Below are 220,280 nucleotides of genomic sequence, written 5' to 3'. Positions count from 1 at the left end.
TTAACAGGGCCTAGTCCAGTAACAGCACATTGAGTGGCCTATCCAGGGAATCCTCGCCTGACCTGGGAATGAGCATTCCTAGTGCCATGGGGTACATTGGTCATGAAATGCCCCAAGACAAAACCTTGGTCAAAATTAAGACAAAAAGGAGGGGGCTGTGACCTAAAGAATGTTGCCCACCACCCAGTCCCACAAGAATGAAGTCATCAACCACCACAGTCGCTGACTTCCAGGACACGCTGAAAGGAATTCAGGGTGAGGCACTTTGGCTCGGGGAAAACTGGCAGAACGGACCCTCAGAGAGTTCGATATTTCCAGGAGAATATTTTTATGAACCTGGATTCTCACCTCTTCCCACACTTAGAAAAGCACTAAAACCATTAAGGTATCTGTCCCTCGTGGATAGCAGTGACCTCCTACCAAGCCGTGTGCTTGGCCGCACGTAGCCCTTCGTCAGAATCACACATGCTGGCCTCCCCCCGCACCTCTTCAGGACAGCCCTCAGAGTTTTCGGAGAAACCGTCTCCCGGGTTGTAAGCCTCAGGTTGGCTCGAATTAAATCTTCTGTTTCTTTCCCAGATTGACCATTGATTAATTTTTCACCGACAGCAGTAGGCTTCGGACAGTTGTTCGCAGGACCTTCCACAAGGTGAGCTGAGGACACGTCCAACCACAGCCACTACGGCCCCTGCAGGGCAGCTGGGGTGTGGGCACCCCTGCTCCAGCCTTAGGGCTCGGTGGGAGCGGGGCTGGCGTTGCCCGCTGCTCACGCTGCCGCTCTCGGCTCTCCGCTGATCGGACTTGAAGAGCTGGAACTCACCGGAGGCCAAGCCTTGCATTTATTCAGGAAAAAATCTCCGCTGTGGTAAAATTGGGGCTGGTGGGGATGTTCAGGATCAAAACGTGGTCACAGGATTGCTCCACATAATAAAGGAAAGAGGATTCGAAGGGAGGAGGCCCCATGGGTCTCGGGGGTGGGGGGGCGGTGAGGCGGGAATGCTGTGTAAGCTCCTTCCCCTCCTTCCCTCCAGAGGACATGGTCCCAGAGACGAGGTGGTTCTGTACTCAAGGGGACACGGAGGGGACACGTGGAGTGGCCAGGCGTGTGCTTTCTATTTCATATAGTAGATGTGATCTGGTGATAAGTGCTTGGAGAAAACCACAGCAGTGAAGCATGGGGAGTGCTGTCTGGGGGGAGAGTGGGTGGTGCGCTGCTACGTTATACGGGGCGCTCAGGAAGGCCCTTCTGATAAAGGGGGATTTGAGCAAAGACCTGCAGGAAGAGGGAATGAGGTGGGACCCACGTGGCGAGGCCTAAAAACGGCCACGATTTTTGGAGCTGCTTCCACCAAGTAACGGGGTTGCTTCTCCACCCCTTGAACTGGGCGGGTCTCGTGGCTCACTTTGACCAGTAGGGTGTGGCAGTTGGGAGGCGGTGCCTGGTCCAAGCCTCAGCCTCAAGAACACACACAGCTTCCGCGCTTGAACCAGTCTCGCGGAGGGTGAGAGACACGGGCCCAGTGTCGCTGGGCCCCAGAGCACAGCCACCGAAGGGGCCGGGAACTGACTGCAGACTCGCGGGTGAGGACCCGAGGAGACCAGCCCCAGCACTGACCACTGAACCGTGGGATGAATGTGACTGCTGCTTCCAGCCTTGCAGCGGCAGGGTGGTTTCTCGTGCAGCAGAAGCTAACTGATAGGGACAGCTTTAAGAAGTGAAATTCAGTGCAGGTTAGACTAGAGGACTCAGGCAGGGAAGGAAGGGCTAGACTACAGGAGGCTATAGTAAAGCTATACGTTTTTGGAGCATCCGAAGTGTCAACCCCTAGGGAAATAGTTAAGTCAGTATTCTCGATGCTGCCCATCCCAATATCTTCATTTTATCTTACACATATTTTTATATCACCCTTTCTATATCCTCTGATGATTTGCAGGTCACATTACCCACCTGTACATGTAATCTAAATAAATTAATATATTGCCCTCACTGTAATACAGATGAGAAATAAAAGAAAGGGATTTTAAAGAAAATATTATGTGCTTCGGTACATAGAGGTGGGAGAGCTGGGCTTCGCTCAGGCTCCGGGAACTAACCTGAAATCCGATTGCTCTCGCGGTAGAACCAGGGGGCTCAACTGCAACGCGGGTGGGGCCTGATCAGGGCCTGTGTGTTTACGAAAGGCTCCAAAATTATAAAATTGTGGTAGAGTACACCTAACATAAAACGTAACCGTCTTAACCCCTTTCAAGCGTACAGGTCAGTGGCGTTAAGTATGCTCATGTTGCCAGGCAACCGTCGCCAGCATCACCTTCAGAACTTGTTCATCTTGCAAAACTGAAACTCTCCCAGCAGAGCCTTTAATGTTAATGGCAAGTGAGGCGACTCACGGAGCTGAGCTGTCGCTCACCGCCAGAAGGAAGAAGATGCACACTCTTCGCCTGTAAATCTGTGCCTAGTCTCTACACAGTACACAACAGTTTAGAGCTGTGAGGGCATCAGATCCCCCAGGTTATGGGCTCAGTCCCGCAAGTCTGCCCGCCCCCCGACTTCAGATGCCAGTTGAAGCCAGGTTGTCACGTGTGCTTCTGACCCACCGGCTGTAGATGAGAGGTTCCCACGGCCCCCTCCTCAGGTTGGATTAACTTGCTAGAGCAGCTCAGAGAACTCAGAGGAACACTTGACTTACTAGATCATAGGCTTCTGATAAGAGGCATGGCTCAGGGGCAGCCAGATGGAAGAGACGCTCTGGGGAGGGTGGGAGAAGGCCCCCGAGCTTCCACGCCCCTCCCCGCACCACCCCCCACCCCCCCCCCAGCCTCCACGCCTTCCCAGCCTGGGCGCTCTCTGAACCCGCTCCTTCGGGGTTTCTGTGGAGGGTTCCTTACGCGGCCGTGATTGACTACATCACGGCCACTGGTGACTGATTCTGCCTCCAGCCCCCCTGCCCTCCCGGAAGGTCAGGGGCTGGGACCCACGTTCCAGGCCTCTGATCACACGGCGGCTCCACTGGCATCCAGCCCCATCCTTGGGTGGTTTCCCAGAGTCAGCTCATCAGCAGAAGGAAAGACACCTTCATCCCTCTCAGCAGAGGAAATTCCAAGGGTTTTGGGAGCTCCGTGCCAGGAACAGTGGGCAAAGACCAAATACGTCTTTCTTATGGGCCAGACTCCAAGTCAGGGCACGGCCTTTGGGAGACGCTGGGGAGGGGACATCCACATCTCACGGGTCAGGGACAGACTCTCGCTGACCCCAGATCTCTTCAAAGTGCAGGACTGTTTTTAGCTGTGGCTCCGTCACTTCGCGCCCTGCAGTTCCGGGGCCCCGAGGCGCCTTCTCCGTGGCTGCTCCCTCCGGCGGCCCCGCCCAGCCGGGTCCTGGGAGCTGGACCATCGCTCCTGATGCCCCACCTGAAGGGAGAACCAGCAACTTCTCCAAGGTGCACCCGAGTGCCCGCATTTCAGGCAGGTGAGTCCCGCTGCCGCCTGCTCGGGCCTCGGCAGTGTAGGGTGGAGAAGACCCCCAGGCTGCTTGCCGTGGGGAGGCCGTCCAGCAGGGCGAGAGGTCCCACGCCCCTGACCCAGCCCTGCTGGGCACCCTGGAGGGCAGGCCCGTTTCTTCCTCCCTGACTTTAGTACCAAACACCAGACCATCGTAGAGTGGTGAACTCTTACCTGGAGCCCTGGGTTAATCAGAGTGCGGCCCTTCATCCACTCACTGTCATCTGTTTGAAAGAGACAGACGGATGGAATGGAGAGACTGGCCTTAGAACAGAGTCTGAAGCCCGGCTCTGCCTCTCGAGGCGTGGCCTTGACCTTTGGGAGTTTCCTCATCCGAGAAAGGGGGTCCGCGGGCCACACAGAAAGCACAGGGGCCCAGAGCGCGTGCCTGGATATCTTATGTCCTGCAGCCTGGCTGTGGGACCTGCAGGGACTCCTGGGACGTCTCTCTGCCCTCGTGAGCCACCTGCCCACCTGGCCTGAAGGTCCAGGGCTCCGTTGTCCTGGAAGCAGCCCTCACTTGAGGCCTGGTGGGATAGGAGTTGGCAGGGCCTTGGGGTGGGATCTCCACGGACTGAGCTCCAGGCGCCCCGGCTGCCTCCCAGTCCCCCCACCCCCCGACTCTCCCAGCGGGTTTCCTGGGACCACCTCCCAGACAAGCTCATCTCCAGGTCTCTTCCCGGCGGGAATCCAAGGACGAACCAACAGTCCCCTGAGGAATTTGGGGTGTGAGAGGCAAAAGTACCCTCCCTAGTATAGCACAGTGACGTGGCTAAGAGGCGTCGGGAGATCACAGGAAGGAGGTTGAGGACCCGTGCCTGACACCCCCCGGGGGCGACAGTTCCCAAGCAGAGGCCAAAGGAGGCCGTGCAGAGGGAGCCTGTGTGGGACGGGGTGGGCAGGAGGCCGGGGGCGATGAAGGCACAGCTGAGCGGCACTGCAGGGCAGGTGGGCTCATTGTGGGAAGAGGCCGAGGGCCCTAAACTCCCGTCACTTTGCGGGGTCAGTCTGCGCGGGAGGGCAGGGCTTGGCCAGCCCGTCACAAGGGCCCCCGCCCAGCAGGTCTGCCCACCGGCCCTGACACTGGGTGGGCATGGAGGGCAGGAGGGAAGGGGGTGGCGCCAGGGCTGCTGCCACCAAACTGAAGGCCATTTGGGGAAGACAAGGACTGGCTGGGAACAAGGGTGGATGCCGTGGTGGCAGAGTGACAGCAGGAATCTGGGACAGACATGAGAAAAGGTGCAGGCAGGGTCAGGCCTTCCTTGTGCCCCAAACATCCCCCAGTGGGCCATCCGGGTGCCTGGACTCATCCGTCAGAACTTTAATGGTAACAATAAACTCAGTAGCAGCAAACACCTACTGGGCTCCCCGTTCGTGTGCTGAGGGCTTCACAAGGACCTTCCTGTCGTCCTCCGACCTGTGAGGCAGCACTAATACTATCCCCACGTTACAGATGAGAAAGCTGAGGTTCACAGCTTTCCTAAAGTCAGCTTGCTGTGAAGTATTAACCCCTGCCTTAGTCAGATTAGGGTGCTATAGCAGAACGCCAGGGACTGAACAGCTTAAACCACAGAAGTTTATCTTCTCACGGTCCTGGAGGCTGGAAGTTCCCAGTTCAAGGTGCCTGCAGGGTTGGTTTCTGGCGAGGCTCTTCTTCCCGGCTTGTAGACGGCCACCTGCTCGCTGGGTCATCACAGGGCCGCAGCTCCTCGTTAGGACACCGGTCCTAGCCAGGCCCCCCTCCATGACCTTAGTTAACCTTTATTGCCTCCTTATAGGCCCCATTTCCAAATACAGGCACGCTGGAGGTTAGGGCTTCAGGATGTGAATTTTGAAGCCACAGCTGAGCCCATAATATCCCCTAACACTGTATGGAACTGTATCATTTGCAAACGTCTTTTGTGTCTGCATTTCTTACATTTCCATCCAAAAACTACAGTTTGGGCAGAGTAGCTCTTCGCAAAAGCTACTCACTGCTTGGAATCTGGCCAGGGCTCTGGACACCCAGCGCTCTGGGCACCTGTAAACACCAGTGAGAGGGGAAGTGAAGGGGCAAACTGGGCACGAGCCAGCTTGCAGGACTGGTGCATGCTGCCTGCCACCTGCCGAGGCCCCAGAGAACGCCCCACATCCTGGCATGGCAGCCAACCTTTGGAGCTTGGCTGCGTCTGCCCCTTTGCAAGAGGGCTACATTCTCTCGTGCTTTCTCTACTACGGAGGTCAACTGTAAGTTGCCATTTATCATTATGCTTTTGCTGGTTTATTTTTCTTGTAGTAAAGCTAAGAATAAAATGAAATGTTTCTTGTGCCCGTAATTATACTGAACCAAGACAGCCACAAAATTTACAGAACCCAGGGCAAGAGTACAAATGGGGGCCCACAAGGCATATTTGCATTCATAGGAATTGCAAATAAAACAAACAAGTTGTAAAAGGGGGTCATTCTAATTTCTGGCCTTGACAAATGTACCTCCATAGCAACTTGGGAGGCCACTGGACTTCCCAGTGGCCCTGTGGGAAGGGAAAGCCCGTGTTCCTGGACCCGTTTCTTCTTTGGATTGCTGATCTGGGCACATCAGCGGAAGGGGCTTGGAGCCAGTGGGAATTCCTGGGTCCCAGGTAGCTGGAGCAGGTCTACAAAGTTGAGAGCAGGACTTCTGGCTACAGGTGACATGAACCCTGTTTCATGGGGAGGGCAGGAGGGGCCAAAGGATGGCTGGCCCTCTGAAGTCCAGGCGCCTGGGGAGCTCCAAAACCAGACATGGATCAAGAAGTCCACATGTCCTGAAAAACAGAGTGCACGTGTGTCTGTGACTGGAGAACTCTGTGTTTCACACGCAAAGTTGTCTTTTGTTGAAATAATATAGTGCAGTATTTACTGAGTCTTGCTAAATATCTGGCCTCCATCTGCACTAGATGGCCCCTCCCCTGCCTGGGACTTCCCTCCGTGGGACCACATTCTGGCTGTGACCCCGAGCAGGCTCCTAGTAAACCCTGCAGGTGAGCTTTGCCTGAGACTCCCTCCAAAATCTCATCCCTCCTCCCACCTTGGCTAGAGCAGGGCAACGGTCAAAAGATAGTTTGGAGTGCATCGAGGAAAGCTGAACCGCTGGGTATTATTAACTTTGTCAGGTGTGATGCTGGTATTATGGAAATGTTTCAGAAAACAGGCCTTATCGATTAGATAAAGATTCAAGTATTTACAGGTGAAATATGTCTGCCGGATGCTTTAAAATTACTGCGGGAGAAAAAAAGGTGTGTGCGAGGCCCAGGATTTAGATGAAAAAAAAAAAAGCACGATGCAGCGCATGCCCGCGGCCGGCCCGAGGGGCGTGGGGCCATTTTACTGCCCCGGGCCGCCCAAGCGTTTCCGGGACGACACCGACGGGGGAAGACGGCCCCTCACGCCCCTCCTCCGGGCCTACCCGCGGCCCTGCAGCCGCCAGAATCCTAGGGAGCCCGCCCTGCAGCCCGGGAAGGGGGGAAGGCGATCTGCGCGGCCCAACCGTCCCTTCCCCCGCCGGTTCCCGCCAGCCCCGCCCCAGGGCCTGTCCCGCCCCCGAGACCCCGCCCAGAGTCCCGGTCCGCGCGGCCGGTTGGAGGGGGCCGGGTAGCGCGGCTCGGGGTTTGGGGGCGGGGACTCCGGGCCCGGGGGCGGGGACTCCGGGCCCGGGGGCGGGGACTCCGGGTTTTAGGGCGGGGTTTGGGAGAAGGCCGCAGTCCCGCCTCCTCCGTGGCCCCAGCGGCCTCGCTGCTCTTCCAGCCGAGTCGCTTCTCGCCGCCGCCCGGGTTTATCCGGTGAGTGCGGCTCTGCGCCCGATGAGCCCGGGGCGGGGTGCGCGGAGGGGGCGGCCCGGGGCTCCGAGGGCCGGGAGCCGGGTACGCGGAGGGGGCGGCCCGGGGCTCCGAGGGCCCGGGGCTCCGAGGGCCAGGAGCCGGGTGGAGCAGAACGTACGCGGAAGAGGCAGGACTGGGGGAGCAGGGGGCGGTCCGCGCGGCCGGGGCCTGGAGAGCGGGATGGGGACACCCCTCGGCCCGGAGCTCAGGTAGCTGTGGGGTCCGCGCCCACAGCACCCGGCGTCGGCGCCGACGCCCCGCTCCCCACCCCCCGGTGACGGGAAAGCACCAGGTGGGTCCAGCGCGGCTGCCGTTAACGGCCCTTCCAGGTGATTCTGCTGCGGGGGAGTTAAAACGGCAGCGCCGCTGAGGGTTTGTGCTGGGGGTGGGGACAGGCCACGAGTCCTGTGATGCAGATGCATTAGTCCCGTGTCTTCACCACCCTAAGGAGGCACAGAAGTTTAACTATTCCAAGGATGCACGTATAGGAGGGGAGGAGCTGTGTGGGGCGAGGCGCGTGTGGGGCGAGGCGCGCGTGGGGTGAGGCGCGCGTGGGGGTGAGGCGCGTGTGGGGCGAGGCGCGCGTAGGGTGAGGCGCGTGTGTGGGGCTGAGGCGCGTGTGGGAGGTGAGGCGCGTGTGGGGTGAGGCGCGTGTGGGGCGAGGCGCGTGTGGGGGGTGAGGCGCGTGTGGGGCGAGGCGCGTGTGGGGGGTGAGGCGCGTGTGGGGGTGAGGCGCGTGTGGGGCGAGGCGCGTGGGGTGTGAGGCGTGTGGGGGGTGAGGCGCGTGTGGGGCGAGGCGCGTGTGGGGGTGAGGGGCGTGGGGGGGGGCGAGGCGCGTGTGTGGGGCGAGGCGCGTGTGGGGGTGAGGCGCGTGTGGGGTGAGGCGCGTGTGGGGCGAGGCGCGTGTGTGGGGCGAGGCGCGTGTGGGGCGAGGCGCGTGTGGGGGTGAGGCGCGTGGGGGGGGTGAGGCGCGTGGGGGGTGAGGCGCGTGGGGGGTGAGGCGCGTGTGGGGGTGAGGCGCGTGTGGGAGGTGAGGCGCGTGTGGGGTGAGGCGCGCGTGGGGCGAGGCGCGTGAGGGGGTGAGGCGCGCGTGGGGCGAGGCGCGTGTGGGGTGAGGCGCGTGTGTGGGGCGAGGCGCGTGTGGGGGTGAGGCGCGTGTGGGGGGTGAAGCGCGTGTGGGGTGAGGCGCGCGTGGGGCGAGGCGCGTGAGGGGGTGAGGCACGCGTGGGGCGAGGCGCGTGTGGGGGGTGAGGCGCGTGTGGGGCGAGGCGCGTGTGGGGGTGACGCGCGTGTGGGGGGTGAGGCGCGTGTGGGGGGTGAGGCACGTGTGGGGTGACGCGTGTGGGGGTGAGGCGCGTGTGGGGCTGAGGCGCGTGTGTTGAGGCGCGTGTGGGGGTGAGGCGTGTGGGGGCTGAGGCGCGTGTGGGGCTGAGGCGCGTGTGGGGCTGAGGCGCGTGTGGGGGGTGCGGCGCGTGTGGGGGGTGAGGCGTGTGGGGTGAGGCGCGTGTGGGGGGTGAGGCGCGAGTGGGGTGAGGCGCGTGTGGGGGGTGAGGCGTGTGGAGGGTGAGGCGCGTGTGGGGGGTGAGGCGCGTGTGGGGGTGAGGCGCGTGTGGGGTGAGGCGCGTGTGGGGGTGAGGCGCGTGGGGGGTGAGGCGCGTGGGGGGGCTGAGGCGCGTGTGGGGCTGAGGCGCGTGTGGGGGCTGAGGCGCGTGTGGGGCTGAGGCGCGTGTGGGGGGTGCGGCGCGTGTGGGGGGTGAGGCGTGTGGGGTGAGGCGCGTGTGGGGCTGAGGCGCGTGTGGGGTGAGGCGCGTGTGGGGGGTGAGGCGTGTGGGGGGTGAGGCGCGTGGGGGGGGTGAGGCGCGTGGGGGGGGTGAGGCGCGTGGGGGGTGAGGCGCGTGTGGGGGGTGAGGCGCGTGGGGGCGTGAGGCGCGTGGGGGGTGAGGCGTGGGGGCTGGGTGGAGTGGGCTGAGAGCTAGCGGGTGACTTGAGGTCAGGGGAGCTTGTTTTTGAGGCACATCCTAGAGCAGGCTCCTTTCCCAGCAGACGACCCTGCAGAGGTTGAGGGGGGAAACTGAGTGAGGACACCTTGCAGGTGGCGTCCTTGAGCAGCTGAGCTGGGCCTGGGGCAGGGGGCCGCCTCTGGCCCTGTCCGCCGTGGTCGGGGGCAGCGGGGCAGTACTGGTCGGGCCATCCTGGGGCCTGGTGAAGATTAAGGAGGTAAAGAATCGCCCCCCGAGTCATGGGAGTGGGGTCGTTACTTTTGAAGAGATGAGGGACACGGCCCTGAAGCCCTGGGCCCGTAACCCTGTTGTGCCCCGCGTCCTCCCTCCTGTGGGTTCCACGAGGAATGCAGAGTGGGGACCCGAGATCCCGTCGGCGGCTTTGAGCACGGGCGCTGCTCCGTGGGGCAGGCCTGGACCCCCCTCCCCCTCCGCTACCGCCTCTGCGCCACGGCCCGACGGGGCATCCTGGCTCAGATCCCCAGCATCGCCAAGAGTGTGGCAGGAGTTTAAAGGAAGGGGTCGGGCTTAGAGGTGGAGGGCCAGAAGCCCACGGCGGGGTGGAAGCGGGTTCCAGCCCCCATGAAGGACCAGGGCTTGGGTCCCCAGTGAGGGCAGCCCCTGCGGGTGGGCCGACCAGCGGGCGGCCCTGGGCTGCTTGGCAGGAGGTGCAGGGCAGGTGGGAATGAGTAACTCCCAGACTTAAGTGGTTTGCTGCCTCTTTGAGCCAAGCAGAGCTTGCCCCGGCCGCAGTTCTGCAGGCTGGAGACGAGGGGCTCCCCTGTGCCTCCATGCATTGTGCCCAGCGCACCCCTCTTCTGCCCAGCACCTCCTCTGCTGCCCCTGGGGAGGGGCTGCGTGTTAAACAGGTAGCCATGTGCCCCTGCTCTTCCTGAAGCTAGAAATCCTCTGGGAAAAAAGTTTACCAGCAGCTGGGTGCAGTAAGCCCACCACCTCATTCCTCACCTGAAACTGGGGTCAGCTATCGAGGATGACAGGAGAAGGCATAAAGGCGTCTCTACTGAAGAGAGAGGTGGAAAGGTGTATACATTTCATATTTAAAAACACCCCGGATCTAGAGCACTGATTAAAAAAAAATACAGTATGAGTGTGAGAGTGTGTGTGTATGTGTACATTGTGTATATGTGTTTGTGTACATTGTGTATATATATGTGTACATTGGGTGTATATATATGTGTACATTGGGTGTATATATATGTGTACATTGTGTATATGTGTACATTGTGTATATGTGTACATTGTGTATATGTGTTTGTGTACATTGTGTATATATATATGTGTACATTGTGTATATGTGTATGTGTACATTGTGTATATGTGTTTGTGTACATTGTGTATATATATATGTGTACATCGGGTGTATATATATGTGTACATTGGGTGTATATATATGTGTACATTGTGTATATGTGTATGTGTACATTGGAAGGATATGCGTATGTGTACGTTGTGTATATATATGTGTGTATGTGTGCATTGGAAGGATATACACTAGACTTAGCATTAGTGATCTTGGAGCAGTAACGTTGAGGAATTAAACTTATTTATACCTTTTTGTATAGTGTAAATCTTATTTCTCATGAACACGTTACTTGTGTAATAAAAGCAATCAAGTTTTTATTTTGGAAAGGAAAGTAAGTTGGATGGTCCCTCAAGCGTAGAACAGGTGAATGGATTGTGGTATATTCATGCGGTTGCTTTCTAACAGTAACAATAACAGTAACAATAAAATGAAACAGATTCAGCAGTGTGGCTGAATCTCGGAAGTATAATGTCCAGTGAAAGAAACAAGACATGAAAAGAATAAATGGAGTGTGATCTTACTGATCTAAATTGCAAAGTGAGCAAAACACTACTGTGGGATCCCCCCCTTACCCATGGGGGATACGTCCCAAGACCCCCTGTGGATGCCTGAAACCACGGTTGTGCTGAACCCTGCATCTACTCTGCTTCTCCCTGTACATACATACCTGTGATGAAGTTTAATGTATAAATTAGGCACAGCATGACTACGCTTGTGCTTGGGGGCCGTTATTAAGTAAAATAAGGGTGACTTGAACACAAGTGCTGTAATACCATGGCAGTGGATCTGGTAACCTACAAAGCTGCTAAGTGAGTGGCCAGCGGGTGGATATGCCAGACAAAGAGATGATCCACGTGCCCAGCGGAACAGAGCTGAACAGTGCGCGCTTTCGTCCCACTGCTTAGAACAGCACGCAATTTAGAACTTATTTCTGGAATTTTCCATTACTTTTGGACCATGGTTGACCTCAGGTAGCAAGTCGTGGGTAAGAGAGGTGACTGTCAGGAATTCACTGCTGAGGGCGTGGGATCAATACCTGGTCGGGGAATTAAGATCCCACAAGCCATGCGTGGTGCAGCCCCCGCCCCCACCCAAAAAAAAGAGTAAAGGGAGAGGACCATCTGTTGTTTAGCGCTGTAGTCATAGTTGGTAAAAGTGAAGGAGAAATAGAACAAGCTGAGGTGTGATCGTGTCTCGAGTTAGCACTATTCTGGCGGGGAGTGGTTATTTCAGAGAGTCTGCGGAGGCTGGGAGTGTTCTGTTTCTTGCCCTTATTCCACAAATGATTTATACTTTTTATTGAGATATAAATCACATACCCAAAATTCACCCTTTAAAATGTACAGTTCCGTAGAACAGAAAACCCATGTCCACAGAGACTTGCATAAGAATGTTCAGAGCAGCATTATTCCTAACAGCCCAAAGTAGAAACAGCCCAGAAGTCCATCACCTGGAGGAGAGGATAAAGAATATGTGGTCCAGCCACATGATGGAATGTTACTTAGCTGTAAAGAGGAGTGCAGTACTGATTCGTGCAACCACATGGAAGAACCTTGAAAACATTATGCTAAGTGGTATCTTAATGTGGTTTTGATTTGCATTTTCCAAACAACTAACGTTGAGCATCTTTTAATGTGCTTGCTTATTGGCCATTGTGTATCTTCTTTGGAGAAACGTCCATTCAACTCCCTTGCCAATGTTTAAATTGGGTTTATTGTTGAGTTGTAAGTGTTCTTTTTATATGCTGGAAACTAGATCCTAATCAGATATATGATTGGCACATATCCTCTCTCATTTTGCGGGTTGTCTTTTTACTTTCTTGATAGTGTTCTCTGAAATATAAAACTTTGAAATTTTGATGAAGTCACTTTTACCTAATTTTTCTTTGGTTGCCTATACTTTAGATGTCACATCTAAGGAACTGAAGCCTAATCCAAGGTCACTGTGTTTTCACCTATGTTTTTTTCTGTGTGTTTTATAGTTTTAGCTCTTAGGTTAGGTCTCTGACCTGTTCTGAGTTAGTTTTTGTATGTGATTTGAGGTAAGGAACCAAATTCGTTCCTGTGCATGTGGATGTCCTGTCGTCTCAGCACCATTTGTTGAAAGGACTGTTCTTTCCACCTTCAATAGTGTGGGCATCCTTGTTGAAAATCAATTGACTGTAGATGCACGGGTTTGTCTACGGACTCCCAATTCTGTTTCATTGATCTGTATTTCTAGTCTTACCCCAGGACTACATGGTCTTGATTACTCTAGCTTCATAGTTAAGTTTCGAAATGCTAAAGTGCGTGTTCTCCAACTTTGTTCTTTCTTCCAAGTTTGTTGAGGATTCTGGGTCCCTTGCATTTCCATATGAATTTCAGGATCATCATGTCATTTTCTCCAAAGTAGGCCACTGGAATTTGGACAGGGATTGCATTGAATCTGTACATCAGTTTGAAGAATGCCGCCATCTTAACAGTGTTCACTCTTCCAACACATGAACAACATGGAATATCTTTCCATTTGTTAGCTTTGTAAAACTTTCTTTCAACAATGTTTTGCAGTTTTCAAGGTAAAAGTTTTAAACTCCTTTTGTGAAATGTGTTCTTAAGTATTTTATGCTTTTTGATATTATTGCAGGTACTACTGTTTTCTTAATTTTTGGATTGTTCATTGCTAGTGTATAGAAATAAAACTTAACTTTTTTGTGTCAATTTTGTATCCTACAACCTTGCTGTACTTGTTGATTAGCTGTAATAGTTGTGTGTGTGTGTGTGTGTATGTATGTGTCCTTTAGGATTTTCTATGTACAAGATCATGCCATCTCTAAATGGAGGTAGTTTTACTTCTTCCTTCCAACCTGCATGCTTTATATTCCCTACTGAAGTCGTCTGACCTTGGACTTTATAAGAATATTTTTATTACTAATTCAGTCTCGTTATAGGTCTTTTAGTTAAAAAGAATTTTTTTTTCTTGAGTTAGTTTGGGCGTTGCTAGGAATTTGTCCATTTCATCTAGGTTTTCTAATTTGTTGGCATACAGTCGTTCATAGTATTCCCTCATAATTATTTTCAAATTTATAAGTTTAGAAGTAATGTCCCCTCTTAAGTATTTGAGTCTTTTCTCTTTTTTTCTTGGTCAGCTAAAGGTTTGTCAATTTTTTCAATCTTTCCAGAGACCCAACCTTTGTATTTGTTGGTTTTCCCTATTGTTTTTCTATTCTTTGTTCCACTTATTATCACTCTAATCTTTATTACTTCCTACTTCCTACTATTTTTTCAGCGGGATGGTGGTGATTCTGCTCTTCTTCATTATTTTTCTTAAGGTGAAAGATTATTTATTTGAGCTCTTCTTTTTTAACATTGGTACTTACAGATATAAATTTCCCTCTAAACACTGTCTTCCCAGCATTCCATAAGTTTTGGTATGTTGTATTTTTATTTCTCTCAAATAATTTTCTGATTTCTTTTGTGTGTTCTTCTTTGACCCATCAGTTATTTGAGCATGTTTTTCAATTTGCACATATTTGTAATTTCCCAAATTTTCTTCTGTTATTTGTTTGTAATTTCATTCCATTGTGGTTGGAGAACATACTTCGTATGATTTCAGTCCTTTTAAATTTGAGACTTGTTTTCTCCCAGATGTGTGGTCCATTCTGGAGAATGTTGCATGTGTACTTGATAATAATATATATTTTGCTGTTGCTGGGTTGGAGTGCTTTGTTTTCTGTGTCTCTTACGGTTCTTTCTGTTCCTTTATTCTCCATTACTGCCTTCTTTCGTACTAGATCTCATGTATTTTCTAGTGTGCCCTAACCTTTATCATTGTATTTCTATATATGAGATATTTACAAGATATATATATATAATATAGTTATTTTTAACTCAATAGCAACTTAATTTACTAGTATATACAAACTTTGTTCGTATAGAGCTCTGTGCCCACCCTTTTGTGGCCTTACTGTCATACAGGTTGCGTCCTTCTACATTGTGTGCCCATCAACACTGATTTATAACTACTGCATTATGCAATTGTCTTTAAATTAGATACAAGAAAAGAGTTACTAACAAAAAAATAACGCTTACACAATTTTGTAAAATATGCCTATTAGTTAACCCTTGCTAATGTTCTTTATTTCTTCATGTGGACAAACAGCTGTCTGGGTCCTTTCATTTTAGCCTCAAAGTCTCCCTTTGTTATTTCCCCTAGGGCCGATGTGCTAGTGACAAATTCTCTCTTTTCGTTTATCGGGAAATCAATTTCACCTTCATCTTTGAAGGATAATTTTGCTGCCCATAGAACCCTTCCAGCGCTTTCAACATGTTACGGCTTCTTGATTTCTTCTGGCTCCGTGATGTCTGATGAGAAAGAGCCGTTAATCTTACTGAGGATGCCTGTACATGATGGGTCATGCTTTCCTTCTTTAGACATGGTTCCTTAAGTTCTTTGAACATATTTTATTTATTTATTATTTATTTATTTATTTTAAAAAGACACATTTATTCAGCGTCATGATCAGACTGTTACACTTAGCAATCAACAGCATGGGTTCAAAAAAAAAATCTACATTAAAACCCTTTGTTGGAATGCTTTACACTTTCCACGGAACAGAAACTAAAATAACCTGTTATACAGTTAGTCACTAATACAGTCCTCGAGTTTTTTTGCCCATACACATGTCTTCTGTGTAGCAGCTAGGCCCTGCCACCACTGTGCTTGGCTGAGCTCACAGATCCGTTGTATCCTGGAGCTTCCCTGTCACTTCTCTGGCTCTCCTCTCCTGCTAAGCTTTGTTTCCTGGCAGTAATCAAAACCTTCTGCCACTGCCATAGCTCCTGCTGCTGCTGGAACCACCACAGCCACCTTGGTTTCGGGGTTTGGCAAACTATTGGCCTCCACCACCCTAGGGGCCAGAACTTCTGCCTCCAAAGTTTCCTCCTTTCATGGGTCCAAAATTTTAAGATTGATTGTTGTAACTGCCAAAATCATTGTAGCTTCCACCACCTCCAAAATTGCTTCCATCATTACCGAACCCATTATAGCCATCCCCACTGCCACCATATCCCCTGCCACCCGGCTGCCACCAAAGCCACCTCGGCCACTGAAGTCTCCTCCGCGACCAAAGTTGTCATTCCCACCAAAACCACCTCCACGACCACCACCAAAGTTTCCAGAACCACTTCCACCTCTTTGGCTGGATGAAGCACTAGCCATCTCTTGCTTAGATAGGGCTTTCCTTACTTCACAGTTGTGGCCATTCACAGTGTGGTATTTCTGAATGACAATCTTGCCTACAGAGTCATGGTCATCAAAGGTTACGAAAGCAAAGCCTCTCTTTTTGCCATTGCCTTGATCAGTCATGATTTCAATCACTTCAGTTTTCCCGTACTGTTCAAAATAATCCCTTAGGTGATGTTCATCAGTGTCTTCTTTAATGCCACCAACAAAAATCTTTGTCACAGTTAAGTGGGCACCAGGTCTTTGAGAATCTTCTCTTGAGACGGCCCTCTTTGGTTCCACAACTCTTCCATCCACCTCGTGTGGCCTTGCACTCCTGGCCGCACCCACCTCCTCCACAGTGGCGTATGTGAGAAACCCGAAGCCTCTGGAGCGCTTGGTGTTTGGATCCCTCATTACCACACAGTCTGTGAGCGCTCCCCGCTGCTCAAGATGGCTCCTCAGACTCTCATCGGTTATTTCAAAGCTCAAACCTCCGATGAAGAGCTTCCGCAGCTGTTAGGGCTCTTTGGGTGACTCTGACTGAGACATGACGGCAGGGGAGGGGGAAGGAGACGTCAACGATGCCTACTCGGCGGCGTCCACGAGCAGAAAGGCTGAACGTATTTTAAATAGCTGATTTAAAGCTTTTGTCTAGTTAGTCTGGACATTTAAAATAAAATAATGTGGCACCTCTGGAAATCAGATTCTCCCCTCTTCTTCTCAGGGTCGTTTGTTATTGCTGCTTACTGTAGGTGTTGTTTGTCTCATGACTTGTCCGAACTAATTCTTTAGTCTGTGTTCTCTATTGTATGTGGCACTGAAGGCTCTGCTTAGTGATTGATGGAGAACTCCTTGAACGCCATGCCTGGTGCTGACGGGTCTCCCAGTCCTTGCCAAAGGGGCCCTGTGTGCATGTCAGGGCATCCCTTCAGCCCTCACTCAGGCAGTTGGTAGCCCTACCTTAGCCTTCACTTCCTGCTTGTACTGAGCCTCCAGATGAGTCAGAGGTGAGAGCTTGGGTCTCCTCGGGTATTTCCTGAGCATGTGCACAGCCCAGTGCCAGTGGCCTTCTAGTGTCCTGCGATTGTATGGGACCTTTTCAAAACCCAAGTAGGCATCTCATTCCACAGCTTTTCCTTTTAGGCTTTTTGGCTAGTGTGTTGTTAACCCCAACTATTATCTACTGCCTCAGGCAGCCAAAAAGGGAAAAGGCTTTTTATACGAAGCAAACCACAAGTCAGGTGAAATACAGAGTCTGCAGCTGGCGTCTTCTGGTGAGCTACCTGATGTCCAATAGTGACAGTTCTTTGGGAACGAGGCTTTGAGAAAGCTCTGGCCCATTCTCATCTTTCCAGGCAGTTGGTGTTTAAGGCTGCTGCAGAGCTGGAGAGCAGGAGGTGGGACTAAGGCAAGTTCAAACATTACAGACGTTGTGGGCATCATTCTGTGGCTGTTTATGCTGAGATTCAGCATTTTTTCTTGAAGAAATATGTTGCTGCAAGCCTTTGATTCATATCCATAGTTCTGAAAAAGAAGATTCTGACAGTTTTAGTTTTCTTGTTGCTTTTATGGAGGAAAGAATTTTCAGAAGTCCTAATACCTCCAGTTTTGCTGACTCCAGTTCATATATATTTAATGTTCACTTCTGTATGTACTCTCTCCCCAAACGTGTGTATTAAATTAAAAACTGTTGTAAATCCGGGTTGCAGGAGGCCATGTGGAGCAGGCTCCAAGGGAAGGGCTGTGGATTAGACAGAATGATGCGGCCTCTGCTGGACAGAAGGGTGTGAAAACCTACAGGCTGTCAGCTCCATGGGGGTCAGGAACTCTGCCCTACAACCCCTGTTGCTTTATGTCTCCCAGATTAAGGCTGCCAGGGGCTCAGCTGTACTCAGATGGACGGGACGGAGACCCGACAGCGGAGGCCAGAGGAGCTGGGCCTGCTGCACGGCCTCAGCACAGGAAGACTCCTTGAAGCCTCGGAAGATGGACTGCTGAGTGTCCCTGAGAGCCAAAGGGTGGCCCCTAAACCCCTGGGGCCTGAGCTCAGCAGGGAGACCACCTTGTCCATTGGCCTCCAGGTGACAGTGCCCTTCCTGTTTGCAGGCCTGGGACTGTCTGGGGCAGGCATCCTTTTGAACTATTTCCAGGTAAGAGGGGACTAAATGGGGATGGTGGGGGTGGGGTACTGTCTAGTGTCAGCCTAGGGAGTAGGCAGGTACACATTGTGTCCAGCTTGGGGACAAGGGGCAGGACCTTCTCAAATACCATTTTTCTAAAATTTGGGCAAGATTCTTTTAGTTACTGACGTCAGAGACTAACTTTAACCCAGGTTAAGCTTTAAGAGACAATTATTAGCTCATATAATTGAAATATCTGAGGGGCTGGATTTCAGGCCTGGCACGATCCAGGTACTTAAATGGTATCAGGTTACTGGCTCTTTATCTGTCAGCTCCGTTTCATTTTCACACAAGATTCTGTACTTAGAGGGGAGGGTGGCCCTTGGCAGTCAATCCTTTGTAAGTGTGCTCTTAAAAAAAAAAAAAAAAAAAAAAGCTTTCCGCGTCCCTCACTGTGGGCGTCGGGACAGAGCGGCACAGTCTGCTCAGAGGGTTCTAGGCCAGCTGCTTCATCACGGACCCCACCGCCGCCAACCCCACTCCTCATTGAAGAGGAGATGGAGGGCCAGAACAGCACCATTGCCGCCCACGTGTGCAGGTCCTGCATTTGTTTCAACTGCAAGAGGCAGAGTGACCCCAACTTCAGGAACAGGCTGCGAGAACAAAGAAAGAAACAGAAGCTTGCCAAGGAGAGAGCTGCACTTTCCAAGCTACCTGATCTTAAAGATGCTGAAGCCATTCAGAAATCCTTCCTCAAAGAAATACAGCTTAGTAAAGAGTTACTAGCTCAAGGTGAATATGAGAAGGGTGTGGACCATCTGACAAACGCAATTGCTGTGTGTGGACATCCACAGCGGTTACTGCAAGTGTTGCAGCAAACTCTTCCACCACCAGTGTTCCAGAGGCTTCTGACTAAGCTCCCAACAACTAGAGAATTGTTAAGTGCTCAGAGCTTGGCCGAAGATGATGTGGAATGAGAAACAAATGTCAGCATAATCATCTCAATTAAAAAATATTTTTAAAATCTTTTTAAAAAAAAAAAGAAGAGGAGAGAGACTTCTTGGTCAATACCCACATCAGTCTCCAAAAATTGACCCTGCTGTCGAGTGTCCACTCCTGTTCCAGTTAGTGCTTCCTGAGGGGTGACATTCTCTGCCCGGCAGCTTGACTTCTCTTGTCGTCCCTATGAGGGGAGGCAGGCCCCTTGATTTACACCCTAACAGAGCCCCATAGCGTGAGGAACTGGGAGTAACCCATCAGACAACAAAGCTACCAGCGTACCATCCCTTTCTTTTTTTTTTTTTGCGGTACGCGGGCCTCTCACTGTTGTGGCCTCTCCCGTTGCGGAGCACAGGCTCTGGACGCGCAGGCTCAGCGGCCGTGGCTCATGGGCCCAGCCGCTCCGAGGCATGTGGGATCTTCCCGGACCAGGGCATGAACCCGTGTCCCCTGCATCAGCAGGCGGACTCTCAACCACTGCGCCACTAGGGAAGCCCACCCTCCCTTTCTTGTTCTTTGAGTATCAAAAGCCCCATTCCTTCATCAGCATGATCGGCAGAAGTCCTCCCTGGAACAGCATGGTACCTGAGAATACTTGAAGCCATTAGTGGCCAGGTCGTCGCTGTTGGTTGGCAAGGAGCTGAGAACACAGACTGTCTGGAATGGTGAGCCGGGAGGAGCGGCAGCCTCTGCCCCTCTTGCTGTGGGCACTCCGTGCCCAGGGAACTTAGGCCTGCCCCTCACTGATTTGGAACCAGTCAGGGTTTGAGTCCCAGTCTGCCACTCAGCTGTAAGGCTGGTGCTTTAAAATTTTTAAGACCAGCACTTAAAAATCAAGAGATGTCACATAAAAATTCAAGTTCCTGTTTTCCCTTGAAAATCTGGCAACTCTTCCAACATTGGACCCACATTCCCTCACAGCCACAGTTAGTGGTCACTGCCGTCTCGGTGTCCACGGTCCCCACCGTCCCTCGGTCTGCACCCACTTCACTCCACTACCTGCCTGCCCCTCCCCTGCCACCTGGGGTCCTCAGTGACCCAGCCCATGCAGTCCAGTTCCTCGTAGCGTCACAGCACTGGTGACAGCCAGCTGCCCTTCCAGGTTCCTCCCAGACCTGCTCAGACCCCAGCATGGCTATGTGTCACGCCAGAGTCCCTGCCCTGGTGTGACCCAGCCCCAGGCCCCCGTTTGGTCTCTGTGATCCCCAGACGCCTCAGCCCTCTCCTTCCTCCAGTGACCTGGTGCCCTGCAGCCCCATATCCTCCTTTACCCGGTGGTGAGTCACACCGCTGCAGCCTCCAGGGCACCTGGCTTCCGCGTGCCAGAAGTTCACATGCCGCAGACCTCCGCCAAGAATTCCCTCTTCCACCTGAAGGCCACCAGCCTCCTCGCCACCCTCCTGACTGTCTCCCTGAAGTCTGTTCTCTGTGCCGCGATTTTCAAAAAGCCTGTTTCATTGTGTGTTCGGTATAACACCACTGAGCATGTATCCCCTGCACACGCACATGTGCTCACTACTACATACGGACACGCGTGTGTAGGTCACGTACATGTGCGTATTTATACACACATTGATACACATACATACTTGTTTGTAAATATACAGACATGTGAGTCCCCTGCACACGCTGGTTTATAGGTTGCGCTTCGAGCGGCAGGTAACAGAACACCGTGTGGCTTGGAGCCCAGACTCCAGAGCAGAACCAGCTGGGTTTGCGTCTGACCTTTGTCACTGGCACAGGCTGCCCTGTGTTCCTGGTTTTCTCCTCTTAAACCAGAGATGAGGGAGAACTGCCCAGGTCGGGCTCCTGGGAGGGCTGTGACATGCGGTGCCGGGGCCTTGGACTTGGGCCTCGCCCACGAGGGTTTGTGGCCGAGTTTGTGGCCGACGTTCTTATTCTCGTCGATACTCCATCACAGGTAGTTCTGTGCTGATGTTTAAGAACTTACACAAAAGCTGCAACTCAGATAAGAATTAGAGATACCTGTTCTAGTGTTTCTTTCCCATGCCTGGGGGCAGGGCCCGGCCAAGCAGCCCCACGATGCAGCTCTCCCCAAGTTTTAAATCTCTGTGCACTTGCCTACTGCCTCTGGGATAAAACCCAACCTCCTAAAATGCATCTGAACATCCTGAGCTCACCTGGCTGTATCAGGATGGTTGCAGCCACAGGTACCAGAAAACCCAACTTACAGTGGGGTAAGTAGGAAGAAAATATGTCATCTCCCAAAACGAGGTTTCCAGGATAGGGCGATTCTGGGGTTGGAAAGTGGTGTCACCACCAGCCAACGATGTTTCCGAGGACCCGGCATCTTCCCAAATCCTGCTAGTCAGCCTCCACAGGTCAGCTTTGTCCTAGAGGCGTGTCGTGTCCAGAGGGAGAAAAGCAGACCGTGTTCTGGTTCCTCCTTAAGTGCAAGGAAACTTACCTGGGGACTAACTCCCCAGCCTCTCCCCGGCCAGATGGGAGGCACATCTCACGTGAAAGCCACATGTAGGCAGAGGGAATGGAACAGCGTGATCAACTGGCTTAAGTCATGGTCCGAGGGGTGGGTTCTGCTGCTCCGCGGCCTCACCTGGGCCTCCTCGTCCCCCTCCTGTGTCCCTCGGAGCCTTTCCTGGGACGCTGCCCCCAACATCACTTCCTGGGGCGTTGCCTCTACCTCCTCGGTTGAATGAGACTCCATGAGCCCAGAGGCTGCACTTTTTTTTTAATACATTTGTTTTTCTGGAAAAGTAAAGCATTCACGTGCCCGCAAGGTCAGCATGTGCACAGGGACAGGACGTGCTCCTTGCCTGTCCCCAGGCTCTCGCTTCTCCAGGGCAGCCAGGACCTGCACCTTCTCGTCTGCCTCTGCATTCCTCGCACCCTTTTACGCATGTGATGGCGCATACAAACTGTTGTGTGTTTTGCTTTTTTCACTTTACAGTGTATCTCAGAGGCTATTCTTTGTAAATATGTTAAGAGCTTCCTTTTTTAAAAAAGATTTCTTTCTTTCTTTTTATTTTATTTACTTTTGGCTGTGTTGGGTCTTAGTTGCAGCACACGGGCTTCTGTCTAGTTGTGGCGTGCGGGTTTTCTCTAGTTGTGGCACGCGGGCTCCAGAGGGCGTGGGCTCTCTAGTTGAGGCTCACAAGCTCTGCGGCATGTGGGTTCTTAGTTCCCTGACCAGGGATGGAACCTGCGTCCCCTGCAATGGAAAGTGGATTCTGGACCACCAGGGAAGTACCAAGAGCTTCCTTTTTTTTTAAATGGTCGTTCAGTATCCCATCAGGCAGACACACCAGAGTTTATTCACCTTTTTTCCTCTGATGTTTAAGTTTCACAACTATGTTAGTTTGCTCGGGCTCCTGTAACATAGTACCACAGATGGGGTGCTTTAAACAACAGACATTTATTCTCCTGTCCAGGAGGCTGGATGTCTGAGATCCAGGCATCAGCAGGGCCTCTCTCCTTGGCGTGTAGACGGCCGTCTCCTCCCCGTGTCCTCACGTGGTCGTTCCTCTGTCTGTCTGAGTCTCCTCTGACTATTAAGGGCCTATTGGATATGGGCCACCCCCCCCCCCCCACTTCCAGCTTCCTGTCTCCAAATACAGTCCCATTCTGAGATGCTGGGGATTGGGGAGGGGCACACAAGTCAGCCCTTAACAACTTAGAGCAGCACTGCTGACAGTGCCACGTTCTTTACACGTCTGGGTGAAGGAGTGGGATGGATTGCTGCAGGTAGAGCTGCTGTCAAAGGGCATAGGCGTCCGTAACCATGATAGATGTGGGGCTGCTCCCACCTCCCTTAACGGTGTTATCTTCAGCCTCTGTGATCTTTCACCACCTGGCAGTGGATCATACACTGTATGCTGTGGTCTCTGCTCCAGGGAGTTAGCTGTTCCGGGGCTCAGAGCTTAAGCAGCCTCTGTGCCCCATGGCTGCTGTGGGACAGCAGTCAGCAGAGCTGGGTTTCCGCTTCAGGTGTCGTGATGCTGCAGCCGAGGGGTCAGCGTGCTGAGGCCTTCATCCCTTCCCCTTGGGCATGTCCAGCATGGCAGCTTCATCCAGGTGTGGGGTCGGAGAAGGAGACCATCTGCTAGCAAGGTGGGTCCCAGGAGCAGCATCTTTGCCGGCTACTGGACGCGTCAAGTCCCTGAGGTCAGCTCACCCTGGGGGTCATGATTCAGAGGCCGGGATCCCCGGAGGCCGTCACTGGGACCGCCAGCGGTGTTCACCGTAGTGGGATTTGCATTTCTCATCGGGAGTGAGTGAGGTTGAGTATCTTTGGATATGTCCTTTGTCCGTATTTCTGAGGAGTGGGTTTTGTTTTTGTATTGATACTTCGGGGCTCTTTACATTTTAAGGAAATTGGCCTTTCCATTGTGATACGGATCGTAAATATGCTTCCCATTTATCTTTTGACGTTGGTTTTGGTGGTTTTTTGCTGTGCGTGTACTTTTTTCTGTAGTTAGATTAACACACTGTCTTTCGAGGCTCCGAGCCTGCGTCCTCCTCAGCGACAGCGGCTGCCCCTCATGCAGCTGCCCTGCCCCCCAGGCCCCTGCAGGCCACACAGGCCACAGGTCAGAGGGCGCCCCTCAGGCAGGAGGAAGCCCCACTGTGTCGTGCGTCTGCGCTCTGCATTGCGCGCAGTGAGAGTTCAGGCTGGCCGTCCGCGGACACTGAGCTGGTCTGCAGAGGGGTCAGAAGCCCCGGGCCCCGAGTGTGGGTGGGCGTAAGGGGAGGGAGGGTGGATCCTGCAGGGGTTACGCCTTAGCAAAGATGCAGGGTGGCTTGAGAGGCTGGGAGGGCAAGCGGGCGGCTAGAGGGCAGAGGCGAGGGGTGAGAGCTGAGGGAAGAAGCTGAGGCTGGACTGGGTGACACATGGGTGAGGTCAGCCTGTCCATCACCTCCCGCCCCAGGGTTGGGGGGCAGCTGAGCACACAGCACTGGCCGTGTTGAGCACTCACGTGCGCTCACAGCCAGGGAGGGCCTTCAGGGCAGCGCTGGGCGTAGGGTGAGCCGGCTGGGGTGGGCGCCCAAGCCTGCTGCCCGCTGCCCCCTGGATATGAAGGGCTGCTTACCCTCAGGCATGGAGTGGAGGCCACTCGGGGCCTCTGCTCCCCCCATGCCACAGCCACGCACGGCCTTGCACCCCATTGACCCTGGACGCCCTGATACCAGCCTAGACCCGGTGCTGACCGGGACCTCCAGGGAGTGGGCTCTTGACGGGACGCAGAACTTACAGGGACCCCTTGGTGGCCAGTAGAGGCGATTGAGGGGCCGGTGTGGGTGTGCCTCCCCCCGGGGCGAGTCCATGTTCGCGGGTACCTGCGGCAGTGCTGACGCCAGGGGCTCCTCTTGCTGCCTTGGAACTGAACCGGAGCTGCGGGAGGGCCGCTCGGCCCAGCGCCGGCCTCGGGCGAGGGGGATTGGGGGGTGGCTGTCCCCCTGAGAAGTGGAAGGACGAGGGTCCCGGCAGGCCTGTGGCCTTAGTGCAGGCAGACACATCTGTCGCCCTGTGTGTTTGGAGTGTCCGGAAGGCGGGGTTCCCAGAGTTCCCTCCCTAAACGAGACGGCCCTTAGGCCGTGGCCCAGGCGTCTAAAAGGCACAGAGCCGGGCGGCCGGTGCTGAGGCGCTGCCTGGAGGTGAGGCACCTGTGCTGACCGCTGGGTGGCTCGGGTCCTGCACCAGGGACATCCGGTCAGGACGGGAGGGTGGTGACCTCCACCGAGCACCACCGTGACACCCACGAAGTGCACAGACCCCACTGGGCCCACCCAGTTGATCTCGGGGGCTCCCAGGAGCCCAGGTTTGGGGGTCACCCCCTCTGGTCTGTGGCATCTGACTCAGGACAGGGAGGCCGCCCTCTGTGGGTGGAATGTGCCAGAGGCCCAGGGTTGGCTCCCCGCCCCGTATTGAGGCTGCCCTCCTTGGTCGCTGTGCCTCCCAAGGCCCACGGGCAGCCGGGCTGCGAGGGTCCCAGCAGGTCTGCGAGGGCCCCCTTCCCAGGAGAGCAGGGTGTGTACCTGCGTCGTGGCTCAGCTGGTGGACGGCGCAGTCCGGGGGAAGTTTCTGGCGTCAGCTTAAAGCTCTCAGTGGTCCAGGGACCCCGGAGGCTCTTGAGGGTTCTGTTCAGTGGAGGTGTCTCTGGGGCCCGATGGGGGTGCCTGCCGGCTCTACTGGAGCCTCTTGTCGGAGGGGCCCCTTCAAGGCAGGCTGCTCGGCAAGTATGGCCTAAATGGGCAGGAGTAAACTTTGCACGTGAAGACGGTCACCTCCAGAATCCACAAAGCCCGCACAGGTGCTGGGCTGTGTTCGCACGTCAGGATGAGCTGCTCCCGGTGAGCAGAGGGTCTTAGGGGTCTGAGCAAGGGGAGGCTCGCTCTGCGAGGGCGGTGGCAGCCCATCCTCTTTGGGGGGGCTCCTCTGTGAGTGTTCGGGTGTCTCAGGGAAGGTGTCCCATGAGTCTGTAGAGGGGCGGCCATCGTGTAGCACCAGCCCCGTGGAAGGTGCAGCAAAGGCCCGACCTGCAGAGAGCCTGCGGCTGCAGGTCCGCCTGGGAGAAGCGAAGGTCAACACGCCGAGGGAGCTGAAGTGGGTGCTGAGCGGAGCGTGCTAGCCAGATCCGCAGGGCACAGCGTTCACCGGCTGCTGCCTGGGTGCGGTCAGTGTCCCGACAAGACTAGATGTTGGGTGTGGGGCCCACAGCACGGGACCCCAGCTTTACGGCTGCGGTCACCACTGCGAGGCAGTTTGTCTCTGCCAGGTTTAAGAACGGAGCTGGGCGGTCCAGTGGAGAGCAGCGGGTACCCCCTTCACTCAGTAGGCCTCATGAGACCAGGTTCAACCCCGAGGGCCAGTTTCAACGTGGTGGCCTGCGTTGGGCCGCAGTAACAATTTTAACCGGAGAGGGGGGTGCCACGGGGTCCCCCTACGTCAGCCAATTTGTAAGTCAGGCTGGCAGCAGGGGTGCCTGATTCGGTCCGTTCACAGTCGTTCTGGCCTCGGGGAGGTGGTGACCCCGGGGCAGCTTGCGCACAAGCCAGCCAGCGGGGCTCCGTCCCTGGCGGCCTTCACCGTGTCGGGAGCTGTTCAGTCAGCAGAAAGTGGCTGGTCAGGCTGCCGGGCTTGCGCGGTCAGGGGCGGGCCGTCCTGTTTGTGACGCCAGCTGCAGTGACGGCCTTCTCTTAAGGGACCTGCATCTGGACAGGTGAGCTCAGAGTTCATCAGCCCCACACACCAGGCCCGGGGGAGGATGTGCCTCCCACGTGGGGCCCTCAGGGCTGCGCTCAGGAGCGCCAGCTGCCAGAGGCTGTGCTGGCGGGCGTTGTAGGAACATGTACCGGTTCCCGTGGGGCTGTGACTGACTTGTTTGCGTTCCGCGGGCTCCTCGGGGGTCGGGGCGGCGGCAGTGGGGCTGCCCCAGGCCCTGCTGGCTCTACCAGGTGTCCAGGCAGCACATCATAGGAATAATGTGGGCCCTACACGGCTCAACTCGTGGAAGGCTGATGGGTCTCTTTCTGTCTGCTTCTGCAGTGCTGCTTGTTTGTTTGTCCACACAGCACACACAGCGCTGTGCCGGACGCCGCGGTGGACGGGGTGCCGGGCCTGCTCTTGGCCGTCACAGCCGAGCAGGGAGCGACAGGGGCATGAGTCGGGGTTAGGCAGCGGCAAGGGCTACGGGGAAACGAAGGGGCAGCGCTGGGTGACGGCTGGAGCAGCCTTGAGGGGGATGCCGGGAAGGCGTCCCTGAGGAGGGGGCTCTGGGCTGAGGCCTGTGTGGCGAGGGGGCTGGCCGGCCGGGGCGGGGGCACTCGGTCCCACATGGTCACCGGCAGGTGCGTTCTGCTGGCCGAGTTGGAAGCAAAAATGAAGACGACCTTTCCTGTTGCTGAGAACGTAACTGCCTTGACCTCTGGGACCTCAACAGGATGGGGGGATTCAGGCCTTTAAGAGTGACCGTTTCACTCAGAACCAGCCCAGGCTCAAGGTGACCCGTGAGAGGGCGGGAGGCCGTTGGGAAGGTGTGCTCCTGGGAAAAAACCTGTTCCCACCCAGGACCCCGAGACGGACCTGAGGCCCGGCCGTGCGCCCGCCCTCCGTGGCCCTTCCTAACTGTCCCGCAAGTTGAGGGGTTGGGGAGGTTCTGATGCCGCAGCTCTCGGTGCGCTTCTGGAGCGCCTGGTGGTTCTGAGCAGCGTGAGCTGAGACCCCTTTGGTGGGGCGGCGGGAGGAGGTCACCCAGAGCCCTCTGGCACCTGACCCAGATTCCTCCCGAGGCCCAGCACAGCCCCTGAATGCAGCTCGGGCCCTTGGAGACTTTCCACTGTGCTGCTGAGCTCCTGTGAAAGTCACATTCCCGATCTCCTCGACTGTGAGCCAGTGAGCTGTGTTGACATATTCTGTTCTCAGCTTGCATATGGGAAAGTACTCTTCCACACGTGATGGCATCTTTTATTTGTTTTTGGTGACAGTTTATTTTTTGATGGTTACAAAAGCAAATAATCACAATAGATATATAGAAAGTTATGGAATAAAGGTCACTTAGGATCCCACCACCTAAAAGTACCCACTTTTAGCATTTTGGTATATAACCTACTAAATTGTTCACTGCTTGTGTGTGTGTGTGTGTACTTATTTCTCATTATTTTTTAAACAAAAATGAAAAACGGGGGCTTCCCTGGTGGCGCAGCGGTTGAGAGTCCTCCTGCCGATGCAGGGGACACGGGTTCGTGCCCCGGTCCGGGAGGATCCCATGTGCCGCGGAGCGGCTGGGCCCGTGAGCCATGGCCTCTGAGCCTGCGCGTCCGGAGCCTGTGCTCCACAATGGGAGAGGCCACAACAGTGAGAGGCCCGCGTACCGCAAAAAAAAAAAAAATGAGAAACATTTTTGTAATGCTTTATAACCTGCTTAATTAGGGATCTTTCCCATATGTAATCATGCAAGTGGTTGTCTATTTCCACATCTTCTGTCCTGATGAGAGTGGTTCAGGGACCCACTGTGTATGATTTTATGTTGTATTATGACATTCGATCGCATTTAAAACTATAAAAAGATCACAGGAGGTGCTGAAGCCAGGAGAAGGAAATCGCTAGTTGGGGGGCCTGTCCAGATGTGGGCCTGGGGACTGGGGCAGCCAGTGTCCAGAGTGGGCCCGCTGAGAGGGGTCTGTCTTAAACGAGCTAGCAGCCTTAGACGCGTCAACTTCTGCCACACTTTCCTTAGAAATGTGCTGTTTCTCTTAGCCTCCTGCTGGTTCAGACTCCTGTGTGAACAAACGGACCCTCATCTCAGAGGCGGGCAGCAGCGGGGGCAGTGGGCACTGGAGTCGGGGATCGAGGTCCTGGCCCCGCCTGTGAGCCTGACTCGGGGGTGGTCATGGGCAAACCCTCGCGGGGCCGTCAGCTTCTCATTTGCAAAACCGGGACCTTTGCTTCCTGGTGCGTGGCTCGGGGGTGCCTTGAGAGTCTGGTGATGGACGGAATGTAACGTGTGCGCACGTGAAAGGGCACGGGTGGTCAGCTGTGGCCTGAAAGCTCAGGGAGAGTCTGGGCTGCGCAGGGAGCTTAGGAGTTGCTGCATTATCTGAGAAGGTCCCCTTTGCTCCTGCTGTGCAGCAAACCGCGCCTGACTCTGTGGCTGGTGGGAAGCCGGTTGTCAGTTTGATCTCAGATCTTTCGTTTGGACGCCACTCAGCGAGCAGCTGGTGGGACACACAGTCCAGGACCATCCCCTCCTGTGACAGGACGGCTGCTGCTGGCTGCCCACGGGGCCGCAGCCAGAACACACCCGAGCTTCTCCTCTGCGGGGTGGCGGGGTCCCGAGCGCCAGCATCTCCGGAGGTGGGCAGTGGAAGCTGTCAGGACCCCAGGATCGGGGCCCAGAACTGGACAGGGGCAGCGTCTCCTGCGCTCACACACAAGGGGCCGACAGACCCCAGCCCTCGCTGGGAAGTGGGGCTCCTTCTGTCTGGCTCCTGGGAGGGGCTTCATGAGAAAGTGAAGGGGACGAGGAAGGATGCAGTGAAACATTGAGGGCGCGAGGGAAACGGCCGTCAGGGTCTGGCTGGAGTTGGCGAGGAGGGAATCGGGCTTGGCCAGCTCAGTGGGATCTAGGGTGGTGAGGGCTGGACTCCAGGCTGAGGGCTGGGCTTGAGCGTGGGGTGGACTTTCCGAAGGAGGGGAACCGGCTGAGGTGCACAGCAGGCGTGAGCGAGCATCCAGCCTGCAGCTTTGGGCTCCTGCTGGCTCTGGCCTTGACCCTGCTCAGCCCGCCCTCAGGCCTGGACGCTGTCCCCGGCACCTGTGGGATGCACAGTGGACACACTCATTTATTTCACGTAGAGACCCCCTTCTCCTCGGGGTCGGGACGGCAGCTCAAGGCTGGTCTAACCTCTGTCGGCACGAGCCCGGGCCCCTAAGAAGCACCTTACAAGTCTCTGTCCTTTGAGAGACAGCAGGGCTGCATTCCTTCTGTGAACACAGCCTCTTCCTGTGGCCGTGAGCCCCTCAACACCTAGGTCGAGTGGCCGCAGGGCACGGCTTCTTTCTTGGGGGCCTGCAGGCCTCTCGACCTTGAGGGGTGACAGTCCTCAGGGGCTCAGACCTGGCCCGAGGAGCAGGTGCTTCAGGCTGAGATGTCCCCAGGCCCCGTGCGGCCTCACCAAGGCCGGGCCTCACGTGGCTCCGGCTCTCTGGTCCAGCCCGAGTCAGCGTGGGCCGGACAGCTGGACGCTGTCAAGGTCGCTCCAGGGGACAGGGAGCCTCCTCGTGGGAGGCCAGCCGAGGGAGGTCCCACCGGACACGGCAGCCACTCTCGTAGGAGAACCTGATCTTTGGGGAGTGGACAGCAGGAGTGGCGGCGGAGCCCTGAGCGAGGCTGAGTCACCCGGCCTTTGTTCCTCACCGTTGGCTCTGGCCCTCGGCCGAGGGGCAGTGGAGACCGTCCACAGCACGGGGCACCTGGCAGCTCTGCCCGGGTGGACTCCTTAGGAAACGCATCCTGGTGTGGGCGGAGGCCGGTGTTGGGGGCGCCCAGGCTTGGACATCCAGGGAATGCGTCACCGGCCTGACCATGGTGGTCACCCAGCTGGACCTGGAGCTCTGCTTTCAGGGCACAAAGCTGCGAGGCTTCCGCTGTGAGTTCACCCGCTGCCCCCGCGGCGTCCTCCCCGAGACCACCTTCACCATCGTGGGCCAGGTTGTGGTGCCCGTTCTGCTGTCTGGCCTCGGCATGGTGATGGCTGGCCTGCTGATGAACACCGTCCAAGTGCGTATGGCGAGGCGGGGGGCAGCATGGGCCCCGGGGTGGGGGACCAGGCATCACACACAGGACAGGCCCCTGGGTCGGGCAGGGGACGGGGCTCGGGGGGCTCGCAGGAGTGTCCTCCTGGAACCTCAGTGTCTGAGAGTCACAGAGGCTTCTGACAACCCTCCACCGTCAGCCTGCATGAGACTCCTCAGCCTAGGAGCTCTAACTGTTCTCCTTCCAGCAAACGCAGACCCATTAGGCAGGGCCTGGGGGGCCTTGAGTCCTGCTCCTACGGTCTCTCCCCACCCGAGGGGCTCAGGCATCCTGCCTCAGCCTCTCCACCTGCAAGCCGGGCAACGTTGTGAGGTTGGTGTGCTGGCCCGAGCGAGGGTGCCGGGCACCGCTTCTCCAGCCCCAGAATCTCCGGAGGGGGGTCTCAGCCGGAGGATGGGGTCCTGAGCGCGACGGGGGTCCAGGCGCACAAGGGGATGCAGATGCGGGGGTCTCTATCAGGAGAGGTGTTTGCTGGGAGACCCAGGGGGTCTGTTTATGCCCTGGGTCAGCTCTGGGAGCCGTGTTTGGGTCACTTACGGAGTTAGTGTGTTCTCGATCCGCTGGGGCCTGGGGCGGCCGACACCTACCCGGGTACCCGGCTCTGAACGAGGTTCTTGGGGCGGCGTCTGGCCGCCCTGCCCAGTGGACAGGGTACTTCTTCACGTGCTGCCAGCTTGAGACCCGGATTCCTGTCTGCTGCTTCCCCTGGAGTTGCCCCAGGGTCTGTCACCCTCCCTGGGCCTTGCGGACACTGGGAGAGTCCACCCTGAATCTCCCTCCTTGACCTTCCCCAGCACCTTGCGTGGAGCATGGCCTTGTGTCCCCGACCTGCCCGCCCATGACCCTTTCTATGGGGCCTCGGGGCCGAGAACAGGCGGCCGAGAGTTCAACAGAGTCCAGGAGGTTTGGTGGGGCCCTGGGGGAGAGGGGGTCATGCCTGACCATCAGCGGAGGTGCCCCGGGGCCGGGTCTGGAGGGTGTCCAGCTGGTGAGTGCAGCGCCCTTCCTGACCGCGTGCGGGTTCCGTCTGGGAGGTGGGCCCAGAGCAGATGTGGGCAGGCTGTCTGCAGGTTTGGCCTTGAGCCGTCAGCTTCGGGAGGGCCAGCGGCTGGGAGGATGGGACAGCTCTGTACGTCACAGCCCTTTCCTCATCCCCACTTTGCAGACAGGGTGCGTGAGGGTCAAGGGCCCTCTGTTTACTGGCTTCCGGTGCTCACCATCTCGCTGCTTACCCCTCCCAGCAGTGCAGGGAGCAGCCTTCAGGCTCCCAGAGGGAAGCCCACATGGCAGGGGGCTCCTGGCTCCAGCGGTACCCAGGCTGGTGCCTGACCAGAGCCATTCACACCGGGCCTCGGGGCTTCCGAGCCCGCAGTGAGGTACACCACCTGGCCCGACAGCCGCGCCTCGTGGACGGTCCCCGGTGCGGCTCTGTGCCTGGCTGGGTGCAGGTTTCACCTACGCTCTTTGGGGCCGGGAGTCTCTGATTCTGGGCCTGGGGATTGAGGCCCAGTAAGTGGCCAGAGTATCGGTTTCGTGTCTTCAAAAACTTTTTTTTCAGTTACACAAGTAAGTGTAAGTAATTCTTTTTATGGAACAAGCATCGCAGCGAGGTTAAGCCCTCTTTGACCGCTGCCTCAGTCGCCGTAGCTCCCTTACTGTCGAGTCGTGGTGTCATTCCAGACCTTTCTGGGGTTTACATGCACACGTGGGCACCAGGGACCGTGAAAGCACATGTGATTACTCTTCCCGGAATAGGACTGGACCAGACAGGCTGGCTGCTCGAAGCAGCCGAGTGCCAAGCGCCGGGCAGGTGGACAGAGCCACTTGTCACCCAGTTCCTCCTCTGTTGAGCGAATTTGGTTGAATCCTGAGCGGAAGCTGACCTTCCTGGCTGGCGTGTCTGGTGGCCGTTGGGCCCCCTGCAGACAACGGGCAGGGGGCGGAGGCAGCAAGGGAGGAGGGGCAGGTCGGAGACTCTGCAGACGCTTTGCTGGGCCTCAGAGGTGGCGTTTCCTGGGTGCGTGAGCAACAGTGAACGTCCCAGCGAGGGGGCCCTTGTGCGCAGACCACGGAGGGGGCGAGCGTGTGGGCGGGGGGCGGCCGCCGAGGGTGAAGCGTTGTTTGCTTTGTCCTCGTTCTTTGTTCTAAAACAAACAGCACGTTTTGCTTCACTGGTGTCCAGCACAGGCGTGGAGAAAATCGCACAGCCAGTGAGCACTCAGTTTGGTGAGCCATCTCGGGATAAAGGGGTGCGTTAACCTGCCAGATGGAGGGCTCGCAGCCCCGCCCACTCCTCATGCCCCGATCTGCACTGCCTTTGTGTTTGCGGAACATGAGGACCTGTGTGCCCAGAACTGGAATTAGTGAAGGGTCGTAAGGGGTGGAGTGACATGTCCTCCCTGGCTGCTGGGGTCTGAGATGACCCAGAGGTGCTGCTCAAGGCTGCAGGGGAGAGCTGGGGACTGTAGGCGTGATTGAGAGACCCCCCCCCCCCAAGTGCAAGAGCCAGCGCACGGGTCCCATGCAGCAGGGTCAGCGTGGAGCCTTGAGCGGGGGACCTGTGGGGCGTCCAGGGCTGTCCGCGGCCGGGGGCAGGCGTGAGCTGGGTTGTGGAGCCAGCCGCCGTCAGGGTGCTCTGGGAGTGGGTGACCAAAATCCCGACCCATTCAGGGTCTCCCTGAAGAGGTCTGCAGGTCAGGCAGCTCCAGCCCTGTTCATCCCTTGGACTTGTTGTCCCTGGGGCCCTGGCCTTCTGTTCTCCTGGCACCGTCCACCTTTGCTGGCTTTGTCTCTGAGTAGGCCCTCATGGTCGTCAGACCTGATGTGTCTAAAGCCCCTTCCCAACCCTCCTCGGCCGTGCCTGTGGCCCAGCCCAGGCGACCCCTTGCAGGAGGACAGGACCACCGCTCGCAGGCTCACCTCCTGCCGCCCCTGTGTGGGGTGGGGAGGGGCCTGGGCCTTGGAAGGGAGAGGACTTGGAGAGAAGGGAGAACCGAAGCAGGAAGGGGAGTCAGGGTTAGAGGGCAGGGGGTCACAACCTTGCTGTACTGCTGGCGGAATCAGATCCGAGTGGATGGGATGAGTCCAGGGAAGTGTGGGTGGGAGCATGTGCCAGGGCCTCAGGTTCCTTGCGGGCAGCCTGACCTCCCCCGGCCTGGCTCCGTATATCCTGGAACAGGGACTTTCTCGGCCGCAGACACGGGATCTTGGCAACGGCTGACCCTGGGTTTTCCTTTGAAAGCGTAACAGTCATGGGTGAGTCGGTCCCACAGATTCAAGGTTACTGTGGGTGCTGAGATATCTGTGCCCATGTTGAAGAAGCAGAGATGGTTATTAGACCTTTGCAGCCTTTCTGTCTGGAGAAAGAAAATAAGTCCCTTACATTTTTGTGTTTTGTGTTTTGTTTTTTTTTTGGCTGTGTTGGGTCCTTGTTGCTGTGCGCGGGGTTTCTCTAGTTGCAGCGAGCAGGGGCTACTCTAAGTTGTGGTGCGTAGGCTTCTCATTGCAGTGGCTTCTCTTGTTGCAGAGCGTGCGGGCTCAGTAGTTGTGGCTCGTGGGCTCTAGAGCGCAGGCTCAGTAGTTGTGGCTCGTGGGCTGTAGAGCACAGGCTCAGTAGTTGTGGCTCGCGGGCTCTAGAGCGCAGGCTCAGTAGTTGTGGCGCACGGGCTTAGCTGCTCCGCGGCATGTGGGATCTTCCCAGACCAGGGCTCAAACCCATGTCCCCTGCATTAGCAGGCGGATTCTTAACCACTGCGCCACCAGAGATGCCTCCAGTCCCTTACGTTTGAAAAATGTAAAAGATCGGGAGGGAGATGAGGAGCCCTCAGCGGAAGCCAAGATGGGACAATCAGAGGTCAGCACAGGACAGGACGAGGCCCCGTCAGCCATGTGGAGACATGGGTGTGCCCATCACGTAGCGGGAGAGGGGTTCCTACGGGGAGTCACCCCCGCACACATCGGTCTCAGGTGCGGCGGCCAAGTTCAGTGGTGCCGGGGAAGAAGGGGGCAGAGAGAAGGGGGTTTACTTGGGGGGTGGGTACTCGGTCTTGTGTGTTCGTGGGAGGAGGGTGAGAGCGCCAGCCCCTGGGAGGGGGCTTCCCAGGTGGGAGGGGCCTCTGCTGGACAGGACGCAGCACCCCCCTGGCTGGTGACACATTCCTTCTGCACTTTTCGGAGAGGAAGGCTTGTAACTCCGCCAGAGCTGGGACTGGGTTCTCAACTTCCCAGCTTTGTAGAAAAGGTAAAGGAGAGGGAACCGTAACTGTGAGTCTGCGAAACCTCCCAGATCTCAGGACACAAAGGGGTCTTCAGAGGGCCTGGCCTGCCCCTTTGCTTCCAGGTCCTGTAAGATGCATTGTGGGGTGGCTCTTTTGATGACCTCTGGGCCCCTGGGGTAGGGGGACTCTTGTCTTGGGGACGGGGAACCAGACCCCACACCACCTGCCTCCCAGCTCACAGAGCAGCAGGGTTTCTAGGACCAGCTTCTGTGGAGGGTCACAGATAGCTCAGGCCCAGGGAGGCGAAAGCAGCCAGTCGGATCAGTTGGGGTGTGAAAAATCAGTTGGGGTAGGGGCAGTCTAACTGCACGTTAAACAGGTAGGACCAGTTTCCCTTCACAAAGAAACGTCTTCACGTTCTCTTGAAGCGTGCTTGTGCTTCCTGTTCCTTCTTTTTACATTTTTACTTATTTACAAGTGATAGAGACACATTCTGTCAGTTTTCACAAATCCAGGGCCCCCATGTGACCTTGGGCCCCACCCATCGGCCTTGGGGCCAGGGAGTCCCTGCCCAGCCCAGATCGTCCTGCCAGCTCACCCGTGAGAAATCCCACAAGAAATCCCCAGGTTTGAAGTTGGGGGCTCATTCCTGTTTCTACAGACGTGCACGCAGGACAAAGCAGTTCCCCGTCCACGGGCACGGGCCCAGACCCAGTCTCCTGGCAGCCAGGGAAGGAAGGGGTTCCCTGGGCCACTGTTCACGGTTGATCATTACTCTGTTTAGTTTAAGGCCATTTAAGAAACTGGGTAGTTTTTTTCATTTTACAGGGAACGAGGACTTGTCAAAGTATCTCTCAAGCAGTTCCTGAGAGGCGCGGTACGTGTGCTTGGACTGACCCCCAGTTCTTTCCCCGCAGCACTGGCCCGTGTTCACGGAGGTGAAGGACCTGCTGACCTTGGTGCCGCCCCTGGTGGGCCTGAAGGGCAACCTGGAGATGACACTGGCCTCACGCCTCTCCACCGCGGTGAGTGGACGTCTGCACATCTGACCTCCAGATCTCCCCGTGGAGCTTGTGGGTGGGTGGGTTGGACTCTGAAAATCTGATGTCGTTGGGAGTTTTCCTGTCATGTGGCTCTACCTGGTCACTCCTCCCAGCCATCATCCTGCCTTTCGGCCGGAGGCTGGGCAGCGGATGAGGCCCAGATGTCAGGGGCGCTGTGTCCTTGTGTCCCTTGTTCATGCTGGAGCCTGAGGCTGGTTCCACACATGACCCAGAAGCAGTGGCGAATGTCCTAGAATCCTCGTCACCAGGGTGTCCTCCTCTGGGCACTCTGTCACAGTTCCCAGCTTTGCTACTCTCCTCACCTTCCCAGGGCATGGAAATCCCTTTCCTTCTGTTATGGAGATGGTCTCCTTTCTCCGTGAAAACGTCCTGATGCGCTGTGTTCTAGACACCGAGAGGTGGGCGATGCAGCTGGGGTGCTGGGGGGGGTCCCTGGAGCCCGAGGCTGGAGAGAGAGGTGAGGGGTGGCCAGCTGAATAGCAGCCCACAAAGATGTCCACGTCCTGACCCGTGGAGACTGAACGCTCCCTTACGTGGAAGTGTTTGCACATGATTAAGTTAAGGCCCTTGTGGTAGGAGATAGATTGTCCAGGGGGCCCGGTGTTGTCACAAGGGTCCTTACCAAGGGGAGGTGGGGTTGGGGGGAAACGTCAGACACAAGAAGGAAGCAGAGTTGGGGGAGCAGATGCTTGCCACCACCTGCAAAGATGAAGGAAGGGCCGTGAGCCAGGTGTAGCTCTGCCTGCTGGAAGCGGAAAGAAACAGCTGCCCCCCTGCATAGACCCTCTGTAGACCCCTGGCCTCCAGAACTGAAAGAGAAGACGTTTGCATCATTTTCAGCCACTGAGTTTGTGGTAATTTGTCACAGCAGAGGCCAGACCGTGCAGTCTTGTAGGCCATTGAAATGTCTTAAGTGGCAGGTGACATGGTGCCCGTGTGTGTGCACATACACGTGTGCACACACGTAAGTGTAATTAAATGGGTTGGTGAGAGGGAAGAAATGTTGATGGTAATCCCTGCCATGGTGGCATTTCAGGTTACATTTTTTTAATATAAATTAATTTAATTAATTTATTTATTTAGGCTGCGTTGGGTCTTCATTGCGGTGCACGGGCTTCTCATTGCCGTGGCTTCTCTTGTTGTGGAGCACGGGCTCTAGGCACCTGGGCTTCAGTAGTTGTGGCTCGCGGGCTCTAGAGCACAGGCTCAGTAGTTGTGGCACACAGGCTTAGCTGCTCCGCAGCATGTGGGATCTTCCCAAACCAGGGCTTGAATTCGTGTCCCCTGCATTGGCAGGCGGCTTCTTAAGCACTGTGCCTTGAGTTACATTTTTATTCCATGGTGCTTAACTGCATATTAAACACTTCTGTGCTGTGATTGTGTCTTACTGTTATAATGTTTTTTAAATGCATAAAATGTGGAGGGGAAAAAAGAACGATTGGAACAGTTCATCATCACAGCCTGTTTGAGGAGAACAGCCCCATTATCAGTGCAATAGAACCTTTATAAAAGCATTCAAGGCTTCCCTGGTGGCGCAGTGGTTAAGAGTCCGCCTGCCAATGCAGGGGACATGGGTTCGAGCCCTGGTCCGGGAAGATCCCACATGCCGCAGAGCAACTAAGCCCGTGCGCCACAACTACCGAGCCTGCGCTCTAGAGCCCGCAAGCCACAACTACTGAAGTCCACGCGCCTAGAGCCCATGCTCCACAGCAGAGAAGCCACTGCAATGAGAAGCCCACGCACCACAACGAAGAGAAGCCCCTGCTCGTCGCAACTGGAGAAAGCCCGCGCAGCAATGAAGACCCAACTCAGCCAAAAATAAATAAATTAAATAAATAAATTTATAAAAAACCAAAAAAGAACCTTTCAACACCCAACATTGTATTAATGTGTAAATCAATACAACAAAAACTCACAAATTTTAAGTGTACGGGTCAGTGACTTTTGACAAATACACACACTGACATAACTACTATCCCAATCAAGATGCAGAGCCTGCCACCCACAGTCCATCCCAGAAACCCCTGATCCACTTCCAATCTCTGTAGATTAGTTCTGCCTTCAAGACCCACTCATGATGTAAAAAATATTCTTAGTGCAACTTGAAATAGAAGAATATTTTATTTATATTGTTCTGGATGTTTCAGCTAGTGTAATACGCCAAGAAAAGGAAATAAGACCCTTAAATAAAAAAGAGGGAGAAAAACTTATTATTTGCTATTGATATGCTTATCTTCTTGGAAAACTAAGCAAATCAAGTAGAAAAGTTTTAAAACTAATAATCTCAGTAAAGTGATCTGGTTTCAAAATATCTAGATGAAATTTAAAATAGACATTAACGTGTAACTGCATACTTCTGCACACACCAAAATTGGTCATTACAAAATACAACTGAATTGTAAAATTGAATTGAAAAAATTGGAGAGAGATATCTTTCAAACAATGAACAAATTTTCTTTAGTTGTACATATATATACATTCTTTTTTTATTTGTATAGTCTTTTCCATCATGGTTTATCATAGGATATTGAATATAGTTCCCTGTGCTGTACAGTAGGACCTTGTTCTTTATCCATCCTATATATAAAAACTTACATCCGCTAACCCCAACCTCCCACTCCACCCGTCCCCCAACCCCTTTCCCCTTGGCAACCAGCAGTCTGTTCCCTGTGAATCTGTTTCTATTTCATAGATTCACGTGTCATATTTTAGATTCCACGTATAAGTGATATCATATGGTATTTGTCTTTCTGACTGACTTCACTGGATCTCTAGTTGCATCATGTTGCTGAAAATGGCATTATTTCATTCTGTGTTATGACTGAGTAATATTCCACTATATATGTGTACCACATCTTCTTTATTCCTCTATCAATGGAAATTTAGGTTGCTTTCATGTCTTGGCTATTGTAAATAGTGCAGCAATGAACATTGGGGTGCATGTATCTTTTTGAATTATAGTTTTGTCCGATATATGCCTAGGAGTGGGATTGCTGGATCATATGGTAGCTCTATTTTCAGTTTTCTGAGGAACCTCCATACTGTTCACCACAGTGGCTACACTGTGTAAATGATTTACATTCCCACCAACAGTGCAAGAGGGTTCCCTTTTCTCCACACTCTCTCCAGCATTTACTGTTCGCGGATTTTTTGATGATGGCCATTCTGACTGGTGTGAGGTGGTACCTCATTGTAGTTTTGATGATTAGCCATGTTGAGTATCTTTTCATGTGCCTATTGGCCATCTGTATGTCTTCTTTGAAGAAATGTCTATTTAGGTCTTCTGCCCATTTTTTCATTGGGTTGTTTGTTTTTTGTTGTTGTTGAGTTCTATGAGCTGTTTGTATATTTTGGAAATTAAGCCCTTGTTGGTTGCATCATTTGCAAATATTTTCTCCCATTCTGTAAGTTGTCTTTTCATTTTGTTTATGGTTTCCTTTGCTGTGCAAAAGCTTGTAAGTTTGATTAGGTACCATTTCAAACTGTGAACCAATTTTAAAACTTTTTCATCCTGAAGCCTCAAAAAGAAATGTGTGGGACCCATTCAAATAAAATGACAAAACTCCATAAAGGGAAATAGAAATTTGGAGGGAGAGACGGAGTTTCTGATGGGAAAAATCAATGTTGTAAAGTTACCAGTTCTCCCTGTTTTTGTTTATAAAATTAATGCAGTTAATGCCAGAGAGATTTGGGGGAACATTTGACAGTATTATTTTTATTATTATTATTATTTGTGTGTGTGTGTGTGTGTGTGTGTGGTACGCGGGCCTCTTACTGTTGTGGCCTCTCCCGTTGCGGAGCACAGGCTCCGGACGCGCAGGCTCAGCGGCCATGGCTCACGGGCCTAGCCGCTCCACGGCATGTGGGATCCTCCCGGACCGGGGCACGAACCCGTGTCCCCTGCATCGGCAGGCGGACTTTCAACCACTGCGCCACCAGGGAAGCCCTTGACAGTATTATTTTAAAGTTTATCTGGAGGAATGAGTCAGAATAACCATGAAAATATTGGTAGGAAAAAGAGAAAGAAGACTAATGGTGAAATTTGATTTCCAGATTTTACAACATAATATAAAGTTATAGTAAGAAAAATATTTTGCAGCCAGTCTCAATTGATATATCAGAGAACAAAACAGAACATCCAGAAATAAAGTCAGACTTTACAAATACCATCTACTGTATAATAATATGACATTTTAAATCAGTGAAAAGAGGGTGAATTATTAATAAGTGGTTCTGAGATAATTGGCTAATTCTTTAGAAGTAATTTTTATTTTATGTCATACCTAAATGTATATTTTGAATACATGGAGTAATTTAAAGTAAAGCATGATACCAGAAAAACACATCAGTATTTTTAGAGTTGGTGACAAGAAATGCTTTTTAAGTAGCAGAACAAGTGCAGAACTCATAAAGGAAAGACGATGCCTTGTCTCAGTTAAACTGCGAGCTTCGTAATAATTTTAGTTCCCTGGGGCTGTCATAACAAAGCACCACAGACCGAGTGGCTTAAACAACAGCAATGTATGGTCTCCAAGCTCTGGTTAAAAGTCAGAGTGGAGGCTGGGATGGGCTGGCTCCCCCTGAGGCTATAGGAGGCTCTGCTCCAGGCCTTTCCCCAGCTCTGGGTCTGCTGTGATCTCCACTGTTCCCTGGCCTGCAGATGCACTGCCCCAACCTCTCTGTCTTTGTCTTCACGTGGCTCTGCCTGTGTGCACGTATCTCCAAATGTCCCCTTTCTATAAGGACAGCAGCCACGTTGGATTAGGTGCCCACCCTACCCCAGTGTGACCTCGTATAAACTAAGTTCATCTCCAACCACCCTATTTCCAAATCAAGTCAGTTACGAGGTTCTGGGGGTTCGGACTTCAAGCTCTGTTGGGGGGACACAATTCTACCCGTGCGGTTTCCTTGCACAAATTAAAAGGGGAATAACCCACAAGGGGAAGAGTTATACAAAATTAACAGAGCATCTGTATCCTCAAGTATCTAAGCAGCTTTTTTGCATCAGCATGAAGACAGACCCTTCAATAGCAACGTGAACAAAGGGTATGAATCAGAATTTCATGTTCAGGGTCAGTCTCCGTGCTCCCAATGCATGGGGCCCAGGTTTGATCTCTGGTTGGAGAACTCGATGCCATGTGCGTGCCACAACTAATAAGTCTGCAGTGCCGCAACTGAGAGTCCACATGCTGCAAAAAAAAAAAAAAAAAAAACCCCACATGCCACAACTAAGACCTGGCACAGCCAAAATAACTAATAAAAGAAATAAAATTTTTAAAAATATATTTTAAAAACTGCCAGAAAATTTTATGAAATCTCACCAGCAGTTTTTGAGATATTCAGTTTTTCTGCATCCTCATCAGTATTTGGTATCGTCTAGTTTTTATTTTAGCTGTTTTAATAAATATATAGTGGTATCTCAATCTTGGTCTTAATTTGCATTTCCCTAATGACTAATAACGGTCGTCTTTTCTCATGTGCTTCTTTGCCATCACATAACTCTTTGAGTGAAGCATCTTTTCATATCTAATTACATTACTGTTTTTACTGTTGAGTTTTGAGAGCTCTTTATAAATTCTGTATATGAGTCTTTTGTCATATATGTGGTTTGCAAAAATTTTCTCCCATTCTCTGGCTTGACTTTTCATCCCCCTGAAAGGGTCTTTTAAAATATTTTAATTTTAGTAAAATACACATAAATTTTACCATCTTAACTGTTGTTTAGTGTGCATTTCTCCACGTCCTCCTCAGCACTTGTTACTTCCTGGGTTTTTGTTTTGTTTTGTTTTGGGGGGGGTTGTTTGTTTTTTAAGTAGTAGCCATCCTAATGGCTGTGATATTGATTTGTATTTCCCTAATAATTAGTAATGTTGAACATCTTTTCATGTGCTTTTTGCCATTTTTAATTTTCTTGGAGAAATGTCTATTCAAGTCCCATATACATTTTTTAATGGGGTTTATTTATTGGTTGTTGAGCTTTAGGAGTTCTTTATGTATTCTGGAACTTAACCCTTATCAGATATATGATTTGCCAGTAGTTTCTCCTTTTGTCTTGGTTTTCTTTTCACTCTGTTGATTGTGTCCTTTGATGCACAAAAGTTTTAAATTTTGATGTAGTCCAGTTTATCTATTTTTATTTTCTTACCTGTGCTTTTTGAGTCATATCCAAGAAATCATAACCAAATACAATGTCATAAGATTTTCCCCTATGTTTTCTTCTGAGAAGTTTATAGTTGTAGCTCTAATGTTTAGATCTTTGATCCATTTTGAGTTAATTTTTGTATATGGTATTAGGTAAAGGTTCAACTTCATCCTTTTGTACGTGGCTGTCCAGATTTCCCAGCACCATTTGTTGAAAAGACTGTCCTCTCCCCATTGAACTGTCTTGGCATGCTTGTCAAAAATTATTTGACCATGTATGCCAGGGTTTATTTCTGGGGTCTCTGTTCTAGTCCGTTGGTCTATGTGTCTTTATGGCAGTACCACACTGTTTCAAAGCCTGTAGCTTTTAAATAGGTTTTAAAATCAGGAAGTATGAGGCCTCCAACTTTGTTCTTTTTTTTAAATTTTTATTGAAATATAGTTGATTTACAATATTGTATTAGTTTGAGGTGTACAGTAAAGTGATTCAGTTATATGTACTTTTTTTATTTATTCATTTTTACACTCTCTACCATTATAGGTTATTACAAGATATTGAGTATAGTTCCCTGTGCTATACAGTAGGTCCTTGTTGGTTATCTGTATAGTAGTATGTATATTTTAAGCACAAACTCCTAATTTATCCCTCTCTCCCCCTCCCCTTTGGTAACCATAAGTTTGTCTTCTATGTTTTTGAGTCAGTTTCTGTTTTGTAAATAAGTTCATGTATCATTTTTTTTAGTTAGATTCCACATATGAATGATACCATGTGATACTTGTCTTTGTCTTACTTAGTATGATCATCTCTAGCTCCATCCATTTTGCTGCAAATGGCTCATTTCGTTCTTTTTTATGGCTGAGTAATATTCACTGTATATATGTACAACATCTTCTTTATCCATTCCTCTGTCGATGGACATTTAGGTTGCTTCCGTGTCTTGGCTATTGTAAACAGTGCTGCCATGAACATTGGGGTCCATGTATCTTTTCTAATTATGGCTTTCTCCAGATATATGCCCAGGAGTGGGATTACTAGATCATATGGTAGCTCTATTTTTAGTTTTTAAAGGAACCTCCATTCTGTTCTTCATAGTGGTTGTACCAGTTTGCATTCCCACCAACTGTGTAGAAGCATTCCCTTTTCTCCACACCCTCTCCAGCATTTATTATTTGTAGACTTTTTAATAGTGGCCATTCTGACTGGTATGAGGTGATACCTCATTGTAGTTTTGATTTGCATTTCTCTAATAATTAGCGATGTTGAGCATCTTTTCATGTGTTTGTTGGCCATCTGTGTGTCTTCTTTTGAAAAAATGTCTTTTTAGATCTTCTGCCCTTTTTTTTTTTTTTTTTTTTTGCGGTACGTGGGCCTCTCACTGTTGCAGCCCCTCCCGTTGCGGAGCACAGGCTCCGGACACGCAGGCTCAGTGGCCATGGCTCATGGCGGGATCCTCCCGGACCGGGGCATGAACCCGTGTCCCCTGCATTGGCAGGCGGACTCTCAACCACTGTGCCACCAGGGAAGCCCTCTTCTGCCCATTTTTTGATTGGGTTGTTTGTTTTTTGATATTGAGCTGTATAAGCTGTTTGTATATTTTATTGGTGCTATAGTGGCCTCATAGCACGTGGGCTCTTCGTTGCGGTGCACAGGCTCCTCTCTAGTTGTGGCACGCAGGCTCCGGCGTGCACAGGCTCAGTAGTTGTGGCGCACAGGTTTAGTTGCCCTGCGGCATGTAGGATCTTAGTTCCCTGACCAGAGATCGAACTGGCGTTCCCTGCATTGCAGGACCAATTCTTAACCACTGGACCACCAGGGAAGTCCCTTTGTTGGGAGTCTTTGAATCACAGATTCAATTTCAGTACATGTGATTGGTCTGTTCACATTTTCTCTTTCTTCCTGGTTCAGCTTTGGGAAATTGTACCTTTCTAAGAATTTGTCCACTTCTTCCAGGTTGTTCATTTTATTGGCATATGGTTGCTTGTAGTAGTCTCTTAGGATGCTTTGTATTTCTGTGGTGTCTGTTGTAACTTCTCCTTTTTCGTTTCTAATTTTATTGATTTGGGCCCTCTCCCTTTTTTTCTTGATGAGGCTGGCTAGTGGTTTATCAATTTTGTTTATCTTTTCAAAGAACCAGCTTTTAGTTTCTTTCATCTTTGGTATTGTTTTATTTGTTTCTAGTTCATTTATTTCTGCTCTGATCTTTATGATTTCTTTCCTTCTACTAACTTGGATTTGGTTCTTCTTTCTCTAGTTGCTTTAGGTGTAAAGTTAGGTGGTTTGTTTGATATTTTTCTTGTTTCCTGATGTAAGCTTGTATTGCTATTAACTTCCCTTTAGAACTGCTTTTGCTGCATCCCATAGGTTTTGGATCATTGTTTTTTCCGTTTTCATTTGTCTCTAGGTATTTTTTTGTTTCCTCTTTGATTTCTTCAGTGATCCATTGGTTGTTTAGTAGCATATTGTTTAGCCTCCACGTGTTTGTTTTTTACAGTTTTTTCCTTGTTTATTTCTAATCTCATAGCGTGTGGTCAGAAAAGATGCTTGATATGATTTCAGTTTTCTTAAATTTACCAAGGCTTGCTTTGTGGCCCAGCATGTGGTAGATCCTGAAGACTCTTCTGCATGCACATGAGAAGAATGTGTATTCTGCTGCTTTGGGATGGAATGCTCTATAAATATCAGTTAAGTCCATATGGTCTAATGGGTGATTTAAGGCCTGTGTTTCCTTATTGATTTTCTTTCTGAATGATCTATCCATTGATGAAAGTGGGGTGTTGGGACTTCCCTGGTGGCCCAGTGGTTAAGACTCCACACTCCCAATACAGGGGGCTCAGATTCGATCCCTGGTCCAGGAACCAGATCCCTCACGTGTGTCGCAACTAAGTGTTCGCATGCTGCAACTAAGGAGCCTGTGAGCCACAACTAAGGAGCCTGCCTGCCACAACTAAGGAGCTCACGTGCCACAACTAAGGAGCCGGCGAACCACAACTAAGGAGCCCACTGGCTGCAACTAAGACCTGGCACAACTTAATTAATTAATTTTAAAAAAGCAATTAATAGGTATTAAAAAAAGGCATGCTATAAAAAAAACAAAGTGGGGTGTTAAGCCCCCACTATTATTGTGTGACTGTTGATTTCTCCCTTTATGGCTCTTAGTGTTTGCCTTACATATTGAGGTGCTCCTCTGTTGGGTGCGTATCTATTTACAATTGTTATGTCTTCTCCTTGGATTGATCCCTTGATCATTGTGTAGTGTCCTTCTTTGTCTCTTATAATAGTCTTTATTTTAACGTCTATTTTGTCTGATATGAGTATTGCTATTCCAGCTTTCTTTTGATTTTCATTTGCATGGAGTATGTTATTCCGTCACCTCACTTTCAGTTGGTATGTGTCCCTAGGTCTGAAGTGGGTCTCTTGTAAACAGCATATACACGGGTGTTGTTTTTGTAGCCGTTCAGCCAGTCTGTGTCTTTTGGTTGGAGCATTTAATCCATTTAAGGTAATAATCAATATGTATGTTCCTATTGCCATTTTCTTAATTTTTTTGGTTTGTCCTTGTAGGTCTTTTTTCTTCCTTTCCTCTCTTTTTCTCTTCTCTTGTGGTTTGATGACCATCTTTAGTGTTCTGTTTGGGCTGTGTTTCCTTTTTTGTGTTTGTACCTATTATAGATTTTGGGTTTGCTGTTCCCATGAGGTTTTGTTATAGCAGTCTATATATGTACGTGGTTATTTTAAGCTGCTGGTTGCTTTCCTGCCTAGAGAAGTTATTTTAGCATTTGTTGGAAAGCTGGCCTGGGGGTGCTGAATTCTCTTAGCTTTTGCTTGTCCATAAAGCTTTTGATTTCTCTGTCAAATCTGAATGAGAGCCTTGCTGGATAGAGTATTCTTGGTTGTAGGTTCTTCCCTTTCATCACTTTATATATATATCATGTCACTCCCTTCTGGCCTGCAGAGTTTCTGCTGAGAAATCAGCTGATAACCTTATGGGCGTTCCCTTGTATGTCATTTGTTGTTTTTCCCTTGTTGCTTTTAAAGTTTTTTCTTTGTCTTTAATTTTTGTCAGTTTGATTACTGTGTGTCTTGGTGGTGTGTTCCTCCTCCTTGGGTTTATCCTTCTTGGGACTCTCTGCGCTTCCTGGACTCGGGTGACTGTTTCCTTTCCCATGTTAGGGAAGTTTTCAGTTATTATGTCTTCAAACCTTTTCTCAGGTCCTTTCTCTCTTCTGCTTCTGGGGCCCCTATAATGCAAATGATGGTGCATTTAATGTCGTCCCAGAGGCCTCTGAGACTCTCTTCGTTTCTTTTCATTCTTTATTCTGCTCCTTGGCAGTTATTTCCACCGTTCTGTCTTCCAGGTCACTTATCGGTTCTTCTGCCTCAGTTATTCTGCTATTGATTCCTTCTAGTGTATTTTTCATTTCAGTTATTGTATTGTCCATCTCTGTTTGTTTGTTCTTTAGTTCTTCTGGGTTTTTGTTAAACATTTCTAGCATCTTCTCGATCCTTGCCTCTGTTCTTTTTCTGAGATCCTGGATCATCTTCACTGTCATTATTCTGAATTCTTTTTCCAGACGGTTGCCTATCTCCACTTCACTTAGTTGACTTTCTGGGGTTTTATCTTGTTCCTTCATCTGGAACATATTCCTCTGCCGTTTCATTTTGTCTGACTTTCTGTGATTGCGGTTTCTGTTCTGCCGGCTGCAGGATTATAGTTCTTTCTGCTTCTGCTGTCTGCCCTCTGGTAGATGAGGCTATCAAAGAGGCTTTTGCAAGTTTCCTGATGGGAAGGACTGGTGGTGGGTGGAGCTGGGTCTTGTCCCTCTGGTAGGCAGAGCCATGCTCAGTAAAACTTTAATCTGCTGATGGTTGGGGCTATTTTCCCTACCTGTTAGTTGTTTGGCCTGAGGTGACCCAGCACTGGAGCTTACAAGCTATATGGTGGGGCTAGTGGTGGCTTCCAGGAGGGCTCGCGTCAGTGAGTACTTCCCAGAACTGCTGTTGTCAGTGTCTTTGTCCCTGCAGTGAGCTTCAGCTGCCCTCCCCATCACCTCTGCAGGAGACCCTCCAGTACTAGCAGGTAGGTCTGGTCCAGTCTCTTATGGGCTTTTTACCCCTGGGTCCTGGTGCGCACAGGACTTTGTGTGTGCCCTCCAAGAATGGAGTTTCTGTTTCACCCTGTCCTGTGGAAGTCCTGCATTCAAACCCTGCTGGCCTTCAAAGCCAGATTCTTTGGGGACTACTCCTCCTGTTACCGGATCCCCAGGCTGGGAAGCCTGATGTGGGGCTCAGAACTCTCACTCCCATGGGAGAACTTCTGTGATATAATTATTTTCCAGTTTGTGAGTCACCCACCCAGCAGGTATGGGATTTGATTTTATCATGATTGTACCCCTCCTACCGTCTCGTTGTGGCTTCTTCTTTGTCTTTGAATGTAGGGTATCTTTTTTTTTTTTTTTAGGTTCCAGCATTTTTTTGTCATTGGTTGTTCAATAATTAGTTGTGATTTTGGTGTTTTCATAAGAATGGGGTGAGCTGACGTCCTTCTACTCCGCCATCTTGAACTAATCTCCCAAACAAACTCTTAATATGTCCTGCATAGGTGAGTTGGCACCTTTGCAACAAGGGGCCACTTACACCTATCATTCTAAGAGATCACCAATCTGTCTTGGGGTCATTCTTCTTATTTGTGTGTGTATCTGTTGTAGATTTTTGGTTTGCAGTTACCATGAGATTTTATTATAGCGGTCTATATATATACATGATTGTTTTAAGTTGCTGATATGTTCATTTCCAATGCATTTCTGATATCCTGCATTTATACTTTTCTCCCCTCATGATTTGGTTTAGATACATACTTGTGTGTGGATGATCTCCTACTTTCACTCTCTGTTTCCCTTTACCAGTGAGCTTTTCCATTCGCGATTTTCTTGTTTCTAGTTGTGGCCTTTTCTTTTCTGCTTAAAGAAGTTCCTTCAGCATTTGTTGTAAAGCTGGTTTGGTGGTGCTGAATTCTTTTAGCTTTTGCTTGTCTGGAAAGCTTTTATTTCTCCATTGAATCTGCATAAGACCCTTGCTGGATGGAGTATTCTTGGTTGTAGGTTTTTCCCTTTCATCACTTTAAAGATATCGTGCAACTCCTTTCTGGCCTGTGGAGTTTCTGCTGAAAATCTACTGATAACCTTTTGGGGGTTCCTTTGTTATTTGTTGCTTTTCCCTTGTTGCCTTTAATATTTTCTCTTTCTCTTTAATTTTCGTCAGTTTGATTACTATATGTCTTGGCATGTTCTTACTTGGGTTGATCCTGTCTGGTACTCTGTGCTTCCTGGACTTGGGTGACTGTTTCCTTTCCCATGTTAGAGAAATTTTAAGCTATTATCTCTTCAAATATCTCCTCAGGCCCTTTCTCTCTCTCATCTTCTTCTGGAACCCCTATAACTCGAATGTTGGTGCATTCGACGTTGTCCCAGAGGCCTCTTAAACTGTCCCTGTTTCTTTTCATTCTTTTTTCTTTATTACGTTCTGAGACAGTGATTTCCACCACTCTATCTTCCAGCTCACTTAACCATTCTTCTGCCTCATTTATTCTGCTCTTGATTCCTTCTAGTGTATTTTTCATTTCATTTATTGTATTCTTCAACTCTGGTTGTTGTTTATTTTTTCTAATTCTTTCTTAAAAGCTTCTTGTAACTTCTCGGTCAGCGCCTCCCTTCTTTCCCTGTGTTCTTGGATCATCTTTATGATCATTACTCAGAACTCTTTCTTGAGTAGATTGCGCATCTCCACTTCACTTAGTAGTTCTTCTGGGGTTTTATCTTGTTCCTTCGTCTGGAACATATTGCTCTGCCATGTCATTTTGTTGAAATTTCTATTTGTATTTTTACGTACGTAGTAGCTTAGTTACATTCCTCAACCTTGGAGAAGTGGCCTCTGTAGGAGGTGTTCTCTGTGTCCCAGCAGTGCTCTCCCCTCTCGTCACCCAAGGGCCAGGGACGAGCTAGTCCCAGGGTAGGTTCTGACCTGTATTTTCAGACTCAGTTCTGTGGGCTTCAGGATCGTAGTTTCCTTCCTTCTGGTGTCTGCCCCCTAGTTGGTAAGCCTGGTCTAGAGGCTTGTACAGGCTTTCTGGTGGGCAGGGCCATGTCAAGGGGTATGTCTAGAGGTGGCTGTGGGTTCAGAAAGTGTTTAGGCAGCCTGTCTGCTGATGGGTGGGGCTGTGTTCTGCCTGTTGGTTGTTTGGCCTGAGGCGTCCAGCATTGGGGCCTACAGGCTGTTGGGTGGGGCCAGGTCTTGGTGCTAACGTCCCAGGCAAGATATCAGCCTCCAGATGCATACTCCTGGATATGTTAACCACCAGCTTTTATGTCCCAGGAGAGAGCCACAGCTGCCCAAGAGACCCTCCAAGACCAGCAGGTAGGCCTAACCCAGGCTCCTTTGGAGTCACTGCTTTTGTGCTGTGACCTGGCGCTCAAGGGACTTTGTGTGCACCCTCCAAGCATGGAGTCTTTGTTTCCCCAAGTCCTGTGGAGTTCTTGAGATTCAGACCTGCTGGCCTTCAAAGCCAAATGCTCTGGGGGCTCCTCCTCCCAGTGCCAGATCCCCACGCTGGGGAGCCTGATGTCGAGCTCAGAACTCTCACTCCCATGGAAGAACTTCTGTGATGTAATTATTCTCCAGTCAGTGGGTCACCCAGCCTGGGGGGTATGTGATTTGATTAGATTGCAAGTATGCCCCTCCTCCTGTCTCACTGTGATTTTTTCTTTGTCTTTGGATGTAGAATATCTTTTTTGGTAATGTTTCAGTCTTTTTTATTGACGGTTGTTCAACAGTTAGTTGTGCTTTCGGTGTGCTCATGGGAGGAGGGGAGCTCAAGGTCTTCTACTCCACCATCTTGTCTTTTCCAACCTGGTTTGTTTTTTTAAGATTGTTTTGGCTTTGGGGGGGGTCTCTTGAGACTCCATATGAATTTTTAAATGAATTTTTTCTATTTTTGCCATTGGGTTTTTGATAGGGATTGCATTAAACCTGTAGATTGCTTTTGGTAATATTGACATCTTAGCAATATTGCTTTCCAATCCATGAACACAGGATATCTTTCCATTTATTGGTGTCTTTCAAAATTTCTTTCAGTGACATTTTGAGCATACAAGTCTTTCACCTTGTTTGTCAAGTTAATTCCTAAGTGTTTTTGTCTTTTTGATGTTACAGTAAATGAAAGTTAAATTGTTTAATTTTTTCTTCAGATTGTTCATTGTTAGTAAAGAGACACACAAGTGGGTGTTTTTTGTTTCTGTTGTTGATTTTATATTCTGTGACTGACGGATTGCTTTTAGTTCAGTTTTTGTGCAGTCTTTAGGGTTTTCTACATATAAGATCATGTCATCTGTGAGTAGAGATAATTTTACTTCTTTTCTCTCCAATTTGAATGTCTTTTATTTCTTTTTCTTGCCTAATTTCTCTGGTTAAGACTTCCAGGACTGTGTTGAATAAAAGTGGTGAAAGTGGGTATCTTGTTTTACTTGATCTTAGAGGAAAAATTTCAGTATTTCACCATGAGTGTTATGTTAGTTGTGGGCTTTTGATATATAGCTTTTATTATATTGGGGTAGTTTCCTTCTATTCCTAGTTTGTTGAATGTTTTTATTATGGAAAATTGAATTTTGTCAAATGCTTTTTCTGCATCGGTTGAGATGATGGCATGGTTTATTTTCCTTCATTTTGTTAATAGAGTATACTGCATTGATCAGTTTTCATATGAACTAGCCTTGCATTCCAGGAATAAATCTCTTTTGGTCATGGTGTACAGTAATTTTAATGTGCTCTTGAATTCTAGTATCGCTAGTATTTTATTGAGGATTTTTGTGTCAATATTCATAAGGGATATTACTCAGTGGTTTTCTTGTAGTGTCTTTGTCTGGCTTTGGTATCAGCGTAAATCTGTCCTCATAGGATGAGTTTGGAAATGTTGCCTCCTCTGCAATTGCTTTGGAAGAGTTTGAGGAGGATTGATGTTAATTCTTCTTTAAATGTTTGGTAAAATTCACCAGTAGAGCCATCTGGTCCTGGGCTTTTCTTTATTGAGAGGTTTTTGATTACCAATTCAATCTCCTTACTAGTTATGGGTATGTTCAGAGCTTCTATTTCTTCATGATTTAGACTTGGTCAATTGTGTATTTCTAGGAATTTATCCTTTTCATCTAGGTTGTCCAATTTGTTGGCATATAATCATTAAAGTACTCTCTGATAATACTTTTTATTTCTGTAAATTGAGTAATAATGTCTTCTCAGTTCTACTTTTAGTTATGTGAGTCTTTTCTTTTTTCCCTTAATCAGTCTAGCTTAAGGTTTGATCATTTTGTTGATCTTTTTGAAGAAACAGCATTTGTTGATTTTCTCCATTGTTTTTCTATTTTCTATTTATCCCTAATATTTATTTTTTCCTCTATTTTTTATTGGAGTATAGGTGATTTACAGTGTTGGTTTCTGCTGTACAGCAAAGGGAGTCAGTTATTCATACACATGTTATCCACTCTTTTTTAGATTCTGTTCCTATATAGGTCATTACAGAGTACAGGATAGAGCTCCCTGTGCTGTTTAGTAGTCTTATTAGTTATCTATTCTATATACAGTAGTGTGTATATGTCAATGCCAATCTCCCAATTTATCCCTCCCCTCCCTTTTCTCACCTGGTAACCACAAGTTTGTTTTCTACATCTGTGACTGAAGTTCTGTTTTATAAATAGGTTCACTTGTACCATTCCTTTAGATTCTACATATAAGCGATATCATATGCTATTTGTCTTTCCCTGTGTGACTTACTTCACTTAGTATGACAGTCTCTAGGTCCATGCATGTTGCTACACGTGGCATTATTTCGTTATTTTTCATGGCTGATATTCCACTGTTCATATGTACCACATCTTCTTTATCCATTCCTCTGTTGATGGACACTGAGATTGCTTCCATGTCTTGGCTGTTGTAAATTGTGCTGCAATGAACACTGGGGTACATGTCTTTTTGAATTATGGTTTTCTCTGGATATATGCCCAGGAGTAGGATTGCTGGATCATACGGTAGTTCTATTTTCAGTTTTTTAAGGAATCTCCATATTGTTCTCCACAGTGGCTGCACCAATTTACATTCCCACCAACAGCGCAGGAGGGTTCCCTTCTCTACACACCCTCTCAACCATTTATTGTTTGTAGATTTTTTGGTGATGGCCTAATATTTACTATTTCTTTTATTCTGATAGCTTTTGGGTTTAGTTTGTTCTTTTCTGGTTGTAAAGTTAGGTTGTTGATTTGAGATTTTTCTTCTTTTTCAACGAATGTTCCAGGTGCCCTTAAGAAAAATATGTATTCTGCTGTTGTTGGGTAGAGTATCATGTATCTGTTTGTTAGGTTCAGTTAGTCTATAGACATGTTCAAGTCCTCTGTTTCCTTCATAATCTTCTGTCTGGTTGTCCTATCCATTATTGAAAGTGGAGAACTGAAGTCTTCTCCTATTATTGCAGAGCTGTCTACTTCTCCTTTCAATTCTGTCAACGTTTGCTTCCTGTATTTAGGAGTTCTGATGGTTGGTCTATGTATGTTTATAACTGTTACGTGTTCCTGGTGGTTTTGTCAATGTATAATCAATATATATTTTATCAATATACACAGTCTTCTTATCAGTATATAATGTCCTTCTTTGTTTCTTGGATCAGTTTTTACTTAGTATCTATTTTGTCTGATATTAGTACAGTCATCCTTCCTCTTGTTTGGTTGCTATTTGTAAGGAATATCTTTCTTCCGCCTTTTCTCTTTCAGTCCATGTGTGTCGTTACATCTAAAGTTACCCTCCTGTAGACAGCGTGTAGTTGGATCTTGTATATTTAAAAATTTACCTATTTATGTTTTTCGATTGGGAGGTTTATTTACATTTAAAGTAATTAGTGATAGGCAAGGACTAATTATTGCCGTTTTGGTATTTGTTTTCTGTATGTCTCATAGCTTTCCTCCCCCTCATTTTCTCCCTTTCTGTCTTTTTGATGAGTTTTTTTTTTTTTTTTTGATTTAATTTTTTGTAGTGCTAGGTCTTGACTCACTTCTCATTTTTCTTGTGTATGTCCTGTAAATGTTTTCTTTGTGGGTACCTTGGGGAATCCGTATAAGATCCTAATGTTATAATAATCTATTTTAAACTGCTACCGACTTAAATTAGTCAAAAATTCTATTCCTTTAAAGCTCTACCCCGTTTATGTTACTGATATCATGAATTACATTTTATATACTGTGTACTCGGTAATATAGTTTTTTTGTTTTTTTTTGTTTTTTGCGGTACGCGGGCCTCTCACCGTTGTGGCCTCTCCCGTTGCAGACCACAGGCTCCGGACGCGCAGGCTCAGCGGCCACGGCTCACGGGCCCAGCCGCTCCGCGGCATGTGGGATCTTCCCGGACTGGGGCACGAACCCGCGTCCCCTGCATCGGCAGGAGGACTCTCAACCACTGCGCCACCAGGGAAGCCCAGTAATATAGATTTTAATTAATCATGAATTACATTTTATATACTTTGTACTCAGTAATATAGATTTTAATTATTTTTATGCTTTTGTTTTTTAAATCCTACAAAGGCATAAAAGTGGAGTTATGAACCAAAATTACAATACACAGGTTTTTATATTTGGCTGTGTGTTTGCTTTTACTGGAGAACTTTATATTTTTCAATATATATATTTGACTGACTTTTGATCATCCTTTCATCAACTCCCTTTAACATTGACCATAGGGCAGGCCTAGTGGTAATGAACTCTGTCAGCTTTAATTTATCTAGAAATGTCTTAAATCCCCCCTCATTTTCAAAGGACAGTTTTTGCCAGAATTACTTGTTGACAGGTTTTTTTTTTCTTTCCGGACTTTAAATCTGTTTTCCTGACCTGATACATAAACTATGCTAGCTTCTGGTCTGATCTGTGAGTCGGGTGAGAGAGAAGCCCGTCTCTTGGGAGCCCCTAGACCAGCCAGAAGGCCACAGACAAGTCCATTCTTTCCCTGTGTCCCAAGGGAGGCCCAGGGGCTGGACGGCTGCCTCCTGTCTCCTCGGGGCTGTGCCGGGGGAGGGGCAAGGGTGACAACGACCTTTCCTCCCATCGTGGGTGAGGCTTCTCCTCGGCTGCTGCCCCGCCTGGCCTGGCTTCTAACCCTCCCACAGAGCTGCTGTGCTCCGTCTGTGTGGTTCATCCTGTGTTTCCTCCAAGGAGCACGGGCTGGGCTTCCCTGTCCGCCCTCTGGCTGATGTCACTCCCCACCAGCTTCCTTTTAAATGTATCTTTCGTTTGGTTTGCATATGTCGTCCAGGACCTGCTTCAGGGGAGGGTCTTGGCAGGTGAACTGTCTGGACTCCCAAGCGTGACGGGGCCTTTATCCTCACAGCTGACCCCAGCCTGGCTGGATAGCGAGGCAGTGTTCACAGGTATGTTCCCTCAACTGAGACAGGCTTGCCGTGTCCTCTGTACCCAGTGTTGCTAATGGTGGCCTCGTGTCTCTTTGAGTCTCGTTTCTTGTAGGTAGTCTGTTGATTTTATCTTCCTGTCTGAACTTTTTTTTGGCGGGGTGGTGCGTGTCGTGCGGCTTGCGGGATCTTAGTTCCCCAACCAGGGATCGAACCCGCGCCCCCTGCAGTGCACATGCAGAGTCCTAACCACTGGACGGCCAGGGAAGTCCCCCTCTCTGAACTTCTTTTGCATTTTTTTTTATCATCCACGTTGTGAAATTTCACCGCGGCATTTCTGGCATGGGCCGTTTTTCCTTACCTTATGTACGTGTTAGATTTTTCGATCTAAGGACGTATGTCTGTCTTCAGCTCTATGAAAATCCTGTTTTTTGTGATTTCTTATATTCTGATACGCATTCACATTCCCGCCCTCTCTCCAACTTTAACGCATCCACATGCAGCTTCTGGATCTGCCTTTTTCCATCTCTGTCTGGTTGTGCTTCATTCTGGGAAAACACCTGCGCTTGATTTTTCATTGCGCTCATTTCCTCTTAATCTTGCTGTCAAGCTCTGTGCTCCTGAGGTCATTGTGAGGAGTCCTGCTTGTCTCCGTGTTTTACTTTACATTCAGAGACCGAGTCTGTGCTTTCTAGAACCCCAGACGGTCTCTCCCTGTGTGAGGGCAGGACTCTGCCACCCCCTGGTTTAGCTGTCCTAGAGTCTTACTCGGCTTCTGTTTGATTGTTTCCTTAGGCCTTTGCCTCCATTTGTGGAGTCTGCTGAGTCTGGCATGACTGTGGCCTTCAGGAGACAGGGACTCTTGGTCACTCGAGCATCCTCTATTTGGGTTTCCTCCTAGTCTGTGGATCTCCTTCTGTAGAGCAGGTGACCCCCTGATGGCTGGGGGGCAGCACAGTGTGTTCCCTGGAGGTACAAGCCGCTCACTGGTCTCACCGGTCTGTGTCCCTCTTACTGTGGCCACTCTGGACGCTTCCCTGCTTGTGACCCCAGCACACACCCTCGCTGCTTCTGCCTAGCCAAGCATCCCATCGTCGGCACAAGCCGGTCAGGTGAGAGGAGAGGCGCCTCTTGTTGAAGCCAAGTCGCCACCTGTCCGAGGTGCCCGTTGTCCCCGGGGCCTCCTTCCTGGGCGGGAAACGTGTCCTGCCGTCATTTCTGGGCGTGGGTCCTCTGTCCACCTAACTCCCCTGCTCTCTATGCCCAAGGATTTCCTCTGAATTTGTGTTATACTGTAGAAGCCTCTTCTTGTTTCCATTGTGTGTCTGAAGGCTGTCTGCTCACTGCCATGATGAGCCCTGTGATGCTGGACTGGAGTCAGAGATATCCTTGTAAACTCACGTTTGTTTAGGACGTACAGAGGGAGACGAAACTAAATTTGCGTGTGTGCACAGCGGGGTTAGGGTGCATACACGTACGTTTCCTGGCTCCATCCGTAAGAGGACCTAGAGACGCTGACACTGCAGTAGCACCAGGTGGAACTTGCAGGAGAAACAGGATGTGTGCATAGCTTCAGATCTCTCCCCCAGGAATTGTGAATCGCTCTGGTAGTTGCAGAAAGTGTCCCCAAAGCTTCGATCTGCTTCCACGGAGGAGCAGCCGCTTAATCCCCTCCCCTGGAGCGCGGGGCCGACCTGATGAGGGGCTTCTAGCTGATAGCGTGCGGGGAAGGGAAAAGAGCGAGTCTGCAGGGCAGAATCCCGGCAGACGCACCTCAGCCGAGGTTAGGGCGCCTGTGATCAGCCGCGTGGTGTCGCTCGCCTCGGATTCCGCACGCGGAGAAGGCACCTCCCCTCGGCAGCCTCTTCCCTCCGAACCCGCACCCTCAGTTTAGTCGTGCGGAGGCACCAGACAAGCCCACGTTGAGGGACCTTCTGCAGAATGCCTGAGCAGCGCTCCTTGAAGTGTCAAGGTGAGAAAGACGAGGGAAGGTGAGAACCCATCACTGCCTGGAGGAGACCAAGGAGCCAGTGGGGGATCCGGACTTACTCCCTGGAACAGAGAAAGGACAGTGGTGGGAAAGCCGGGATGTGCAAACACATCCTGTCACCCAGTTGGTGGTGTTGAGCCAGTGCTAACGTCTTAGTTTGGTGACTGTCCTGTGGTTCTATAACACAGTGGTCCCCAGCCTTTTTGGCACCAGGGACCGGTTTCGCGGAAGACAACTTTTCCACGGCCGGGGGTAGGGAGGGATGGCTCAGGTGGTAGTGTGAGCGACGGGGCGTGGCAGATGAAGCTTTGCTCGGTGGCCCGCCGCTCACCTCGTGCTGTGCGGCCCGGGGGCTGGGGACCCCTGCTATAAGGTGTTACGGTCAGTAGAAACTGGGCGACAGGTATTTGGGAAACTCTGCGCTGACTTTGGAACTCTTGCCAGAAAAAGTCTACATTTATTTAGAAATAAAAGGTTAGAAGGTTGTCTTTCCCTACCCTCCAGTTTGAGGGAGGAGGAGGACAGCAAGGGTCAGTCCTCTTTGTTAATCCAGTAAGTATTTTTTGTTGTGAATGGGCCAGATGACCTTGTGAAGCTCGAACTCGCTGGGCAAGTCAGGACCTGGCAGCAAACAGCAGGTGCAGGGTCAGGAGCTGAGCAGAATTAAGGAGGGGTCCACCGGCAAGCTTGTGGGTGGCAAGGCTCCCCAGGCCGGGTAGCGGCAGGAAGTCGTCCTCACCTGAGGGACGGGAGGAGGGGTGGTTCCCACAGCTGGGCCTGTCGCTGAAGGAGAGGCCGAGTGGCCGAGCTGCAGCCAGAACCGCAGGGCAGGGAGGTGTGTTGATGCAGCTGTAAGGGCTCGTGAGACTAAGAGAGGCTGAAGACGTTTGAGTGTGATCCAAACGCACGCTTAGGAAGGGCCTGCGGGCTGCTTCTGCTGAGCTGAATCTGGGTTGGTCTAGAGACGCTCCAGCTTCCCACTCCTTTGCCTTGGAGTCTTGAAAGGCCCCAGCCTGTGCCAGGGCTGGCCTTGTGCCTCTAGCTCCTAGCCTGACCTCTCCAGGACCGTCGTTCTAGGGGAAAGAAATGTCCCTGTATCTTGATGGAGACCTGACCCCCCATGCCTGAGGGCCCCTGCCCGAGGTTCACCCTCCTGGCCGGCCCTGTTCCTTCCCTCCTTCACGGCCTGGATAATGGACCCTCTGAGGGTCTTCATCTGCACACCAGTTGCCGCCACCATCCTGGCCGATTTCAGCCTCCATGGGGTAACTCATCCGAAACCCACGCCCCCGGTGTCTGGACGGGAATCCAGTGCCCGTCAGCCCGGCTGCCGTCCCCTGGCCTAATCCCCTGACAGCCGCAGCTGCTTCCCCCCGGCTCTGCCTGCCGTCGTCCCTGTGGGATCTCCAGGCACCCTCCCCTCCGCTCCCTCTCCTGCTCAGCCTGGACTTGGTCTCGGGCCTCTGGCGCCAGGAGGCACCTCCATGCCGCTTCGTGGGTTGTACGGGTTCTAGACTTGCGCACGTGTTTTACACGCTTCCCAGCTGGTGGAAGTGAGGCTTCTTGAGGAAGGACTCCCTTTCTGATTCGTACTGGGGGTCGTGGGCCAGCACCAGCCCTCTGACTACCTTGGTACGTTGCAGTTGGTTGACCAGCCCTCTGACTACCTTGATACGTTGCAATTGGTTGACTGACCGGAACCAACACACGGGCACCGGCATCTCTGGGCCACAGGGGGCCCGGGGGGGCGGGGGGCAGGCGGAGCGGGTGTGGCCTCGGTGGGTCCCTCGCGGCTCTGCTCCACCTGCGCCCCACTTCCTGGGAGGACACCCGAGGCAGGTGTCAGGCCACCTGGATGAAGCCAGAGCTGACTGGGGCTCCACAGCGGTGACCTGATGTGTCCCAGGCGCCCAAAGACAAGAAGCCTCCCCTTACTTGTACAAAGAAAAGTAATTCTGGGGGCTTCCCTGGCCGTCCAGTGGTTGGGACTCCACGCTTCCACTGCAGGGAGCCTGGGTTCGATCCCTGGTCAGGAAACGAAGGTCCTGCAAGCCGCACGGCGCAGCCAAAACATAAAGTAAGAAAGAGAATTACGTGTTTTCCTCAGAGTTCAGTAACGTAGTGAGCTCAGTGCAATGGGAGCCAAGAAAACACATTTGCTTTGGAACCTTTTCTTACCTACATCCTGAATTTTGCTGGCAAAGGCTGTGGCGTTAGGAGCGGCTACCCCTTTTAAAGGAAAAAGCTGCACTTCCGATCTCGCCTTTTTATCCCAAGAGAAGAGGGCCTCACGTACGTTTCTTAAGCAGACACTTTGCCAAGGTGGGTGAGTGGCTGCTGGTCACGTGAGCTGCGACTCGTGGGCGGGGAGGAGGGATGGCAGGGCGGGGGGAGCCCGGCACCCCTCATGGACCGGCCGGATGGTCAACGGCTGAGGTTCTTGGTGACACGCGTGGCCGCGTGTGCACGTGTATGTGTGATCGCACACCTGTGAGGGGAAGAGCTGGGCCTGTGTCCCCACCTCTCCAGCCCCGAGTCACCATTTTGGAAGCTGGCAGGACAGTTGGCTCTGGCAGCAGTGAGGGGGCATTTGTTGGCCTGTCCTGAGACCCTCTCCAAGAAGGGTGGGCCTGGCTTCGGCGCTGCCGCCCGACTCACCCTTTGCCCTTCTTTCCATCCTAGGCCAACACTGGGCAGATCGATGGCCCCCGGGAGCAGCACCGAGTAATCAGCAGTAACCTCGCCCTCATCCAGGTGACCTTCGCCTTTGTCCCTTATGCTTCATGCGTGTCGCAAACTTGTGTCTCCTCCTAACTGTGGGGCCGTGGGGCGGAGGGGGGTGTCTCACGGAGCCAGGAAGCCCGAGGCAGCAGTAGGCTGGGCCTGGATCTGGACGGAAGCGTTTGTATCCAGAGCCTCCTGGGCTCCTCTGGCCAGGGCAGGCTGTGGCCACACCGAGAACTGGGCCCAGGTCACACTGGCGTGCAGGCGAGACCGTCACTGACCAGCAGGCTGCCCTGGGCAGGACACAGACTCAGGAGGGGCCTTGACTTCTCACCTGGGCTCCGGAGTCCATTTGCACCTCTCCGCTGGGCATCTCCAGAGCAGTGTCCCCAGATCCGGCCCCGTCGCCTGCCCTCCTTACACCCCTCTTTGAAGTCCCAGACTCCGTCTGCTTTGGGCTGGAAGCTCGCTCTGGGGTGGCCCAGCTCAGGGGCCTCATCTGTAAGATGGGCTGCTGTGTGGCTCGTCGGGTGGGATTCGCGTGCCCAGTGAGCGACACTCCCGTCTGACCCGGCTAGAAACCCAACAGCCCTCAGCCTGCCTGTGTTCCTCACCCTTACATCCGGCCACTCCGAGGACCCTCCCCTGGGCCGCCTGGAGCCCAGCCCCGCTGCCCTGGCCTCCCCATCCAGGCACCTGGGCTCCACTGCGCTTCTGCACGGCCCCTGACTGGCCTTTTCTAACCCTCGAGCTCATGGGGCCTCCTCCCCCGGAGCCCCTTTGCCGGCCCCCTTGTCCAGGGGTGGGCCCGGCCCCCTCCCCTCCTGGGATGTCCTTTCCCCTCCCCATCACCCGGTGGGGACTCTCCTCAGACCCGGCTCCAGCCTGGCACTGGCTGCCTCTCCGGGCCTTGCGGGCGCTGTCAGGCCGTCCTGGACGCAGTTTTGTGTTTAGACGTCTGCCTCGTCCACCGAGGTGCTTCACAGGGGCCGGGACTACAGCCTGTGGCTGAAGCCCCTGGAGGTTAAAGCTCTCATGAGGCCCCGGCAGAGGGTCTGCAAGGGCGGGTGGTAAACGCCTTGGCAACAGTCACTGGTTTTGCGTTTCTTTTCCTACCGAATCCTCCTCAACCAGTGTTGATTAGGCCCTGCTGTGGGCAGGCCCTGGCCTGGCACGTGGTCCTGTCACAGCGTGGATGCAATTGGTCTCCTCCATTTTTTAAAAAGCTTAACATCAAAGCATAAAGGGTGGAGTAAGTTCCATACTTAAACTTTTAAAACAACTTCAGTGTATTCTATCACGACAACGTACCCAGGAGTGGTACGTGTGCCAGGACCTCACGGGTAAGAGGGAAGGGCAGCCAGGGGCTGGCTCTGCGGGGCCTGTGCAGACCTGCCGAGCTCGGCCCGTCCGCTCACAGACCCATCGCCCTGCGGGGCACCTGCAGTTACAGGCTCCTACTCGATAAGTTATACTGCAGTGAGAGCGTTCTCCTTTTGCGTAGGTTTCTTAAGAGAACTTCCTACAGGTTCACAAGGTAGGAACAGTTTAAGGCTCTAGATGTTTCCCGAAAGGATTACAAAATATCTGATTCCTTGGTGCAATACCAGCGCTAGTATTAATAATTGAAATGGGACTTCCCCGGTGGCGCAGTGGTTAAAGAATCTGCTTGCCAGGGCAGGGGACACGGGTTCGAGCCCTGGTCCGGGAAGATCCCACACGCCACGGAGCAGCTAAGCCCGTGTGTCACAACTACTGAGCCTGTGCTCTAGCGCGCAGCAACGAAGACCCAACTCAGCCAAAAATAAATAAATAAATTTATTTATTTAAAAAAAAAAAAAAACTTCAATTATTAGTTCCTCATAAGCTCACCAGCATGGGAAGGACTCTTCTAAACCCTTTCTGTGTTTGCAGACACATGGATGTGCCCACAGACACAGACCACACGAGTTCCCATGTTTCTATGCATAAAACATACTATACTGTACGTGTAACTTTGTAAATAGCACTTTTCTCTTAATAGTGACTTAACGAACGGACGTCACTCTGTACAGAGCGGCTCCAATCACCATCGTGATTATGTGCTGCTTTGTCCACATGTGCACGTTTCCCTGGGAAAATGCTAGATCATCAGGTATTTAGATAACTTAGACAAATTTCCTCCCAGAATTCCTGTATCAGTTTTACCACCATCAGTGTGTAAGACAACCATCGTCCCGCTTGTTTGTCCGTGTGTACTTTGTACTGTCGACCTTTGAGTTTTAACTTTACTTCATCCGACAGGTAAGAAGTATACCCCATCCATCCATTTACCCGATGAGCAGAGACCCCAGTGCCAAGAAAATCAAACAGCCCTTACTGTTTAATAGAGGAGGACCAGCCCTGGTTACAAATAACCCTACTCCTAACCTTCCAATGGGGATTAAATTTTCCTGATTACTAGGGATTTGATCACCTTTTGTGTGTTTCTTAGCCGTTTGTATTTCCTTTCTGTGGATTACCTGTCATATCCCTTATGCATTGTTCTATCACGTTATCTTTTTATTATCATGATGGTTATTGTTGATTTGGTATAATGGACTCATTATTCTGGACGCTAATCTTTTATTAGTCATGTAAGACGGAAATACTTTCTCCAAGGCTATCCCTGCCTTTGTTTAGTGGTGTCTTTTATCACACAGAAGTCATGCTTGGACTTTGTAAATCTTACCTGTATTTTTCTTTATAGATTTTATATGTTTCATCTTTAGTAGGAGGCCTTCCCTAATCCAAAATCTGAAACACATTATTCAATACTTTCATCCGTTTCACACTTTATGTTTTTATGTTTAGGTATATGTGTGTGAACGGTATAAAGTCAGAATCTATTTTATTTTTCCAAGCAAATATCCGGTTTCTCTTACCTTATGTATTCCATCCTGATTTGAAATGCCACCTTTAGCATAGTAAACTTTCATATATTCATGATTAAATTTTCATACATTACATTTAAAATTTTCACACATTCACGGTTCAGTTCCTGGACCCCGTTCTGTCCTGCTGACCTATTTGACTGTTTCTCTGCCAAGCCACCCAGTTTTAATACTACAGCTTTAAAGTACATATTCATAATGAAAATGCCAAAATTCCCGTTTTCCTTCTCAAAGTTGTTATGGCTCTTCTTGCGCATCTGCTCATTTTTGTGAAAGTTAAATTTAAAATGAGTTGTCAGGTACCAGGAAAAATCTGGGGACCCTGAGTGGAATTCCGTGTGTGAGCTGGGGCGTGTTCTCGTCTGCGGAGGCTGACTGGCCTTGCGTGTGCGCTGGGGCCTCAGCTCCGACAGCTCTGGTGTCTCCCGGGGGTCCTGGGCGTTTCCGGGGGGGCAGGGGCACTGTCTGTGCTGCTGGAGATCACAGCACTTTTGTCCAAACCAGTTAGAGGGGCTGTGAGGAAACACGGGGGGCCCTTGACCGAGGACCCTACGCAAGATGACGGGGAAGGACGGGGCGGGGCAGCGGTTCCCGCAGGGATCGGGCTGGAGGGGGTGTTGGCGTTGTTGCGCTCGGGCGAGGTCAGCAGACCTGCCTAACGTCTGGTTCCTGCCCGCAGGTGCAGGCCGCCGTCATGGGGCTCCTGGCCGCCGTGGCGGCCCTGCTTCTGGGCGCGGCGTCAGGGCAGGAGCTGGACGCGGCGGAGGCGGAGGTGCTGTGCGCCAGCAGCGTCATCACTGCCTTCCTGGCGGCCTGCGCCCTGGGTGAGCAGCCCTCGGGGTCCTGCGCGGGTCGGGGCACCGCTGGGTCTTCACACCCACCTTGACCTGGAGGGCGGCGAGGGGGTCCCTGCCCTCTGCTGGGGCGGAGACACGTCTGTCTGTGACTGGCCACCGGGAGGGCCTGGGCGGGGCCTGGGGCAAGGCAGGTCCTGCGCCCCCTCCCCCGCCGGAGGCCACCACGCTTCACGCTCCTTTTGGAGCCCTTGCGAATATCTGAAGCTCTCTTGTCCCTTACTTTATGTCTCAGCTCCCTGCACGACGGCAGCTCCTCTGAGAGGGGCCTGCGTGTCCTCTTCTACCATCTGCTGTCCCCACCCTGCTCCTGCCACGCTGCCTCAGGCCCCGGGGGGAGCTCACGCGCATCAGCAGGGAGCCCAGCGGCTGCGCATCTGTTCACCACTCAGCACTCCCCGAGCCTATGTGCCAGCTTCCGTCCCAGAGCCCGGGACACGCTGGGGGCCCAACGCTGCGGGGCCCATCCTAGTTCAGGGTGATCCCTCGGTGCGCGAGCACACGCGTGACTCCAGTCTCGCAGCCTCCCCTGACTCGCTCGCAGTCACGCTGTTTGCTTCACACGCTTGTTCACTTGTGTACTGTCCGCTCCTCCACCAACAAGCAAGTGGTGTGAGTGCAGAGCCCGTGGTTCTTTCCACACTTAACCCAGGCACCGGTCAGCTCCCAGGTTTTCTGAATGGACAGTGGTCACACTGGTTCTCTCTGGGCCGTGTCTGTGTGTATCGTGCAAAGGGCACGCAGGTCCAGGAAGAGGGGCAGCCTTGTCAAGTCGACTGTTCACTCGCCTGACCCCCAGCAGGATGCAGCTGGTTATTCGGTGGCTGTGGTTCCTACCAGGCGGCTGCATCCCCATGCAGGAGCCCAGGTCGGGGCAGGGCCAGAGCGCGGAAGCCCAGGAGCAGATTCACAGACCTGCTGCATGCCTGCACGTCTGGGCCAAGGAAGGGCTGAACCTTCTGAGAGAACAGAGCCTAGGAGACACCAAGTCTCCAGAAGGCGGTGCCGCTCCCGGGGGCCATCCTAGCTCCTGTTTTACAGATGAGAAGACTGAGGCCTCAGATGGGGTGCACCTCAGTGGCAAGGACATAGCCGGGATTGTCCCAAGAGGAGGGGGACTCGGGAAGCGTGGCTGGTGGGTCACAGCATGACCTTGGCCTGTCTGAGCCATAAAGCCGGGCGGTGGTGCTGGTGGTTTGTAATAAGTGATCTCGAACTGGTGGTGTCCTCTACGCATCCCTGTGGGATTGTCACCAGACCACCGGCTCAGCCAGGCAGTGTCAATTCACTTACAAATGACATTGCGAAAGAATAAAGTTGCTGGGACCTGGTCACAAAACAGCACAGACTGTGGCCAGCAGCATTGGATGGTACCAACGTGATGACCGTGATTACTTTCAGAGTTACAGAACGCTGAGTCCAGTGTTAAAGCAGCCGGGGCCAAGATGCAAAGTGTCTTCTTAAAGGCCACGCAAGATGCTGTTGGATTTTGTCCCAGGCAGTGTGGCATGGGGGGTGGAAGCACGTCACAGTGGCCTCAGAACCGAGTCAGAACAGAAGCAGGTCCTGGGAGGCGTAGCGGCCACGAGGAAGGGCCTCTCAGGTCCAGCAGGGACGTCGCCCTGCACTCGCGGCCACGTGCTGGGCCCTGGCAGCCCCTCAGGCCCCCAGTGCCGTGCTGCCTTCTGTGTGCCGCCCCTTCCCTCCCTCCCTCCCTCCAGGGACCACCTGCACTGCTGCCCCACACTGTGCCAGACCCCACCCTGCCGTCTTCCCCGCAGGCTCTGCCCCTTGGAAACCACGCATGGGCCAGTTGCCCCTGCCCCCCGCCCGGGGCTCCTGCTGCTCAGAGCAGTTTGGGGTCCATCTTCCTGCCAGGAGGGCTGTGAGCATCACACCTGTAGTTCCCAAGGTTGGGAGCCCAGGCACCACCTGCCTGTGTCTCCCCGACGGTTCAGGGAGTCATCAGGGTGCTTGGGCTGCTCCACAGCGTCAAGCCCGCGAGACACAGGGCAGAGTCCAAGCCTTGCACCCCAGTGCAGGGAGGGACCCCGAGAGCGGGCGGCTCCGTGGGTGCAGCGAGCTCCTGGGCGGCCCTGCCACCCGCTCACCGGCCACCTGTCCCCTCCCCCTGCAGGGACGTTGATGGTCTGCATAGTGATCGGCGCTCGAAAGCTCGGGGTCAACCCGGACAACATTGCGACGCCCATCGCGGCCAGCCTGGGAGACCTCATCACCTTGTCCATCCTGGCTTTCGTCAGCAGCTTCTTCCACAAACACAGAGGTAGGGCCCGAGGCTGGGGTCTGTCCTTTCATAGGCGAGGCCTGGGGTCACTGGGCAGATGGGGGTCGTCCCCCAGGTGCCACCGGCTTTTCCAGTGCACCATGGGGACAAGTGTCTCCGGGCAGCAGATGTACAGGTTGTCAGTGCCCACCTCTGACAGAGGTTGGTCTGGGTGCTTCAGCACCTCCTCGCGGGGGGCACAGTTCACGCTGGACACACACCAGCTGCCCGAGAGGTGACTCCAGGCAGGAGTATGACAGCCAAGGAGGCAGAAGCCAGGCTCCTCAGAAGGTGGCCTGTGACGTGGTCAGCCGCCGATGGGGCGTTTTGCACACGTTCTGGGAACAAGACCTTGTGGCCACCGCCCCCGCCCCTGCCCCCACCCAGACGTCGCCCAGGTCCGCCTGGGGACACAGCTTGGCTCGCACCCTGGCCGCTGTGGACACACGGCAGCGCCTTGCCGGCGGCTCCCTCACTGCATTTGCACAGCTGAGCACCTGCTCCAAGTGTCCCGTCTGTGGCCTCCCACCTGGTGTGGCCCCCCCCAGGATGGCTGCACGCCTGTCCAGATCTAGCAGATGTCAGTTCTGAGTGCGGTCACGGCTTCATGGGTGGAGTGGACAGCAGTGAAGCTTAAACGTGGGGCATGGTGGGCCCGTGGACCCAGAGGTTTAAGGAATTGCCGGTTTTGACATGTGGGCAACAGAAGTGGCCCAGGAAACGCTCCCAGTGAGGGTGGCACAGCTCCGCGAGCTCCAGCCATCCAGGAAAGGCCTGCAGCAACAGGAAGGGATGGTTTGGGAAGATGCTGGAAGTTCACGAAGTGGAGGTGAAGATCTAACAGTAAGATGCCCTAATTTTATTCTTCAAACACTCTGAATTTCAAAGATTTGTGCACGGACTAGTTATGGAATCTGATTTGCAAAGTAATTTTGAGTTACTGGCCTCCCCGGACCCTCCTCCCTTTTGCACCCAGCCCCATGCCTCCACACACACCCTGGATGTCAAGTCCTGTTGGGTCACCCATCCCTGCAGTGAGACACTGGGTTATCTCGGGGGTCCCAGCTGGGCAGCAGTCAGGTGGGTCCTCGCTGACGAGGGTGAGCCTGCGGCCACTGCACCTATGCTGTCACCAGGGAGACGGCCACAGCGGCTGGGAGGCTACGGCCCTGAGCGGTGACGCTCCCAGCTGCCGCGTCCAGGCTAGCAGATACCTGCCGAGGCTCTGGGCCCATCTCTTGCCCAGGACGCTCAGGGCACAAGGATGGCCACACGTTTCCTGCGGAAAAGAGCAGGGGCCCCAGGCCAGGCCCGCGCGCTGGGTGGGGGGCCTCCGCTCTGGGCGTGGCCGGGGTTGGCGGGCGCTTCTCCACAAGGCCGGTGAGTCACCATGTGTGCGGGTAAGAGGCGGGCGGGTGAGTGGCCACACGTGCCCCGTGCGTTGGGCTCCAGCAGGGGCCCAGGTTCCTGAGGGCTGATCCAGGCTAAGGTCCGTCCTCGTGGCTCCTACCGCCTGGAGCAGGTGACACAGGGACACGAGCCCCTGTGAGAACGTGGGTGCCGAAGGGTCCCCCCCCTGGGGTGGCCTCAGCAAGAGCAGGGCCAGCATTGCTGCCCACGGACGTGTCCTGCTCGGCCACCTCCTCCCAGGCCGTCCGAGCGGGTCGGTGAGAGCAGGAGAGTTGGGGTACACGAAGTGCCGAGCGCGGCACTGGCCACGGTCACGACCCCGTAAATGGAGCCGTGAATAGCAAGGCCAGGCTGAGAGCAGGCCAAGGAGGGCACGTGTGTCGGGAGAGCCGCAGGGGCATCAGCGAAGCAAAGGCAGGTGCGGCGGGGATCGAGGTGGACAGGAGCCCCTCAGCCGCATGACGGGAGGTGCAGGGGACGGGAGCTGTTCCTCAGGCCTCTGGGGCCCTGAGTCCCCACACACCTGTCACCTCCGCCACCCAGGCCACAGCCTGGGCCCCACCCTGAGCCCCACCCTGAGCTCCAGCCCCACGGCCCACGCGCCCCCTCTCTTCCCCCCAGACAGTCGCTATCTGACGCCGCTGGTCTGCATCGGCTTCACGGCCCTGACCCCCCTGTGCATCCTCATCGCCAAGCAGAACCCGCCCGTCGTGAAGATCTTGAAGTTCGGGTGGTTCCCCATCGTCCTGGCGATGCTCGTCAGCAGGTACGTGGGTGGCGACGCCTTGGGATCCGGGTGGGGTGAGCCGTGGCCTCGGGCGCCTCCACCACGCTCTTCGCTCCTCATTTCCCCCAAGAACCCTGGACCTGGTGTATTGTGAGGGGCAGCCCTGTTCACAGGAGACAAGCACCCACCACGGCCCCGCTCCCCCACTGCGCTGGCCTGGCCCCGCTGAGCTGGCCTCACGGCCACAGCTCTGTGAAGGCCATTCCCGCAGCCCAGCCACTGGTGAGACCTACAGGGCTGAAGGATCAGTGCTCCGGGGCCCTGGGCCCTCCAGCCTCATCCTTGGGGGCCCTTTCTGCTTGTGGACCCTGACGGGGGCCACCCCAGCTCTTTCCCATGTGCTCCCCTGAGTGACTCGGGGAGCGGAGGCTGTGGCCGAGATGTCTTTGCTTCCAGAAGCTCGTGGACTCCAGGCCTTCACTGAACCCCAGGGTTGGTGGGGCCAGGTGCTGAGCAGCTTCGGGGAGCAGGGGTGGGAGACGTCACATGGGCCCCTCTTCCTGCTGAGCGCACCTCAGGGCTGTCACGTGGCAGGGCCCAGCCAGCTAAGTGGCCTCGGAAAGGGTCTGGTGGGGCCTTCTGCAACAGCTGAGACTCAGAGCAGAGGTGGGAGCCACGTGCGGCATCAGGGGACACGGGAGACCAGCTTGGCCACCCCGGATGTTTTGGGCGGGTGACAGGCTGACATGGCGGTCTGCGTGGTGAGGGCTGGCCAGCGTCCACTCTAATCGTTTGCCATCTCCCCCCCCCCGCAGTTTCGGGGGGCTCATCTTGAACAAGACCATCTCCAAGCAGCAGTTCCGAGGCATGGCCGTATTTGCCCCCATCATTTGTGGTAGGTACTGGGTCCCGTCACCTGGCTTCTGGGTGGTGGGGCCAGAAGAGCAGCTATCTCGGAGGTCCGGGCCCAGCCCCGGGAGGCTGCTGTAGCCCCCGCTCCTGCAGGTCACACCTGCCCTCACGGGCCCCCAGGACCAGAGCCGATCCCAGAGCCTTGAAGGCTTTAACCCGGGATCTGCTGGCACCTGGGGCCAAGTGTGGCTTCAGAACCGGGGTGTGGGCCTCTCGTGGCTTTCCTTTCATTTTAACTTAGACTCACTGAGGACACTTAAAACTCAAGCATTTACACAGAGAAACCAGGATTCCTGTCTTCTCCTTAAAACGCAAGGCGTGACAACACTGGTTCACGGTGGGGTGGGCAGGAATCAGCTTGCCTCAATCTCCTCCATCCCCTGGGTCTCCTCCGGACCCTCCACTGGTTCACCTTCCAGGCTTAACTCTGGGCATTTAGCCCCGCTTGTGTCTGGTTTCCGGTAAGGCTCTGTAAGTGGGGCCGGCTGGTCTGAGAGGAACGAGTGTGACAACCCACTGCCCAGGCCATCTGCACAGTGTCCTGTACGTGCCAGGCCTGCACCCAGCCGAGTCCACAGGGCCTCTCCCAGTGCCAGGCCGGCCACTGACAAGGACAGCAGCAGCTGGCCCAGAGGCCACAGGCCTAGAGAGTCCCCTGGGGTCCTCTGCTCGGTGTCTGTAGGGGCTGAGTGAGCACCGCGAATGACTTGCGCAGGGAGGCGAGGTGGGCGGTGGGGAGCAGTGCAGGGCGGGCTCCTGGGCGACCCGCGTGGTGGCTGGCCGGTTGCGGGCTGGCGGGAACGGAGCCCCAGGGAGACAGGAACCTGGATTAAGGGCCTAATGTGGAAAGGCCGCCAATTTATTTTTTCCTTTTTGTTTTTATAAATCATCATGGGCTAAGCAAAATAGATCTGCAGTCACCCTCTGCCCATGGCCATTCTTTGCATCCTCTGGAGCAGCTGGGGCACATCTGGCCCAGTTAGGGGTCATCCTCCATAGGGATGAGGCAGTGGGCCACCCAACCGCCCTCTAAAGGGGACAGTTGCCAGGGGCAGGCCCCGCTCTCTGCCTGGAGGGGTTCCGAGGGGCCTTTGTCACTGGGGCCTGGGGCCCCAGCAGAGCTGGCCACGGTCAGCTCCCCAGGACGCCAAGAGCCGCCTCCCCCCCCCCCCCCCCCCCCCCCCGCCAATGAGCCCCAGCTCGGCTGCCACACAACCGTCCCTCCCCTCACTCTCAGCCCTCTTTCCTCTCCTTCCCGCCTTGAGGTGAAAAGTTCCTTCCTTGAGTGGCTTCCTGAGACCTCCCCACCCACTTCCCTCCCTCCCTCCCCCATCACACCTCCTCCTCCTTAAGAGCTGCCAGCTGTCAAGGTGATGCAGCTATTACCTTGATACCTGGTGCCAGACACGAGATCTGTGGGCAAGTGGGAGGGAAAGAAAAGAAATCAAGGGCTGAACCAGTCAAGGAAGGCTTCCTGGAGGAGCTGGACTTAAAATAAGGGATAGAACTCAGAGACTGGTATAAAAAAGGAGAAACCAGATTCTTTCTCTTTGCAGGTGTTGGTGGCAACCTGGTGGCCATTCAGACCAGCCGGATCTCCACGTACCTGCACCTGTGGAGCACACCTGGGGTCCTGCCCCTCTGGATGAAAAAACGCTGGCCTAACCCCCGCTCCACGTTCTGCAGCTCAGGTGGGTCTGGGGTCTTCCAGAGGCCACGCGGCCGTTTCTTTAAGAATCTGGTGTCTGTGACAGCAGACCCCCCTCAGCCCAGCCCCGACGTGCCAACGTGGCCTTCATGGGTCCGTTTGCTCAGCCAGAGGCACACCGACCATCTCCAGGTACTGTGAGAGATGGAGGAGCCGATCCTACCCCTGGGGACAGACACGCTCCAGCAGAGCAGACGCACACGGGATTCCAAGTCGTGCTGTGCGCAGAAGGGCCTCGGAAAGGCTGGCGGGAGGCATCCCTGCTGAGGACGAGCGGGGGCGGGGGGCTGGGGCGAGGCCCCGAGGGGCAGGCGCTGGTCCTGCTGGGCCTGAAGGTTGAGGAAGGACCACAGAGTCTGTTCTGAGAACTGGGAACCCAATGCCGTGTCGTGTCTTTTGTTACTTTTCAAGTCCTATTCCTCTGCCCCCGCCTGGCCAGGAGGGAGGGGGCCTGGCTACCCCCCCAAACTCCAGCCTCTCACCTCCAGGGCCAGGACGGGACGGGGAGGGCTCGTGCCGAGTTGTCTTCCAGGGCCACTGACCGTTCGCGTTCTGACTCCCCAGCATCTGGTCTGGGATGCAAGGCAGCAGCTCAGGGACCTCACCTCGTGCTGCTCCCTGGGCCGCGGAGCCCTGGCCAGCCCGCCTCGTCCCTCTACCTTGCAGAATCTTATGTTCGTTTCATATGACGTCCAGGGCTGTTGGATGAGTGGTGAGAGGGACAGGAAGTGTGTCTGCCTCACCTTGTCTAAAGTGGGGAGTCCCCGTATATTTTCTGACTTGTCATCTGTATATAGAAAGGCTCTTTACCCTGTACTGCATGTATTTCAGCGTGCACCTGTCTTAGAGTCACAGACTGGGGGCTTATAAACAACACGTTTCTCACAGCTCTGGAGGCTGGACATCCAAGGTCAGGGCACCAGCACTGGTGAGGCCCGGCCTCCTGATCCACAGACAGGGAAGAAGGGGGTGAGGGAGGTCTTCGGGGGCCCTTCGCTCATGGCGGCACCTGACCACCTCCTGACACCATCATTGGGGGTCAGGTCACAACTTACGGATTTGGGGGGAAAGCAGGTATTCAGTCTGTAGCAGCACATATTTTACTGAATTCTCGCTGTTTAGTCTTTCTGTAGATTTTCTTGAGTTTTAATGCCGGCTGCCGATAGTAGTAACTATTTTGCTCTTGCCTTTGTAAGTTTTTAAAAAAATTCATCTTTTTCAAGTTAGCCCTCATCTGAATTTTCACCATGAACGTTCTGTTGCTCTTGTGCGTCCTCACCCTCTCGCTACAAGTTATCTTACGGTAGACTTCGTAGTTACGTTTGATTTGTCCTCCTTTTCTTTCTTTAGCTGATGAAACGCTTTATGGTTAACTCAGAAGGAAACGGAGACGGACTTCTCACTGCAGTTCCTCATTTCTGCCTGAGAAGCTGTCGTGTCCCCACGGGTGGTTTCACGGCGGTTGTAAACTGTGAAATCCCATTTCGCGCAGCGTCTCAAACCCATGAGCACAGACACTGAGGAGAGGGTGCTGACGGGCGTCCCCAGGTCCTGCGTGAGGGAGGGGCTGCCCACGCCGGAGCCTTCGGCGCCCCGAAGCCCTGCACGTCCTCCTTCCTCCACCCGGGGCCTCGGCGTCCCACCGCCACTCCCCACCACTTGAGCCCGGTCAGCCTTCCGCCTAGTACCCGTCAGGTTTAGAAATGACTTTTGTTTCTGCTACTTGATGCTGGTTTTTCTCTCTTCCCTACGACGTCAGCTCCCAAGGGAATGACAGGCCTCATCCCCGTCGCTAGACACGCTGCACACGCAGCTGCTCCGTAAGCACAGGCAGCAGGATGAGGGGCCGTGGGCGCCTCACTGCCAGCAGCTCACGCTGCCTCCCCTGCTCTGTTTCTTCCAGAAATCAACTCCACGTCGGCCCGCGTCCTGCTCTTCCTGGTGGTTCCAGGCCACCTGATCTTCTTCTCCATCATCTACCTGGTGGAAGGCCAGTCAGTCCCAAACGACAAAACCTTCGTGGGGCTCTACCTGCTGGCGGGCCTGGTCCAGGTAACGATGGCCCCTGGGGTCCCATCCTGGGAGAGGTCCCTGGACACGCAAGACACAGTCCCCACCTTCTGAAGTCCAGTCAGTCCATCCAAGCCCAAGGGCGTGATTAAGACGCACTGCTACAGGCACGTGTGGACTTCAGTCAGGCCGTTTTCCGAGACTCTAGCTGGGAGGGCTGGGGCCTCTGCAGGGTAATGGTGGGCTCCGGTGGGCACTCCCATGAGGGTGGCGTCAGCGTGTCCGTGACCCTGAAGGACAGGCTGGGGAGCCTGGGAGACTGTCCAGAGCAGTGGCTGCGGGAACCTGGGACCTGACCAGGGCTTGAGGTGCCTCCGCGAAGGGCCAGCTGTGCGGAGCTGCCCCGGGCGGGCCTCCGGGAAGTCCGTCTGTGTCTCCGAGGCGGTGCGCGGCCTCCGAGCTGCGCAGCACACCTGAGAGGAGCCCAGGGAGGGCCTGGGGTGGATGTGTCCACCGTGGTGTCTGCTCTTGCGATCTGCTGGTTTCTTGGTGACACGGGCTTTCTCCTCGGCCATCATCACCTTGTGTCTGCTCACCTCGTGACAGGTGACGATCCTGCTGTACCTGGCGGAAGCGACGGTTCGGCTGACGTGGAACCGGGCCCTGGACCCGGATGACCACTGCATCCCCTACCTCACGGGGCTGGGGGACCTCCTCGGGACCAGCCTCCTGGCACTCTGCTTCCTCGCCCACTGGCTACTGAGGAGCGAAACGGCGCTGGATGGCACCCCAGAACCAGCATCTGGACCTTCCTAAGGAGCCCAGGAGAACCTTCCCTCATGCCCATGGAAACAGGGTATGGTTTCTTCCCAGCCGGACCCCCAGAGAGGCTGACCCTGGCCTCTGCCAGTCAGCCGAGGACGCGCACACACTCTGGAGCTGCTGCTGCCTGAGGTCAGGAGCGCTTGCCGGCGAGGGTGCGTGCCCGTGTGGAGGGGAGGGCAGGGCGCTACGGCCTGAAGATGCTGAACCAAGAGGCTACCTGTGCACTTTGCGGGGGCGGGGGGGGCACTGTCTGGAGCCCACGCAGCCGAAGGACACCCTCTGTCCCCGAGCTCGGGACGCTGAGCCTGGCTTCAGGGCTGTCGTCGCTCAGCCCTTCCCAGGACAGGGCCAGGGCGTGCCCACCCCCTCTTCTGCTCCCAGCATTCCTGTCAGTGCTTGCTCTTTCATTAGAACAAATCTCTGCTTATTTTAACGATCAGAGGAGTGTAAAATAAAACTGGAACCCCAGTTGCACCCCGAGGTGAGTGTGGGGTCAGTCCCAATACAAAGAAAGAAAGACAGGACGGGGAATCAGCAAGCTGGACGGTGGGTTATTACTACGGATCAAAGGAAAAATGTCAACTTTCCACGTGCAGCTGTACAAAAACTTTTAATTCATTCACTCACATGAGGAGTTGGGCCCAATGCCAGCAGGCACCTCAGTGCCCAGGAAACGGAAGTCCTGAGCACCTCAGGGGGACACCCACTGGGGGTGTGCGGGACAGAGGTCCAGCCGCACGGCCCGGACTCCCCTCCCGCAGGACAGGAGGCCGCCGGGCCTGGCTCCTCGTGGAGGGGCCACTGGATGACCCGGGGCTTCGGGGAGCACCATCTAGAGATGGAAACACCCCCTCCCCCATGCAGGACACAGAGGAGTCACGGTAGAAATCAGAACCAGAAGCCCAAAAACTCAAGAGAGACAAACAGAATGGGCAGAGTTGGGATGATTCCCAAGCCTGAGAATCAAAACAAACAGCATCTGAACAAAAACACTTCGAAAGGCACAAGGCAAAACACCGTTTCTGAGAGCCCGTGTCCGGCCCACTGACTTGTCTCCTTCTGCAGGACAGACCTCGCTCCGTGAAAACACACGGTCACCCTCAACAATGCACACACCTCCGTGCTCAGAACGTGGCTGTACAAACCGCTGTCCAATTGCCATTAGATGTTACTACCCAAACACAGAACTCAAATTCATCACTTTAAAGGTTTAACTCCATATTTGGTCTGTGTAGGGGCTGCGACAGGGCCCGGGGGCCTCGTCACCCGTCACGTTCCCCTGACACCAGGCCACCTGGGCCACTAGACCCGGTGCCACCCCAGCTCAACCGCAACCCCCACCGAGGGCGGGGACAGCCTGTTCGCTCTCAGCCAGACGCTGCGCCCAGTGCTGAAGCCCATCAGAGGCCACCGCGGAGGCTCCGTCCTCTTCCCTAGGCACGCAGCAAGCCCAGGCGGATGCAGGCTGCGTGCACAGCCAAGCCGGGAAAAGGCACGCTCTGCCCTGAGAGGATGGTACGGCCCCAAACAGCTCCCTGATAAACGTAAGAAAAACACTTGCGAAAATGTACCCAAAGTCTCTGAAGAACGAGGCCAGCCTTCCAAGTGGCGCCCTCGGCCCAGGCAGAGCTGGTTTCACTGCAGGGCCCACAGGCCGACCGTGCTGCCCGAGCTCCACATGTCCTCGGGCCCAGTGGCCCCTCCAGCTGCAGGGAGCACCTCCTGCGAAACCAAGCACAGTGGTGAGCTCGGCAACCGCAGCACAGCGCAGGCCCACACGCGCCCCTGGCCTCCCTTAGTTGAAAACGCTCGTTTTCCCCCTATTTTAAGCATATATTCCTTGAAGGAAAACATTTTAGTATCAACAAAACTAAGCACTAAGCAAAGGTGAACTCAGTCCTCTGCGTTTCCTCAGAGATGAGACTGTCCTTCCTGAACTTTGACCCTCCCCACTCGCTCTGGGAGCACCCCCCACTCCCAGTCACGGTCACAAGCTGCCGTCCACGGCATCAGTGCAGACGGGCTCCAGCCACGTGGCCGCACCACCACCACCCAGCCTGCCACCAGGGAACAGCGACCCCCTGCTCACTTGTACACGACCCTGAGATGAGGAACGCCCGACGGATGGAGGGGACGGCCGTGAGGCCGTCCAGACGCTGTGACCGCACGCCCTCCAGTTCACCCCCACCCCGCGCTCCGTTCAACGTTCACTTCTAACATTACGGAAAATGTCGAACAGCCCAATTCGAATATAAGAAAACCAAAATTACTGTTTGTTTCTTACATACACGTTTGAAATTGGATAAGCTACATCATTATTTTATACCCAAATCTCAATTATCTACTGCCACTCATACTCAGCTTAGCCTATTTCCCCACAGGCTAAAATCTGGCCCGCCCAACTTCCACAATTCTAAACGTATGACCCTTGAAGACCGTATTAAATTCCACCCCATCTACCATGACGAGTGAATCCCAGCTGTACGCTCCACCTTTTATGTCTCGATCCCTTAGCCACCTCTTCCACAAAGTGGAAAAACACACTGGCAACCCACCCAGCGAGTCCCATGCAAGGCCACCTCAGGGAGACACCTCTGGAAGCCGGAAGCTTCACGAGTCTCAACAAACCCAAAGAGCAAAGAGGCATCCAGACCTGGAGGACGTAGACGGGCATGACAGCAAGCAGGGGTTGGGAGACAGGAGGCTGCGGGCCGGGCGCCAACGGGAAGACCATGTGCCCTGAGGGGTCATCCTGGGAAGGCAACCGCACACGGCTCAGTCACCTTGGCCCGAGGAGTCCCGCTACCTTGAGACGCAGCAGAACCAGCGCACCCACCTTCCAGGGGCGGCCTGAGGCCCAGCAGTGACCGGAGCCCTCCCCCAAGCCCAGCTCAAGGCCCAGCTGCATGGCCCCGCGGCCCGAGAGCCGAGTACACAGAGGTGCTCAAAGAGGCTGGGTCAGAGCCATACATCCTCAGCGTTTAAACCTCCTCTCTCCCAAAACCCTTCCAAATCATCTTCCAGCCCCTGGAAAGCGAGGCTGAAGGTGACAGTGTCCCCAGAGCCACGGAGGTGGGAGCAGCCGCAGCTGCAGGTCCCCAATGGCCCAGGCGCAGCCCAAGAGGTGGCCAGACCTGCCCTGAGGGCCTCAGTGCGGCAGAGAAAATAAGAGAGAAACAAGCTCAGCACCATTTCCACACAGGCCACCTCCTCCGGGTGCATCCTGGCACAGGATGAGCACGCTGCCTTCACCCGGCCCCGTGAGGACAGAAGCCAAGTCCTGGGACCCGGCAGCACAAGGAGCCAGATGCACTGCCAGTTGTCTGCGGTGTGGCTACAGGACCTCAGGCAGGAGCGGGATGGAGTGCAGAGGGCAGGTTGCAGGGGAGCTGGACACGGGGAATGCGTGGGGAGTGACGGACAGGAGGGATGCAGGATGGGGCAGGACAGCTCACGGGCTCTTACCTGCAGCAGCTGGACCTGGACGCACGGCAGAGCCACACCGGGCACTGCGAGGCTGCCCCACAGCCAGGCTCCCGGGCCGGCAGGGACGTCACCTTCTCCTGTGCTCAGTGCGGGCCCCGCGGCTCCTGAAACACACAAGGCCCCCAGACTCACAGCTGCTCAGCCAGAGGGAAGAGGCCGAGACCAGGCCTCCGCTTAGAAGCTGAGCAAGGCTCTCGTGTCTTCCGCACAGACGGCTCAGGCCACACCGTCCTCAAGGGTGGATTCCTCTTCACCCTCGAAGCCTGGGGCACGCGGGGTCCCTGACACACGGAGCATGACCAAGCTCACGGAAAAAGAAGGGAGGGAAGCCGGCTGCGTCCCCCCCGCGCCCCGCTGCCGGCACCTCAGCACCTGCTAAATGGCTCTGTCCAGCTTCCTTCGCAAAAATCATCACTTTCCTGGTTTCATAACAACATGCTTTTAAAAAAAATTAAGCACAAAGAAGAAAGAAAATATCCTAACACCCAGAAATGGTTTTTCTGACACAGGAACCCTGGATTCAAGCCTGGTTCCACCACCAACTCTCCCTGACCCTGCGCAGGTGAGCTGAGCTCTGGCCTGGGGCTCCCACTGCAGAGTGTGGGGAGGATAGACCACGTGGATGTGCTCAGGGTGCAGGACCGAGCCCAGCGCAGAGCGAGCACCCAGGGGTGGAGGTGCTGTCACTGCTGGGCAGACACAGGCATGGAACGGCCTCACAAAGACAACCTTACGGTGAGCAGCATAGCGGCATACAAGCTCACTTAATAGAAGCACCCAATTAAATGTTGAATTAAGCAACGCCAAAAGAACAAATGAGGCTGAAAGACTTGCTACTTCCAGAAAACATGTCTTCAGGAAAACACCTAATTGACCTCAAGTCAAAGATGAAAAGCACGAGAGGCTGGCCAGCTATTTAGGTTCTGTCTCCCTTCTGCCGGGCACGGTTGACTCTGCTGCCCGACGAGCCAGCCTGCGGGCCCCATCCCCGGGGTCTCACTGCCGACCCCCCTCCATGTATGTCCTCTGGGTCCAGCCCCCGTTCTCCGCCTGCCCCAGGAGCCTGACGCCCCTGCTGCTCCCAGCAGGACTCACTCCCTCCCCTTCAACAGGGAGGAATTCGATGTCCCCCCTGTCCTCCTGGGGCCTGTGCTGTTCCAGCCACCTCTGGAATTTTACCTGAATCATCGTTATGCTTTGAAGCCTTTTATCACCCTCAGATATTTCCCCGCAATACACATCTGTACATAAATTGAAATTTTACTTATTTTTAAAGTTTTCCTAAATATATTTTCTAGAAGTGAACATTCTTCACCTGAAAAAGTGAGTTACCATTGCAATTATCAGAAACGCAAACCCAGTCAAAATAAGACATTAAACTTTGATAATTATAAAATATTAAAAGGAAAATTACACTGAAAAATGCATCCAGAGGAGTGCACTGCCGGCCTGCTCCCAGGTGGCTCGTGTCTGCCTGAGCACTGAGACTGGTAAACATACATTGTTGCCAATTAAAAAAATGTCTTAATAAAATGCTCGTGTGCTTTAGTTTCATCCCAACTATTCAGCTGAAAATTCAGCTCATTTATGTTGGACGAAGCCCATGTAACACGGTCAGCCTTACTCTGCTGAAGGGTCCGACTTCGTTCTTCAATCCAAATGAACACACCAAGACATGCTTCACGGAATATCATGAAACCACCATGGAGCTAAATTGAGGCCGGCACCAGATAATGCATCTTTTGAAGTCAGTTTTACAAGTAGGCAAGATTTAAATGATGTATATCTAATATTCATCGTGTAGTCATACAGCATAAAGATGAGGTGAACCTGAGCCATTTCTCCTTATTTACGCTGCAGTGACTCAGTGCCAGCTGTGTGGGTCGCGCTCTAAGTTATCTGTGAAACGAGAGCTATGATCAAAGCTTTGCTTTCATTCATGAATGTGGGCACGTATGCTGCTCAACTAGGGGGAAACTGAGTAAAAATCACATGTACAAATCAGAAATAAACCCCAGTAATTGTGTCTACACATCCCGATTCCGCATTTCCTTCATACTTAACGGAAGACGGGTCCACACTGCTAAAAAGCGAGTAAAACTAGAATATCACTGTTAATAAGACCAAGCGAAGTCAGTTTTAACTACTGTATCAGCACACACCTAACCTGAAAGAAAGCACAAAAGTCCTCTTTTCAACGTGTACCTTCAATCCAGTGTCTGGGAATCTGGTGACCCCACAGACCCCATGGCTACATTTACAGGAATCGCTGCCGCTGGCGTGAAGGGCTCGCTCTCGCCCGGGGCTCCCCGCCCCCATCCAGATTAACGACCGGCCCGGGACAGGAGGTCCGCAGCCGAAAGCGGCCCTCGTGCGGGCGCCTGTGCCGCCCAGCCTTCCTGGACCCTCTTCTCCAGCAGCTCGACTCACGGCAGCAGCGGGGTCTGGGAAGCTGAGGGTCTCCGGGGAAGTGCGCCCCCCCACGGGCCCACCACACGCCCCAACTCGACACGCGCCCCTGGGAGGCCTGCCGGAGGGTGGGCGGGCGAACTGGCCACATCCACCTGTACAGGGCTCGTCCCTGGACCAACCCACGAGGCCTGGCCGAGGGGCTCGGGAAGACCCTGGCCTGTTCCGCACTCTCCCGAGGGGCGTGGTGAGGCTGGTGGAGACACAGCGGGCGTCTGCGGAGGGAAAGGGGCAGGAGAGCCTGCAGTGGCCCCCAACTTGACGCTAGGAGAGAACGCATGGAGGCTGCGGCCCCGCAGGCCCCTCTCACGCCCAAGATCCAGGCAGAACACCGCTGTCGGTACCACAAGGAGGGGACCCTGACCCCCACGGAGCGGGCGTTGCCCAGACTCCCTGCTTGAGCCATCGCGGTGGGTGTTCTGTTACACGACCCCAAACGACAGACTGTGCCATCGGGTACTGTGTCGACACTCAAGACGACCACAAATTAACCCCACGCCTGAGCGTGACGGAGAAGTCCGTCTCTGCGGGTGCCTGAAGGCACGCGGACGCAAACCGAGGGTCGCCACACGGAGTCCTCACCAGTAAAAGATGCCGTGGCGCTAAACATAACGTGACTCATCTAATTAATAAGCCGATCAAAAGAAAAATCAAACTTCCTTTTCCACGGTGGAAATCCACAAACTCTTACCAGGCAGGTAATCTTCACACTGAACTGAGTATTCTCCACATTTATCCAAAATGCTGATCTGTGCTGGGCGACTTTAAGGAAGGGAGAGGAGAGTAAATCCAGCCAGCAGATACGCTTCCACTAAGCAGACCTTAAAAGACCATCCTCTTTGGGCCTCAAACGGCAGGGTGAGCCGGACTCCACACTGCACACCGGACCCCTGGCCCATCCGTGAACTACGGGACCCCCAGCTGCCCTCCCAGGGCCCAGCGAGACCAGGTGAGGCCGGCAGCACAGACCCAGCTCGGACCACGTGCGCGCTCACCCCAGCTCCACCGCGAGGCCCTCGCAAGCACACCCCTGCGCCACAGAACCTGCCCTCCACGCCCAGTGGGCGGGGGGACCACGTGGTCACTCTCCACGGGTTCCTCGTCGGAGCCCCAGAACACAGCAAGAAACTGCAGGGACCGCTCCCTCCATTCCTGCAAGGAAGGAGATCTGACAGGACACAGCATGGACGCAGAGGCACTGGGGCCGAATTCACTGACGTGTTCAGTCCTACACAGCTGTCGAGAAGATGCGTTATAAGAACATCATTCACAAGGAGAGACATTCACGTTATTAACAGGAAAGAGCAGAGTAGTGTATCATTTCTTCCAAGTAAGGATATACGTGCAGTTTATGCACATGGAAAACGACCACCATCAAAACGAAGGACGTGGTCTCCCAGGGCAGTGGAGCACAGGCCAAGTAAGAAGCCACTTCCTTTCTACCCGACTAAGCCAGCGTCACCAGAGCCACTCACCGGACCCCACGCTCTGCTCTGCGCCCAGTGTCCCACGGGCCCTCCCACCATTTCTCTTTCCTGAAGACGCACCAGGAGTCTCACAAGTTCATCTTCCACAGGAGCTGAAGCCTGACGGGGGGCTTCAGGTTCCTTTGGGATTTTCAAGGAACTGAATAAAAGATGTAAATCAACACTAGAGGCAGAGCGTTTCAAGCCAGGTATGGGGAGGCCCTGAGCAGGCCTCATCCAGGCCTGGCGTCCTTGTCACGGGGGGTCCCGAGACACCTTGTTACTGTTAATGCCGTTATGAGTGAGATCCGTCTTTCGTTCCTTTTTTTCGGATTGCTCTAATAGGAAAGCTACGAATCTGATATTTGCAAGTTCGTCGTGCAATCAGCTACCTATCCTTCCCTCTTATTTCTAATGACTGGAGTCAGTTCCCTTGGGTTTATAACCGTCATCGGAAAGCCATCACCACTTCTCCCTACATACCCACCCTCCTCCAGACTTCCGCAGATGTGCCTAACGCCCCTGTGCCGTTGCCCGGCTGCCTCTACCCCACTGTGATGGGAAACGACGCTGCCAGTCTGACTTGCTTACTAGGGAAATCTCTCTGGTTCCTAAGGATGAAGGTTTTATGATTTTTAAAAATCAGCCATAAGGACTTCCATCAACTGCCTTGTTCGGCATCGGTGAGTACACAGCAGTGCCCACCCCGACCCCCACCCGAGAGAGGCCGTCATCCGGGCCGCGTGCTGGCTCCCCAGGAGCACCGCATCCGCCACACTCGCGGTTGGTGAGACACGGCCTTTCCGTGTGCGACGTGGTGCCGCCAGGCCCCTGAAGACTTTGCAGCCCTGCACCGTGGGGTCCGTCCCCCTCAAGTTCCTACCCAGAAAATGGGGCATCAGTAGCCACGCCTCAGGCTGCCGTGAGGACGTGGAGAGGGAACGGGGTGTGGGGGAGCCCAGGACACAGGGCATAGGACCAGCCCTCGTCTATGGGGAACTCTGTGGGACACCGGGCGGGACGGGGCACCCGTGTGCCGAAGCTCACGCTGCTGGCCGTGCACCAAGTACAGGCATATGTGTTTCCAGGGACGTACAGACGAGCCCACACCCACACGCGCTGATGAGGGAGCAAGGGCACCCTGCCAACACCAAGGGGCCGAGGGGCCCTCAGCGAGGTCTGTGGTCACAGAAGCAGCTGCAACATCACTGCCCCTCAGAGGTGCTTCTCGCCGGGGGTCGGTCGGGGCCCAGTGGCACGCAGGGACGCTGTGGTGTGGCACCCAGAGGGGCTCCATGCAGGCAACAGGGACGTGGGTGACGGTGCACTAAAGCACAGCAGCACCTCAGGCGGGCACTGCCGCCCCAGAGTCCAGGAGGGGGACAGCACACAGGGCCAGAACCACGGCAGGGCCGCCCCGCAGGAACGGGCCAGGGAACACAGCGCGAGCGAGGTCCTGGTCCCCTCCTCCTGCCCCGCTCCCAGGACGGGAAGGCCAAGCTGGGCCCACTGGGAAGGGCAAGGTGAGGACCCACCCAGAAAGGTGGATGGACCCGCAGAGCGAGCCAGGGCCGTGCACCGCGCAGGCAGGCCTGCCGGGCGCACAGCCAGCCAGGCCCAGGGCCGGTGGAGGGGGCGGTCTACGCGGACGGGAGTCCTCCGCCCAACCGCAAAGCCGGGGCCTGAAGCACACACAGCCCTGCCCGCTGCTCTCCTTAATCTGCTCCCACGGCTGTACGGATGGTCTGTGAGCATGAACCGTGAGCGCCCGGCGAGACCCACAGCCTTCCCTGCACGCTCTCCAGTCCCGCGCCCACCCCCGCCCCGGATCTGCGTCCTGCCTGGGTCGCAGGGTCCCCCGAGGCCCTCACGCACTCGCGGAACGGGCAGAGCTGCCCTCGCCGCTGGTCAGAGGGTGTGCTCAGCGGCCCGGCCCCGCCGGCCCGGGGCACCCACACCAGCACCATGCTGACCTCGGTGGGGGACCCCAAGAAGCCCCTGCTCTCCTTGCCTGCGCCGTGTCCCTATGGCTTACTTTCACAAGGACAGGTGGAAGAATCCTTTAGAAAATACCACATCCCTCTTCTAATCACGCTCCCATGAGAGCCCAGTTCTGACAGTGACCCAGAGGCCCCAGCGGCCTGGCCTCCTGCTGGCACCGAGCTCGTTCCCAAAACGCTCCCAGCCAGCTGCTCTGGACAAAGGGCCCGTGCTGAGCACACCCTCTGGACCCGGGCCTCGCCAGAACGGCCCTTCACCCGCACATGCCCACACGGGGCCTCTGCCCCACGCGAGCCTGCGAAGCCTCGTGGGCCGGCTCCTCGTGATGCCCACACCCCTCCTGACTTACTGTCTTCCTTGATGACTGTGATCGCAGGAGCCTCCTCCCCGCAGCGTCTCAGGCCAGCTCTGTCCCCTCCCTTTCAGGTCCCGCCCACTTAGGAAACATCCTCCTTGTGAAGGGCGCCTTCTCCACTGTCCTTCCTCCAAGCTGCGGCCACAAAGGGCACTCCTGCGGCTGAAACGGGGCACTTGGGTAACAGCTCAGCCCCATCACTTTCCGGGGATCCTTCGGGTTCTCTTCTGAGTCACCGTCTATCCCCTCCCTGCAGGTCTCACTCATTCCTCTAAGTTTATTTCAAGGGCCAGAAGCTCCGGGACCACACTGACACAAGGGGACGACGGCGGTGCGTCCAAGCAGGATGCCTAGGGTGGGGATGGCTCCTGGCTACAGAACCTTCCTTCCATTCCTATTTCCATCAGGAACAGAATAAACAGAGGATCTGTTGAGAAGACAGTACCATTCCTCAGGGACCCTTCCCTGTGAGACCTGAGTAGCAGACTTCCCACCGCCATCACCTCAGGCTCCCTAACCCGCTGCCGAACCCCAAGTGTGTTTTCTGGGGAGCGGTGTTCTATTTTCAGAAGTCACCATCCTGGAGACACCCAGGCCACGGGCGATTCCCGTTCCCACAGCCCCTCGGCAGGGCACCGACCACGCCTCCACCAGGGGCAGAACCGCCCACAGCTCAGCCCCGGAAACACTCGCTCCACTCCATCCACGGCGTCCAACCCCTGGTTTCTGAGTAACGATGATTTTCTGTCTTTTTGGAAAACCACGCATCTTGTTGCAAGGACTCCAAACTTATAATCACGTAGTATAGAGGATTTCTATTTACTTTCCACTGACTCTGTGGAATTCACTTACACTTCCCCTTTATCCTTTGTAAAACTGCTCAGACAGATGCAGCAAATGGCAGACCAGGAGCTGTACTCACTTAAGGCTGCTCTGTTTGGCCCACACAGATTTTTTTAAAAATCTGAGTAGGTTTTCACACTTAAGTGTCAAAATCAGGATTTCTGACTCTAAGATCTTAGTCTGTTCTGTTTCTGTCTTGAAAGACTCAGCCCCTCCTCCTTGTTCAAGAGGAAGGCGCCCTGCTCGGTGCACCCGCCCCTCCCACACAGAACAACCACCACCAACCTTCCAGGGCTGCAGGCACTGCACCCGCCTCAGCCCAGCGCAGCCCCACGGGAACCCCCAGCCCCTCGGGAACGCTCAGCCCCTCTGGAACCCCCAGCCCCTCGGGAACCCTCAGCCCCTCTGGAACCCCCAGCCCCTAGGTAACCCTCAGCCCCTCGGGAACCCCCAGCCCCTAGGGAACCCTCAGCTCCTCTGGAACCCCCAGCCCCTCGGGAACCCTCAGCCCCTCTGGAACCCCCATCCCCTAGGGAACCCTCAGCCCCTCGGGAACCCCATCCCCTAGGGAACCCTCAGCCCCTCTGGAACCCCCAGCCCCTCGGGAACCCCCAGCCCCTAGCCCCTCGGGAACCCCAGCCCCTAGGGAACCCTCAGCCCCTCGGGAACCCCATCCCCTAGGGAACCCTCAGCCCCTCTGGAACCCTCAGCCCCTCGGGAACCCCCAGCCCCTCGGGAACCCCAGCCCCTCGGGAACCCTCAGCCCCTCGGGAACCCCATCCCCTAGGGAACCCTCAGCCCCTCTGGAACCCTCAGCCCCTCGGGAACCCCAGCCCCTCGGGAACCCTCAGCCCCTCGGGAACCCCAGCCCCTAGGGAACCCTCAGCCCCTCGGGAACCCCCAGCCCCTCGGGAACCCCCAGCAGCTGCTCTTCTGCCTGTTTCACAGAGAAGGCTGGGGCCCGAGAGGCTGCCTGCTCAAGTTCACGCCACCACACGGCCGCCTGCTCAAGTTCACGCCACCACACGGCCACCTGCTCCTCCTGGAAGTCTCTCACCAGCTCCTATTTCTTCTTTCACCCAAGGGTTTTTACTAAGTTTTATTTTGTTTTCCAAGTGATTATTACTGTGTTTTACCACATTACGGTCAAAAACATGTAGTACCAAGCTGTTTTTTCCTGGACTTTGCTATGGTTTTCCTGACGCCTAATTTGTTCAGTTCAATTTATATAAATATTCCACTGTCATGGAGTAAAATCTATTACAACAACTTTACTAATCCCACTGTAAACATATTTTACATCTTTATTTTTTCTGCTTGTTCTGCAAATAATTAAATTAACAAATTCCAATACTGCCAGGTTTTTATCCAGTTCTCCTGGAGTTCCATCTGTGCTTACTTCATACTGTTCGCTACTGTAAGTTTTCATATAAATATTCATACAAACGGTCACAAGTCATGGTAAGACTGTCGATTATGTGTGAACAGCAACTAAAAATAGGAAAAGCCTTCTCTGTCCCAATTGTTTTTCTTTGAATTCTATGCTTCTGATATTAGTATTAACCCCTGCTTTGTAACTTTTGTTTTTTGTTTTGCTCTATCTTAATTTTAACCTTCTAAATACTCCCGTCCACAATATGTCTCTTCTGGACATCGTGTGGTTGGGGTTTTGCTTTCTGTCTCAGTCAAAACAGTGGGGGAGTCCCACTCATTTACGTTTTCACTGTCACACAGACGTGTGTGTTCTGCTGGTTACACCTCCTCCAGTGGGCACCATGCTTTCCTCCCTTCCCTGCCCTTAAAGAGCAGAAAGTGCACATCCGTTCACAGTTCTGAAGTTGGGTACATTTTTTTTTTTAAGCTTATTTTGCTAACTGTCAGCTTCAAGAATAAAAGTTTCTCTTTTACGTTGAGAAAATATTCTCGGTTTGAGGGGGGAGCCTCAGCACTCAATAGCAACCCAATGGCAACAGTGCTGGATTTTAGACCCCATGTCCACTTTTCAAAGCGTTCAGACTACGCACTCCCTAAGAACCAACGGGTGCGCTGCACTGAACTGCGGCGACACCGCGAAGCCACAGTGCTTAAACGACTCGACTCCACCAGCACTCCTGCTGCTGCAGCTTCTCTACTCTTGGACCTATTACACCACATCCCGAAACCCAGGAGGTCCCCAAACCCAGGTTTCTCCCAAGTTTGGTGCCAAAAAGAATGTAGCAGCAACACGCGACCCAAAAGCACGTGAAGACACTTCACAGTCTTACTGACTCACTTAAGTGAACGCGTTTCACTAAAAAGCCAACACCAGAACTAGGCGTGGTGAGAAATACAGAGTGTGTGTGCCACACTCCCACCCTAAAACGCAACACGCTCTGAATCCGGAGCACAGCAGCGTGGGCTCACACGCATGAATCTGCTTCCCGGCACGGCGTCCCGAGGCAGCAGCGCCCTGGGGCAACAGGCAGCAGCACAACCTGCACCCAGCGTGGGAACGGACGCCCTGAGAAGCGGCTGCTCCAGGGCTGGGCCTGGTGGTGCCAACAAGTGAGGGGCGTGCCCGGCAGGAGGGCACAAGAATCCACCAGAAGAGCGGCCAGCGGCCAAGTCAACACGGAAGGGATCGATCACAACCAGCACCAGTGACGTTACGCTGAAGGACGACGTCAGTGTCTTCCAGCCTGTACTGATACAGCATCGATTATAACCAGCACCAGTGACATTACGCTGAAGGACGACGTCAGTGTCTTCCAGCCTGTACTGATACAGCATCGATTATAACCAGCACCAGTGACATTACGCTGAAGGACGACGTCAGTGTCTTCCAGCCTGTACTGATACAGCATCGATTATAACCAGCACCAATGACATTACGCTGAAGAACGACGTCAGTGTCTTCCAGCCTGTACTGATATAACTGACTGCACTGGTAAGGGGAGAGAAGGGACAACTCTCCCTTCCAGAAAATTCTAATTAATACACGCACAGGTGGAGGGAAATGGAAAATCACCGTTAGACCACTACAGTGATGACAGCACAGGCCAAGCTGTCCTCACCTGTGGACAAGCGGGCGGGTGAGGAGAACGGACCCGGCGCAGCGTGGGACCGGGCTAACCTCGCCCCGTGGCCCAGCCCCTGGGAAGGAGTCTCGAGGCCTCTGGAGCACGCCATCTGGCAGACAGGCCCCTTCAGACAGTCTGACAATGTGACTCGGGGTGGCAGCCTTGGGCCACAGCGGCAGCTCGGCCTCCGGAGGGGGTGGGGCCGTCAGCACTGACCACAGCGCCAGGGACAGGGGGGCTGGCAGCTTCGCTGGGAGTGTCCTCTGCCTGCAGCCAGCTGTACTGTGTGTCCCTTTGCTGCGATAATGCATAACCATGGGTTCTGAGCCCTTCTAGAGAATTCATGAACCCAGAGAGTCACAGGGACCCTCACACTTGCTGGAGGTGTGAGAGTGCAGTAATCCTGCAGGTCTGCACTCCAGCCCAAAGTAGCCACCTCAAAACAGACATTTATCCCTACAAAGGGAAAAGCAGGGACTTCACCATGGAGGACACAGCGGACCCCACCTTAACCAAGGGGCCAATGTCAGCTTTGCCCCAATAAGTTTACTGCATGGACCCCGACAAGATGCAGGGACAAGGGCACCTCACTTTGGGCCCCCCAAAACACACAGCCTTGGTCCAATCAAGAGAAAGCACCAGACAGACCCGAAGGGAGCGACGCCCTGGACTGAAGGGCCAGCATCTCGACAGGAGCATCTGGAAGGTCGAGGGGCAGACACAGAGGAAGAGGCCGAGGGGCTGACCCAGGACCCTGGGTAGAAGAGGGCCCTAGGGGACCGCCACGTGCACGTGAGGCCCGAGCCCATCAGTGGCCCGTGGCCCTGGTCCTTCCCCAGCTTTGCGGACACACATGATCTCGGACCACGTCCACACGAGGGAGGGTGGGTGAAGGGCACCACAACTGGGGACAACACACATGGAAGCGTGTTTCTGCAAGTCTAAAATGCCCCCAAAGTAAAGGGTCAGGGAAACACACAGCTGGCCCCGAGGGTTCTGGAAAGGGGCTGCGGGTCTCTATTTATCTTCCCCCACCTCCTGGCTGTTACGGGACACGAGAGGGCTTTCCAGGTCACGCGGGGCAAAGGTGAGCGAAGGTGAGCCTGCACACCCCAAGAAGAAGCTCTTCCCCTGCCGTCACGTGTGCAGGCTGCACACTGGACGGGTTCCAGATTTCTATTTCCCTGGAAAGTCGATAGTCAATGAGCGTATAAAGTACCCTGACCACCCCTGGAGGATGCAAAGAAACCAGCTAGCTCGTTATTTTGAAAACTGATTAAGAGAAAAGTGTAGACATTTCTGCTGACTTTCCTGTATGAGCAGAAGTGTTCTAGCTTGAAATGGGAAAGACATCAGCGTCCTCCTACAGCCTGATGATGAGCAGTCCAGACCCGGGGCGTCCGCGGCTGGGCTGGCCGTCAGGGCCCCACAGACTCTAAGTCGAGTCAGAGCAAAGCCTCCAGCCGGAGCGCCTGGTTTACAGGAAACACGGAGACAGTGACCTGTTACCCTGAAGCGTCAGACCCGCCAACCTGACGGGGCAAACTGCCCAGCCTCCAGCGCACACACGTACGCACACACACGCACACGCACACACACACACGGGCGGGGCTACGAGTGTGAAAGAGACCCCAGACCTGCAACAACCAACAGGAAATACGGGCCTTACTTGGGTGATTAGAATAAACAGGCATAAAAGCATTCGTGGCACCTGAAACGACTGAAAATGGGAACGCTGGCTAGATGCTGACTTTAAGCAAACACGTGCTGCTAACTCCTAAAGAGGTGATGACAGTGCCTGGAACGTTCTTAAGTGTCCTTGTTTTTAAAAAGATAACGCTGAAATATTACAAAAACAATGAAAACAAAACTGTCTCTACGGATGCCGCCCCAGAGCAGCTCCACTTCCACGGAGCTGAGGCCCCGATCCCTCACCAACTGTGCCCTCATGGACGCCACCACCACCTGCCACCGCCATCTCTGAAGCCCCCCCCACAATAACCCTCCTCCCCGCCCCGGCCTTCCCTTCGGGAACCGCAGGGCGGGCCCTCCTCGGCACGAATGCCGACAGGGCCCACGCTCACCAGGGGGCACTATTTACCGCCCCAGAGAGGAGGGCGCTACCATTACATGAAATAAGACACTGTCACGTTAAGAAAAAGAAGATGTAAACTAGTATACTGCTAATCCTACATACCTTTCGATGTTTTAAAATATATTTTAGATAAATGTTTTTTATACAATCTACAAAATAACGTTATTTGAAGAATTCAGCGTCACCTTCACGAAAGGACTGACTCAGTTTCCCTTAAGCACTGTGCCCACTACCCCATTTTCAGGATGGACGGAGGAGGTCACCAACTAGCAGGTCCTGTCTAGTGTTTTTTCTTTAAATTCAAACAAGATGCCGACACTTTAAAATCAGAAGCGTGCCTGCACTGGGGATCCACAGCGCCACACGCCCCCTGGGGGGCTCCACGAGACGCGCCCGGCCCCCTCCCCGCACACAGCCTCACCTGTGTGGCTCCCAGCTCCTCTCTGCTTTTTTTCCTTGGCTAGTTGAATGGCTCGGGAATCAGTTCTTGCTGAGCCCCCGCCTTCCTGAGACCAAAGAAAAGCGTATCAGTCACGGGACCCAAACAGTAGAGGGAGGGGAGCGGGGGACCTACTGAGCGCGGGGTCTGCTTCCTGAACAGACCCCAGCAAAGGCTCAGAGAATCAAATACCACATCCAGTGACAGCGACAGCTGCACGGACTTTGAGTTGGAACCATATACGTGATTTTATTATCCAGAGAAGTAAAGTTTACTCCTTCAAAGTCTAAAACATACTAAAATATTTTACACAGAAAGTGAACTGCAGGCCACTCTGCTGTCTGACACACGGAACCCGTGTGTCCTCAGTGACCAGGACTCACTGACTGCGGCCCCTCCCCGGGTTGCAGGACGTGGCACACCACGCCCGCTGGGCCACCCCGGGGGCCCGGGCCGTGTGCCCCACGGAGGCTGCTCAGGGCAGCTGCTCCACTCGGGGTCCCACCCGGCAAAGCAGAGCGGTAAGTGCATCACTGAACCGGGGCGTCTTCCGAGGGACCTGACGTACGCACACGGGACTGGGAGCGCCGTAGCCCTGCGGACGCACTGCGAGGACACGGTGGAACCCCCATCCCCACAGAGAGAGGCTCGGGCGTACCTGCGGCCCCTTCGCCACGCGCCTTCTGGGCTCACAGACGCCAGGCTGGCCCACGTCACACAGCTAGTGAGAGAACGGACAGGGTCAGGGTCAGGGTCAGTCTCGTGCTCCGCCGGCCCTCGGCCACTGCCGCATCCGTCACAGAGAACGCCGATTCAAAGGAGTAACTTTTCTTTATATCACGGTAAGATAAGATTTAACTTTCTGAATATAAACATCGCCATCACATTTAACCTGCACCACAAAGAAAAACCTACTCGATCACTCCCACCTGAGGCTGAGGTAAGACGTTCTCTTAAGAATCTCTGATTAAGTTACTTTAAATTATATTAAATGTATAACTGACATAAATATAGTTAAAATATATTAACTGCCAAGTCTCGCAATTGGAGAAGTGCTCTTATAACCCTCCAGAGACAAAGGCTCCCAGACCACCCCCTTTTGTTGCTGTTGTTAATTCAAATTACAAATTTGTGCATGGTTTTAGTTTCCGTTAAGCCTTAAGAAACATTTGATGTCACAATTCCTCTTGGCCACGACTCCATCTGAGGATCTGCTATTACGTGATAAGCTCAAATGCAGAACGTTTCAACGTTATGAAATACCTCAGCTTTTTTCAAGAAAAGACACGTTATCACCAAATCACAGAACTCAGAAAGACCTTAGAAATCATGTAGCCAAAGCCCCTCATTTTAGAAATAAGCGAGAATTTAAGGCTCAGACACGTTAAGTGATTTGCTCAAGGTCATAAAAACCAGTCCGTTCCAGACTCGAGACTGGAGCTCAGACTTCCAGACTTGCAGGCGGGAGCTCCATCCTTCCGCAAACCCCTAAGAAACGTCTGCACGCAGATTGATCCAGAACACCGCACGACGGGTGTGAGACGTGACCGAACAGAGCGCTTCATACCAAGTAGAAGCCGCCGGTCCCCGCACCAAGTCCCGCGTCTTTCCGAGGTCCGAGCTCCTCTGCAGGGCTGGACTCCACAGGCTGCGGCGCCCCTCCGCTCCACGCCTGCTGTCTGACGGCGTCGGGGTCGGGGGCCGAGTCTGGTTCCACTTTGATGGGAACCGGCAGCTCCGGGGCACTGCTGTCTCCCTGGGGGCCGCTCGCAGAGGTCAAAGCCTGGGGGTCCCGACTCAAGCTCTTCATGGGCAGAGCCACCAGACAGCCCAGCGCCCCTGGGTCCACGGCCTGCACGTCACCTGCAGCGAGGCTGCCCTGCTGGAGAACCGTGGCTGCCGTCCCGAGGACGAGGGGCCTGTCCGGGCCCAGTGGGACGTCACTGTGGGCCACCAAGACCAGGGGGCCCATGGGCCCTGAGGCAGCCTGACTGGCAGGGAGGCCCCCCCCAAGAGAGGCGCTCACAGAAGTCACGTCGACAGTCAGGATCCCAGTGCGGAGCGCCTCGTCGGAGGTCCTGGGGGCACCACCGCTGTCGCCAGGCGTGTCGGAGAAGAGGACCGCCAGGTCCACGCTGCTGAACTCACTCTGGCCGGGGCTGCTGAGGTCACTGCTGGGCGCGAGAGCGCTTGGAGCTCCCAGCGGAGGGAAGAGGTCTGAAAAGGAAGGAACACTCTGGTGACCTCAGGCCCTCAGAGACCAGGGAGCTCTGTATGTGCTCAAGACGTGAGCAGGCGGCCACCGAGGGGACAAGGATGGTTCTTCCTGCCGCCGGTGCCTGGCCCTGCAGGCGGCCACGCTCTGCAGCGAGGCACTGTGGGGGACACGCCCGGCGCCCTGTCCACGCTGCCCGGAGCCTCGAGCCCACAGGCATCTCCCCAGACGACGGGCGTGACCTGGGTCAACGACGCTCCCCAAAGTCACACCGCCCAGTGACGGAAGAGGCAAGACTCAAACCCAAGTCCTCCTGGCTTCACACCCTGAGCTCACTCCACCACGAGCAGCCACCCTAGGAGACCAAGCACCCTCGCGGAGCAGACACCTGCAGGCCTCGGGCCACGCTGAACCCTGGCTCCCTGACACTTCTGGCATCAGCTGTGTGGGTCCACGTCCCATCCAGCTCTCTGCCCGCTTCGCGACAAGCAGCTTCTCCAGAACGAGAGGGCGCAAGGGCAGGGATGGACAGTGGGGAAGATCTGGGCTGCCGGCCCGCCTGCCTCTGGGCTGGAGCAGGGCGCCCCAGGGAGCTGCGGAGAGCGCATGTCAGACACCGCACTCTGCAGGCCCGGCCGTGGCCTCCTGGATGGAGCTGCTCCTTTCCAGGCTCCACCGCCCCCACTGCCGCGGGTCCCAGCGTCTGTGCCCCTCAGCGGCAGACACAGGGCCTGGCCCTCAACAAGCCGCCCTCGTTCACTTCATTGCTGCCGCAGCGCTCTCCCAATACTTGATTATTTGTTATTCAATTAAGATTTTAAGTAATCAGATTACCCTTGGGAGGATACTGAACACTAACGCACTGTAAAGAAGCTTCAATGAACGTTCAAGTTGAGGGTTCATACACAAGAACACCCGATCACCCAAGCCCTAGGGCTCACCAGGCCCAAGCAACCAGGAAACGGAAGCACAAAGAACCGGGGCACAGCTGCCAGACGAGGCCCTGGCCGCCCCTCTCCTGCGGCTTCCGACACCCAGGCCCGGCCAGAGGGAAAGGCGCCCCCAGGCCTGGCACCATCCCTGCCTCCCAACCCTGAGCTAATCCCAAGCTCACGCTGTCCGGCTGTGGACCCACGTCAAGGTGCCTATGATGCTTCCACTGTGAACCTATGAAAGAAACCTACTCTAGCCGCCATCCCCCCAAGAGTAAATAAACGACAAGCAAATTCAGAACCTATCACCTGCAGCTGTCATGCTGCTTCAAAGTTTAAGAACTGGATCAATCTACCATTGCTTCAATAGTCACCTAGTACCAAGGAAACATTCTGAAAGGGCAGTAACCCTCTGAAGTAATTAAAACTGGAAACATGTCTCTTTTTCAAAAGTTTCCTTGATAACCTTGATGATTCAGCTCCCTATGAGAAAATCAATAATAATCTAGGCAAACAGGTACCAGTGTGCTCATCAATTTCCTGTTAGCATTTTGCTGATTCCACAAATGTTTACTGGAGACCTGCCAACGTGCAAGGGTCAACATCCAAAAATCATTAAACAAATGTTTGCACAGAGCGTCCAGCACTAGGCCACACCACGACCTCACCCCAGCACTTCCCTGCCGACGCGAGCCCCAGCTGGGACCAACGTGAGGGGGACCCGCGCAGCCGCCCACAATAAACAGATGCTCCCAAGCTCCTAGTTATCAGGAGGCGAGCCTGGGACCCCGTCACACACCCGACACGAGACCACGTCACATCATAAATGCCCGGCCTGGGCCACCCCCCGTCACCTACCCCACGCAAGACCACGTCAGATCATAAATGTGGGGCTTGGGATGCACCCCAGTCACCTACCCGACACGAGACCGTGCCACACCGTAAACGCCAGGCCTGGGACACACACCCCCGATCACCTACCTGACACGAGCCCATGTCACAGCATAAATGCAGGGCCTGGGACCACCCGCCCCCGTCACCTACCCAACACGTGCTTCACATAGTGGTGCCCCTCCCAGGATCACAGCGGGGAAGCGGCTATGCCTGAGGCTGGGCAGGCCTGGCACAAAGGTGGCACCGAGCGGGGCCTGGCAGCAGCTGCTCAGGTAACTACAGCTAGGACTTCACCCTCCAGGCCCTGCCAGGAGCAGCAGGCCTGCCGGGCCGCAGAGCACGGTGCTGGGACGGCTCTAGGGAGAGGCAGCCGCCGGGCCACCCAGACCCTCAGGCCCGCCCAGGGGCCAGCGCACGGGGCAGGATTCTCAGTCCCAGGCCCCCAGGTAGCAGGACGGCCAGGTCCGTGTGCCCAGAGTCGCCCCCCTGGGCTCGTCGTGGTTCGCGCTCTGCCCCCAGAACGTCCAGGAACAGCTCTGTCCTGTCTCCAAGGACTCTCCCAGGCACTGGGGTGGACAGGAGGAGCTGAAGGAGTCGGACGCAATGGGAGGCAGGCTTGGAATACAGGACGAGGTCACAGGGAGAGACTCAGAAGCCAGGCTACGAGGGCCAACCCCATGGAAGCCCCTCAGAGACGAGGGCGGGCGAGAGGGTCAGAGGCGGGAAGCGGCAGAAGAGAGGCCACAGGGCCACGCGGCGTGGCAGCTGCGGTCCCTGCCACGCGTCCCGTGGACTCTGGGCGCCCTCAGGGCCGTGAGCGGGGCCGACCTGGGTGCCGGTGGTGCTGCCTGATCACGTGGGCCTTCACGCTGTGCTTGGAAGCAAAGAGCCTGTGGCAGCTGGACACCGGGCACCTGCTCTTCGTAGCGGCCACGTCCTGCAGGTGCTTCTTGGAGTGAATGTAGAGGCTGCTCCGCGCGGAGAACCTGGCACAGCACCCTGGGCAGAGAGAGGGACACGTGTTAGCCTGAGGGTCCGCGTCCCCGCTCTGCCCCCCGCAAGCGCCCTCAGGCAGCATCACGAGGAAGCCTGAAGTCCCGCATCGGCCGCAGACAGGACGCGTGACCTGCAGAAGCAGGCTGACCGCCTCCATTAAGCTGCTACTGGAAGAAAACCTGCGACCCCATGACATCTGGGGCTGGAGACCACCCCAGAGACCCGCCACTTCCTCTCATTACGCCCCTGAGAAGCTGTTGCCCAGACGGGCCGAGCAGATGGCCGGGAATCGAGGCAGGAGGGGAGCCCGGAGTTGGCCCTGCCCAAGTCCGCAGAGCAGACACACAACCGGGGCAGAGGGAAACAGGCAGACCCAGAGATACAGCCGCCCTCCTTCACGCCCCGACGTCCCACTGCTGGAGCTCGGCACGGCGGGGTCACAGGAGGGAAGAGGGGTTCCTGACGGCCACAAGCTCGTCACCTGGTAGGGACACATAAGCAGCCGGCTGTCCTAACACAGGCGGACTAAAGCCCGGGGTCAGGCCGCCCAGCGTGCCGGGAGCAGAGGAGGGAAGGTCTCAGGAGACAGGTCACGTCTGAGGTGCCGGGCGGCGTGGCCACCACAGCAAGGAGGTGCGGCCGAGGGGCTGCCAGGCCACCCGTGTACGGCCGTCTCGACCCCCTCTGTAAAGCGGGGCCTCCACGGTACTCAGGACGCCCAGGAAGGACGCCACTGCGCTATCATGCTACAGCATGTCAGGGAAGGCGACGGGGTCGCTGGGGGCCGGAGGAGGGCTACTGCAGGAAAAGAGGCTACGCAGAGAGGAAACGGCCACGGCAGTAAGGGCTCTGCTACCCCTGAGAGCAGTTCTGAACTGATTTCATTTTCAAACAAAACTTCACACCCGTTTGCCAGGTCAGGCTCAGGTCAGGCTCAGGACAGGGCACTTGGGAAAGACAACAGAGAAGAGACATCTCTGGTTTTGCCCCCGGGGGCCCTGTCGCCACGTGTGCTCCACACCCCCTCCCAGCTGGGACCCTCACAGAGACTTCCCGAGGGCGGGGTCGACCACCACAGGGACGTCACCATGCTGCCGCCAGCAGAGTTTCTACCTGTAGAGATACTTGCGAATTCAACAGGGAACAACGCAGGTATCATTTTAATTTGTATTTCCTTTGATGATCAGAAGTATGACCATTTTATCATGTGTGTCAACGACTACGTTTTCCTAATTACAACATAATCTATTGAAACTTGCGTTACTGCTTTACAAATTAAGGATATTCACACACAGCCCCACACATTTCTACCACGTTACCACCCCGCAAGGGGAAGGGCAGAAGCAACTTGTCAAAGACAGACTTCCCTCCAAACCCCAGCTCCTCAGGAGTCTGCCCAGCTCGCACCCACATTCCGTGGGCTCCACGGCAGGCTGGAGGCCCAGAGAAGCCCCACCAGGCACACGCCGCCCTCAGGCCGCCCCCGTCCACACTCGCTGCTGTGCTGCACTCCCCATCCTCTCCTCCTCCTGCTACTACTACGGGAACGGCGGGGAGTGGCGGCTTCTTAACTTATTAAGAATGTTCCAAACGCCTACAAAACCAGAGAAAATGGTGAAATCACCCAGACTCAAGAACTGTCAGCTCTCAGCAAGTGTGACAAAGGATTCTGGGATGCCTCCGCCAGCCCGCCTTCACCGCCGCCCCCTTGACCAAGCGCTGCCGGTCACCCTCTATGTCAGACCTGCGCAGAGCTCTCAAGGACGCACTTACCAAAAGGAAAATCCTGCCTCCTCCGTCGCCAGCCCTGCCCCTTCCTCTTTGCCTCAATCCCCTCGAGAAGGAGGGAAGCCTCGCCCCGCCCACCCGCCGCCGCCATCGCCGCAGGGGTTAGGCCCCCCCCCCCAGGTCTCTCCAGCCGCCCGCGGCCCCTCAGCTCCTCCTCGCACCGGCCCACTTGCCTCCTTTCCCAAACTTGGTGTTCTCTTGGCCCAGTGCCCACCTGGCCCCTCGCGTCCTCCTCAGGCCCCTCCCGGCGCGCCCTCTGCTTGCCCACCCGCACGCAGGGCAGTTCCCAGGGCTCGACCTGCCGGCAGCGGCAGGTTACTGATGTCCTCTCAGCCCTTAATTAAACTCCCTGACCAGCTGGGCCCCCACCAGCCCCACTGGACAGAAGCAGAGAAGAGGCAGGGCTGGGAGCCGCACGCAGGCGCCTTCGCGGCACCTGTCCCGCCCCCAGCCCGCTTCTCAGGCCCCAGCAGCACCTGCGCCGCCTCCCGAGCATCTGTCAGCAAAGCCCGCGGGCACCTGGAACGCAGCGCGTCCGCACCCACCTCCTGCCTGTGCCCCGTGTCCCCGTCTCAACTGAGACGCTGACCCAGCCGCCAGCCCCTCCACAGCACCCACTCCTGAACCCTCGCCAGGCACCATGCATTCTAACTCCCGCCTCTGCCGTCTACGCCGTCCCTCCCTTCCCAGCGCCTGCCCAGGCACCGGCCCATCTGCCCAGGACCCCAGACTCAGCCTAAACCTCCACTGTGGCCCCATCACCCCGCCTAGAGCCCTCAGCCTGCTGCCCACACCGGCCCTTCTGCCTCCCCCACCCCAAGAACCCTCTGGGTGACCTCCTCTGTGCGCCAAGCACCCTGCACGTTAGCCGCGTACCTGTGGCCCCAACCGGAGCCCTGGGGAGAGGCGGGCCTGTGTCTGATTAGACCACCTGGGCTACGTTCCAGAAACTGCTCAGCTGGAAGTGGGTCTTTGGTATCCCCTTCTCCAGGTGAGGAAACTGAAGCCCAGAGAGCCTTGCCTGAGGTCACTGATTCAGGGAGGGCGGAGCCAGCGTTCAACTTCACAGCCCGAGGGACCCGGCCCTCCGTCCCGGAATCGCGCCTCTAAAACGCCAGCCCGGCTTCACTGCTGTCCAGTCCCAGCGTGAGGAGCCACGGCTACGGAGTCCGAGACACGCGCCATGTGCCGAAATGGGCTTTCTTCACACGTTCCGTCAGTGGGTCCTCACAACCGTCAAACCCAGAGGGGACTCAGCAGAGCGCCCCCGCAGGGCCCAGTCCCGCGGCCTCACTCTGAATCTGCTCTTTCCGACACACTGCTCCCAAGACCCGGCCACCGGCTAAAACCAGCCGAGCCCACCTCACGGCGCAGTTGACACGACGCACCTCGAAGCAACTTCCACGCATAGCGTCCAGGCGGCCGTGGGGCCAGCTCACACCTACCTTCCACAGGACACGCGAAGGGCTTGGTGCCCAGGTGGGTGACGCTGTGGCCCTTGAGGTGCTCGGCCCTGGTGAACGACTTCCCGCAGCCCTCGACGGGGCAGGGGAAGCGGCGGTCCTCATCGTGCTTCCTGCGGGACAGAGAGCAACAGGCAGTGACCACTCACAAGCAGAGCATTCCGTTCAGGATGAGCAGCCTCCCAGAGACCCTGATGAAGCCGCTTCCGCCGCTCAGCAACCCCGCTCCTACACAGGCTGTCCACACCGCAAGGGACACCACCTCACACACACACAGCCTTTTTCTAAGTAGACACCTCAGATCCCAGCTGGGCAAGTACAGACGAACCACCCAACCTTCCTGGCTCCCAATGCAGAACAGGAGAACAAGGGGCTTCCCTGGTGGCGCAGCGGCTAAGAATCTGCCTGCCGATGCAGGGGACATGGGTTCGATCCCCGGTCTGGGAGGATCCCACATGCTGTGGAGCAACTAAGCCCATGCACCACAACTACTGAGCCTGTGCTCTAGAGCCCGCGAGCCACAACTTCTGAGCCCACGGGCTGCAACTACTGAAGCCTGCGCACCTAGAGCCCGTGCTCGGCAACAAGAGAAGCCACCACAAAGAGAAGGCCACGCACCACAATGAGAAGCCCCTGCTCGCCGCAACTAGAGAAAGCCTGCACGCAGCAATGAAGACCCAACGCAGCCAAAGATAAATAAAAATAAATAAATGTATAAAACAAAACGAAACAAAAACAGGAGAACAAGAGCTTCAGTGTCACAGCTGCTGAGAGGCCGAACAAGGGACACAGGCCAGGCGCCGAGTGTCACCTGCACAGAGGCCCAGTCCTCCAAGGCGTCATCACTGCCGCGGGAAGTTTGTAAAGACACGACGAAGCCTTACTCTATAACCTTAATTTTTTTTTAAATATCAAATTGCATATTAAGTATACCAGTTAAACTCAAAAACAAGTACACACAGAAAACACTGACTCTGGGGGATCAGACCCTGTGTGGTTTTCTTCTTACAAGGTTTCTGAATTTTCCAAGTTATCCACGTTGGTTTGTTTTTTATAACTTAAAGAAATCCAAAGATTATTCCACCCATAGGCTTCTACTACTAACAAACAACTCACCTGTTTTCAAAACTGACAGTTCAACCAAAACATAAAGATTACCTTTTGTGCCTCAGGAGCTTAGACATGCTGGTGAAGGTCCAGCCACAGCTGTCAGAGTCACAGATGAAAGGTCTTTCGCCTTAGAAAGGAAAAGAGAATCACACCACGTGATTACAAACGTGAGCTGCGCCGGCGGCAGAGGGGGTCCAGGCGCCCCCGGATTCTCACCTGTGTGGCTTCTCAGGTGGATCTTCAGACGACAGGCTTTGTCATACTGTTTGCTGCATCCAGGGAAGGAGCAAGAAAAGAGTTCCTGTTCCCTGAAGTGGGCCCGGTTATGGGAGAACAGAGCGCTCACCGTGATGAACGTCTTCTCACAGCCTGAACAGAGAAAACACAAACCCTGCTCACCGGCGTGACGAGAATCACACAACTCAGCTCAACCAGTCGCCACCCCAGGGCGCTGCGTGCACGGGGGCAGATGCAGAGGACGACGACTGAGGAGCATCTCCAGACAGTGAAAACCTTCGCAGCGAAAGCAGCAGCCCACGGTGCACACAGGCCACCTGTCCCCATGTGACCGGGAGACACAGCACCAGATCAAGAGAAAGTCCTCCAGCACAGCTGTGCCCCCAGTTCTGTAGCTCAGACCCTGTGGACACGGTGGGGACTCAACTGCCCAGGTCACCCATGTGAGACCAGAAACCCAACGAGAGAAATCAGAGACTAAGGAACAAGATTCCGCCTGGTCGGGCTGAGCTTGGAAGGGCTGCAAACGACTGCAGTAACACCTGGGACTTTTTCACCTGTGAGAGTGAGGCCGCATCCCCCACCCTCGTAAACATCCCCTGGACGTCCTTGGAGGCTGGCAGCCCGGCCTCTGGCAGCGTGCTTCTCTCTCCCTTTGGTCCATTTCCTGGGGGTTCCCTGCTCTGTCAAGGGTCACTGGGGTCATCTTTGCTCACATGGCCTTTTTCCACCACCTGCATCGTCGACCCCGGCTGAGCCACCAGACTTTGCACATCACTAGCTCTCCTTTGACAGAAAGGTTCAGTGCTCAAACAGGGCAGAAAACACGAGGCTACGAGACGCTGACCAGGAGTCTGCGCTGCAGCGCTCCTCAGAGCCTTTATGGTGCTGCCAGGGGCGCACAGCACTCTGCAGGACAGCCCAGGGAACCCCACTTTTCACAGCGACACGTAACCGGGAAACGCTGATCTTCCCGAATGCCTTCCAAGCCTCCTCTCGGGCGTCAACCTGTCTGTGCCCAGCAGCCCCAGCCATGCCTTACTCCGGGCCTAGGTGCCTTCCCACACTCCGGCAGGGAGGTCTGAACAGGCTCAGCAAGAAGCACCCTCCCCCACCCGACAGTCAAGCCTCCCAGCCCAGCTCGCAATCCTTCCCACTGGAGCCTCCTCAGCGCCCCACTGCGTCTACCTGGGTCACCCCTCAGGACCCTCCGGTCCGGAACATTCACGCAGCTTCCCTGGTCCCTCTCCTGCTCCCGCCCACCTCAAACCAACACCCCGCGTACCATTCACCTCAAAACCCCCAGGGTGACCCCGTGCCCAGAAGCAGGCTGGACCCCGGTCCTCCTGGTACTACGCTCAGAAGGATGTCCCTGAGCTTTTTACTAGAGAGCGGTCCGCAGACCGCCGCCAGATTCCGAGTGCAGGACCAAGCGTTCGGAATCAGCGGCCTACAGCCATGCTCTCCACGGAGACGGGGTGCACAGGACAGGCCAGGGCACGTGGGAAGAAAACACGGGAACCTGGTAGCACGTGAATTTTCTTCCGCCCTTTCAAAAGCCCACACGTGAGTGCACTTCATAACATACATTTTAAGGAGCGCACTCCGCGTCCATGACGCATCAACAGGGTCGCCGGGCACACACTCGCGCTTCTCTTTTAAGGAAGGGCACCTGGGAGGCCCTCGGGCACCCTGCCCCCAGCCCGCCCCACCGCCCCCATTCCCAGCCTTGGCTCTGCAGCGTGGCCCCCGCACCGCAGCCCCTCCTTCCCAGGCGGGAACCTTCTCTCGTGCAGACACACATTCCCCCCGAGAGCAGCTAGAGCTGCCTATCCCGGTAGAGAGCTCAGGGCACTCACAGCAGAGAAAGACCCCTCCGCCCACAGCATCCACCTGCCCAGAGTCTCTCCGTCTGAAGATAAGGACGACTTTCAGAACTTTACGCAACTGTGAAGCCCGAAGGAAACAACGCTTTCAACGTCACAATAGTGGATGCACCGCACCTCCGCGATCATCCCCTCGGCGCCTTAAGGCCTCGCCTGGGCCGCGTGGCCCTGCGTCCCTGCAGCCCGGGGCACGCGCCTACACGCCGGACGGAGCTTTTCTAAGTGACGAGACCTGCCTCAAACTCCCGTCTCCAGGCCCCGCCGGCGCCGCTCACCGGGGAAGTCGCACTTGTAGGGCCGCTCGGGCTCGAAGTGGCTGCGCTGGTGCGAGCTGAGCTTGGCGTGCGTGGGGAAGCGCTCGGCGCAGACCTCGCACTTAAACAGGTTCTCCTGCTCGTGGCCCTTCATGTGCGCCCTGAGGTTGTACACGGTGGTGAACTTCTTGCCGCAGCCGCCCACCGGGCAGCCGAAAGGCCGCAGCTTGTCGTGCGACTGCAAGTGCCGCTTGAGCTTGTACGACGTGGTGAAGGCCCAGCCGCAGCCGTCCAGCGGGCACTTGAAGGGCCGCCGGCCCTGGCCGCCGCCGTGCGTCAGCAGGTGCACCTGGAGCTGGTGCTTCTTGGCGAAGGCGAGCGCGCACTGCGGCTCGGGGCAGCGGTAGCCGGGGCCGGCGGACGCGCGGCGGGCCCCTGCCGGGTTGGCGGCCTCCTGGCCGGGCGGCGGACGCCGGGACGGCGCGGCCAGCGCGAGGACGCCACGCTCCAGGTGCACCAGCAGGTCCTGGCCGCCGGCGGCCCGGGGGCCCACGAGAGGCGCGGCGCCGGGGACCTGCGCAGGGCGGCCGGCCGGGCTCGCGGCGGCGCCGGGCTGGGGCTCGGTCTCCCGCCGCCCCGGGGCTTCGGCCGCGCCGCGCGCCACTTCCAGCAGCACCACGAAGGAGTCGCCGCCGCCGGGGCCCGCCGGCCGGGCCTCCCCGCGCCGCGGCCCCTGCGCGCCGTCCTCTGGGTCCCGCAGCAGCAGCAGCCGGCGGTGCGCTGAGCCCGGGGTTCTGCGGCTCCGGCCGGGGCCGCCGCTGAGCTGGGGTCCGCGTGGGGCCGGGGCCGCAGCGGCGAGCAGCGCCGGCGCGTCCATCTTGGGCCGCTGCGCGTCCAGCCACCGCCTCGCCGGAAACGCCACCCCGCACGCACGCACGAGGAGCGCGACGCCGTGCGCTACGCACGCGAGTCGGCGCCAAAGCCCGGCGCGGAGTATGACCCGGCGCGCGCCGGAGCCGGCCCGAGGCGCGTGCGCGGAGCGGCGGGCGGGGCGCGGGGCCTGCCAGGCCGCGTGACGTCAGGGCTCCGCGCGGTGGGCGGTGCAGCGTGGGTCGCTAGCGGCTGGGGTTACGCCCCCGGCCGGGTCGCGCGGCGGAACCGGCGGAACCGTGGGTCGGGAACGGTCCGGCGGCTTGTAGCTCCGAGCGGTCATGCCGCCTCAGTGAGCGCTGCCTCGCATCTCGTCCCCGCCCGGACCGACCGCGCCTCACCCGCGCGTTCCGGGACGATGACCCCGCGGCTGCCGTGCCCCCGCCCCCGGTCGGTCCTCCGCCGGCCGCGCCCGTGATCTAACAAAGCGCAGGTCCGGCTGCGCCCCCTCCCCGAGCGGCCCCGCTTTGCCCTTGCTCCCCACACCGGACCCCCGCCCCGCTCCCCCTCCTTCCGCAGGACGAGCGGGTTCCAGCCTGGGGGGCTCGCTCCGAGTGCCCTCCCCCCGCCCCTCAGACAAGTCTCAACTGCAGTTGTTCCGTTCGTCCCTGTTCCAGTGAAGCCTCCGTGAGGACGGTGACCCTGTCGAGTCATTCACAGCTGTGTGCCCAGATGCTAGCAGTGGAGACGCTCAGTAAATGTGTGTTAAATTGAGGAATGCTGTATTATTAAAAGTTCTTCAGAAATACGGTACTTCGGGGGACTTCCCTGGCGCAGTGGTTAAGAATCCGCCTGCCAACGCGGGGGTCACGGATTCGATCCCTGGTCCAGGAAGATCGCACCTGCCGCAACTAAGCCCGCATGTCGCAACTACTGGAGGCCACACACCTAGAGCCGGTGCTCCCCAATGAGAAGCCACGGCAATGAGAAGCCCGCGCACCACAACATAGCCCCCGCTCGCCGCAATTAGAGAAAAGCCCGCGTGCAGCAACGAAGACCCAACGCAGCCATATATAAATTTATTTTTAAAAAAGAAGAAATAAGGTACTTCAGGAGTTCCCTGGTGGTCCAGAGGTTAGGACTCCGCGCTTGCAATGCCGGTTGGGGAACTTAGGTCTCTCCACACGGCCAATAAATAAATAAAATAAGGTACATCAATAATATTGAAAAGAACAGGAAACATTTATATGTAAGAATTTGTGCCAAAAATAAATTGCTCCAAGACCATTCAATGAAGGAAACAATCTTTTCAATAAATGGTCCTGGGACAACTGGTTATCCACATACACCAGAATGGGTTTGGACCTCTGCCTCGTACCAGACACAAAAACGAACTCAAAATGGATCCGAAGCCTAATGTAAGAGCTATAACTATAAAACTACTACATCTGTGACCTTGGATCACGCGGTGGTTTCTTACCTGTGAAACTGAAAGCACAACCAATGAAAAGAAACCAGTTGGGCTTCAACAAAATTAAATACTCTTTTGAGTCAAAGAACACAAACAAGAAAGTGAAAAGACAACCCACAAAATGGGAGAAAATTTTCAGATCATAGATCCGATGGGGATCTACTATCCAGAATGTACTTTTTACAACTTGTAACTTAATCACAAACAGACAATGCAATTTAAAAATACACAAGGGATCTTAATAGACATTTTTCCAAAGAAGAAAAAAAATTAGCCAATATGCCCATGAAACAAAACTCAGTATCATACATTACTCATCAGGGAAATGCAATTCAGAACCACAGTGAGATACCACTCACACTTACTAGGATGGCTATAATTTTTTAAATGGACAATAACAAGTGTTGGTGAGGGTGTGGAAAAATCGGAACCCTCATATATTTCTGGTGGGAATGTAAAATGGTGAAGCCACTGTGGAAGAAAGCTCGGCAACTCCTCAAAAAGCCAAGGATAGAATTTCCTTATGACCCAGCAATTCCGCTCCTAGGCATATATCCAAGAGAAATGAAAACCCATCCACACAAAAACTTGTATGTGAATGTTCACAGTAGCATAATGCTACATTAAAAAAAAAAATGGAAACAGTCAAGTGTCCATCAACAGACAAAGGGGTGAACAAAATACGGCCTTTCCATAGAAAGGAATATTATTTAGCCATAAAAAGGAATGAAGTACTGATACACGCTAAAATATGGATGAACGTTGAAAACATGCTAAGGGAAAAAAGCCAGACCCAACAGATCACATATTGTGCGATACCGTTCATGTGAAATGTCCAGAATAGGTAAGTCCGTAGAGGCAGAAGGTAGATTAGTGGTTGCCAGGGGATGGAGGGCGGGAAATTAGGACTAACTGCTAAGAGCTAAGGGATTCTCTTCGGGGTGATGGAACGTACTGGAATTAGTGGTGATGAGTACACAACACCGTGAGGCTACAAAAACCACCAACGCTTATACTTTAAAATGGTGACTTTTATGTTCTGTATGTCTCCATGAAACGTATATTGTTAGAAGTCCATGCAGAACCTTGTTGGGGAGGACCCCATTTATTTAGGGGGGAAACTGTAGGCATGTTCACGTGCCTGCATATCCTGGGGAAGTTTCTGGAAAGACACAGACACTGCTAGCACCCTGACTGCTCTGAACCGAGGTGGGAAAGGGCTCTTTCACTCTACACTTCACTGCCTTTGACACGTCTTCATTTTGTTTTAGATCGTGAGTGTCTTTAATTTTTATAATTAAATATGTTTTCCCCACTGTGGAAAACAGTGTAGCAGTTCCTCAAAAACCTAAACATAGAATTACCATCTTGAAACAGGAGGGAAGAGCGCAGGGCACAACCTTTAAAAGCTTGTGGATACGACAAAAACTGGTGAGAACCCATTAGGTCCAAGATGACAGAAGATCTAACTTCCAGTGGACGTTGAGCCTCATTACATGCTCACTGTAAATGCATCAGTTAAATGACACACCCACAGGGGCCAGGACAATTCCGAGGCTGACCATAAAAGGCCAAGAAGCAGGCAGGGGTCGAATTCCTGGAAATCCCTCCCCCTGCTCCAAGGTAGTTGGAATAATTTTCCCACTCATTAGCCTATGAAATTACCCAGCCCATAGAAACTAACCACCCAATATTTCCGGGCCTCTCGCCTTCCGAGCTGGCCCACCGTCTGTCTGTGGAGTGTTTCTCCCAGGGCCGCTCTCACCTTTTGAGACAGTCTGCATTCTGTCTATGGAATGTGTAGCTCTCTAAATAAATCCACTTCTTACCTATCACTTTGGCTCTCACTGAATTCCTTCTGCACTGAGACATAAAGAACCTGAGCGTCACCAAGTCCTGAGACCAGGTGTACCATCTTACTTAAAAGACCATGGGTTTGAGTCCCAGCCCGAGGCTCTGAGTCCCAATCTGGGTTTTGGCTGGGTTCGAATCCCATCTCAGTTGTGTGGTTTCAATATGACCCAGCAACCCCGCCTCTGGGTATGAACCCAAAAGAATTGAAAGCGGAGACCGGGACAGATATTTGCACACCCATGTTCACAGCAGCACTACTCACCACAGGCGGCGGCATCCTCACTGCCCACTGATGGCTGCATGGATAAATAAAAATGTGATTTATGGACTCAACAGAGTATTATTCAGTCTTAAAAAAAAAGAAGGAAATGTTGACACATGGGACAACATGGGTGAACACTGAGAACATTATGCGAAGTGAAGTACGTCAGCGTCAGTCATGAAAGAACAAACACTGCAGTACATGATTCCACTCACCTGAGTCCCTAAAGACAGAAAGATTCCTAGAGACAGAAAGTGGGGTGGTCGGTGCCAGGGGCTGGGGAGGCGGAAGGGCCAGTGTGGGCAGGTCTGTGTAATGAAGGCACAGATGCAGTTTGAGAAGATGAAAAAGTTCTGGAGACGATGGGTGTTGATGGTTGCACAACAACGTGAATGTGCTTAAGACCACTGGCTGTACACTTAAACATGCTTAAGATGGTAAACTCTATATGTTTTTTACCACAATAAAGAAAAAATGTTTTCATGAAAAACCTTTGGTGGCAATATGCATGTTTTCACTGCTTGATTTTTCACCTTTCAAGAATGACTGACAATTTTTTCTTTTTTTCTTTTTGCGGTAGGCGGGCCTCTCACCGTTGCGGCCCCTCCCGCTGCAGAGCACAGGCTCCGGACGCGCAGGCTCAGCGGCCATGGCTCACGGGCCCAGCCGCTCCGCGGCATGTGGGATCCCCCCGGACCGGGGCACGAACCCGCGTCTCCTGCATCGGCAGGCGGACTCTCAACCACTGTGCCACCAGGGAAGCCCAGGCTGACAGTATTTTTAAAAACATTTTTAAATGGGTGAAATGAGCCCTGTTAAACGTTTGCCAAGGACTCTCCTTGCCCTCCCAACCACCCTGCAACAAGCAGGCAGGAGCAGAGGGGCAGCTCATTCCCTGGGCTTGACTGCCGGTGGTGGTTCGGTGATGTCTCAGGCACAGACAGAAAGGCACATTCTAGAGCGATTCCGGGCATTAGGAGCACCGCAGACACTGCGCGTTCACCCTCAGTAACCCAGGCCCTGCCCTCCGAGCAGGTGGGTGTAGAGAGGGCTTGGGGCAGCCGGGGGAGGAGAAGCGGAGGACACACGCGCACTTGTCATATTTGCATTTGGGGGGAAACCCCACCAGCCTAGCTGCTGCTCTCCCAGCACCTGATAGGCTGAAAGGCCTCACTGTGGACTCTGAACGGCCAATGGTAGCATGCAGTCCTTCCGGAGCTGTGGCAGGAGTGGGGCTGGGCTGGGCCGGGCGTTCCAATGTGCTTTTTTCCCCAACACCACCAGGCAGTTGACACATCTGACACCATCTACCAGGAGATCCCGCAGCTCAAGTGCTCAGGCCTGCCAGAGTGCCGTCAGATGCCCATTGCAAGTCAGGTTGGCACCTGTGCTTCTGACCCACCGGCTACATATGGAGGGTTCCCATGACCCCCTCCTCGGGTTCAATTAACTTGCTAGAGCAGCTCAGAGAACTCGGAGAAACATTTTACTTAAATCACTGGCTTATCATGAAATGACATAACTCAAGAACAGCCCGATGGAAGAGGTGCGCAGGGCCAGGCCTGGGGAAGGACTCGGGCTCCCTCTGCAGTGTGCCACTCACCCCGGATCTGCAGGGCTTCACCAGCCCAGAAGCTCTCCGCATCCCCTTCCTTTTGTTTTTTTCTGGAGCCTTCCTTACACAGGCGAAATGGATGAAATCATGGGCCATCAGTGATTGATTCAACCTCCAGCCCCTCTCCCCTCCCTGGAGGTCGCGGGTGGGAAACTGAAAGTTCAACTCTCCAATCACAAGGTTGGGTCCCCGGGTGACCAGCCCCATCTCAGGTGAGGCCCCAAATTCGGAAACATAAATTCAGGTGTGGCAGAAAGGGGCTTGTTACGAATAGCAAAATACCTCATCTCTCTCATCACTTAGGAAATTCCACGGGTTTTAGGAGCTCTGGGCCAGAAACAGGGCTGAAGACCAAACACATATTTCTCATTGTAAATCATCGTACCACAGAGTTAATTTCTCCATCAAAGATCGCCGTGACGGTAAATTTTACACGTCGTGTGGACTGGGCCGTTTTACACCTTGCTTCTGGGTGTGTCCACGAGGGTGTTTGCAGATGAGATTAGGATTTGAATGGGGGGGGCTCCCCAGAGAAAGTGATAGGCGTCATGCAAAACAGAAGGTGGGAGGAGACGCAGCTTGCCTTTTTCTGCCTCCCTCTTGAGCTGGGACCCCTCCTCTCATCTCCCGCCTTGGGTGGGGACTCACACCATCGGCGCCCCGGGCTCCCTGGCCCTGGTGCTGGGGCTGAACTGCGCCCCCGGCTTCCCTGGGCCTCCGGCGCACGCGACATAGACGGCATCTACCTCTATACATGGACATCTATCTATAGCACATACGGATATACGTACGGGTATACCTCCTGCTGGTTCTCTAGAGAGCCCTAATACAGACAGATTCAAATCCCAACAGAGGCCATGCAGGTGACACAAACGTGGGGAACAGGCAGGGGTAAGAAATCAGCAGCTCCTGTCCAAGAATAAACAACAAACACACGTGGCCTCGCCGCTGGAGGACAGCAGAGGCTGCAGGGCTGCGGTAACTTGGGTGAAACAAGCCTCGACCCAAGGGGCCTCCGGCTAATTGCCGTCACAGCGGTGGCGAGCGCGTGGCGTCACCTAATCTCTTGACTTCTTTAAGTAACTCAAAATCTGGATTTTTTAAGTGAAATTTCCCAATTTCTAAAAATCGGTGACAATGTCAAAAAATTTTTACAGAGGGCAGGCCAAATAGAACGCGAGTGCAGGTCAAGTCCAGCCTCTGTTCCCGGGGTGGGGGGGGGGGGGTCCACGTTCCCAAGGAGCAGAGGGGGCCCCGGGAGGGGCCCGGAGACTTTCACAAGCCCCAGTTTCGAAGGCAGCCGAACTCACGCCCATCAGGGCCGACTGTTTTCTACCTTCACTGTTTTGATGAAAACATTTCTGAGCGGACTACACACCTCTCCTTTCTTCAAGAAGGCTGGCAGAAGGTTGCTGCTGGTGGGAAGGAGTAAATACCTAAGTTAATGATTTTAGTGCTTTTCTAATTGTGGGAAGAGGTGAGAATCCAGGTTCATAAACAATTTCTCCAGAAAACACCTGACCCTCTGAGGGCCTGTGCTGCCTGTTTTCCCAGAACACAGAGAGTCTCACCCTGCTCTTCGCCCTGAACTTTCCGGGTGCGCTGAAACGTCAGCGGCTGCAGTGGCTGGTGACCCAGGCTGTGGCCACTGCCCTGACTCCCGCCGGGCCCGGCGGCGGCTCCGCTCTGGGTGTCAGCTTCCCTTCTCCCTGCGGGCAGCTGAGGCAGGGGAGGAGACTGCTCACTGGCGGCCTCGGTAGGGCGCCTAGGGCGGGTGTGCAGCCCTCACACGTGGCCCGAAGCCTCCTGAGACCCTGCCCTGAGGCTGGCCGAGCCTGGCTGTCCTGAATAAGCGAGGGTGCTGGATGGGAAAGGATGACGGGAGGGCCTGGTCTTCAAACTGGACATATCCTCTTTGTCTCTCCCTAGGAACAGGGAATGTCCGCACAGATACACGCAGCAGGGTGCCCTCCGTGGAGACTTGTTGGCGGCGATACGACCATTTGGACCCCGTGCTCGCCGTGTGGAAGAGAAGCCCTCCCAGGATGGCTTTAGCAGGTGAGGACCAAGGAGAAGGGGAGGCCATCCGGGCCTGCCGGGAGCCCAGGCGCCTCGGCCTTTCCACGTGCCTCCAGGTGCCGCGGTGAGCCTCATGGTCACTTCACAGCAGGGCTGCGGTGCTCCCAGGCATCACACCTGAGGTTCTGGCAGGAAGAAGGGGCAAAAGCGAAGAGCGATGCAGCCGCACCTGTCTGTTTTTATTACAGCTTTCCCGGAAGACCCACCCAGCAGACTTCCACGTCGCCTCATGGGCCGGAACCAGGCCAACGGTCACTCCTAATTACAAGGGCGGCTGGAAAATCGGCTACTTTTTACGTGCACGTTGCTGCCCAGACAACAGTGGGGTTTTGTTAGCTCAGGCGAAGGTGGAATGGCCCGTGGGGAGGACTCGGCCCCCCGGCTAGACGTGGGGGGCGGGTGTCAAGTTTTCTGCGGCTCCTTGGAGACCGGCCCCCAATCTCTTTCTCAATTGGAGCCTGTCGTGGGAACCAAGGAGAATGAGGACCTGGCCTCTCTGTGCAGCGAGGTCGCAGGTCTCGGGCGTGGACCGCCGGCCCGGGCCAGGCCGTCTCTGCCTGGTCACCTGGCGGTCCCACACCAGTCGGTCGGTCGGTCGGGGGAAGGCGGGGCGATGGGCGAGAGCCTGGCCAAAGGAGCACCTGGCCCTTGGCGGGAGGAGGGACAGCAGGCGGCCCCAAGGACTGGTCAGTGCCCCACTCGGCCACTTTTCACGGCACCAGCCCCCCGAGCCCACTCGGCGCCAGGCCTGAGCACCCAGCCCTGAAGAAGACCCCCACTGCCTTCCCGGTCCCCAGGGAGCCGCGTGGGGACAGCAGAGGTCCCCGCCCCCTGGCCTCAGCTGTAAGCTGGGGGCGCAGTGACACTCCCTCCGGGTGGTGAGCCCCAAGAGGGCGTGAGCACAGCTCCTGACCCAGGAGAGCACGGGGAGTAGCGGAGGGAGCCGGCAGGCTGTGAGGCGAGGGCGGGGCCGAGGTGGTGAGGGGACCACAGGGCTCTCGGTCCCGCTCACAGCCGCAGGGCCCGCTGGAGCACACGCTCATCCGCCACCTCATGGGGCAGCGTCACCACCAAGCCCCTGTCCTCCTGCATCGTCCGGCAGATGATCTCGTAGGCCTTCGGGTTCCCGGACCAGCAGCGGCGGGCCACCTGCCGGCGGGGCGGGGAGAGGGCGTGCAGTGTCGGTGCCACGTCGTCGGCGGGTCAGTGGGTTCCCACCAGGCGTTCCCAGGTCACACCTCCTCCTCCCTTGGCCAGAAAACTGACCCACCCGCCTGTGACGACGTGACACTCACCATCCTTCTGCCCGAACTCCCCCCCCACCCACCCCGGGCAGGGGCCCCAGGCCAGGCCCAGCGTCCTCAGGGCCCCCTGGACGGTGGCCTCGTCCCTCCCCCCACCTCTGGCTGCCTTCCTGCCACTCCCCACCTCCCCCAGCCATTCCCTCACTGCCGCACCGCCTTCCGGACGAGGACCAGCCCCCTCTGCTGGGGCTCCGCCCCTCCACTCTCCTGGGCCACCCAAGTCTAACCCTAGCGCAGGGCTCCCAAGCCCCTCCCCATTCCACTCCCATCTGCAAACACCCCCCATCACCCCCTGACCTCGCATTCGTGCTGCTTCCCCCTTCAGGCCCGCGTGGCCATAGAGACGGCTGGAGCCCCGCACCACACGCGCACGCACAAGCAGGCACGCGAGCGACACCGCCCAGGCCCCCTGCGGACACAGGCTGGGCGGGAAAGAGCCCATCTGAAGAGGAGGGAAACCCTGGCGGTGGCTGGAGGGGAGACACAGGAGCAGCGGGGGCTCCGGACTGTTTTCTGGGAGGGGGGCAGGGCCACTGACGGGGAGGGGCCAGGGGGTCACTCACTCCGTTGGAGACGTCCCAGCTGAGCATCATCTTGGCCTTCTGCTCAGCCTCCTGGGTCCCGTCCAGCACAAGGCCAAATCCCCCGTTGATCACCTCACCCCTGCGAGAGGCAAAAGGTTCCCAGGTCACGCTGGGTCCGACCCTGCGAGGGGCAGGCCTGCTTCGGAAGCGCTGTCTGGGGAAACAGCCCCGCAGCCCGGAGCCTGCCTGTGCCTAACGACCGAGGGATGCAGGCTGCCCGCTCGTGCCTCCGCGCTCCACCCACAGACCCCAGGCCCCCTTCCGGGCCCCCACGTGTCGCCTCCGTGGGGGGCGGGGCCACCTCTTCCGGGCCCCCACGTGGCTCTCTTCCTGCCGTCCTTCGCGCTCGTCCTCCTGTACTCGCATTCGGGGTCCTGATTACTTGATTTGAGGGCCGAGTTCCCGGATGCCCAGCATTTGCTGGACCACCTCCTCTCCCGGGTTTGACGTGCTCTGGGGTCCCTCGTCCCTGAGAGCTGTCATTCCATTCTCATCATCCACGTGGGCCAGTGCCCGTCCTCTCCCGCTGCTTGCCCCACAGTTCCTCCCCATCAGCCACGGAGACTGCGTCCTTCCTGAAGCCCCGGGATCCATCCTCACCCTCCACGGCTTTCTCCAAGGCTCCTGCCCAGCTCACATCCCTGACCCTCCAGCCCCTTTCGGTTACACACACACGAAACGCCCTCAATCTTGTCAGCTCCTGCCAGGTTTTACTGCCAGGCTCAGCTCTCAGATCCTCTGGCCCCTCCGGCCTCACCTCCTTCTCTGCCCAGCTGGACCCTCCCGACAACCTCAGTCGGTTCCCATCCCACCCAGGGAGCGGAAGCGGAACTCCTGCGCCCGGGCCCGCGTCCCTGCAGCCGGCCGCCCTGTGCCCGCGAGCGGGCTCCCAGCACTTCCCGTGGCCCCTGTGGTGGAGGGGGCTCTGCACGGATTCAAGGTCGTCACCACTCGCTCGTCAGAGGCTGGTGCCGGGGATCAGAGGACAAAGCAGGCAGCAGCCACAGTCCTTTGACCAGAGAGGACTTTTGGAGATTAGAACGACATCTTTCGTTTTGGTAGCCCGAAGCCCAGATGGTCAGAGAGCAAAGGTGCCCAGCTCCAGGGGACCTCTGCAAACCCTGCCTGGAGCAGTCCAGGGCCCAGGAAGACAGCAAGAAAGGAGGACCTGTATCCCGGAGCAGTTGCTGGACAGAGAACAGTCCCGTTGAGAAGGACATAAAAGCAGAACCCTGTGTCACATGTACCAAGAGCCAGCGCCAGAGGGACTAAGGAAGGAAGCACTCAACATTATAAGACGAACAAGAGCACGCAACTCAGGAACAGGGCCCTGGGAGAGCGACTCAAACCAAAACAGCAGAGTCTGTAACTCTGGCCCAGCAGGCCGGAAGCCCCGGGTTTCAGGCAGTGATACCGGCCAGGGCTGAAGAGGTTATGCAAACAGGAATCTTCATGCCGGGAACTGGGGCGCCCACGGTGCACACACACTGACGGTTCACGTTCACGGGAGGGGTGCCTCGGCAGGGCGGGGCCTGTCCTGGCTCCTTCACAAGTGACTGCGGGTGGCTTTGCCGGGAACCCCAGGCAGAGTCACATTCTCGGTGCTGCTGCCTCATAGGTGGGACCATCGAGGTGATTCGACGAGTGTCTCTGGAGACACCCGTGCACAGGTCGCGCACCACAGGAGCCTTAGCTGCCGCGACTAATCTCCACCGCTAGCCCGCAAAGCATGCTGCTACCGTGACCATTTGTCCAGGAGAAACAAGCTCCTTGGGGAGCCCCATGCACAGCCGGGTTCGAGATATGCTCTAGTGAGGAAACAGCATCACATCCAGATAAAGACGGTGCACTTACTCCTCAAACACGTGAGGCCCCGGGGCTGGACCGGGTGTAAGGACAGAAGGCAGGGACACAGGGACTGAGGGGAAGGCCCGGACCCTCCCTGGAGGGACGGAACCACACAGGCTCTACGCAGCCGTCCAACCCGCCGAGACCAGGGACTGACTGCCAACTCGCCCGCTCTGCGCCCTGTCTAAAAGGAGCAGACGGCAGGGACCGCGGGCGGGCAGCACAGGACACACCCCAGCACACAGTCAGAGCAGACTGGGCAGAGCAGGGGCCGCAGAGCGACCCAGTGCCGACTCTGACCAGCTCAGAAACGGGAACGCAAACTGAGAGGTATCAGTGGCTTATGACTTAGACACTTGCTTTTCCGTACAAGAAGGCAAAAACTATAGCTGGAGACGGAAGGAAGAACAGGCATGGGACAGATTTTTCCCGCTGATCTTCACAGGAAGGTTTGCGCAGTATCTGGTGGATTAAATCATGCATGTCTGTGTCTGATGGATTCCGGGTGAATCTGAGGCACTTTCCAAAGGAGCCCTCGAGGGCGGCCACGACCGAGGGCCTCGGGGCCAGCGCCTCGCCGGTCGCGCCCTGTCAGGGCCTAGGGCAGCCTGGCAGTGAGAGGGGACCCCGCTCTGGGAGCCCCGCGCAGGGTCAGCGGCGAGCACTGTCCTGAGGCCTCGTGTCCTGCACACTTTCTCGGGGGCTCCGTCCTGCCTTCTGCGGTCCTGTCACCAATGTCGCGAATCCAGGGACAACAGATCTGGGTCCAGATCTGGCTCCACCAGCACCTCCAGCCCCCTTCAGAGCTGCTCTTGCACCTGCAGCATGACTCAGCAAACCCAGTGCCAACACGCCAGGCGCTCCCTCCCGTCCTGGTTTTCTCCAGCCTGTGTCTCTGAAAGGACACGCGATCCGATCACATTTTCCATTCATGAGAGCCACCTGACTGGGCTGCAGCTCGGAATTCCGGCCTCAAAGGGCCCAAGGCCAAGCCAGCCCCCGGGGACGCTCTGGAAGCTGCAGCGTGAAGGACTTGGCTCTGGAGGGCAAGTCCAGGCTTGATCCGGCCAAAACGGGCTCAGAGGTCAGCTCAGAGGTGGCCGGGCCCCGGGCAGCTGTCTTCCTCTGCGGGGCCACGGCGCCCCCTGCTGCTCTGAGGAGCCAGGAATCCCACGCGACCAGAGCTCCCCAGGCGACCCCCCCACCCCCACCCCCGCCCAGAGGCCACGCGCACAGGTGTAGCCCCAGCTGCCTGCTGCCTCAGTTTCCGCATCTGTAGATGCATTTCTTTTCCAAGAGTGGGTGAGAGAGGGGATTCAAATGCTTGCCAGGCGGTCCACTTGCAATAAACGTTAGTTATTCATCGCTCTTAGCAGCAAATATGACATCATGGTTTATAACAAGAAAGACGTATTTGGTCTTTGCCCACCGTTCCTGGCACGGAGCTCCCAAAACCCTTGGAATTTCCTCTGCTGAGAGGGATGAAGGTGTCTTTCCTTATGCTGATGAGCTGACTCTGGGAAACCACCCAAGGATGGGGCTGGATGCCAGTGGAGCCGCCGTGTGATCAGAGGCCTGGAACGTGGGTCCCAGCCCCTGACCTCCCGGGAGGGTAGAGGGGCTGGAGGCGGAATCAGTCACCAGTGGCCGTGATGTAGTCAATCACGGCCGCGTAAGGAACCCTCCACAGAAACCCCGAAGGAGCGGGTTCAGAGAGCGCCCAGGCTGGGGAGCCAGAACGCTTCCGTGTGCTGCCGTGCCCGGCCCCAGCCCCACAGGGTCCCTTTGGGTCCTCAACTCGTGTATCTCCTCATCCGGCTACGGATTCACAGCCTTTGATATCTTTTCTGGTAAATCAGAAATCCAGTGACTAAATGGGTTCCCTGCGTTCTGTGAACTGCTCTAGCAAACCAGTGGAACCCGAGGAAGCGGCTGCAGGGACCCCTGATCTGCAGCTGGTGGGTCGGAAGCACGGGTAATACTGTGCACATGTGACTGGAGTCGGCAGGTGGGTGGGGGACAGCCCCGTGGGACTGAGCCCTCAGCCGTGGGATCTGACGTTATCTCTGTGCTGACAGTGTTGGAACTGAGTGGAACTGCAGGACACGCAGCTGGTGTCAGAAAACCCCCTTGGGTTGGAACTGGGTGCAGAAGTATAGGGACGTCCCCACGAGGGAACTGCATCTGTCGCCCAGAAGGGAGCCTCCCAGAAGCCCTAGCTCCCTCGCGGCGTGGGCTGGAAACAGGCCTGGCTGGGTAGAGAGGGGCCAGGACCCAGGGAGCCCAGAACCCAGGTCCCCGCCTCCCAGCCCAGCCCCTGGCGGAGTGAAAGGACGGGGCCAGGAGAGTGCTGAGCATTCCCTGGAAAATATCTGTGAAAGCAGCATGAGAACGACAGGAAAGGGTGATTTACGGCGTCCATGGCAGGCCTTGGTGTCCCGCGCGACGGGTGAGACCCCAAAGGTGGGGTGTTGGGCAAGGCCCCCATTTCCAGCTCACACGAGGAGCCCTCGGTAGCGGGAGCTCCAGGAAGCAGGCCCAGGACCCTGGAGGAGACCCCCGAGCCTTCCACAGGAGCCCCAGCTGCACCACCGGCCCCCAGAAACCTCCTTACCAGCCGACACCCCCGCCGTTGTGCAGGGCAACCCAGGTGGCTCCCCGGAACGCATCTCCCACGAAGTTCTGCACGGCCATGTCTGTGGAAACAGAGCCCCGTCAGCCCCCGAGGAAGGCAGCCAGGCCGGGCCAGGGTCTGAGGGACGGATGGGAACAAGGCAGGGCAACTGCAGGAACAGCGGAAATTTGTATTTTCAGAGCCAAGCAAAGCAGGACAATGAACGAGTGCCCGACGAGCACTGTCGCTCCTGCTGTCTTCTCTCCGGTGCCAGGTACAGCGCCCCAGAGGCACGGAGGACAAAGGAATTCAAAGGGATGTGGTGGCAGTGTCAGCTCAGATGACAAAGAGCATCCGTCCCACCCTTAGAGCAAACACGCTAATTGGGGGGCAAACTGCAAATCACCAACTGTCCTCGGCCCATCAGAGGCCCGAGGTCCCGGGGCGGCCAGCTACCCAGAACTCCGTGGGGAGGCAGGCACCTGCACGGAAACGGAACCCGTGCCTCACTCGTGTCTAAGGGCTCGCTGAGTGACAAGCCTCAGCGTGCCTGAGACCGAGGCCCCTGGGGACACGGACAGAAGGGGTCGGCACCCTCCAGCGGGCTCTTCCTCCAAACCCCCACTGTGCCCACAGAGAAAAGGAGGGGGTCCTGGGAATACTTTCGTCCTAGTGCAGGGCTATGAGATACAAGAAGAGCAGCTCTAGGACCTGGAAAAGGCCAGGGAGCAGATTCTCCCCTGCAGCGTCCTGAGACATCACAGCCCTGCCTGCACCTCAGCTTAAGCCCCGAGAAACTGACTTCAGACTTTAGACCTTCAGAACTGCGAGGGAACACATTGGTGCTGTTCCAGCCTCTGAGTCTGTGGTATGTTGTCACCGTGGCCAAAGGACACGAATGTAAACCACATTAATATCAGAGAACTTCAGAGCCAGCAGTATTATCAGGGATAAACAGGGACATCACACGATGATACAGGTCAATTCTCCAAGAAGAGACAGTAAACCTAAACAAGGGCACACCTAACAACACCACTCTAAAACACACGTGGCAGGGCTTCCCTGGTGGCGCAGTGGCTGAGAGTCCGCCTGCCGATGCAGGGGACACGGGTTCGTGCCCCGGGCCGGGAGGATCCCACGTGCCGCGGAGCGGCTGGGCCCATAAGCCATGGCTGCTGAGCCTGCGCGTCCGGAGCCTGTGCTCCGCAACGGGAGAGGCCACAACAGTGAGAGGCCCGTGTACCACAAAAAAAAAAAAAAAAAAAACACATGGCAAAGTGGATGAGAACTGAAAAGAGAACAGACAAATCCACAAACACAGTTGGGAACTTCATGGCCCGTCTGTCAGTAATTTATGGAACAAGTCAGCAGAAAGTCAGTAGGGACCTAGACACCAGGAACAGCATCACCAACTGACGTGACCTCATTGACACTTAAAGAACAAGCCCCCAAGTAACCGCAGGAGACACCTTCTTCCCACGTGCCCCAAGATGGACCAATACAACCCTTAGCAAATTTAAAAGGACAGAATGAATACACAGTGAGCTCTCAGACTATAGTGGAATTAAATCAAAAGTCAGTAACAGAAAGACATCAGAAAAATCTCCCCAAACTTGAAAATTTAAAAAGATACTTCTCAATCACTCATGGGTCCAAGAGAATGTCTCAAAGGAAATCTAAAATATTTTGAACTGAATGATAATAAAAATATATTATGTAAAAATTTGTGGGATGCAGCTAAAGCAGTGTTTAGAGGGAAATTCAAATTCACTTTTATTAGAAAAGAAAAAAGGTGTAAAATCAGTAACCTCAGCTTCCACCTCATGAAACCAGAGAAAGAAAGAAGCCACAAATGACCAACATCAGGAAGAACACAGCGGACCCCACAGACGTGAAGAAGATAATGAAGGAATACGACTCTATACGCATAAATTCCATAACTTAGACGAAGTGGACCCAATCCCTCAAAACAAAGTGATGCGGGGGGTGCTCCTGACCGTCCACCTCCTTCCCTTGGGATCCCGTCCATAATGGGAGGAGCTGCAGGTGCTGGGAACCAGAAGGCCCCCCAGGACCGGAGCGCAGAAGCTCTGGGGCGACAGTAACAATCGCGGCGGCTGCAGCAGCAGCAGTCCCTCCCTGAACGCGGCCCAGGGGCACCCGGGTCTCGGGCATCCACCTAGCTGGGCCACCTGGCACCCGCCCTGGTTTACCACTGAGCCCGCATCCCAGGACCCCTCCCTCCGTCCTGGGCTGGCCACCCCGTGCCATGCCTCTCAGAGGCCAGCACCTTTCTGGCAACACCACAACCGACTGAATGAATCCCTTGATCGTTAATTACAATCCAACAGAGGAAAAGCTTAAGTTTGCTGTGCTCCTCACCCGCACAGAAGGCAGAGCCGTCACGGATGTTGGAGGTCTCCCTAAACGGGCTGTCTGTGCCGCTCACGTCGTGGTGGTCTCGGCTCAGGACCACCGGTGCCTGCAGTGCGGGAGGACACAAGAGGTCAGCTACCCATGTCCACTGCCCAGCACAGGGCAGAGGTCAAGGGACAGGGCACACCCGATGCCCTTCGGATTCCCCTGAGAAACAGACCTTCGGCGGGAGGAAGTGCAGGGCTTCTGTTGCCCCCGTGGCTGCCCAGAGACGCACTTTCCAGCCACCTGGAGCCCCATGTGCTCTCCAGCTGCTGGGTCCGAGTCTCCTCAACCCCACCCACACTGTCACCACACCCACTTGATAGAGGAAAACTGAGGCCCGGAGAGGACAGGACACCTCCCCGATGTCACAGGGCTGTAAGGGACAGCCTGGTGTTTCGACGGCACTAGAGGTACTGGGATTTCACGGCTTCAGCGTCCGAGGAGCTGCCCTGTCCTCGAACAGGCCAAGTATGCTCCCCCTCTTCACCTCTGCCATGAACCACCTGTGCAGTATTCCGGCACCTTCTGGATACTCAGGCCTCTGCTCTGCGTCTGCAAGGCAGCAGGCCATCCTGACTCCTGTCGCCCCACATGTCACCTCATTCACAGAGCTTGGTACCGCTGAGATCCCCTGAACTGATACGTTTGCCTGCATGTCCAAGTGTCCCTCCACCAGCACCAGGCAGGACCCTGTCTACCTTGTCCTCTGCACAGCAGTGCTGCAGCAAGGCTGGCACCAGGGGGCGCTTGGGAAGGAGTGGGGGGGGAGGGAAGGAGAGATGGGGAAGGAGGGAGGGGAGGTGGGGGGGGAAGGAGGGAGGGGTAGGAAAGGAGGGAGGGGAGGTGGGGGGGGAAGGAGGGAGGGGTAGGAAAGGAGGGAGGGGAGGGAAGGAGGGAGGGGAGGGAAGGAGGGATGGGGGACGGAAGGGGGAAGGGATGGAAGGGGGAGGGAAGGAGGGAAGGGGGAGGGGGAGGGAAGGGGGAGGGAAGGAGGGAGGGAGGGAAGGAGGGGGAGGGAAGGAGAGAAGGAGGGAGGGAAGGGGAGGGAAGGGGAGGGAAGGGGAGGGGGGAGGGAAGGAGGGAGGGGTAGGGAAGGAGGGAGGGGAGGGAAGGAGGGAGGGGAGGGAAGGAGGGAGGGGAGGGAAGGAGGGATGGGGGACGGAAGGGGGAGGGGGAGGGGGAAGGAGGGAGGGAAGGGGGAGGGGGATGGGGGAGGGAAGGAGGGAGGGAGGGAAGGAGGGGGAGGGAAGGAGGGAAGGGGGAGGGGGAAGGAGGGAGGGAGGGAGGACTAAGATGCTGTCTCTGCCCTGCCAGCACTGTAGCACCACAGCAGGAAGTGCGCATGCACTGAGCGAGGTGGGCAGGGCTGACCAGGAGGGAAATGGGGAAAAGCAGGGAAGGTTGTCATGGTTTGAAAGGGACGATTTAACAAAGCCACGTGAGACACTCGTGGGAAAGCCACGTTCTGAGGTTACGGGAGCCTCTTTTCTGATAAGAGGTTCAGAGAGGGCCCCTGACTGCCCAAAGTCACACAGCAGGGACCGAGTTGCCAGAGCCTGGGCTTGAGGACGGGCCTCCTCCCTCCCGGGCCTGGGCTGGCCTGGTGGGGAGGCAGGGGAGCCCCTCCCAAGCACAGAACAGCCCACCTTGATCTTCCCACGGGCGATGGCTTGGTTGAAGGCCACGGCGATGGCCACACGGCCTTTCTGGTCCGAGTACAGGATCCTGGCCTGGGAGCCCACCACCTGCGGAGAGAAGGGTGAGAGCTGACCGACGCGGGGGACGCTCGGGAGACACGGCCACCAGCAGTCAGACGGCCGCCTCCAGGGGGGCAGGAGGCGGCCCTAGAGTCCAGCACTCACGTCCTGGCCCGCGTGTCCACGTGCAGTCTGGGCCCCCAGATGTCCCTCCTGACCCATCCCCGCAGGGTTAGCCCCAGGGGCCTCCGGGACCCTGACTCGCCTGTCTCCGGGGATATCACCTCCTGTGGGCGTCACCCCGCTCGACCCTTCCCACCAGAGTAACCTCAGCACCCCACGAGGCGGTTCTGACGTGTCTGCCTTGCTCCAGCTTGGCACCCAGAGTCTCCTTAGTGAGTCTGTGAGGAAGACGCTGCTGTGCTCATCACAGGCCCCGTTGCACAGGCGAGGCAACGGGCCGGGGAGGCTGAGCCCCTGCGCGCCGCCACCAGGACGCAGCCGCTTTGGAGCTGGGGGGCGCTCACTGCGGGAGACAAAGGCTCCCGAAAATGAACTGTCGTTCCTGCTGGCGTTGTCACTGCTAGCACAGCGTCATCGTCAGCGCAGTGGCTCTCAGCCGGGCGACCTCTGGGGATGACTGTGGACATTTGGGTGCTGCTGGCATGGGTAGGGACGCTGCTAGACTATGGTCCCCGTGACCAAGAATCTCCAGCCCCCAGGCGCTCGAAGAGGTAGTAGCGCCCATGTTCACAGCAGCATCATTCACAGTAGCCAAGAGGGGGAAGCAACCCATGTCCATGGCCGGCGATGGATAGACAAGGTGTGGTCCATACACACAGGGAACACGATTCCGCTTAAAAAGGAAGGAAATCCTGACATGTGACAACGTGGATGAACCTTGAGGATATCAAGCTCACGGAAATAAGCCAGACACAGAAGGAGAGGGGAGGGGAGAGGGAGCTGGGGTCTGACGGGGACAGAGCTCCAGCTGGGGAAGATGAGAAAGTTCTGGAGATGACGGTGCTGATGGTCGCACAGCAGCGTATGTGCTTAATGCCACTGAGTCGTACCTTCCAAATGGGTCAAATGGTAAATTTTATGTCGTGTATATTTACCACAATCGAAACAAATTCACCTGGCCCCAGACGTCAGCAGTGCCGAGACTGAGAGACCCTGGACTCTGCAAAGGGGGTGCAGGTGTTTCCCTCAGCCGCCCAGGGATGGGGTGAAGCACGGCAGGGCGGGGGGGGGGGGCGTCCACAGGAGGCCCGCGCACGCCAGCCTCTCAGTCAGCCTGGGGCTTCCTCGGCCTCCCGCTTTCCACCCAAAGGCCTTGGCTTATTCGCGCCAGCTGCCTCAAATCCTTTTTGGAGAAACTGTACCGTAAACCAGCACGGCAGCCTTTCAGGTTTCCCGGATCCACAAACAGAAAATGGGAGGATCTGACCCAGGACTGCCAGCTTTGTCAAGAGCGTACATTAAAAGAAACAATTAAAATGTTAAAAGGACAACCTTCTGTGATCACCAACTTTCACGAGAGACCAGGGAGGGAGGGAGGGAGGGAGGGGGGAGGGCAACCTGAAACAAGGGGGAAAGACACAATGTCCAGGTAACTTTAACTCAAACACAAAGAGAGGGTCCTGCTCGCAGGTTGGGGGGGCATCCAGCTGGCCGCCCACACGCCCTCAGCCCTGCAACCCTGCCGGCCCCTTCTCGGTGGTCGTGGCCCTCCTCTCCAGGCCTCCCTGCACTGGCCCCCCATCTCCACCTCTTGCCCCACCCTCCCAGGCCCAGGCCCTCAAGTCCAACAGTGAAGGCCGTGGGCATCTCAGGCTCCAGTTAGCTGGCATGAAGGGTTTTGTGGAGAAATGCATTTGTGACCGCTGGGCCAGGAGGCGGCGGCAGCCTGGCCGGACAGGGCTGGACCAGGAAGCCCAGGAGAGGGGGCTCAGAGCTCGGGGGAGGCCTGGCTGAAGCCCAGGCCAAGGACCCACTGGTCCAGACGTGGTGGCGGCATCCGGCCATCAGGGTCTGTGGTCAGAGGCCTGTGACCCACACGCCCATTTCTCACTTTGCCCTGGTGCATCCGGTTGGCTGTCTCCTCAGGCCTGTGCACTGGCTGACCCCTCCGCTTCCCCCACTGTCACTCCCCCCACCCAGCCCCCAACCCCACTTAGACCTGAATCCACAAGTCAGCTCCTCAGAGACACCCTTCTGACGGGTTCGTGTAAACCAGTCCCCACCTCGAGTCACCCGATTGGTGGTCACGCTCACAGTCACGGAAACGCCCGTCCCCCCAGCCCTGGCCCCGCAGAGCGTCAGAGGGCCTGCTCCAAGCCCCACACCACAGCCAGGGGGCACGCGCCGCCTCCAGCATCTCCACCGCGCAGACAGGACGGGAGGCTCAGAGAGGCCAAGCCACTCACCCCAGGTCACACAGCGGAGAAGCCGGGAGACCTGGCTCCAGGGCCCAGCAGGGGAGTGAGGGGAGGAAAGACCTGCCTGACCCTGGTTGCTGCCCCGGAGCCCAGGCCCCCTTCTGAAAGGTCCTGGGCTTCTCTGCCCAGCGGCCCCTGGGTTAGGTGGCCAGTGGGGACATCACCTAACTGGCCCAGGTGGCAAGCAGCACCTCACCCCGGGCACGGTCCAGCTGCCCACCCTGCCCCCGCCAGGCTGAGCCCTCACCAGCCGGTGCTGGGAGGCCTCCCGGATCCAGCGGATGTTGTCCATGTACTGCTGCTCCACAGCCGGATTCACTGCAGGGAGAGGGGAAAGGGTGTCACAGGCACCAGCAGGCCCTGCCCCACGGTGGGGGGCGGCACAGACCCTCCTCGCGAAGGCTGCAGGGCAGAGGCACCCGTCTGTGTCCACAGACGGACCCACAGATGGTCTGGAGCAGCTGTGACACGGAGACGCAGAGGGGCCTGGACACGGGGGAACGGCGCAGATGGACACAGGGCCAGCTACAGGGAGGCAGAACACCATCAACAGGCACCACCCAAGGATGTGCCCTGTGCCCATGGGGCCAGGCCAGGGACCACGTGTCCAGGCTGCCCAGCACCGCCAGGCAGGTGTCTATTGGAGCCTCTGGGGGTCACCGTGCGCCAGCATCTCGAACCAGCAGCCTCACCTCCACCAGCAATGACCTCCTCCAGCACTGACGTGGCCAGCTGATCCGTGACCGCCAGGTCCTGCGGGTCCCCGGACGTACACACCCAGCGGAAAGGCCCAAAGCCCTGGGAGAATATGTCCCTGCAAGGGCAAAAGGCTCATCAGCTGGGGGCTTCCAGGCTGGCTGCACCCCCTGGCTGGGGTCACCACGGTCGGCGAGGCCGCAGGTGCTCCAGAACTGAGGAGGTGAGGGCTGTGCGCCAGGCGGTGGTTCGTGGGGGCCTGTGTAGTGAGTGGGCGTCGGTGTCCACGATGGCTGCCGGAAGCCCCCAAGCCACGAACTGGACGGTAACTTCCCCCAGCCCCCTCTGTCCCCTCGGTGTCCTTTCCCAGCTCCCCTCTCAGAGCTGTACCATCTCTGGCTGCAGAAGCAGGGAGCTGGGACACAGACAAGCAGAAATTCCTTAAGTTGCTGTTGGAGACAACCTGAAAACCAGGCAACTGAAACTAAATATTGGGACAAACAGTAAACTTAAGGCCAAATCTGCTTTAAGTGGGCTGACCTTCCGAGGGGACTCCAGGCAGAGGAATGCAGGGGCCTCCCTGGGCTCCCGCGCCCACCCAGCCCCTGCTGGGCTCCCTTCCCACTGCCCCCTGGGGACACCCCAGTGGCCCTGGCCCAACTCTGGCCCCTCCCCTCCCACAGTGAACCTCAGAAGGACGCGGGCCTCTCTCGCCCCCCGGGGGTCCCCTCCGGTGCAGATCCGGGGCTGCTGCCCACCCCACCCAACCCAGCGGCTCAGGCCCGAACTCCACGCTGTCCTCTCCCTCCGGCCGCTCCCTGGTCCCTGCTTGTTCCGGCCCACGTGGCCAGGGAAGCACACGGGCTGCAGGGATCAGGCCCTCCGCCGCCCACTCGTGGCTCGGGCGTGGCCGATCCTGTTCTCTCCCTGAGGCCCTGCACAGGGTCTCTCGTTTTCAGCTCCTTTCCCCCTGCATTTTGGGGTGGAAAGCCCGTGACCCGGTGCAGGCCTCAGCACGTGGCCTGAGCAGTGGGGAGAGGAGGAGATCTTCAGACCTGCATGTCCAGGACAGACGCTGGAAGGGCCCATCACTCACCCCATAATGTGCTGGACGTACGAGGGGTAGCGGAACTCCGTCCTGTTGGCGCCCGTCTTCCCCACGTCAGCCCCTGTGCGCGGAGACCCAGCGTCACCTGGAGAAACCGAGGCCCAGCGAGACCAAGGCCCTGGCAGGGCCAGCTTCCAGAAGGGACACGTGGAGCCAACCCGCAGGCCACACTGCCCCGCCCACGAGGCCTGCAGAGAGGGAACCCCCCTCCCTTCTCGCTCACCTGCTCTCTGGGCCTCCAGGAGGAAGGCGTTGCCATAGTCCCAAAAGAAGAAGTTCTCCTGGGCCAGCCTGTTGATGGCCGAGACGTGCCTCCTCAGGCTGCGAGAGGTGCGGTCAGTGGTCAGCTCAGCACCGCCCGCCGGGGCTGAAACCGCAGCCGAACCCCACGAGCCCCACCTCCCTGCTGACTCTTCCCCCAGCTGACCCCACCCCTCCTGGTTCCACCCCTCCTGGTCCCACCCTGACTGGCTCCACCCCTCCTGGTTCCACCCTCCTGGCTCCACCCCAGCTGACCCCACCCCTCCTGGATCCACCCCCTGCTGACCCCACCCCTGACTGGCTCCACCCCTCCTGGTTCCACCCTCCTGGCCCCACCCCTGCTGACCCCACCCCTCCTGGCTCCACCCCTGACTGGCTCCTCCCCCAGGCTCCACCCTTCCTGGCTCCACCCCTTGCTGCCTCCTCCCCCCAGCGCCTCCTTCCTGGAAGCCCCGGTCCGTGCCGGCTCCTCAGGTCCCCCTACCCTTCAGGACCCTGCAGGCAGCCCCTAAGCTAGCGCCTATGGGTCGGGTCGGCAGCCAGCCAGCCCGGCGCCGGGACCAGACTCAGTGCTGAATAAGCAAGGGCCTCTTGCAGAAGCGCCTCAGGCTCCCCTCCACCAGCACCTGCTCAGCACTCACACGTGCTGGAAGCTGCCCCCAGTGTTTTGCAAATGTCACCCCAGTCTGTTCCCAGCATACCCACAGGCCAGGGAGCCCATGACCCCGTGTGACAGAGGAAGAGACAGAGGCCCAGAGAGGTTAAGGGTCTTGCCCGAGGCCACACAGCTGCCCCAGGAGAACTGGGCAGAGGCCAGAGCCTCCCAGTCCAAAGTTCCTGCAGGCCATGTGTACCCCCATCCCTCCCCCGAGCAGCCCTGGGACCTGCATCACCTTTCCTGGACCAGGGCTTTGAAGGCAGCAGGGTCGGAGGCCATGAGGCTCTGGGCCTCTGCGAAGCCCAGCTGCACGGGGTAGTAGCCACCGTTGAACGGGTTGTGGCAGGACGTCTGGTCTGACCCCAGGTCCACCAAAAGCTCCCCTGTCGTGTCCAGTTCACGGACCAGGCGCTCCCTGGGGAGACTCAGGTGGTCAGGGCAGGGCAGGCAGTGCCGGGGCCTGAGCTCAGGGTCCAGCCAGGGGGGCACGCAGCGTTTCCCAGCCCACACGCCCAGTCGTCAGGCATGGAGGCTCATCCTGCTTTCCCTCTGGAAAGATCCCTGGCGGGAGGGCTGCCCGGCTGGGCAAAGGCTGCCGTGAGCTCGGCCAGGATCCGGGCCATGAAGGTTGGGAGCAGAGCCTCAAGCTGACACCAGAAGCCTTGTGTCCCGGGAGCACCTGGCCCGGGACCTTGGCTGGGGGGGCTCACCCGGTGTCCTCGAGGCTGCCAACGCCCCCCACTTACCAAAGATCCACCACGTTGCCATGGTAACCAAGGCTGAGGGCCTCCTTCCTCTTCCTCGCTTCCCTGGAAGGGGCAAGGGCAGGACAGATGGCCCCACTGCACCTGCCCACGGCTACCCACCCCCAACACACAGGCCCCAAGCTGGTGGGGATGCAGAAGGCCCAGGAGGCACCCAAAGCACCACGTGTGAGCGTAGGCCTGAGATGCAGGGACCCATGAGGTGTGTCTTTTGAGGACCCAGGCCTGAGGGGAACAGCAGACTTGAATGCCCTCGGGAGGACTCGCTGGCAAAGGTGACCACCCCTCCCCCCACAAGGTGTAGAATTCGATCAGTAGAATTAGGGCTGCTGCTGCGAGGACTCTAAAAGGGATCTTTGTAGAACCCACTCAAGGCGATCCTTAAGTAGCAGATGTCACAAAAGATGGCTCTAAACATTATTTGCAGGACTTCCCTGGTGGCACAGTGGTTAAGAATCCGCCTGCCAATGTGGGTGACAGGGGTTCGAGCCCTGGCCAGGAAGATCCCACGTGCCGCGGAGCAGCTAAGCCCGTGCACCACAACTACTGAGCCTGTGCTCTAGAGCCCACAAGCCACAACTACTGAACCCGTGAGCCACAACTACTGAGCCCGTGAGCCACAACTACTGAGACTGTGCTCTCGAGCCCGCGAGCCACAACTACTGAGCCTGCGAGCCACAATTACTAAAGCCTGTGCGCCTAGAGCCCATGCTCCGCAACGAGAAAAGCCACTGCGATGAGAAGCCCACGCACCGCAACGAAGAGTAGCCCCCGCTCGCTGCAACTAGAGAAAGCCCACGCACAGCAACAAAGGGCCGATGCAGCCAAAATAATAATAAATAAATAAACAAACGTTATTTGGAAAAATAAAAGGACAAAAAATGAAAGCATATTTGGGGGAAACAGATTTGAATACATGAAAACCTCACAGACATGGGAGGGTCCCATCTCTGCATCTCCGCAGCTCAGGGAGCAGAAACGGGACCAGACGGCTGCTTCAGGCATTTGTTACACTGATGTGGACTGTGTGTGTGTTCATGCGTGTGGCTGCAGTATTAAGGACCCAAACTGTGTGTGACGAGAGGGAGCCGGCATATGGAAGAGGGATACTTAGAGATGACAGAAATGTCACAGTGCTTGAAAGTGTGTGTGAGCATGCGAGTGTGTACGCGCGGGTGTGCGAGTGGGCACGTGTGCTCCAGGTGCACCCACAGGATTGGGGCCAGATCAGGTGAGACCCTTCATGCCACACTAGGAGGTTGGAACTTCTCCTGTGATTAATGGAGAGTTTTCTGCCAGTTTTCAAAGATCTATATCCAGAAAGTACCCAGTCTTGGTAATGGGAATATTTCTCACACTCTGTGTGTCTTTGAACATTTTTACATAAGCCCCCGGGAGACCTTGGGCGAGTCTAATTGCAGCGGGTGGAGCCCCCTGTGCAGAGGCGAACTCCCCACATGGGGCTCAGTTCTGCAGAGCAAATTCGTTGAGAGGATGCTTCAAAAAGGGCACCTGATCAGCGGCCCCCAGGGCAGCCCTGCCCCGCCCCACTGAGATAGCTGAGGAGACAGCATGCAGCGGGGAGGGGCCCAGCGCCACAGGACCAGCCGTGGCCCCCTTGGGGAGGAGGACGGGCCTTGCAGAACCCAACGGGATCCTGTTGAGGGAAGCTCCACCTCCCAGGGGTTGAGCAGATCCAAGCAGCACCTACTGTGTGCCAGGCTCTGGGCTGGGCACTGAGGCACCATGGGGAGAAACGCAAGACATGCTCTTTGCAAAACTGTGGCCGAGCGCTGGGGTCACCGAGAAAACTACTGAAGTCTGTTAGACCACAGGTATGGGCACCACGGATGCACACGGGCTTCCCCCACGCTCGCGGAAGGGACCAGCGAGAAGCAGAAATTTAGAAGGTCCCAGCCCGGTCTCCCCCCGAGCCGGACACTGTACCTGAGTCTTTCAATGCAGCGGTCCAAGCTGTCGGTCACTTCCATCAGCCAGCCTTGCTTGTGGCGTTTCATGAGGGCCGCCCCATCCACCTGGGACCACGAGGCACGGGTGTAGATCACCCCCTTTCCCAACAGAGCCAGGCAGACCCTACAAGCTGCTGTCAGTACTGACTCCCCCTCCTGCCTCGCATCAGCAAACCTGGATTTCGCTTAGGGTGACGCTATGCTCGGCCCCAGGGGATGAACCACATCCTACCTAATCACAACTGCCCTCCCACCGCTTCCAGCCTCCCTGGCGGATGAGAACGCCCGTTTGATCCCATACTGACTGCTGAAGTAAAAGAAGCAGTTTCTAAGGCGTTATTTTCCTGCTAAAATGGAGTCAGCCACAGCTGGCACTTCCCCTGTGCCCTGCCTTGGATGTAGATGTGATGGCTGGGGCTGGGCAGCCACCGTGTGTGCACAAGGAAGCCCAAGAGAAGCTGGAGATGTTGACCCTGACGTGGAGCTGCTGAGCCAACGCCAGCCCTGCTGGCTATGTGAGAAAAGTAAAACCCTCTGTGTCAGCTGCTCTCGTCGGGTTTTCCATCACCTGCAGCCAGGTGGGCTCCTAACAAGTACACCTGTGCGTGTCACAGGCTTACTGTCAGCCAAGTGCGGATCCCACGGGCGCGTGCCCCCATGCTTTCCTCCCGGCTGCCCCTTCTCTTCCGCTCCCTGCCCCTCTTCCTGCCGGAGGAACTCAGAGCCAGAGGGAAGGTTCCTGCGCTCTCCCCGGCTCTCCCCCACCGACCGACCGACCGCTCTGTCCAATATGGGGGAGCCTGGCTCACTTATTCACAGGCTGTACTCCAGGGCCCCAGGGCAAGGGAAGCCAGGCCTCAGGGGGGCAGTTTCACGGCAGAGTGTAGGCAGGCACTGGCCCTGGCAGGTGACGGGCACTTGGAAGGCAGGGGCGTTCGCTGCCCTGGGGACCCAGGCTGGGAGGCTTGGGGGGTGAGGGCGAGAAAAGAGGGGGCAGGCGGGGGTGGGGGGCTCTGGAGGGGGGGCAGGGAGGCGCTCCCGCCAGCTCACCTCTGCAATCACGCCGACGCAGCCCACGATGACGGCGGCTTTGGCCTGAGCCCCACTCATTCCGCCGAGCCCGGAGGTGACAAAGACCTTCCCGGCCAGGTCCTGGACGCCCAGGTACCGCCGCCCGGCATTCAGCACGGTGAGCTGCAGGGCGAGGACTCGGGTTCACGATCTACGCCAGCTTGTCCACCCCCAGGCCCGTGGGCGGGCGTGGCCCGTCTCTCACCACTGTGCCGTGGACGATGCCCTGGGGACCAATGTAGCAGTAACTGCCCGCTGTCATCTGGCCGTACCTGCCCAGAGGGGGAAGCGGGGTGAGCCGGTGCCTGGCGCCCCACTTCACAGGGCCTGAAACGCACTGTCATCACCCCAAGTGCAGCACTACCTTCTCCTTCAGAGACAAAAGAAAGCTATAGAAAAGGCCACAGCCCCCCGTTTCTGGTCCCCCTCAGACCTTTCACAGACAGGCTTCATTCTCTTAAAAACTGTAGTCAAATCACCGGGGAACATTTAGCCACGTGGACAAGAGCTGACGTGACCCGGCACCTCCAGGTGAGGACGAGTCACCACGCCTTCCTGTGGTGGCCAAACCTGGGGGAGCTGAGCCGCTCCTGCAGGAGGAGACCCGGGGCCGGGGGAACACAGAGCGGAAAGGGCCGCGGCCTCCCGGCAACACCCCGAATCCGGACAGTCTGCGGGATTCTGGTCCCGGGATGTGCAGACGCCCTCACCGGGGCCGGGGAGGGGAGCTCTGCCACCCGTCGGGACACCTAGACTCGCGTGCGGCACGCAGGGCAGAGGCCAGCAAGTGGCGTTAGTGCTGTGTGGGCGATCATTGCTGTTTACATAAGTGGCCTCGTTCTGTAGGCACTGTTTCTGGGTCTGTGTTTCCCCCACACACAAGGCCTGTACGGGCCTTTCCACGTCAGCACCCGCAGACCTTCCGTGGCTCCACAGTCAACCCCACCAGAGGGCACAGGATGTCCCCTCTCCCTGTCGGTCAGCCGGGTGGCTCGGCTGGGCCACAGGACAAGGCCGCGGTAAGCGACCTCCCTGGCCCTGCCGTGCCCTCCAGGGTAGAATCCAGGAACGGGGTGCCAGAGCACCGTGCAAACATTTAAGATACTAAGAGACAGCGCCACACTCCAGAGTGCCTCACCAGCAGGGCGCCAGCGCCACACTCCAGAGTGCCTCACCAGCGGGGCACCAGCGCCACACTCCAGAGTGCCTCACCAGCAGGGCGCCGGCACTCCTGTTTGCATCCTATGACACTTATCCAACAGTTGAGTTTTTGGCAATGTGATGGGAAATTTTGCTGTTGCCTTAGAATTACTCTTCCCTGAGGACCACTGAGGTCAGGAGACCCTCGAGGCTGCTGTCCCCCAGCCACTTTCTGGACCTTCTCTCCTCTGGGTCAGGGTGGATCCTGATTCTCGCAGATCTGAACGCCAAGCCTGTCCCATAACTGGGACAAAGCACTGGACCATGTAGAAACTCTGCTTCCTCCTCCAAAAAATGGGGAGTCATGACCTGTGCCTTGCGTGTTTGTGTGACTATGACAGGATGTAAGAGAATCGTGCTGATATGATAGACGTCTACCAGGGAGGCGGGTGGAAGCATCCGACCCCGCCACAGGGCGCGCTCCCTGGTGGCCGCCACCCATGGCGCCTTTACAGGTAGGATCCGAGCTCCCAGGTGGCCCAGGGACACGCGGCAGGGCTGGGAAGCGATTCGGAGGCCTTCTGATTCCATCCCTCGTCGCACCTGATCCACTGCTGCTGCTCCTGCAGTTCACTCTTGGGGGTAAAATCATGGGGTCAGAGTTGTCTCCATCTGGGGCTTTGACCGCAGTCACTGGATGTGGCCCTCCCGCACCCCAGCCTTGCCGTACAGACCTTGACACCCCAGCCTGTGGCTGCCTGTTCCCCCACGTACCCCCACCACGGAGGGGACCAGCTCCACTTTTGTCAGCCTGCTGGTGAAAAGGTTTGCCCTGGTCAGCGGTTCTCAGATTCCTTATCCAGGCAACCCCTTCCCACCTCTGTGGTGATTTGCATCTTCTCTTTGGTCAACTGCTCGCGGCACCTGGGGTCAGCACTCAGGGGCAGCCAGACCAGGTCTGACTCTGCAGCTCTGCCCCTTTAAACTTCTCTCCGGAGCCCGCAGGACAGCAGCACAGGGGCTGGTCCATGGCCACACGCAGGAGGCCGACCAGACACCGACCGTCCCTCTGCTCCCACTGGTACAGAAGAGGTCGTCAGGCCTCATAACAAATAATAGTAACAGCAACTTATTATATAATAACAGTAACTACTTATGACGAAGGACAAAGGTAATTGGGTTTCTGAGCCTCAGTTTCTTCCTCCACAAAATGGGTTAATAAGGGCCCCTAGCTCGGAGGCTTCTGTAAATCCTAGAACAAGTGGCGGCGACCATGATTACAATCATTCATGGGCTCTCAGCCTGAGGCCCAGCGGGGTGGTTAGGACGCCAGCGCCCCGCTCCCAGAGACCCACAAGCACGTGCAGATCAGGGCTGTCCTGTCGCATTCCTTACATCCCCAGAACACTGGGAACAACCCAAACCAGGTGGCAAGTGAGCTGAATAAATAACAGCGCAACTGAGCACTGCCGGTGAAACCCAGCAAGTCAGCCCGAATCCCGAGGAGGGGCCAGGTGCGGAGGGCGTGGCCCCTGGCTGTCGGGTCACCCCCGCCGAGCGCCCGCACACACACGGGATGTCGGGCAGGACACAGGAGACGCTGTGAATTGGGGCGTCCGGGCGGGAGGAGGTTCCCTTCTCGCTGTGGCTCCTTCTACAACGTCTGGGGGAACACCTCCCATTGGAGCGTTAATGTGACAGCGCGCTCAGGGGCTGCACAGACACACGTGTCCTCAGAGCTCACAGAACGGAGCACGTGACGTGTGCGTTTGCGCATTCGTGACATGTAAATTTCACTTCAAGACCAAGAAAACTGCGGGGACTTCCCTGGCGGTCCAGTGGCTAAGACTCCATGCTCCCGATGCAGGGGTCCCAGTTGGATCCCTGGTCAGGGAACTAGATCCCACACGCATGCCGCAACTAAGAAGCCCGCATGCTGCCACTAAGAAAGTCTGCATGCTGCAACTAAAGGTCCCACATGCTGCAACTAAGACCCAACGCAGCCAAATAAATAAATAAACATTAAAAAAAGAAAAAAAATGATGGACAAATACTGAAATCCAGGCAACAATATTTGCAGCTTACTCTGAGACGCATCAAAAAAATGATCGTGGATATAGGGATGCGTAGACAGACAGATAGGCGCTCACGTGAGTTTAGTAGCCTATTAATCCCAGAATCTTGGTGTTCCCTATTAATCCTGTCAATTTTCTGTATGTTTGAAACCGATAGTAAATTGTTGCAAAAGTAGGATTCAAACGGTAGGTTCACTTGCTCACACCTGTATGAAAACTGTAGGCATATCTATGAAAACTAGCAGAAAATACATAAATGCGAAACCGTGCTGTAGAGCTTTGACTGCGAGGGCTTTGCAAAGTTGTAGTTACTGTTGCTGCGTTGCTTCCTAATAAAGCCTGGCGAAGGCCGTAACATAAGCTGAAACAGTACTTACATGGTAACCCCCATGGCAAAGAGCTTCTCGTACTCCATCCTGGAGGAGTAGTTGGGAATGACCTGCACAAGAGGGCTGGGCTGAGGGCTGGGGGCAGCGCCGTGCCCTTGGGGACGATGGCTCGGCGGGTGTGCGGGCACCTGGCCCTCCCTTCTGCCCTGGGACCCACCATCCCGTTGGTGATGACCAGCCTCGGGGCCCCGGGGCTGCTGGGGAAGAGGCCCAGGGGGTGTCCACTATACATGACCAGCGTCTGCTCCTCTGTCATCTGGGACAAGTAGGACATGGTCAGCCAGAACTGCGGGGAGAGCGAAACACGGGGGCTCTGTGAGCGGGGGCCCTGCACCAGCCCCAAGCCCCCCCCCCCACCCAGGCCCTAGCCGTCCTGCCCGGAGCCCTCTACCCTCCAGTGGCTCTCCCTCAGCACCTCCGACGTCCCCAAGTAGCCTCCAGGGCTGGGATCTCAGGCATCGGGGAGGCAGAGCCCGAGTCCTGAGCCTGGTCTGTAACGTGCTTCCAGGCCAGAGGACGTGGGGGAAGAAAGGCCTGGGGTCAGGGCGGGGCCAGGCCACACAGTCCAGCGTACCTGAGCCCAGTTGCTGAACACCTGCCCGTTTCCTCCGTAGGTCACGAGCTCCTGGGGAAACTGGGGAGGACACGATGCTGTCTGAGATGGGGGCCTGGAAGGGAGGCCCCTGCCTGCGCCGGGCTCAGGGGCCAGGTGGCCGATGGCCCCCGAAGGACGAGTGGGGGGCAGGGGAGGAGCCAGAAGGGGCAAGGCCCGGGGACAGTGGCCCACCCGTGACCGGGTAAGTGCTCAGCCTGGGGTGAGCGTCAGAGCTGGGTCTGAGGAAGCTTCCGCCACCACCTGGAGCGGTCACATCCTAGGACCCTTTCACCCTCCAGTAAAATACTCAGGGACCCCCGAAGCCTAACCTTCCTTGAATACGGGTGTCAGAGGTACGGACTGGCGCTCGAGGACGCCGGGAAGGGCACGCGTAGCCACTGAGCACTTGAGCCACAGCCCGTCTGACAAGCTCTAGGGGTAAAATACACCCCTGGTTTCAAAGACTCAGCAGGAGAAAAACACTACAGAATATTTACATTGATGGTCACATGTTAAATGATAATATTTTGCATATATTGGGACAAACTACAGTATTAAATCTGTTTCTTTTCAGTCTGCATGTGGCTATCAGAAAATGTAAAATTACACGTGTGTCTGTTGTACCGACGCTGGTGTCGTGGTGCTGATGCTGCACCGTAGTTACCGAAGATGCAGCTGCTGGGGGCACCCTGGAGAAGGGGATGATGTCCTCTCTGCACGGTCTTCGCGATTTCCCTCAAATCTATCATTCTTTCTGAATAAAAAGCCTGAGAGCATTTCATGCGCTTCTCCCATTCCGTTTCCACTGCTGGTCCCTGGCCCCCGTCTCCTGGCCCTTACCTGGGCCACGGCAGGGTCCAGGTTGTTCATGATCATGTGCATGATAGCTGCAGCCGCTCTCGTCCGGCAGGGGTACTGCTCCACTGGGTAGGCCCTGCAAAGGGGGCGCAGCTGCCAGGCCTGACGATGGGCAGGCACAGGCTTCCTTCCTGCTAAAGCTTGGGCCCAGCCTGGGCTGGGCGCAGAGGGGACAGCAAGCCCTGGCATCCCGCAGAAGGCGCCTTGGAACTCCCAGCAGGAGGTGCTTCCAAACGCCCTCCTGCTTTGTGCCGGGCCCCGCCCACCCAGGCCGCCCTCCGTCCCCAGTGGGCAGGCTCCGACTGGGATAAAGCGGACTGCAAAGCAAAGCTGAGGCCCCTCCTGCAGGTGGACTCGATTCATCCGTCCTTTCCTTCGGGCCATCAGTGCTCCTGGGCACCCATTCTGCAGTGGGCGCCAGGCCAGCAGCCCCAGACAGGAGCGAGGGCAGGTGGCTCCCGCTTTGCGGGGTCATTCCCGACAGTCTGCGCTTCCGGCATTTCCAAGGACGATGGTGCTCAGAGTGTGATGCCCGGGCAGGGGCAGCATCTCCTGGGGACGGTGAGGAAGGCAGATCCTCCTGCCAGGACCTGGCAGCAGCCCCAAGCCCGGCCCGGGGCAGACGCGTCCATGGGCCTCCTAGTGGGAACAGCCTGGACCTCCCCCTCACTGTGTCCTGACCCCCAGCAGGGTCCCTCCAGGGAGCCTCCCACTCTGGGCCCCTGTGAATCTGTGGCCCAGCACTCACTTCATTTCAATGTCGGGGCAGAAGCGGTACATGTAGATGTGCCCATACAGTCGCAGCTCCTGGGCGAACTCGGGGGCCAGCAGCTCCTGGGTGTCCGGGGGGAAGTACCGAAGGGCATTCCTCAGCGCCAGCTGGGGGTGGGGGAAGGGGACAGGGGTGAGGATGGCGGGGGTGTGGGCTCCAAGATCTCCCCACCTGGATTTGCCTCTGTTCCACTCAGAAACCCAGGGCCCTGTCCGGAGACTGCCTGGTTCTCACCCCGGGCCAGCCTACCGTGATGCCTCCTGCAGGAAGCCTTCCCTGACTGCCCTTCCTGCTTCCCTCGGCAGCCCTCGAGTCCCTCCCTCTTCTTGCTCACCGGGGGACCAGGCTGCTTGACCCAAGGCAAGGACCAGAGAGGGGCTGCCCCCGAGGCCTGTGGCTACAGCGGCAGGTGCAGACTCGGGGGGAGGGCAGGCTGACAAGCCAGGCCCGGAGGCTCTCTGTGCAAGTGCGGAGCAGCACCCAGCGTGGCCGGTAGCCTCGGGCGGCACACAGCTCCGGGAGGCCCGGGGCAGTGCCTGGAGCCGGTGACAGGCGCCCAAGAGCAGGAAGAAGCGTCTAAGGCTTCTCATCGCACACCGTGGAGAGCGGCGCGACTCCTGCCCCCGTCAGCCTTCTCCAGACGGCCCTCGTGCTCCTGTCCGGCCCCTTCCCTTCCTGCTGCCCCAGCCCCCGTGCCAGCTGCCTCCCTGGGAGCCCCCTCCTCGAAGCCCCAGTCCAGGCGCCCGTGCTTGGGGGCCCGCCTTGACCGTGCGGTCTTGACTCTCAGCACCTCCACGCTTCTCTCCCACAGGCTCTGCGTCTTCGGACGCTTCACCATTGGCTCCTTGCCTCCCATCAGTCTCGCTGAGCTCAAGCAGGGCCAGGGTCCCGGCGGACCCTTCACAGCGCTCCCCCTCCCACCACCCAGCAGGAGCCTGCGGCTGGGGGCACGGGGTGACGACCCTGTGTTGGGGCGGACGTCGAGGCCACGCCTTCAACCAGTTGACCCTGGAGAACGAACTGCTTTGGGGGCGTGACGAGGGCCTGGTGTGAATGCATTCATTCGACACACATCCACCGAGGGGGAGGCAGTGTGAGCCTCAGAGAAGACGGGTGGGCAGAGGTGACGGGAGAAGAGCCTACGGCCCCGGCCTGGGCCCTGAGGACACCAGCACGTGGGCAGGCAGGGCGCAGGGCCAGCCCGGGAGACAGAGAGCCGGGACCCGGCCAGGAGGACAGCCTGCCCCGTGCGCCCTGAGGTCCAGCACCGCGTGACAAGGGTGTCACTGGGGGCCTGGGGGCACGTGGGGTGGGAGGAGAGAGGAGGGGGAGGGCGGTTCAGGAGGAAGCCGAGGGCAAGAAGGGCAACGAGGGGAACTTCGGCTCAGGAGTGACGGGGACTTGACAGGGTTCGCACAGCGAGTCCCTCTCTAAGGTCCACGTGGAATAAAGCATGTAATCCCTGCTCTCTTGGAAAAATCGAAAGGCGGCTAGAAATACGTCCACAGGCGGTGCTCAGACTCCAGCGGCTTGAGAATCGCGCAGAGGGTCAGGTACATCGGAGGGCTGGGCCCGCCCGCAGTGTCTCTGACTCACGTCTCTGACGGGATCCCAGCTGCTGCCGCTGGTCCGGGACCCCCGGGGAGGCACGAGCGAGCTGCACGCAGCAGCAGGGCGGGAGGGGAAGAGGCTGGCGTGGGGAGGGCATGCTGCAGCAGGCCAGGGACACGGCTTCAAGGGCAGGCAGGGCTAGGCGTGCGCCAGAGCTCAGGAGGGCTGGGCTCTTCAGGGTCGTGCCCGTCGCCTCGGCCTGGGCCTCTGGGGTCCACGTTACACCTCGACGCAGAGGTTGGGTGGTTTTTTCTATCAGTGTACAGCTTCCAATCAGAGCTTGCCAAGAGAAACTGAACATTTACAGAAAAGTTTCAAAAGCAACGCGTCACACACACACGCTCCACGGGACGCGTGACCTTACTACACGGGCCCTAATACCTCCTACCCAACTGTAGCTTCTTTTATTTCATTTTCTAACGAATACTGGTTCCGACCCCCTAAGCCCCCTTCCCAGCTGCTGGGCTATTGCTCCCTGTGGACAATTTCCATCTCAGGATTTGCTGAATTTCTCTTTCTCCCTGAAATTCAGAAAACTAGCCTGGATATGTCTTCATGGGGACTATTGTACGTTGGGGTTTCTTTTGGTTCTTTCAACGATAAACTGTCTTTGTATCTGAAATTTCACATTTCTACTAGTTCAGCAAAGTTGTCTTCTGTTACACTTTTGCTCAATAGCTTTATCTTCTGTGTCTGAATTTACATAACAGGCCTGCAGTGACTATTCCTTGAGTGAAAAAATTTAAAAAGCAGCAGCTCTGCTGGCCTGGATTCAATACCCCAAGCTCTGAATGGGGGCAGTTCTCGGGGTCAGGACGAGAAAATGCAACTCGGACAGGCGTGTGACCTGCCCCCCGGGGGGATGAGGGCAGCCTCAGCAGAGGAGGCCCCATGAGGACAGGCCAGGTGGAGAGACGGGACGGTTTCCCAATGAGCTCGGAAAGGCAGGCACAGCTGCCTCCCGGGCCCTGCTAAGCACCGGCCGGACCAGCCCGGGAGGCCGCCCGTCTGTTTCTGCATCTCTCGGGGCGCCAGCTTGGCCGTGTTGCTGGAAGGACTAATGAGATAACACGCACGGCCCAGCACACAGTGCAGCGCCGCGCCCTCCTGTTCCTGTAAAGACACCCAAGCCAGAGCCGGGGGCATTTCTTGCTTCTCCCCCTCCCCAGCTTTGCAGCTTCCTTGTTAAAAAGTCTTCAGTTTACTTCAAATGCTGCCAGGAAGGGCCCGTGGGGGCCATACTTGGGGATTCACCCCCGGGGTCAGCTGGCGCTCATGCCGCACTGCTTCCACCTCAGCTCCACGGCAAGTCTGCCCCGGAGGGTCTGCTGTGTAGTACGTGGAATTTCACAGGTGAGATTGTGGCCCGTTAATCATAGAATGCAGTTACCAGTGGGCTCTTACTGGCAAAATCAGAAGCATCTAACGCACATAAACTGGACAGAATTCCAGAGACCTCCATCTCCCCGACCTTGACCTCAAAGGCATAAGAAGCGGACAAGCTCAGTGGCCTGTACCCTTAGGGTCATGGGATTATTTCATAAAAGTCCCGTGTTCAGCCACTGGGCTGGAAAATTCTGGGTGCCTGATGGGATGGGGGACAGAATTATGGCCCCCAACGATGTCCACACCCTATTCCCCGGGAATATGTCACGTTACATGGCGAAAGAGACTTTGCAGATGTGATGACGGAAGGATTTTGAGATGTGAGATGGTCCTGCCTCTCCAGGTCAGCCCTAGTAACTACGAGCGTCCTTCTGAGAGGAGAGGGAGGCTCAGAGTAAGGAAGAGGGACTTCAATGTGCTGTGCTGCCAGCTTTGAGGACAGAGGATGGGCCCAGGAGCCCGGGAACGCAGGCGCCTCTGGAGGCTGGAAAATGACGCGGCAGGGCTGGTGCTCCAGGAGGCTCTGAGGGGAGAATCCCTGCCCTGTCTCTTCCAGCCAGCACACCTCACCTCTCTGAACGTCAGCCTCCTGTTCTGTAAAAGGAGCAGATGGCCCCCACCTCACAGGGCTGCTCGCCCGGCACCTGGCACACACGGGCCACTGGGGGGCCAGCTGCCAGGACGACCGTCTGCACACTCATGGCCTCCACGCCGGGCCCCTGTCCACCTGCCCCGCTAGGAGCTCTGCACCAGCCCTCGCTCTCTGTGGGCACATGCCAAGCAGCAACTCACACTCCGGCTCTGAGACCTTCATGGGCTTCTGACACACTGCACACTGGTGGGCATCCAGGCCCCCCAGTAGTCAGGCTGGGCCTGGCTCTTGAGGTCGGCACCCAGCCTGGGCCTGCGCGGGGCCTCGTCCAGCCCAGCCTACTTTGCACAGGCCCGTCTCTGCATCTCCACTCACCGCCTCCTTCTGTCCCAGATGCCTCGCCTCTCAGATCTCCAAGTCTGGGAACCTTGCCTCTGGTGCCAAGACCACCTCCTCCAAGAAGTTTTCCTAGGTTTCTCCTGCCCGCTGAATTCTTAGAGGGTGCTGGTTCGGGCGCTTAGCACACGGTCTTGTTCACTCATTCAACAAACAGCTCTGGCATCACTGAAGACCCGGAAGTGAGCCCCACAGAACCCCGCCCTCAAGAAGCTGAGGAGTATGGTCAGCAGTGGGGGGAGGTCTTCAGACGTGGCAGCTCAGGTCCAGCACAGCCCCTGAGGGTGGGGCACGCTTTGGGGAAATACCGGTAAGAGAAGCTGCACGTGGGGGAGCGGGGATGCCGAGGACGTTTCTAATGGGATGTGACGAGACCCTCCCTCTGCACTACAGTCCCACAGGGACTGAAACGCGACAGCCAGACCATCCTCTGCGTTTCAAGAGAAATCCACTTAAAGAAGAACGAAGAGTGGAGCATGTCTTTGTTCATCCAAACCACGAAAAACAACAACAGTTCAAACCATGGGGCAGCTCCAAACGCACCCACAAGGAACAGCCTCAAAAGAAAGCTTCCACTTACGCTTTTAAGAAGGATGGACACACACACCTTGTGCGCACACAGAAAGCGTCTGGAAGGAGACACCAAAAGATTAGGAAACGTTATAATATTTGACTTATCTCTTAAAACTACCTTTAAAAGCTTATGTCAAAATTCAAAGGGACGTTTAAATAAAACAGAAAACCAGCCAGAGGAAAACGTAAAGCCGGCCGCGGAGGAAGCCGTCCCTGGGGCTGGGCCTGTCCAGGAGCAGCTCTCGTGTCCTCTCGCAGGTCCCGGCAGGGAGTGGACGCGTGGGCCCTCCAACACCCACCGCTCCCCCGACCCGGATGGCGTCCTACACTTCAGTCCAGCCGGGACCCTGTGGACCGCAGTCCGCCCAGAGCCCGCCCACAGGCTAAGGGCTCAGCCCCACGACGGCCCGCTTCAGACGCCAATTACACGCCCCACTTCAGACGCCAATTACACGCCCCACTGTCGCCTGTGCTCCTGACCAACCAGCTAGGAATGGGGAGCCCACGCCCCTCCTCAGGTTTAAAAATTCGCCAGAATGGCTCACAGAACTCAGGGGAACACGTTCGCCGGTTCATTACACAACAAAGGATGTGACGAAGGGTACAGGTGAGCAGCAACCCTCGGCGGGGGCGGGGGAAGGGGCAGGCGCCCGCCGCACCTCCACGTGTTCACAAACCCAGACACTGCCAACCCCGTAGCTGGGGGATCTGGTAGGCGTGGGCATGATGTATCATTAACTCCATTCCCGGCCCCTCACGGTGACATGCGACCACGGCTTGGTCTCTCTGGTGACCAGCCCCGACCAGGAACCCCGGAGTGGCCTCCTACCGCCCAGGGAATTGCAGCAGAACCCGGGTCAAAGACCAAAGAGCAGCAGGAAGGGGGAGGGGCACAGAGCCATACGCCTCTTTCTCCTTGTCCCCCAGGACCAGCAGGCTGCAGGCTCCCCACGCCTCGGACACCCACACCGAAGATTCAGCCCCTTCCACAGCTCAGACTCCCCAGACCGCATGCCACCCCACTCCAAGGGCCCGCGCCCTTCAGCTGCTCCCATCACCGCCCATCAGGGTGTCCCCTGGGATGCGCAGGCGGCAGAGCCCTCTGGGTCCCCACGCCAAAGGTCGAGGCATTGGCGCCCAGCAGGAAGGTGACCAGGGTGGAAACTCTAAAGTCCGCCTGATCCCCCGGCAGCCCCTCCAGTTTGCACGCCCTGTGCCCCCCCTCCCACGGCCGCCCCGCGAGGGCGGCAGCCTCTGTCCGGGTGGCGGGACTCCTCTTTTAATCTCTGCGCTTACTTGTACTTGCTACTTTCCCCCAGGGTTCCTGAGGTTGTCAAGCCATCCTCAGTAAAGGAAAACAGGAGAAAGCTCTTTTTCGGCCTCATTCCAGCCGCCTGCGCACACCTGTGTGTCATGGCCAGGAGGGGGGCACCTGGTGGCTCACGCTCCGGAAGCTGGGGCGGGACTTGCAGTCCGGCTCCTGCGCTCACTTCGCCTTCCTGGGCTGGAGGCGGCCACAGGCCCCCGCTTGCTGGCTGGGTGATCGTGAGCCCCAGGGTCCCTCCCCATCAGTAAATGGGGGCCGGACTCCTACCCCCCAGGGCGGCCACTGGGCAAAGAATGAGGGATATCGGGTGTGAAGCAGTCTGGCACACACGGCTCAGAGCAGGACGTGGGCATGCCCAGCCGGTGCACCCAGAGGGCAAACGGCCCTGCAGGAGGGGGCCCGGCCTCTTACCTGCTCCTCAGCGGGGCTGAGGCCGGGGGTCCTGACCGGGGCGTGGGGCAGCCCGGCCCGGCGTCCCCGGTTCTCTGGGAGAGGCCGCAAGGGCAGGCCGGAGCACAGCGCCTGGAGGCTGGACATGTCTGGCGGACGCGAGGCGGAGGCCCACTCTGCGGGGGCCGCGGAGGGACCGGGCAGTCGAGGTCCGGCTGGGCGGGGTCCTCTGGCCCCAGGCCCACCCCCTCCAGCCCCTCATTGGCCCCCGGGCCTCCGGAAGGAGCCGTGCGCAGGTCGGAGGTCGGAGGGTCACGGCCCCAGGCTGGCGCCCGCAGTGTTGACCTGGGGGCGGTGTCCTGGGACAGGCAGGCTCCGTGCCAGGGACGCCTGGCTGAGGGTTCCTTTGTCCTTTTAGTGGGGTGCTGGCCCTGAGGGGTGTGTCTTCCAGGACACAGCATGGGGAGCGCTCTCGTGTTCGGGTTTGTCTCATGGGGGAGTTACACCCGGCAGGCGACGTGGGGTTTGTGTCTTGATGATGGGGGGCCCGTGACACTGGCCCAGCACAGATGTGGTGGCCCTCGTATCCCTCCTCCCTGCCCCCTGGGTGACAGGGGTGGCGGGAGCCCGGCCAGCGGCAGCTACACCCTCCTCAGCCCCCACTGGGGTGCGGGCCGCCCCACTCCTTCCCAGGCTCTCAGCGAGCCCCATCCCACGAGCGCCCCTGTGGGAAGGTGCTGCTTCTTCGCCCCGCACTCCGGGTGGGGTGGCTGAGGCCCAGGGGCCGCTAGAATCCCGGGGGCCCCGGGGAGGCAGCACGCCTGGCTGTGGACCCAGCTCAGCTGCGGGCCGGCCCTGCGGCCTCACGCAAGGGGTGGGAGGCACGCAGCCACCAGGTGGGTGCCCGGCGTGGGGCCTGCGCTTGGCATGAGAGCAGGACGGCTGACGCCTCCGGAGGGTTACTCCTCGGAGCACCGCACGTCATCCGGGGCACCCTGTGCCCTCACCGGCCTGCGGGGCCCACTGTCCCGTTTCATAGGTGTGGAAACTGCCCAAGGCCACACAGCTAGTCCTGGTGGAGCTGGGATCTGGGCCCCTGGAGCCGAGGGGTCTGGCTCCAGCCGCCCCTCGGCCTCCCAGATCTCCGGCCGGGCGGCGAGCGTACTCTTGTGTCCAGGTGGCGGGGAGGCTGCCTCGTAGGGTGAGCAGCAGACACGCACGCAGGCTCGCAGCCGTCCATCCAACGCTCTCTCCGACACCAGGGACCGGGCAGTGTCCTGGCCCGGCACCGCTACGGGCACTGGGGACAGGCCCCTGCCTGGGCCTGCAGGTCACGCAGCTGTGACCACCAGCAGCCGGTACCTGCACCTCCCGCTCAGAGGGGGGTTGGAAGGGCTGGAGAATCGCCAGCCCCCTCCCCATCTGCTGGGGAGCAGCTCTCCGCCAGCAACAGCGGTGGGCAAATACCCCAGCGCCCTCGCCGCGGCAGGGCATGGGTGGAGGCAGCAGCTCTGGGGAGCCCCTGGCAGGAGTGGGCTGAGCTGCCCCACGGGTACCCCCATCCCATGCCCCCAACGGACAGGCTGTACCGAGACCTCCACTCAGGATTTGCTTCTGGGCGAGGGCTCAAGAGAAGCCACAAATCTAACACTTTTTGTGAAATCTCATTTTTAAATGTTGGCAACCAATTAAAAACATTTTCTGCTGTCCTGAACCGAAGCGGGGACTGTATCCGTGTCCTGGTTGTGACCTCGGGTTACAGACAGCAGGACGCTACCACGGGGGAACAGGGCACCCGGGTCTCTCTTACTATTTCTTACAACTGCACCTGAATCTACAAGGATCCCCAAATAAACAGTTTAATTTCTAAACACCCTAAAAGCTACTTAAAACCACTGGGATCTCACAGATGTTAAATATGGCAGACAGGTAAGTGGAACCTGGCTATACCACTCACGAGCTGTAGGTCCTTAGCCTCTCTGTGCCTCAGTTTCCTGGTCTGTAAAATGAAACCAGTAACAGTAGCTACCTCATGGGATCTGAGTATTAAACGAGGTAACACACGTGAAGGTCTTAGAACAGCACCTGTGCAGAAGCAGCACCGGATAAGATGTTATTTTTCTCATTGTTGCCACTATCAAAAAAGCAAGGAACAGAGCAATGTAATAGCACAGAAAGCAAAGAAAACGTATACACGTGGGCGTGAACTGTCTCTGAAGGATCCACAAGGAACTGGGAGAGAACAGGAGGAAAGGAGACCCTTCCCTGTAAGACTGGTGCTTTCCACATCGTCAGGGCACTAAATTGTACACTTTTCAATAAGTAATTTTATGGTACCTGAATTTCACCTCAATTCAAGAGAACTGTGGAGTTTTTGAATTTGGCTCCATGGACAAACCAAGTAAATAAAATGTAAAACAAGGAGTAAAGAAAGGCAGGCATGGGCTTCCCTGGTGGCGCAGTGGTTGAGAGTCCGCCTGCCGATGCAGAGGACACGGGTTCGTGCCCCGGTCCGGGAAGATCCCACATGCCGCGGAGCGGCTGGGCCCGTGAGCCATGGCCGCTGAGCCTGCGCGTCCGGAGACTGTGCTCCGCAACGGGCGAGGCCACAACAGTGAGAGGCCCGCGTACCGCAAAAAAAAAAAAAAAGAAAGGCAGGCAGGCCCTCAGCATGTGCCTCCCTGGGCCTCAGGCCTCGGGCTCCTGGTGCTGGCCGTGGCCTGTCCTCTTCAGCATTGAGTGCCTGCCTCAGTCTCCCCTCCCGTCACTCCCAGCCGCTACTCCTGTCCTGGCCAGCCTCTCTTCCTAGCACCTGGCGACCAGCACCGAAAGCCCAGCCCTGCCCGCCTGGTACCACCACCCAGGCCACACTGGGCCCCAATCTCTGCCGTGTCACCAGCAGGCCCATCAGGCCTTCTCGAGCCAGGCAGGACCTCTGTCCCTTGGACCATCAACCTAGTGCCTGCTTCCCCTCCAGCCACTCTGCCGCCCTGGGTGGCTTCTCTGAGGCACCCTGACCTCTGACCCCTCTACTTTCAAAGTATAGCCGGGGCTCTGAGACCACCGCACCCTGGTCCACACCCCTCACCTCTCCCAGAGTCGGCCCAGCCTCCCGCCTTCCCCCCTCCTCCCGCCAACCTGCAGTCCATCGGCAGCGGGGCAGTTAGAACAGCCCACACCGTGGCCCACGACGGGCTGGGGACGTGGACGCCCCATCTGCCTCTCCGACTTCTCGCATCCACCTTGTCCACCTCAGAGCCCCCTTGCTGCTTCCCGTTCAGGAGCAGGTGCATCTCTACGCCCTTGGTGCTTTTAAACATGCCGGCAAATCCTTGCTCGGGTGCTTCTCTGAGTGAGGCTGGGGCGGCCCTAGCGGTTCCCGGGGAAGCAACAGGAGGCAGCCTGAGGCTCTGTGGGAGCAACCCCCGGAGCCAGACCCCACCTGGGGCGTGAGGAGTGCGAGTGCTGCGGTGTCTGCCCAGCTGTGACGGAGCCGTGGGGTCGGCCAGCCTGGGCCGGCCTCCGGACGACCAGTCCCAGCTGCCGTCTGACGCAGTAGCGTGAGATCCCCAGTGAAAAGCGCCCACCGGAGCCCCTCCCCCAATTCCTCACCCACTAAACTGTGAGCGAAATTGAAACGTTTAACGCCTGAATTTGAGGGCAACAGCTACTAGCAGGGCGCCTCAGGGCCTCCGCAAGGGCTGTTCCTTCTGCAGCTCACCGCCTACGCACCTCTGCTGCTGGTACCTCCGAGGCTGGCCCTGCACACCTCCCTCTGCCCCACCCTTATTTTCTTCATAGCACGTTTACCACCTGCCGTGATCGCACATGTTCGCCCCTTTTCCTATGCCCTCCCCCATCCATACTGTAGCCCACGAGGGCAGAGGGCGCCCTGTCCTGTTCTCCCCTAGGGCCTCAGCGCCCAGTGGGTACTCAGTGCCTGTTGAACGAGGGATCGAATGCATGCGAACTCCCGTGAGAGGGCAGAGGCCGCAGCTGGCGTCTTCTCAGGGGAGCTGCCAAGGCCCTGGGCCTCTGGCGAGGCGTGCTCACCCTCCCACCCCAGGACCCAACACTGGGCCCCCAGGGGCCTCCAGGGACTTTCCTGGATGGGAATGGGCTGAGATGTTGTCCTCAACTTTGGCCACCAGGTGGCAGCACAGGGACCGAGACTCCTTCCTAAGGACGCCAGGGGCTGGGACCCTACAGAGAACGCTGGTCCCAATGCGGGTGTAGGGGAGATCGGGGGCCGGCTGGGGGTGTAGAGAACCGGGAATCCAGGTCCCGGGCCGAGAGCAGCAGCAGCCCTGCCCGCAGGCCATTCTGGGCGTGAACTGGATGCTCGCCAAGGCTCTCTGTCCCGTTTGTCTGGAAAGTCATAATAGGGAGCTTCTGGTTTGTCTGTGAACTGTTTCCTGCCCCTCTGCCACTTGAGACCTATCATAGCATTTGAAGCCATATCTTTAAGACAGCAGAACTATTATTTATTTAATATTCTCCTTTAAATAGACCTTTAAAACTTACACATACCGGGAACGAACTTTTATATCAGCACCTTAACAGAAACCAGAGTCACCTGCCAGAAACAGACAGTAACTGTAGAAATAAAATCATCACCAACGTCAAGTGCTTAGGTGGCACTCACTGAGTGCCAGACGCCGTGCCAAACACCTCCTGTGTCTCATTCAGTTCCCACAACATGATGAGGTGTGTCCTAGTACTATGCCACTGCAAAGGGAACTGGGGCACAGAGAGGTTAGGCCACTTTCTTGATCTCACACAGCACGTAAGTGGCACCACCAGGGCTGGAATCAGCAGATTCTTCAAAAGCAGTTCAGAAACGCAGCCTTTCCCACACACTCACACTGCTCAGTGTTGGCTCAAGCGCACACCAGCACGCACAGACCACCGTGTAAAAACCAGGCTACAGGGTGCGCTTGGGAGAAGGAGACACCCTTGGGCCTGATTCCGGGAAGGGGGGTTCCGGGGGAGTCACGTATAGGCGGCTAGTGCCCCAAGCCAGCCCCTGGACCCCTGGTACGTAACGCAGCAAAAAGGCAACGGGACACCGTGCTCCCCCGGCCCGCTCATCCGCCAATGTGACAAGGCTTCTCGGCCTCGGGTAGAGGATGGCGCCCCCGGACGAGCGGAAGAGGACAGAGCCGCGCCGGCGACAGGTCTCCCTCCACCCAGTCTCCACCCTTCGCGCCCTGGACCACTGCTCGGCTGCCCCGGGCAGACTGGCCCGCCGATCCGCCTCGCCCACCTGCCTGGTCCCCAGCAGTCGCCGCCTCGCCCCCCCACCCCGCCCCTGGCGAGCAGAGCCCTCGCCCCCGCGCCGAGGGCAGTGGTGCGCGCCGCCGGGAGGGTCCCGAAGCGGTCCCTGGTCCGGATCCAGGAGCGAGGACCAGTCCCTGGGCGGCCCTGGGGTGGGTTGGGGGTTGGGTTTCGGGTCCGGTTCCCGGTGAGCGTCTGGCCCGAGGACTCTTCCGTCAGCGGGTCAGCGGGAGGGCCTGGGGCGAGTTGCTCTGGGGCGGGCCTCGGGTCCTGGTCCGAGAACTCATCCGTGGGCGGGTCCAGGGGCGGGGCGGGGCGGGAGGCCGGCTTCGGGTGCGGGCCGGGCCGGACCCCGCGGACAGCAGCGCGCGCCGGGCAAGCATGGGGAGGCGCTGGTGGTGGCGGCGGCGCGCGCTGGTGGCCGCGTGTCTGGGCGCCGCGCTCCTGCTCCTGCGCCCGGGTGAGTGCCCGCCGGCCCCAGGGCCGCCCCACCAGCGGCCGGACCCCCGACCGGGCGGGGGCACCTGCGGTTTCCTCCCGGGCTGGGGCACCGGGGCAGGCGGGCTCAGAAAGGCTCTAAACGCCCCGCCCTTGTCCCGGCTCCCCGCAACGGTCTTGTCCCCTCGGGAGTGGGTCTCCCAAGGCCCGGAGAGGTGAGAGATGACAGTCTGGGCCTACCAGCCGGGGCCCAGGGACCAGGTGCGTGGTGGGCGGCGGAGGGCATTAGGCCCACCCGGGAAGTTCGCCTCCTTTGCCTCGCGCTCACCCCGCTTAGCGCCCGGAAACCCCTCCGGGTCTGCGGCCGCGCAAGGGCGGCGGGCTTGACGCTCCGGGTCCGGAGGTGGCCCCTCCGCGCACCGCGCTGCGCCCTGGCGCCCCTGCTCCGCCTTAAGTTCGCACCGGGAAGGACTAGGGTCCTGAGCACCCACCTCATGGTCCGGTGGGGGAAACAGGCAGCCAGTCGTGACCGCCGTGCGGATTTCCAGCTCCGAGCCGGGCATGTGCTGAGTCTTCACTTACGGGAGAGGCCGAGGGGCCCGTGGGCGGCCTGGGGCTGGAGGTGCCCAGCCAGAGGCCCGTTCTGACCTCTGCTCTGTTTGCCTTTTCCTGGTGTGAGTGTGAGTGAATGTGAGAGTGTGTGTTGGGGGAATCTGTATCTCCTCCCCCACCCCCCCGGGCTCTGCAAGAATCCTTGGAATCACTCCTTTGGAGCCTTGCAGAGGGGGTCCGGGGAGGAAGTAACCGTGTCCCCAGGTGGGAGGGGACCATGGGAGTGTGGGGTCAGGGTGGCTCAAGAGATGAGGCTGAGGAGACTTTGGGGGCAGCATGGACCCACCTGGCTGGGTCTGGGTGACCTATCCCCGCCCCCCTGCCCAGGGCCTCAGTACTCCCATCTGTAAAATGGGCTGCTTGAGTTCCTCCTTACAGGGTCTCTGGGGAAGTGCAGTTAAACGGGAGCAAAGTGGCTCCCAGCCTCTTCATCAAGCCAGAGGTCACATGGGTGGCCTGGTGCCCCTGCATCCTGGGGTGAGGGGCTTCCTTCTCCTGCTCACCTCAAACCTCTGTGACTGCCTCTGGGCTGGGGTCGGGGTGAGCTGGGCTTGGGAGGCCTCCTCGGGGCTCACCAGGGTTCTGCCCAGTCACCCTGCTCTTCACACCGTCCCCTCCATGTCTGGACACAGCTGCCCAGACCTGGCCGCCTCCCCAGGCCCACGGGAGGGAGCCGCAGTCAGTCTTTCCGTCCCCCGACCAGTTCTGAGAGCTGGGGGGCCATGGGGGTGGTGCTCCTGCCTCCTGGGGAGGGGGTTCCCATGCCCTAGCTGAGCCGAGCATCCCCCCACATCGCGTGGGCTGTAGTCCTAGTGTCTGCGGTCATGACACTGGCCACCCACTCTTTCTTGGACAAATGTTTACCAGGACCTAGGGCCGGGCAGGGCACAGTGGCTCCTGGCCCCCAGGGCTCAGGCTCGGGTGTGGGGGGAGAGAGGGCCTGCACTTTGTTCCTTCTGACTTCCTCCCTCTCCTGCAGGGTAGGAGGGTGCCTCCCGTGCCCCCTTCCTAGCCTTTGCTCAGGCCATTCCCCACCTGAGCCGAACCTGCCTCACGAATACCCTTGGCCATGACCCTCTCCCCCAGCAGGGTGGCCTCACTGCGTCCGGCCTGGCAGACCCTTCTGCAACCCTGCTTCCAGCGCCCCCGGGCGGGGAGGGGCCTTTCCTCTGCTTCCCAGAGCCCCTCTCTGTTCCTTCTGCACTCTCAGACTTTTCCCCATGGCCTGCTGCCAGCCATCAGAGCTGTGAGGGTGACCTGGACACGCAAGGGCTAATCAAGCCAGCCTACCCTGCTGGCTCTTCTGCCCCCAAGCCCTGAGCTGAAGCCCCGGACCCCAGGAGCCAGTGAGGCTGTGTTAACGGTGGGCCTGTGGCATCTCCGAGTGTGTCCCGGGCAGCGTAGCCCGAGCTGGAAGGGGGTGGAGCACGTGGCTTGTGGCAGGGGGATGGGGCTCCAGGACCCAGGAGGGACTGCAGCCGCCTCCTCCAGGCAGGTGAGTTTCCAAAGCGGCAGAAGTTGCCACAAGGTGGGCCGGAGACCCCCGAAGCGGGCTCTGCTGCCCCTTTTCTAGTGGGTAGGTCTGGAGCAGCCCAACTGGTGCCCGTCAGGCCAATGCTGACTTAGTGGCCAGGGTCCTGGGGATGAGGAAGATGCCAGAGGAGGTGGGGCAGCTGCCTGGGGCACTGCTGCCCTCAGCGCCTACCCTCGCCCCGGCCCCACTGACAGGCCCACTGTCCCCCCTGCCCGCCCACCCCTGGCTTCCCCTGTGGCTTACCTGGTGGGGTGACGGCTTCTGTGTGATGCCCTGGACCACGGATTCGCTTGTGCCAGCGTCAATCTGGGCTGGGGACAGAACTCGCTGACAACCTGCCCTCCCAGCGTCTGTTTTAACATCAAAAACCCAGATCTGCAGTCTGTCCCCTCTGGCCCCAGAGGCACACCCAGGGGAGCCGTGACGCTGCTGCTTTAGCTCCCCGGCCCTGCTGGTCCACAGGGGCCTTGCTGGGAGGTGCTGCAGCCCGCCCTGCCCCACCCCGTCCTGACCTCCATCCCCTTCCGGGTTCACAGGGTTGAGCATCTTTCCTGAGGTTGGCAATCAGGGGCGTTTCTCTCAGAGCCAGGCTGGGGCTCTGCCCACTTCCAGGGGACCCTGGGTGTGTGTGGGGGGGCTTGTTCCCAGGGGGCCCGCCCCCTCTCTTCTGGGCTGGACTGCTGCCCTCCTTGTCCTCTGGGGCATATCCCGTCCCTTAGGGCCCCGCTTCCCGGCCGAGGTCCGAGCATGATGTGGGGTAACAGGGACCTTCTCCCCCAACAGCCTTCCTGGAGGAGCTCCAGGGGGAAGGACCCAGGAGGCTCGGGTGGGGACGGCGGCTCTGTCCCCGCTGTCCGTCCGCTGCCTTCTCGGGCACAGCAGCACCTGGGGACCCAGCCGAGGGGACAACGGTCCACGATGGTCTCGGAGCCCCTTCAGTCGTGCAGTGTAGGGCCCCGTAGGCAGCCACCGTTTCTAATGAGACACCAGGATTTGGTCCCATGCAGAATAAATGCAGAAATGCCCAGTGACTCCTGGTGAGCCAACGTGCCAGGGCTGGGGGGGGTCGGTGAGGACAGGGTCTCTGAGGCCTCAGCAGCAGCTCCTCAGTGCAGGCGTCCGAGCTTGCCCCCGGCTGCCCTGTATCCGCCGCCTCCCCCGGAGCCCCGCAGGCCCCAGCCCGCCAGGCCTCCCAACGCCTGCTCCGTGGCGCCCCAGCGCCCGACTGGACCCCCGACTCCTTTCTGTCCTGGCTCTGGAATCACAGAAGGTGACGGGTCAGAGACGGGGCGCCCCCAGAGGGCCGTGTCTCAGACTCACTGGGCCAGATGCTCTGCCGTCAGCGGCTGGAACCACATCTGCATCTCTAGGTCTGGCTTTTCTCTGTGGTGGCCTCACTCCCCGCTCCCCAGCCAGCGGGCAGCGCCTTCACCCGTGGTTTCAGCCAGGGTCCCAAGGAGGCATCTCATTGGCCTAGATTGGATCACATGGTGCCCACCTCTGAGCCAATCGCTGTGGCAGAAAGGGATGGAATGCTCTGATTGGCCAGACCTGGTCACAGGCCCAACCCAGCAGCTACGGGAGTGGGAGCCTATCAGAACCACATGGAGGGAACAAGCCGGTTTGTGTCTGGAGGGGAATCAGGTGGGCGACCAAAAGGAGGGGGTGTGGCTGCTGGGAGCCCAATCAGTAGATGCTCACCACACTGCTGCCTACTCTCCCGAACTGCCGAAGGGTTCAGAGCTCTAAGGCACCTTCCGGGCCTCCAGAGAGTAAAAGTCAGCTGGCAAAGCAGAAGGCTCCAGAGTAGGGACTGGTCGTCCCCTTTTGCAGAGGAAGACGCTGAGATCAGTAGAAACGAAGTGACTTGCTCAAGGCCACCCAACTAGGAAGTATGGGTGCCAGGATTTAAACCCATGTCTAAATCCCAACCCTTATGCTTTCTACTGTACAGGGCAGAGGTATTTGGGTTGGGCTTTGAAGGCTGCATAGGAGTTTACCAGGTGGGAAACAACGAAAGAGAATTGCAGGCAGAGGGAGAGGCACAGACAAGCATAGAGGAGTGAGATGGCCTGGTGTGCTAAGGGATGTGCTGCTCCCTCAAGGGTTCAGGAGAGGGAGCAGTGAAGTGGAGGCCAGGAAGGTACTGGACGTTGGCGAGTGGCCTTGAATGACAGGCTAGGAATTGGGGTGATTGCCCCATGGCCAGGAAGGCGGCCATCAGTCTTTAAATAAATACTCGCAGACACTAGCTGAGGTACAGGGATTATAAGAAAACAAGACAGTGCCCTCCTTGCAGAGCTGACCTTCCAGAGGGGCAGCCAGACATCAGCCCACACAAATCAGATGATCTCAGCAGTAATGAGTGCTGTGAATAAATTAACGGGAGGCTGTTCATTGGAGAGGCCCTCTTTCTGGTGGGACATTGGAGCTGAGATCTGAATGAGGATTGACCCTAAAGTGTAGAGGTTTCTCCTGAGGTGGGGACGCACCTAATGTGTCCACTGACCAGCAGGAGGGCAGTGTGGCTGGAGCTGAGTGAGTGAGTGAGTGAGCAGAGAAGGGTGGGGCCGCGCCTGGAGAGGCCCTGGAAGGAACTGGGACTTGCCATCAGCCAGCTAGAAGCCACGTGGGCTTTACCATCACACGGTGGTGGGAATAAACCCTGTGATTGTCCCGGGCAGAGGAGACGCAACTGTACTGGGAGTGATCTGACCAAGCAGGGTCCGTTCTGGGCGCTGTGGAGCTCAGTGTCGAGTCTGAAGCTTAAATACAAGTGGAGAGGCGGCTACTTAAAAAAAAAAAAAAAAAGATTACTTTTTTCTTGTCAAGAGCTTGATCTCTGGAGGGAATATCCCTGCCCCGGGCTTGCAGGTCACGAGGGGACCGAATGGGCCAGACAGCGCTACTCCCGCCCATCTGTTCTTGCGACACTGGCCCAGCTAGAACTTATTAACCAGAAGCCGCGTCGTAACCTCTACTCCCCGGGCAGGGGGTCACCAAGCACAGCTTCCCCCACGGGTGCAGCCTCAGTGGCCCGGGTACGGCTGCGCCGGGCCTGTCCTTAGGGTGGGCGGGCCAAGGACGGTTTGTCAGTTTCTCTGTTTTCACCTTCCCTGTGCAGCGTGCCAGCCCCTGGCCTGCGGTGTTGTGAGGATGGGCGGGGTAGTGTGCAGGGCAGGGTGGGCCTCAAGGGCATGGCAGTAAAGGACGGTACTCAGGCCGTGGCCTGGGGTCAGGCCTGCTTAAGGCCCTTACTTGCTGTGAGGCCTCAGCAGTTTTCTTTAAGTCTTTAAGCCTCAGTTTCCCCATCTGTCAAGTGTGGATAACAATAGTCCCTACCCCCAGGAGTACGCGTGTCAGTGAGCAAAGCAAGGGCACGGTGCCAGGCTCTCGCCCACCCAGCACCTCCTGCCCGGCTCCCCGGCCTCCCTGCAGGCTCCTGTGCCGCCCAGGACACTCCAGCCCGCGTGCAGCCTCACGCTGGCCCACCGGGCCGGGACCAGGCCTGCTCGTGAGTCTGGGGCTGCCCGGCTCCCGGGCCTGGACCCCGTGGGCGTGGGCCCTGGGCGCCCCCAGATTGCGGGCAGCTCGCCCCCTCTGCTTCCCGCCCCTTCACACCCAGCTAGTTTGCTTTGAGCTCTTTCCGACATCCTGCTGTTGTCTGTTTCACCTCCTCCCAGCCTCCGTCCCTGTCCTCCTGTGTAACCGCCTTTGTCTCCGTCCCCTCTCAGTCCCTCCCCCCCCTCCTTCCGCCACCCTCTCCCCCTTCTCTCTCTAGAACCTATTTTTGTTTCCTTTTCCAAAGGAGAACCCGCCTGCGGCTTTGCCTGTGGCTGCTCTGGGCTGGCCCAGGCCCCTCCCCGGCCGTGAGGCTGGGCCTGCCCGTCTAACCCTCTGGCCCGTCTGCTCCACAGCGCCCTCGCAGGGAGGCCTGAGACCTGGAGGCTGGTGGAGGGGCTGAGGGCAGAGGACGCAGGCAGGAGGGCTTGGCCACGGGAGTGGGGGTAGCAGGATGCCTCCGTGTGGCCCTCTGGGAATGGCCCCTACCCTCGGAGCCCAGGCCTCCAGCTTCACGGAGGCGGGGCTGGGCCCAGGGATCGCCAGCGCATTCCCCTTCGACCCTCCTCCGTGGCCAGCCTGCCCACCCCGCCAGAGCGGCTCTCCTGCCCTGTGCAGTGGCAGGGGCGGAGCTGGGCGGGGCGGGGCGGAGCTGGGCGGGGCGCGGCGCGGCGGCCCAGCCCTGTAATCACTGGCCTCGGCTATTCTGGGCCTCTCGCCTTCCACCCACTGGCTCCCGGGGTCTGGGATGGGACCTACTTTCCTGCAGGCTGTGGTCCGGCCAGGAAACGAGAGGCCCCACACAACGCTTGGTGTTTCCGGAAGGCTGCGTGCTTCCGAGTCATGGGGCTCTGGGGTGCAGGTGGCCTAGGTCTGCTCCTCTGCATGCCCCGCGGTGGGCACCAGCCTTTTCTCCATCCCCAGCCGTGACCCTGAGGGAAGCTCCTTCCCTCTCAGAGGCTCCACTATCCCCTAGGCAAAGTGGTGAGGCGGAGTCCCGCCCCCCAGGGCTGTGCGTGGTGCTGGGCTGCCGTGGTGTCCGCAGCTCCGGAGGCCTCCCTGCCAGCCGGCAGCCAGGAAACGGAGGTTCAAGTCTTGGGACCACCGACGACCCCCAAGACCCGGGCAGGCCCTGAGGGCCTCACCCCTCCACGTGCCCTGGTCACGGCAGAGCGTGCTCCTTGTTCTGGGGACACGGGAGTGGGGAGGGGCCCTGAGGCTGCCAGAGGCCTGGCAGGTGGCCTGGACAGCGGGCTTCAGGTACTCACAGAGGGCTCTGGAGGCCGGGGCACGGCCTGTCCGCCTGTCATTCACTGGTTCATCCAACCACCTCCACCAGACACTGCTCCGGCTCAGCGGTTCTCAACGTGCACTGCGCGCCAGCAGCAGCAGCACGCCTGCGCTGTCAGAAACAGACTCACGGGCCCCGCTGCACCCCTGCGAGGGCCAGCAGCTCTGAGTACGGGGCCAGGCCACCTGTGTTTCAACAGGCCCCGTGCACGCTTAAGCTGGAGAACCACTGCTTGTGGTCAGTCGGCCAACAGATGAGTGCATCAGATTTTCCAGGTCTGCTTGTTTGCCAAAGACTTATCTTAAGGAAAAGCCTTGAATCCTGGCAGCATTTTAAGACCCTTCATTTGGTTGAAAGCCAAGGATCTTGGAACCCTTCGTTTTTTTTATGAATATATTATTTTCTCACATGATCCTGAATGCTTAAAGACATGCCTCTTATGAATATCCCATATTATTACGAATTCAATAATTTCTCAGTATCCATTGAATGTAGTTAAATTTGTAAACCAGACTTACACATGTTCTTGCATATATTACTTTTTACGGTCAATACTATTTATTTTTATTGAGATAATACTCTCATTCTAGAAAATTCACTTTTTTAAAGTGTACAGTGGTTTTTAGCATATTCAAAAGCTGTGCACTGTCACAGCTGTACAAACCCAGAACGTTAGCCACTAGCCCTGCCCCCCATGTTCCCAGTGCCTGCCTGCCTGCCCCTCCCCCCATCCCACCCAGAGCCCCTGGAAACCACTCATCTACTTCCTGCCTCTATGCATTTGCCTGTCCTGGGCGTTTTGTACAGACAGAGTCAAACAATGTGGCTAGCGCCTTCCGTGAGGCTTGTTTCGCTCAGTGTCAGGTTGCAAGGTGCATCCACACGGTAGCAGGTGTCAGCGCTTCACTCCTTTTTATGGCCATTAAGTGTGTTAGCTGTGGGGTTTTCCCAGACGGCCTTTATCAGTTTGACGAGGTTCCATCCGATTCCTAGTTTGTTTAGTGTTTTCATCATGAAACGGTACTGACTTTCGTGCAGTGTTTTTTCTGCATCTCTTGATGACCATGTGGGGTTTTTTCTTTATTCTATTAACATGGTGTATTACCTTGATTGATACTTTTATGTTGAACCAACCTCGCATTTCTGGAGTAAATCTCAATCGGTCATGGCGTATAACCCTTTTCACAAGTTCATGGATCTAGTTCGCTAGTACTTCCTTGAAGACTTTGCATCTATATTCATGAGAGATATTGGTTAATAGTTTTCTTTTTTTTGTGATATCTTTGGTTTTGGTATCAGGGTAATACTGGGTTCATATAACGAATTGAGACGTGCTCTCTCCTCTTCTGTTTTGTTTGCTTGTTTGTTTGTTGAAGAGTTTGGTAGAGATTAGTGTTACTTTTTCTTTAAATATTTGGTAAAATTCACCAGTGAAGCAATCTGATCCTGGGCTTTTCTGGAAATTTTTTAAAATTACTAATTCAATCTCTTTACTTGTTATATGTCTGTTGAGATTTTCTTTTTCTTCTTGAGTCAGTTTCAGAAAGTTGTGTCTTTCTAGATTGTCAGTTTCATAGGTCAAATCTGCCGTTGTACAGGTGCTTATACTGTATTCTTCAACCCTTTCTTATTTCTGTAAGGTCCACTACTAATGTCTCCTCTTTCCTTCCCATTGTTAGTAATCTGCGTCTTCATTTTTTCTTGGTCAGTCTAGCCAGAGACTTGCCAATTTGGGTGATTTTTTAAAGACTGCATTATAATTTATTAGTTTATTAATAACTGTAATCATATTTAAGAAAAACATGTGTTTGGTAGTTTTGGGAAGATTGAGGAATGCCGCGATGAGACAGAGAGCATCCCTGCCCTCGGAGGCTGCCAGTCTGGGCGAGAGCAAAACTTGCGTTTACCATGAGGAGACACACACGCCAGCAGGGCATGTACAGGCCACTGTAGGTGTCCCCTGCGGGTCACCTGAGCTGGTCACCTGCTCACCACCAGAGCCGGCAGCTTGGCTGTACCATGTCCGCTGCTGCCCAGCCCTTTCTGTCTGCCTGTGCCCGGGGCCAGGGGAGGCTGGACCCAGCCAGCCTGCTGAGCCCTAACCCTCAGGGCTCCATGCACGTGGCTGGCAGAGGTGGGGCGTGAGATGAAGGCAGATGGAGGTGGCAGAGGCTGAGGGTTCAGGGCATTCCCGGAGGGCAGGACGTGGGGGCAGGAGTGACACCAAGCACCCTGCCCTGGTGGACGACGGGCCCTGTCAGTGCCCCCAGAGGCAGGCGGGACACAGGCGGGAAACTGAGTCCCATAGGTGGATCCAACGTGCCGAGGTGAGTTGGCCAAGCCCCCAGGAACACAGCCAGTCGGTCTGGTGCAGCAGTGAACGCCCCTCTCCTTACACCCCCAGCGTTTGAAAACAGGGCCGTGGGCTCCAGCTGGCTTGGCGGCAAGAGGAGGAGTCCCCTGCAGATGCTCTACGACCTGGACCAGGTAGGCGGACAGACGCCCCGTCCCTCCCTCCGCCTCCAGCCACGGGAAACCCCGAGCTCCCACGTGGACCTGCTGCCGTGGGGCCGCAGCCACAGCTAGCCTCTGTCTGGGAGGGAATGCTGGGCTGTGGCAGGGCAAATCGTGGGGCAGGCTGAGACCTGGGGTCTCCAGCTGTGGACTGAGGCCACGCTCTCTGCAGCACTGTTCCACGTGGCGGACAGAACGACCAGTGGGCTCTGTGCCACCCACGGCAACAGGCGGCAGCCAAGGGACCCCCGATCTCAGTCCTGCTGTGACGGAGGGAGACAGGCAGGCACCCCCTCACCAACGGGGGGACCTGCAGGGACCACACACTGTGCCCACTGGGAGCACACGTCTGGCTCACACACACCCCAGCAGGCACACTCAGCACTACCGAGCGCCTGCGGGTCACCTGGGTCCCTGCCCTCGAGGCGCTGACGGTCCCGTGGGGGCAGGATGGCATCTGATGGCTTCCCGCACCAGCCTGCACTGATTTGTGTCCAGGCTGCCCTGAGCTCTGGCGGGAGGGCGCAGTGTAGATGGAGACCGACCCTCTCTGAGAAAGGGACACAGGGCCTGCAGAAGGACAGGGGCACCAAGTACGTGGCGGTGGCCAAGGGCCATAGCGGGGCAAGGGCAATAGGGAGCCGGGGAGAAGGACCACACTGGGCTGGGGAGGCAGCTGCTCACCGAAGCCCTGAGGGCTGAGTCCACGGCACCCACGCCCTTGGGGGGCAGGTGGGAGGCCTTGGTTCAGCGAGGGTGACAGGCTTGCCCTGGGCCACATGGCGAGCGGAGGGCAGGCCAGCCTCTCAGCAGGCTTCTGAGGAACAAGAAGCCTTGGTGGGGCTGGCTTGGCCCCCTCACAGCCTGAGGGCCCAGTGGCCGTTACGTGTCAAGGCATCCTGCAGCTGGACAGACAACAGCAGAGAAACGAGAAACGGTCTGACCAACAAGTGCTGACCGTGCACCGGGCACTCGAGTTCTGGGAGCCCACGCAGGCCTCACGGCAATCCTGTGCGACGGGGCGTCATTATCCCCGTTTACCTACGGCACTGCCCCTTGGCACAGGAAGGCCAAGGACCCTGAGAAGGGCACAGAGCTCGTAAGGACTAGACCCTGGGAGAGGGTCAGCTAGGCCGGCAGGGATGAGGGCTGTGGCTGTAGGACTCCGTCCCGAACCGGTGGGCACAGCCCCGGCTTCTGAATCCTGAGGGACCCGAGGTGGAGTCCCAGCGTCTCTCCTTGACAGCTGCAGGCAACCCACTTCCTCTGAGGCTGTTTTCTCTTCTGTAAAATGGAGAAAGCAGTGCCTGTCTTGGTATTCATGGGGCTGCAAGCGACAGAAAAGCTAGCTGAGGCCAATCTAAGCCGTCGGGACACGCACTGCTTACGTCTCAAGATGCTCAGAGACCAGCAGCCCTGGGTACGGCACAGGTCTCATCGCCATCCTCCGGACGTTACTACTGTGTAAGCTTCTGGTCTTACACCCCACCCCGGTTTTAGGGAACGGTGAGCAGATACTCAGTTTGCCCCGGCGCTTGGCGCTCTGACGTCAGACTTCTTTACCAGGCTGCCTCTGACGTCGCACGTCCGTTTTCCGGCTCTCGGGGTCCAGAGTGCCGTGCACGCGATCAGTCACATCCTGCACGTGCCTCAGGCCGGGTAGATTTATTTCCCCCCATCCAGGCCCCCTGACTCCCACGCGGCCCTGACCCACCCCCGTCCTGTCCCCCGCAGGGCCCGCGCTCCGCGCTGGCCGAGGTGCACCGGCAGCGGCGCGACCTGCTGCGCCGCGCCTGCAGCCACCACACGCGCCGGCAGCGCCTGCTGCGGCCGGAGGACCTGCGGCACGTGCTGGTGGACGACGCCCACGGCCTGCTCTACTGCTACGTGCCCAAGGTGGCCTGCACCAACTGGAAGCGCGTGCTGCTGGCGCTGAGCGGCCGCGGCCCAGGAGACCCGCGCGCCATCCCCGCGCACGAGGCGCACGCGCCCGGCCGCCTGCCCTCGCTGGCCGACTTCAGTCCGGCCGAGGTCAACCGGCGCCTGCGCGCCTACCTGGCCTTCCTGTTTGTGCGCGAGCCCTTCGAGCGCCTGGCCTCGGCCTACCGCAACAAGCTGCAGCGGCCCTGGGGCGCCACCTTCCAGCGCCGCTTCGGCACCGGCATCGTGCGCCGTCTGCGGCCGCGCCCGGGCCCCGACGCGCTGGTCCGCGGCCACGACGTGCGCTTCGCCGAGTTCCTGGCCTACCTGCTGGACCCGCGCACGCGCCGCGACGGGCCCTTCAACGAGCACTGGGAGCGCGCCCACGCGCTCTGCCACCCGTGCCGCCTGCGCTACGACGTCGTGGGCAAGTTCGAGACGCTGGCGGAGGACGCGGCCTTCGTGCTGAGCCTGGTGGGCGCGCCCGGCCTGCGCTTCCCCGAGCCGCCGTCCAGGGCCCAGGCCGCCGCGCGCGACCGTGCCGCGCGCCTCTTCCGCGACATCAGCCCTTTCTACCAGCAGCGCCTCTACGGCCTCTACAGGATGGACTTCCTGCTCTTCAACTACTCCGCTCCCTCCTACCTGCGGCTGCGCTAGCCCTGCGGGCGGGGGGATGGGGCGCGGAGACTGCGCAGGCTGCTGGGCCCTGACTCCGCCCGGAGAGTCGCCGCCCCCGCGCTCTCTCACCCTCGGCCCGCCCACCCCGCCCAACCGCATCCCCGGTGCAGCCCCCGTGCAGCCCACCTCCCCGCGGGGGGTGGCTGGACCCCTGGGTGCCTGCCGCCTGCTTCCTCGAAGCGCCCCAGCCGGCGGGTGCTTCCCCAGGACCCCTGAATGGCTGAGGATGGGATAATAGGTTTTTAGGTTGCGAGCGCCTGTTTTTTTCTTTTTCTTTTTTTTTTTTTTGCGGTACGCCGGCCTCTCCTTGTTGTGGCCTCTCCCGTTGCGGAGCACAGGCTCTGGACACGCAGGCTCAGCGGCCATGGCTCACTGGCCCAGCCGCTCCGCGGCATGTGGGATCTTCCCGGACCGGGGCACGAACCCGCGTCCCCTGCATCGGCAGGCGGACTCCCAACCACTGCGCCACCAGAGAAGCCCATGAGCGCCTGTTTTTTGTCCACTCTGTCCCGGAACCTATCCGTGGCGCAAGATTAGAACGCTGGCTGGGCGCAGGCTGTGGCCCATCCCGGGGCCCTCCCCACCTCACCTGCCCTGGTGAGGACAGCCCTGGACAAGGAGAGAAGGCCGCCCCCCCTCCCGGGCCGGACCCAGGGCAGGGCCAGCCTTGTCGCCAGCTCCGCCCAGGTGGCGATCGTGAGCTGCCGGCCACCTGGGCGTCCCGAGCCGGGAGCTCCGAGGGCCCTGTTCCGGCCCCACCCTTGGTCTCTGTCCTGCTCGGTCTTCCTGAGCCCACAGAGCCCAGGTTGCAACGTCGTGGCAGACTTTATACGGCCTTGGTGAGCTGGGGAGCTCACGTTTTTGAAGTAAATGTGTTTTGTTACTTTCTGACACTTCAGAGTTTCTGTGTCTCATTTTGCCATTTGTTCTGGGGGCATGAGGTTGTCTGATCTTGAGCCTGGGTCACCTTCACAGCAGCCCACAGGTGCCAGAGGTTATGTGGGGAGCGGGATAGGGAGGGGGTGCACCATGGGGAGCCTGCTGCATTCTGGCTCAAGGGGCGACAAGGACACTTGGGGGAAACCTATCCTTTTACTCTGCCTGGGTCAAGGCTTAAAGCTGAACCAGCTCAAGCCCTGCGCTTCGGGCTGTCTCCTGCCCTGGGTTTTGTGGGGGGTGTGTGTGTGTGTGTGCGTGTGTGTGCTGGGCTGCTTGGCAATGAGGATCCCCCCCTCATAAGCTATACACACATTGTGTTACATCATGCCGTCGATGCCCCATGACACACAGCTTTGTTCCAAGCTCGCTCAGCGCCCACGCAGCCTGTGATGCGACCTGTTTGCTGAGTTACCTCCATCCAGAAGCCACACCCCAGGGGCATCACAATTACAAGTCACCCTCCTGATCTGCCGTGACACTGCGTGCTGTCACTCCCTCAGGTGGGGCAGCAGTGCACGCGCCCCGTGTCTCCACGTCACACCCTCCACAGCCCACCACGCGGCCCTCCCCTGTGCCCTGCCCTCGCCTGCCTTGGGGTATCTGCCTGCTCCGAGCTCTCTGGCTGGTGCCAGAACACCTGTCCTCCCAGAGCACAGGCTGTCAGCCAGCCTCCCAGAGCTGGGGTCCTGGCTGGGTCACTGGACGACCCGAGAGAGGCAGGGTCCCATGGGCAGAGCCGGACAAGTCGTGAGGGCGCCCAGGGGGCTCTCAATCAGGCAGCCCCGTCAGGGATTCTACTAAAACCAGACATAAGATCCTAAAGGGACTGAGATCACCAGCTGAAGGTCCCAAGCGTCTACCTTGCTCACCACTGTCTCGTTTTCCCAGTTCCTCAGTCTCCAGAACTGGGTGGTGCCGGTCAGCACCTTCCCAGGGATGGAAGGGATGTAGGCGGACTGGTTTACAGAGACTTGTTTAAAAGAAGTTGCAGTGTTCTTTTGCTTTTTAGAGCTTTCATTGTCAGCAAAATGTTTCCCAGATTTTTGTAGTAGTGGTGTTGGTTTCTGTTTTTGTTTTGTTTTTGGTTTTATCTTGTGGCTTTTGTCATTCAAGCAGCTTCCTGGGAGGCCTATTTCCAGGGTTGAAAAGTTTGCTAGAATAACCCCCTGGCTCTTTGGGCTGGGGGGATGGTGCACATTCCGTCTCCAGGCAGAGCCCCCCTTCCCACCCCACCCCCACCCCCCACCCGCCGGACCACGCCTTGAAGCTTCTCCAGCCGCAGCGGAGGCAGAGGGAGCGCCCTTCGAAAAGCCGTCAGCCCCGTCTGGTGGAACAAGGGGGCCCGCCCTGCAGCTTTTGCCCCTCAGGTGGGAAACTGCCGAGGCCTCCCGGGACTCAGCCCCAGGTGCCTGCGGTGAGGCTCTCCCTGCTGTTCGGTGGCGCTTCCTGGAACCTCCCCCCACCTGAACTAGTTGCATCCGCATCCCTGTCTCCAGACCCGCTCTGGGGAGGATCCACTGCAGACTTGCTTTTATTTCACTGGCCCCTCAGCGATAGGCATTTAGGCACACCTGCGTCCTTGCACACACCTGGTCCTACGCACGCGTGCGACTGCAGGAGAAACTCCTGGAAGGCGGGCCGGCACCCGCGACCTCCTCCTTAGGAGTCCTCAGCCCTGTGCTGTGCGTTTGGCTCTGTTGGCACTCAGGGCACCAGGACAATCGAGGTCTGGGCGGCTGCCGCTGCACCCTGGCAGCACGCCCCATGCGCCACACGGGCCACCGTGGTCATTTCTCTGGTCCGTGGGGTGGCTTTGCACCGAGAACCCCGCTCAGCCTCTCCTGCCGTCAGACGTGCAGCGTGTCGCGCGTTGTCTGTGAGGTGCTTCCCAAAGCCCCTTTTCCTCTCCGAGGCCCTCGTGTGCGAAGGCTCGGCACACAGCGAGACCAGCAGAGAGTTCCTCACTCCCTAAACGTTCTCTTTAGCGAGAACTCGCAGGGGAGGAGCCGCTGAGGAGCAGCACATTTTAGGACTGGATTCAGGGGACGGGCTGAGCTTTTTCTACGACAGAACCACCGGCTTTGCCCCACGCGCCCTCCGGCTCCGTTTCCTAAACGCTCTGGGGCCACAGCCAGTGCAGCCTGGAGGTGGGGCTGAAGGAGCCTCTGTCTGTCAGCTGCTCATGGCCACGTGCAGAGGGACCCTCGGGAAACAGTGCGGTGCCTGCAGGTGAGGGTGGGTGCTCAGGGGCACTCTGGCCAGCAAGTCTTCTCCGGAGACAACGTGCCAGGGGACAGGACCGGACAGGAAGGCTCAGAGCAGCCTCACCCACCACAGCAAAGAGTGGAAACAACCAAACGTCTATTGGAAAGAGATGGACACTTGTCCACATTGCTAAGGCGGCCACCCTGGTCCTCCCCAGGGCCCCACCCCCTTCTCTCTCCCAGGGGGAGGGCTACAGTGAGGGTCCCAGTCTGAGTGCTTTCCCAAGGCTCCAAGATGACGTCCTAGCCCCTGTCTCAGTAGAACAGAGGGGAACCCTTACATCCTCAGCAGCCACCCTCCCACATACGCTGCCCCTACGAATGCCAGGGGGTTCCGCAGGCTGGACTGCAGCGGGCCGGGAGCCCCTCTTCCATTCCTCAAGTCCTCTCTTTAGAATTGTGAAACACCCACAACGAGGCTGTTAGGTTCACGCAGTAAATATTAGAAAACGGTATGCCCGTCTCCAAGTCCCCAGCTTTTCTACCCAAAAGTTGTTACCTGCTCCACACTCGCACCCGCGTACACATGCCCACACACACGTGCACGCTCACACACGCACACACCGCTCTCTAATATACACAGATGGCAGCATTTCAGACACTCTCTGCTGTGCTCTAAAAAATATCTGAACGTCCTTTGTAGATTGTTCCAGATTGGCATGTAAAGGGCTGCTTCTTGCTAATGCCTGTCTAACGCTTCGCGGTGCAGCTGTGGCAGGATTTAAAGCCGCCATTAACAGATATTTAGGTGGTCTCCAATCACTTGCTATTTCCCGCGGCGCTGGAATGAATACCGTTGTCCAAACATCTTTACTTACATGTGTGGGCATAGCTTTGGGGTAGATTCTTGGAAATGATATTCACTCGCTGCAGAATTGACCGTCACCCCCTTTTACGGATGAGAACACACAGCCGGACATGCAGACGACCTTCCAAGGGGGTGGGAACCTGCAGCGTGTATTCGCGGGGCGACCTTTCCGGGGCTCCTCAGGGCTGCCCGCCTCCCCACAGGTCACCTTAGCCCGCTGCCCTGAGCGCCCGGGGAGCGGGTGGCCGAGAGAGAGGCGGCGCAGAGCTGGGCTCCAGGAGGGGCCCTCGGGGGGGCGGGCGGCATCGGCCGGTGGGGGGAAGCGCGGACCCGGGGAAGCGGCGGCTCAGCAGCACCAGCTCCCAGACGTTGCTTGGTGGTGACGGTGGCGGCCGGAGGCTGGACAGTGGAGGGAAATCCGGGGCCCCCAGCCTAGAGAAGCCACACAGAGCGCCGCGCTGACCCTCGGGAGCCTCCCCAACCCCCCTCAGAGAAGTCAGCCGGGGCGCAACCAAGATTCTGCTCCCAGCGCGGACACGCCGCCTCCCAACAGCCACCCGCCTAGGCATCCAGCAGCCGGACGCCTCCCGCGCTCTGCCCCATGCCTGCCCATCTTAGGAGGGACCGACAGCGTGTGCCACCACATCACAGCGTGTGCGGACTCCTACCCCCGGGGACCACCTTCCCCAGCCACCTTCCGAGACCACCCTCCCCTCCCCTCCCCTCCCCTCCCCCTCTAGGCCTCCTTCCCCACCTCCCCCATTGGACCACCCTCCTCGCTCCCCCATTGGATCACGCTCCCCACCTGCCCCATTGGACCTAACTCCCCACCTCCTGCATTGGCCCACCCTCCCCAGCTCCCCATTGGACCACGTTCCCCACCTCCCCCATTGGACCCCCCATTGGACCACACCCCCCACCTCTCCCATTGGACCAAGCTCCCCACCTCCTCCAGTGGAGCACCCTCCCCAGCTCCCCATTGGACCAAGCTCCCTGCTCCCCGTGGACCAGGCTCCCCACTCCGCCATTGGACCACCCTCCCCAGCTCCAGGTGAGGCCACCCTCCCACTCCTGTTTCCCAGACTTCAGTGGCTCCCATTACCCCTCAAATAAGCGCTGGCCTTTAGCACCTGGTGGTCTACCCACTGCAAGGGGCTCAGGGTGTGAGGGAGGGCAGTCCGGGGGGCAGGCCTCAGACTCCCTCCGTCCAGCACAAAGGAGCCGGCCACGCACAACCCGACTGCCAGCACAGGACCGTGACTTGCCTGACCCTTCACAGGAGAAGCTGAGACCCAGCGACACCTGTGCCCCCAGCCTGTCAGTGAGGGAGGGGTGCTGAGACGCAGGACCGCAGCCTGGGCCAGCGTGGGTGGGGGATGGGCACCATCTGCGCTTCCGTAGGGGTGCGTGTGCGGGTGTGCACGTGTGCGCTGCCTCTCGGGGTGTCCGTTCAGGGGAGGGTGTGCATCTTTGTGACTCGCCAGGGTTATACACGGAGTGTGGAGCCAGGGGCCTCCCGGTTCGGAACAGACACCGGCCTCAGCACTGAGGACCTGCGTGGCCACTCACGTCTTTTTGCTGGAGGAGTCGCAGTCCGTGGGCCTGGGGCTGGGGTCCTGGGGGGCAGCGGGGAGGCCCTTCTATGTCTAACACCTGAGTGCCAGTCCCGGTTCAGGGCGAGTGGGTGTGTCTGTGCGTCTTTAGGTTTGCACGTGCAGGGTCCTTATCAGGATGTCTGGGTGTTTCGCTACGTGTCGTCCCCCCACCCCCGGTGTGTGTGTGTGTGTGTGTGTGTGTGTGTGTGTGTGTGTATGTGCGTGCGCGCGCGCGCTGCCCAGTTCGGGTCCCCTGCCGGCCCCTCCAACCCACTCTACGCTCGGCCTTGATTCCCCACCCGTGGACGAGGCCCCAGGTGAGGCCAGGCCCGCCTGAGCTGCCCTGCCGGCTGCGGGAGGGACCGCGGGCTCTAGTGTCTCCCTGGGGCCCCAGTTTCCTCAGCCTGGACGTGGTGTGTTCGTGTGTGGACCAGGTGGAAGGCCGGGTGGCGCGGTCCGCAGGCAGCGCCGGTGACATCCGGCCTGAGACTCACCCTCTGACCGGGACGGACCTCGTGGGCACCAACGTCTTCTGCAGGGGCAGCTGCTCCCGCAGCGAGCTGCTCGTCTTCGTGACCTCCCAGGGCTGCAGGGGCTCCGCGTTGGTCTCCGTCAGCCAGGAAAACCTACAGGAGCACTTGGCCTCTTGGGGGGCTGCAGCCCAGCCACGTGGAATAGCTCTCGCTCGCCTGGAACTTTCCATGTTCCAGGCACCGCTCTGAGTGCTTGATAACCATGCCGGGAGGTAGGTATTGCTCTGCCCTTTATGGATGGGGAAACTGAGGCACAGAGAGGTTAAGTGACTTGCCCAAGGTCACACAGCTAGGAAGCAGTGGAGCTGAGATCTGGGCCAGCAGCTGGCCCAGAGCTATGTCTCGGCCCTGCAGCAGCGGCCTGGCCCCGGGAGCCCCAGGCCCCAGGTGTAAGCCTCCCCTTGCCTCACCTAAGGGCCACTCTGCCACGTGCATCTGCCACACTGGGCCTCACAGGACAGAGTCTGGGGCCTGGCGACAGAACAAGGGTGGAGGTGAGGTGTCCAGCCCAGCCTGCTGCGGGCGCTCGTGAGGAGGCCGTGTGCCCCGAAGGTTCTGCTCTGGGCAGCTGGCGGTCCTCCCACTCCCTCCCAGGCCCCGCCTGCCTGCTCAGCATACTGCGGTCTCTGCTGGCTCCTGAGTGCCCTGGGGCTTTGCAAACTCCTCCCCTGCCCCCCCCCCCCGCAGCCGGATCCCATCACACCCTCACAGGAGCAGGTGCTGTGAACGGGTGTCAGGGCCACTGGACCAAAGGAAGCGGTTGGCCATGGCTCTGGGGGGGGCCCGGGGGCCCTGGGCCCCTCTCTGGAGGCCCTTGGCTCAGGGTGGGATGGGGGCGAAGGTGGACCCCCACCGTCACGGAGCGCAGAGCTGGTCAGGGAGCTCCCTGTGGACAGAGGACCGCCCCTCTCCGGCTCTGTGCCCCAGAGTGCGTTCCTAGGGTACCTGCGGGGAGGCAGGGCTTGGCCTGGGGTCAGGGTCTGGGGTCAGGGCCTGGGCTTAGGGCCCGGGGTTAGGGTCTGGGGTCAGGGGTCAGGGTCCGCCCTCAGGGCCTGGGCTCAGGGTCTGGTACCTGTACGGAAACTTCCTGGCAAACTTCTCCTCGGTCCTGTTCTTACTCTTCTTACCCTGGTGGGACCCCTTGGGGGCCTTCACGTCCATTGCAGAAGGGGGCTAAGCTGGGGTTCGCCCTTCAGCCACAGCTGCAAGACAGGCGGGAAGAGCCAGTCGGGACCTGGACGGCATGGCTTCCCGTTGACTGACCGCCCACCCTTGTCTGCCGAGGAGACGGGGCGAGGGGAGGGCTGTGAGCTGCCGGTGAGCCGGGGCCCCGCTCAGCACCCTGCTCCAGGATGCTTGCTCTGCTGTGTGTATAGTGTGTCTGTGTCTGTGTGTTAGGGTGTACGGCTGTTTGTATGTGGATGAGTGTGTGTGTGAGCGAGCGTGCAGCTCGATGCGGTTCTATGCCCTGTGCGGCTCCGTGTCGCCCCACGGTCGAGGGGACGCTCGGCTGACCGGCCCCAGGAGGCTCCCAGCCGCTCCCCTGCCGGCAGCCACAGCCTCCCTCCACCGCACCCCAGCTGCGGCCACCACGGATCTGCTCCCCTCTGTGTGAGGACGTGGCTGCACGGGGTTGTACGGGTGGGATCGCGCGGCCGGCGCCCTTCGGAGACTGGTGTCCTCCTGCCGTCGCAGGGCTGGGTGTGCGGGGGCTCCCGCCCAGGGCTGAGCTGGACCGACTGTCACCCACGGGACCCCGGGGCAGCTCCCAGGCTGGAGGTGTTACGAATAAAGCTGCTGCAGAAGTTCACGTACGAGTTTCTGCACGAAGACAAGACTGTCTCTGTTGTAGGCGCCTAGGAGTGCAGTCACCAGGCTGACGGAGGCCCATTGTTAGTTTTAAAGGGAACTGCTACATGGTTTTCGAGTCGCTGGGTCATTTTCCCTGCCCAGCAGTTACGAGTGGTTCTCTTTTAAGGCACCCAAGAGTAAGGGTAACCCAAGTCAGGGCTGAGAAGGGCTGGGGTTAAGCCCTGACCACTGGGGCTTCACGTGCCCCTTGACCAGCTCCTCCGCACGTGCGTGACCTTCATGGGCCGATGCCGGCCACCTGCCGGCACCCCGTGCTCCACAGGCGCGGCGGCTCCCAGCGTGGGAGGTCCCGAAGCGCCGGCCGAGGCCCTGGTTCCAAGTGGGGATCGGGTGGATGCTGTCAGCCACCCACGGACGTACCTGAGGGGCGGGTCTGACTGCGCCGGGCCAGACAGGTTCCCGGGAGCCAGTGCCCTGGAAGCAGCCCCGCTGGCGACGCAGGGACGGGGTGGGGAAGGAAAGCCGGCCTGCCCGGCCCCTTGACCAGGACAGCTCCGGGGCGCGCTCCCCACAGCACGGCCCGCGGAGGACCTGGCAGGACTGGGCGGAGTTGCCCACCGTGGGGACGCCACGTGGAGTGCCTCTTTCCCCGCTTTTCACCTCCCACCCCTGCCGAGCCGCGGGAGCCGCTCCCAAGTAAGGCATCTCACAGCAGCACGCACCTGTCCCCCGTCGTGGGACTGGCTGAGCCGCCAGGAACCAGGCGGAGAGGGCGAAGGCTGGTCAGGTCCCCCCAGCACCGCGTCTGACCACAGACAAGCGCGAGCACACGCGGACACACACACGCACGCAGGCACGCACGCACGCGCGCGCGCGCGCCGTCCGGCCCCAGCATTCCCCCCCCCCCCCGCCACACCCCTCTGCAGCAGGGCAGCCACTGGCTGCTGGCTCCTCCTTCCCTGTCAGACCTGAAGCCCAGCCCCCATCGCAGGCTGGGGCTGCCCACCCGACCCTTCTGTAGTCCCAGCAGCTGGGTTTCCATGACAACACTTTGCATGATAATGGATCTCCTGAAATCTGGAGCAAAGCCGCCAGGAAACAAGGCGCCCCTTCCCAAGCCTGGGGTCTGGGTTCCCAGGAGGTCGCTGTCCCAGTGGGGATTGGGTTTTCTCTCCTGGGGGAGAGGTGGAGAGGTGGGCGAGGCTGCTCCCCCGGAGGGCTTCGAGGGCTGCCTGGGGCAGGTGCGCCGGCGTTGTGACAGAGCCTGCTGGCCGTGAGGCTGGATGGCCCCACTGGGCACAGAGCACCTGGACAAGGCCACGCGGGAAGCCCTGGCCTGTGAGCCCCGAGCACAGCGTCCTGGAGGCCGGGCCCCACCAAGGAGTCCTCCTGACCCTGACTTGCCGCCGGCAAAGGGCCGTGTGGACGGGGCAGCTCTACACCAGCGCAGGCTAGGGGGCCGTTGCGGCCTCCGACGTGGGACCAGGGTTGTTATGAGGACACCAGGGACCTGTCCGTGGCCCTGGCCCCCAGCCCTTTGCTATCAGGTAAAGCTTTCAGCCGCCCTCCCCCGAGGAGCCAGGAGAGGGCCCTGGTCCAGGACGGGGCTGGGTCCGCACAGGAGGTGAAGTACCTGTTAAGCTCCGTGCAGGACCTTGTTTAATGTTTCCATCTGATGGAGGACATATTACCATCATCCCATTTTTCAGGTAAGGAAACTGAGGCTCTAAAAGGTGAACTGCTGGGCTTCCCTGGTGGCGCAGCGGTTGGGAGTCCGCCTGCCGACGCAGGGGACGTGGGTTCGTGCCCCGGTCCGGGAGGATCCCACGTGCCGCGGAGCGGCTGGGCCCGTGAGCCATGGCCGCTGAGCCTGCGTGTCCGGAGCCTGTGCTCCGCAACGGGAGAGGCCACAACAGTGAGAGGCCCGCGTACCACACACACACACACACACACACACACACACAAAAGGTTAACTGCTCTGCCTGCATCCCCCCTCCCCCAGCACGTGGGGAAGAGGTGGGGTCCGGGCTGCGTCTGGGCTACGTGGTGCAGTCCTGGAGGGGCTGGGCGACGGCACCCCACGCCCACTGGGCCCCACCTGCAGACCCTCCAAGCCCTGGGCCTGGCCCTGCAAACTGTGCCAAGCCTGCTTCCCGTGGGGCAGGAGGGCCCTGCCGGGTACGGGGCAGGCCTCCGTCCCACTGCTGCTCCCCCAGCCGACTTGGGGCTGCCCTTCCCAGCCACACAGGCTGCCTCCCCGCTCCCAGCAGGGACCCAGTCAGGGTACGGATCGCAGGGCCTGGCACTGACCCTGCCCAGGAAGATGCCGATGTGAGGGGCACTGCCCACGCCCCCAAGCCAGCCCCCCAGCAGGGAGCCTGCAGCCAGAAAGGAGTGGGTGAGCGAACCCCCCAAGGGGCCAGCTACTCACCGGGCCGCCTGAACGACGCTGGCTATGGTCCTGGCTGCCATGCACAAGGCGAGCACCGGCCCAGGGCCCCAGGGGCCAGGCCCACAGGCTCACTGCAGCATCAGAAGCCCCTGAGGTCACAATCAGTGACACTGCAGCCACTAGGCCACGTGGCTTGGAATCCAGCCTGAAGCCCTGCTGGCCAGGGCGTGGCCGTGAGGGCGGCTGCGTGAGGGCTGGGCTGGCGGGTGTTCCAGCTTCGAGGACCCCGGACGGGAGCACCCACGCCTACACGTTTGGTGGCAAAGCCCCCAGCCCTCCTTCAGACTAAGCGCAAGAGAAGGCCTAGAAATAGCAAACAACTCGCCCTGGCGGCAGAAGAGCTCCTTTTCTGGCTGACCTTGACTGAGCCCTAGCCGCAGCCCCGGAACCGTCGGGCTGGGCCAACGCAGGGGAGGACGGTTGGTTAGGGCGCACCTCCGGGGCCTGCTGCCCCATGGAGGCCCCGCCAGGCTCAGAATGGTCAGGGTCGCCACCGGACTAGCAACGGCGAGCATGGCCAGGGCGCCTGTGTCCCAAGTGGGGACTAGAGGAGAGGAGAGGCAAATGGTGTAAAAAGCAAGGCCTCCTCCTGCCCTGATGTCCTAGGCCTTTATCTGCGAGTGAACACGTGGGGAGCGTGTCAGCTGGGGTCCCCAGAGCAGCCCCGAGATGGGGGTTCTAGTCGAGGGACCTGCCGAGGGAGGGACGCAGGACAGTGCAGGTCTGACCTGCCGACTGGTCCCAGGGGAGCCCTGCAGGGACCTCCCCGGAGCTGTTTGTGCCCTGAGGTGGGGGCAGCCTTTCGGGCCGGGCGGTCACGCCTGGCCTGGGGCCTGTGGTGTCCCGTCCCCGGGCGAGCAGTGCTGGGGACGCCAGCCTGGTCCAGAGGTCTGCGCGGGCCCAACCTCGCGGTCACAGAAGAGAGGGAGAGTGAGACGGAGGAGGAGGTTTGCAGAGACGGCTGTGCTGTCAGGAGACTCCCAGGAGCCTGGGAGGGAGGTGGATGGGTCCACACGGGCCTCCAGGGCTGTGCAGGAGCCGGACTTCCCAGCAGGCTGTCCTTAAGCCTGATTTAGGTTCCCTTGACTCTTCTCTGGGCCACGGCGTCTTGGACTACGGCTTAGAAGGAGCAGCAGCGGAGCGTCGGCACGGGCTGGGGACCAGGGCCCTGTCGGCCCCTCTGAGCTCACACGGGGGTTGGGTCTGTGAAGGGCTGGGCTGGCCGTGGGCGTGCCAGGTGAGAGCCCGGCCCCTGCCCGACTCGCCGTGCCACCCTGGGCACACACGACCCGATCGCTCCACCCGCCTCCCCAGTGGAAAGGAGAGTCTGTAAGTGGACCCCGTGTGCGTTACTCTGGGTGCCCAACCCCCGCCCCAGCACCGCCCACAGATGATGCTCCCCGATTGGTTCCTGGCTTAGAGCGTCTTTTAAAACGTAGGCCCAGATGTTCTAACCACAGAAGCCGGCGGCCAGCGTACGGCCCAGAAGGGCACTGCCGCCTGGAACCCTCAACTTGGTGCTGGGGGGGTCTGTTCCCAAGAAAACAAGGTTCCCAAAGGGCCCCGGGTGGGCCTTCCCCCTCAAGGGCCTTTTAGATGCTGACAGGGGTGCAAACTCAAAAGGAATCTCGTAACATGACCTTTTCACTTACTGAACCCGACTGTAAGGAAACAGACTGAGAACAGAACCACTTAAATAGTTTAAAACTAGGGCTTCCCTGGTGGCACAGTGGTTGAGAGTCCGCCTGCTGATGCAGGGGACACGGGTTCGTGCCCCGGTCCGGGAAGATCCCACTTGCCGCGGAGCGGCTGGGCCCGTGAGCCATGGCCGCTGAGCCTGCGCGTCCGGAGCCTGTGCTCCATGACGGGAGAGGACACAGTGGTGAGAGGCCCGCGTACCACAAAAAAAAAAAAAAAGTTTTAAATTACGTTTCACATAATACAGTATTGAGAACTTTTTAATATTATTCTTAAGATCAACATGAGAAGTCCAAGCATCTCTCTCTGACGTCAGATATTCTGCTCAGTCCAGTGACACGAAGAGGAGAGCGGCCAGGTGGTCACTGTGGGGAACCAGAAGAGGGCGAGGCGGTCTGCCGGCGGCTGCACATGTGCCCACGGGAGAAGGTGGCGCACTAGTGCTCTGCGGCAGCTACGGGGGCGTCCCAGACGCCCATGCACTGAAGATGCCCACTTTATAGTCAGTTTCATAAAAGAAAGTATTTCCGTGGACTCAGCAAAGCAAGGGGATAAAAACAGGAGCAACCGGGAACATGGACTGAGATGAGTTGTGTGATTAAAAGCTCTGTCGGGGGAGCTGATGGGGAAGACGTCAGTCTTGGCTCACCTGGCGGCTCCGAGCTAAGACGTCAAGGACGCAGCGCGGCTGCCCCTCCCCGTCAGCCAGGCGGGTGGACGGCACTGCTGCTGTCCCGCCTCCTTGCCCCGACGCTGTCCCCGGGCTTACCCGAGAGCACGCCGTCTTCACAGAAACGGCAGCGGGACAAGGAACGCGACAGCAGCGGCTTAGCCTCAGCAGCCCTTCTGCGTGATGTCCAGCCCCGAGGACTTCGTGATCTCCAAGGTGGTGAACACCTGCCCACGGGAAGGAAACGACACGAATCCACACTTAGCTGTCGGTACTGGAGCTCTGCTCTAAGAAACCACGTCCCGAACGTGACACCAACATCATCCTTTAAGGCATACAGAGCAGTTATGAATGTAAGATTTGCCTACTGACAACATGCTTCATCACAGCTTTCCAAACCACACCGAGTCCACATCTACAAGCTCCCGTGTCCGTACCTGTGCACACGTGGGGTGGATCCCAATGGTGTCGTCCAGCAGCTGCTTCGTGAGCCCACATTTCATGGCGGCTGCAAATCCTTGGGTGATCTCACCGGCCTTCGGTCCAAGGACGTGAAATCCTATCACCCGATCCTTCCAAAGGGAAGCCAGTAGGTTAAGGACCTGAAGAGGGATCTTGTCGTCCCAAGTTCACCGTTGAAACTGACAGCAACTCCCAGAGAAAAGCACCTCTAATGCTGAACTGAGCAGAGAACAGCACCGTGAAACCGTGCCCTGCAAGAACCTGCTGGGTGAGCCAGTAAATGCACGTCCCATGTGAACACGCGCTCAGATTCGCCGGAACGGGCAGTTTACCTGCTGCGCGAAGGAGTCTGTCAGTACGATGGACGTTGCCGCGTTACACTGAGAGCGCGCTAAATGACAGCACGACAAACCCCGACTAACAGCCGGTGCTGGATAAGGCTAAGTTCGGAGGCAGCAGGCGCTCCTCCCAGCCCAGGACGCAGGCTGCCCGGCTCCGAGTCGGCTCGGCAGACACCCCACCCCAGGGACCGCGAGCTGTAAGGACGCGCGGCTCTCGTCCCTGCGCGCATGCAGCCCCGGCGGACGCGGGTTCGTCCCCGCGCACTCCCAGCACTCATGCTTCCTCTGTCCATGTTTTCTCATCACTTTTCTTCATCCAGAGCTTCAGGGTTAAAGTGCACAAGGCGAAGAGAGAGGGCATGACAGGCGGCAGGAGTCTGTGCCCCCCACTCTCCGGGCTCCCGTGGCAGGTGGGCAAACGGATACCCCGTGAGCTGCGCATCCAGGGGGCCGTGGACGGGAACCTCTGAGGGGTGCACGTGCAGCAAAGTGGGAGAAGGCGCGGCCCAGAGAGGGGGAAGCCACTTATTAATGAAAGTGAGGAGCTTCTGAGAGATGGAAGCCTGTCGGTGATTTTCAGCATAGCTCCAGGAAGACAGTGAGTGGTGGGGTGACACTCCAGAAATGGAAATTTGGACAAAAGTACAAGAAAGGGGCAGTAGGTCACTGCTCATTGGCAACGCACCTGGTCACCCAAGAGCTCTGATGGAGATGGACAATGGGATTAATGTTGTTTTCATGCCTGACAACACAACATCCTTTCTGCAGCCCATAGATCAAGAAGTAATTTGGATTTTCAAGTCTTATTATTTAAGAAATACACTTTGTTAGGTTATAGCTGCCATAGACAGTGCTTCCTCTGATGGATTTAGGCAAAGTAAATTGAAAACCTTCTGGAAAGGATTCACCATTCTAGATGCCATTAAGAACATTTGCGGGACTTCCCTGGCGGTCCGGTGGTTAGGACTGCGTGCTTCCAGTGCAGGGGGCGCGGGTTCGATCCCTGGTCGGGGAACTAAGATCCCACGTGCCTCACGCGCATGGCGTGGCCAATAAAAATTAAGAGAAAAAAAAAAGAGAACACTTGTGATTCATGGGAAGAGGTCAGAATATCCAAATGAAGAGGAGTTTGGAAGAAGCTGATTCCAGCCCTCCTGGATGACTTGAGGGGTTCGAGACTTCATGGAGGAAGGACTGCAGACGTGGTGGGAACGGCAGGGGAACCTGAAGATGGGACTGAATTGCTGCCATCTTGCGATGAAACTTGGGAACGGATGAGGGGCTGCTTCTTATGGATGAGCAAAGAGAGTGGTTTCTTAACACGGAATCTACTCCTGGTGAAGAGGCTGTGAAGATAGTTGAAACGACAGCAAAGGCCTTAGGATGTGACACAAACTTCGTTGATAAAGGAGCTGCGGGGTTGAGAGGATTGACTCCAGTTTTGAAGGAAGTTCTGTGGGTAAAATACTGCCAGGCAGCACTGCTGCTCCAGGGAAATCATTCATGAAAAGAAGAGGCCATCAGTGCAGCGAACTTCATGCTGCCTTTGTTCTCAGAAATGGCCGCAGCCATCCCAGCCTCAGCAGCCTCCATCCTGATCAGTCAGCGGCCGGCAGCACCGGAGGCGAGACCCTGCGCCAGCAGAAGGGCTACAACTGGCTGACGCGCAGGTGATGGTCAGGGTTTTTTAGCATATTTTTAAATTAAGGTCGTACATTGTCTTTTTAGACATAACGCGACTGCACACGTAATAGACTACCGTACAGTGTAAACATAACCTTCATAAGCACTGGGAAACCAAAGAATTTTGCGGCTCATGTTACGCAAAACTCGATTTACTGCAGTGGTCTGGAACCTAAGCACAATACCTTCGAGGTATGCCTGGACTTCCAAATGTACACAAACATACTCCTTACATTCCATCACTGATGACCCGAATTGTCACAGATCGTGTGGTTCTAAACTGCCAAGTTAGACAGCTCTGGAGTGACACATTCCGATGACTTTGAAAAGGTAAGTCACTGCCCAACTGTCACTCTTCAAACACGGTGCCTGGGTAACAGTTTCAAGGATTTCCACCTGGCCCTTAGAGCTATCGTTAAAGAGATTATAAAAACCCAAATACTAGAATAAAAGATTTGTTTTACAATCAGAACATTCCTGCTTCCAACCGTATAACGTACATTGTCGAATTTGCTGCAGATAATCTTCGCGTAACAGGTGTTGCTGTCTCTGCAGGCCACTGTCCACTCGAGAGGCCAGAACAAAGTGTGGTAGACCTGCAAGAGAGAGGCCAAGGTCGGTGTCCATGGAGACCGCCGCTTGACAGGCTCCTCCTTATACAAAGACGACAATTCCTGTACCAGCTCTCAGAAGTTCAAACTTGCATGATCCCAGCTTATGAATCTGACGGGAGCATCTGGGCGAGCTCCTAACTGTCAGCTGCAGAGTGTGTGACCTTTGCTTTGCTCTGCCGTCCGTCCCGAAACATCTCCCATTAACTAACTTCGCTTCTCAAGCACCTAGAGGGCTACTCTCCAAGCAGCCAACGCTCCAGGCCCTGTGGGGCTGAGACAGTAAAGAAAGCCTTGGGTCCTGCCCTGCATCGGTTCACACGCCTCCTGTGAGGGTCACATTCAAACCAAATCTAGGAGAAGCAGAAGCCACAAGACAGTCCAGCCACCCACGGTATGAGGAACACTGCCCCCGCCACCTGAAGGCCCCCCTCGGCCAGAGCCCAGGGTACCTCGAAGGCTCCCAACCTGCTCAGGCCTCAGGGACGGACCACACAGCGTCCGTCCGTCCCCTCATCCCCTCGGGGCAGCTACACGTCCCGGTGGCCCTCCGCCTAATCACTCCACACAGAAGGCGGCGGATGTGTGTGCGCTGCCAGGATGGAGTGTGTTCCCAACTACCCCCTGCAGTGGAGGGACAGAAGTACTGGCTCTGTTCTTTAACAGGATGATGTATTTTACAGTTGGAATACTGTCTTTACTGTTTCTATAGCAATGATACACGGTTATTAAAAGAATAACACAGGGCAGAGAATTACAAAGGAAGTGGGAAAAAAAATCCCACTGTCCAGAAATAACCATTTTAAAAGTTAAGGAAGTATCAGTGGTTAATGCATACGTAGTTGAAATGACATTTTATTTAAAACACATCATAGTTCACAGCTACGTGCAACAAAAAACATTAGGTTTAATGTGTATTTAACAGAAGAGAAATAAACTCTTCCTCATAGTTTAATACAAACTTGTCAATCTCTGTGGCTATTAGGAACAGAAGATAAATGCTTCTTCATCTCAAGACAGTATTCCTAAAATACACCCCTAAGGCTAAGAAAAGAAATGGTGCAAACTCCCAGGTTTTATACAGGATTGCTGAAACTGCAGGCTCCTGGCTTTGATGCGCCCTGAGCCCCTGCACCCACACCTCTTCCCACACCCTCCCGCTCCTTTCCTCGTGTGTGTGAGCTGTGTTTTTCCTCCTAGTACTTGCAAGATTTTACTTTATTTAAGTTTCTGATCCTTCTGGTTCAAAGTGGGTGTGAAGTGTGGACCCAGCTTCATATTTTCCCTGAAGGCTGTCCCCTTAGACTCCAGCACCCTTAAATGAATGCCCTTTCCCACAGATTTAAAATACCACCTTTACCACACGTTAACTCTTCTAAGCACTTGAATCAATCTGGGCTCCAAATTCTGTCCACTAATCTTTCTGCCCACCTGCGTGCCACTCCGGCGCAAGTCTAATTAGTGTAGTTAGAGGATACATTTCAGTCTCTGACAGGACTGGTCTCCCCCCAGTACTCTCCTCATTCAGAATCACCCCTGGGAATTCCCTGGCGGTGCAGGGACTAGGTGCTTTCACTGCTGAGGGCGCAGATTCGATCGTGGTCGGGGAACTGAGATCCCCCACGCCGCGTGGCAAGAGGCCAAAACAAAGAATCTCCCATGATTGTCTTTCTTAAAAGTTTTAATCTCTTTTTTTTTTTTTTTAAAGTTTTAATCTCAATCAAATTATGCTCACTATCTGCGGATTTTCCAAGCTCTGTGATGAACCCAGCCGCCTGGGCCGCCCCGGGGCCCCCTTTAATCAGTCAGCACAGCCACCTGCATGTCCTGTGCGCGCGGTCGGTCGCCCCCGTGCTTCTGCACAACACGCTCTCGCTGCTCTCACGCGACTCTCCGTGCTCGGCTGCACTTACTGACTCGCCCTGTTGAGGAGGATTTAAGCCGTTCTTCCCTGGCCCCTGCACTCTCATCCCCACTCTCCCAATTATACTCAAATTTGCAGCTGGATCACTGGGGGTGTTTCCTCTACTAGGAAGGAGCTGTTCCCAGAGACATGGGCATCCACATGCAAAAGAAGGAAGTCGGACCCTACCTCACACGTGTGCAGAAAATAACTCCGAATGGACCACAGACCCACACGTAAGAGCTGAAAACTGTAAAACTCTTAGAAGAAAAAACATAGGCATCAATCTTCACGACTTTGGATTAGGCACTGATTTATCAAAAGTGACATCAAAAGTCCATGTGGCTGGCAACAGAAAACAAAAAAGACATACTGGACTTCATCAGAATGAAAGATTTTCGTGCTTCAAAGGGCACCGTCAAGAAGGTGAAAAGACCCCACAGAAATGGTGAACGTTTTTACAGGTCATCCCTGTGGTATCTCACTAAGGTCTGGAGGTACGTTTCCCTGACGATTAATGATACTGAGAACTTTTTCATGTGCTTATTGGCCATTTGTGTATGTTCTTTGGAGAAACATCTATTCAGATTCTTTGCCCTTTAAAAAACTGGGTCATTTGGGGTTTTTTTTATTGTTGAGTTGTAAGAGTTCTTCAGATACTCTGCATACAAGTGCATTATCAGAGAGATGAGAGTGCCCCGGACTTCACGGCATGAATTCTGTGAACCAATTAATCTTTCTTCTTACGCTGTCTTATTGTTTCTACCCTCATCTGCTTTTCACCTAATTTCCTCATTTAAAAGAAACTACATGTGTGTTTATGAGAGGCTTCCTCATTCCTCTTTATAGTTGGAATATTTAAAAAATACTAATAGATCAAATTTTCAGTCCTGTAAAATGCAGACTAGGTGAGTTGATCTGCAGTGAGCCTTAGGAAAGAGACCTTAAAGTAACCCCACAAACCTGGGAACCCTTCCTACAGAGACATCCCTTTATCTGGGGTACAGCCTCCTGCATCCTTCCTCTCACGTGCCCGCCGAGCTTAATTGCTCATTGATTTCAGAAAGTTTTAGAACTAAGTGTTAAATCCATAATTGTTACCATCACTTTTCCAAGACCCAGGTAAAAGTTCACCACTGCAAACGGGTGGTTCATTATTACCAGAAGTGAATTAGAAACACTGATCAAATAAAGTCCTCTAAAATGGGAATTTCCCATCGAAAACACCACCTAAAATAGCAGCGTCTGTCATCATCCTGGTCCCCCAGCCCGGAAACGTAAAGAAGCGTCTCCGGAAGTCACTCGGCCATTAGGCGCGGGAGCCTCAGCGCTGTGCTTCAGAGGATTCCCGCAGCCAGGGGCGGGCCTGCGACTTCAACCCACTGGCTTCAAACATCGAGTAGTCCTAAACCTCTGACCCTTTTCACCTCCCCGCCCCTCCTGCTTACGAGGCAGTTAGGACCAGACGGGCAGGGGTGGAGGGGAGGCGAGAGCACCTTCGGGGCGTCTGAGGAGCCCCCAGCAGGCCGACAGCCCCGGACCTGCCCCTCCTCTGAGCCCGCGGGTGGCGGAGGGTCCCGGACCACGTCCTGCCTGTGTCTGGCTCCCGTCACGCCAAGCGGGAGGGGGTGGACGGCAGACCCAGCCCGGACCAGCGGACGTCCCTCATAATTTGTAACTGAGACGAACAACAGTGAGTCAGTCAGCTCCTCCGAAGGCCAGAACTACGGGTGAACTCGGAGCAGGGAAGGGCCGCATTCTGCCGCTACGTGCATTTCTGTTCCTCCAGGGACAGCACTGCCCGCACACACGCACAAACCCCCACCAGGGAGAGGAGCTGACGCGTCTCCCAGCTCCTGGCTCCCACCCCTGCCCAAGGCCTCGGACGCTCCCGCGCCCCCGAAGGTCGCACGGCGACCCTCCCGTCAGCTTCCTCAGGCAGACGCCTGCTGCAGCTCGGAGCCCTGATGCGCGCAGCGTGTCCTTCTTTCCCCAGCTGTGGGATTATTACAGTTCGCTACAGACGGGGTTTACGTTATTTAACTTCCAATTTTCCTGAAGTAGGAATACAATTTCCTACAAATGGTAACTCGCAAAACTACAAAATAAAAAGTGGCTGAAGACAAACCGTGGATTAAAAGAGGAGGTCTGAACATGCCACAGTCACACCACCTTACCTCCAGATTCTCCTTCCGGTACACTTCCACGGCTTTCTCCTCCGCGTACCCGCAGCAGCCGTACTCCAGGGGCGTGAACACCACGGTGGGGGCGTTGACATAGTCACACTGCAAGACAAGCCAGCCACGGTCTTTTATTTTGTGGTGCTTCTTACAGGGAAAATCCATACGACGACATTTGTAAGAGGAAGATCAACAAGCACGGTCCCGTGCAGGTGACCCTCACTGCCACCGTTCCAGGGAACTGAGTCACGGAGCAGACGGGCGCGCCCCAACCCCGGGGCAGGGACCACGTGCTGCCATGGCACCGGGACCTGGGCCGCCGCAGCCGTGCACGTGACCGCGCCCCCGCAGGGATGAGCGGAGAAGCCGCTCAGCCGCGCAGGGCAGGGTGAGCGGCCCAGCCCGCCCCGGGGAGACGGCCACGCGCGTGGAGGGCCGCCACACCGCGGGGCCCGGAGACGGGACCCTTCAGGGCCCTTATCAGCCTGGGACAGAGCAAAGGAGGACATCACGGGAAGGCTGCAGACCCTGAGCCCCACACGCCGTCCCCAGCAGCCCTGCATCCCGGGGCGCGAGTGTGAGCACAGGCGCACGCCTGTCTGGAGACTGACCGCACAGAGAGAAAGCGTGTGCGGGGCCGAGAAAGGGGGCGGGCAGAGCCAGAGAGGAAGGTCACCGTGCTTCCTGCCCACAGCTCCGCAAGGGCAGCGGTGCCCAGCGCACGACTTCCCCCACCCCGCCAACAGCTCACAGGTGACTAGCTCAGGGGAGACTCCAACCCAAAGGGAGCGACCGGCTGCCCACACTGCAAGAGGAAAAGGGGCAAGGGGCAAGACCCAGCACTGCACGTCCATGCAATTCTTCCCTCTGTAGGATATGAACTAGAGGCGAAGGGAGAGGCCCCCAGTGGTGAAGCCCCTGGGTGGTGGCTGGACAGGAAGAAATGCTCAGCCAGACGGGTAGCCAACCAGGAACCCCACCCTTTCGGGGCCCAGAGCAGCCTCGAGCCCAGCCCCACCACAGCCTGGTTCTCCCTCCAGATTACTGTGGGATCCTCATGAGAAACCCCGTCGATGTGACGGCCTGAGCGAGGCGCTGCTTTGCGGCCCAAAAGAAAAGCCAATCACACACCACCGGGCGTCCCTGCACCCGGTGGACAACATGGACACCGCGCGCCAGCCTGACCCTCACCTTCGGCCCCGACACGTCGTGTTCCATGCCCTGCAAATCACGGACCAGCCAAGCATTTGTTCTTTTCCCAGCACGGCTACAGAAACCCACAGAAGCGCAGACGGCTGCACGCAGCAGCTCCTGACCTCTCCTAGGTCCTCAGCTGCTCATCAGTCTGGCCGTCAACCCTGCATCCCGTGGCCTACAGGGGGCGCCTCATTCTCAGCAGGTGCTTTTCTCCTGCTTCACATCAACTGAGGAAAATCAACAGGAAACTCCCAGCTTCCCCTTTCACCTAAAGCACGTCCCACACCTTGAACTCCGACCTCCACCTGAGCGGGCCCGCGCCTCACCCCACCTGCAGCCTTCCTTCCGCCCTGGTCCTCTGACCTCTCTCTGCACACGCGCTGCCCTGTCTTCTCACGGCGCTGCCCAGTCTTCTCACGTCTCTGCCCATCGCCCCTGGGATCCGCTTCTCAGGACCTCAGGCAACTGCTGTGCTTCCTAGAGCCCGGTGCTCATGCCCTGGGGAGGGCACAGCTCCCCATCTGTTCACACCCCTGCCCCTGCCGAGGCCAGCAGGGCCACGGTCCCAGTCACCTGCACCCACCCACGCCTCCGTGTGCCCACGAGGTCTCCACACACGACCTCGCTGGGCACCTGGTGGTGAAACACAGCACACGGAGTTCCTTATGAAGAAGCCGGGCCCCAAACATCCCACCTGAACCAGCTCGGGCAAAGCATCAGAGAAACCCAGGACGTGAGACACTCTGCAAGAAGAGTAGCCTGGATCCGTCAAAAAACCCATCATGACAGCTTCCCTGGTGGCGTAGCGGTTGAGAGTCCGCCTGCCGATGCAGGGGACACGGGTTCGTGCCCCGGTCCGGGAAGATCCCACGTGCCGCGGAGCGGCTGGGCCCGTGAGCCATGGCCGCTGAGCCTGCGCGTCCGGAGCCTGTGCTCCACAACGGGAGAGGCCACAACAGTGAGAGGCCCACGTACCGCAAAAAAAAAAAAAAAAAAAAAAACCATCATGAGAAATAAAGCAAAGAAACAGGTAAATAGAGGCAGGGGCTCTAGCGAATTAAAAGAAACCTAAGAGCTTGAAAAGCCAGATGTGCCGGGCGATGCGCACGTGTGCCCGTGGGTGACGCACTCCATCAGCGCGGAGCTGCAGCTGTGGTTAGGAGGCGAGCACCCTTGCTCTTAGGGGACGCTTGCTGAAAGCGTTTTCTGGGGGCGAAGCGCCTGCCGCTCACTTCCAGAAGCGCAGCACAGTCTTTGTGCTGAGCATCCACGTACGCGGAAGTGCAGGCGGGGGCATTAACACCTGCGCGGTCGGGTGGGAGGTCCACAGGGTGACTGGCACCAGACCTTCTGCAGTCTGACGCCTTTCTGAATGAAACGCTGGGGGACGTAAAAGCTCCTCGCTGCAGCCTCCCAGATTCTTGATGATCTGACACCAGATTGGCTCCCAGACTCCTCCCTCCCGGCTGCGGGACCCCCGCTCCGCCAGCACATGCCAGGCCTCTCTCTGCACTGAGGCTGGGGCAGCACAGCAGGCCCCCTGAGCCCGCCCCCATGCGGCCCGGCCACCTCCCCCGCTGCCCCTCATCTGCCAGCAGCGCACGGGTCCCTGCTCTCCTGACGCGTAGGGCTGGGGGCTCCCGAGACCGCCGTCGGCCCGGGCAGACAGAGCCCGCAGAGCAAGAGGCTCGTCTGTGACCAGAGACTGCAGGAGGTGGGGAGACTGCAGGGGGCGCCAGATGCACCGTCAGCCATGCGTCGGCTGAAACAGAGCCCGGAGGAGCAGGGTGGCTAGACCAGGTCCACAGGCTGGGCCGGCGCAGAGGCCGGCCCCGTCCGCCCCGGGCCGCAGGGCCCTGCCACCCGGTGACAGAGCAGCATCCACCCGGGACCTGTTTCCAGACCCCTCCAGTCAGGAGACAGGACGTCCCTACCTGGGCGCCCCCCGTACGTCACCCAGTACAATGGCTTGCACGTTAAGATACGCATAAGATACCTATTTTAAACCACCAGTAAACGGTACGGAACTGCAAACGGTTTAGGGGGAAGCTTCCCCGGCAAAACAGGCACACGGTGCCAGCTGTACTGATTGCCCTCAAATCATGATTTCGCTTTAGACATTATCTCAGAAACAGCAGTAAGAAACTTACCTTTTCTAAACGGCCCCCGAAAAGCCTTCGAGCCAGCAGCCTGCCCGCCTGCACGGCGACGGGCGTGAGCTCAGGCTTACCCTCCACGACGTCCCCGACGGCGTAGACATAGGGCACGCTGCTCTGCTCCACGTCGTTCACTGGGATTTTGCCAGTCCTGTTATGTTTGGAAAGAAAAAAGATATTACGACGACGCTGCACTGCTGGACACGAACGCCTGTCCAGGGAAAGGCTGATTCAGAGAGAAAGACCCCGCTAACCGCTCAGGCAACTGTGTCATCAAGCGTCTGCAGGCTCAGACAACTGGGGCACCTCCGGCTCCTGAAGAAACACCCTTCTGTCTGAAAACCCAGGCCCACTTTCTGGGTGCCAAAGTATCTCTAGATTCCCCCAGAGTCAAACCCATAGCTTTGAAGTTTTTCTCTGTGCCTGATCAAGGACATACAAATTCATTCTAAATCACAGAAAGTAGGTGAACGCATTCCCACAATTGTTTTTAAATAACTGTTTAACGCATGAGATATTTAAGGAAAACATGAAGAGTTATCAATTAATTAATGAAAAAATTGATAATACAGAGCTGGCACAGTACTTATAAAGTAAATTTAAAGCATCGAAACTTTGCATGTTAGTAATTAGATAAGAGTCTCCATGAGCTGATGTGTAGAAACACCGCGCCCCGTGCAGCGCTGGGTCGGGCCCCGTGCAGCGCAGGGACTTGCCCCGTGCAGCGCCGGGTCGTGCCCCGTGCAGCGCCGGGACTTGCCCCGTACAGCGCCGGGTCATGCCCCGTGCAGCGCTGGGACTTGCCCCGTGCAGCGCTGGGTGGTGACGCCCGGGACTCACTTCTCATTGACTTTGACACCAATCTTCTCCAGCCCGATTTTCTTCGTACAGGAGTCACGACCAATTGCTAACAAAACCTACATTTAGAGAGAGAGCAAAAACAAACGATCAATAACGGGAATGACAGAGGGAACCTCACTATGGACCCTTCAGACATTGAAAGGACAGTAACAGAATATTATGAACACCCTACGCCAATAAATTTGACAGTTTAGATGAAATAGATTCCTTGAAGGACAGAATTTACCAAACTTGCACCCATACAAGTCTGAGTAACCCTACGTCATGGGCTGCACTGTGCCCCTTCCGCAAATTCATGTTGCAGCCCTAACCCCCAGAACCTCAGAATGTGACTGTACTTGGAGATGGGGCCTTTGCAGAGGTGATTAAGGTAAAACAAGGCCATTAGGGTGGCCTAAACCCAGTCTGACGTGTGTCCTTATATAAGAAGAAGTTTTTGGGGACACACACAACAAAAACTGAGGGGTGATCATGTGAGGACACACGGAGAAGCCGGCCGTCTACACGCCCAGGAGACAGGCCTCAGAGGAGACCAGTCTACTCACACTTCGATCTCAGGGGTCTGGTCTCCAGAGGCGAGACAAACCCCACCTAGTGGCACTTTGTTATGGCAGCCCTTGCAGACTAAGGAACACTATACTCACTACAGAAACTGAATCCATGATGTATAAACTTCCCATAAATTAACTCCAGACCCACGTGACTTCATTGGTAGAGTCTATGGAACACTTAAGAAATAACACTAAGGACTTCCCGGGTGGCGCAGTGGTTGAGAAGCCGCCTGCCAATGCAGGGGACACGGGTTTGAGCCCTGCTTCAGGAAGATCCCACGTGCTGCAGGGCAACTGAGCCCGTGCACCACAACTACTGAACCTGAGCTCTAGAGTCCACGAGCCACAACTACTGAGCCCACGTGACACAACTACTGAAGCCCGCACGCCTAGAGCCCGTGCTCCGCAACAAGAGAAGTCACTGTGATGAGAAGCCCGCACACCGCAACGAAGAGTAGCCCCCACTCACTGCAACTAGAGAAAGTCCACGTGCAGCAACGAAGACCCAATGCAGCCAAAAATAAATAAAATAAATCAATAATTTTTTTTAAAAAAAGAAATAACATTAATGATACACAAACTCTCCGGGACACAGAAGAGGGACCACGTCCCAAGTCCTTTGTAGAAGGCCGGCATAATCATCTGACACAGAATCAAACAAGGGCAGGAAAATAAAAGAAAATTAGAAGCCAACACTCCTCAGGAACATAAATGCAAAATCCTTAACAGATGCCAGCAAGTAAAATAGAGCAACATAAAAACAGTGGGCTTTGTCCCAAAACTACAAATCTGGTTTAACATACAAAAATCAATCAGTGTAATTCACCACATTAACAGAATAAAGGAGAAAACAACGTAGTCATCCCAATAGATGTGGGGACAGCATTTGACAAAACTGAACACCCGTCGAGGATTTTAATAAAATCCTCAGCACACTCAGAATAAAAGAACACTTCCCCAGCCTGATAAAAGGCATCTGCAAAAACCCGAGAGCTCACATCCCAGCTGTGATGAAAGACGGCCTCACTGCTGAGATGCGGGACGCTCACAATTTCCATTCAACACTGTCGTGGATGTCTTAATCAGTGTAACAAGGCAAGAAAAAGAAATAAAAGCACACAGATTGCAAAGAAGAAACAAAACTGGTGTTTTATGCAGAACAAATCCTAAGGAGGTCAATATACAAAAATCATTTGTATTTCCATGTACTACGCACTAACCACTGAAAATTTAAAGTTTAAAATACCATTTACAACAGCTTAAAAATATGAAATACTTAGAGATAAATTTGACAAAATACATGAAAGACCTCTAGAGCAAAATGACAAAAAGCTGCTGAGAGAAACTAAAGAACTCGCAAATAAACGGAGAGATGCGTGAGGTTCGTGTACTGGAAAAATCAATGTAGTTAAGATGTCAGTTCTCCCAAATTCATCTACATAAGCAATACAATCTCAATCAAAATCCCAGCAGGACTTTTTTTTTTTTTTTAACAAATTGGAAACATGGATGGACCTAGAGATTTTCATACTAAGTGAAGTAAGTCAAAGACAAGTATCATATGATATCATTTATATGTGGAATCTAAAAAAATGATACAAACGAACTTACAAAACAGAAGCAGACTCACAGACAGAGAAAACAAACTTATGGTTACCAAAGGGGAAAAGGTGGGGAGGGATAAATTAGGAGTTTGGGATTAACAGGTACACACTACTATGTATAAAGTAGATAATCAACAAGGACCTACTGTATAGCACAGGGAACTGTATTCAGTATATTGTATTACCTATAATTGGAAAAACATCTGAAAAAGAACATACACACACACACACACACACACACACACACACACACATATATCTGAATCACTTTGCTGTACACCTGAAACTAACACAACATTGTAAATCAGTTATACTTCAATAAAAAAATTTCATATGGAAAGGCCCTATGCAAAGTTAGAGAGCCTACCCTCCCTGGTCTAATACTTACTATAAAGCTTCAATGACCAAAACCGGTCAGAGAGGACAGAAACAGACCCACAGTTAAACATCACATGATCACAAAGGCACCAAAGCAATTCAGTGGACAAAGAGAAGTCTTTTCACAGATGGCTCTGGGTATCAACATGGAAGAAAAAGAACCTCAATTCCTACCTCACACTGTAAACAAAAATTGGTTCAAGATGAATTACAGGCTTAAACATAAAAGATAAAGCTATAAAGCTTCAGGAAGAAAATGTAGAATACCTTCACAACCTCTGGGTAGAGCACGCAGAGAACTTTAATCATAAAACAAAAATCTGATGAACTGAACTTCAGCAAAAATTTAAAACTATTGCTCATCAGAAGATGCCATAAAAAACTAAAGGGACAACTAGATGGGAAGAAATATTCACACACACACATCTGAAAAAGGAATTTACTCACAACACACACAGAACTCCTGCAATTCCAAATAAAATTCAATAACCCAACCAAAAATGCGCCAAAGACTCAAACAGACACTTGACAAGGGAAAATATTTAAATGGCCAGAAAACACATGAGAAGTTGCCAAACATCACTGTAGTCACTAGGAAGATGCAAGTTAAACCTATAACAAGATTCCACTACACACGCACTGGAGCGGCTTAAACAAAAAAGTCGACAACCCCAAATGTTGGTGAGGCTACAGGACAACCACAACTCATGCATCCTTGGTGGGAATATAGATTGAGACAATCATTTGGAAGCTGTCTGGCAGTTTCCCCAAAAGTCAAACACAGGAAGTCCCCAGTGACCAAGCAATTTCACTGCTAGGTATTTACCCACAAGAAAGGAAAGCGTGTGTCCACAGAAGGCCTCACGCAAGAACCTTCACAGAGTTTTCGTCACAAGAACCCAGCTGCAAACAGCCTGGCATCCCTCCACAGGAAAGTGACCTGTGGTACATTCAGACAGTTCATACGGTGAAAAGAGCCAGCCACTGATACACGCCACACGGATGGATCCCGAGCCAGGCCCCGAGGAGCACGCACCACACGGCTCCACGTCGTGACATCGAAATAGGAACAGCTGGTCTCTGGTGACAGAACCAGATCAGGGTTGCTGGGGTAAGGTACTGGGAAGGGGCGCAAGACAGCTCTCCGACTCCACAGAAATGCTCTGTGATTCTCAAAGGGGTGTGCATTACAGAAACGTGTACACTTGTCAAAGCCAGTTGAACTGTGTATATCACTACATGTAAATGATACATCATTACAAAAATAAACAATTCACAATTTTAGATATTTTGCACAACTTTATACCAATACATTTGATAACTTAGATGAAACAGACTAATTCTGAGAAAATATAACAAATCAAAAGTTGATATAGAAAAAAGTAGAAAGCTTTAAAAGGTCCATTGACTGTTAAAGAAAATTGAATATATCTTCACTGAACATTCTAGGCCCTGGTGGTTGCATCAGTGAATTCTATCAAACATACAAAGAACTAATTCTAATATTACTAAATGCTTCCAGAGAACAGAAAAAGAAGGAACATATTCCAAACTTCTTTCATGAGCTAGAATAACTTTGATACCAAAATCTGAAAAGTTCAGTACATGAAAGGAAAATTATAAGCCAATACAATTCTTGAATATAGATGCAAAAATTCTAAATAACCAAATCCAACAATATATAAAAAGGACCATAACCAAGTTGGGTTTATCAGGAATACAAAGTTGACTGAACATTAGAAAACCAATGTAATTCAACACACTAACAGATTAAAGAAAAAAAAATCATTAACAGCTACAAAAGAAACAACCTTACCGCTAAATATCCACTCCTGACTTTTAAAACAAACAAACAAACAAAACCCAAATAACAAATGAAACCACTGAGCAAACGAGAAATAGAAAATGATTTCTTTAGCGTGATTAAGAATATCTACCCAAACCCTATGGAACACCTTACTCTATAACCATGAAACAGTGAAAGCCTTCCTTCCGACCCTGAGAACAGACAGGAGCACCTGGCTCTGCATTTCTTGTTAACACTGCACTGGAGGCCATGGCTGGTGCCCTTGTGCAAGAAAAAGGAGGAAAGGGAAACAGTCGAAAGGAGGAAGCAAAACCCTTGATATGAACATGTACAAAGAAGACCCCACATAATCTGAGGATACATGACCAAATATGACTTTAGCAAGCTTCCTGAATACTAACTCAAATCACACAAATCAGCAGCATTTCTATATATCAGCAACGAACAGTGAAAGACAATGACATTTTTTTCATAAAACATCATTTGTAACTATACAGAAATATGTAAGTACCTAGCAATAAATCTAACAGAAGACCTTCTTGATGTCTACAGAGAAATGTACTAATTTGCTGGGAACTATGACAGATGGCTTAAGTCAAAGGACAGATATACCATGTTCATGGACTGGGAGAATGGACACTGCAAAGAAGTCCAGTGTTTCCCACTGGTTACGCATCCACCGCAATCCTAATCGAAATCTGAACAGAGGCTGATTTTTACTTTTGTTTTTGTTTTACATAGTTTTGGTTTTGGTGAGCCTCTCCACGTTATGTATTTTTAATTGAAAAGAATCATGTTATAAGAGTGTGTGAAACATAAGCGTACAGTTTATGTTAAAGGTATAAACTACAGTTTACAAAAGAAATGGTCTCTAAACATCATCAGTTTAAATTAGAATCGTTGCCACCCAAAAGTCCAGGGACTAGTCACACTGTCTGGAGATTTTACATTGTTCGTTTTTGAAAATATCTTTATTGTTGTTTGGATTATAAAGTATATTCAATGTTTATTGCAAAAATATTCAAATGCAGAAATGTGTAAGACATCTAATTCCCCAGAAGTAAGCACCAAAAGCAGGTATACCTGCTGCCAGACTTTGTTCTCTGCATAGTCACACACACGTATATCACCATCGTACGCTTCCTGTACCACTGAAAACTATCAAATGTCAGCAGCACGACCACCTTCCATATGTATCAGACTCTCACGAAGAATCAAGAAAAGAGTTGATGCTGGTATAATTTTCCCCTAAGTTTCATCTGCACTAACTTATGAGCGTGTTCATCCACCCACTGCTCACATGACAGAAGCTCACCGTGTTGTAAAGGCCCTCAATCATCTCTGTCCCTTCCGTAGATTTAGCCACAACCTTCAGCTTCCCGGGTGATCCCCTCTCCAACTGCTGAACCTGGTGGGGAGGAACAGTGCAAGGATTATCTCTACAGGTGACAGAAAATAGGTGGACCACAGGGTGCGTGTGTGTTTAGGTGTCTGGACAGAGAAAAGAGGGCCGTCCCAAGGGACAACGTGGAGGGAGAGATAAGTTGCTGGGTTAGTTGGAGACAACAGAAGGGGAGCCACGGAGGGATGCTTTCCAGGCACTGGCTTAACAAATGGCGTGTTCCAGGGGACCACTTCCCGAGCACTGAGACAGGCCGGAAACACAGCAGGGAGTACATTCGGTGGGGTAATCAAGAGCTTTATTTCCTCTTGTTAAATTTAAAATGCTTGAGAGGAATTCAAGTGGAGACGCCCAGCAGGCGGCTGCATAAATGGGTGCGGAGCTGGGGAGGATGCCTGAACAGAGGCCTCAGCACTGAGACGGGACGTGCGGCCGGGGAGGGACGGTGAGGGGGAAGGGGAGGAGGGGGAGGGGGAGGGGGCGGCCGGGCGCCGAGACCCGGGTGGGAGCACCATCTTCAGGGTCCCTGGCGAGCAGAGTTAACGAGGGCAACAGGAAAGCGCGGGAGCGGGGAGGGCGAGGCGACAGCGAAGGCTGGCAGGTGCTGGGAACTCACCTCCACGGGCACGAACTTGCGCAGGAATCGGACGCCGAGCTGCTGCATGGAGGAAGCCACCTTCTCGGCCATCTCCTGGTCGAAGCCCCGCAGGAGCTGCGAGCGCACCATGACTGTGACCTCCAGGCCCAGGCCGGCCAGGAAGCCCGCGCACTCCAGCGCCACGGAGGATGCGCCCACCACCAGGGTCGCGCCCGGGCAGTAGGGCAGAGAGAAGAGGTCATCGCTGCGAAGAGAGAAGGGGTTTCCGGGCGGGATGGTACCATGCGGGGCCGGAACGAACAGGCGCTGAAGGGGACAGACGGCCTGTGGAATGCGCGTCCACTGTGGACGGGGATGTCCAGCCCAGTGTCTCAAAATCAAACTAGTGGGTCACAGGCCAAGATTTTGTAAATAATAAAATGGAATAGAGGATATCAGACCACATTCTATGTAATACGAAGAAACACGGCTTTGTCTGGAGTGTGTGTTGTGTGTTCACCGGAGCAACCACACAGTGGAAAACGTATTTGTTAAAGTGCACCTGCTCAAAAAAGTTTGAAGTTCATTGTCCAGCTTTGTATGTCAAGGTCGTACGTCCTGCTACAACCGCCCGGTGAGAATGCCTATTACATGCCAGTATCAGGACAGCTGTGCTTCTCCCGGCCACCTGCTTCCTTACTGCTATACAGACACGCAACCCTAAAGCAGTGAAGCATCACTGCGTCCCTGTGAGCTCTGGACATTGTAGAGCCAGGTCCCAGACCCGTTCCCAGAGCACCCACCAGGAGACCTGCAGCACACCTGTGTGCGCCTGTGACCTTAGCATTTACCGAGCCTACGCTCTCTGCTCCATTATGTTAACTGCCTAGCTTTGCATTGTATGTACTTTGATGTGTCATTAGTTCAAATCTGTTGTGAAATAAGACAGGGAGTAAATACACTGGAGACACAGAACATACTCCTTACAGCTTACGGTCGGATGGCCTAGTTAACCTTACCTAGTGATACAGTATTCTTTATCTCCTTGGATTCCCAAATAGCGCGGCCTTTCCCCTGTCGCTATGACAAATTTTGCTGCAGTATAATACGTCTCCTGTCCTTTTCCATCGGTTGCCTTGAAAAGAGCAAAGCAAACTTCACTTTTCATCAAATACCAGAGAATAGGGACGCAGTAGTTACTACGGAGCTTCCTGTCAGCGGGAACACACATGCAAAGATGGTAACGCACTGTGATAACCTCCTGCACAGAAAACAGGCGTGTTCACAGCCCGGGCACTACGGCCGCGGTGCGGGGCAGTGGGGGACTGGAAGGCCAGGCAGGGCGGCCGCGCGGGTGACTGGAGAGAGGACAGAGCGTGGCCAAGTGCGCAGGCCGCAGAGCAGCTGGCATCTGGGGAGCAGCCAGTGCCGAGAAGGAACAAGGAAAGAGGGCGCCCACTCTGAAGACCTTGTGCGCCGTCCCGAAATCCAGGCTCTGCGGAATCCACAAAGCTGTTCATTGTTTGTTTATTTTCAATTACACAAGCAAATCGTAAATCCATTTTCATTAGAAAACGAAAAAACAGTGGGATGGAGGGAGGGCAGCCTGGAGGAGGGTCCTGAACAGAACAGCCAGGCTGCGGCGGGGAGAAGGCAGGCAGGTGACGGCCTGAGAAACAAGCCCCCCGACTGGAGCTCCCGCCCCAGCCTCCTGTGGCCACGTGAGGTTCTCAGCTCCCAACACACCACTGACACCTTTCTAGAGACAACAGGTGACCACAAAGGGACCTCAAGTCCTGCCCAGGCCATCGAGTACTGTGCCACCAAAGCAGAGGGCAGAGGGGGAGCAGGTGTTGAGGGTGGTACCGGACCGGCTCTCATTCTCCAGTTAAGTGTCTGTGATCATCGACAGTCTCATTCCCCTTAAGTACCGATCTTACAACACACAAGTATTACAAATATAAATGTATGAAATACGCTAATTCTGATGCCGCTTTTGCTAGTGCTTTTACTAGTGCTTTCATGGATGATATGTACCGGGTTCTAGTTAAGGTTTCATTTTAAAAGGAATTGCACTCCTAAAATTCTGATCTTTTTAGAATTTTGAACTCTGAACTGTTTAAACATTTTCTCTTTCAAGATGGCAATGAAACCAAAAGGCAAATAAATTAAAACTGAGAATTCTTTCAAAGGCAATGTCTCCACTTTAGTCAGACGTGGAATCAACGAACACTGGGGAAAGCACACGCGTGCACGGCTGTGCACACGCACACCAGCTGCAGCCCTCAACGTGCAACACGGGGTCTGGGTTCACGGCAGGCATGGCAGAAACAAGGAAAGCAACGAACAGGACAAAACGCCCCAACAGACCTTGATTTTATGGTGTTCAACAAATTCCCCGTAGGAGTTGACGTAGGCCACCGCCTTCTCCCTCAGAGCCCGCCGGTAGCTCCAGTTCAGAGAGCCGACGTGCTTCTGAATGGCTTCGGTCATGGTCTCCCAGTTGTGCTTCACTGAGGAGAAATCACCAGGGGGTGTGAAGGGGCTGCACTGTCACGGCTAAGTCACACGTACACATGAGCCACCCTATCTATCGCTTCAAGAGTCAAGAAGTGAACAGAAGATGACCAGCAACTGAAACCTTTTTGATGCCAGTCACGGCTTCTACTTCTTCCTCTTCTAAAATACAAAAGACGCGAAAAGCAGAGCTGTGAAGACAAGGAAAGCCCACGGAGGAGGGCAGGGGGCAGCCATCTCGTACCCAGGCCCCAGGGTCTCGAGGCACCGGGAGCGCCCCCAGGACAGGTGCGGCACCTCCCCGGCCACTCCCCCTGGGTCCCCGGCGGGGCTGTGACAGCGAATGCCCCGCGTTTAGATGACCGAGTTCACCCACTTCCCGTCGAAGCCAGGGTGGGGCTGACGGAATCAAGACTCCTCCTCACCCTGGACCTTCTAGGTGGGGTTTCTTTCCTGGATCCATCTCATCTGCCGATGCCGGTCCCCAAGGAGACAGCAGCCCAGGGCTCCCGTCAAGCTGGGGGAGGTCCCCAAAGGCAAACCCACCTATCGGGGGTTCACCCTCTGGTCACATCTGGACCTGGACCCCTCCAGCGCTCTCGAGGGCCCCGCCCACTGGAGAGCACAGGGAAGGGGCAGAGGTCACAGTGTGCGGAGGCTCGGGCGGCGGCAGGGATTATGGCCCAGACCTCATGTCACCCTTCCTAGGACCTCAGTGGACAAGTCTCCTAAGGTCTTGCAGTCCCGATGGCCCTTCTGGTTACTATGTTCCCAGACCGCACGCCCGTGGTCCCGGGGGTTTCGGCCAGCAATGGTGGCCACGCCCGCTGTGCGGCGAGCTGCTTCCCGCCCCGCGCCCTACCTCAAGGGCCGCCTCCGCCACCTCCACGGCTCAAGGCTCCTGAGTGCCCCTCAGGTTGATGCTGGAAACCTCAGCGCCAATTACGGGCACTAAGTCGCTCCCCTCCCCCCTCCCCTCTCCCTCCCCCAGCAGACTGTGCTGCTCCAGGGCAGGAGTGACAGTTTCCTCATCTCTGCATCCTCAGAGCCTCACCAATAGGTGCTTTGCAGATGTTTTTTTTTTTGGCCACACCGCACGGCATGCGGGATCTAGTTCCCCAACCAGGGATCGAACCCGCATCCCCTGCAGTGGAAGTGCAGCGTCCTAACCACTGGACCACCAGGGAAGTCCCACCAATAGATTTTTATTGGTGAATTTGTTTTCCGTTTTTCATTAACCAAAGACATACATAAACACTAATAAAAAAGCAAATGTCCTCACAGTAATGGATAAAATCCACACAATGCCCCTTGCTATTCTGTTTTCTTTATACTTGAAAGAAATCTGAAAATAGTGATTATTCCCTCTCACACTCTGCTAAGGGTTTGGAATGGCCGAGGCTGCAACAGCTCCCTCCCTAAGCACTAAGGCCCACGAAAGCAGGTTTCAACTGACCACCTCTGAGTTCTCTGGGCCTGGCTGGCACACGGTGGGCTCGTCACAAGTGTTTATTAAACTAATTTAACACTGAACTACAGGGACTTCCCTGGCGGTCCAGTGGTTAGGACTCCACGCTTTCACTGCCAAGGGCCCACGTTCGATCCCTGGTCGGGGACCTAAGATCCCATAAGCTGCACAGCGCAGCCAGCAACGTAAACAGCACGGACTCCTAAGGAACTCGCTCTTCCTTCTTTTCTCCCAACCGCTCTCTTTACACTCCATCACCCACCTTGCTGAGCGCACTCCCACCATAAGACTGAACTACAGCAACGTAAACAGCACGGACTCCTAAGGAGCTCGTTCCTTCTCCTTTCCTCCCAACCGCTCTCTTTACGCGCCATCACCCACCTTGCTGAGCGCACTCCCAGCCAAACCTCCTCGAGTCAGTCAGCGCCTGGCCCAAAAGGGCGGCTTCATGCATCAACTTCTTCGGGATGCAGCCGACGTTCACACAAGTACCACCGAGACCTGAGAGAGAAAGTCACAGCTGTAACGTTGTGTGTGTGTGCGTGCGTGCAGAGTGGGTGTTATTAAAACGTGGAAATGACAAACTCGACGGTCATGGGGTCACCATCACGCCCCACAACAACAAGAAAGGATTCACCAAACTTGTTGACCGAGGGTCCATGAAGGAGGCCCAGGGATGTGCAAAACATGGACGTGCACGTGAACCTGGGGACAGAGTCCAAAACTTCCACTTGAGTCTGACCCACAAAGTGGTCAGAACCGCGTCGGGTTAATTAGGCCCACACTGCACTGAGGCCAACACTGCAGCCTCCAGCCTTTGCTTCTGCGAACCTGAGTCCTCCTCGGAGCCAGCACAGGTCCACTGCCAGCTGCCAGGTAACATCTACTCTGGATCCTTCAACAACACGGGGCTAGAAACAGAAGAGCCCTCTGAGAGCACATCTCTCCTGGTGTCCAGGTTAAGCGGACTCTTTCTGGACAGGAGAGGGGACGGGGGCAGAGGAAGGAAGAAGAAAGACAAGCGTCCCAACCATACGAGCAAAGTTGAGGTGAACTACCTTTAATATATGAAATTCTAGGCTAAATTTTTTTGAGTAAACTTGAACTTTAAAAACCAACTTTCCCGGGGCTTCCCTGGTGGTGCAGTGGTTAAGAATCCGCCTGCCAATGCAGGAGACACAGCTTCGAGCCCTGGTCCGGGAAGATCCCACATGCCGCGGAGCAACTAAGCCCGTGCATCACAACTACTGAGCCTGCGCTCCAGAGCCCACGAGTCACAACTACTGAGCCCACGCGCCACACCTACTGAAGCCCAGGCGCCTAGAGCCCATGCTCCGCAACAAGAGAAGCCACCGCAACGAGAAGCCCGCGCACCACAACGAAGAGCAGCCCCCGCTCGCTGCAACTAGAGAAAGCCCGCGCGCGGCAATCAAGACCCAACACAGCCAAAAATAAAATCGATAAAATCAATAAAATCAATGAATTTATTTACAAAAACAAAAACAAAAACCAACTTTCCCACTTTGTCAGGGTTCTGGCAGGAAACAGGTGACACTCCAGCTGGGGAACTGAGGAGAGGGCAGAAATCATTACAGGGTGTGGCAGGAAGAGCAGTGGGTGCAAGGGGGGCCGCCACCAGCCCTGTGAAGGGGTAAGCGACGGGGCCAGTGCCACCACCCAAAGCTGGACCACGGGGGAGAACCAGCCTGCAGTGCCCAGCGGGCCTGGAGACCCCGCCGTATGCTTCCTCCTCTGCTCTTCCCGTTACCCCGATGGCCACGCCCCAGCAGAAGCCAGAGGGCATGCGGCCAATCCACCAGTTTGTGGGGAGCGCAGGGTACAGACAACGGGGATGGACCAAAGCACAGACAGAAAACACCCAGCACAAAAGCTATGCCTTCTGTGCTACAGTGAAAAGAGCGTGGACAGGCAAGCACTCTTGTCTACAGCAAAGTCCCAGGCTGGGAGCTTGCTGTGCATTGCATTAAACGGACCTGGGATGACCACACACACTAAGTCAACTGACCATCCTGCAGCCACTGGGGTCCATGATAAAATCAATGCAGAAACACAGAAAAGCATCATGGCCAACGCAGGCGAGCACCACGGGGTGCACACACCACTGCGTGACCACAACTGTGTGAGAACACCCACGCGTGTGTACAAACATTATTCTGGCAGAAGCTTTGGAACACTGGGGTCATGGAATTTTCCCCTTTCGCACAGTCTTCCTTCATTATTTTCCTATTATTCTTCCAGTGTCTCCTCTTGTTAACAATGTGATTGGAGATTTAGTTTCCTCACCCCTGAAACAGGTGGGTTATACTCGAGACTGTTGTGAGGACTGAGGGAGACTGAGCCTACAGAGAACCACCACCGCACGATGGTGGGAAGAGCAGCTCACCCCACGATGTGCCCTGGGGCGACGGGACCACGAGGTCCAGCACCATGACTCTCCTCCCCAAAGCGGCAGCTTCCTACGAAAAAAGCCACAGATAGAGACCTTGTCATTTTCCTGACACTCCCCCGATTTCTCGCTCCCCTAAACGATGACGGTGTTTGTGATGAAACCCAGTTTTTCCCCTTCATTAAACCAGCTATTACAACAACAGAGTACACTGGAACATCATAAATGGCTTTTTTTTAAGTAGCATAAGAAATGCTCATGGCAATCACCAGGAAAATCATCTTCAGGTGTCATTTTCTTCATACCTGAGCACACGAAAGGCCGCCAGAGCCACCACCAATGACAATGAGGTCGTAATCATATGCTGGATCTTCCTGAAGGAGCTTCTGTAATAAACCACTCTGATGTGCCTGAGGGTTAACCAAAGGAGAGAACACAGTGTGACTTGTTTTCAAACTATTTCTTTGTACCCTATGCTTAATCGGCATAGATTTCTTTTATAAAAATCTTGGAAACAGTTGACCTACAATCTTTGTAAGTCGGAACTGTCAGTCTACCTGGATGGCATTCAGCTGGGTCCAACTAGTTAGAACGGATGCCAAAGCACATCTGTTTTGTTGGTTATCACCCGATAGTGAGGCATGTGTCCCATGATGGGGAGCTCATGGCCTTACATCCATGTCAGACAAGGTCATTTTGTAAGCAGCTCTTCTGCCCTTTTCCGTTTGCTCGCCTCTGCTTTCCTCAGACCTTAGTTGTAAAACTGAGATCATAGGTAACATTTAAACTAGCCCCTGATTTCTGCCCTGCTGAATGCACGCAGTACCTCGCCTGACCTGTCGACTCCTTTCCTGGATTAAAAGGAGTAAGAATGAAGGATTAAGTAGGTAAGGAATGACTGACTCTCTATGCCCATCGTCCCCCTTAGCAAACCTGCAGGTGGACCACGTGGGCAAGACGGCACCCAAGGGAAGCTCAGGAGAAGCTGGCAGGTCTGCACACGATGGAGAGATGACGAAGAATCCGACCTCCTGTCTCAATGATTAACTGAGATTATTTCCCCTTTTTCCCTTTAAAAACATTCATGGCCAAGCAGAATCTTCCAAGTTGGTTTTGGGACGTGGGTCCGCCTTCTCCCCAGACGGCTGGCTTTTCTGATTAAAGCAACTTTCCTTTCTACTAACACTTGCTTCTCGGTGTTGGCTTTCGAGTGGCGAGCAGGTAGAGCTGAGTTACAGAATAACTAAGTGCAGTTAAATAGCCAAGCACCGTTGTTCAAGGCCCTCTATGTTTTGTCCACCTGTGCTAGTCTTCACCTTGAGAACAATTCTCATGCATCGGCAGCAGGACATGCACTTTGAAGCTTTTCCTGGTTTCTCGTAAACTGACCTAAATCTCGCAACTTCCTATACAACACAAACAACTTGCTTTTCCTGGTCGGGAGGCTGACCCTGCAGCACATTCTCTTGTCCACTTGGCCCTCCTGGTGGTCAGAAGAAGCTTAGATGAGGTCAGAGGCTCCACATGTGACTAAACAATAGTTCTGTCTGCGTGAAGTCGGCTGCTCAGTCCCAACGCACTGGCTTTTGAGCGGGCTCATCCTGGGAGCGCAGTGGAAGTGCCGCACGACCACAGACCCAGCAGATGCCTCGTGCACGGTCCCAAAGCCGGGTGGCCTCCTGCTTCCAGATGCCTCGTGCACGGTCCCAAAGCCGGGTGGCCTCCTGCTTCCTAGGGGCCCGTAGGGAAATCCACCTCAACAGCGGCTGTCCAAGGGAGACTCTTGCAGTCTCGAAGTAGAACTGACATCTCTACAGCCCCAGACCATGTTCTGACAGCATCTTCCCAGCTAGGACTGGCAAGGTCAGCAACTCCAAAGGTGTTTAGAGGCTATAAACTATGGTACTTACCACCACGTGAGTTGGGTTATAGCTTCTAGGGCACATAGAGCAGGCTGTTACTAGGTAACAATGCCAATCCCAGGTTAACATACAACGTAGACAATCTTTTCTCCCGACAAAAATATAATTCTTAATTGAAATCTAAATATAAGTATTTAATCAATCACTGATTATTACCATTTGCATACATACATAAAGGCTACAAGAGCAGAATTTTAATAAAAGCAAACAACTAATTAAAATACAGACCTTATTTAATAAATAACAATTTTGATCTGTCTCTACTTAACCGAATGATTCCTGTTCATTTCTGCATTCTAGGAATCAAACAAGCAAAGCTTTGCGAAGCTCGCAGGGTCAGCAGCCTTGGTAGGTGTTCTATGCACCCTGGACCAGAAGGTTAGTGTTGAGCTCATATCACTAAACCTTGAGGAGGGAAGAGGCCTCGTTTCTGTCCCATCAGGAGGAAGAGAGCAGCGCCGCTGACCTGTCTGTCCTGCAACCTCACTCAAAACCTCCTCCTTCTCAGCTTCTGAAGTTTGAATTCGTAGAAAAGCTAATTTCCATTAAAGCAGTCAAGATTATCTGATAACCATCCTACAGGCTTTTGATTTTACAAGCTCCAAAAGACACAAATGAATCGACTTCTAAAAACCATCTCCTCCCCCTTTTAAATATTTTTTTTTACGACAAAATTTGAACAAACAGCATTCCAGAACACACGATACTATCATTACCTGGAAAGTTCGGTCACATCCGCCCACGTGCACTTTATTCACAAAGATATTGGGCACGGTCCTCTGATTAGTGATCTCCAACAGCACCTCTTGAACACTGGCCCCATCATCTAAGGAATAAAAGATTAAATATGTAAAGCACTGCAAAGGTCCTAAGCCTCTGTGAGCTGAGCTGCAGTGTGAGGACACTCAGACACCCACGTTTGCACGCCCACAGAGGTCAGCACGTCATACAACTTCATAAATGATGACTCGACAGGGGAAAACACTCAGGTGTCCAGAAGGAGCCTTAAAGAATCAAGACCAGTCTACTGACTCCTTTTAAAATAAACACTTCTAGATTAGAATTTGATTTATGATCCCGTGAGTAGGCAGAGACGATAAGAATCCTCTCTAAAGAGCAAACGTAAAGCACAATCCGCCTTAACAGTGGTAACTCAGAACACATCTCCTGCAATTACATTTGGAAACTCTTTATGATCATATTCCCTGAAAGCAGAACTGGGCCGTAAGTACTCCAGGCGCCCCACTCGGGATACGCGTTAGAAAAGTTTCAGAGACTCTGGAACACTTCACTTGTTAAAGTGACCTGGCTAAAAGGAGGGTGAAGTCATGACGGCTCAGATCAGGGTTCTGTTCACCATGACATCTCCCACTCCTGCAAAACACATGCACGCGTAAAGTACACAGATGACAGGAATTCAAAAGCATAAAGCTGACGCGTTGCCCCTCAGGGGTGATACACTCAGGAAACGGGCAGATTCACCTCATTTATCACAGCTTAATGTACTGTGCTAGAAAGTTGGCAGACACATCTGAGATGCCTGAAGGACTTCCAGCTTACCGGCTTATACATCTTCCTTCTAGTCCCTCCCCCCGTCAAATGCAAAAAACATAAACAAAAAAAATCTACACAAATTATTTTCATATACAGGTTCATTCTCTGCGGGGTTGAACGTAGATGAAATCAGCTCATCTAACCGAAAGAGACAGGGGTAAGTGGAATTGAATGAGGCAAACGGAAAGAAGTCAATCTCGTTGACCTTTATTACAAACAACAATGTGTACTAATCATTCTACTTACCAACTTGATCAAGTTCCAAGATATTGCAGTCAACTCCCAGGGAAGAGAAGAGTTCTTTAACCTGCAACAAAAATGCACCTAAGGTTTACTCTCACGAAGATTAGACAGAGCTATGAAGTATGGGCATAGTGACAAGGGGTGTTCACAGCAGATGTTCTTCAGCGACATAAGCTCTGGTCTATGTTCTCCCCTCTCCTCTATGCATCTTCCCAGGAAAACCTCACCCCACCTCTTTCCTTCCTTTACAATCTGCATTCTCGATTTCCAAATCAGTAACTTTTGCCCAAATCCCCTTTCTGAACTCAGGACAAGCAATATTTCTCCACCTGGCTGACCACAGGCACCTCACGTGCAGCATGCCCCAAATAAAATCCATCTGTTCCCACATCACTGTTCCTCTTTGCGTTTTCTGTTGACAGTCATTAAGCCATTCAACAAACACTCAACCATCACACACCTACTATAGAGGTCACCCATTGTTCTACATACTCAAGATACAACAATGAGAAAGACACCATTCCTGCCCTCCAGCAGGGGAAACCGACAAGGAAATGGACAATTCCACCCTGTCACCATTCGTCAGTTGCTTGAACACAAAACCTTAGATCCTTGCTACCCAAACGGGGCACCAGCAGCGCGGGCATCGCTAGGAGTCAGACATGCGGACGCAGGCCCTGGCTGCTGATCTGCGTTTTGAGAACTCTGCAGAGCGCAGACTGTGAGTCACTGCAGTGCTTCCCGGTCCTGCAGTGCCTCCCTCCCCTCACTAACTCCTCATCCACCAGTTAATTACTAAGTCTCGACAGTCCTCTACGTGGACCTAGGTCACCTTTCCAGTTCCCCACAGTGGCTGTCCTCAGCCAGTGATACCTACCACGGGGACTTCTCAGCTCTCTCCCAGGGGTTCTCTAAGCTGCAGCTGATGAGGTCAGCTTTCAGCAGGGCTCCAACCCTTCAACGCCCTCAGCCCTCAAGGTAAAGCCCAGGGGCTCCAATTCCAGGATGGAGGCGTGAGGAACCTGGCAGACCTGCTCCCTGGCAGACGTCCACAACTGGTGGAACTTGTTTAAAAAGAGCCATCTCGAAACTGAGGGCACACAGCAAATAAGGAAACATTTATTGAAGAAAATCTACTAGATGTCAGTAAGAGCGGGAGAGTCTGAGGCACCTGAGCCATGACCTGCGCCTTCCCTCCTCTGCCCCCGTCAGCGTGAGGGAAGCTCCACTTCAGGTGAACGTGGCCAAGGGAACGGGGCTGCCTGTTCCCTGAGATCCCAGCCACCAGAAGGGTCAGGCCACCACCATTTCCCAATCTCCCCACAGCTGTGAGTGGCAGAGGCTATATTCCCAGGGAGCGTGGCCAGCAACATGGGAAAAGCTCCCTTCCTCAACCACCCCTACTAATAAATCCAAGTTTCTATCCCAGGCAAAAACGCCGGGGCCCTGATCCGCCTGGCCCCAGCCCACTGGTGGGGCGAGGCTCCAGGCTGGGAGAGGCCACCGCCTCACCAGAGCTGCTCATAAAGCAGGTTGTCCCTCCAAGACAAGGGGTCGCTGTCCCCACCCCAGCTCTGGAGCAAGGGCTCAGAGACTCTGCTCAGGGCAAGAGGTAACCACAAGATCAGAGAGCTCCGAAACTCTACCCAAAGGAACGGACTTCATTTGAAACACACTGTGGGGAAGTTCACGTCTAAAGGTGCAACTGAAACGATGGAGATTTCAGTGGTGAGCAGTTAAGGGCAGGCTGGTAGCTCCATCCTCTGTAGCCAGCTGGTTTACCAGAGAGCCAGGGAAGGACATATCGAACAACAACCCTTCTAGGGTCGGAACACACTGCAAACTTGTCTCAAAAACTACAGCTGCAAAGGGGCCCAGATTTAATTAGATCAGCAAAGGGAACAATTTACACACCAGGGCATTGTCAAAAAACAGCAGAGCAACTAACCTGCAATTAGTGGAGCCTAACACCTGGCATGACACTGACAGGGTCAGAAAATATAACACAGACGCGCAGCGAGAGCCCTGCTAAACCCCTGTTATCCCAGGGTGGCTGCGTAGACCCAGGGCTGCACCTCTGAGGAGCATGGGAGGCTCCATCTTCAGGTGGAAACAAACTTCCCCCAATAATCCAGCCACCGCACTACAAAGAAATAAACAAGCAAAAACAAGCCACAGAGAAGGAGGGGTCCGGTATCTGGAGCTGCTATCATGCATTACCTAAAATGTCCTGGTTTCAACAAAAAACATTACCAGACATACAAAGAAACAGGAAAGTGGATCCACACACAGGAAGAAAAGCAGCGAGAGAACCTGCCTGAGAGGTCCCAGATAGCATGATGAACCAGCAGAGCAGCCACTGTACCTACATTCAGGGAACTAGAGAAAAGCGTGCTTCAGGAGGTATGAAGGAAGGCATGATGCTAATGTCTCATCCAGTAGAAAATATCAATAAGGAGACAGAAATTATATAAAGGAACCAACTGGAAGTTATGGGAGAGTACCATAACTAAAATCAAAATTCCACTATAGTATCTCAACACCAGACTTGAACTGGCAGAATCAGCAAAGCTGAGGACAGATCAGTGGAGATCATGCAGCCTCAAGCCACAGAGAGAAGAGATACAGAAAAAGGACAGAACCTTAGAGAAATACGGGACCGCATTAAGCACAATGTATGCGTGGTGTGAGAACCAGTAAGAGACAGAAAGAAAAGGGCAGAAGAAACATTTGAAGAGAGACACAAAAACATCCCAAATTTGACGGAAAATTGCAATCTAAATCCAAGGAGCTAAACGATGTCAAAGTAAGATAACTCAACGGAGCTCTGGGAACCGGTCAGAGATCTACAGCAACCAAGCGCTGCTCAGTGACGAGCGAGCCCCATTTAGATGGCAGAGAATTCCGTGGTGCTTTCCATCTCCCCAGTGCTGCTCCGCACAGTAAGATAACTCAACGAAGCTCTGGGGGCCGGCCAGAGATCTACAGCAACCAAGGGATGCTCAGTGACGAGCGAGCCCCATTTAAATGGCAGAGAATTCCGTGGTGCTTTCCATCTCCCCAGTGCTGCTCCGCACAGTAAGATAACTCAACGAAGCTCTGGGGGCCGGCCAGAGATCTACAGCAACCAAGGGATGCTCAGTGACGAGCGAGCCCCATTTAAATGGCAGAGAATTCCGTGGTGCTTTCCATCTCCCCAGTGCTGCTCCGCACAGTAAGATAACTCAACGGAGCTCTGGGGGCCGGCCAGAGATCTACAGCAACCAAGCGGTGCTCAGTGAAGAGCGAGCCCCATTTAGATGGCAGAGAATTCCGTGGTGCTTTCCATCTCCCCAGTGCTGCTCCGCACAGTAAGATAACTCAACGGAGCTCTGGGAACCGGTCAGAGATCTACAGCAACCAAGGGATGCTCAGTGACGAGCGAGCCCCATTTAGATGGCAGAGAATTCTGTGGTGCTTTCCATCTCCCCAGTGCTGCTCCGCACAGTAAGATAACTCAACGAAGCTCTGGGGGCCGGCCAGAGATCTACAGCAACCAAGGGATGCTCAGTGACGAGCGAGCCCCATTTAAATGGCAGAGAATTCCGTGGTGCTTTCCATCTCCCCAGTGCTGCTCCGCACAGTAAGATAACTCAACGAAGCTCTGGGGGCCGGCCAGAGATCTACAGCAACCAAGGGATGCTCAGTGACGAGCGAGCCCCATTTAAATGGCAGAGAATTCCGTGGTGCTTTCCATCTCCCCAGTGCTGCTCCGCACAGTAAGATAACTCAACGGAGCTCTGGGGGCCGGCCAGAGATCTACAGCAACCAAGCGGTGCTCAGTGAAGAGCGAGCCCCATTTAGATGGCAGAGAATTCCGTGGTGCTTTCCATCTCCCCAGTGCTGCTCCGCACAGTAAGATAACTCAACGGAGCTCTGGGAACCGGTCAGAGATCTACAGCAACCAAGGGATGCTCAGTGACGAGCGAGCCCCATTTAGATGGCAGAGAATTCTGTGGTGCTTTCCATCTCCCCAGTGCTGCTCCGCACAGTAGAGGGGAGCAGCAGCCTGGGCCCCCGTCGCTCTCACAACGTGGAGAGAGCAGAGAGGCCCTCGCCCCCAAGTGAGGGCTGCCTGAAGGACTGGTCTCGGTGAAGCCTCACGGAGACTGAGTGAAAAGCACATGTACAGACCCAGGGAAGGTGTCCAGAAAAGGTCTCCGAAGTGCTTAGGCCTCCACGCTGCACTGGTGAGGGCAGGTCTGCCCTAACTCGGAGCCAGTCTGTGAAGACTGGGAGAGGTGGCCGTATTTATAACGCCAAATGTTCAAGAAAAGATCACACGCATACAAAGAAACGGAAAAAATGAATCTCCAAAAATGTCCCTGAACACATACAGACTTCATTCTTACTAGACAAAGACTTGAAAACAACTGTCTTAAATATGCTCAAAGAGGAAAACACAAAGAGCTAAAGGAAATCAGGAAAATGATATATGAATAAAATGAAAATATCAGCAAAGAGATAAAAATAACCAAACAGAAACTCTGAAGGTGAAAAAGGCAATCAATGAATTATAAAATTCACTAGATGAATTCAAGAGCAGGCTCAACCAGAGAGAAGAAAGAATCACCAAACTTCAAGACAGACCTTTTGAAAAGATTAGGTCTGAGGAGGAGAAGGAAAGAAGAAAAATGAACACGGAGGAAGTGACTTGAGGGACACCATTACACAATATACACGTTATGGAAGCCACAGAAGAAGAAATGGGGCAGAGAGCTTATTTGAAGAACTAATGCCCCCAAACTCTCCAAATTTGAGGAAAGACATGAATATACACATACAAGAAGCTCAAAAAAACCCAAGAAGGGGACTTCCCTGGTGGCATCATGGTTAAGAATCTGCCTGCCAGTGCAAGGGACACAGGTTTGATCCCTGGTCCAGGAAGATCCCACATGCCGTGGAGCAACTAAGCCCATGTGCCACAACTACTGAGCCTGCAAACCACAACTACTGAGCCCACATCCCACAACTACTGAAGCCCGAGTGCCTAGAGCCCGTGCTCCACAACAAGAGAAGCCACCACAATGAGAAGCCTGTGCGCCGCAACAAGAGTAGCCCGTGCTTGTTGCAACTAGAGAAAGTCCACGCACAGCAATGAAGACCCAACGCAGCCAAAAATAAATAAATAAATAAAATAAATTTTAAGAAGCCCCAAGAAGGATAAACACAAAAAGACTCACACCAAGACACATTACAATCAAAACGTCAAAAACCAAAGACAAAGAGAGAGTCTTGAAAGTAGCAAGAGAACAGCAGCTCGTCACCTACAAGTGATCCTCATTCAGGTTATAAGTGGATTTCACAGTAGAAACCTCATAGGCCAGAGAGAGCTGGATAATATATTTAAAGTTCTGAAAGAAAAAGACCAAAAACAAAAAAAACAACTATCAACCAAGAATTCTATATCTGGCCAAAAAACAAACAAAAAAAGTCCTTCAAAAATGAGGGAGAAGCTAAGACTTTCTCAGATAAACAAAAGTTGAGGCAGTACATTAATACTAGACCTGTCTTGCAAGAAATGCTATAGGCAGCCCTTCAAGTTGAAATGAAAGCAGCTAGACAGGAATGCAAAGCCATACGAAAATACAAAGTTCGCACATAAAGGTAAACATACAAACATACAGACCAGTATTACTGTGATTTTAGCTTATAATTACATTTTTTACTCTTCTATTGGATTTAAAAGACCTAAGTCAGAAAACAACTGTAAGTCTATGGATACACAATACATAAAGATGTAATTTGTGACGTAACATGAAGGGATGAAGGGGGAGCGGTCAGAACTGTAAAGGAGTAAAGTTTTTGTATGTGATGGAAGTTAAACTGCTATCAGTTTAAAACAGATTATATATTTAGGATGGTATATGTAATTCCAATGGTAACCACAAAAATATCTACAAAATATACACAAGGGAAACAAGAAGGGAGTCAAAAAGTATCATTACAAAAAATCAACTGAACATAAACGAAGACAGTAAGAGAGGAAATGAGGGCCCCAAACTACAAGCTATGCAGAAAACAAATACCAAAATGGCAAAAGCAAGTCCTTCCCTAACAATAATTACTTTAAATGTAAATGGATTAAACTCCCCAAACAACAGACATAGACTGACAGAATGGACAAAAAGACAGGATCCAACATTATGCTGTCTAGAAGAGACTCACTTTAGAGCTAAGGACACACATAGGCTGAAACTGAAAGGATGGAAAACACTTGCCAAGCAGATAGTAACCAAAAGAGAGCTGGAATGTTTATACTAATATAAAACAAAATAGACCTTATGCCAAAACTGGTATAAGAGACTAAAAAGGACATTATATAGTTTATTATTATTATTATTATATATATATTTTGGGCTGCATTGGGTCTTTGTTGCTGTGCACGCGCTTTCTCTAGCTGCGGCGAGTAGGGGCTACTCTTCATTGTGGTGCGTGGGCTTCTCATTGTGGTGGCTTCTCTTGTTGCAGAGCATGGGCTCTAGGCACATGGACCTCAGTAGTTGCAGCACACAGGCTCAGTAGTTGTAGCACATGGGCCCTAGAGCATGAAGGCTCAGTAGTTGAGGCATGCGAACTCTAGCTTGCACAGGCTTCAGTAGTCGTGGCACGTGGGCTCAGTAGTTGTGGCTCATGGGGTCTAGAGCACAGGCTTGAGAGTTGTGGCAGAGGGGCTTAGTTGCTCCACAGCATGTGGGATCTACCCAGCCCACGGATCAAACCCATGTCCCCTGCATTGGCAGGCAGATTCTTAACCACTGCACCACCAGGGAAGTCCAAAAAGCACATTATATGTTAAAAGGACATTGTATGTCAATTTACCAAGAAGACATAACAATCATAAAAATATATCCACCAAACCTCAGAGCTTCTAAATATATGAAGCAAACACTAACCAAACTGAAGAAAGAAACTGATAGAACTAAATTATAGTAGAAGACTTTAATGTTCCACTTCCAAAAATGGATAGAACAACCAGACAGAAGACCAATTAGGAAACAGAGGGCTGAAAGAACACAATAGACCAATTGGACCTAACAGACACATTACATAACACTCGACCCAAAAAACGTAGAATACACATTCTTCTCAAGTACACATGGAACATTCTCCACGATACATCATAGCCGAGGTCACAAAAGAAGTCTTCATAAAAAGATTAAAATATATAAAGTATCTTTTCTTATCACAGCAGAATGAAACTAGAAATCAGAGCACAAGGAAAACTAGAAAATTCGCAAATATGTGGAAATTAAACATCACACTCTTAAACAATAAGTCAAAGAAGAAGTCACAAGGGAAAACATAGAATATCTTGACAAGTGAAAACGAGAACACAACACACCAAACCTTATGGGATGCAGTGAAAGTAGTGATAAGAGAAAAACTTACAGCTATAGATGTTTACATTAAAAGAGAAGAAAGATCTTAAATCAACAACCTAACTTTACACCTTAACTAGAAAAAGAACAAACTAAACTCAAAGCTAGCAAAAGAGAGGAAATAAGAACAGAGATAAACAAAACAGAGAATAGAAAAACAATATAGAAAATTAACAAAACCAAGAGTTGGTTCTTTGAAAAGATCTACAAAATCGACATACCTTTAGCTAGATTGACTAAGAAAAAAATAGAGAAGACTCAAATAACTAAGATCAGAAATGAAAGAGGCAACATTACTACTGTTTCTACAGAAATATTACAAGACAGTACTCTGAACACTCTAACACTAAGAAATTGGATAACCTAGATAAAACTGATAAATTCCTAGAAACATGGAACCTACTAAGACTGGATCATGAATAAGTAGAAAAGGTGAATACACCTGTAACTAGTAAGGAGACTCAATCAGTAATCAAAAGCCTCCCAATGCAGAAAAGCCCAGGACCAGATGGCTTCACTGCTGAATTCTACTGAACATATAAAGAAGAGTGAACACCAATCCTCCTCAAACTCTCCCAAAAATTTGAAGAGGGAACACTTCCAAATTCATTCTATGAGACTACCATTGCCCTGACACCAAAGCCAAAAACATCACAAGAAAACAATGGGCCAATATCCCCCATAAATACTGACTGAAAAATCCTCGACAAAATAAATACTAGCAATAGGAATTCAACTGAGTATTAAAACTATTATACACTATGATCAAGTGGGATTTATTCCTAGAATGCAAGGATGGTTCAACATACAAACATAGATTAATGTAGTACACACCACGTTAACAGAATGAAGAGAAAAAAACCCACATGATCATTTCAATGGATGCAGAAAAAGCGTTTAAGAAAATTCAACACCCTTTCATGATAAAAACACTCAAAAGACTAAGAATAGAAAGAAATTACCTCAGCATAATAAAGGCCATATAAAAAAGACTACAGCTAACGTCAGACTTGATGGAAAAAGACTGGAAGCATTTCCACTAAGATCAGAAACAAGACAAGGATGCCCACTTCCGCCATTTCTACTCAATATAGTACTGGAAGTCCTAGCTAGAAAAATAAGGCAAAAAATAAAAGTAATAAAGGGGAACCAAACTGGAAAAAAAAAGTAAAATTATCTCTGTTCACTGACAAAATGATCTTATATGTATAAATTCCTAAAGATTGTACAAAATACTGTTATAACTAATAAAAAATTTAGGAAAGTTTAGGATACAAAATCAACACACAAAAATCAGCTGTTTTTCTATATACTAATAATGAATAATCCAAAAAAAGAAATTCAAAAAATAATTCCACTTACAATATTATGAAGAACATTTAGGAATAAACTTAACTAGGAGGCAAAGATCTGTGCACTAAAAACTACAACACACTGCTGAAACAATTAAAGAAGATACCAATAACTGGAAAGAAATCCTATGTTCACAGATTAGAAGACTTAATATTGTTAAGATTTCAATACTACCCACCCAAAGTGATCTAATCTCTATCAAAATCCCAACAGTGATTTTTGCAGAAATAGAAAAATCCATCCTAAAATTCATATAGAATCTCAAAAGAGCCCTGAATAGCTGAAAAATTCTTGATAAAGAAGAACAAAGTTGGAGGTCTCACACTACCTGATTTCAAAAATTGCTGCAAAGCTACAGTAACCAAAACAGTGCGGTACTGGCATAAAGACAGGCATGAAGAGCAGCAGAAGAAAATACACAGCCAAGAAATAAAGCCTTACATATAAGGTCAAATAACTTTTGGCAATGGTGTCAAGACCATTCAATGGGGAAATACAATCTTTTCAATAAATGGAGCTGAGAAAACTGGATATCCATACGCAAAAGAATGAAGTTGGACCCTTACCTAACACCATATATAAAAGTCAGCTCAAAATGGATTAAAGACTTAAACGTAAGAGCTAAAACTATAAAACTCCTAGAAGAAAACATAGGAGAAAAGCTCTATGGCATTGGATTTGGTGGTATTTTGCATATGACACCAAAGGAATAGGCAGCAAAAGAAAACAGAGAAATTGGACCTCATGAAAGTTAAAAATTTTGTGCATTAAAGGACACTATCAACTGAGTAAAGAGGCAACTCCAGAATTGAAGACATATTTCAAATCACATATCTGATAAGGGATTAACATATAAAATATATAGAGAACTAGGGGCTTCCCTGGTGGCGCAGTGGTTGAGAGTCCACCTGCTGATGCAGGGGACATGGGTTCGTGCCCCGGTCTGGGAGGATCCCGCGTGCCGCAGAGCGGCTGGGCCCGTGAGCCATGGCTGCTGAGCCTGTGAGTCCAGAGCCTGTGCCCCACAATGGGAGAGGCCACAGCAGTGAAAGGCCCGCGTACCGCAAAGAAAAAAAAAAAAAAAAAAAAAAATATATATATATATATATATATATATAGAGAGAGAGAGAGAGAGAGAGAGAGAGAGAGAGAGGGAGAGAGAGAGAGAGAGAGAGAGAGAGAGGGAGAGAGAGAGAGAGAGAGAGAGAGAACTAAAACTAAACAAACAAGAAAAACCCCAATTTAAAAATTGATCAAGTACTTGAATAGACAGTTCTCCAAAAGAGATACTGTCCGTTAATAAATGGTCAATAATCATGTGAAAAGATATTCAACATCATTAATCATTAGAGAAATGCAAATCAAACCACGATGAGATATCACTTCACACCCATTAGGATAACTATTATCAAAACAAAAACAGTATAAAAAACAGAAAATAACAAGTGTTGGCCAGGATGTGGAGAAACTGGAACCTTTGTGCACTGCTGGTGGGAATTTAAAATGGTATGGCCCCTATAGAAAACAGTATGGTGGTTCCTCAAAAAATTAAAAATATATAGAAATACCATATGAGCCAGCAATTCCCCCTCTGGGTATAAGCCCAAAAGAATTGAAAAGAGACCCAAACAGATATTTGTACACCCATGTTCACAGCAGCAATATTCACAGTAGCCAAAAGGTGGAAGTGACCCAATTGTTCATTGATGGATGAATGGATAAAGAAACTATGGTCTATACAGACAGTGGAATAGTATTCAGCCTTAAAAAGGAAGGGAACTGGGACCCATACTACAATAGCCAGTCAGAAAACGACAAATACGGTACGATTCCGTTTATATGAGGTCCCTAGAGGAGTCAGATTCCTAAGACAGGAAGCAGATGGTGGGGCCAGGGGCTGGGGAGGGATGGGGAGTTACTGTTTAATGGGGACAGAGTGTCAGCTGGGGAAGATGAGAAAAGTCCTGTGGTTGGCTGGGGGTGATGGCTGCACAGCGATGTGCACGTGCCTGACGCCACCGAACTTAAAATGGTTACAACGGTAAACCTTACGTTACCTGTATGTTACTACAGAACAAAAAAGCTAGCCAATGGAAGTATACATTTTAATCCACAGATGTAGGAATTAAGGGTTGGGGAAAACGTGGCTTACAGTTAATGTGGGGAAGGGGCTAAAAAATGAGGGCGTGTTTTTCACTATTTCCTTTGGGCCATGGTCTTGCCTGTGGCTCACAGGAAGTTCCCGCCTGGTCAGGTGCCTGCACGTTCAGCCCACCCCTCACACTGTTGCCAGATTCCAGGTCACAGGTCAGACCCTTTCACTCCTCACAAGTCTGACATCGTGAAGTCCACACTTACTACCCCGTATTTTTAGATATCAATACCGCTGAGAAACTGAAGTTCGGCCATTTGCCACTTTACTCTCCTGACTCCCTTTCATACACCCTGTGTTCAGCCCCACTGTTTTCATGGCCTCATCTCCTACCTTTGCTTATAGGAACTCCTCAGCTAGATGCTATTCCTTGCCTACATCCACCTGATCCCTCAAGGACCAGCTTAAACATCACGTCCTTAATTTTTCTGATCCCCACAGAAGCAGCTGTTTTTGCCTCTCATTCCCACAGCACCTGTCTCACACACGTGTTTCTTTGGATACCTGAGAAGTGGCTGATGACAGCTCCATTAGACCACGAGTTCTTGGGAGGCAAGGCCACAGTTTATTCATTTCTGCAGCGTAAAACACTAAGCACCCAGTTACACTTGCTGAATGACATTAGGGGCCCAATAGAGGGACAAACCTCTCTACCTGACTCTGCACAGGTAGGGATGTGGAATACGGTGTCCAGTCTGGGTGACACATTTAAGCGGTTCATGGTCAAACTACTGCACAATCCATTTAGTGAAGGGCCACATGTAAAGACAAATGACACAAACGCATGAAAAGCTTGGCCAGGAAAGAAAAACACTCAGGGAAAATACTGAAATATCTACCATCCAAGTAGAAGCCAGACTCTTAACTCTGTGCGCTGGAGCGACAATCACCTCCAAAAGTGAGCAAATGTTTCAGGGAGACAGATATGGGCTCAATTTTTTAAAAACTCCAGTAAACAGAGCTGTCCAATTATGTAACAGGACTCAAAGTAGTGGCCATGTTGTTGGAAGGGGTGACGCACACAGAACAGAAAATCATCTGTCCTAAGGTTTTCTGTGTCAGCAAAGGTTTGACCAGAACAATCTAAGGCTGTTTATTCACTCAACTCACTTACCTGCCTCCTACTACTCTAGGCCCCAGCGACACAGCAGTGGCCAGGCACAGTTCTGACTGCTTGGCCCTTTTATAAGCTCCAAAGGACTACTTAAATACGTAGAGAAAGAAGACAGAGGCTAGAAAGAGACCAACACATATGTGAGAACCTGATAGGTGATGAGTGAGCATTCAAACCACCGTGGAAAGAATGGACTCTCCAAAAAATGAAGCAGGGACAACTGACAAGTTATAAAGGAAAAAAAGAACTGGATCCCCACACGTCCTCAGCTTCACGTCCAGGTGGAATTAAAGAAGCGGGGTGTGAAAAGCACACTCTGAAACTTTCAGGAGCTAATGCAGGAGAGTATCTTTATGACCTCAGAGTAGAAACAGGTTTCTTAAATAAGACACAAAAAGCACAAACCAGAAAAGAAAAAGAGTGATAGTCAACCATGTTAAACTTCCAAACTTCAGTTAACCAAAAGATCCCGAAAAGAGAGCAAAAAGAAAAGCCAAATCTGGGTGATTTTCCAATACATATCACCAGACGACTAGTATCCAAAATACATAAAGAACGCCTATAAATCAGTAACAATAAATAAATAAAACAACCTAACAGAGAAATAAGCAAAACACCTGAACGTTTGGCAGAAGAGGAAACTCAAATGACCCGTGAACACACGAAAAGATGTTCAGCGTTATCAGGGAAATGCAAAGCTAAAGCCACAATGAAATACCATCTCATAAACGCCAGAATCCAATAATAAAATACATCAACTGTTGGCAAGGATGCAGAGTAATGGGAACTGTTAATACCCTGCCAGTGGCAGGGCAAGTGGTAAGACCACGTGGGAAAACATTCTGGTATCACCTCGTTAGGGAAGAAATCATGCTTCCTCTGTGGGCCAGCCGTTCAGCTTCAAAATGCCTACTCTAAAATAGCGAGTCTTGTGTACGTGCACCGGGCCATACGGTAAGAATAGGCATAACCATGTTGTATTGAAGAGCAAAATACTAGAAACAGCAGAACTGATACACTGTGGTTATGAGTCATCCTAGGGAAGAGTACAGTAATGAAAATTAACAAACCCCAGTTACAGGTACTAACATGCGTCAATCTCTAAAACATAACTGTTGAAGGAAAAAAGTGCAGAACACAAATGTATGATTCTACTTAACATAAAGTACCAAAACAAGCCCAAAGGCACAAAGTACGGTTTAATGATACATATGTTTGGCGGCAAAACTGTAAGGAAAAACAAGGAATTCTGGCTAGTGGTCACCCTGGTGGGGGTGGGGGTGGTATATGAACCAGGGGGCTCAGGAGGCTCCTGCCGGAGTGTGGTCTTCCTAGAGACACTGGAAGGTGCACGTGCGGGATACACGTTTGCCCGAACAACGTATAAGTCAATGGAAATCTGAAAATAAGACTGAAAATCATAATTTCACGCACCTATCCCAACAGTTTATGCTTGTGCATCTTCTGCGTATTATTTTGACTCTCAGTAACGTGAAGTACAGCTCAAAAATGCAAGATGCCGTAATACAGATGGGTCTGGCTTCCAGAGGATCACTGCTCAAACCCACAACACAGGTGCAGTGAGGGGCCGCGTGCAGTCCGGCCCACACTGCCGCTGAGGCGCCAAGAGCACCAGGGGCACGCGGTCGGGACGGGACCAGTGCCGGCCTCTCCCCGCTGCTCTCCTCCCAGGACAGGACCCGTGAGACCTTTTCCCTCCGGATCCCCCGCCCACGTCCACCAGGCTCGCGGCCAGGGCAGGACAGCGGCTCTCGCCCGCAGGCCCGTCCGGAGGCTGAAGGCAGGACCGCGTGTCCCAGCCGAGGACGGCGGGGCCGGTGTAGCCTTCCGGATCGGGTCCGCGGGCGAGGGCGGAACGGACGGGCCCGAGGCCCGGGGAGCGGGCGGACACGGACCAGCGGACCCGGGCAGGGGTGGGGAGCCACGGAGGCGACGAACCAGTGGGCCCGGAAGCCCCCGCCCGCCTACCCGCGCACTGTGCGGACAGTAGCTCTTGCTGAAGATGACCACTCGGTGGCCCTCGATGAGGCCCAGCAGGCGGCGCCGAAGCTCCTCGCGGGCCGCGGAAGACAGGCGGCTGGTCCCGGGGGTGGACAGGCGGGGCGCACCGCGGCACAGATACGCCGCGGACATTGCCCAGTCGGCGGTTGGGGGCGGCGCCGCTCGCCGGTCCCGGGGACGTCTGCGCCCGCGAGGGCGGCGGCGACTGCGGCGGCAGCTGCGCCAGGGCCGCGGTGTCACTCCCGGCTGGGCCGGGCCTGCCCGAAGAGGAGACACCTGCTCCGGGAGAGCGGACGGAGGTTAAGCAAGGACCCCGAGTGCCGCCCACGCCCTGCAACGGCCGCTCGCCCCGCCCCGGCTCGGCCTCGCCCCGCCCCGGCTCGGCCTCGCCCCGCCCCGGCTCGGCCTCGCCCCGCCCCGGCTCCGCCTCGCCCCGCCCCGGCTCCGCCTCGCCCGGCCCCGGATCAGCCCCGCCCCCGGCGCATGCGAACTAGGTCTCTGCCTGGGCTCTGTGGGAACTCGCCTGCCCTTCGCAAAGGGGCGGGTGCCAAGCTGTATGGTCTAGTTATCCCAACGTTGGTATGCGCACTGCGGGAGCGCCCAGTCTCCGTGTGATCTCCCAGGGGTGACCCCTGTGGAGGACTTACTTCCACTCTTACTTCCACTCCACAAACCCTTTTAGGCCACCTTAAAAATAGATATATGGTCTTCAGTGAGGATGGATGTCTCAGTCTTTGGAAAGAGTGAATAAATAAAACCATCTTTAGGAAAAACGGCTATTTTTTTAAAGCTTATATCCAGCAAAGTAAATAAAAATACTACTGTGATTCTTATCGCTACGAAGTTTTTAAAGGAATTTCCTAGGTCGCTACCCCTCAGTGCCTACTGCATAGAATTCTGGAGGCACTCCTAATAAAGGGACCCTGAAGTCATCTGTGCCAGAACAGGAATCCTGTATCCATCATTTGGGTGGCTGGGTGGGGGATCTCAGGGCTAACTTGCTCACCATGACTTACAGCACCCTGCGGCCGTAGGATGAATGTGTTAAACCCCAATAAAGAGAGACGTTCAACCACAAGACCAGCAGGCGTGGCCTGGTCCCTCTCAGGGGTCATCTCCTGACACCTTGTGGTTCACGGTGCTTCAGCCACACTGGCTTTCTCCCTGTGCCTCAGTTATGTCAAACGCAGTCCCGCATTAGGGTCTTTGCATTTTCTGTTTACTCAGCCTAGATGTCCTGCCTCATCCAGGCAAATCTAGCTTTTTCTAGGGGACAGTATGAGAGGGAGATGCCTGAGGTCATTTCTCAGGCAGGCCGAGGTGAGTCCAGGTCTCCTGCCGACCATTCACTCACAGCCCCTTGCACGTTCCTTTCTAAGTATCGCCTACCTTACTGTGGATTGGCTTTATGGCTACAAATATGATAGTAAGAAGGAGAAAGGGCTGCCCACAGCTTCAACTTAGGTTTATTGTCCTCAACACCCTTGTGCCAAATTTGTTATGTACTTGGCCCTGAGGATGCCTCTAACCTTAGTTTTCAAAATTTAAGAGTTTCACAGCCAGGCCTCCTTACGATTAACCATCCCGTCCCCTTCCCGTCCTCGGCCTCCAGTCCTCTCATTGGCCAGAGGCTGGGTTATTGAGAGAAAGGATAACACATTTCTTTCTGCTTCCCTGCTTCCTGGGTTTTCCTTTGTATCCTGTTCATGGCCTTACATCTAGTTGATCCATCAAAGCTTCACTGGTGGGCCTTTCAGAACTATGACACTGTTTTTAGGAAACTGTATTTTAATTAAGCTCTGAAAAAGCACAGGCTCTGAAGCCAGACAGCCTTGCTCAGAATCCCAGCCCCACTGCTTCCTAGTCAGCGGTCCGAGACAACAGTCATAGGATGAGACTAATACCAGTTCCTACCTCAAAGGGTTGATGTGAATTTACAAGAGTCAAGACACATAAAGTGCTTAAGACAGCATCTGGCACCTGGTGAGCACACAATCAGTACATGTGTGAAGTTTCATTATTTACTCCTCCCAACAGCCCCAGAAAGGAGAGATCATTGTCTCCACCTCACAGGTGAGACAGCTAAGGATGGAGATGAGAATACGATCTTCCCAAGGCCACACGGATGTCAGAGGAGGGGCAGACTCGGGTCTCGGGCCCCTCCCTCTGGGGTACTGCCTTCTCCAGAGTCAGCACTGCAATTCCCTTCAATTCCCTTTATTATGTAAGCCAGCTCGAGTTGTGGTTTTTGTTACTTGCAATGAAAAGCATCTTAACATATAAAAATATTTCAGGATTATGATGTTAGGTGCAGAAAAATTCATGACTTATAATTTCTTAATGGAGTATATTTTTTATCATAAAATATCCTTCTTTGTCCTTGTTAACTCTTCAGTCGTTAAATTCTATTTTTCCAAATATTACTGTGGCCAAATCTACTTTCTTTTGTTGGTATTTATAAACATATCATTTTCTATCCTTTAATTTTCATCATATATTTGCCTTTTCCTTCCATAGTTGTCTCCTGGGGCAGGAAGCAGCCTAATTAATCACCTCTTATCCCTTGTAAGTCCTTAATTCACTGAAGTCAGATTCAAGAAATCAGATGAGAGAGCCAGGAAGACACTGACACAGAAACTAGATTAGTGGTTGCCTCGGGTTGGGCAGCAGGGGAGAAAATAGGGAGGCATGTGGAGTGATGGCTAAGGGTTATAGGATTTTTTTTAGAAAAAAATGTTCTAAAATTGTGGCGATGGATGCATAACTCTGGGAATATACTAAAAGCCTTTGAATTTACTTTAAATGGGTGCCTTTCATGGCATGTGAATTAAGTTGTTAAATAAAGAAAATACGAATAAATAAAACAAGAACCAATTAGAAAACTAGAACTCTTAGAAATTTGATGTATTGTTGCCAAAACTTATTTATATATAAAAATATTGTACATAATATAAATTATTATGTATATTATATATAAGTATAATATGAATTATACATAATATAATATTACACAATTATTATTATCTGCACTTATATATTTCCATGTATACACACGTGTCTATGTATAAGAAAATTTCCCACAATATGGCACAATAAAGAGGCAGAAAATATGAAAGGAGAAACCAAAAAAATCAATCCATGAGGTTACAATGTCTGTCCAATAGAAGCTCCAAAAATATAGACAGAGAAAAAGGGACAGAAATAGGAAAATAATAGTGATAATAGGAGACAACTTCCCAGCACGTGAGCCTTCAGGCCAGAAGGGCCCTCTGAGTGCCCAGCATAACGGATCAAAAAGACCCACATGACGGCAGCACAAAATTTCAGAATATCAAGGATAATGGAAATATCCTATGAGCTTCCAAAAAAGGTGGGTGCGGGGGGGATGCATTTGGCATCAGACGCCTCACCAGTAACTCTGGGTGCTGGGGGGAAAAGGAACAACACCTCTAAATTTGTGAGGAACATTAATTTTGTACCTAGACATCTAGAAGAAGCCAATGTTTACAGGCAAAGTAAAGGTGTTTTCAGACATAGAGGAACTCAGGAGGTTGACCCTGCACAGAGCATTTCTCGAGAAGTTATTTGAGGCTCCCCTTCACCCAAATGAGGAGCTAATCCTTGAAGAAATGCTCCAGGAGGAAAAGGTGAGCCCACCCTAGGAGGTTACTGAATGGAAGCCGTTGCAGGAAGCCAATCCGCCATCTCACAGAGCAGTTGTTTCAAAGAGAAGGAGGAAAATCTTCAGGAAAAAACCGGGGACTGAGCAGCAGCCCCCTGCTGCCCCTCAGTGCAGAGGGCCCGGCCTCTGCGGACACCCAAACTTTACCCAGTCTGTAAAGTTTCCTTAGTGGGAGGATGCTTTCCTATCACCGAGCCCCAGAAGGCAGAGAGTGGGGGAATAACCCAGAGACGTGGCTACCCAGCTGGGTGACATTGTGTGGGTCCAGGACGGGCAGAAAAATAAAGGCAGTGGGTGTGTCAGTCAGCTGTTGCTGCATAAGGAACCATCCTTCATCAACAACCCTCAGTGTTGCTCGTGATCTGAGGTGGCAGGGTTCTGCCCTCCCGAGCTGGGCTCTGCAGGGCTTGCTGCCGTGCCAGCTGTGAGTCAGCCCTGAGTCAATGTGCCGTCTCACTCCTCTGCATGCAGCTTCCTAGCACATCTGGAGATTCAGCTGAGACAGCTGGGTGACTCATCCTGCAGCAGGCAGGCCCAGAGATCTCTGAGAGACAGGAAGCATGCAAGGCCTCCAGAGGCCTTGGCTGGGAACCAGAACACCTTCTCTTTTGTGACTTCCTGTCGACCAAAGGGCCAGAGGGAGGTACCCTGCCCTTCTAGTGACAGGACGGGCTGCAGTCGCATCACTGAGGACATGCACCCAGGGAGGGGACAAAACCGGGGCTTCTTTTGCCAACAGTCTCCCACGGGGAAAGAAAACAAGGATTTCAGAAGGTAGCAGAAGGGGACCTCTCTTTCTCGGTAGGCTCTCTTTTCCTTTCCCCTGTGCACGGGGCGCGAATGGACCATTTCCTCCGGCGGTACTCTGGATATTCTGAGTCGTTCAGACTTTGCTGTGCTTCTTTCCGTGTTTTCCACACGTGGAGGAGCCTTTGGTCAGCCCAGCACGGATCCCCTGAGCCAAGGGACCCACCAGAGTGGGATTCAGGTCCCGCTGGAGCAGAGATTCACTCTCCCCTCCCAGGCATGGAGGCAGCAGAGGGTCAGGCTGGGTCTCTCAAGTGAAGGGAGAGCTGCACACCCCCGCCCGTTTCCTGGCCTTGATCTTTCCAGAAAGCAGCCGGGAAAGGTAGGGGGGAGGTCTGAGTCACGGAAATGCCTGTTCAGGCGGAACCTTCTGAGTTTAAGTTACATAAACGGAAGTCGGGCCGGTAGGTCCGACTGCTTTTTTTTTTTTTTTAGAAAAGGTGTCAACAGTTTCTTTGCCTTGGAAATGCCTACGCTCCAGAGTCCTTAGTAAACAGTCAGGAGGGGATGGTGGCATATTCGCACCGCGGCCCCCAGCCCTCCAGGGAAGGGGCGGAGGACGCTCTGCTGTTACTGAAAGCAGAGCCTCTCGCCGACAGCGCGTGGCCTCCCTCAGGTCCCAGCGGGAAAGGCGGCCCCGGCCCCGAAGGTAACTCCGCGGGGAGGGCGGAGCCCGCTGGGGGAGGCCTGCCCACCGCGCCAGCCCCGGGTCCCCGCGGGGAGACGTCGGCCTCAGGCCCGGAAGGTACCGTTCCCGCACGGCCCGGGGGATTCTTGGACAACTGGGCCGGGAAGGCTGCGGCCTCAGATGCAGAGCCGCTGTCAGCCAGAGCGAGCGGCGGACTGGAGCGCAGCGCGGGACCAGGGCTCGCCGGCCGCTGGGCGGACTGGCCGCGCTCTCCGCGGCCGGTTCCCGGAGGTGATTCCTCTGCCGCAGGCGCGCTCATCTGTCAGCGCCCGTGCAGCAGGGCCCGGGGCCTGCACCGCTGGAGGATTCCTGCCGGGATTCCGCGCGTTCCGAGGCGCGTCCGCCTGCCGAGCAGCGCCGCAAGGACGGCCCCGCGTGGGGGCCCGCCCGGCGTCACTTCTGCGGCCGGCCGTCAGGTGGCAGTGGCCGCTCGGGAAGCAGGCGGCGCGAGGCGCTTCCTCTCCGCGCACCTGCGCGCAGGTGCGTCCCCGCCGCCCGCGCCGGCGCACCTGGGCGCCTCGGGACCGCGGGGGCCGCCCCCCGCAGGATGTCTCCCCGTTCAGCAACCCTCGCTCCGGGTTTGGATTTCTCCTCTTAAACAGGTCAAGCCCGTCTCGAGTTCACGGAGGAAACAGGTATGAGCGCATGGTGTTCCATAGAGCAGAAATGCCTAGCGTGGACTCCCTGATGAACCGGAAGAGCAGAGGCGTGCTCTGCTCTCAAGGAATGTCCTGGTCGGCTGCCGAGAGCCCCGCCCTGCGCAAGAAGGCATGTGCACAGGCTGCGACGTGAGGAAGGACGGACAGAAAGTGTGCTGCCGCTTGGCCTGTATTGACTCATTGAAACCGCACGATAGCCTTCTGATTCTCTGAGCTACTTGGCTTGTCCCCATTACACAGACAAGGAAACTGAGGCCCAGAGAAGTCGTGAGTTGCTGGAGCCCACATCTTACTAAGTGGCCAAGGAAGATGCAGAACGGAAGGCGGGAGGGGTGGGGCTGGGGAGGGGCGGAGACAGTGAGCGAGGGGCGAAAAGGCAGGAGAAGGATGCCCGCCAGGGTCAGCGTGGGATCCCGTCCACAGCCCCCAGCTGTAGGCCGCCCGCATGGCATCGCACCTCTCCCCAGAGGCCTGGGCAGGGAGATGCCACGCCCTCTGGGAGCCGGGCCCAGGGCCCCTTGCAGACAGTTTTGGACCACACTCTGCCATCAGCCCAGACTGTGACATGTTCTCAGAGCCCTTGCACAAACCATAATTTGTAACGCTACACTTGTGTGGTTTTCTGATTCTCTGGCACACCCCCTCCCCCCCAGAGCAGAAGGGCGGGGAGCAGGCCATGTGGTCACCACTGTGTCATCAGTGCTGGGTGTGTGCTGGCACGTGGCTGACACTCACGGAAAGTAGGAGTGAAAGCAGAGAACAGAAGGTCCACCCTGGCGAGGGTGCAGGACGGGGGCTCTGGGGGTGCGGTTTGCACTATCACCTCTTGTCTCGGCCCCTCCTGTCTCAGGCTCTGGCTCTCTCCTTGAACACGTCTGTGTCCTTTAGCCCACGGGAGCTGGAGGGATGCTCGCTGGTTGTAGACAGCGCTCAGAGAACAAGAGTGAACGAGCTGACGATGGCTCTGAGGCCACATCCTTAGCTGCTTTCCAGCTGTGAAATAATCGAGTGCAGCCACCCCGTTTCCCTGGAAGGGCTGTCCCAGGAGCGTGAGCGGGAGGTGACAAAGCTGGCTGTGTCCTGGGGTGTCACTCATCGCTCTTTCCCTTTTCCTCCCAGGGACTGGTAATGGCCTCATAAAACGGGAGCCTGCACGTTGGCCTCTGATCTGGTTCCTATTCATTTGCAGGAATGATTTCACCTAAAAGAATTCACTTTATTCCTCACCTGTAGAGGTGTCGTCTGCTGGTTAAAGATGCAGAATAATAGTTTCTGGCAATATGGCTGCTTTCTGCAAGTTCCAGTATCTAATTTGGAAGAACAGTAATTGTCGATTGTTAGAATCCTGCTGGTTTTATTTCTTTACTTTCTTATCTTGCAGCATTATTTGTGCTTCCTGCCTTTAAACTGTGATGAGCGAGAATCCTCTGAGAGGAGGGGTCTGTGTGCTCCTCCCTGCTTTTGCCGTTCTCCTTTTGTAACAGCTGCAAGAATTAGCGTCGACATAAATTCAGCCAACAGGAATGCGTACACACGACTGCTTTGTGGATCTGACAAATGGTAGTAGTGGGCGGCAAACCTGTAGAATAGAAAACCTACGAAACAGGCCTCAAAGCACCATTCTTTCGTCAAGTTGTGATGAAGGACATCTACAGACTCGGGGAAGAAAACTCAACCAACCAGGGAGTGTGGGTGAATTTCGTAGGTCTGGCAAACAAGCTGTTTATAACACACATGAGACTGAAACTCTAAGTTGCAAAGATATCAAGGCTGGGCTTGGAGGAAGATCTTGAGTTTCTCCGT

At 55.2% G+C, this 220,280-nt stretch overlaps 6 protein-coding genes and 1 pseudogene across 18 annotated transcripts; 2 read left to right on the top strand and 5 right to left on the bottom strand.

Moving 5' to 3' along the window:
- The first annotated feature begins 6,550 nt into the window (after positions 1 to 6,550).
- On the top strand, positions 6,551 to 72,923 carry SLC41A3 (solute carrier family 41 member 3). Of its 4 annotated transcripts, none has more exons than XM_079935279.1 (11): positions 6,551 to 7,295; positions 17,724 to 18,010; positions 35,408 to 35,515; positions 58,796 to 58,867; positions 62,429 to 62,573; positions 64,741 to 64,887; positions 66,919 to 67,063; positions 67,840 to 67,919; positions 69,493 to 69,627; positions 71,548 to 71,696; positions 72,261 to 72,923. In XM_079935279.1, exons 2-11 carry the CDS (start codon positions 17,756 to 17,758, stop codon positions 72,468 to 72,470), a joined length of 1,446 nt encoding a protein of 481 aa, XP_079791405.1. In that variant the 5' UTR covers positions 6,551 to 7,295; positions 17,724 to 17,755; the 3' UTR covers positions 72,471 to 72,923. The 4 variants fall into 4 exon arrangements, with proteins under 4 accessions (XP_079791405.1, XP_079791407.1, XP_079791406.1 ...); XM_079935281.1 differs by lacking the exon at positions 6,551 to 7,295 and adding an exon at positions 22,946 to 23,068 and having other exon boundaries at positions 17,875 to 18,010; XM_079935280.1 differs by lacking the exons at positions 6,551 to 7,295; positions 17,724 to 18,010 and adding an exon at positions 29,685 to 30,237.
- Positions 15,448 to 16,467, bottom strand: LOC307192844 (heterogeneous nuclear ribonucleoprotein A1-like; annotated as a pseudogene). Its single transcript has one exon. The product of its transcript is annotated as a heterogeneous nuclear ribonucleoprotein A1-like (transcript).
- Positions 72,924 to 73,070: 147 nt separating the features above from the next.
- Positions 73,071 to 101,491, bottom strand: ZXDC (ZXD family zinc finger C). 5 transcript variants are annotated; one of them, XM_079935275.1, is made up of 11 exons: positions 100,489 to 101,491; positions 98,307 to 98,459; positions 98,139 to 98,217; positions 96,963 to 97,093; positions 93,562 to 93,732; positions 90,260 to 90,909; positions 89,351 to 89,413; positions 88,675 to 88,759; positions 75,945 to 76,069; positions 75,133 to 75,231; positions 73,071 to 74,201 (listed from the first exon to the last, which is right to left on the bottom strand). In XM_079935275.1, exons 1-11 carry the CDS (start codon positions 101,342 to 101,344, stop codon positions 74,115 to 74,117), a joined length of 2,499 nt encoding a protein of 832 aa, XP_079791401.1. In that variant the 5' UTR covers positions 101,345 to 101,491; the 3' UTR covers positions 73,071 to 74,114. The 5 variants fall into 5 exon arrangements, with proteins under 5 accessions (XP_079791401.1, XP_079791402.1, XP_079791400.1 ...); XM_079935276.1 differs by lacking the exon at positions 75,133 to 75,231; XM_079935274.1 differs by lacking the exon at positions 73,071 to 74,201 and having other exon boundaries at positions 74,291 to 75,231.
- A 6,905-nt stretch (positions 101,492 to 108,396) lies between these two features.
- UROC1 (urocanate hydratase 1) lies at positions 108,397 to 140,309 on the bottom strand. The gene is made up of 20 exons (XM_079934853.1): positions 140,181 to 140,309; positions 133,861 to 133,991; positions 133,095 to 133,188; positions 132,234 to 132,293; positions 131,817 to 131,945; positions 131,648 to 131,709; positions 128,261 to 128,327; positions 128,035 to 128,178; positions 126,962 to 127,050; positions 124,997 to 125,059; positions 124,486 to 124,665; positions 123,555 to 123,652; positions 123,320 to 123,392; positions 122,220 to 122,341; positions 121,775 to 121,845; positions 119,036 to 119,134; positions 117,351 to 117,450; positions 114,969 to 115,050; positions 110,486 to 110,585; positions 108,397 to 109,767 (listed from the first exon to the last, which is right to left on the bottom strand). The coding sequence occupies exons 1-20, from the start codon at positions 140,304 to 140,306 to the stop codon at positions 109,627 to 109,629; spliced, it is 2,031 nt and encodes a 676-aa protein (XP_079790979.1). The 5' UTR covers positions 140,307 to 140,309; the 3' UTR covers positions 108,397 to 109,626.
- Positions 140,310 to 145,361: 5,052 nt separating this feature from the next.
- Positions 145,362 to 158,717, top strand: CHST13 (carbohydrate sulfotransferase 13). 2 transcript variants are annotated; one of them, XM_079934096.1, is made up of 3 exons: positions 145,362 to 145,896; positions 155,277 to 155,359; positions 157,121 to 158,717. In XM_079934096.1, the coding sequence occupies exons 1-3, from the start codon at positions 145,818 to 145,820 to the stop codon at positions 157,961 to 157,963; spliced, it is 1,005 nt and encodes a 334-aa protein (XP_079790222.1). In that variant the 5' UTR covers positions 145,362 to 145,817; the 3' UTR covers positions 157,964 to 158,717. The 2 variants fall into 2 exon arrangements, with proteins under 2 accessions (XP_079790222.1, XP_079790221.1); XM_079934095.1 differs by having other exon boundaries at positions 155,250 to 155,359.
- Positions 158,718 to 162,204: 3,487 nt separating this feature from the next.
- On the bottom strand, positions 162,205 to 165,973 carry LOC307192982 (uncharacterized protein C3orf22 homolog; the record flags this gene model as incomplete). Its single annotated transcript, XM_079934354.1, has 4 exons — positions 165,196 to 165,973; positions 164,084 to 164,216; positions 163,565 to 163,611; positions 162,205 to 162,427 (listed from the first exon to the last, which is right to left on the bottom strand). Exons 1-4 carry the CDS (start codon positions 165,282 to 165,284, stop codon positions 162,205 to 162,207), a joined length of 492 nt encoding a protein of 163 aa, XP_079790480.1. The 5' UTR covers positions 165,285 to 165,973.
- On the bottom strand, positions 164,290 to 212,921 carry TXNRD3 (thioredoxin reductase 3). 4 transcript variants are annotated; one of them, XR_013830069.1, is made up of 17 exons: positions 212,609 to 212,921; positions 198,583 to 198,643; positions 197,499 to 197,608; positions 195,166 to 195,270; positions 194,858 to 194,930; positions 192,835 to 192,954; positions 190,839 to 190,981; positions 189,488 to 189,603; positions 188,508 to 188,733; positions 187,805 to 187,897; positions 182,129 to 182,205; positions 181,283 to 181,439; positions 177,933 to 178,040; positions 173,742 to 173,837; positions 171,193 to 171,327; positions 170,855 to 170,982; positions 164,290 to 165,325 (listed from the first exon to the last, which is right to left on the bottom strand). XR_013830069.1 is itself a non-coding variant. In XM_079933344.1 (16 exons), exons 1-16 carry the CDS (start codon positions 212,771 to 212,773, stop codon positions 170,920 to 170,922), a joined length of 1,848 nt encoding a protein of 615 aa, XP_079789470.1. In that variant the 5' UTR covers positions 212,774 to 212,921; the 3' UTR covers positions 170,788 to 170,919. The 4 variants fall into 4 exon arrangements, 1 of the variants encoding a protein (XP_079789470.1); XR_013830070.1 differs by lacking the exon at positions 171,193 to 171,327; XR_013830071.1 differs by lacking the exon at positions 173,742 to 173,837.
- Positions 212,922 to 220,280: the final 7,359 nt, after the last annotated feature.

The sequence above is a fragment of the Stenella coeruleoalba genome, assembly GCF_951394435.1.
Source record: "Stenella coeruleoalba genome assembly, chromosome: 10".
Classification (NCBI taxonomy): Eukaryota; Metazoa; Chordata; class Mammalia; order Artiodactyla; family Delphinidae; genus Stenella; species Stenella coeruleoalba.
The sequence above is the reverse complement of the archived record's forward strand: the minus strand, read 5'-3'. Positions and strand labels throughout refer to the sequence as shown.

What these genes read in the sequence shown, in the direction of transcription:
- ZXDC (XM_079935273.1), bottom strand. Translation starts at nt 101,344, where the DNA reads ATGGACGCGCCGGCGCTGCTCGCCGCTGCGGCCCCGGCCCCACGCGGA. An exon ending in CCACCTGAGAAGCCACACAG is followed by an intron (nt 98,218 to 98,306) that starts GTGAGAATCCGG and finishes TTCCTTTCTAAG; the next exon opens with GCGAAAGACCTTTCATCTGT. An exon ending in GGACCGGCGGCTTCTACTTG is followed by an intron (nt 89,414 to 90,259) that starts GTATGAAGCGCT and finishes TTCTCTCACTAG; the next exon opens with CTGTGTGACGTGGGCCAGCC.
- TXNRD3 (XM_079933344.1), bottom strand. Translation starts at nt 212,773, where the DNA reads ATGTCCGCGGCGTATCTGTGCCGCGGTGCGCCCCGCCTGTCCACCCCC. An exon ending in GGTGTCAAAGTCAATGAGAA is followed by an intron (nt 181,440 to 182,128) that starts GTGAGTCCCGGG and finishes CAAACATAACAG; the next exon opens with GACTGGCAAAATCCCAGTGA. An exon ending in TCTGCAGCAAATTCGACAAT is followed by an intron (nt 171,328 to 173,741) that starts GTACGTTATACG and finishes TCCCTTTGGAAG; the next exon opens with GATCGGGTGATAGGATTTCA.
- CHST13 (XM_079934095.1), top strand. Translation starts at nt 145,818, where the DNA reads ATGGGGAGGCGCTGGTGGTGGCGGCGGCGCGCGCTGGTGGCCGCGTGT. An exon ending in GCTCCTGCTCCTGCGCCCGG is followed by an intron (nt 145,897 to 155,249) that starts GTGAGTGCCCGC and finishes CTGGTGCAGCAG; the next exon opens with TGAACGCCCCTCTCCTTACA. An exon ending in TGCTCTACGACCTGGACCAG is followed by an intron (nt 155,360 to 157,120) that starts GTAGGCGGACAG and finishes TGTCCCCCGCAG; the next exon opens with GGCCCGCGCTCCGCGCTGGC.
- SLC41A3 (XM_079935279.1), top strand. Translation starts at nt 17,756, where the DNA reads ATGGACGGGACGGAGACCCGACAGCGGAGGCCAGAGGAGCTGGGCCTG. An exon ending in CCTCACGCCTCTCCACCGCG is followed by an intron (nt 35,516 to 58,795) that starts GTGAGTGGACGT and finishes TTTCCATCCTAG; the next exon opens with GCCAACACTGGGCAGATCGA. An exon ending in TGCTGGCGGGCCTGGTCCAG is followed by an intron (nt 71,697 to 72,260) that starts GTAACGATGGCC and finishes ACCTCGTGACAG; the next exon opens with GTGACGATCCTGCTGTACCT.
- UROC1 (XM_079934853.1), bottom strand. Translation starts at nt 140,306, where the DNA reads ATGTCCAGCCTCCAGGCGCTGTGCTCCGGCCTGCCCTTGCGGCCTCTC. An exon ending in GGAGGTCATTGCTGGTGGAG is followed by an intron (nt 121,846 to 122,219) that starts GTGAGGCTGCTG and finishes CTCTCCCTGCAG; the next exon opens with TGAATCCGGCTGTGGAGCAG. An exon ending in AACGGCGGGGGTGTCGGCTG is followed by an intron (nt 110,586 to 114,968) that starts GTAAGGAGGTTT and finishes TGCCTCTCGCAG; the next exon opens with GGGTGAGGTGATCAACGGGG.